The sequence below is a fragment of the Cavia porcellus genome, unplaced genomic scaffold (assembly GCF_034190915.1).
Source record: "Cavia porcellus strain 051 isolate PalLab524CR breed Dunkin Hartley unplaced genomic scaffold, mCavPor4.1 scaffold_9, whole genome shotgun sequence".
Classification (NCBI taxonomy): Eukaryota; Metazoa; Chordata; class Mammalia; order Rodentia; family Caviidae; genus Cavia; species Cavia porcellus.
The window spans coordinates 93,713,829-94,002,186 of NW_026947492.1; positions in this window are offsets into that span (position 1 = coordinate 93,713,829).

The window sequence follows — 288,358 nt, forward strand, 5'->3', positions numbered from 1 at the left end:
TGTACTTCCTGAGTTCTATTTCCTGAATCCTACTTCCAGTGTTCTCGTTCCTCAGTTCTATTTCCTGAATCCTATTTCCTGTGTTCTACTGCTGGAATTCTGTTTCCTGAATCCTACTTCCTTTGTTCTACTTGAGGAATTCTATATCCTGAATCCTAGCTCCTGGATTCTGCTTCATGAGGCCTATTTCCTGAATATTGCTTGCTGTGTTCTACTTCCGTAATTGTATTCCCTGAAAACTACTTCCTGTGTTCTCCTTCTTGAGGCCTATTTCCTGAATGCTTTTTCGTGTGGTCTACTTCCTGAGTTCTATTTCCTGAATCCTACTTCCAGTGTTCTCGTTCCTCAGTTCTATTTCCTGAATCCTATTTCCTGTGTTCTACTGCTGGAATTCTGTTTCCTGAATCCTACTTCCTTTGTTCTACTTGAGGAATTCTATATCCTGAATTCTAGCTCCTGGATTCTGCTTCATGAGGCCTATTTTCTGAATATTGCTTGCTGTGTTCTACTTCCGTAATTGTATTCCCTGAATCCTACTTCCTGTGTTCTCCTTCTTGAGGCCTATTTCCTGAATGCTTTTTCGTGTGGTCTACTTCCTGAGTTCGATTTCCTGAATCCAACTTCCTGTGCTCTCTTTCATAGGGCCTATTTCATGAATCTGACATCCTGTGTTCTACTTCCTGAGTTCTATTTCCTGAATCCTATTTCCTGTGTTCTATTTCCTGAATTCTATTCCTTGAATCCTACTTCCTGTGTTCTCCTTCATGAGACCGATTTCCTGAATACTACTTCATGTGTTCTACCTCCGGCATTCTATTTTCTGAATCTTGTTTCCTGTGTTCCACTTCTGGAATTCTATTTCCTGTATCCTACTCCCTGTGTTCTGCTTCCTGAGTTCTCTTTCTGAATCTGAATCCTGTGTTCTACTTCCTAAGTTCTACTTCCTGAATCCTACTTCCTGTGACCTACTCCCTGAGTTATCTTTCCTGAATTTTATTCTTGTGTTCTACTTCCTCAGATCTATTTCCTGAATCCTACTTCCTGTGTTGTACTTCCGGAATTCTATTTCCTAAATTCTACTTCCTGTGTTCTCCTTCCAGAATTCTATTTCCGGAATCCTACTTCCTGTGTTCTATTTCCTGAGTTGTGTTTCCTGCATCCAACTTCCTGTTCTCTCCTTCATGAGGACTATTTCGTGTATCCTACTTCCTGTGTTCTGCTTCCTGAGTTCTATTTCCTGAATCCTTCTTCCTGTGTTGTCCTTCAATAGAACTCAGGAAGGAGTTCTATTTAATGAAACTTACTTCTCAAGTTGTGCTTCTGTATTTCTCTTTCCCGAATCCAACTTCCTGTCTTTTCTATCATTAGTCCTATTTCCTGACTCCTACTTCCTGTGTTGTGCTTCCTAAATTCTATTTCCTGAATTGTAATTCCTGTGTTCTACTTCAGGAATTCTATTTCCTGAATTCTATTTCCTGTGTTCTACTCCATAAGATCTATTTCCTGAAACCTATTTCCTGTGTTCTACTTTCGGAATTCTATTCCCTGAACCCTATTTCCTGTGTTCTCCTTCATGAGACCTATTTCCTATACACTACTTCCTGTGTTCTACTTGCGGAATTCTATTTCCTGAATCTTGCTACCTGTGTTATACTTCCGGAATTCTATTTCCTGAATCCTTCTCCCTGTGTTCTCTTCCTGAGTTCTATTTCTTATTCTGAATTCCTGTATTCTACTTCCTAAGATCTATTTCCTGAATTCTAATTCCTGTGTTCTACTTCCAGAATCCTATTTCCTAAACCCTACTTCCTGTGTGCTAATTCCAGAATTCTATTTCTTGAATCCTACTTCCTTTGTTGTGCTTCCTGAGGTCTATTTCCTCAATCCAACTTCCTGTGCCCTCTTTGATGAGGCCTATTTCCAGTATCCTACATCCTGTGTTCTACTTGCTTAGATCTATTTACAGAATCCTACTTCCTGTGTTCTACTTCTGGAATTGTATTCCCTGAATCCTACTTCCTGTGTTCTACTTCCTGAGTTCTATTTCCTCAATCCTAATTCCTGTGTTGTCCTTCCTGAGTTTCGTTTCTTGAATCTTACTTGCTGTGTTCTCCTTTGGGAGTTCTATTTCCTAAATTTTATTTCCTGTGTTGTAGTCCAGGAATTCTTTTTCCTGAATCCTATTTCCTGTGTTCTACTTCCTGAGTTCTATTTCCTGAATTCTACTTCCTGTGTTCTTCTTCCGGAATTCTGTTTCCTGAATCCTACTTCCTGTGTTCTCCTTCCTGAGTTCTATTTCCTGAATGTTAATTCCTGTGTTCTCCTTCCTGAATTCTATTGTGTGAATCCGAATTCCAGTGTTGTACTTCCGCAATTCTCTTTTGTCAATCTTACTTCCTGAGATCTACTTCCGGGATTCTATTTCCTGAATTTTACTTCCTATGTTGTACTTCCGGAATTCTATTTCCTGAATCCTTGTTCCTGTGTTCTACTTCGGGATTTCTTGTCCCTGAATGCTACTTCCTATTTTACCCTTCATGAGGATTAATTCCTGAATACTACTTCCTGTGTTCTACTTCTGGAATTCTGTTTCCTGAATCCTACTTCCTGTGTTCTCCTTCCTGAGTTCTATTTCCTGAATGTTAATTCCTGTGTTCTCCTTCCTGAGTTCTATTTCGTGAATCCTAATTCCACGTTGTACTTCCGGAATTCTTTTTCCTGAATCCGAATTCGTGTGCTCTAATACCGGAATTCCATTTCCTGAATCATACTTCCTCTGTTCTCCTTCCTGAGTGCTATTTCCTGAATCTTACTTCCTGTGTCATACTTCCGGAATTCTATTTCCTGAATCCTACTTGTTGTGTTTACTTCTGGAATTCTATTCCATGAATCCTACTTCCTGTGTTGTCCTTCATGAATACTTTCTGAATACTACTTCCTGTTTCCTGCTTCCGGAATTCTATTTCCTGAATCCTACTTCTTATATTCTCCTTCATGAGGATTATTTCCTGAATACTACTTCCTGTGTTCTACTTCCGGAATTCTGTTCCCTGAATGCTACTTCCCTTGTTCTACCTCCAGAATTCTTTTCTGTGAATCCCACTTCCTGTGTTCTCCTTCATGAGGCCTATTTCCTAAATACTACTTCTTGGGTTCTACTTAGGCAATTCTATTTTCTCAATCCTAATTCCTGTCCGGAATTCTACTTGCTGAATCCTACTACGTGTGTTCTCCTTTCTGAGTTCTATTTCCTGAATTCAACTTCCTGTGCTCTCCTTCATGAGACCTATTTCCTGAATCTTACTTCCTGTGTTCTACTTCCTGAGTTCTATTTCCTGAATTCTACTTCCTGTGTTCTATTTTCTCAGTTCTCTTTCCTGAATCCAACTTCCTGTGTGCTCCTTAATGAGACCTATTTCCTGAATCCTACTTCCTGTTTTCTACATATGGAATTCTATTTCCTGAATCCTACTTCCTCTGTTCTACTTCCTAAGTTCTATTTTCTGAATGCTACTTCCTGTGTTCTACTTCCTGAGTTCTATTTCCTGTCTGCTACTTCCGGAATTCTATTCCTTGAATCCTACTTCCTGTGTTCTCTATATGAGGCCGATTTCCTGAGTAGTAATTTCTGTGTTGTACTTCTGGAATTCTATTTCCTGAATCCTGCTCCCTGTGTTCGACTTCTGGAATTCTATTGCCTGAATCCTACTCCCTGTGTTCTCCTTCCAGAGTTCTATTTGCTGAATCTTAGTCTTTTGTTCTACATCCTGAGTTCCATTTCCTGACTCCTAATTCCTGTGTTCCACTTCCGGAATTCTATTTCCTGCAAGCTACTCCCTGTGTACTGCTTCCTGAGTTCTATTTCTTAATCTGAATTCCTGTTTTCTGCTTCCTATGTTGTATTCCTGAATCCTACTTCCTGTGTTCTACTTCCTGAGTTCTATTTCCTGAATCCAACTTCCTGTGCTTTCTTTCATGAGGCCTATTTGCAGAATACTACATCCTGCGTTGTACTTCCTGAGTTCTATTTCCTGAATCCTACTTCCAGTGTTCTCGTTCCTCAGTTCTATTTCCTGAATCCTATTTCCTGTGTTCTACTGCTGGAATCCTGTTTCCTGAATCTTACTTCCTTTGTTCTACTTGAGGAATTCTATATCCTGAATCCTAGCTCCTGGATTCTGCTTCATGAGGCCTATTTCCTGAATATTGTTTGCTGTGTTCTACTTCCGTAATTGTATTCGCTGAATCCTACTTCCTGTGTTCTCCTTCTTGAGGCCTATTTCCTGAATGCTTTTTCGTGTGGTCTACTTCCTGAGTTCGATTTCCTGAATCCAACTTCCTGTGCTCTCTTTCCTAGGGCCTATTTCATGAATCTGACATCCTGTGTTCTACTTCCTGAGTTCTATTTCCTGAATCCTATTTCCTGTGTTCTATTTCCTGAATTTTATTCCTTGAATCCTACTTCCCATGTTCTACTTCATGAGACCGATTTCCTGAATACTACTTCTTGTGTTCTACCTCCGGCATTCTATTTTCTGAATCTTGTTTCCTGTGTTCCACTTCTGGAATTCTATTTCCTGTATCCTACTCCCTGTGTTCTGCTTCCTGAGTTCTCTTTCTGAATCTGAATCCTGTGTTCTACTTCCTAAGTTCTACTTCCTGAATCCTACTTCCTGTGACCTACTCCCTGAGTTATCTTTCCTGAATTTTATTCTTGTGTTCTACTTCCTCAGATCTATTTCCTGAATCCTACTTCCTGTGTTGTACTTCCGGAATTCTATTTCCTAAATTCTACTTCCTGTGTTCTCCTTCCAGAATTCTATTTCCGGAATCCTACTTCCTGTGTTCTATTTCCTGAGTTGTGTTTCCTGCATCCAACTTCCTGTTCTCTCCTTCATGAGGACTATTTCGTGAATCCTACTTCCTGTGTTCTGCTTCCTGAGTTCTATTTCCTGAATCCTTCTTCCTGTGTTGTCCTTCAATAGAACTCAGGAAGGAGTTCTATTTAATGAAACTTACTTCTCAAGTTGTACTTCTGTATTTCTCTTTCCCGAATCCAACTTCCTGTCTTTTCTATCATTAGTCCTATTTCCTGACTCCTACTTCCTGTGTTGTGCTTCCTAAATTCTATTTCCTGAATTGTAATTCCTGTGTTCTACTTCAGGAATTCTATTTCCTGAATTCTATTTCCTGTGTTCTACTCCATAAGATCTATTTCCTGAAACCTATTTCCTGTGTTCTACTTTCGGAATTCTATTCCCTGAACCCTATTTCCTGTGTTCTCCTTCATGAGACCTATTTCCTATACACTACTTCCTGTGTTCTACTTGCGGAATTCTATTTCCTGAATCTTGCTACCTGTGTTATACTTCCGGAATTCTATTTCCTGAATCCTTCTCCCTGTGTTCTCTTCCTGAATTCTATTTCTTATTCTGAATTCCTGTATTCTACTTCCTAAGATCTATTTCCTGAATTCTAATTCCTGTGTTCTACTTCCAGAATCCTATTTCCTAAACCCTACTTCCTGTGTGCTAATTCCAGAATTCTATTTCTTGAATCCTACTTCCTTTGTTGTGCTTCCTGAGGTCTATTTCCTCAATCCAACTTCCTGTGCCCTCTTTGATGAGGCCTATTTCCAGTATCCTACATCCTGTGTTCTACTTGCTTAGATCTATTTACAGAATCCTACTTCCTGTGTTCTACTTCTGGAATTGTATTCCCTGAATCCTACTTCCTGTGTTCTACTTCCTGAGTTCTATTTCCTCAATCCTAATTCCTGTGTTGTCCTTCCTGAGTTTCGTTTCTTGAATCTTACTTGCTGTGTTCTCCTTTGGGAGTTCTATTTCCTAAATTTTATTTCCTGTGTTGTAGTCCAGGAATTCTTTTTCCTGAATCCTATTTCCTGTGTTCTACTTCCTGAGTTCTATTTCCTGAATTCTACTTCCTGTGTTCTTCTTCCGGAATTCTGTTTCCTGAATCCTACTTCCTGTGTTCTCCTTCCTGAGTTCTATTTCCTGAATGTTAATTCCTGTGTTCTCCTTCCTGAATTCTATTGTGTGAATCCGAATTCCAGTGTTGTACTTCCGCAATTCTCTTTTGTCAATCCTACTTGCTGAGATCTACTTCCGGGATTCTATTTCCTGAATTTTATTTCCTATGTTGTACTTCCGGAATTCTATTTCCTGAATCCTTGTTCCTGTGTTCTACTTCGGGATTTCTTGTCCCTGAATGCTACTTCCTATTTTACCCTTCATGAGGATTAATTCCTGAATAATACTTCCTGTGTTCTACTTCTGGAATTCTGTTTCCTGAATCCTACTTCCTGTGTTCTCCTTCCTGAGTTCTATTTCGTGAATCCTAATTCCACGTTGTACTTCCGGAATTCTTTTTCCTGAATCCGAATTCGTGTGCTCTAATACCGGAATTCCATTTCCTGAATCATACTTCCTCTGTTCTCCTTCCTGAGTGATATTTCCTGAATCTTACTTCCTGTGTCATACTTCCGGAATTCTATTTCCTGAATCCTACTTCTTGTGTTTACTTCTGGAATTCTATTCCATGAACCCTACTTCCTGTGTTGTCCTTCATGAATATTTTCTGAATACTACTTCCTGTTTCCTGCTTCCGGAATTCTATTTCCTGAATCCTACTTCTTATATTCTCCTTCAGGAGGATTATTTCCTGAATACTACTTCCTGTGTTCTACTTCCGGAATTCTGTTCCCTGAATGCTACTTCCCTTGTTCTACCTCCAGAATTCTTTTCTGTGAATCCCACTTCCTGTGTTCTCCTTCATGAGGCCTATTTCCTAAATACTACTTCTTGGGTTCTACTTAGGCAATTCTATTTTCTGAATCCTAATTCCTGTCCGGAATTCTACTTGCTGAATCCTACTACGTGTGTTCTCCTTTCTGAGTTCTATTTCCTGAATTCAACTTCCTGTGCTCTCCTTCATGAGACCTATTTCCTGAATCTTACTTCCTGTGTTCTACTTCCTGAATTCTATTTCCTGAATTCTACTTCCTGTGTTCTATTTTCTCAGTTCTCTTTCCTGAATCCAACTTCCTGTGTGCTCCTTAATGAGACCTATTTCCTGAATCCTACTTCCTGTTTTCTACATATGGAATTCTATTTCCTGAATCCTACTTCCTCTGTTCTACTTCCTAAGTTCTATTTTCTGAATGCTACTTCCTGTGTTCTACTTCCTGAGTTCTATTTCCTGTCTGCTACTTCTGGAATACTATTCCTTGAATCCTACTTCCTGTGTTCTGTATATGAGGCCGATTTCCTGAGTAGTAATTCCTGTGTTCTACTTCTGGAATTCTATTTCTTGAATCCTGCTTCCTGTGTTCGACTTCTGGAATTCTATTGCCTGAATCCTACTCCCTGTGTTCTCCTTCCTGAGTTCTATTTGCTGAATCTTAGTCTTTTGTTCTACATCCTGAGTTCCATTTCCTGACTCCTAATTCCTGTGTTCCACTTCCGGAATTCTATTTCCTGAAAGCTACTCCCTGTGTACTGCTTCCTGATTTCTACTTCTGAATCTGAATTCCTGTTTTCTGCTTCCTATGTCGTATTCCTGAATCCTACTTCCTGTGTTCTACTTCCTGAGTTCTATTTCCTGAATCCAACTTCCTGTGCTTTCTTTCATGAGGCCTATTTGCAGAATACTACATCCTGCGTTGTACTTCCTGAGTTCTATTTCCTGAATCCTACTTCCAGTGTTCTCGTTCCTCAGTTCTATTTCCTGAATCCTATTTCCTGTGTTCTACTGCTGGAATTCTGTTTCCTGAATCCTACTTCCTTTGTTCTACTTGAGGAATTCTATATCCTGAATCCTAGCTCCTGGATTCTGCTTCATGAGGCCTATTTCCTGAATATTGCTTGCTGTGTTCTACTTCCGTAATTGTATTCCCTGAATCCTACTTCCTGTGTTCTCCTTCTTGAGGCCTATTTCCTGAATGCTTTTTCGTGTGGTCTACTTCCTGAGTTCGATTTCCTGAAGCCTACTTCCAGTGTTCTCGTTCATCAGTTCTATTTCCTGAATCCTATTTCCTGTGTTCTACTGCTGGAATTCTGTTTCCTGAATCCTACTTCCTTTGTTCTACTTGAGGAATTCTATATCCTGAATCCTAGCTCCTGGATTCTGCTTCATGAGGCCTATTTCCTGAATATTGCTTGCTGTGTTCTACTTCCGTAATTGTATTCGCTGAATCCTACTTCCTGTGTTCTCCTTCTTGAGGCCTATTTCCTGAATGCTTTTTCGTGTGGTCTACTTCCTGAGTTCGATTTCCTGAATCCAACTTCCTGTGCTCTCTTTCATAGGGCCTATTTCATGAATCTGACATCCTGTGTTCTACTTCCTGAGTTCTATTTCCTGAATCCTATTTCCTGTGTTCTATTTCCTGAATTCTATTCCTTGAATCCTACTTCCTGTGTTCTCCTTCATGAGACCGATTTCCTGAATACTACTTCATGTGTTCTACCTCCGGCATTCTATTTTCTGAATCTTGTTTCCTGTGTTCCACTTCTGGAATTCTATTTCCTGAATCCTACTCCCTGTGTTCTGCTTCCTGAGTTCTCTTTCTGAATCTGAATCCTGTGTTCTACTTCCTAAGTTCTACTTCCTGAATCCTACTTCCTGTGACCTACTCCCTGAGTTATCTTTCCTGAATTTTATTCTTGTGTTCTACTTCCTCAGATCTATTTCCTGAATCCTACTTCCTGTGTTGTACTTCCGGAATTCTATTTCCTAAATTCTACTTCCTGTGTTCTCCTTCCAGAATTCTATTTCCGGAATCCTACTTCCTGTGTTCTATTTCCTGAGTTGTGTTTCCTGCATCCAACTTCCTGTTCTCTCCTTCATGAGGACTATTTCGTGAATCCTACTTCCTGTGTTCTGCTTCCTGAGTTCTATTTCCTGAATCCTTCTTCCTGTGTTGTCCTTCAATAGAACTCAGGAAGGAGTTCTATTTAATGAAACTTACTTCTCAAGTTGTACTTCTGTATTTCTCTTTCCTGAATCCAACTTCCTGTCTTTTCTATCATTAGTCCTATTTCCTGAATCCTACTTCCTGTGTTCTGCTTCCGGAGTTTTATTTCCTGACTCCTACTTCCTGTGTTGTGCTTCCTAAATTCTATTTCCTGAATCGTAATTCCTGTGTTCTACTTCAGGAATTCTATTTCCTTAATTCTATTTCCTGAGTTCTACTCCACTAGATGTATTTCCTGAACCCTATTTCCTGTGTTCTACTTTCGGAATTCTATTCCCTGAACTCTATTTCCTGTGTTCTCCTTCATGAGACCTATTTCCTATACACTACTTCCTGTGTTCTACTTGCGGAATTCTATTTCCTGAATCTTGCTACCTGTGTTATACTTCCGGAATTCTATTTCCTGAATCCTTCTCCCTGTGTTCTCTTCCTGAGTTCTATTTCTTATTCTGAATTCCTGTATTCTACTTCCTAAGATCTATTTCCTGAATTCTAATTCCTGTGTTCTACTTCCAGAATCCTATTTCCTAAACCCTACTTCCTGTGTGCTAATTCCAGAATTCTATTTCTTGAATCCTACTTCCTTTGTTGTGCTTCCTGAGGTCTATTTCCTCAATCCAACTTCCTGTGCCCTATTTGATGAGGCCTATTTCCAGTATCCTACATCCTGTGTTCTACTTGCTTAGATCTATTTACAGAATCCTACTTCCTGTGTTCTACTTCTGGAATTGTATTCCCTGAATCCTACTTCCTGTGTTCTACTTCCTGAGTTCTATTTCCTCAATCCTAATTCCTGTGTTCTCCTTCCTGAGTTGCGTTTCTTGAATGTTACTTCCTGTGTTCTCCTTTGGGAGTTCTATTTCCTAAATTTTATTTCCTGTGTTGTAATCCAGGAATTCTTTTCCTGAATCCTATTTCCTGTGTTCTACTTCCTGAGTTCTATTTCCTGAATTCTACTTCCTGTGTTCTTCTTCCGGAATTCTGTTTCCTGAATCCTACTTCCTGTGTTCTCCTTCCTGAGTTCTATTTCCTGAATGTTAATTCCTGTGTTCTCCTTCCTGAGTTCTATTTTGTGAATCCGAATTCCAGTGTTGTACTTCCGCAATTCTCTTTTGTCAATCCTACTTGCTGAGATCTACTTCCGGGATTCTATTTCCTGAATTTTACTTCCTATGTTGTACTTCCGGAATTCTATTTCCTGAATCCTTGTTCCTGTGTTCTACTTCGGGATTTCTTGTCCCTGAATGCTACTTCCTATTTTACCCTTCATGAGGATTAATTCCTGAATACTACTTCCTGTGTTCTACTTCTGGAATTCTGTTTCCTGAATCCTACTTCCTGTGTTCTCCTTCCTGAGTTCTATTTCGTGAATCCTAATTCCACGTTGTACTTCCGGAATTCTTTTTCCTGAATCCGAATTCGTGTGCTCTAATACCGGAATTCCATTTCCTGAATCATACTTCCTCTGTTCTCCTTCCTGAGTGCTATTTCCTGAATCTTACTTCCTGTGTCATACTTCCGGAATTCTATTTCCTGAATCCTACTTCTTGTGTTTACTTCTGGAATTCTATTCCATGAGTCCTACTTCCTGTGTTGTCCTTCATGAATACTTTCTGAATACTACTTCCTGTTTCCTACTTCCGGAATTCTATTTCCTGAATCCTACTTCTTATATTCTCCTTCATGAGGATTATTTCCTGAATACTACTTCCTGTGTTCTACTTCCGGAATTCTGTTCCCTGAATGCTACTTCCCTTGTTCTACCTCCAGAATTCTTTTCTGTGAATCCCACTTCCTGTGTTCTCCTTCATGAGGCCTATTTCCTAAATACTACTTCTTGGGTTCTACTTAGGCAATTCTATTTTCTGAATCCTAATTCCTGTCCGGAATTCTACTTGCTGAATCCTACTACGTGTGTTCTCCTTTCTGAGTTCTATTTCCTGAATTCAACTTCCTGTGCTCTCCTTCATGAGACCTATTTCCTGAATCTTACTTCCTGTGTTCTACTTCCTGAATTCTATTTCCTGAATTCTACTTCCTGTGTTCTATTTTCTCAGTTCTCTTTCCTGAATCCAACTTCCTGTGTGCTCCTTAATGAGACCTATTTCCTGAATCCTACTTCCTGTTTTCTACATATGGAATCCTATTTCCTGAATCCTACTTCCTCTGTTCTACTTCCTAAGTTCTATTTTCTGAATGCTACTTCCTGTGTTCTACTTCCTGAGTTCTATTTCCTGTCTGCTACTTCCGGAATACTATTCCTTGAATCCTACTTCCTGTGTTCTCTATATGAGGCCGATTTCCTGAGTAGTAATTCCTGTGTTCTACTTCTGGAATTCTATTTCCTGAATCCTGCTTCCTGTGTTCGACTTCTGGAATTCTATTGCCTGAATCCTACTCCCTGTGTTCTCCTTCCTGAGTTCTATTTGCTGAATCTTAGTCTTTTGTTCTACATCCTGAGTTCCATTTCCTGACTCCTAATTCCTGTGTTCCACTTCCGGAATTCTATTTCCTGAAAGCTACTCCCTGTGTACTGCTTCCTGAGTTCTACTTCTGAATCTGAATTCCTGTTTTCTGCTTCCTATGTCGTATTCCTGAATCCTACTTCCTGTGTTCTACTTCCTGAGTTCTATTTCCTGAATCCAACTTCCTGTGCTTTCTTTCATGAGGCCTATTTGCAGAATACTACATCCTGCGTTGTACTTCCTGAGTTCTATTTCCTGAATCCTACTTCCAGTGTTCTCGTTCCTCAGTTCTATTTCCTGAATCCTATTTCCTGTGTTCTACTGCTGGAATTCTGTTTCCTGAATCCTACTTCCTTTGTTCTACTTGAGGAATTCTATATCCTGAATCCTAGCTCCTGGATTCTGCTTCATGAGGCCTATTTCCTGAATATTGCTTGCTGTGTTCTACTTCCGTAATTGTATTCCCTGAAAACTACTTCCTGTGTTCTCCTTCTTGAGGCCTATTTCCTGAATGCTTTTTCGTGTGGTCTACTTCCTGAGTTCTATTTCCTGAATCCTACTTCCAGTGTTCTCGTTCCTCAGTTCTATTTCCTGAATCCTATTTCCTGTGTTCTACTGCTGGAATTCTGTTTCCTGAATCCTACTTCCTTTGTTCTACTTGAGGAATTCTATATCCTGAATTCTAGCTCCTGGATTCTGCTTCATGAGGCCTATTTTCTGAATATTGCTTGCTGTGTTCTACTTCCGTAATTGTATTCCCTGAATCCTACTTCCTGTGTTCTCCTTCTTGAGGCCTATTTCCTGAATGCTTTTTCGTGTGGTCTACTTCCTGAGTTCGATTTCCTGAATCCAACTTCCTGTGCTCTCTTTCATAGGGCCTATTTCATGAATCTGACATCCTGTGTTCTACTTCCTGAGTTCTATTTCCTGAATCCTATTTCCTGTGTTCTATTTCCTGAATTCTATTCCTTGAATCCTACTTCCTGTGTTCTCCTTCATGAGACCGATTTCCTGAATACTACTTCATGTGTTCTACCTCCGGCATTCTATTTTCTGAATCTTGTTTCCTGTGTTCCACTTCTGGAATTCTATTTCCTGTATCCTACTCCCTGTGTTCTGCTTCCTGAGTTCTCTTTCTGAATCTGAATCCTGTGTTCTACTTCCTAAGTTCTACTTCCTGAATCCTACTTCCTGTGACCTACTCCCTGAGTTATCTTTCCTGAATTTTATTCTTGTGTTCTACTTCCTCAGATCTATTTCCTGAATCCTACTTCCTGTGTTTTACTTCCGGAATTCTATTTCCTAAATTCTACTTCCTGTGTTCTCCTTCCAGAATTCTATTTCCGGAATCCTACTTCCTGTGTTCTATTTCCTGAGTTGTGTTTCCTGCATCCAACTTCCTGTTCTCTCCTTCATGAGGACTATTTCGTGAATCCTACTTCCTGTGTTCTGCTTCCTGAGTTCTATTTCCTGAATCCTTCTTCCTGTGTTGTCCTTCAATAGAACTCAGGAAGGAGTTCTATTTAATGAAACTTACTTCTCAAGTTGTACTTCTGTATTTCTCTTTCCCGAATCCAACTTCCTGTCTTTTCTATCATTAGTCCTATTTCCTGACTCCTACTTCCTGTGTTGTGCTTCCTAAATTCTATTTCCTGAATTGTAATTCCTGTGTTCTACTTCAGGAATTCTATTTCCTGAATTCTATTTCCTGTGTTCTACTCCATAAGATCTATTTCCTGAAACCTATTTCCTGTGTTCTACTTTCGGAATTCTATTCCCTGAACCCTATTTCCTGTGTTCTCCTTCATGAGACCTATTTCCTATACACTACTTCCTGTGTTCTACTTGCGGAATTCTATTTCCTGAATCTTGCTACCTGTGTTATACTTCCGGAATTCTATTTCCTGAATCCTTCTCCCTGTGTTCTCTTCCTGAGTTCTATTTCTTATTCTGAATTCCTGTATTCTACTTCCTAAGATCTATTTCCTGAATTCTAATTCCTGTGTTCTACTTCCAGAATCCTATTTCCTAAACCCTACTTCCTGTGTGCTAATTCCAGAATTCTATTTCTTGAATCCTACTTCCTTTGTTGTGCTTCCTGAGGTCTATTTCCTCAATCCAACTTCCTGTGCCCTCTTTGATGAGGCCTATTTCCAGTATCCTACATCCTGTGTTCTACTTGCTTAGATCTATTTACAGAATCCTACTTCCTGTGTTCTACTTCTGGAATTGTATTCCCTGAATCCTACTTCCTGTGTTCTACTTCCTGAGTTCTATTTCCTCAATCCTAATTCCTGTGTTGTCCTTCCTGAGTTTCGTTTCTTGAATCTTACTTGCTGTGTTCTCCTTTGGGAGTTCTATTTCCTAAATTTTATTTCCTGTGTTGTAGTCCAGGAATTCTTTTTCCTGAATCCTATTTCCTGTGTTCTACTTCCTGAGTTCTATTTCCTGAATTCTACTTCCTGTGTTCTTCTTCCGGAATTCTGTTTCCTGAATCCTACTTCCTGTGTTCTCCTTCCTGAGTTCTATTTCCTGAATGTTAATTCCTGTGTTCTCCTTCCTGAATTCTATTGTGTGAATCCGAATTCCAGTGTTGTACTTCCGCAATTCTCTTTTGTCAATCCTACTTCCTGAGATCTACTTCCGGGATTCTATTTCCTGAATTTTACTTCCTATGTTGTACTTCCGGAATTCTATTTCCTGAATCCTTGTTCCTGTGTTCTACTTCGGGATTTCTTGTCCCTGAATGCTACTTCCTATTTTACCCTTCATGAGGATTAATTCCTGAATACTACTTCCTGTGTTCTACTTCTGGAATTCTGTTTCCTGAATCCTACTTCCTGTGTTCTCCTTCCTGAGTTCTATTTCCTGAATGTTAATTCCTGTGTTCTCCTTCCTGAGTTCTATTTCGTGAATCCTAATTCCACGTTGTACTTCCGGAATTCTTTTTCCTGAATCCGAATTCGTGTGCTCTAATACCGGAATTCCATTTCCTGAATCATACTTCCTCTGTTCTCCTTCCTGAGTGCTATTTCCTGAATCTTACTTCCTGTGTCATACTTCCGGAATTCTATTTCCTGAATCCTACTTGTTGTGTTTACTTCTGGAATTCTATTCCATGAATCCTACTTCCTGTGTTGTCCTTCATGAATACTTTCTGAATACTACTTCCTGTTTCCTGCTTCCGGAATTCTATTTCCTGAATCCTACTTCTTATATTCTCCTTCATGAGGATTATTTCCTGAATACTACTTCCTGTGTTCTACTTCCGGAATTCTGTTCCCTGAATGCTACTTCCCTTGTTCTACCTCCAGAATTCTTTTCTGTGAATCCCACTTCCTGTGTTCTCCTTCATGAGGCCTATTTCCTAAATACTACTTCTTGGGTTCTACTTAGGCAATTCTATTTTCTCAATCCTAATTCCTGTCCGGAATTCTACTTGCTGAATCCTACTACGTGTGTTCTCCTTTCTGAGTTCTATTTCCTGAATTCAACTTCCTGTGCTCTCCTTCATGAGACCTATTTCCTGAATCTTACTTCCTGTGTTCTACTTCCTGAGTTCTATTTCCTGAATTCTACTTCCTGTGTTCTATTTTCTCAGTTCTCTTTCCTGAATCCAACTTCCTGTGTGCTCCTTAATGAGACCTATTTCCTGAATCCTACTTCCTGTTTTCTACATATGGAATTCTATTTCCTGAATCCTACTTCCTCTGTTCTACTTCCTAAGTTCTATTTTCTGAATGCTACTTCCTGTGTTCTACTTCCTGAGTTCTATTTCCTGTCTGCTACTTCCGGAATTCTATTCCTTGAATTCTACTTCCTGTGTTCTCTATATGAGGCCGATTTCCTGAGTAGTAATTTCTGTGTTGTACTTCTGGAATTCTATTTCCTGAATCCTGCTCCCTGTGTTCGACTTCTGGAATTCTATTGCCTGAATCCTACTCCCTGTGTTCTCCTTCCAGAGTTCTATTTGCTGAATCTTAGTCTTTTGTTCTACATCCTGAGTTCCATTTCCTGACTCCTAATTCCTGTGTTCCACTTCCGGAATTCTATTTCCTGCAAGCTACTCCCTGTGTACTGCTTCCTGAGTTCTATTTCTTAATCTGAATTCCTGTTTTCTGCTTCCTATGTTGTATTCCTGAATCCTACTTCCTGTGTTCTACTTCCTGAGTTCTATTTCCTGAATCCAACTTCCTGTGCTTTCTTTCATGAGGCCTATTTGCAGAATACTACATCCTGCGTTGTACTTCCTGAGTTCTATTTCCTGAATCCTACTTCCAGTGTTCTCGTTCCTCAGTTCTATTTCCTGAATCCTATTTCCTGTGTTCTACTGCTGGAATCCTGTTTCCTGAATCCTACTTCCTTTGTTCTACTTGAGGAATTCTATATCCTGAATCCTAGCTCCTGGATTCTGCTTCATGAGGCCTATTTCCTGAATATTGTTTGCTGTGTTCTACTTCCGTAATTGTATTCGCTGAATCCTACTTCCTGTGTTCTCCTTCTTGAGGCCTATTTCCTGAATGCTTTTTCGTGTGGTCTACTTCCTGAGTTCGATTTCCTGAATCCAACTTCCTGTGCTCTCTTTCCTAGGGCCTATTTCATGAATCTGACATCCTGTGTTCTACTTCCTGAGTTCTATTTCCTGAATCCTATTTCCTGTGTTCTATTTCCTGAATTTTATTCCTTGAATCCTACTTCCCATGTTCTCCTTCATGAGACCGATTTCCTGAATACTACTTCTTGTGTTCTACCTCCGGCATTCTATTTTCTGAATCTTGTTTCCTGTGTTCCACTTCTGGAATTCTATTTCCTGTATCCTACTCCCTGTGTTCTGCTTCCTGAGTTCTCTTTCTGAATCTGAATCCTGTGTTCTACTTCCTAAGTTCTACTTCCTGAATCCTACTTCCTGTGACCTACTCCCTGAGTTATCTTTCCTGAATTTTATTCTTGTGTTCTACTTCCTCAGATCTATTTCCTGAATCCTACTTCCTGTGTTGTACTTCCGGAATTCTATTTCCTAAATTCTACTTCCTGTGTTCTCCTTCCAGAATTCTATTTCCGGAATCCTACTTCCTGTGTTCTATTTCCTGAGTTGTGTTTCCTGCATCCAACTTCCTGTTCTCTCCTTCATGAGGACTATTTCGTGAATCCTACTTCCTGTGTTCTGCTTCCTGAGTTCTATTTCCTGAATCCTTCTTCCTGTGTTGTCCTTCAATAGAACTCAGGAAGGAGTTCTATTTAATGAAACTTACTTCTCAAGTTGTACTTCTGTATTTCTCTTTCCCGAATCCAACTTCCTGTCTTTTCTATCATTAGTCCTATTTCCTGAATCCTACTTCCTGTGTTCTGCTTCCGGAGTTTTATTTCCTGACTCCTACTTCCTGTGTTGTGCTTCCTAAATTCTATTTCCTGAATCGTAATTCCTGTGTTCTACTTCAGGAATTCTATTTCCTGAATTCTATTTCCTGAGTTCTACTCCATAAGATCTATTTCCTGAAACCTATTTCCTGTGTTCTACTTCCGGAATTCTATTCCCTGAACCCTATTTCCTGTGTTCTCCTTCATGAGACCTATTTCCTATACACTACTTCCTGTGTTCTACTTGCGGAATTCTATTTCCTGAATCTTGCTACCTGTGTTATACTTCCGGAATTCTATTTCCTGAATCCTTCTCCCTGTGTTCTCTTCCTGAGTTCTATTTCTTATTCTGAATTCCTGTATTCTACTTCCTAAGATCTATTTCCTGAATTCTAATTCCTGTGTTCTACTTCCAGAATCCTATTTCCTAAACCCTACTTCCTGTGTGCTAATTCCAGAATTCTATTTCTTGAATCCTACTTCCTTTGTTGTGCTTCCTGAGGTCTATTTCCTCAATCCAACTTCCTGTGCCCTCTTTGATGAGGCCTATTTCCAGTATCCTACATCCTGTGTTCTACTTGCTTAGATCTATTTACAGAATCCTACTTCCTATGTTCTACTTCTGGAATTGTATTCCCTGAATCCTACTTCCTGTGTTCTACTTCCTGAGTTCTATTTCCTCAATCCTAATTCCTGTGTTCTCCTTCCTGAGTTTCGTTTCTTGAATGTTACTTCCTGTGTTCTCCTTTGGGAGTTCTATTTCCTAAATTTTATTTCCTGTGTTGTAATCCAGGAATTCTTTTCCTGAATCCTATTTCCTGTGTTCTACTTCCAGAGTTCTATTTCCTGAATTCTACTTCCTGTGTTCTTCTTCCGGAATTCTGTTTCCTGAATCCTACTTCCTGTGTTCTCCTTCCTGAGTTCTATTTCCTGAATGTTAATTCCTGTGTTCTCCTTCCTGAGTTCTATTTTGTGAATCCGAATTCCAGTGTTGTACTTCCGCAATTCTCTTTTGTTAATCCTACTTGCTGAGATCTACTTCCGGGATTCTATTTCCTGAATTTTATTTCCTATGTTGTACTTCCGGAATTCTATTTCCTGAATCCTTGTTCCTGTGTTCTACTTCGGGATTTCTTGTCCCTGAATGCTACTTCCTATTTTACCCTTCATGAGGATTAATTCCTGAATAATACTTCCTGTGTTCTACTTCTGGAATTCTGTTTCCTGAATCCTACTTCCTGTGTTCTCCTTCCTGAGTTCTATTTCGTGAATCCTAATTCCACGTTGTACTTCCGGAATTCTTTTTCCTGAATCCGAATTCGTGTGCTCTAATACCGGAATTCCATTTCCTGAATCATACTTCCTCTGTTCTCCTTCCTGAGTGATATTTCCTGAATCTTACTTCCTGTGTCATACTTCCGGAATTCTATTTCCTGAATCCTACTTCTTGTGTTTACTTCTGGAATTCTATTCCATGAACCCTACTTCCTGTGTTGTCCTTCATGAATATTTTCTGAATACTACTTCCTGTTTCCTGCTTCCGGAATTCTATTTCCTGAATCCTACTTCTTATATTCTCCTTTAGGAGGATTATTTCCTGAATACTACTTCCTGTGTTCTACTTCCGGAATTCTGTTCCCTGAATGCTACTTCCCTTGTTCTACCTCCAGAATTCTTTTCTGTGAATCCCACTTCCTGTGTTCTCCTTCATGAGGCCTATTTCCTAAATACTACTTCTTGGGTTCTACTTAGGCAATTCTATTTTCTGAATCCTAATTCCTGTCCAGAATTCTACTTCCTGAATCCTACTACGTGTGTTCTCCTTTCTGAGTTCTATTTCCTGAATTCAACTTCCTGTGCTCTCCTTCATGAGACCTATTTCCTGAATCTTACTTCCTGTGTTCTACTTCCTGAATTCTATTTCCTGAATTCTACCTCCTGTGTTCTATTTTCTCAGTTCTCTTTCCTGAATCCAACTTCCTGTGTGCTCCTTAATGAGACCTATTTCCTGAATCCTACTTCCTGTTTTCTACATATGGAATTCTATTTCCTGAATCCTACTTCCTCTGTTCTACTTCCTAAGTTCTATTTTCTGAATGCTACTTCCTGTGTTCTACTTCCTGAGTTCTATTTCCTGTCTGCTACTTCCGGAATTCTATTCCTTGAATCCTACTTCCTGTGTTCTCTATATGAGGCCGATTTCCTGAGTAGTAATTCCTGTGTTCTACTTCTGGAATTCTATTTCCTGAATCCTGCTTCCTGTGTTCGACTTCTGGAATTCTATTGCCTGAATCCTACTCCCTGTGTTCTGCTTCCTGAGTTCTATTTGCTGAATCTTAGTCTTTTGTTCTACATCCTGAGTTCCATTTCCTGACTCCTAATTCCTGTGTTCCACTTCCGGAATTCTATTTCCTGAAAGCTACTCCCTGTGTACTGCTTCCTGAGTTCTATTTCTGAATCTGAATTCCTGTTTTCTGCTTCCTATGTTGTATTCCTGAATCCTACTTCCTGTGTTCTACTTCCTGAGTTCTATTTCCTGAATCCAACTTCCTGTGCTTTCTTTCATGAGGCCTATTTGCAGAATACTACATCCTGCGTTGTACTTCCTGAGTTCTATTTCCTGAATCCTACTTCCAGTGTTCTCGTTCCTCAGTTCTATTTCCTGAATCCTATTTCCTGTGTTCTACTGCTGGAATTCTGTTTCCTGAATCCTACTTCCTTTGTTCTACTTGAGGAATTCTATATCCTGAATCCTAGCTCCTGGATTCTGCTTCATGAGGCCTATTTCCTGAATATTGCTTGCTGTGTTCTACTTCCGTAATTGTATTCCCTGAATCCTACTTCCTGTGTTCTCCTTCTTGAGGCCTATTTCCTGAATGCTTTTTCGTGTGGTCTACTTCCTGAGTTCGATTTCCTGAAGCCTACTTCCAGTGTTCTCGTTCATCAGTTCTATTTCCTGAATCCTATTTCCTGTGTTCTACTGCTGGAATTCTGTTTCCTGAATCCTACTTCCTTTGTTCTACTTGAGGAATTCTATATCCTGAATCCTAGCTCCTGGATTCTGCTTCATGAGGCCTGTTTCCTGAATATTGCTTGCTGTGTTCTACTTCCGTAATTGTATTCGCTGAATCCTACTTCCTGTGTTCTCCTTCTTGAGGCCTATTTCCTGAATGCTTTTTCGTGTGGTCTACTTCCTGAGTTCGATTTCCTGAATCCAACTTCCTGTGCTCTCTTTCATAGGGCCTATTTCATGAATCTGACATCCTGTGTTCTACTTCCTGAGTTCTATTTCCTGAATCCTATTTCCTGTGTTCTATTTCCTGAATTCTATTCCTTGAATCCTACTTCCTGTGTTCTCCTTCATGAGACCGATTTCCTGAATACTACTTCATGTGTTCTACCTCCGGCATTCTATTTTCTGAATCTTGTTTCCTGTGTTCCACTTCTGGAATTCTATTTCCTGTATCCTACTCCCTGTGTTCTGCTTCCTGAGTTCTCTTTCTGAATCTGAATCCTGTGTTCTACTTCCTAAGTTCTACTTCCTGAATCCTACTTCCTGTGACCTACTCCCTGAGTTATCTTTCCTGAATTTTATTCTTGTGTTCTACTTCCTCAGATCTATTTCCTGAATCCTACTTCCTGTGTTGTACTTCCGGAATTCTATTTCCTAAATTCTACTTCCTGTGTTCTCCTTCCAGAATTCTATTTCCGGAATCCTACTTCCTGTGTTCTATTTCCTGAGTTGTGTTTCCTGCATCCAACTTCCTGTTCTCTCCTTCATGAGGACTATTTCGTGAATCCTACTTCCTGTGTTCTGCTTCCTGAGTTCTATTTCCTGAATCCTTCTTCCTGTGTTGTCCTTCAATAGAACTCAGGAAGGAGTTCTATTTAATGAAACTTACTTCTCAAGTTGTACTTCTGTATTTCTCTTTCCCGAATCCAACTTCCTGTCTTTTCTATCATTAGTCCTATTTCCTGAATCCTACTTCCTGTGTTCTGCTTCCGGAGTTTTATTTCCTGACTCCTACTTCCTGTGTTGTGCTTCCTAAATTCTATTTCCTGAATCGTAATTCCTGTGTTCTACTTCAGGAATTCTATTTCCTTAATTCTATTTCCTGAGTTCTACTCCACTAGATGTATTTCCTGAACCCTATTTCCTGTGTTCTACTTTCGGAATTCTATTCCCTGAACTCTATTTCCTGTGTTCTCCTTCATGAGACCTATTTCCTATACACTACTTCCTGTGTTCTACTTGCGGAATTCTATTTCCTGAATCTTGCTACCTGTGTTATACTTCCGGAATTCTATTTCCTGAATCCTTCTCCCTGTGTTCTCTTCCTGAGTTCTATTTCTTATTCTGAATTCCTGTATTCTACTTCCTAAGATCTATTTCCTGAATTCTAATTCCTGTGTTCTACTTCCAGAATCCTATTTCCTAAACCCTACTTCCTGTGTGCTAATTCCAGAATTCTATTTCTTGAATCCTACTTCCTTTGTTGTGCTTCCTGAGGTCTATTTCCTCAATCCAACTTCCTGTGCCCTCTTTGATGAGGCCTATTTCCAGTATCCTACATCCTGTGTTCTACTTGCTTAGATCTATTTACAGAATCCTACTTCCTATGTTCTACTTCTGGAATTGTATTCCCTGAATCCTACTTCCTGTGTTCTACTTCCTGAGTTCTATTTCCTCAATCCTAATTCCTGTGTTCTCCTTCCTGAGTTTCGTTTCTTGAATGTTACTTCCTGTGTTCTCCTTTGGGAGTTCTATTTCCTAAATTTTATTTCCTGTGTTGTAATCCAGGAATTCTTTTCCTGAATCCTATTTCCTGTGTTCTACTTCCAGAGTTCTATTTCCTGAATTCTACTTCCTGTGTTCTTCTTCCGGAATTCTGTTTCCTGAATCCTACTTCCTGTGTTCTCCTTCCTGAGTTCTATTTCCTGAATGTTAATTCCTGTGTTCTCCTTCCTGAGTTCTATTTTGTGAATCCGAATTCCAGTGTTGTACTTCCGCAATTCTCTTTTGTTAATCCTACTTGCTGAGATCTACTTCCGGGATTCTATTTCCTGAATTTTATTTCCTATGTTGTACTTCCGGAATTCTATTTCCTGAATCCTTGTTCCTGTGTTCTACTTCGGGATTTCTTGTCCCTGAATGCTACTTCCTATTTTACCCTTCATGAGGATTAATTCCTGAATAATACTTCCTGTGTTCTACTTCTGGAATTCTGTTTCCTGAATCCTACTTCCTGTGTTCTCCTTCCTGAGTTCTATTTCGTGAATCCTAATTCCACGTTGTACTTCCGGAATTCTTTTTCCTGAATCCGAATTCGTGTGCTCTAATACCGGAATTCCATTTCCTGAATCATACTTCCTCTGTTCTCCTTCCTGAGTGATATTTCCTGAATCTTACTTCCTGTGTCATACTTCCGGAATTCTATTTCCTGAATCCTACTTCTTGTGTTTACTTCTGGAATTCTATTCCATGAACCCTACTTCCTGTGTTGTCCTTCATGAATATTTTCTGAATACTACTTCCTGTTTCCTGCTTCCGGAATTCTATTTCCTGAATCCTACTTCTTATATTCTCCTTTAGGAGGATTATTTCCTGAATACTACTTCCTGTGTTCTACTTCCGGAATTCTGTTCCCTGAATGCTACTTCCCTTGTTCTACCTCCAGAATTCTTTTCTGTGAATCCCACTTCCTGTGTTCTCCTTCATGAGGCCTATTTCCTAAATACTACTTCTTGGGTTCTACTTAGGCAATTCTATTTTCTGAATCCTAATTCCTGTCCAGAATTCTACTTCCTGAATCCTACTACGTGTGTTCTCCTTTCTGAGTTCTATTTCCTGAATTCAACTTCCTGTGCTCTCCTTCATGAGACCTATTTCCTGAATCTTACTTCCTGTGTTCTACTTCCTGAATTCTATTTCCTGAATTCTACCTCCTGTGTTCTATTTTCTCAGTTCTCTTTCCTGAATCCAACTTCCTGTGTGCTCCTTAATGAGACCTATTTCCTGAATCCTACTTCCTGTTTTCTACATATGGAATTCTATTTCCTGAATCCTACTTCCTCTGTTCTACTTCCTAAGTTCTATTTTCTGAATGCTACTTCCTGTGTTCTACTTCCTGAGTTCTATTTCCTGTCTGCTACTTCCGGAATTCTATTCCTTGAATCCTACTTCCTGTGTTCTCTATATGAGGCCGATTTCCTGAGTAGTAATTCCTGTGTTCTACTTCTGGAATTCTATTTCCTGAATCCTGCTTCCTGTGTTCGACTTCTGGAATTCTATTGCCTGAATCCTACTCCCTGTGTTCTGCTTCCTGAGTTCTATTTGCTGAATCTTAGTCTTTTGTTCTACATCCTGAGTTCCATTTCCTGACTCCTAATTCCTGTGTTCCACTTCCGGAATTCTATTTCCTGAAAGCTACTCCCTGTGTACTGCTTCCTGAGTTCTATTTCTGAATCTGAATTCCTGTTTTCTGCTTCCTATGTTGTATTCCTGAATCCTACTTCCTGTGTTCTACTTCCTGAGTTCTATTTCCTGAATCCAACTTCCTGTGCTTTCTTTCATGAGGCCTATTTGCAGAATACTACATCCTGCGTTGTACTTCCTGAGTTCTATTTCCTGAATCCTACTTCCAGTGTTCTCGTTCCTCAGTTCTATTTCCTGAATCCTATTTCCTGTGTTCTACTGCTGGAATTCTGTTTCCTGAATCCTACTTCCTTTGTTCTACTTGAGGAATTCTATATCCTGAATCCTAGCTCCTGGATTCTGCTTCATGAGGCCTATTTCCTGAATATTGCTTGCTGTGTTCTACTTCCGTAATTGTATTCCCTGAATCCTACTTCCTGTGTTCTCCTTCTTGAGGCCTATTTCCTGAATGCTTTTTCGTGTGGTCTACTTCCTGAGTTCGATTTCCTGAAGCCTACTTCCAGTGTTCTCGTTCATCAGTTCTATTTCCTGAATCCTATTTCCTGTGTTCTACTGCTGGAATTCTGTTTCCTGAATCCTACTTCCTTTGTTCTACTTGAGGAATTCTATATCCTGAATCCTAGCTCCTGGATTCTGCTTCATGAGGCCTGTTTCCTGAATATTGCTTGCTGTGTTCTACTTCCGTAATTGTATTCGCTGAATCCTACTTCCTGTGTTCTCCTTCTTGAGGCCTATTTCCTGAATGCTTTTTCGTGTGGTCTACTTCCTGAGTTCGATTTCCTGAATCCAACTTCCTGTGCTCTCTTTCATAGGGCCTATTTCATGAATCTGACATCCTGTGTTCTACTTCCTGAGTTCTATTTCCTGAATCCTATTTCCTGTGTTCTATTTCCTGAATTCTATTCCTTGAATCCTACTTCCTGTGTTCTCCTTCATGAGACCGATTTCCTGAATACTACTTCATGTGTTCTACCTCCGGCATTCTATTTTCTGAATCTTGTTTCCTGTGTTCCACTTCTGGAATTCTATTTCCTGTATCCTACTCCCTGTGTTCTGCTTCCTGAGTTCTCTTTCTGAATCTGAATCCTGTGTTCTACTTCCTAAGTTCTACTTCCTGAATCCTACTTCCTGTGACCTACTCCCTGAGTTATCTTTCCTGAATTTTATTCTTGTGTTCTACTTCCTCAGATCTATTTCCTGAATCCTACTTCCTGTGTTGTACTTCCGGAATTCTATTTCCTAAATTCTACTTCCTGTGTTCTCCTTCCAGAATTCTATTTCCGGAATCCTACTTCCTGTGTTCTATTTCCTGAGTTGTGTTTCCTGCATCCAACTTCCTGTTCTCTCCTTCATGAGGACTATTTCGTGAATCCTACTTCCTGTGTTCTGCTTCCTGAGTTCTATTTCCTGAATCCTTCTTCCTGTGTTGTCCTTCAATAGAACTCAGGAAGGAGTTCTATTTAATGAAACTTACTTCTCAAGTTGTACTTCTGTATTTCTCTTTCCCGAATCCAACTTCCTGTCTTTTCTATCATTAGTCCTATTTCCTGAATCCTACTTCCTGTGTTCTGCTTCCGGAGTTTTATTTCCTGACTCCTACTTCCTGTGTTGTGCTTCCTAAATTCTATTTCCTGAATCGTAATTCCTGTGTTCTACTTCAGGAATTCTATTTCCTTAATTCTATTTCCTGAGTTCTACTCCACTAGATGTATTTCCTGAACCCTATTTCCTGTGTTCTACTTTCGGAATTCTATTCCCTGAACTCTATTTCCTGTGTTCTCCTTCATGAGACCTATTTCCTATACACTACTTCCTGTGTTCTACTTGCGGAATTCTATTTCCTGAATCTTGCTACCTGTGTTATACTTCCGGAATTCTATTTCCTGAATCCTTCTCCCTGTGTTCTCTTCCTGAGTTCTATTTCTTATTCTGAATTCCTGTATTCTACTTCCTAAGATCTATTTCCTGAATTCTAATTCCTGTGTTCTACTTCCAGAATCCTATTTCCTAAACCCTACTTCCTGTGTGCTAATTCCAGAATTCTATTTCTTGAATCCTACTTCCTTTGTTGTGCTTCCTGAGGTCTATTTCCTCAATCCAACTTCCTGTGCCCTATTTGATGAGGCCTATTTCCAGTATCCTACATCCTGTGTTCTACTTGCTTAGATCTATTTACAGAATCCTACTTCCTGTGTTCTACTTCTGGAATTGTATTCCCTGAATCCTACTTCCTGTGTTCTACTTCCTGAGTTCTATTTCCTCAATCCTAATTCCTGTGTTCTCCTTCCTGAGTTGCGTTTCTTGAATGTTACTTCCTGTGTTCTCCTTTGGGAGTTCTATTTCCTAAATTTTATTTCCTGTGTTGTAATCCAGGAATTCTTTTCCTGAATCCTATTTCCTGTGTTCTACTTCCTGAGTTCTATTTCCTGAATTCTACTTCCTGTGTTCTTCTTCCGGAATTCTGTTTCCTGAATCCTACTTCCTGTGTTCTCCTTCCTGAGTTCTATTTCCTGAATGTTAATTCCTGTGTTCTCCTTCCTGAGTTCTATTTTGTGAATCCGAATTCCAGTGTTGTACTTCCGCAATTCTCTTTTGTCAATCCTACTTGCTGAGATCTACTTCCGGGATTCTATTTCCTGAATTTTACTTCCTATGTTGTACTTCCGGAATTCTATTTCCTGAATCCTTGTTCCTGTGTTCTACTTCGGGATTTCTTGTCCCTGAATGCTACTTCCTATTTTACCCTTCATGAGGATTAATTCCTGAATACTACTTCCTGTGTTCTACTTCTGGAATTCTGTTTCCTGAATCCTACTTCCTGTGTTCTCCTTCCTGAGTTCTATTTCGTGAATCCTAATTCCACGTTGTACTTCCGGAATTCTTTTTCCTGAATCCGAATTCGTGTGCTCTAATACCGGAATTCCATTTCCTGAATCATACTTCCTCTGTTCTCCTTCCTGAGTGCTATTTCCTGAATCTTACTTCCTGTGTCATACTTCCGGAATTCTATTTCCTGAATCCTACTTCTTGTGTTTACTTCTGGAATTCTATTCCATGAGTCCTACTTCCTGTGTTGTCCTTCATGAATACTTTCTGAATACTACTTCCTGTTTCCTACTTCCGGAATTCTATTTCCTGAATCCTACTTCTTATATTCTCCTTCATGAGGATTATTTCCTGAATACTACTTCCTGTGTTCTACTTCCGGAATTCTGTTCCCTGAATGCTACTTCCCTTGTTCTACCTCCAGAATTCTTTTCTGTGAATCCCACTTCCTGTGTTCTCCTTCATGAGGCCTATTTCCTAAATACTACTTCTTGGGTTCTACTTAGGCAATTCTATTTTCTGAATCCTAATTCCTGTCCGGAATTCTACTTGCTGAATCCTACTACGTGTGTTCTCCTTTCTGAGTTCTATTTCCTGAATTCAACTTCCTGTGCTCTCCTTCATGAGACCTATTTCCTGAATCTTACTTCCTGTGTTCTACTTCCTGAATTCTATTTCCTGAATTCTACTTCCTGTGTTCTATTTTCTCAGTTCTCTTTCCTGAATCCAACTTCCTGTGTGCTCCTTAATGAGACCTATTTCCTGAATCCTACTTCCTGTTTTCTACATATGGAATTCTATTTCCTGAATCCTACTTCCTCTGTTCTACTTCCTAAGTTCTATTTTCTGAATGCTACTTCCTGTGTTCTACTTCCTGAGTTCTATTTCCTGTCTGCTACTTCCGGAATACTATTCCTTGAATCCTACTTCCTGTGTTCTCTATATGAGGCCGATTTCCTGAGTAGTAATTCCTGTGTTCTACTTCTGGAATTCTATTTCCTGAATCCTGCTTCCTGTGTTCGACTTCTGGAATTCTATTGCCTGAATCCTACTCCCTGTGTTCTCCTTCCTGAGTTCTATTTGCTGAATCTTAGTCTTTTGTTCTACATCCTGAGTTCCATTTCCTGACTCCTAATTCCTGTGTTCCACTTCCGGAATTCTATTTCCTGAAAGCTACTCCCTGTGTACTGCTTCCTGAGTTCTACTTCTGAATCTGAATTCCTGTTTTCTGCTTCCTATGTCGTATTCCTGAATCCTACTTCCTGTGTTCTACTTCCTGAGTTCTATTTCCTGAATCCAACTTCCTGTGCTTTCTTTCATGAGGCCTATTTGCAGAATACTACATCCTGCGTTGTACTTCCTGAGTTCTATTTCCTGAATCCTACTTCCAGTGTTCTCGTTCCTCAGTTCTATTTCCTGAATCCTATTTCCTGTGTTCTACTGCTGGAATTCTGTTTCCTGAATCCTACTTCCTTTGTTCTACTTGAGGAATTCTATATCCTGAATCCTAGCTCCTGGATTCTGCTTCATGAGGCCTATTTCCTGAATATTGCTTGCTGTGTTCTACTTCCGTAATTGTATTCCCTGAAAACTACTTCCTGTGTTCTCCTTCTTGAGGCCTATTTCCTGAATGCTTTTTCGTGTGGTCTACTTCCTGAGTTCTATTTCCTGAATCCTACTTCCAGTGTTCTCGTTCCTCAGTTCTATTTCCTGAATCCTATTTCCTGTGTTCTACTGCTGGAATTCTGTTTCCTGAATCCTACTTCCTTTGTTCTACTTGAGGAATTCTATATCCTGAATTCTAGCTCCTGGATTCTGCTTCATGAGGCCTATTTTCTGAATATTGCTTGCTGTGTTCTACTTCCGTAATTGTATTCCCTGAATCCTACTTCCTGTGTTCTCCTTCTTGAGGCCTATTTCCTGAATGCTTTTTCGTGTGGTCTACTTCCTGAGTTCGATTTCCTGAATCCAACTTCCTGTGCTCTCTTTCATAGGGCCTATTTCATGAATCTGACATCCTGTGTTCTACTTCCTGAGTTCTATTTCCTGAATCCTATTTCCTGTGTTCTATTTCCTGAATTCTATTCCTTGAATCCTACTTCCTGTGTTCTCCTTCATGAGACCGATTTCCTGAATACTACTTCATGTGTTCTACCTCCGGCATTCTATTTTCTGAATCTTGTTTCCTGTGTTCCACTTCTGGAATTCTATTTCCTGTATCCTACTCCCTGTGTTCTGCTTCCTGAGTTCTCTTTCTGAATCTGAATCCTGTGTTCTACTTCCTAAGTTCTACTTCCTGAATCCTACTTCCTGTGACCTACTCCCTGAGTTATCTTTCCTGAATTTTATTCTTGTGTTCTACTTCCTCAGATCTATTTCCTGAATCCTACTTCCTGTGTTTTACTTCCGGAATTCTATTTCCTAAATTCTACTTCCTGTGTTCTCCTTCCAGAATTCTATTTCCGGAATCCTACTTCCTGTGTTCTATTTCCTGAGTTGTGTTTCCTGCATCCAACTTCCTGTTCTCTCCTTCATGAGGACTATTTCGTGAATCCTACTTCCTGTGTTCTGCTTCCTGAGTTCTATTTCCTGAATCCTTCTTCCTGTGTTGTCCTTCAATAGAACTCAGGAAGGAGTTCTATTTAATGAAACTTACTTCTCAAGTTGTACTTCTGTATTTCTCTTTCCCGAATCCAACTTCCTGTCTTTTCTATCATTAGTCCTATTTCCTGACTCCTACTTCCTGTGTTGTGCTTCCTAAATTCTATTTCCTGAATTGTAATTCCTGTGTTCTACTTCAGGAATTCTATTTCCTGAATTCTATTTCCTGTGTTCTACTCCATAAGATCTATTTCCTGAAACCTATTTCCTGTGTTCTACTTTCGGAATTCTATTCCCTGAACCCTATTTCCTGTGTTCTCCTTCATGAGACCTATTTCCTATACACTACTTCCTGTGTTCTACTTGCGGAATTCTATTTCCTGAATCTTGCTACCTGTGTTATACTTCCGGAATTCTATTTCCTGAATCCTTCTCCCTGTGTTCTCTTCCTGAGTTCTATTTCTTATTCTGAATTCCTGTATTCTACTTCCTAAGATCTATTTCCTGAATTCTAATTCCTGTGTTCTACTTCCAGAATCCTATTTCCTAAACCCTACTTCCTGTGTGCTAATTCCAGAATTCTATTTCTTGAATCCTACTTCCTTTGTTGTGCTTCCTGAGGTCTATTTCCTCAATCCAACTTCCTGTGCCCTCTTTGATGAGGCCTATTTCCAGTATCCTACATCCTGTGTTCTACTTGCTTAGATCTATTTACAGAATCCTACTTCCTGTGTTCTACTTCTGGAATTGTATTCCCTGAATCCTACTTCCTGTGTTCTACTTCCTGAGTTCTATTTCCTCAATCCTAATTCCTGTGTTGTCCTTCCTGAGTTTCGTTTCTTGAATCTTACTTGCTGTGTTCTCCTTTGGGAGTTCTATTTCCTAAATTTTATTTCCTGTGTTGTAGTCCAGGAATTCTTTTTCCTGAATCCTATTTCCTGTGTTCTACTTCCTGAGTTCTATTTCCTGAATTCTACTTCCTGTGTTCTTCTTCCGGAATTCTGTTTCCTGAATCCTACTTCCTGTGTTCTCCTTCCTGAGTTCTATTTCCTGAATGTTAATTCCTGTGTTCTCCTTCCTGAATTCTATTGTGTGAATCCGAATTCCAGTGTTGTACTTCCGCAATTCTCTTTTGTCAATCCTACTTCCTGAGATCTACTTCCGGGATTCTATTTCCTGAATTTTACTTCCTATGTTGTACTTCCGGAATTCTATTTCCTGAATCCTTGTTCCTGTGTTCTACTTCGGGATTTCTTGTCCCTGAATGCTACTTCCTATTTTACCCTTCATGAGGATTAATTCCTGAATACTACTTCCTGTGTTCTACTTCTGGAATTCTGTTTCCTGAATCCTACTTCCTGTGTTCTCCTTCCTGAGTTCTATTTCCTGAATGTTAATTCCTGTGTTCTCCTTCCTGAGTTCTATTTCGTGAATCCTAATTCCACGTTGTACTTCCGGAATTCTTTTTCCTGAATCCGAATTCGTGTGCTCTAATACCGGAATTCCATTTCCTGAATCATACTTCCTCTGTTCTCCTTCCTGAGTGCTATTTCCTGAATCTTACTTCCTGTGTCATACTTCCGGAATTCTATTTCCTGAATCCTACTTGTTGTGTTTACTTCTGGAATTCTATTCCATGAATCCTACTTCCTGTGTTGTCCTTCATGAATACTTTCTGAATACTACTTCCTGTTTCCTGCTTCCGGAATTCTATTTCCTGAATCCTACTTCTTATATTCTCCTTCATGAGGATTATTTCCTGAATACTACTTCCTGTGTTCTACTTCCGGAATTCTGTTCCCTGAATGCTACTTCCCTTGTTCTACCTCCAGAATTCTTTTCTGTGAATCCCACTTCCTGTGTTCTCCTTCATGAGGCCTATTTCCTAAATACTACTTCTTGGGTTCTACTTAGGCAATTCTATTTTCTCAATCCTAATTCCTGTCCGGAATTCTACTTGCTGAATCCTACTACGTGTGTTCTCCTTTCTGAGTTCTATTTCCTGAATTCAACTTCCTGTGCTCTCCTTCATGAGACCTATTTCCTGAATCTTACTTCCTGTGTTCTACTTCCTGAGTTCTATTTCCTGAATTCTACTTCCTGTGTTCTATTTTCTCAGTTCTCTTTCCTGAATCCAACTTCCTGTGTGCTCCTTAATGAGACCTATTTCCTGAATCCTACTTCCTGTTTTCTACATATGGAATTCTATTTCCTGAATCCTACTTCCTCTGTTCTACTTCCTAAGTTCTATTTTCTGAATGCTACTTCCTGTGTTCTACTTCCTGAGTTCTATTTCCTGTCTGCTACTTCCGGAATTCTATTCCTTGAATCCTACTTCCTGTGTTCTCTATATGAGGCCGATTTCCTGAGTAGTAATTTCTGTGTTGTACTTCTGGAATTCTATTTCCTGAATCCTGCTCCCTGTGTTCGACTTCTGGAATTCTATTGCCTGAATCCTACTCCCTGTGTTCTCCTTCCAGAGTTCTATTTGCTGAATCTTAGTCTTTTGTTCTACATCCTGAGTTCCATTTCCTGACTCCTAATTCCTATGTTCCACTTCCGGAATTCTATTTCCTGCAAGCTACTCCCTGTGTACTGCTTCCTGAGTTCTACTTCTGAATCTGAATTCCTGTTTTATGCTTCCTATGTTGTATTCCTGAATCCTACTTCCTGTGTTCTACTTCCTGAGTTCTATTTCCTGAATCCAACTTCCTGTGCTTTCTTTCATGAGGCCTATTTGCAGAATACTACATCCTGCGTTGTACTTCCTGAGTTCTATTTCCTGAATCCTACTTCCAGTGTTCTCGTTCCTCAGTTCTATTTCCTGAATCCTATTTCCTGTGTTCTACTGCTGGAATTCTGTTTCCTGAATCCTACTTCCTTTGTTCTACTTGAGGAAATCTATATACTGAATCCTATCTCCTGGATTCTGCTTCATGAAGCCTATTTCCTGAATATTGCTTGCTGTGTTCTACTTCCGTAATTGTATTCCCTGAATCCTACTTCCTGTGTTCTCCTTCTTGAGGCCTATTTCCTGAATGCTTTTTCGTGTGGTCTACTACCTGAGTTCGATTTCCTGAATCCAACATCCTGTGCTCTCTTTCATAGGGCCTATTTCATGAATCTGACATCCTGTGTTCTACTTCCTGAGTTCTATTTCCTGAATCCTATTTCCTGAGTTCTATTTCCTGAATTCTACTTCCTGTGTTCTTCTTCCGGAATTCTGTTTCCTGAATCCTACTTCCTGTGTTCTCCTTCCTGAGTTCTATTTCCTGAATGTTAATTCCTGTGTTCTCCTTCCTGAGTTCTATTTCATGAATCCGAATTCCAGTTTTGTACTTCCGCAATTCTCTTTTGTCAATCCTACTTGCTGAGATCTACTTCCGGGATTCTATTTCCTGAATTTTACTTCCTATGTTGAACTTCCGGAATTCTATTTCCTGAATCCTTGTTCCTGTGTTCTACTTCGGGATTTCTTGTCCCTGAATGCTACTTCCTATTTTACCCTTCATGAGGATTAATTCCTGAATACTACTTCCTGTGTTCTACTTCTGGAATTCTGTTTCCTGAATCCTACTTCCTGTGTTCTCCTTCCTGAGTTCTATTTCGTGAATCCTAATTCCACATTGTACTTCCGGAATTCTTTTTCCTGAATCCGAATTCGTGTGCTCTAATACCGGAATTCCATTTCCTGAATCATACTCTGTTCTCCTTCCTGAGTGCTATTTCCTGAATCTTACTTCCTGGGTCATACTTCCGGAATTCTATTTCCTGAATCCTACTTCTTGTGTTTACTTCTGGAATTCTATTCCATGAGTCCTACTTCCTGTGTTGTCCTTCATGAATACTTTCTGAATATTACTTCCTGTTTCCTGCTTCCGGAATTCTATTTCCTGAATCCTACTTCTTATATTCTCCTTCATGAGGATTATTTCCTGAATACTACTTCCTGTGTTCTACTTCCGGAATTCTGTTCCCTGAATGCTACTTCCCTTGTTCTACCTCCAGAATTCTTTTCTGTGAATCCCACTTCCTGTGTTCTCCTTCATGAGGCCTATTTCCTAAATACTACTTCTTGGGTTCTACTTAGGCAATTCTATTTTCTGAATCCTAATTCCTGTCCGGAATTCTACTTGCTGAATCCTACTACGTGTGTTCTCCTTTCTGAGTTCTATTTCCTGAATTCAACTTCCTGTGCTCTCCTTCATGAGACCTATTTCCTGAATCTTACTTCCTGTGTTCTACTTCCTGAATTCTATTTCCTGAATTCTACTTCCTGTGTTCTATTTTCTCAGTTCTCTTTCCTGAATCCAACTTCCTGTGTGCTCCTTAATGAGACCTATTTCCTGAATCCTACTTCCTGTTTTCTACATATGGAATTCTATTTCCTGAATCCTACTTCCTCTGTTCTACTTCCTAAGTTCTATTTTCTGAATGCTACTTCCTGTGTTCTACTTCCTGAGTTCTATTTCCTGTCTGCTACTTCCGGAATTCTATTCCTTGAATCCTACTTCCTGTGTTCTCTATATGAGGCCGATTTCCTGAGTAGTAATTTCTGTGTTGTACTTCTGGAATTCTATTTCCTGAATCCTGCTCCCTGTGTTCGACTTCTGGAATTCTATTGCCTGAATCCTACTCCCTGTGTTCTCCTTCCTGAGTTCTATTTGCTGAATCTTAGTCTTTTGTTCTACATCCTGAGTTCCATTTCCTGACTCCTAATTCCTGTGTTCCACTTCCGGAATTCTATTTCCTGCAAGCTACTCCCTGTGTACTGCTTCCTGAGTTCTATTTCTTAATCTGAATTCCTGTTTTCTGCTTCCTATGTTGTATTCCTGAATCCTACTTCCTGTGTTCTACTTCCTGAGTTCTATTTCCTGAATCCAACTTCCTGTGCTTTCTTTCATGAGGCCTATTTGCAGAATACTACATCCTGCGTTGTACTTCCTGAGTTCTATTTCCTGAATCCTACTTCCAGTGTTCTCGTTCCTCAGTTCTATTTCCTGAATCCTATTTCCTGTGTTCTACTGCTGGAATCCTGTTTCCTGAATCCTACTTCCTTTGTTCTACTTGAGGAATTCTATATCCTGAATCCTAGCTCCTGGATTCTGCTTCATGAGGCCTATTTCCTGAATATTGTTTGCTGTGTTCTACTTCCGTAATTGTATTCGCTGAATCCTACTTCCTGTGTTCTCCTTCTTGAGGCCTATTTCCTGAATGCTTTTTCGTGTGGTCTACTTCCTGAGTTCGATTTCCTGAATCCAACTTCCTGTGCTCTCTTTCCTAGGGCCTATTTCATGAATCTGACATCCTGTGTTCTACTTCCTGAGTTCTATTTCCTGAATCCTATTTCCTGTGTTCTATTTCCTGAATTTTATTCCTTGAATCCTACTTCCCATGTTCTCCTTCATGAGACCGATTTCCTGAATACTACTTCTTGTGTTCTACCTCCGGCATTCTATTTTCTGAATCTTGTTTCCTGTGTTCCACTTCTGGAATTCTATTTCCTGTATCCTACTCCCTGTGTTCTGCTTCCTGAGTTCTCTTTCTGAATCTGAATCCTGTGTTCTACTTCCTAAGTTCTACTTCCTGAATCCTACTTCCTGTGACCTACTCCCTGAGTTATCTTTCCTGAATTTTATTCTTGTGTTCTACTTCCTCAGATCTATTTCCTGAATCCTACTTCCTGTGTTGTACTTCCGGAATTCTATTTCCTAAATTCTACTTCCTGTGTTCTCCTTCCAGAATTCTATTTCCGGAATCCTACTTCCTGTGTTCTATTTCCTGAGTTGTGTTTCCTGCATCCAACTTCCTGTTCTCTCCTTCATGAGGACTATTTCGTGAATCCTACTTCCTGTGTTCTGCTTCCTGAGTTCTATTTCCTGAATCCTTCTTCCTGTGTTGTCCTTCAATAGAACTCAGGAAGGAGTTCTATTTAATGAAACTTACTTCTCAAGTTGTACTTCTGTATTTCTCTTTCCCGAATCCAACTTCCTGTCTTTTCTATCATTAGTCCTATTTCCTGAATCCTACTTCCTGTGTTCTGCTTCCGGAGTTTTATTTCCTGACTCCTACTTCCTGTGTTGTGCTTCCTAAATTCTATTTCCTGAATCGTAATTCCTGTGTTCTACTTCAGGAATTCTATTTCCTGAATTCTATTTCCTGAGTTCTACTCCATAAGATCTATTTCCTGAAACCTATTTCCTGTGTTCTACTTCCGGAATTCTATTCCCTGAACCCTATTTCCTGTGTTCTCCTTCATGAGACCTATTTCCTATACACTACTTCCTGTGTTCTACTTGCGGAATTCTATTTCCTGAATCTTGCTACCTGTGTTATACTTCCGGAATTCTATTTCCTGAATCCTTCTCCCTGTGTTCTCTTCCTGAGTTCTATTTCTTATTCTGAATTCCTGTATTCTACTTCCTAAGATCTATTTCCTGAATTCTAATTCCTGTGTTCTACTTCCAGAATCCTATTTCCTAAACCCTACTTCCTGTGTGCTAATTCCAGAATTCTATTTCTTGAATCCTACTTCCTTTGTTGTGCTTCCTGAGGTCTATTTCCTCAATCCAACTTCCTGTGCCCTCTTTGATGAGGCCTATTTCCAGTATCCTACATCCTGTGTTCTACTTGCTTAGATCTATTTACAGAATCCTACTTCCTATGTTCTACTTCTGGAATTGTATTCCCTGAATCCTACTTCCTGTGTTCTACTTCCTGAGTTCTATTTCCTCAATCCTAATTCCTGTGTTCTCCTTCCTGAGTTTCGTTTCTTGAATGTTACTTCCTGTGTTCTCCTTTGGGAGTTCTATTTCCTAAATTTTATTTCCTGTGTTGTAATCCAGGAATTCTTTTCCTGAATCCTATTTCCTGTGTTCTACTTCCAGAGTTCTATTTCCTGAATTCTACTTCCTGTGTTCTTCTTCCGGAATTCTGTTTCCTGAATCCTACTTCCTGTGTTCTCCTTCCTGAGTTCTATTTCCTGAATGTTAATTCCTGTGTTCTCCTTCCTGAGTTCTATTTTGTGAATCCGAATTCCAGTGTTGTACTTCCGCAATTCTCTTTTGTTAATACTACTTGCTGAGATCTACTTCCGGGATTCTATTTCCTGAATTTTATTTCCTATGTTGTACTTCCGGAATTCTATTTCCTGAATCCTTGTTCCTGTGTTCTACTTCGGGATTTCTTGTCCCTGAATGCTACTTCCTATTTTACCCTTCATGAGGATTAATTCCTGAATAATACTTCCTGTGTTCTACTTCTGGAATTCTGTTTCCTGAATCCTACTTCCTGTGTTCTCCTTCCTGAGTTCTATTTCGTGAATCCTAATTCCACGTTGTACTTCCGGAATTCTTTTTCCTGAATCTGAATTCGTGTGCTCTAATACCGGAATTCCATTTCCTGAATCATACTTCCTCTGTTCTCCTTCCTGAGTGATATTTCCTGAATCTTACTTCCTGTGTCATACTTCCGGAATTCTATTTCCTGAATCCTACTTCTTGTGTTTACTTCTGGAATTCTATTCCATGAACCCTACTTCCTGTGTTGTCCTTCATGAATATTTTCTGAATACTACTTCCTGTTTCCTGCTTCCGGAATTCTATTTCCTGAATCCTACTTCTTATATTCTCCTTTAGGAGGATTATTTCCTGAATACTACTTCCTGTGTTCTACTTCCGGAATTCTGTTCCCTGAATGCTACTTCCCTTGTTCTACCTCCAGAATTCTTTTCTGTGAATCCCACTTCCTGTGTTCTCCTTCATGAGGCCTATTTCCTAAATACTACTTCTTGGGTTCTACTTAGGCAATTCTATTTTCTGAATCCTAATTCCTGTCCAGAATTCTACTTCCTGAATCCTACTACGTGTGTTCTCCTTTCTGAGTTCTATTTCCTGAATTCAACTTCCTGTGCTCTCCTTCATGAGACCTATTTCCTGAATCTTACTTCCTGTGTTCTACTTCCTGAATTCTATTTCCTGAATTCTACCTCCTGTGTTCTATTTTCTCAGTTCTCTTTCCTGAATCCAACTTCCTGTGTGCTCCTTAATGAGACCTATTTCCTGAATCCTACTTCCTGTTTTCTACATATGGAATTCTATTTCCTGAATCCTACTTCCTCTGTTCTACTTCCTAAGTTCTATTTTCTGAATGCTACTTCCTGTGTTCTACTTCCTGAGTTCTATTTCCTGTCTGCTACTTCCGGAATTCTATTCCTTGAATCCTACTTCCTGTGTTCTCTATATGAGGCCGATTTCCTGAGTAGTAATTCCTGTGTTCTACTTCTGGAATTCTATTTCCTGAATCCTGCTTCCTGTGTTCGACTTCTGGAATTCTATTGCCTGAATCCTACTCCCTGTGTTCTGCTTCCTGAGTTCTATTTGCTGAATCTTAGTCTTTTGTTCTACATCCTGAGTTCCATTTCCTGACTCCTAATTCCTGTGTTCCACTTCCGGAATTCTATTTCCTGAAAGCTACTCCCTGTGTACTGCTTCCTGAGTTCTATTTCTGAATCTGAATTCCTGTTTTCTGCTTCCTATGTTGTATTCCTGAATCCTACTTCCTGTGTTCTACTTCCTGAGTTCTATTTCCTGAATCCAACTTCCTGTGCTTTCTTTCATGAGGCCTATTTGCAGAATACTACATCCTGCGTTGTACTTCCTGAGTTCTATTTCCTGAATCCTACTTCCAGTGTTCTCGTTCCTCAGTTCTATTTCCTGAATCCTATTTCCTGTGTTCTACTGCTGGAATTCTGTTTCCTGAATCCTACTTCCTTTGTTCTACTTGAGGAATTCTATATCCTGAATCCTAGCTCCTGGATTCTGCTTCATGAGGCCTATTTCCTGAATATTGCTTGCTGTGTTCTACTTCCGTAATTGTATTCCCTGAATCCTACTTCCTGTGTTCTCCTTCTTGAGGCCTATTTCCTGAATGCTTTTTCGTGTGGTCTACTTCCTGAGTTCGATTTCCTGAAGCCTACTTCCAGTGTTCTCGTTCATCAGTTCTATTTCCTGAATCCTATTTCCTGTGTTCTACTGCTGGAATTCTGTTTCCTGAATCCTACTTCCTTTGTTCTACTTGAGGAATTCTATATCCTGAATCCTAGCTCCTGGATTCTGCTTCATGAGGCCTATTTCCTGAATATTGCTTGCTGTGTTCTACTTCCGTAATTGTATTCGCTGAATCCTACTTCCTGTGTTCTCCTTCTTGAGGCCTATTTCCTGAATGCTTTTTCGTGTGGTCTACTTCCTGAGTTCGATTTCCTGAATCCAACTTCCTGTGCTCTCTTTCATAGGGCCTATTTCATGAATCTGACATCCTGTGTTCTACTTCCTGAGTTCTATTTCCTGAATCCTATTTCCTGTGTTCTATTTCCTGAATTCTATTCCTTGAATCCTACTTCCTGTGTTCTCCTTCATGAGACCGATTTCCTGAATACTACTTCATGTGTTCTACCTCCGGCATTCTATTTTCTGAATCTTGTTTCCTGTGTTCCACTTCTGGAATTCTATTTCCTGTATCCTACTCCCTGTGTTCTGCTTCCTGAGTTCTCTTTCTGAATCTGAATCCTGTGTTCTACTTCCTAAGTTCTACTTCCTGAATCCTACTTCCTGTGACCTACTCCCTGAGTTATCTTTCCTGAATTTTATTCTTGTGTTCTACTTCCTCAGATCTATTTCCTGAATCCTACTTCCTGTGTTGTACTTCCGGAATTCTATTTCCTAAATTCTACTTCCTGTGTTCTCCTTCCAGAATTCTATTTCCGGAATCCTACTTCCTGTGTTCTATTTCCTGAGTTGTGTTTCCTGCATCCAACTTCCTGTTCTCTCCTTCATGAGGACTATTTCGTGAATCCTACTTCCTGTGTTCTGCTTCCTGAGTTCTATTTCCTGAATCCTTCTTCCTGTGTTGTCCTTCAATAGAACTCAGGAAGGAGTTCTATTTAATGAAACTTACTTCTCAAGTTGTACTTCTGTATTTCTCTTTCCCGAATCCAACTTCCTGTCTTTTCTATCATTAGTCCTATTTCCTGAATCCTACTTCCTGTGTTCTGCTTCCGGAGTTTTATTTCCTGACTCCTACTTCCTGTGTTGTGCTTCCTAAATTCTATTTCCTGAATCGTAATTCCTGTGTTCTACTTCAGGAATTCTATTTCCTTAATTCTATTTCCTGAGTTCTACTCCACTAGATGTATTTCCTGAACCCTATTTCCTGTGTTCTACTTTCGGAATTCTATTCCCTGAACTCTATTTCCTGTGTTCTCCTTCATGAGACCTATTTCCTATACACTACTTCCTGTGTTCTACTTGCGGAATTCTATTTCCTGAATCTTGCTACCTGTGTTATACTTCCGGAATTCTATTTCCTGAATCCTTCTCCCTGTGTTCTCTTCCTGAGTTCTATTTCTTATTCTGAATTCCTGTATTCTACTTCCTAAGATCTATTTCCTGAATTCTAATTCCTGTGTTCTACTTCCAGAATCCTATTTCCTAAACCCTACTTCCTGTGTGCTAATTCCAGAATTCTATTTCTTGAATCCTACTTCCTTTGTTGTGCTTCCTGAGGTCTATTTCCTCAATCCAACTTCCTGTGCCCTATTTGATGAGGCCTATTTCCAGTATCCTACATCCTGTGTTCTACTTGCTTAGATCTATTTACAGAATCCTACTTCCTGTGTTCTACTTCTGGAATTGTATTCCCTGAATCCTACTTCCTGTGTTCTACTTCCTGAGTTCTATTTCCTCAATCCTAATTCCTGTGTTCTCCTTCCTGAGTTGCGTTTCTTGAATGTTACTTCCTGTGTTCTCCTTTGGGAGTTCTATTTCCTAAATTTTATTTCCTGTGTTGTAATCCAGGAATTCTTTTCCTGAATCCTATTTCCTGTGTTCTACTTCCTGAGTTCTATTTCCTGAATTCTACTTCCTGTGTTCTTCTTCCGGAATTCTGTTTCCTGAATCCTACTTCCTGTGTTCTCCTTCCTGAGTTCTATTTCCTGAATGTTAATTCCTGTGTTCTCCTTCCTGAGTTCTATTTTGTGAATCCGAATTCCAGTGTTGTACTTCCGCAATTCTCTTTTGTCAATCCTACTTGCTGAGATCTACTTCCGGGATTCTATTTCCTGAATTTTACTTCCTATGTTGTACTTCCGGAATTCTATTTCCTGAATCCTTGTTCCTGTGTTCTACTTCGGGATTTCTTGTCCCTGAATGCTACTTCCTATTTTACCCTTCATGAGGATTAATTCCTGAATACTACTTCCTGTGTTCTACTTCTGGAATTCTGTTTCCTGAATCCTACTTCCTGTGTTCTCCTTCCTGAGTTCTATTTCGTGAATCCTAATTCCACGTTGTACTTCCGGAATTCTTTTTCCTGAATCCGAATTCGTGTGCTCTAATACCGGAATTCCATTTCCTGAATCATACTTCCTCTGTTCTCCTTCCTGAGTGCTATTTCCTGAATCTTACTTCCTGTGTCATACTTCCGGAATTCTATTTCCTGAATCCTACTTCTTGTGTTTACTTCTGGAATTCTATTCCATGAGTCCTACTTCCTGTGTTGTCCTTCATGAATACTTTCTGAATACTACTTCCTGTTTCCTACTTCCGGAATTCTATTTCCTGAATCCTACTTCTTATATTCTCCTTCATGAGGATTATTTCCTGAATACTACTTCCTGTGTTCTACTTCCGGAATTCTGTTCCCTGAATGCTACTTCCCTTGTTCTACCTCCAGAATTCTTTTCTGTGAATCCCACTTCCTGTGTTCTCCTTCATGAGGCCTATTTCCTAAATACTACTTCTTGGGTTCTACTTAGGCAATTCTATTTTCTGAATCCTAATTCCTGTCCGGAATTCTACTTGCTGAATCCTACTACGTGTGTTCTCCTTTCTGAGTTCTATTTCCTGAATTCAACTTCCTGTGCTCTCCTTCATGAGACCTATTTCCTGAATCTTACTTCCTGTGTTCTACTTCCTGAATTCTATTTCCTGAATTCTACTTCCTGTGTTCTATTTTCTCAGTTCTCTTTCCTGAATCCAACTTCCTGTGTGCTCCTTAATGAGACCTATTTCCTGAATCCTACTTCCTGTTTTCTACATATGGAATTCTATTTCCTGAATCCTACTTCCTCTGTTCTACTTCCTAAGTTCTATTTTCTGAATGCTACTTCCTGTGTTCTACTTCCTGAGTTCTATTTCCTGTCTGCTACTTCCGGAATACTATTCCTTGAATCCTACTTCCTGTGTTCTCTATATGAGGCCGATTTCCTGAGTAGTAATTCCTGTGTTCTACTTCTGGAATTCTATTTCCTGAATCCTGCTTCCTGTGTTCGACTTCTGGAATTCTATTGCCTGAATCCTACTCCCTGTGTTCTCCTTCCTGAGTTCTATTTGCTGAATCTTAGTCTTTTGTTCTACATCCTGAGTTCCATTTCCTGACTCCTAATTCCTGTGTTCCACTTCCGGAATTCTATTTCCTGAAAGCTACTCCCTGTGTACTGCTTCCTGAGTTCTACTTCTGAATCTGAATTCCTGTTTTCTGCTTCCTATGTCGTATTCCTGAATCCTACTTCCTGTGTTCTACTTCCTGAGTTCTATTTCCTGAATCCAACTTCCTGTGCTTTCTTTCATGAGGCCTATTTGCAGAATACTACATCCTGCGTTGTACTTCCTGAGTTCTATTTCCTGAATCCTACTTCCAGTGTTCTCGTTCCTCAGTTCTATTTCCTGAATCCTATTTCCTGTGTTCTACTGCTGGAATTCTGTTTCCTGAATCCTACTTCCTTTGTTCTACTTGAGGAATTCTATATCCTGAATCCTAGCTCCTGGATTCTGCTTCATGAGGCCTATTTCCTGAATATTGCTTGCTGTGTTCTACTTCCGTAATTGTATTCCCTGAAAACTACTTCCTGTGTTCTCCTTCTTGAGGCCTATTTCCTGAATGCTTTTTCGTGTGGTCTACTTCCTGAGTTCTATTTCCTGAATCCTACTTCCAGTGTTCTCGTTCCTCAGTTCTATTTCCTGAATCCTATTTCCTGTGTTCTACTGCTGGAATTCTGTTTCCTGAATCCTACTTCCTTTGTTCTACTTGAGGAATTCTATATCCTGAATTCTAGCTCCTGGATTCTGCTTCATGAGGCCTATTTTCTGAATATTGCTTGCTGTGTTCTACTTCCGTAATTGTATTCCCTGAATCCTACTTCCTGTGTTCTCCTTCTTGAGGCCTATTTCCTGAATGCTTTTTCGTGTGGTCTACTTCCTGAGTTCGATTTCCTGAATCCAACTTCCTGTGCTCTCTTTCATAGGGCCTATTTCATGAATCTGACATCCTGTGTTCTACTTCCTGAGTTCTATTTCCTGAATCCTATTTCCTGTGTTCTATTTCCTGAATTCTATTCCTTGAATCCTACTTCCTGTGTTCTCCTTCATGAGACCGATTTCCTGAATACTACTTCATGTGTTCTACCTCCGGCATTCTATTTTCTGAATCTTGTTTCCTGTGTTCCACTTCTGGAATTCTATTTCCTGTATCCTACTCCCTGTGTTCTGCTTCCTGAGTTCTCTTTCTGAATCTGAATCCTGTGTTCTACTTCCTAAGTTCTACTTCCTGAATCCTACTTCCTGTGACCTACTCCCTGAGTTATCTTTCCTGAATTTTATTCTTGTGTTCTACTTCCTCAGATCTATTTCCTGAATCCTACTTCCTGTGTTGTACTTCCGGAATTCTATTTCCTAAATTCTACTTCCTGTGTTCTCCTTCCAGAATTCTATTTCCGGAATCCTACTTCCTGTGTTCTATTTCCTGAGTTGTGTTTCCTGCATCCAACTTCCTGTTCTCTCCTTCATGAGGACTATTTCGTGAATCCTACTTCCTGTGTTCTGCTTCCTGAGTTCTATTTCCTGAATCCTTCTTCCTGTGTTGTCCTTCAATAGAACTCAGGAAGGAGTTCTATTTAATGAAACTTACTTCTCAAGTTGTACTTCTGTATTTCTCTTTCCCGAATCCAACTTCCTGTCTTTTCTATCATTAGTCCTATTTCCTGACTCCTACTTCCTGTGTTGTGCTTCCTAAATTCTATTTCCTGAATTGTAATTCCTGTGTTCTACTTCAGGAATTCTATTTCCTGAATTCTATTTCCTGTGTTCTACTCCATAAGATCTATTTCCTGAAACCTATTTCCTGTGTTCTACTTTCGGAATTCTATTCCCTGAACCCTATTTCCTGTGTTCTCCTTCATGAGACCTATTTCCTATACACTACTTCCTGTGTTCTACTTGCGGAATTCTATTTCCTGAATCTTGCTACCTGTGTTATACTTCCGGAATTCTATTTCCTGAATCCTTCTCCCTGTGTTCTCTTCCTGAGTTCTATTTCTTATTCTGAATTCCTGTATTCTACTTCCTAAGATCTATTTCCTGAATTCTAATTCCTGTGTTCTACTTCCAGAATCCTATTTCCTAAACCCTACTTCCTGTGTGCTAATTCCAGAATTCTATTTCTTGAATCCTACTTCCTTTGTTGTGCTTCCTGAGGTCTATTTCCTCAATCCAACTTCCTGTGCCCTCTTTGATGAGGCCTATTTCCAGTATCCTACATCCTGTGTTCTACTTGCTTAGATCTATTTACAGAATCCTACTTCCTGTGTTCTACTTCTGGAATTGTATTCCCTGAATCCTACTTCCTGTGTTCTACTTCCTGAGTTCTATTTCCTCAATCCTAATTCCTGTGTTGTCCTTCCTGAGTTTCGTTTCTTGAATCTTACTTGCTGTGTTCTCCTTTGGGAGTTCTATTTCCTAAATTTTATTTCCTGTGTTGTAGTCCAGGAATTCTTTTTCCTGAATCCTATTTCCTGTGTTCTACTTCCTGAGTTCTATTTCCTGAATTCTACTTCCTGTGTTCTTCTTCCGGAATTCTGTTTCCTGAATCCTACTTCCTGTGTTCTCCTTCCTGAGTTCTATTTCCTGAATGTTAATTCCTGTGTTCTCCTTCCTGAATTCTATTGTGTGAATCCGAATTCCAGTGTTGTACTTCCGCAATTCTCTTTTGTCAATCCTACTTCCTGAGATCTACTTCCGGGATTCTATTTCCTGAATTTTACTTCCTATGTTGTACTTCCGGAATTCTATTTCCTGAATCCTTGTTCCTGTGTTCTACTTCGGGATTTCTTGTCCCTGAATGCTACTTCCTATTTTACCCTTCATGAGGATTAATTCCTGAATACTACTTCCTGTGTTCTACTTCTGGAATTCTGTTTCCTGAATCCTACTTCCTGTGTTCTCCTTCCTGAGTTCTATTTCCTGAATGTTAATTCCTGTGTTCTCCTTCCTGAGTTCTATTTCGTGAATCCTAATTCCACGTTGTACTTCCGGAATTCTTTTTCCTGAATCCGAATTCGTGTGCTCTAATACCGGAATTCCATTTCCTGAATCATACTTCCTCTGTTCTCCTTCCTGAGTGCTATTTCCTGAATCTTACTTCCTGTGTCATACTTCCGGAATTCTATTTCCTGAATCCTACTTGTTGTGTTTACTTCTGGAATTCTATTCCATGAATCCTACTTCCTGTGTTGTCCTTCATGAATACTTTCTGAATACTACTTCCTGTTTCCTGCTTCCGGAATTCTATTTCCTGAATCCTACTTCTTATATTCTCCTTCATGAGGATTATTTCCTGAATACTACTTCCTGTGTTCTACTTCCGGAATTCTGTTCCCTGAATGCTACTTCCCTTGTTCTACCTCCAGAATTCTTTTCTGTGAATCCCACTTCCTGTGTTCTCCTTCATGAGGCCTATTTCCTAAATACTACTTCTTGGGTTCTACTTAGGCAATTCTATTTTCTCAATCCTAATTCCTGTCCGGAATTCTACTTGCTGAATCCTACTACGTGTGTTCTCCTTTCTGAGTTCTATTTCCTGAATTCAACTTCCTGTGCTCTCCTTCATGAGACCTATTTCCTGAATCTTACTTCCTGTGTTCTACTTCCTGAGTTCTATTTCCTGAATTCTACTTCCTGTGTTCTATTTTCTCAGTTCTCTTTCCTGAATCCAACTTCCTGTGTGCTCCTTAATGAGACCTATTTCCTGAATCCTACTTCCTGTTTTCTACATATGGAATTCTATTTCCTGAATCCTACTTCCTCTGTTCTACTTCCTAAGTTCTATTTTCTGAATGCTACTTCCTGTGTTCTACTTCCTGAGTTCTATTTCCTGTCTGCTACTTCCGGAATTCTATTCCTTGAATCCTACTTCCTGTGTTCTCTATATGAGGCCGATTTCCTGAGTAGTAATTTCTGTGTTGTACTTCTGGAATTCTATTTCCTGAATCCTGCTCCCTGTGTTCGACTTCTGGAATTCTATTGCCTGAATCCTACTCCCTGTGTTCTCCTTCCAGAGTTCTATTTGCTGAATCTTAGTCTTTTGTTCTACATCCTGAGTTCCATTTCCTGACTCCTAATTCCTATGTTCCACTTCCGGAATTCTATTTCCTGCAAGCTACTCCCTGTGTACTGCTTCCTGAGTTCTACTTCTGAATCTGAATTCCTGTTTTGTGCTTCCTATGTTGTATTCCTGAATCCTACTTCCTGTGTTCTACTTCCTGAGTTCTATTTCCTGAATCCAACTTCCTGTGCTTTCTTTCATGAGGCCTATTTGCAGAATACTACATCCTGCGTTGTACTTCCTGAGTTCTATTTCCTGAATCCTACTTCCAGTGTTCTCGTTCCTCAGTTCTATTTCCTGAATCCTATTTCCTGTGTTCTACTGCTGGAATTCTGTTTCCTGAATCCTACTTCCTTTGTTCTACTTGAGGAAATCTATATACTGAATCCTATCTCCTGGATTCTGCTTCATGAAGCCTATTTCCTGAATATTGCTTGCTGTGTTCTACTTCCGTAATTGTATTCCCTGAATCCTACTTCCTGTGTTCTCCTTCTTGAGGCCTATTTCCTGAATGCTTTTTCGTGTGGTCTACTACCTGAGTTCGATTTCCTGAATCCAACATCCTGTGCTCTCTTTCATAGGGCCTATTTCATGAATCTGACATCCTGTGTTCTACTTCCTGAGTTCTATTTCCTGAATCCTATTTCCTGAGTTCTATTTCCTGAATTCTACTTCCTGTGTTCTTCTTCCGGAATTCTGTTTCCTGAATCCTACTTCCTGTGTTCTCCTTCCTGAGTTCTATTTCCTGAATGTTAATTCCTGTGTTCTCCTTCCTGAGTTCTATTTCATGAATCCGAATTCCAGTTTTGTACTTCCGCAATTCTCTTTTGTCAATCCTACTTGCTGAGATCTACTTCCGGGATTCTATTTCCTGAATTTTACTTCCTATGTTGAACTTCCGGAATTCTATTTCCTGAATCCTTGTTCCTGTGTTCTACTTCGGGATTTCTTGTCCCTGAATGCTACTTCCTATTTTACCCTTCATGAGGATTAATTCCTGAATACTACTTCCTGTGTTCTACTTCTGGAATTCTGTTTCCTGAATCCTACTTCCTGTGTTCTCCTTCCTGAGTTCTATTTCGTGAATCCTAATTCCACATTGTACTTCCGGAATTCTTTTTCCTGAATCCGAATTCGTGTGCTCTAATACCGGAATTCCATTTCCTGAATCATACTCTGTTCTCCTTCCTGAGTGCTATTTCCTGAATCTTACTTCCTGTGTCATACTTCCGGAATTCTATTTCCTGAATCCTACTTCTTGTGTTTACTTCTGGAATTCTATTCCATGAGTCCTACTTCCTGTGTTGTCCTTCATGAATACTTTCTGAATATTACTTCCTGTTTCCTGCTTCCGGAATTCTATTTCCTGAATCCTACTTCTTATATTCTCCTTCATGAGGATTATTTCCTGAATACTACTTCCTGTGTTCTACTTCCGGAATTCTGTTCCCTGAATGCTACTTCCCTTGTTCTACCTCCAGAATTCTTTTCTGTGAATCCCACTTCCTGTGTTCTCCTTCATGAGGCCTATTTCCTAAATACTACTTCTTGGGTTCTACTTAGGCAATTCTATTTTCTGAATCCTAATTCCTGTCCGGAATTCTACTTGCTGAATCCTACTACGTGTGTTCTCCTTTCTGAGTTCTATTTCCTGAATTCAACTTCCTGTGCTCTCCTTCATGAGACCTATTTCCTGAATCTTACTTCCTGTGTTCTACTTCCTGAATTCTATTTCCTGAATTCTACTTCCTGTGTTCTATTTTCTCAGTTCTCTTTCCTGAATCCAACTTCCTGTGTGCTCTTAATGAGACCTATTTCCTGAATCCTACTTCCTGTTTTCTACATATGGAATTCTATTTCCTGAATCCTACTTCCTCTGTTCTACTTCCTAAGTTCTATTTTCTGAATGCTACTTCCTGTGTTCTACTTCCTGAGTTCTATTTCCTGTCTGCTACTTCCGGAATACTATTCCTTGAATCCTACTTCCTGTGTTCTCTATATGAGGCCGATTTCCTGAGTAGTAATTCCTGTGTTCTACTTCTGGAATTCTATTTCCTGAATCCTGCTTCCTGTGTTCGACTTCTGGAATTCTATTGCCTGAATCCTACTCCCTGTGTTCTCCTTCCTGAGTTCTATTTGCTGAATCTTAGTCTTTTGTTCTACATCCTGAGTTCCATTTCCTGACTCCTAATTCCTGTGTTCCACTTCCGGAATTCTATTTCCTGAAAGCTACTCCCTGTGTACTGCTTCCTGAGTTCTACTTCTGAATCTGAATTCCTGTTTTCTGCTTCCTATGTCGTATTCCTGAATCCTACTTCCTGTGTTCTACTTCCTGAGTTCTATTTCCTGAATCCAACTTCCTGTGCTTTCTTTCATGAGGCCTATTTGCAGAATACTACATCCTGCGTTGTACTTCCTGAGTTCTATTTCCTGAATCCTACTTCCAGTGTTCTCGTTCCTCAGTTCTATTTGCTGAATCCTATTTCCTGTGTTCTACTGCTGGAATTCTGTTTCCTGAATCCTACTTCCTTTGTTCTACTTGAGGAATTCTATATCCTGAATCCTAGCTCCTGGATTCTGCTTCATGAGGCCTATTTCCTGAATATTGCTTGCTGTGTTCTACTTCCGTAATTGTATTCCCTGAATCCTACTTCCTGTGTTCTCCTTCTTGAGGCCTATTTCCTGAATGCTTTTTCGTGTGGTCTACTTCCTGAGTTCTATTTCCTGAATCCTACTTCCAGTGTTCTCGTTCCTCAGTTCTATTTCCTGAATCCTATTTCCTGTGTTCTACTGCTGGAATTCTGTTTCCTGAATCCTACTTCCTTTGTTCTACTTGAGGAATTCTATATCCTGAATCCTAGCTCCTGGATTCTGCTTCATGAGGCCTATTTCCTGAATATTGCTTGCTGTGTTCTACTTCCGTAATTGTATTCCCTGAATCCTACTTCCTGTGTTCTCCTTCTTGAGGCCTATTTCCTGAATGCTTTTTCGTGTGGTCTACTTCCTGAGTTCGATTTCCTGAATCCAACTTCCTGTGCTCTCTTTCATAGGGCCTATTTCATGAATCTGACATCCTGTGTTCTACTTCCTGAGTTCTATTTCCTGAATCCTATTTCCTGTGTTCTATTTCCTGAATTCTATTCCTTGAATCCTACTTCCTGTGTTCTCCTTCATGAGACCGATTTCCTGAATACTACTTCATGTGTTCTACCTCCGGCATTCTATTTTCTGAATCTTGTTTCCTGTGTTCCACTTCTGGAATTCTATTTCCTGTATCTTACTCCCTGTGTTCTGCTTCCTGTGTTCTCTTTCTGAATCTGAATCCTGTGTTCTACTTCCTAAGTTCTACTTCCTGAATCCTACTTCCTGTGACCTACTCCCTGAGTTATCTTTCCTGAATTTTATTCTTGTGTTCTACTTCCTCAGATCTATTTCCTGAATCCTACTTCCTGTGTTGTACTTCCGGAATTCTATTTCCTAAATTCTACTTCCTGTGTTCTCCTTCCAGAATTCTATTTCCGGAATCCTACTTCCTGTGTTGTATTTCCTGAGTTGTGTTTCCTGCATCCAACTTCCTGTTCTCTCCTTCATGAGGACTATTTCGTGAATCCTACTTCCTGTGTTCTGCTTCCTGAGTTCTATTTCCTGAATCCTTCTTCCTGTGTTGTCCTTCAATAGAACTCAGGAAGGAGTTCTATTTAATGAAACTTACTTCTCAAGTTGTACTTCTGTATTTCTCTTTCCCGAATCCAACTTCCTGTCTTTTCTATCATTAGTCCTATTTCCTGAATCCTACTTCCTGTGTTCTGCTTCCGGAGTTTTATTTCCTGACTCCTACTTCCTGTGTTGTGCTTCCTAAATTCTATTTCCTGAATCGTAATTCCTGTGTTCTACTTCAGGAATTCTATTTCCTTAATTCTATTTCCTGAGTTCTACTCCACAAGATCTATTTCCTGAAACCTATTTCCTGTGTTCTACTTTCGGAATTCTATTCCCTGAACTCTATTTCCTGTGTTCTCCTTCATGAGACCTATTTCCTATACACTACTTCCTGTGTTCTACTTGCGGAATTCTATTTCCTGAATCTTGCTACCTGTGTTATACTTCCGGAATTCTATTTCCTGAATCCTTCTCCCTGTGTTCTCTTCCTGAGTTCTATTTCTTATTCTGAATTCCTGTATTCTACTTCCTAAGATCTATTTCCTGAATTCTAATTCCTGTGTTCTACTTCCAGAATCCTATTTCCTAAACCCTACTTCCTGTGTGCTAATTCCAGAATTCTATTTCTTGAATCCTACTTCCTTTGTTGTGCTTCCTGAGGTCTATTTCCTCAATCCAACTTCCTGTGCCCTCTTTGATGAGGCCTATTTCCAGTATCCTACATCCTGTGTTCTACTTGCTTAGATCTATTTACAGAACCCTACTTCCTGTGTTCTACTTCTGGAATTGTATTCCCTGAATCCTACTTCCTGTGTTCTACTTGCTGAGTTCTATTTCCTCAATCCTAATTCCTGTGTTCTCCTTCCTGAGTTTCGTTTCTTGAATCTTACTTCCTGTGTTCTCCTTTGGGAGTTCTATTTCCTAAATTTTATTTCCTGTGTTGTAATCCAGGAATTCTTTTTCCTGAATCCTATTTCCTGTGTTCTACTTCCTGAGTTCTATTTCCTGAATTCTACTTCCTGTGTTCTTCTTCCGGAATTCTGTTTCCTGAATCCTACTTCCTGTGTTCTCCTTCCTGAGTTCTATTTCCTGAATGTTAATTCCTGTGTTCTCCTTCCTGAGTTCTATTTTGTGAATCCGAATTCCAGTGTTGTCCTTCCGCAATTCTCTTTTGTCAATCCTACTTGCTGAGATCTACTTCCGGGATTCTATTTCCTGAATTTTACTTCCTATGTTGTATTTCCGGAATTCTATTTCCTGAATCCTTGTTCCTGTGTTCTACTTCGGGATTTCTTGTCCCTGAATGCTATTTCCTATTTTACCCTTCATGAGGATTAATTCCTGAATCCTACTTCCTGTGTTCTCCTTCCTGAGTTCTATTTCCTGAATGTTAATTCCTGTGTTCTCCTTCCTGAGTTCTATTTCGTGAATCCTAATTCCACGTTGTACTTCCGGAATTCTTTTTCCTGAATCCGAATTCGTGTGCTCTAATACCGGAATTCCATTTCCTGAATCATACTTCCTCTGTTCTCCTTCCTGAGTGCTATTTCCTGAATCTTACTTCCTGTGTCATACTTCCGGAATTCTATTTCTGAATCCTACTTCTTGTGTTTACTTCTGGAATTCTATTCCATGAGTCCTACTTCCTGTGTTTTCCTTCATGAATACTTTCTGAATACTACTTCTTGTTTCCTGCTTCCGGAATTCTATTTCCTGAATCCTACTTCTTATATTCTCCTTCATGAGGATTATTTCCTGAATACTACTTCCTGTGTTCTACTTCCGGAATTCTGTTCCCTGAATGCTACTTCCCTTGTTCTACCTCCAGAATTCTTTTCTGTGAATCCCACTTCCTGTGTTCTCCTTCATGAGGCCTATTTCCTAAATACTACTTCTTGGGTTCTACTTAGGCAATTCTATTTTCTGAATCCTAATTCCTGTCCGGAATTCTACTTCCTGAATCCTACTACGTGTGTTCTCCTTTCTGAGTTCTATTTCCTGAATTCAACTTCCTGTGCTCTCCTTCATGAGACCTATTTCCTGAATCTTACTTCCTGTGTTCTACTTCCTGAGTTCTATTTCCTGAATTCTACTTCCTGTGTTCTATTTTCTCAGTTCTCTTTCCTGAATCCAACTTCCTGTGTGCTCCTTAATGAGACCTATTTCCTGAATCCTACTTCCTGTTTTCTACATATGGAATTCTATTTCCTGAATCCTACTTCCTCTGTTCTACTTCCTAAGTTCTATTTTCTGAATGCTACTTCCTGTGTTCTACTTCCTGAGTTCTATTTCCTGTCTGCTACTTCCGGAATACTATTCCTTGAATCCTACTTCCTGTGTTCTCTATATGAGGCCGATTTCCTGAGTAGTAATTCCTGTGTTCTACTTCTGGAATTCTATTTCCTGAATCATGCTCCCTGTGTTCGACTTCTGGAATTCTATTGCCTGAATCCTACTCCCTGTGTTCTCCTTCTTGAGTTCTATTTGCAGAATCTTAGTCTTTTGTTCTACATCCTGAGTTCCATTTCCTGACTCCTAATTCCTGTGTTCTACTTCCGGAATTCTATTTCCTGAAAGCTACTCCCTGTGTACTGCTTCCTGAGTTCTATTTCTGAATCTGAATTCCTGTTTTCTGCTTCCTGTGTTGTATTCTTGAATCCTACTTCCTGTGTTCTACTTCCTGAGTTCTATTTCCTGAATCCAACTTCCTGTGCTTTCTTTCATGAGGCCTATTTGCAGAATACTACATCCTGCGTTGTACTTCCTGAGTTCTATTTCCTGAATCCTATTTCCTGTGTTCTATTTCCTGAATTCTATTCCTTGAATCCTACTTCCTGTGTTCTCCTTCATGAGACCGATTTCCTGAATACTACTTCATGTGTTCTACCTCCGGCATTCTATTTTCTGAATCTTGTTTCCTGTGTTCCACTTCTGGAATTCTATTTCCTGTATCCTACTCCCTGTGTTCTGCTTCCTGAGTTCTCTTTCTGAATCTGAATCCTGTGTTCTACTTCCTAAGTTCTACTTCCTGAATCCTACTTCCTGTGACCTATTCCCTGAGTTATCTTTCCTGAATTTTATTCTTGTGTTCTACTTCCTCAGATCTATTTCCTGAATCCTACTTCCTGTGTTGTACTTCCGGAATTCTATTTCCTAAATTCTACTTCCTGTGTTCTCCTTCCAGAATTCTATTTCCGGAATCCTACTTCCTGTGTTCTATTTCCTGAGTTGTGTTTCCTGCATCCAACTTCCTGTTCTCTCCTTCATGAGGACTATTTCGTGAATCCTACTTCCTGTGTTCTGCTTCCTGAGTTCTATTTCCTGAATCCTTCTTCCTGTGTTGTCCTTCAATAGAACTCAGGAAGGAGTTCTATTTAATGAAACTTACTTCTCAAGTTGTACTTCTGTATTTCTCTTTCCTGAATCCAACTTCCTGTCTTTTCTATCATTAGTCCTATTTCCTGAATCCTACTTCCTGTGTTCTGCTTCCGGAGTTTTATTTCCTGACTCCTACTTCCTGTGTTGTGCTTCCTAAATTCTATTTCCTGAATCGTAATTCCTGTGTTCTACTTCAGGAATTCTATTTCCTGAATTCTATTTCCTGAGTTCTACTCCATAAGATCTATTTCCTGAAACCTATTTCCTGTGTTCTACTTTCGGGATTCTATTCCCTGAACTCTATTTCCTGTGTTCTCCTTCATGAGACCTATTTCCTATACACTACTTCCTGTGTTCTACTTGCGGAATTCTATTTCCTGAATCTTGCTACCTGTGCTATACTTCCGGAATTCTATTTCCTGAATCCTTCTCCCTGTGTTCTCTTCCTGAGTTCTATTTCTTATTCTGAATTCCTGTATTCTACTTCCTAAGATCTATTTCCTGAATTCTAATTCCTGTGTTCTACTTCCAGAATCCTATTTCCTAAACCCTACTTCCTGTGTGCTAATTCCAGAATTCTATTTCTTGAATCCTACTTCCTTTGTTGTGCTTCCTGAGGTCTATTTCCTCAATCCAACTTCCTGTGCCCTCTTTGATGAGGCCTATTTCCAGTATCCTACATCCTGTGTTCTACTTGCTTAGATCTATTTACAGAACCCTACTTCCTGTGTTCTACTTCTGGAATTGTATTCCCTGAATCCTACTTCCTGTGTTCTACTTCCTGAGTTCTATTTCCTCAATCCTAATTCCTGTGTTCTCCTTCCTGAGTTTCGTTTCTTGAATCTTACTTCCTGTGTTCTCCTTTGGGAGTTCTATTTCCTAAATTTTATTTCCTGTGTTGTAATCCAGGAATTCTTTTTCCTGAATCCTATTTCCTGTGTTCTACTTCCTGAGTTCTATTTCTGAATTCTACTTCCTGTGTTCTTCTTCCGGAATTCTGTTTCCTGAATCCTACTTCCTGTGTTATCCTTCCTGAGTTCTATTTCCTGAATGTTAATTCCTGTGTTCTCCTTCCTGAGTTCTATTTTGTGAAACCGAATTCCAGTGTTGTACTTCCGCAATTCTCTTTTGTCAATCCTACTTGCTGAGATCTACTTCCGGATTCTATTTCCTGAATTTTACATCCTATTTTTTACTTCCGGAATTCTATTTCCTGAATCCTTGTTCCTGTGTTCTACTTCGGGATTTCTTGTCCCTGAATGCTACTTCCTATTTTACCCTTCATGAGGATTAATTCCTGAATACTACTTCCTGTGTTCTACTTCTGGAATTCTGTTTCCTGAATCCTACTTCCTGTGTTCTCCTTCCTGAGTTCTATTTCGTGAATCCTAATTCCACATTGTACTTCCGGAATTCTTTTTCCTGAATCCGAATTCGTGTGCTCTAATACCGGAATTCCATTTCCTGAATCATACTTCCTCTGTTCTCCTTCCTGAGTGCTATTTCCTGAATCTTACTTCCTGTGTCATACTTCCGGAATTCTATTTCCTGAATCCTACTTCTTGTGTTTACTTCTGGAATTCTATTCCATGAGTCCTACTTCCTGTGTTGTCCTTCATGAATACTTTCTGAATACTACTTCCTGTTTCCTGCTTCCGGAATTCTATTTCCTGAATCCTACTTCTTATATTCTCCTTCATGAGGATTATTTCCTGAATACTACTTCCTGTGTTCTACTTCCGGAATTCTGTTCCCTGAATGCTACTTCCCTTGTTCTACCTCCAGAATTCTTTTCTGTGAATCCCACTTCCTGTGTTCTCCTTCATGAGGCCTATTTCCTAAATACTACTTCTTGGGTTCTACTTAGGCAATTCTATTTTCTGAATCCTAATTCCTGTCCGGAATTCTACTTGCTGAATCCTACTACGTGTGTTCTCCTTTCTGAGTTCTATTTCCTGAATTCAACTTCCTGTGCTCTCCTTCATGAGACCTATTTCCTGAATCTTACTTCCTGTGTTCTACTTCCTGAATTCTATTTCCTGAATTCTACTTCCTGTGTTCTATTTTCTCAGTTCTCTTTCCTGAATCCAACTTCCTGTGTGCTCCTTAATGAGACCTATTTCCTCAATCCTACTTCCTGTTTTCTACATATGGAATTCTATTTCCTGAATCCTACTTCCTCTGTTCTACTTCCTAAGTTCTATTTTCTGAATGCTACTTCCTGAGTTCTATTTCCTGTCTGCTAGTTCCGGAATACTATTCCTTGAATCCTACTTCCTGTGTTCTCTATATGAGGCCGATTTCCTGAGTAGTAATTCCTGTGTTCTACTTCTGGAATTCTATTTCCTGAATCCTGCTTCCTGTGTTCGACTTCTGGAATTCTATTGCCTGAATCCTACTCCCTGTGTTCTCCTTCCTGAGTTCTATTTGCTGAATCTTAGTCTTTTGTTCTACATCCTGAGTTCCATTTCCTGACTCCTAATTCCTGTGTTCCACTTCCGGAATTCTATTTCCTGAAAGCTACTCCCTGTGTACTGCTTCCTGAGTTCTACTTCTGAATCTGAATTCCTGTTTTCTGCTTCCTATGTCGTATTCCTGAATCCTACTTCCTGTGTTCTACTTCCTGAGTTCTATTTCCTGAATCCAACTTCCTGTGCTTTCTTTCATGAGGCCTATTTGCAGAATACTACATCCTGCGTTGTACTTCCTGAGTTCTATTTCCTGAATCCTACTTCCAGTGTTCTCGTTCCTCAGTTCTATTTCCTGAATCCTATTTCCTGTGTTCTACTGCTGGAATTCTGTTTCCTGAATCCTACTTCCTTTGTTCTACTTGAGGAATTCTATATCCTGAATCCTAGCTCCTGGATTCTGCTTCATGAGGCCTATTTCCTGAATATTGCTTGCTGTGTTCTACTTCCGTAATTGTATTCCCTGAAAACTACTTCCTGTGTTCTCCTTCTTGAGGCCTATTTCCTGAATGCTTTTTCGTGTGGTCTACTTCCTGAGTTCTATTTCCTGAATCCTACTTCCAGTGTTCTCGTTCCTCAGTTCTATTTCCTGAATACTATTTCCTGTGTTCTACTGCTGGAATTCTGTTTCCTGAATCCTACTTCCTTTGTTCTACTTGAGGAATTCTATATCCTGAATTCTAGCTCCTGGATTCTGCTTCATGAGGCCTATTTCCTGAATATTGCTTGCTGTGTTCTACTTCCGTAATTGTATTCCCTGAATCCTACTTCCTGTGTTCTCCTTCTTGAGGCCTATTTCCTGAATGCTTTTTCGTGTGGTCTACTTCCTGAGTTCGATTTCCTGAATCCAACTTCCTGTGCTCTCTTTCATAGGGCCTATTTCATGAATCTGACATCCTGTGTTCTACTTCCTGAGTTCTATTTCCTGAATCCTATTTCCTGTGTTCTATTTCCTGAATTCTATTCCTTGAATCCTACTTCCTGTGTTCTCCTTCATGAGACCGATTTCCTGAATACTACTTCATGTGTTCTACCTCCGGCATTCTATTTTCTGAATCTTGTTTCCTGTGTTCCACTTCTGGAATTCTATTTCCTGTATCCTACTCCCTGTGTTCTGCTTCCTGAGTTCTCTTTCTGAATCTGAATCCTGTGTTCTACTTCCTAAGTTCTACTTCCTGAATCCTACTTCCTGTGACCTACTCCCTGAGTTATCTTTCCTGAATTTTATTCTTGTGTTCTACTTCCTCAGATCTATTTCCTGAATCCTACTTCCTGTGTTGTACTTCCGGAATTCTATTTCCTAAATTCTACTTCCTGTGTTCTCCTTCCAGAATTCTATTTCCGGAATCCTACTTCCTGTGTTCTATTTCCTGAGTTGTGTTTCCTGCATCCAACTTCCTGTTCTCTCCTTCATGAGGACTATTTCGTGAATCCTACTTCCTGTGTTCTGCTTCCTGAGTTCTATTTCCTGAATCCTTCTTCCTGTGTTGTCCTTCAATAGAACTCAGGAAGGAGTTCTATTTAATGAAACTTACTTCTCAAGTTGTACTTCTGTATTTCTCTTTCCCGAATCCAGCTTCCTGTCTTTTCTATCATTCGTCCTATTTCCTGAATCCTACTTCCTGTGTTCTGCTTCCGGAGTTTTATTTCCTGACTCCTACTTCCTGTGTTGTGCTTCCTAAATTCTATTTCCTGAATCGTAATTCCTGTGTTCTACTTCAGGAATTCTATTTCCTGAATTCTATTTCCTGAGTTCTACTCCATAAGATCTATTTCCTGAAACCTATTTCCTGTGTTCTACTTTCGGAATTCTATTCCCTGAACTCTATTTCCTGTGTTCTCCTTCATGAGACCTATTTCCTATACACTACTTCCTGTGTTCTACTTGCGGAATTCTATTTCCTGAATCTTGCTACCTGTGTTATACTTCCGGAATTCTATTTCCTGAATCCTTCTCCCTGTGTTCTCTTCCTGAGTTCTATTTCTTATTCTGAATTCCTGTATTCTACTTCCTAAGATCTATTTCCTGAATTCTAATTCCTGTGTTCTACTTCCAGAATCCTATTTCCTAAACCCTACTTCCTGTGTGCTAATTCCAGAATTCTATTTCTTGAATCCTACTTCCTTTGTTGTGCTTCCTGAGGTCTATTTCCTCAATCCAACTTCCTGTGCCCTCTTTGATGAGGCCTATTTCCAGTATCCTACATCCTGTGTTCTACTTGCTTAGATCTATTTACAGAATCCTAATTCCTGTGTTCTACTTCTGGAATTGTATTCCCTGAATCCTACTTCCTGTGTTCTACTTCCTGAGTTCTATTTCCTCAATCCTAATTCCTGTGTTCTCCTTCCTGAGTTTCGTTTCTTGAATCTTACTTCCTGTGTTCTCCTTTGGGAGTTCTATTTCCTAAATTTTATTTCCTGTGTTGTAATCCAGGAATTCTTTTCCTGAATCCTATTTCCTGTGTTCTACTTCCTGAGTTCTATTTCCTGAATTCTACTTCCTGTGTTCTATTTTCTCAGTTCTCTTTCCTGAATCCAACTTCCTGTGTGCTCCTTAATGAGACCTATTTCCTCAATCCTACTTCCTGTTTTCTACATATGGAATTCTATTTCCTGAATCCTACTTCCTCTGTTCTACTTCCTAAGTTCTATTTTCTGAATGCTACTTCCTGTGTTCTACTTCCTGAGTTCTATTTCCTGTCTGCTACTTCCGGAATACTATTCCTTGAATCCTACTTCCTGTGTTCTCTATATGAGGCCGATTTCCTGAGTAGTAATTCCTGTGTTCTACTTCTGGAATTCTATTTCCTGAATCCTGCTTCCTGTGTTCGACTTCTGGAATTCTATTGCCTGAATCCTACTCCCTGTGTTCTCCTTCCTGAGTTCTATTTGCTGAATCTTAGTCTTTTGTTCTACATCCTGAGTTCCATTTCCTGACTCCTAATTCCTGTGTTCCACTTCCGGAATTCTATTTCCTGAAAGCTACTCCCTGTGTACTGCTTCCTGAGTTCTACTTCTGAATCTGAATTCCTGTTTTCTGCTTCCTATGTCGTATTCCTGAATCCTACTTCCTGTGTTCTACTTCCTGAGTTCTATTTCCTGAATCCAACTTCCTGTGCTTTCTTTCATGAGGCCTATTTGCAGAATACTACATCCTGCGTTGTACTTCCTGAGTTCTATTTCCTGAATCCTACTTCCAGTGTTCTTGTTCCTCAGTTCTATTTCCTGAATACTATTTCCTGTGTTCTACTGCTGGAATTCTGTTTCCTGAATCCTACTTCCTTTGTTCTACTTGAGGAATTCTATATCCTGAATCCTAGCTCCTGGATTCTGCTTCATGAGGCCTATTTCCTGAATATTGCTTGCTGTGTTCTACTTCCGTAATTGTATTCCCTGAATCCTACTTCCTGTGTTCTCCTTCTTGAGGCCTATTTCCTGAATGCTTTTTCGTGTGGTCTACTTCCTGAGTTCTATTTCCTGAATCCTACTTCCAGTGTTCTCGTTCCTCAGTTCTATTTCCTGAATCCTATTTCCTGTGTTCTACTGCTGGAATTCTGTTTCCTGAATCCTACTTCCCTTGTTCTACTTGAGGAATTCTATATCCTGAATCCTAGCTCCTGGATTCTGCTTCATGAGGCCTATTTCCTGAATATTGCTTGCTGTGTTCTACTTCCGTAATTGTATTCCCTGAATCCTACTTCCTGTGTTCTCCTTCTTGAGGCCTATTTCCTGAATGCTTTTTCGTGTGGTCTACTTCCTGAGTTCTATTTCCTGAATCCTACTTCCAGTGTTCTCGTTCCTCAGTTCTATTTCCTGAATCCTATTTCCTGTGTTCTACTGCTGGAATTCTGTTTCCTGAATCCTACTTCCTTTGTTCTACTTGAGGAATTCTATATCCTGAATCCTAGCTCCTGGATTCTGCTTCATGAGGCCTATTTCCTGAATATTGCTTGCTGTGTTCTACTTCCGTAATTGTATTCCCTGAAAACTACTTCCTGTGTTCTCCTTCTTGAGGCCTATTTCCTGAATGCTTTTTCGTGTGGTCTACTTCCTGAGTTCTATTTCCTGAATCCTACTTCCAGTGTTCTCGTTCCTCAGTTCTATTTCCTGAATCCTATTTCCTGTGTTCTACTGCTGGAATTCTGTTTCCTGAATCCTACTTCCTTTGTTCTACTTGAGGAATTCTATATCCTGAATTCTAGCTCCTGGTTTCTGCTTCATGAGGCCTATTTCCTGAATATTGCTTGCTGTGTTCTACTTCCGTAATTGTATTCCCTGAATCCTACTTCCTGTGTTCTCCTTCTTTAGGCCTATTTCCTGAATGCTTTTTCGTGTGGTCTACTTCCTGAGTTCGATTTCCTGAATCCAACTTCCTGTGCTCTCTTTCATAGGGCCTATTTCATGAATCTGACATCCTGTGTTCTACTTCCTGAGTTCTATTTCCTGAATCCTATTTCCTGTGTTCTATTTCCTGAATTCTATTCCTTGAATCCTACTTCCTGTGTTCTCCTTCATGAGACTGATTTCCTGAATACTACTTCATGTGTTCTACCTCCGGCATTCTATTTTCTGAATCTTGTTTCCTGTGTTCCACTTCTGGAATTCTATTTCCTGTATCCTACTCCCTGTGTTCTGCTTCCTGAGTTCTCTTTCTGAATCTGAATCCTGTGTTCTACTTCCTAAGTTCTACTTCCTGAATCCTACTTCCTGTGACCTACTCCCTGAGTTATCTTTCCTGAATTTTATTCTTGTGTTCTACTTCCTCAGATCTATTTCCTGAATCCTACTTCCTGTGTTGTACTTCCAGAATTCTATTTCCTAAATTCTACTTCCTGTGTTCTCCTTCCAGAATTCTATTTCCGGAATCCTACTTCCTGTGTTCTATTTCCTGAGTTGTGTTTCCTGCATCCAACTTCCTGTTCTCTCCTTCATGAGGACTATTTCGTGAATCCTACTTCCTGTGTTCTGCTTCCTGAGTTCTATTTCCTGAATCCTTCTTCCTGTGTTGTCCTTCAATAGAACTCAGGAAGGAGTTCTATTTAATGAAACTTACTTCTCAAGTTGTACTTCTGTATTTCTCTTTCCCGAATCCAACTTCCTGTCTTTTCTATTATTAGTCCTATTTCCTGAATCCTACTTCCTGTGTTCTACTTCCTGAGTTCTATTTCCTCAATCCTAATTCCTGTGTTCTCCTTCCTGAGTTTCGTTTCTTGAATCTTACTTCCTGTGTTCTCCTTTGGGAGTTCTATTTCCTAAATTTTATTTCCTGTGTTGTAATCCAGGAATTCTTTTTCCTGAATCCTATTTCCTGTGTTCTACTTCCTGAGTTCTATTTCCTGAATTCTACTTCCTGTGTTCTTCTTCCGGAATTCTGTTTCCTGAATCCTACTTCCTGTGTTCTCCTTCCTGAGTTCTATTTCCTGAATGTTAATTCCTGTGTTTTCCTTCCTGAGTTCTATTTTGTGAATCCGAATTCCAGTGTTGTACTTCCGCAATTCTCTTTTGTCAATCCTACTTGCTGAGATCTACTTCCGGGATTCTATTTCCTGAATTTTACTTCCTATGTTGTACTTCCGGAATTCTATTTCCTGAATCCTTTTTCCTGTGTTCTACTTCGGGATTTCTTGTCCCTGAATGCTACTTCCTATTTTACCCTTCATGAGGATTAATTCCTGAATCCTACTTCCTGTGTTCTCCTTCCTGAGTTCTATTTCCTGAATGTTAATTCCTGTGTTCTCCTTCCTGAGTTCTATTTCGTGAATCCTAATTCCACGTTGTACTTCCGGAATTCTTTTTCCTGAATCCGAATTCGTGTGCTCTAATACCGGAATTCCATTTCCTGAATCATACTTCCTCTGTTCTCCTTCCTGAGTGATATTTCCTGAATCTTACTTCCTGTGTCATACTTCCGGAATTCTATTTCCTGAATCCTACTTCTTGTGTTTACTTCTGGAATTCTATTCCATGAATCCTACTTCCTATGTTGTCCTTCATGAATATTTTCTGAATACTACTTCCTGTTTCCTGCTTCCGGAATTCTATTTCCTGAATCCTACTTCTTATATTCTCCTTCATGAGGATTATTTCCTGAATACTACTTCCTGTGTTCTACTTCCGGAATTCTGTTCCCTGAATGCTACTTCCCTTGTTCTACCTCCAGAATTCTTTTCTGTGAATCCCACTTCCTGTGTTCTCGTTCATGAGGCCTATTTCCTAAATACTACTTCTTGGGTTCTACTTAGGCAATTCTATTTTCTGAATCCTAATTCCTGTCCGGAATTCTACTTCCTGAATCCTACTACGTGTGTTCTACTTTCTGAGTTCTATTTCCTGAATTCAACTTCCTGTGCTCTCCTTCATGAGACCTATTTCCTGAATCTTACTTCCTGTGTTCTACTTCCTGAATTCTATTTCCTGAATTCTACTTCCTGTGTTCTATTTTCTCAGTTCTCTTTCCTGAATCCAACTTCCTGTGTGCTCCTTAATGAGACCTATTTCCTGAATCCTACTTCCTGTTTTCTACATATGGAATTCTATTTCCTGTATCCTACTTCCTCTGTTCTACTTCCTAAGTTCTATTTTCTGAATGCTACTTCCTGTGTTCTACTTCCTGAGTTCTATTTCCTGTCTCCTACTTCCGGAATTCTATTCCTTGAATCCTACTTCATGTGTTCTCTATATGAGGCCGATTTCCTGAGTAGTAATTCCTGTGTTCTACTTCTGGAATTCTATTTCCTGAATCCTGCTCCCTGTGTTCGACTTCTGGAATTCTATTGCCTGAATCCTACTCCCTGTGTTCTCCGTCCTGAGTTCTATTTGCTGAATCTTAGTCTTTTGTTCTACATCCTGAGTTCCATTTCCTGACTCCTAATTCATATGTTCCACTTCCGGAATTCTATTTCCTGCAAGCTACTCCCTGTGTACTGCTACCTGAGTTCTACTTCTGAATCTGAATTCCTGTTTTCTGCTTCCTATGTTGTATTCCTGAATCCTACTTCCTGTGTTCTACTTCCTGAGTTCTATTTCCTGAATCCAACTTCCTGTGCTTTCTTTCATGAGGCCTATTTGCAGAATACTACATCCTGCGTTGTACTTCCTGAGTTCTATTTCCTGAATCCTACTTCCAGTGTTCTCGTTCCTCAGTTCTATTTCCTGAATCCTATTTCCTGTGTTCTACTGCTGGAATTCTGTTTCCTGAATCCTACTTCCTTTGTTCTACTTGAGGAAATCTATATACTGAATCCTATCTCCTGGATTCTGCTTCATGAGGCCTATTTCCTGAATATTGCTTGCTGTGTTCTACTTCCGTAATTGTATTCCCTGAATCCTACTTCCTGTGTTCTCCTTCTTGAGGCCTATTTCCTGAATGCTTTTTCGTGTGGTCTACTTCCTGAGTTCGATTTCCTGAATCCAACATCCTGTGCTCTCTTTCATAGGGCCTATTTCATGAATCTGACATCCTGTGTTCTACTTCCTGAGTTCTATTTCCTGAATCCTATTTCCTGTGTTCTATTTCCTGAATTCTATTCCTTGAATCCTACTTCCTGTGTTCTCCTTCATGAGACCGATTTCCTGAATACTACTTCATGTGTTCTACCTCCGGCATTCTATTTTCTGAATCTTGTTTCCTGTGTTCCACTTCTGGAATTCTATTTCCTGTATCCTACTCCCTGTGTTTTACTTCCTGAGTTCTCTTTCTGAATCTGAATCCTGTGTTCTACTTCCTAAGTTCTACTTCCTGAATCCTACTTCCTGTGACCTACTCCCTGAGTTATCTTTCCTGAATTTTATTCTTGTGTTCTACTTCCTCAGATCTATTTCCTGAATCCTACTTCCTGTGTTGTACTTCCGGTATTCTATTTCCTAAATTCTACTTCCTGTGTTCTCCTTCCAGAATTCTATTTCCGGAATCCTACTTCCTGTGTTCTATTTCCTGAGTTGTGTTTCCTGCATCCAACTTCCTGTTCTCTCCTTCATGAGGACTATTTCGTGAATCCTACTTCCTGTGTTCTGCTTCCTGAGTTCTATTTCCTGAATCCTTCTTCCTGTGTTGTCCTTCAATAGAACTCAGGAAGGAGTTCTATTTAATGAAACTTACTTCTCAAGTTGTACTTCTGTATTTCTCTTTCCCGAATCCAACTTCCTGTCTTTTCTATCATTAGTCCTATTTCCTGAATCCTACTTCCTGTGTTCTGCTTCCGGAGTTTTATTTCCTGACTCCTACTTCCTGTGTTGTGCTTCCTAAATTCTATTTCCTGAATCGTAATTCCTGTGTTCTACTTCAGGAATTCTATTTCCTGAATTCTATTTCCTGAGTTCTACTCCATAAGATCTATTTCCTGAAACCTATTTCCTGTGTTCTACTTTCGGAATTCTATTCCCTGAACCCTATTTCCTGTGTTCTCCTTCATGAGACCTATTTCCTATACACTACTTCCTGTGTTCTACTTGCGGAATTCTATTTCCTGAATCTTGCTACCTGTGTTATACTTCCGGAATTCTATTTCCTGAATCCTTCTCCCTGTGTTCTCTTCCTGAGTTCTATTTCTTATTCTGAATTCCTGTATTCTACTTCCTAAGATCTATTTCCTGAATTCTAATTCCTGTGTTCTACTTCCAGAATCCTATTTCCTAAACCCTACTTCCTGTGTGCTAATTCCAGAATTCTATTTCTTGAATCCTACATCCTTTGTTGTGCTTCCTGAGGTCTATTTCCTCAATCCAACTTCCTGTGCCCTCTTTGATGAGGCCTATTTCCAGTATCCTACATCCTGTGTTCTACTTGCTTAGATCTATTTACAGAATCCTACTTCCTGTGTTCTACTTCTGGAATTGTATTCCCTGAATCCTACTTCCTGTGTTCCACTTCCTGAGATCTATTTCCTCAATCCTAATTCCTGTGTTCTCCTTCCTGAGTTTCGTTTCTTGAATCTTACTTCCTGTGTTCTCCTTTGGGAGTTCTATTTCCTAAATTTTATTTCCTGTGTTGTAATCCAGGAATTCTTTTTCCTGAATCCTATTTCCTGTGTTCTACTTCCTGAGTTCTATTTCCTGAATTCTACTTCCTGTGTTCTTCTTCCGGAATTCTGTTTCCTGAATCCTACTTCCTGTGTTCTCCTTCCTGAGTTCTATTTCCTGAATGTTAATTCCTGTGTTCTCCTTCCTGAGTTCTATTCTGTGAATCCGAATTCCAGTGTTGTACTTCCGCAATTCTCTTTTGTCAATCCTACTTGCTGAGATCTACTTCCGGGATTCTATTTCCTGAATTTTACTTCCTATGTTGTATTTCCGGAATTCTATTTCCTGAATCCTTGTTCCTGTGTTCTACTTCGGGATTTCTTGTCCCTGAATGCTACTTCCTATTTTACCCTTTATGAGGATTAATTCCTGAATACTACTTCCTGTGTTCTACTTCTGGAATTCTGTTTCCTGAATCCTACTTCCTGTGTTCTCCTTCCTGAGTTCTATTTCGTGAATCCTAATTCCACGTTGTACTTCCGGAATTCTTTTTCCTGAATCCGAATTCGTGTGCTCTAATACCGGAATTCCATTTCCTGAATCATACTTCCTCTGTTCTCCTTCCTGAGTGCTATTTCCTGAATCTTACTTCCTGTGTCATACTTCCGGAATTCTATTTCTGAATCCTACTTCTTGTGTTTACTTCTGGAATTCTATTCCATGAGTCCTACTTCCTGTGTTGTCCTTCATGAATACTTTCTGAATACTACTTCCTGTTTCCTGCTTCCGGAATTCTATTTCCTGAATCCTACTTCTTATATTCTCCTTCATGAGGATTATTTCCTGAATACTACTTCCTGTGTTCTACTTCCGGAATTCTGTTCCCTGAATGCTACTTCCCTTGTTCTACCTCCAGAATTCTTTTCTGTGAATCCCACTTCCTGTGTTCTCCTTCATGAGGCCTATTTCCTAAATACTACTTCTTGGGTTCTACTTAGGCAATTCTATTTTCTGAATCCTAATTCCTGTCCGGAATTCTACTTGCTGAATCCTACTACGTGTGTTCTCCTTTCTGAGTTCTATTTCCTGAATTCAACTTCCTGTGCTCTCCTTCATGAGACCTATTTCCTGAATCTTACTTCCTGTGTTCTACTTCCTGAATTCTATTTCCTGAATTCTACTTCCTGTGTTCTATTTTCTCAGTTCTCTTTCCTGAATCCAACTTCCTGTGTGCTCCTTAATGAGACCTATTTCCTGAATCCTACTTCCTGTTTTCTACATATGGAATTCTATTTCCTGAATCCTACTTCCTCTGTTCTGCTTCCTAAGTTCTATTTTCTGAATGCTACTTCCTGTGTTCTACTTCCTGAGTTGTATTTCCTGTCTGCTACTTCCGGAATACTATTCCTTGAATCCTACTTCCTGTGTTCTCTATATGAGGCCGATTTCCTGAGTAGTAATTCCTGTGTTCTACTTCTGGAATTCTATTTCCTGAATCCTGCTTCCTGTGTTCGACTTCTGGAATTCTATTGCCTGAATCCTACTCCCTGTGTTCTCCTTCCTGAGTTCTATTTGCTGAATCTTAGTCTTTTGTTCTACATCCTGAGTTCCATTTCCTGACTCCTAATTCCTGTGTTCCACTTCCGGAATTCTATTTTCTGAAAGCTACTCCCTGTGTACTGCTTCCTGAGTTCTACTTCTGAATCTGAATTCCTGTTTTCTGCTTCCTATGTCGTATTCCTGAATCCTACTTCCTGTGTTCTACATCCTGAGTTCTATTTCCTGAATCCAACTTCCTGTGCTTTCTTTCATGAGGCCTATTTGCAGAATACTACATCCTGCGTTGTACTTCCTGAGTTCTATTTCCTGAATCCTACTTCCAGTGTTCTCGTTCCTCAGTTCTATTTCCTGAATCCTATTTCCTGTGTTCTACTGCTGGAATACTGTTTCCTGAATCCTACTTCCTTTGTTCTACTTGAGGAATTCTATATCCTGAATCCTAGCTCCTGGATTCTGCTTCATGAGGCCTATTTCCTGAATATTGCTTGCTGTGTTCTACTTCCGTAATTGTATTCCCTGAATCCTACTTCCTGTGTTCTCCTTCTTGAGGCCTATTTCCTGAATGCTTTTTCGTGTGGTCTACTTCCTGAGTTCTATTTCCTGAATCCTACTTCCAGTGTTCTCGTTCCTCAGTTCTATTTCCTGAATCCTATTTCCTGTGTTCTACTGCTGGAATTCTGTTTCCTGAATCCTACTTCCTTTGTTCTACTTGAGGAATTCTATATCCTGAATCCTAGCTCCTGGATTCTGCTTCATGAGGCCTATTTCCTGAATATTGCTTGCTGTGTTCTACTTCCGTAATTGTATTCGCTGAATCCTACTTCCTGTGTTCTCCTTCTTGAGGCCTATTTCCTGAATGCTTTTTCGTGTGGTCTACTTCCTGAGTTCGATTTCCTGAATCCAACTTCCTGTGCTCTCTTTCATAGGGCCTATTTCATGAATCTGACATCCTGTGTTCTACTTCCTGAGTTCTATTTCCTGAATCCTATTTCCTGTGTTCTATTTCCTGAATTCTATTCCTTGAATCCTACTTCCTGTGTTCTCCTTCATGAGACCGATTTCCTGAATACTACTTCATGTGTTCTACCTCCGGCATTCTATTTTCTGAATCTTGTTTCCTGTGTTCCACTTCTGGAATTCTATTTCCTGTATCCTACTCCCTGTGTTCTGCTTCCTGAGTTCTCTTTCTGAATCTGAATCCTGTGTTCTACTTCCTAAGTTCTACTTCCTGAATCCTACTTCCTGTGACCTACTCCCTGAGTTATCTTTCCTGAATTTTATTCTTGTGTTCTACTTCCTCAGATCTATTTCCTGAATCCTACTTCCTGTGTTGTACTTCCGGAATTCTATTTCCTAAATTCTACTTCCTGTGTTCTCCTTCCAGAATTCTATTTCCGGAATCCTACTTCCTGTGTTCTATTTCCTGAGTTGTGTTTCCTGCATCCAACTTCCTGTTCTCTCCTTCATGAGGACTATTTCGTGAATCCTACTTCCTGTGTTCTGCTTCCTGAGTTCTATTTCCTGAATCCTTCTTCCTGTGTTGTCCTTCAATAGAACTCAGGAAGGAGTTCTATTTAATGAAACTTACTTCTCAAGTTGTACTTCTGTATTTCTCTTTCCCGAATCCAACTTCCTGTCTTTTCTATCATTAGTCCTATTTCCTGAATCCTACTTCCTGTGTTCTGCTTCCGGAGTTTTATTTCCTGACTCCTACTTCCTGTGTTGTGCTTCCTAAATTCTATTTCCTGAATCGTAATTCCTGTGTTCTACTTCAGGAATTCTATTTCCTTAATTCTATTTCCTGAGTTCTACTCCACAAGATCTATTTCCTGAAACCTATTTCCTGTGTTCTACTTTCGGAATTCTATTCCCTGAACTCTATTTCCTGTGTTCTCCTTCATGAGACCTATTTCCTATACACTACTTCCTGTGTTCTACTTGCGGAATTCTATTTCCTGAATCTTGCTACCTGTGTTATACTTCCGGAATTCTATTTCCTGAATCCTTCTCCCTGTGTTCTCTTCCTGAGTTCTATTTCTTATTCTGAATTCCTGTATTCTACTTCCTAAGATCTATTTCCTGAATTCTAATTCCTGTGTTCTACTTCCAGAATCCTATTTCCTAAACCCTACTTCCTGTGTGCTAATTCCAGAATTCTATTTCTTGAATCCTACTTCCTTTGTTGTGCTTCCTGAGGTCTATTTCCTCAATCCAACTTCCTGTGCCCTCTTTGATGAGGCCTATTTCCAGTATCCTACATCCTGTGTTCTACTTGCTTAGATCTATTTACAGAATCCTACTTCCTGTGTTCTACTTCTGGAATTGTATTCCCTGAATCCTACTTCCTGTGTTCTACTTCCTGAGTTCTATTTCCTCAATCCTAATTCCTGTGTTCTCCTTCCTGAGTTTCGTTTCTTGAATCTTACTTCCTGTGTTCTCCTTTGGGAGTTCTATTTCCTAAATTTTATTTCCTGTGTTGTAATCCAGGAATTCTTTTCCTGAATCCTATTTCCTGTGTTCTACTTCCTGAGTTCTATTTCCTGAATTCTACTTCCTGTGTTCTTCTTCCGGAATTCTGTTTCCTGAATCCTACTTCCTGTGTTCTCCTTCCTGAGTTCTATTTCCTGAATGTTAATTCCTGTGTTCTCCTTCCTGAGTTCTATTTTGTGAATCCGAATTCCAGTGTTGTACTTCCGCAATTCTCTTTTGTCAATCCTACTTGCTGAGATCTACTTCCGGGATTCTATTTCCTGAATTTTACTTCCTATGTTGTACTTCCGGAATTCTATTTCCTGAATCGTTGTTCCTGTGTTCTACTTCGGGATTTCTTGTCCCTGAATGCTACTTCCTATTTTACCCTTCATGAGGATTAATTCCTGAATACTACTTCCTGTGTTCTACTTCTGGAATTCTGTTTCCTGAATCCTACTTCCTGTGTTCTCCTTCCTGAGTTGTATTTCGTGAATCCTAATTCCACATTGTACTTCCGGAATTCTTTTTCCTGAATCCGAATTCGTGTGCTCTAATACCGGAATTCCATTTCCTGAATCATACTCTGTTCTCCTTCCTGAGTGCTATTTCCTGAATCTTACTTCCTGTGTCATACTTCCGGAATTCTATTTCCTGAATCCTACTTCTTGTGTTTACTTCTGGAATTCTATTCCATGAGTCCTACTTCCTGTGTTGTCCTTCATGAATACTTTCTGAATACTACTTCCTGTTTCCTGCTTCCGGAATTCTATTTCCTGAATCCTACTTCTTATATTCTCCTTCATGAGGATTATTTCCTGAATACTACTTCCTGTGTTCTACTTCCGGAATTCTGTTCCCTGAATGCTACTTCCCTTGTTCTACCTCCAGAATTCTTTTCTGTGAATCCCACTTCCTGTGTTCTCCTTCATGAGGCCTATTTCCTAAATACTACTTCTTGGGTTCTACTTAGGCAATTCTATTTTCTGAATCCTAATTCCTGTCCGGAATTCTACTTGCTGAATCCTACTACGTGTGTTCTCCTTTCTGAGTTCTATTTCCTGAATTCAACTTCCTGTGCTCTCCTTCATGAGACCTATTTCCTGAATCTTACTTCCTGTGTTCTACTTCCTGAATTCTATTTCCTGAATTCTACTTCCTGTGTTCTATTTTCTCAGTTCTCTTTCCTGAATCCAACTTCCTGTGTGCTCCTTAATGAGACCTATTTCCTGAATCCTACTTCCTGTTTTCTACATATGGAATTCTATTTCCTGAATCCTACTTCCTCTGTTCTGCTTCCTAAGTTCTATTTTCTGAATGCTACTTCCTGTGTTCTACTTCCTGAGTTGTATTTCCTGTCTGCTACTTCCGGAATACTATTCCTTGAATCCTACTTCCTGTGTTCTCTATATGAGGCCGATTTCCTGAGTAGTAATTCCTGTGTTCTACTTCTGGAATTCTATTTCCTGAATCCTGCTTCCTGTGTTCGACTTCTGGAATTCTATTGCCTGAATCCTACTCCCTGTGTTCTCCTTCCTGAGTTCTATTTGCTGAATCTTAGTCTTTTGTTCTACATCCTGAGTTCCATTTCCTGACTCCTAATTCCTGTGTTCCACTTCCGGAATTCTATTTTCTGAAAGCTACTCCCTGTGTACTGCTTCCTGAGTTCTACTTCTGAATCTGAATTCCTGTTTTCTGCTTCCTATGTCGTATTCCTGAATCCTACTTCCTGTGTTCTACATCCTGAGTTCTATTTCCTGAATCCAACTTCCTGTGCTTTCTTTCATGAGGCCTATTTGCAGAATACTACATCCTGCGTTGTACTTCCTGAGTTCTATTTCCTGAATCCTACTTCCAGTGTTCTCGTTCCTCAGTTCTATTTCCTGAATCCTATTTCCTGTGTTCTACTGCTGGAATTCTGTTTCCTGAATCCTACTTCCTTTGTTCTACTTGAGGAATTCTATATCCTGAATCCTAGCTCCTGGATTCTGCTTCATGAGGCCTATTTCCTGAATATTGCTTGCTGTGTTCTACTTCCGTAATTGTATTCCCTGAATCCTACTTCCTGTGTTCTCCTTCTTGAGGCCTATTTCCTGAATGCTTTTTCGTGTGGTCTACTTCCTGAGTTCTATTTCCTGAATCCTACTTCCAGTGTTCTCGTTCCTCAGTTCTATTTCCTGAATCCTATTTCCTGTGTTCTACTGCTGGAATTCTGTTTCCTGAATCCTACTTCCTTTGTTCTACTTGAGGAATTCTATATCCTGAATCCTAGCTCCTGGATTCTGCTTCATGAGGCCTATTTCCTGAATATTGCTTGCTGTGTTCTACTTCCGTAATTGTATTCCCTGAATCCTACTTCCTGTGTTCTCCTTCTTGAGGCCTATTTCCTGAATGCTTTTTCGTGTGGTCTACTTCCTGAGTTCGATTTCCTGAATCCAACTTCCTGTGCTCTCTTTCATAGGGCCTATTTCATGAATCTGACATCCTGTGTTCTACTTCCTGAGTTCTATTTCCTGAATCCTATTTCCTGTGTTCTATTTCCTGAATTCTATTCCTTGAATCCTACTTCCTGTGTTCTCCTTCATGAGACCGATTTCCTGAATACTACTTCATGTGTTCTACCTCCGGCATTCTATTTTCTGAATCTTGTTTCCTGTGTTCCACTTCTGGAATTCTATTTCCTGTATCCTACTCCCTGTGTTCTGCTTCCTGAGTTCTCTTTCTGAATCTGAATCCTGTGTTCTACTTCCTAAGTTCTACTTCCTGAATCCTACTTCCTGTGACCTACTCCCTGAGTTATCTTTCCTGAATTTTATTCTTGTGTTCTACTTCCTCAGATCTATTTCCTGAATCCTACTTCCTGTGTTGTACTTCCGGAATTCTATTTCCTAAATTCTACTTCCTGTGTTCTCCTTCCAGAATTCTATTTCCGGAATCCTACTTCCTGTGTTCTATTTCCTGAGTTGTGTTTCCTGCATCCAACTTCCTGTTCTCTCCTTCATGAGGACTATTTCGTGAATCCTACTTCCTGTGTTCTGCTTCCTGAGTTCTATTTCCTGAATCCTTCTTCCTGTGTTGTCCTTCAATAGAACTCAGGAAGGAGTTCTATTTAATGAAACTTACTTCTCAAGTTGTACTTCTGTATTTCTCTTTCCCGAATCCAACTTCCTGTCTTTTCTATCATTAGTCCTATTTCCTGAATCCTACTTCCTGTGTTCTGCTTCCGGAGTTTTATTTCCTGACTCCTACTTCCTGTGTTGTGCTTCCTAAATTCTATTTCCTGAATCGTAATTCCTGTGTTCTACTTCAGGAATTCTATTTCCTGAATTCTATTTCCTGAGTTCTACTCCACAAGATCTATTTCCTGAAACCTATTTCCTGTGTTCTACTTTCGGAATTCTATTCCCTGAACTCTATTTCCTGTGTTCTCCTTCATGAGACCTATTTCCTATACACTACTTCCTGTGTTCTACTTGCGGAATTCTATTTCCTGAATCTTGCTACCTGTGTTATACTTCCGGAATTCTATTTCCTGAATCCTTCTCCCTGTGTTCTCTTCCTGAGTTCTATTTCTTATTCTGAATTCCTGTATTCTACTTCCTAAGATCTATTTCCTGAATTCTAATTCCTGTGTTCTACTTCCAGAATCCTATTTCCTAAACCCTACTTCCTGTGTGCTAATTCCAGAATTCTATTTCTTGAATCCTACTTCCTTTGTTGTGCTTCCTGAGGTCTATTTCCTCAATCCAACTTCCTGTGCCCTCTTTGATGAGGCCTATTTCCAGTATCCTACATCCTGTGTTCTACTTGCTTAGATCTATTTACAGAATCCTACTTCCTGTGTTCTACTTCTGGAATTGTATTCCCTGAATCCTACTTCCTGTGTTCTACTTCCTGAGTTCTATTTCCTCAATCCTAATTCCTGTGTTCTCCTTCCTGAGTTTCGTTTCTTGAATCTTACTTCCTGTGTTCTCCTTTGGGAGTTCTATTTCCTAAATTTTATTTCCTGTGTTGTAATCCAGGAATTCTTTTCCTGAATCCTATTTCCTGTGTTCTACTTCCTGAGTTCTATTTCCTGAATTCTACTTCCTGTGTTCTTCTTCCGGAATTCTGTTTCCTGAATCCTACTTCCTGTGTTCTCCTTCCTGAGTTCTATTTCCTGAATGTTAATTCCTGTGTTCTCCTTCCTGAGTTCTATTTTGTGAATCCGAATTCCAGTGTTGTACTTCCGCAATTCTCTTTTGTCAATCCTACATGCTGAGATCTACTTCCGGGATTCTATTTCCTGAATTTTACTTCCTATGTTGTACTTCCGGAATTCTATTTCCTGAATCGTTGTTCCTGTGTTCTACTTCGGGATTTCTTGTCCCTGAATGCTACTTCCTATTTTACCCTTCATGAGGATTAATTCCTGAATACTACTTCCTGTGTTCTACTTCTGGAATTCTGTTTCCTGAATCCTACTTCCTGTGTTCTCCTTCCTGAGTTCTATTTCGTGAATCCTAATTCCACATTGTACTTCCGGAATTCTTTTTCCTGAATCCGAATTCGTGTGCTCTAATACCGGAATTCCATTTCCTGAATCATACTCTGTTCTCCTTCCTGAGTGCTATTTCCTGAATCTTACTTCCTGTGTCATACTTCCGGAATTCTATTTCCTGAATCCTACTTCTTGTGTTTACTTCTGGAATTCTATTCCATGAGTCCTACTTCCTGTGTTGTCCTTCATGAATACTTTCTGAATACTACTTCCTGTTTCCTGCTTCCGGAATTCTATTTCCTGAATCCTACTTCTTATATTCTCCTTCATGAGGATTATTTCCTGAATACTACTTCCTGTGTTCTACTTCCGGAATTCTGTTCCCTGAATGCTACTTCCCTTGTTCTACCTCCAGAATTCTTTTCTGTGAATCCCACTTCCTGTGTTCTCCTTCATGAGGCCTATTTCCTAAATACTACTTCTTGGGTTCTACTTAGGCAATTCTATTTTCTGAATCCTAATTCCTGTCCGGAATTCTACTTGCTGAATCCTACTACGTGTGTTCTCCTTTCTGAGTTCTATTTCCTGAATTCAACTTCCTGTGCTCTCCTTCATGAGACCTATTTCCTGAATCTTACTTCCTGTGTTCTACTTCCTGAATTCTATTTCCTGAATTCTACTTCCTGTGTTCTATTTTCTCAGTTCTCTTTCCTGAATCCAACTTCCTGTGTGCTCCTTAATGAGACCTATTTCCTGAATCCTACTTCCTGTTTTCTACATATGGAATTCTATTTCCTGAATCCTACTTCCTCTGTTCTGCTTCCTAAGTTCTATTTTCTGAATGCTACTTCCTGTGTTCTACTTCCTGAGTTGTATTTCCTGTCTGCTACTTCCGGAATACTATTCCTTGAATCCTACTTCCTGTGTTCTCTATATGAGGCCGATTTCCTGAGTAGTAATTCCTGTGTTCTACTTCTGGAATTCTATTTCCTGAATCCTGCTTCCTGTGTTCGACTTCTGGAATTCTATTGCCTGAATCCTACTCCCTGTGTTCTCCTTCCTGAGTTCTATTTGCTGAATCTTAGTCTTTTGTTCTACATCCTGAGTTCCATTTCCTGACTCCTAATTCCTGTGTTCCACTTCCGGAATTCTATTTCCTGAAAGCTACTCCCTGTGTACTGCTTCCTGAGTTCTACTTCTGAATCTGAATTCCTGTTTTCTGCTTCCTATGTCGTATTCCTGAATCCTACTTCCTGTGTTCTACATCCTGAGTTCTATTTCCTGAATCCAACTTCCTGTGCTTTCTTTCATGAGGCCTATTTGCAGAATACTACATCCTGCGTTGTACTTCCTGAGTTCTATTTCCTGAATCCTACTTCCAGTGTTCTCGTTCCTCAGTTCTATTTCCTGAATCCTATTTCCTGTGTTCTACTGCTGGAATTCTGTTTCCTGAATCCTACTTCCTTTGTTCTACTTGAGGAATTCTATATCCTGAATCCTAGCTCCTGGATTCTGCTTCATGAGGCCTATTTCCTGAATATTGCTTGCTGTGTTCTACTTCCGTAATTGTATTCCCTGAATCCTACTTCCTGTGTTCTCCTTCTTGAGGCCTATTTCCTGAATGCTTTTTCGTGTGGTCTACTTCCTGAGTTCTATTTCCTGAATCCTACTTCCAGTGTTCTCGTTCCTCAGTTCTATTTCCTGAATCCTATTTCCTGTGTTCTACTGCTGGAATTCTGTTTCCTGAATCCTACTTCCTTTGTTCTACTTGAGGAATTCTATATCCTGAATCCTAGCTCCTGGATTCTGCTTCATGAGGCCTATTTCCTGAATATTGTTTGCTGTGTTCTACTTCCGTAATTGTATTCGCTGAATCCTACTTCCTGTGTTCTCCTTCTTGAGGCCTATTTCCTGAATGCTTTTTCGTGTGGTCTACTTCCTGAGTTCGATTTCCTGAATCCAACTTCCTGTGCTCTCTTTCATAGGGCCTATTTCATGAATCTGACATCCTGTGTTCTACTTCCTGAGTTCTATTTCCTGAATCCTATTTCCTGTGTTCTATTTCCTGAATTCTATTCCTTGAATCCTACTTCCTGTGTTCTCCTTCATGAGACCGATTTCCTGAATACTACTTCATGTGTTCTACCTCCGGCATTCTATTTTCTGAATCTTGTTTCCTGTGTTCCACTTCTGGAATTCTATTTCCTGTATCCTACTCCCTGTGTTCTGCTTCCTGAGTTCTCTTTCTGAATCTGAATCCTGTGTTCTACTTCCTAAGTTCTACTTCCTGAATCCTACTTCCTGTGACCTACTCCCTGAGTTATCTTTCCTGAATTTTATTCTTGTGTTCTACTTCCTCAGATCTATTTCCTGAATCCTACTTCCTGTGTTGTACTTCCGGAATTCTATTTCCTAAATTCTACTTCCTGTGTTCTCCTTCCAGAATTCTATTTCCGGAATCCTACTTCCTGTGTTCTATTTCCTGAGTTGTGTTTCCTGCATCCAACTTCCTGTTCTCTCCTTCATGAGGACTATTTCGTGAATCCTACTTCCTGTGTTCTGCTTCCTGAGTTCTATTTCCTGAATCCTTCTTCCTGTGTTGTCCTTCAATAGAACTCAGGAAGGAGTTCTATTTAATGAAACTTACTTCTCAAGTTGTACTTCTGTATTTCTCTTTCCCGAATCCAACTTCCTGTCTTTTCTATCATTAGTCCTATTTCCTGAATCCTACTTCCTGTGTTCTGCTTCCGGAGTTTTATTTCCTGACTCCTACTTCCTGTGTTGTGCTTCCTAAATTCTATTTCCTGAATCGTAATTCCTGTGTTCTACTTCAGGAATTCTATTTCCTGAATTCTATTTCCTGAGTTCTACTCCACAAGATCTATTTCCTGAAACCTATTTCCTGTGTTCTACTTTCGGAATTCTATTCCCTGAACTCTATTTCCTGTGTTCTCCTTCATGAGACCTATTTCCTATACACTACTTCCTGTGTTCTACTTGCGGAATTCTATTTCCTGAATCTTGCTACCTGTGTTATACTTCCGGAATTCTATTTCCTGAATCCTTCTCCCTGTGTTCTCTTCCTGAGTTCTATTTCTTATTCTGAATTCCTGTATTCTACTTCCTAAGATCTATTTCCTGAATTCTAATTCCTGTGTTCTACTTCCAGAATCCTATTTCCTAAACCCTACTTCCTGTGTGCTAATTCCAGAATTCTATTTCTTGAATCCTACTTCCTTTGTTGTGCTTCCTGAGGTCTATTTCCTCAATCCAACTTCCTGTGCCCTCTTTGATGAGGCCTATTTCCAGTATCCTACATCCTGTGTTCTACTTGCTTAGATCTATTTACAGAATCCTACTTCCTGTGTTCTACTTCTGGAATTGTATTTCCTGAATCCTACTTCGTGTGTTCTACTTCCTGAGTTCTATTTCCTCAATCCTAATTCCTGTGTTCTCCTTCCTGAGTTTCGTTTCTTGAATCTTACTTCCTGTGTTGTCCTCTGGGAGTTCTATTTCCTAAATGTTATTTCCTGTGTTGTAATCCAGGAATTCTTTTTCCTGAATCCTATTTCCTGTGTTCTACTTCTTGAGTTCTATTTCCTGAATTCTACTTCCTGTGTTCTTCTTCCGGAATTCTGTTTCCTGAATCCTACTTCCTGTGTTCTCCTTTCTGAGTTCTATTTCCTGAATGTTAATTCCTGTGTTCTCCTTCCTGAGTTCTATTTTGTGAATCCGAATTCCAGTGTTGTACTTCCGCAATTCTCTTTTGTCAATCCTACTTGCTGAGATCTACTTCCGGGATTCTATTTCCTGAATTTTACTTCCTATGTTGTACTTCCGGAATTCTATTTCCTGAATCCTTGTTCCTGTGTTCTACTTCGGGATTTCTTGTCCCTGAATGCTATTTCCTATTTTACCCTTCATGAGGATTAATTCCTGAATACTACTTCCTGTGTTCTACTTCTGGAATTCTGTTTCCTGAATCCTACTTCCTTTGTTCTCCTTCCTGAGTTCTATTTCGTGAATCCTAATTCCACGTTGTACGTCCAGAATTCTTTTTCCTGAATCTGAATTCATGTGCTCTAATACCAGAATTCCATTTCCTGAATCATACTTCTTCTGTTCTCCATCCTGAGTGCTATTTGCTGAATCTTACTTCCTGTTTCATATTTCCGGAATTCTATTTCCTGAATCCTTGTTCCTGTGTTCTACTTCGGGATTTCTTGTCCCTGAATGCTACTTCCTATTTTACCCTTCATGAGGATTAATTCCTGAATTCTACTTCCTGTGTTCTACTTCTGGAATTCTGTTTCCTGAATCCTACTTCCTGTGTTCTCCTTCCTGAGTTCTATTTCCTGAATGTTAATTCCTGTGTTCTCCTTCCTGAGTTCTATTTCGTGAATCCTAATTCCACGTTGTACTTCCGGAATTCTTTTTCCTGAATCCGAATTCGTGTGCTCTAATACCGGAATTCCATTTCCTGAATCATACTTCCTCTGTTCTACTTCCTGTGTGCTATTTCCTGAATCTTACTTCCTGTGTCATACTTCCGGAATTCTATTTCCTGAATCCTACTTCTTGTGTTTACTTCTGGAATTCTATTCCATGAGTCCTACTTCCTGTGTTGTCTTTCATGAATACTTTCTGAATACTACTTCCTGTTTCCTGCTTCCAGAATTGTATTTCCTGAATCCTACTTCTTATATTCTCCTTCAAGAGGATTATTTCCTGAATACTACTTCCTGTGTTCTACTTCCGGAATTCTGTTCCCTGAATGGTACTTCCCTTGTTCTACCTCCAGAATTCTTTTCTGTGAATCCCACTTCCTGTGTTCTCCTTCATGAGGCCTATTTCCTAAATACTACTTCTTGGGTTCTACTTAGGCAATTTTATTTTCTGAATCCTAATTCCTGTCCGGAATTCTACTTCCTGAATCCTACTACGTGTGTTCACCTTTCTGAGTTCTATTTCCTGAATTCAACTTCCTATGCTCTCCTTCATGAGACCTATTTCCTGAATCTTACTTCCTGTGTTCTACTTCCTGAGTTCTATTTTCTGAATGCTACTTCCTGTGTTCTACTTCCTGAGTTCTATTTCCTGTCTGCTACTTCCGGAATACTATTCCTTGAATCCTACTTCCTGTGTTCTCTATATGAGGCCGATTTCCTGAGTAGTAATTCCTGTGTTCTACTTCTGGAATTCTATTTCCTGAATCCTGCTTCCTGTGTTCGACTTCTGGAATTCTATTGCCTGAATCCTACTCCCTGTGTTCTCCTTCCTGAGTTCTATTTGCTGAATCTTAGTCTTTTGTTCTACATCCTGAGTTCCATTTCCTGACTCCTAATTCCTGTGTTCCACTTCCGGAATTCTATTTCCTGAAAGCTACTCCCTGTGTACTGCTTCCTGAGTTCTACTTCTGAATCTGAATTCCTGTTTTCTGCTTCCTATGTTGTATTCCTGAATCCTACTTCCTGTGTTCTACTTCCTGAGTTCTATTTCCTGAATCCAACTTCCTGTGCTTTCTTTCATGAGGCCTATTTGGAGAATACTACATCCTGCGTTGTACTTCCTGAGTTCTATTTCCTGAATCCTACTTCCAGTGTTCTCGTTCCTCAGTTCTATTTGCTGAATCCTATTTCCTGTGTTCTACTGCTGGAATTCTGTTTCCTGAATCCTACTTCCTTTGTTCTACTTGAGGAATTCTATATCCTGAATCCTAGCTCCTGGATTCTGCTTCATGAGGCCTATTTCCTGAATATTGCTTGCTGTGTTCTACTTCCGTAATTGTATTCCCTGAATCCTACTTCCTGTGTTCTCCTTCTTGAGGCCTATTTCCTGAATGCTTTTTCGTGTGGTCTACTTCCTGAGTTCGATTTCCTGAATCCAACTTCCTGTGCTCTCTTTCATAGGGCCTATTTCATGAATCTGACATCCTGTGTTCTACTTCCTGAGTTCTATTTCCTGAATCCTATTTCCTGTGTTCTATTTCCTGAATTCTATTCCTTGAATCCTACTTCCTGTGTTCTCCTTCATGAGACCGATTTCCTGAATACTACTTCATGTGTTCTACCTCCGGCATTCTATTTTCTGAATCTTGTTTCCTGTGTTCCACTTCTGGAATTCTATTTCCTGTATCCTACTCCCTGTGTTCTGCTTCCTGAGTTCTCTTTCTGAATCTGAATCCTGTGTTCTACTTCCTAAGTTCTACTTCCTGAATCCTACTTCCTGTGACCTACTCCCTGAGTTATCTTTCCTGAATTTTATTCTTGTGTTCTACTTCCTCAGATCTATTTCCTGAATCCTACTTCCTGTGTTGTACTTCCGGAATTCTATTTCCTAAATTCTACTTCCTGTGTTCTCCTTCCAGAATTCTATTTCCGGAATCCTACTTCCTGTGTTCTATTTCCTGAGTTGTGTTTCCTGCATCCAACTTCCTGTTCTCTCCTTCATGAGGACTATTTCGTGAATCCTACTTCCTGTGTTCTGCTTCCTGAGTTCTATTTCCTGAATCCTTCTTCCTGTGTTGTCCTTCAATAGAACTCAGGAAGGAGTTCTATTTAATGAAACTTACTTCTCAAGTTGTACTTCTGTATTTCTCTTTCCCGAATCCAACTTCCTGTCTTTTCTATCATTAGTCCTATTTCCTGAATCCTACTTCCTGTGTTCTGCTTCTGGAGTTTTATTTCCTGACTCCTACTTCCTGTGTTGTGCTTCCTAAATTCTATTTCCTGAATCGTAATTCCTGTGTTCTACTTCAGGAATTCTATTTCCTGAATTCTATTTCCTGAGTTCTACTCCACAAGATCTATTTCCTGAAACCTATTTCCTGTGTTCTACTTTCGGAATTCTATTCCCTGAACTCGATTTCCTGTGTTCTCCTTCATGAGACCTATTTCCTATGCACTACTTCCTGTGTTCTACTTGCGGAATTCTATTTCCTGAATCTTGCTACCTGTGTTATACTTCCGGAATTCTATTTCCTGAATCCTTCTCCCTGTGTTCTCTTCCTGAGTTCTATTTCTTATTCTGAATTCCTGTATTCTACTTCCTAAGATCTATTTCCTGAATTCTAATTCCTGTGTTCTACTTCCAGAATCCTATTTCCTAAACCCTACTTCCTGTGTGCTAATTCCAGAATTCTATTTCTTGAATCCTACTTCCTTTGTTGTGCTTCCTGAGGTCTATTTCCTCAATCCAACTTCCGGTGCCCTCTTTGATGAGGCCTATTTCTAGTATCCTACATCCTGTGTTCTACTTGCTTAGATCTATTTACAGAATCCTACTTCCTGTGTTCTACTTCTGGAATTGTATTCCCTGAATCCTACTTCCTGTGTTCTACTTCCTGAGTTCTATTTCCTCAATCCTAATTCCTGTGTTCTCCTTCCTGAGTTTCGTTTCTTGAATCTTACTTCCTGTGTTCTCCTTTGGAAGTTCTATTTCCTAAATTTTATTTCCTGTGTTGTAATCCAGGAATTCTTTTCCTGAATCCTATTTCCTGTGTTCTACTTCCTGAGTTCTATTTCCTGAATTCTACTTCCTGTGTTCTTCTTCCGGAATTCTGTTTCCTGAATCCTACTTCCTGTGTTCTCCTTCCTGAGTTCTATTTCCTGAATGTTAATTCCTGTGTTCTCCTTCCTGAGTTCTATTTTGTGAATCCGAATTCCAGTGTTGTACTTCCGCAATTCTCTTTTGTCAATCCTACTTGCTGAGATCTACTTCCGGGATTCTATTTCCTGAATTTTACTTCCTATGTTGTACTTCCGGAATTCTATTTCCTGAATCCTTGTTCCTGTGTTCTACTTCGGGATTTCTTGTCCCTGAATGCTACTTCCTATTTTACCCTTCATGAGGATTAATTCCTGAATACTACTTCCTGTGTTCTACTTCTGGAATTCTGTTTCCTGAATCCTACTTCCTGTGTTCTCCTTCCTGAGTTCTATTTCGTGAATCCTAATTCCACGTTGTACTTCCGGAATTCTTTTTCCTGAATCCGAATTCGTGTGCTCTAATACCGGAATTCCATTTCCTGAATCATACTTCCTCTGTTCTCCTTCCTGAGTGCTATTTCCTGAATCTTACTTCCTGTGTCATACTTCCGGAATTCTATTTCCTGAATCCTACTTCTTGTGTTTACTTCTGGAATTCTATTCCATGAGTCCTACTTCCTGTGTTGTCCTTCATGAATACTTTCTGAATACTACTTCCTGTTTCCTGCTTCCGGAATTCTATTTCCTGAATCCTACTTCTTATATTCTCCTTCATGAGGATTATTTCCTGAATACTACTTCCTGTGTTCTACTTCCGGAATTCTGTTCCCTGAATTCTACTTCCCTTGTTCTACCTCCAGAATTCTTTTCTGTGAATCCCACTTCCTGTGTTCTCCTTCATGAGGCCTATTTCCTAAATACTACTTCTTGGGTTCTACTTAGGCAATTCTATTTTCTGAATCCTAATTCCTGTCCGGAATTCTACTTGCTGAATCCTACTACGTGTGTTCTCCTTTCTGAGTTCTATTTCCTGAATTCAACTTCCTGTGCTCTCCTTCATGAGACCTATTTCCTGAATCTTACTTCCTGTGTTCTACTTCCTGAATTCTATTTCCTGAATTCTACTTCCTGTGTTCTATTTTCTCAGTTCTCTTTCCTGAATCCAACTTCCTGTGTGCTCCTTAATGAGACCTATTTCCTGAATCCTACTTCCTGTTTTCTACATATGGAATTCTATTTCCTGAATCCTACTTCCTCTGTTCTGCTTCCTAAGTTCTATTTTCTGAATGCTACTTCCTGTGTTCTACTTCCTGAGTTGTATTTCCTGTCTGCTACTTCCGGAATACTATTCCTTGAATCCTACTTCCTGTGTTCTCTATATGAGGCCGATTTCCTGAGTAGTAATTCCTGTGTTCTACTTCTGGAATTCTATTTCCTGAATCCTGCTTCCTGTGTTCGACTTCTGGAATTCTATTGCCTGAATCCTACTCCCTGTGTTCTCCTTCCTGAGTTCTATTTGCTGAATCTTAGTCTTTTGTTCTACATCCTGAGTTCCATTTCCTGACTCCTAATTCCTGTGTTCCACTTCCGGAATTCTATTTCCTGAAAGCTACTCCCTGTGTACTGCTTCCTGAGTTCTACTTCTGAATCTGAATTCCTGTTTTCTGCTTCCTATGTCGTATTCCTGAATCCTATTTCCTGTGTTCTACTTCCTGAGTTCTATTTCCTGAATCCAACTTCCTGTGCTTTCTTTCATGAGGCCTATTTGCAGAATACTACATCCTGCGTTGTACTTCCTGAGTTCTATTTCCTGAATCCTACTTCCAGTGTTCTCGTTCCTCAGTTCTATTTGCTGAATCCTATTTCCTGTGTTCTACTGCTGGAATTCTGTTTCCTAAATCCTACTTCCTTTGTTCTACTTGAGGAATTCTATATCCTGAATCCTAGCTCCTGGATTCTGCTTCATGAGGCCTATTTCCTGAATATTGCTTGCTGTGTTCTACTTCCGTAATTGTATTCGCTGAATCCTACTTCCTGTGTTCTCCTTCTTGAGGCCTATTTCCTGAATGCTTTTTCGTGTGGTCTACTTCCTGAGTCCGATTTCCTGAATCCAACTTCCTGTGCTCTCTTTCATAGGGCCTATTTCATGAATCTGACATCCTGTGTTCTACTTCCTGAGTTCTATTTCCTGAATCCTCTTTCCTGTGTTCTATTTCCTGAATTCTATTCCTTGAATCCTACTTCCTGTGTTCTCCTTCATGAGACCGATTTCCTGAATACTACTTCATGTGTTCTACCTCCGGCATTCTATTTTCTGAATCTTGTTTCCTGTGTTCCACTTCTGGAATTCTATTTCCTGTATCCTACTCCCTGTGTTCTGCTTCCTGAGTTCTCTTTCTGAATCTGAATCCTGTGTTCTACTTCCTAAGTTCTACTTCCTGAATCCTACTTCCTGTGACCTACTCCCTGAGTTATCTTTCCTGAATTTTATTCTTGTGTTCTACTTCCTCAGATCTATTTCCTGAATCCTACTTCCTGTGTTGTACTTCCGGAATTCTATTTCCTAAATTCTTCTTCCTGTGTTCTCCTTCCAGAATTCTATTTCCGGAATCCTACTTCCTGTGTTCTATTTCCTGAGTTGTGTTTCCTGCATCCAACTTCCTGTTCTCTCCTTCATGAGGACTATTTCGTGAATCCTACTTCCTGTGTTCTGCTTCCTGAGTTCTATTTCCTGAATCCTTCTTCCTGTGTTGTCCTTCAATAGAACTCAGGAAGGAGTTCTATTTAATGAAACTTACTTCTCAAGTTGTACTTCTGTATTTCTCTTTCCCGAATCCAACTTCCTGTCTTTTCTATCATTAGTCCTATTTCCTGAATCCTACTTCCTGTGTTCTGCTTCCGGAGTTTTATTTCCTGACTCCTACTTCCTGTGTTGTGCTTCCTAAATTCTATTTCCTGAATCGTAATTCCTGTGTTCTACTTCAGGAATTCTATTTCCTGAATTCTATTTCCTGAGTTCTACTCCACAAGATCTATTTCCTGAAACCTATTTCCTGTGTTCTACTTTCGGAATTCTATTCCCTGAACTCGATTTCCTGTGTTCTCCTTCATGAGACCTATTTCCTATGCACTACTTCCTGTGTTCTACTTGCGGAATTCTATTTCCTGAATCTTGCTACCTGTGTTATACTTCCGGAATTCTATTTCCTGAATCCTTCTCCCTGTGTTCTCTTCCTGAGTTCTATTTCTTATTCTGAATTCCTGTATTCTACTTCCTAAGATCTATTTCCTGAATTCTAATTCCTGTGTTCTACTTCCAGAATCCTATTTCCTAAACCCTACTTCCTGTGTGCTAATTCCAGAATTCTATTTCTTGAATCCTACTTCCTTTGTTGTGCTTCCTGAGGTCTATTTCCTCAATCCAACTTCCGGTGCCCTCTTTGATGAGGCCTATTTCCAGTATCCTACATCCTGTGTTCTACTTGCTTAGATCTATTTACAGAATCCTACTTCCTGTGTTCTACTTCTGGAATTGTATTCCCTGAATCCTACTTCCTGTGTTCTACTTCCTGAGTTCTATTTCCTCAATCCTAATTCCTGTGTTCTCCTTCCTGAGTTTCGTTTCTTGAATGTTACTTCCTGTGTTCTCCTTTGGGAGTTCTATTTCCTAAATTTTATTTCCTGTGTTGTAATCCAGGAATTCTTTTCCTGAATCCTATTTCCTGTGTTCTACTTCCTGAGTTCTATTTCCTGAATTCTACTTCCTGTGTTCTTCTTCCGGAATTCTGTTTCCTGAATCCTACTTCCTGTGTTCTCCTTCCTGAGTTCTATTTCCTGAATGTTAATTCCTGTGTTCTCCTTCCTGAGTTCTATTTTGTGAATCCGAATTCCAGTGTTGTACTTCCGCAATTCTCTTTTGTCAATCCTACTTGCTGAGATCTACTTCCGGGATTCTATTTCCTGAATTTTACTTCCTATGTTGTACTTCCGGAATTCTATTTCCTGAATCCTTGTTCCTGTGTTCTACTTCGGGATTTCTTGTCCCTGAATGCTACTTCCTATTTTACCCTTCATGAGGATTAATTACTGAATACTACTTCCTGTGTTCTACTTCTGGAATTCTGTTTCCTGAATCCTACTTCCTGTGTTCTCCTTCCTGAGTTCTATTTCGTGAATCCTAATTCCACGTTGTACGTCCAGAATTCTTTTTCCTGAATCCGAATTAATGTGCTCTAATACCACAATTCCATTTCCTGAATCATACTTCTTCTGTTCTCCTTCCTGAGTGCTATTTCCTGAATCTTACTTCCTGTGTCATACTTCCGGAATTCTATTTCCTGAATCCTTGTTCCTGTGTTCTACTTCGGGATTTCTTGTCCCTGAATGCTACTTCCTATTTTACCCTTCATGAGGATTAATTCCTGAATTCTACTTCCTGTGTTCTACTTCTGGAATTCTGTTTCCTGAATCCTACTTCCTGTGTTCTCCTTCCTGAGTTCTATTTCCTGAATGTTAATTCCTGTGTTCTCCTTCCTGAGTTCTATTTCGTGAATCCTAATTCCACGTTGTACTTCCGAAATTCTTTTTCCTGAATCCGAATTCGTGTGCTCTAATACCGGAATTCCATTTCCTGAATCATACTTCCTCTGTTCTCCTTCCTGAGTGCTATTTCCTGAATCTTACTTCCTGTGTCATACTTCCGGAATTCTATTTCCTGAATCCTACTTCTTGTGTTTACTTCTGGAATTCTATTCCATGAGTCCTACTTCCTGTGTTGTCCTTCATGAATACTTTCTGAATACTACTTCCTGTTTCCTGCTTCCGGAATTCTTTTTCCTGAATCCTACTTCTTATATTCTCCTTCATGAGGATTATTTCCTGAATACTACTTCCTGTGTTCTACTTCCGGAATTCTGTTCCCTGAATGCTACTTCCCTTGTTCTACCTCCAGAATTCTTTTCTGTGAATCCCACTTCCTGTGTTCTCCTTCATGAGGCCTATTTCCTAAATACTACTTCTTGGGTTCTACTTAGGCAATTCTATTTTCTGAATCCTAATTCCTGTCCGGAATTCTACTTCCTGAATCGTACTACGTGTGTTCTCCTTTATGAGTTCTATTTCCTGAATTCAACTTCCTGTGCTCTCCTTCATGAGACCTATTTCCTGAATCTTACTTCCTGTGTTCTACTTCCTGAGTTCTATTTCCTGAATTCTACTTCCTGTGTTCTATTTTCTCAGTTCTCTTTCCTGAATCCAAATTCCTGTGTGCTCCTTAATGAGACCTATTTCCTGAATCCTACTTCCTGTTTTCTACATATGGAATTCTATTTCCTGAATCCTACTTCCTCTGTTCTACTTCCTAAGTTCTATTTTCTGAATGCTACTTCCTGTGTTCTACTTCCTGAGTTCTATTTCCTGTCTGCTACTTCCGGAATTCTATTCCTTGAATCCTACTTCCTGTGTTCTCTATATGAGGCCGATTTCCTGAGTAGTAATTCCTGTGTTCTACTTCTGAAATTCTATTTCCTGAATCCTGCTTCCTGTGTTCGACTTCTGGAATTCTATTGCCTGAATCCTACTCCCTGTGTTCTCCTTCCTGAGTTCTATTTGCTGAATCTTAGTCTTTTGTTCTACATCCTGAGTTCCATTTCCTGACTCCTAATTCCTGTGTTCCACTTCCGGAATTCTATTTCCTGAAAGCTACTCCCTGTGTACTGCTTCCTGAGTTCTATTTCTGAATCTGAATTCCTGTTTTCTGCTTCCTATGTTGTATTCCTGAATCCTACTTCCTGTGTTCTACTTCCTGAGTTCTATTTCCTGAATCCAACTTCCTGTGCTTTCTTTCATGAGGCCTATTTGCAGAATACTACATCCTGTGTTGTACTTCCTGAGTTCTATTTCCTGAATCCTACTTCCAGTGTTCTCGTTCCTCAGTTCTATTTCCTGAATCCTATTTCCTGTGTTCTACTGCTGGAATTCTGTTTCCTGAATCCTACTTCCTTTGTTCTACTTGAGGAATTCTATATCCTGAATCCTAGCTCCTGGATTCTGCTTCATGAGGCCTATTTCCTGAATATTGCTTGCTGTGTTCTACTTCCGTAATTGTATTCGCTGAATCCTACTTCCTGTGTTCTCCTTCTTGAGGCCTATTTCCTGAATGCTTTTTCGTGTGGTCTACTTCCTGAGTTCGATTTCCTGAATCCAACTTCCTGTGCTCTCTTTCATAGGGCCTATTTCATGAATCTGACATCCTGTGTTCTACTTCCTGAGTTCTATTTCCTGAATCCTATTTCCTGTGTTCTATTTCCTGAATTCTATTCCTTGAATCCTACTTCCTGTGTTCTCCTTCATGAGACCGATTTCCTGAATACTACTTCATGTGTTCTACCTCCGGCATTCTATTTTCTGAATCTTGTTTCCTGTGTTCCACTTCTGGAATTCTATTTCCTGTATCCTACTCCCTGTGTTCTGCTTCCTGAGTTCTCTTTCTGAATCTGAATCCTGTGTTCTACTTCCTAAGTTCTACTTCCTGAATCCTACTTCCTGTGACCTACTCCCTGAGTTATCTTTCCTGAATTTTATTCTTGTGTTCTACTTCCTCAGATCTATTTCCTGAATCCTACTTCCTGTGTTGTACTTCCGGAATTCTATTTCCTAAATTCTACTTCCTGTGTTCTCCTTCCAGAATTCTATTTCCGGAATCCTACTTCCTGTGTTCTATTTCCTGAGTTGTGTTTCCTGCATCCAACTTCCTGTTCTCTCCTTCATGAGGACTATTTCGTGAATCCTACTTCCTGTGTTCTGCTTCCTGAGTTCTATTTCCTGAATCCTTCTTCCTGTGTTGTCCTTCAATAGAACTCAGGAAGGAGTTCTATTTAATGAAACTTACTTCTCAAGTTGTACTTCTGTATTTCTCTTTCCCGAATCCAACTTCCTGTCTTTTCTATCATTAGTCCTATTTCCTGAATCCTACTTCCTGTGTTCTGCTTCCGGAGTTTTATTTCCTGACTCCTACTTCCTGTGTTGTGCTTCCTAAATTCTATTTCCTGAATCGTAATTCCTGTGTTCTACTTCAGGAATTCTATTTCGTTAATTCTATTTCCTGAGTTCTACTCCATAAGATCTATTTCCTGAAACCTATTTCCTGTGTTCTACTTTCGGAATTCTATTCCCTGAACTCTATTTCCTGTGTTCTCCTTCATGAGACCTATTTCCTATACACTACTTCCTGTGTTCTACTTGCGGAATTCTATTTCCTGAATCTTGCTACCTGTGTTATACTTCCGGAATTCTATTTCCTGAATCCTTCTCCCTGTGTTCTCTTCCTGAGTTCTATTTCTTATTCTGAATTCCTGTATTCTACTTCCTAAGATCTATTTCCTGAATTCTAATTCCTGTGTTCTACTTCCAGAATCCTATTTCCTAAACCCTACTTCCTGTGTGCTAATTCCAGAATTCTATTTCTTGAATCCTACTTCCTTTGTTGTGCTTCCTGAGGTCTATTTCCTCAATCCAACTTCCTGTGCCCTCTTTGATGAGGCCTATTTCCAGTATCCTACATCCTGTGTTCTACTTGCTTAGATCTATTTACAGAATCCTACTTCCTGTGTTCTACTTCTGGAATTGTATTCCCTGAATCCTACTTCCTGTGTTCTACTTCCTGAGTTCTATTTCCTCAATCCTAATTCCTGTGTTCTCCTTCCTGAGTTTCGTTTCTTGAATCTTACTTCCTGTGTTCTCCTTTGGGAGTTCTATTTCCTAAATTTTATTTCCTGTGTTGTAATCCAGGAATTCTTTTCCTGAATCCTATTTCCTGTGTTCTACTTCCTGAGTTCTATTTCCTGAATTCTACTTCCTGTGTTCTTCTTCCGGAATTCTGTTTCCTGAATCCTACTTCCTGTGTTCTCCTTCCTGAGTTCTATTTCCTGAATGTTAATTCCTGTGTTCTCCTTCCTGAGTTCTATTTTGTGAATCCGAATTCCAGTGTTGTACTTCCGCAATTCTCTTTTGTCAATCCTACTTGCTGAGATCTACTTCCGGGATTCTATTTCCTGAATTTTACTTCCTATGTTGTACTTCCGGAATTCTATTTCCTGAATCCTTGTTCCTGTGTTCTACTTCGGGATTTCTTGTCCCTGAATGCTACTTCCTATTTTACCCTTCATGAGGATTAATTACTGAATACTACTTCCTGTGTTCTACTTCTGGAATTCTGTTTCCTGAATCCTACTTCCTGTGTTCTCCTTCCTGAGTTCTATTTCGTGAATCCTAATTCCACGTTGTACGTCCAGAATTCTTTTTCCTGAATCCGAATTAATGTGCTCTAATACCACAATTCCATTTCCTGAATCATACTTCTTCTGTTCTCCTTCCTGAGTGCTATTTCCTGAATCTTACTTCCTGTGTCATACTTCCGGAATTCTATTTCCTGAATCCTTGTTCCTGTGTTCTACTTCGGGATTTCTTGTCCCTGAATGCTACTTCCTATTTTACCCTTCATGAGGATTAATTCCTGAATTCTACTTCCTGTGTTCTACTTCTGGAATTCTGTTTCCTGAATCCTACTTCCTGTGTTCTCCTTCCTGAGTTCTATTTCGTGAATCCTAATTCCACGTTGTACTTCCGGAATTCTTTTTCCTGAATCCGAATACGTGTGCTCTAATACCGGAATTCCATTTCCTGAATCATACTTCCTCTGTTCTCCTTCCTGAGTGCTATTTCCTGAATCTTACTTCCTGTGTCATACTTCCGGAATTCTATTTCCTGAATCCTACTTCTTGTGTTTACTTCTGGAATTCTATTCCATGAGTCCTACTTCCTGTGTTGTCCTTCATGAATACTTTCTGAATACTACTTCCTGTTTCCTGCTTCCGGAATTCTATTTCCTGAATCCTACTTCTTATATTCTCCTTCATGAGGATTATTTCCTGAATACTACTTCCTGTGTTCTACTTCCGGAATTCTGTTCCCTGAATGCTACTTCCCTTGTTCTACCTCCAGAATTCTTTTCTGTGAATCCCACTTCCTGTGTTCTCCTTCATCAGGCCTATTTCCTAAATACTACTTCTTGGGTTCTACTTAGGCAATTCTATTTTCTGAATCCTAATTCCTGTCCGGAATTCTACTTGCTGAATCCTACTACGTGTGTTCTCCTTTCTGAGTTCTATTTCCTGAATTCAACTTCCTGTGCTCTCCTTCATGAGACCTATTTCCTGAATCTTACTTCCTGTGTTCTACTTCCTGAATTCTATTTCCTGAATTCTACTTCCTGTGTTCTATTTTCTCAGTTCTCTTTCCTGAATCCAACTTCCTGTGTGCTCCTTAATGAGACCTATTTCCTGAATCCTACTTCCTGTTTTCTACATATGGAATTCTATTTCCTGAATCCTACTTCCTCTGTTCTACTTCCTAAGTTCTATTTTCTGAATGCTACTTCCTGTGTTCTACTTCCTGAGTTCTATTTCCTGTCTGCTACTTCCGGAATACTATTCCTTGAATCCTACTTCCTGTGTTCTCTATATGAGGCCGATTTCCTGAGTAGTAATTCCTGTGTTCTACTTCTGGAATTCTATTTCCTGAATCCTGCTTCCTGTGTTCGACTTCTGGAATTCTATTGCCTGAATCCTACTCCCTGTGTTCTCCTTCCAGAGTTCTATTTGCTGAATCTTAGTCTTTTGTTCTACATCCTGAGTTCCATTTCCTGACTCCTAATTCCTGTGTTCCACTTCCGGAATTCTATTTCCTGAAAGCTACTCCCTGTGTACTACTTCCTGAGTTCTACTTCTGAATCTGAATTCCTGTTTTCTGCTTCCTATGTTGTATTCCTGAATCCTACTTCCTGTGTTCTACTTCCTGAGTTCTATTTCCTGAATCCAACTTCCTGTGCTTTCTTTCATGAGGCCTATTTGCAGAATACTACATCCTGCGTTGTACTTCCTGAGTTCTATTTCCTGAATCCTACTTCCAGTGTTCTCGTTCCTCAGTTCTATTTCCTGAATCCTATTTCCTGTGTTCTACTGCTGGAATTCTGTTTCCTGAATCCTACTTCCTTTGTTCTACTTGAGGAATTCTATATCCTGAATCCTAGCTCCTGGATTCTGCTTCATGAGGCCTATTTCCTGAACATTGCTTGCTGTGTTCTACTTCCGTAATTGTATTCCCTGAATCCTACTTCCTGTGTTCTCCTTCTTGAGGCCTATTTCCTGAATGCTTTTTCGTGTGGTCTACTTCCTGAGTTCTATTTCCTGAATCCTACTTCCAGTGTTCTCGTTCCTCAGTTCTATTTCCTGAATCCTATTTCCTGTGTTCTACTGCTGAAATTCTGTTTCCTGAATCCTACTTCCTTTGTTCTACTTGAGGAATTCTATATCCTGAATTCTAGCTCCTGGATTCTGCTTCATGAGGCCTATTTCCTGAATATTGCTTGCTGTGTTCTACTTCCGTAATTGTATTCCCTGAATCCTACTTCCTGTGTTCTCCTTCTTGAGGCCTATTTCCTGAATGCTTTTTCGTGTGGTCTACTTCCTGAGTTCGATTTCCTGAATCCAACTTCCTGTGCTCTCTTTCATAGGGCCTATTTCATGAATCTGACATCCTGTGTTCTACTTCCTGAGTTCTATTTCCTGAATCCTATTTCCTGTGTTCTATTTCCTGAATTCTATTCCTTGAATCCTACTTCCTGTGTTCTCCTTCATGAGACCGATTTCCTGAATACTACTTCATGTGTTCTACCTCCGGCATTCTATTTTCTGAATCTTGTTTCCTGTGTTCCACTTCTGGAATTCTATCTCCTGTATCCTACTCCCTGTGTTCTGCTTCCTGAGTTCTCTTTCTGAATCTGAATCCTGTGTTCTACTTCCTAAGTTCTACTTCCTGAATCCTACTTCCTGTGACCTACTCCCTGAGTTATCTTTCCTGAATTTTATTCTTGTGTTCTACTTCCTCAGATCTATTTCCTGAATCCTACTTCCTGTGTTGTACTTCCGGAATTCTATTTCCTAAATTCTACTTCCTGTGTTCTCCTTCCAGAATTCTATTTCCGGAATCCTACTTCCTGTGTTGTATTTCCTGAGTTGTGTTTCCTGCATCCAACTTCCTGTTCTCTCCTTCATGAGGACTATTTCGTGAATCCTACTTCCTGTGTTCTGCTTCCTGAGTTCTATTTCCTGAATCCTTCTTCCTGTGTTGTCCTTCAATAGAACTCAGGAAGGAGTTCTATTTAATGAAACTTACTTCTCAAGTTGTACTTCTGTATTTCTCTTTCCCGAATCCAACTTCCTGTCTTTTCTATCATTAGTCCTATTTCCTGAATCCTACTTCCTGTGTTCTGCTTCCGGAGTTTTATTTCCTGACTCCTACTTCCTGTGTTGTGCTTCCTAAATTCTATTTCCTGAATCGTAATTCCTGTGTTCTACTTCAGGAATTCTATTTCCTGAATTCTATTTCCTGAGTTCTACTCCATAAGATCTATTTCCTGAAACCTATTTCCTGTGTTCTACTTTCGGAATTCTATTCCCTGAACTCTATTTCCTGTGTTCTCCTTCATGAGACCTATTTCCTATACACTACTTCCTGTGTTCTACTTGCGGAATTCTATTTCCTGAATCTTGCTACCTGTGTTATACTTCCGGAATTCTATTTCCTGAATCCTTCTCCCTGTGTTCTCTTCCTGAGTTCTATTTCTTATTCTGAATTCCTGTATTCTACTTCCTAAGATCTATTTCCTGAATTCTAATTCCTGTGTTCTACTTCCAGAATCCTATTTCCTAAACCCTACTTCCTGTGTGCTAATTCCAGAATTCTATTTCTTGAATCCTACTTCCTTTGTTGTGCTTCCTGAGGTCTATTTCCTCAATCCAACTTCCTGTGCCCTCTTTGATGAGGCCTATTTCCAGTATCCTACATCCTGTGTTCTACTTGCTTAGATCTATTTACAGAATCCTACTTCCTGTGTTCTACTTCTGGAATTGTATTCCCTGAATCCTACTTCCTGTGTTCTACTTCCTGAGTTCTATTTCCTCAATCCTAATTCCTGTGTTCTCCTTCCTGAGTTTCGTTTCTTGAATCTTACTTCCTGTGTTCTCCTTTGGGAGTTCTATTTCCTAAATTTTATTTCCTGTGTTGTAATCCAGGAATTCTTTTTCCTGAATCCTATTTCCTGTTTTCTACTTCCTGAGTTCTATTTCCTGAATTCTACTTCCTGTGTTCTTCTTCCGGAATTCTGTTTCCTGAATCCTACTTCCTGTGTTCTCCTTCCTGAGTTCTATTTCCTGAATGTTAATTCCTGTGTTCTCCTTCCTGAGTTCTATTTTGTGAATCCGAATTCCAGTGTTGTACTTCCGCAATTCTCTTTTGTCAATCCTACTTGCTGAGATCTACTTCCGGGATTCTATTTCCTGAATTTTACTTCCTATGTTGTACTTCCGGAATTCTATTTCCTGAATCCTTGTTCCTGTGTTCTACTTCGGGATTTCTTGTCCCTGAATGCTACTTCCTATTTTACCCTTCATGAGGATTAATTCCTGAATACTACTTCCTGTGTTCTACTTCTGGAATTCTGTTTCCTGAATCCTACTTCCTGTGTTCTCCTTCCTGAGTTCTATTTCCTGAATGTTAATTCCTGTGTTCTCCTTCCGGAGTTCTATTTCGTGAATCCTAATTCCACGTTGTACTTCCGGAATTCTTTTTCCTGAATCGGAATTCGTGTGCTCTAATACCGGAATCCCATTTCCTGAATCATACTTCCTATGTTCTCCTTCCTGAGTGCTATTTCCTGAATCTTACTTCCTGTGTCATACTTCCGGAATTCTATTTCCTGAATCCTACTTCTTATATTCTCCTTCATGAGGATTATTTCCTGAATACTACTTCCTGGGTTCACTTCCGGAATTCTGTTCCCTGAATGCTACTTCCCTTGTTCTACCTCCAGAATTCTTTTCTGTGAATCCCACTTCCTGTGTTCTCCTTCATGAGGCCTATTTCCTAAATACTACTTCTTGGGTTCTACTTAGGCAATTCTATTTTCTGAATCCTAATTCCTGTCCGGAGTTCTACTTGCTGAATCCTACTACGTGTGTTCTCCTTTCTGAGTTCTATTTCCTGAATTCAACTTCCTGTGCTCTCCTTCATGAGACCTATTTCCTGAATCTTACTTCCTGTGTTCTACTTCCTGAGTTCTATTTCCTGAATTCCACTTCCTGTGTTCTATTTTCTCATTTCTCTTTCCTGAATCCAACTTCCTGTGTGCTCCTTAATGAGACCTATTTCCTGAATACTACTTCCTGTTTTCTACATATGGAATTCTATTTCCTGAATCCTACTTCCTCTGTTCTACTTCCTAAGTTCTATTTTCTGAATGCTACTTCCTGTGTTCTACTTCCTGAGTTCTATTTCCTGTCTGCTACTTCCGGAATACTATTCCTTGAATCCTACTTCCTGTGTTCTCTATATGAGGCCGATTTCCTGAGTAGTAATTCCTGTGTTCTACTTCTGGAATTCTATTTCCTGAATCCTGCTTCCTGTGTTCGACTTCTGGAATTCCATTGCCTGAATCCTACTCCCTGTGTTCTCCTTCCTGAGTTCTATTTGCTGAATCTTAGTCTTTTGTTCTACATCCTGAGTTCCATTTCCTGACTCCTAATTCCTGTGTTCCACTTCCGGAATTCTATTTCCTGAAAGCTACTCCCTGTGTACTGCTTCCTGAGTTCTACTTCTGAATCTGAATTCCTGTTTTCTGCTTCCTATGTTGTATTCCTGAATCCTACTTCCTGTGTTCTACTTCCTGAGTTCTATTTCCTGAATCCAACTTCCTGTGCTTTCTTTCATGAGGCCTATTTGCAGAATACTACATCCTGCGTTGTACTTCCTGAGTTCTATTTCCTGAATCCTACTTCCAGTGTTCTCGTTCCTCAGTTCTATTTCCTGAATCCTATTTCCTGTGTTCTACTGCTGGAATTCTGTTTCCTGAATCCTACTTCCTTTGTTCTACTTGAGGAATTCTATATCCTGAATCCTAGCTCCTGGATTCTGCTTCATGAGGCCTATTTCCTGAATATTGCTTGCTGTGTTCTACTTCCGTAATTGTATTCGCTGAATCCTACTTCCTGTGTTCTCCTTCTTGAGGCCTATTTCCTGAATGCTTTTTCGTGTGGTCTACTTCCTGAGTTCGATTTCCTGAATCCAACTTCCTGTGCTCTCTTTCATAGGGCCTATTTCATGAATCTGACATCCTGTGTTCTACTTCCTGAGTTCTATTTCCTGAATCCTATTTCCTGTGTTCTATTTCCTGAATTCTATTCCTTGAATCCTACTTCCTGTGTTCTCCTTCATGAGACCGATTTCCTGAATACTACTTCATGTGTTCTACCTCCGGCATTCTATTTTCTGAATCTTGTTTCCTGTGTTCCACTTCTGGAATTCTATTTCCTGTATCCTACTCCCTGTGTTCTGCTTCCTGAGTTCTCTTTCTGAATCTGAATCCTGTGTTCTACTTCCTAAGTTCTACTTCCTGAATCCTACTTCCTGTGACCTACTCCCTGAGTTATCTTTCCTGAATTTTATTCTTGTGTTCTACTTCCTCAGATCTATTTCCTGAATCCTACTTCCTGTGTTGTACTTCCGGAATTCTATTTCCTAAATTCTACTTCCTGTGTTCTCCTTCCAGAATTCTATTTCCGGAATCCTACTTCCTGTGTTCTATTTCCTGAGTTGTGTTTCCTGCATCCAACTTCCTGTTCTCTCCTTCATGAGGACTATTTCGTGAATCCTACTTCCTGTGTTCTGCTTCCTGAGTTCTATTTCCTGAATCCTTCTTCCTGTGTTGTCCTTCAATAGAACTCAGGAAGGAGTTCTATTTAATGAAACTTACTTCTCAAGTTGTACTTCTGTATCTCTCTTTCCCGAATCCAACTTCCTGTCTTTTCTATCATTCGTCCTATTTCCTGAATCCTACTTCCTGTGTTCTGCTTCCGGAGTTTTATTTCCTGACTCCTACTTCCTGTGTTGTGCTTCCTAAATTCTATTTCCTGAATCGTAATTCCTGTGTTCTACTTCAGGAATTCTATTTCCTGAATTCTATTTCCTGAGTTCTACTCCATAAGATCTATTTCCTGAAACCTATTTCCTGTGTTCTACTTTCGGAATTCTATTCCCTGAACTCTATTTCCTGTGTTCTCCTTCATGAGACCTATTTCCTATACACTACTTCCTGTGTTCTACTTGCGGAATTCTATTTCCTGAATCTTGCTACCTGTGTTATACTTCCGGAATTCTATTTCCTGAATCCTTCTCCCTGTGTTCTCTTCCTGAGTTCTATTTCTTATTCTGAATTCCTGTATTCTACTTCCTAAGATCTATTTCCTGAATTCTAATTCCTGTGTTCTACTTCCAGAATCCTATTTCCTAAACCCTACTTCCTGTGTGCTAATTCCAGAATTCTATTTCTTGAATCCTACTTCCTTTGTTGTGCTTCCTGAGGTCTATTTCCTCAATCCAACTTCCTGTGCCCTCTTTGATGAGGCCTATTTCCAGTATCCTACATCCTGTGTTCTACTTGCTTAGATCTATTTACAGAATCCTACTTCCTGTGTTCTACTTCTGGAATTGTATTCCCTGAATCCTACTTCCTGTGTTCTACTTCCTGAGTTCTATTTCCTCAATCCTAATTCCTGTGTTCTCCTTCCTGAGTTTCGTTTCTTGAATCTTACTTCCTGTGTTCTCCTTTGGGAGTTCTATTTCCTAAATTTTATTTCCTGTGTTGTAATCCAGGAATACTTTTTCCTGAATCCTATTTCCTGTGTTCTACTTCCTGAGTTCTATTTCCTGAATTCTACTTCCTGTGTTCTTCTTCCGGAATTCTGTTTCCTGAATCCTACTTCTGTGTTCTCCTTCCTGAGTTCTATTTCCTGAATGTTAATTCCTGTGTTCTCCTTCCTGAGTTCTATTTTGTGAATCCGAATTCCAGTGTTGTACTTCCGCAATTCTCTTTTGTCAATCCTACTTGCTGAGATCTACTTCCGGGATTCTATTTCCTGAATTTTACTTCCTATGTTGTACTTCCGGAATTCTATTTCCTGAATCCTTGTTCCTGTGTTCTACTTCGGGATTTCTTGTCCCTGAATGCTACTTCCTATTTTACCCTTCATGAGGATTAATTCCTGAATACTACTTCCTGTGTTCTACTTCTGGAATTCTGTTTCCTGAATCCTACTTCCTGTGTTCTCCTTCCTGAGTTCTAGTTCCTGAATGTTAATTCCTGTGTTCTCCTTCCGGAGTTCTATTTCGTGAATCCTAATTCCACGTTGTACTTCCGGAATTCTTTTTCCTGAATCGGAATTCGTGTGCTCTAATACCGGAATCCCATTTCCTGAATCATACTTCCTCTGTTCTCCTTCCTGAGTGCTATTTCCTGAATCTTACTTCCTGTGTCATACTTCCGGAATTCTATTTCCTGAATCCTACTTCTTATATTCTCCTTCATGAGGATTATTTCCTGAATCCTACTTCCTGGGTTCACTTCTGGAATTCTGTTCCCTGAATGCTACTTCCCTTGTTCTACCTCCAGAATTCTTTTCTGTGAATCCCACTTCCTGTGTTCTCCTTCATCAGGCCTATTTCCTAAATACTACTTCTTGGGTTCTACTTAGGCAATTCTATTTTCTGAATCCTAATTCCTGTCCGGAGTTCTACTTGCTGAATCCTACTACGTGTGTTCTCCTTTCTGAGTTCTATTTCCTGAATTCAACTTCCTGTGCTCTCCTTCATGAGACCTATTTCCTGAATCTTACTTCCTGTGTTCTACTTCCTGAGTTCTATTTCCTGAATTCCACTTCCTGTGTTCTATTTTCTCATTTCTCTTTCCTGAATCCAACTTCCTGTGTGCTCCTTAATGAGACCTATTTCCTGAATACTACTTCCTGTTTTCTACATATGGAATTCTATTTCCTGAATCCTACTTCCTCTGTTCTACTTCCTAAGTTCTATTTTCTGAATGCTACTTCCTGTGTTCTACTTCCTGAGTTCTATTTCCTGTCTGCTACTTCCGGAATACTATTCCTTGAATCCTACTTCCTGTGTTCTCTATATGAGGCCGATTTCCTGAGTAGTAATTCCTGTGTTCTACTTCTGGAATTCTATTTCCTGAATCCTGCTTCCTGTGTTCGACTTCTGGAATTCCATTGCCTGAATCCTACTCCCTGTGTTCTCCTTCCTGAGTTCTATTTGCTGAATCTTAGTCTTTTGTTCTACATCCTGAGTTCCATTTCCTGACTCCTAATTCCTGTGTTCCACTTCCGGAATTCTATTTCCTGAAAGCTACTCCCTGTGTACTGCTTCCTGAGTTCTACTTCTGAATCTGAATTCCTGTTTTCTGCTTCCTATGTTGTATTCCTGAATCCTACTTCCTGTGTTCTACTTCCTGAGTTCTATTTCCTGAATCCAACTTCCTGTGCTTTCTTTCATGAGGCCTATTTGCAGAATACTACATCCTGCGTTGTACTTCCTGAGTTCTATTTCCTGAATCCTACTTCCAGTGTTCTCGTTCCTCAGTTCTATTTCCTGAATCCTATTTCCTGTGTTCTACTGCTGGAATTCTGTTTCCTGAATCCTACTTCCTTTGTTCTACTTGAGGAATTCTATATCCTGAATCCTAGCTCCTGGATTCTGCTTCATGAGGCCTATTTCCTGAATATTGCTTGCTGTGTTCTACTTCCGTAATTGTATTCGCTGAATCCTACTTCCTGTGTTCTCCTTCTTGAGGCCTATTTCCTGAATGCTTTTTCGTGTGGTCTACTTCCTGAGTTCGATTTCCTGAATCCAACTTCCTGTGCTCTCTTTCATAGGGCCTATTTCATGAATCTGACATCCTGTGTTCTACTTCCTGAGTTCTATTTCCTGAATCCTATTTCCTGTGTTCTATTTCCTGAATTCTATTCCTTGAATCCTACTTCCTGTGTTCTCCTTCATGAGACCGATTTCCTGAATACTACTTCATGTGTTCTACCTCCGGCATTCTATTTTCTGAATCTTGTTTCCTGTGTTCCACTTCTGGAATTCTATTTCCTGTATCCTACTCCCTGTGTTCTGCTTCCTGAGTTCTCTTTCTGAATCTGAATCCTGTGTTCTACTTCCTAAGTTCTACTTCCTGAATCCTACTTCCTGTGACCTACTCCCTGAGTTATCTTTCCTGAATTTTATTCTTGTGTTCTACTTCCTCAGATCTATTTCCTGAATCCTACTTCCTGTGTTGTACTTCCGGAATTCTATTTCCTAAATTCTACTTCCTGTGTTCTCCTTCCAGAATTCTATTTCCGGAATCCTACTTCCTGTGTTCTATTTCCTGAGTTGTGTTTCCTGCATCCAACTTCCTGTTCTCTCCTTCATGAGGACTATTTCGTGAATCCTACTTCCTGTGTTCTGCTTCCTGAGTTCTATTTCCTGAATCCTTCTTCCTGTGTTGTCCTTCAATAGAACTCAGGAAGGAGTTCTATTTAATGAAACTTACTTCTCAAGTTGTACTTCTGTATTTCTCTTTCCCGAATCCAACTTCCTGTCTTTTCTATCATTAGTCCTATTTCCTGAATCCTACTTCCTGTGTTCTGCTTCCGGAGTTTTATTTCCTGACTCCTACTTCCTGTGTTGTGCTTCCTAAATTCTATTTCCTGAATCGTAATTCCTGTGTTCTACTTCAGGAATTCTATTTCCTGAATTCTATTTCCTGAGTTCTACTCCATAAGATCTATTTCCTGAAACCTATTTCCTGTGTTCTACTTTCGGAATTCTATTCCCTGAACTCTATTTCCTGTGTTCTCCTTCATGAGACCTATTTCCTATACACTACTTCCTGTGTTCTACTTGCGGAATTCTATTTCCTGAATCTTGCTACCTGTGTTATACTTCCGGAATTCTATTTCCTGAATCCTTCTCCCTGTGTTCTCTTCCTGAGTTCTATTTCTTATTCTGAATTCCTGTATTCTACTTCCTAAGATCTATTTCCTGAATTCTAATTCCTGTGTTCTACTTCCAGAATCCTATTTCCTAAACCCTACTTCCTGTGTGCTAATTCCAGAATTCTATTTCTTGAATCCTACTTCCTTTGTTGTGCTTCCTGAGGTCTATTTCCTCAATCCAACTTCCTGTGCCCTCTTTGATGAGGCCTATTTCCAGTATCCTACATCCTGTGTTCTACTTGCTTAGATCTATTTACAGAATCCTACTTCCTGTGTTCTACTTCTGGAATTGTATTCCCTGAATCCTACTTCCTGTGTTCTACTTCCTGAGTTCTATTTCCTCAATCCTAATTCCTGTGTTCTCCTTCCTGAGTTTCGTTTCTTGAATCTTACTTCCTGTGTTCTCCTTTGGGAGTTCTATTTCCTAAATTTTATTTCCTGTGTTGTAATCCAGGAATTCTTTTTCCTGAATCCTATTTCCTGTGTTCTACTTCCTGAGTTCTATTTCCTGAATTCTACTTCCTGTGTTCTTCTTCCGGAATTCTGTTTCCTGAATCCTACTTCTGTGTTCTCCTTCCTGAGTTCTATTTCCTGAATGTTAATTCCTGTGTTCTCCTTCCTGAGTTCTATTTTGTGAATCCGAATTCCAGTGTTGTACTTCCGCAATTCTCTTTTGTCAATCCTACTTGCTGAGATCTACTTCCGGGATTCTATTTCCTGAATTTTACTTCCTATGTTGTACTTCCGGAATTCTATTTCCTGAATCCTTGTTCCTGTGTTCTACTTCGGGATTTCTTGTCCCTGAATGCTACTTCCTATTTTACCCTTCATGAGGATTAATTCCTGAATACTACTTCCTGTGTTCTACTTCTGGAATTCTATTTCCTGAATCCTGCTTCCTGTGTTCGACTTCTGGAATTCCATTGCCTGAATCCTACTCCCTGTGTTCTCCTTCCTGAGTTCTATTTGCTGAATCTTAGTCTTTTGTTCTACATCCTGAGTTCCATTTACTGACTCCTAATTCCTGTGTTCCACTTCCGGAATTCTATTTCCTGAAAGCTACTCCCTGTGTACTGCTTCCTGAGTTCTACTTCTGAATCTGAATTCCTGTTTTCTGCTTCCTATGTTGTATTCCTGAATCCTACTTCCTGTGTTCTACTTCCTGAGTTCTATTTCCTGAATCCAACTTCCTGTGCTTTCTTTCATGAGGCCTATTTGCAGAATACTACATCCTGCGTTGTACTTCCTGAGTTCTATTTCCTGAATCCTACTTCCAGTGTTCTCGTTCCTCAGTTCTATTTCCTGAATCCTATTTCCTGTGTTCTACTGCTGGAATTCTGTTTCCTGAATCCTACTTCCTTTGTTCTACTTGAGGAATTCTATATCCTGAATCCTAGCTCCTGGATTCTGCTTCATGAGGCCTATTTCCTGAATATTGCTTGCTGTGTTCTACTTCCGTAATTGTATTCGCTGAATCCTACTTCCTGTGTTCTCCTTCTTGAGGCCTATTTCCTGAATGCTTTTTCGTGTGGTCTACTTCCTGAGTTCGATTTCCTGAATCCAACTTCCTGTGCTCTCTTTCATAGGGCCTATTTCATGAATCTGACATCCTGTGTTCTACTTCCTGAGTTCTATTTCCTGAATCCTATTTCCTGTGTTCTATTTCCTGAATTCTATTCCTTGAATCCTACTTCCTGTGTTCTCCTTCATGAGACCGATTTCCTGAATACTACTTCATGTGTTCTACCTCCGGCATTCTATTTTCTGAATCTTGTTTCCTGTGTTCCACTTCTGGAATTCTATTTCCTGTATCCTACTCCCTGTGTTCTGCTTCCTGAGTTCTCTTTCTGAATCTGAATCCTGTGTTCTACTTCCTAAGTTCTACTTCCTGAATCCTACTTCCTGTGACCTACTCCCTGAGTTATCTTTCCTGAATTTTATTCTTGTGTTCTACTTCCTCAGATCTATTTCCTGAATCCTACTTCCTGTGTTGTACTTCCGGAATTCTATTTCCTAAATTCTACTTCCTGTGTTCTCCTTCCAGAATTCTATTTCCGGAATCCTACTTCCTGTGTTCTATTTCCTGAGTTGTGTTTCCTGCATCCAACTTCCTGTTCTCTCCTTCATGAGGACTATTTCGTGAATCCTACTTCCTGTGTTCTGCTTCCTGAGTTCTATTTCCCGAATCCTTCTTCCTGTGTTGTCCTTCAATAGAACTCAGGAAGGAGTTCTATTTAATGAAACTTACTTCTCAAGTTGTACTTCTGTATTTCTCTTTCCCGAATCCAACTTCCTGTCTTTTCTATCATTCGTCCTATTTCCTGAATCCTACTTCCTGTGTTCTGCTTCCGGAGTTTTATTTCCTGACTCCTACTTCCTGTGTTGTGCTTCCTAAATTCTATTTCCTGAATCGTAATTCCTGTGTTCTACTTCAGGAATTCTATTTCCTGAATTCTATTTCCTGAGTTCTACTCCATAAGATCTATTTCCTGAAACCTATTTCCTGTGTTCTACTTTCGGAATTCTATTCCCTGAACTCTATTTCCTGTGTTCTCCTTCATGAGACCTATTTCCTATACACTACTTCCTGTGTTCTACTTGCGGAATTCTATTTCCTGAATCTTGCTACCTGTGTTATACTTCCGGAATTCTATTTCCTGAATCCTTCTCCCTGTGTTCTCTTCCTGAGTTCTATTTCTTATTCTGAATTCCTGTATTCTACTTCCTAAGATCTATTTCCTGAATTCTAATTCCTGTGTTCTACTTCCAGAATCCTATTTCCTAAACCCTACTTCCTGTGTGCTAATTCCAGAATTCTATTTCTTGAATCCTACTTCCTTTGTTGTGCTTCCTGAGGTCTATTTCCTCAATCCAACTTCCTGTGCCCTCTTTGATGAGGCCTATTTCCAGTATCCTACATCCTGTGTTCTACTTGCTTAGATCTATTTACAGAATCCTACTTCCTGTGTTCTACTTCTGGAATTGTATTCCCTGAATCCTACTTCCTGTGTTCTACTTCCTGAGTTCTATTTCCTCAATCCTAATTCCTGTGTTCTCCTTCCTGAGTTTCGTTTCTTGAATCTTACTTCCTGTGTTCTCCTTTGGGAGTTCTATTTCCTAAATTTTATTTCCTGTGTTGTAATCCAGGAATTCTTTTTCCTGAATCCTATTTCCTGTGTTCTACTTCCTGAGTTCTATTTCCTGAATTCTACTTCCTGTGTTCTTCTTCCGGAATTCTGTTTCCTGAATCCTACTTCTGTGTTCTCCTTCCTGAGTTCTATTTCCTGAATGTTAATTCCTGTGTTCTCCTTCCTGAGTTCTATTTTGTGAATCCGAATTCCAGTGTTGTACTTCCGCAATTCTCTTTTGTCAATCCTACTTGCTGAGATCTACTTCCGGGATTCTATTTCCTGAATTTTACTTCCTATGTTGTACTTCCGGAATTCTATTTCCTGAATCCTTGTTCCTGTGTTCTACTTCGGGATTTCTTGTCCCTGAATGCTACTTCATATTTTACCCTTCATGAGGATTAATTCCTGAATACTACTTCCTGTGTTCTACTTCTGGAATTCTATTTCCTGAATCCTGCTTCCTGTGTTCGACTTCTGGAATTCCATTGCCTGAATCCTACTCCCTGTGTTCTCCTTCCTGAGTTCTATTTGCTGAATCTTAGTCTTTTGTTCTACATCCTGAGTTCCATTTCCTGACTCCTAATTCCTGTGTTCCACTTCTGGAATTCTATTTCCTGAAAGCTACTCCCTGTGTACTGCTTCCTGAGTTCTACTTCTGAATCTGAATTCCTGTTTTCTGCTTCCTATGTTGTATTCCTGAATCCTACTTCCTGTGTTCTACTTCCTGAGTTCTATTTCCTGAATCCAACTTCCTGTGCTTTCTTTCATGAGGCCTATTTGCAGAATACTACATCCTGCGTTGTACTTCCTGAGTTCTATTTCCTGAATCCTACTTCCAGTGTTCTCGTTCCTCAGTTCTATTTCCTGAATCCTATTTCCTGTGTTCTACTGCTGGAATTCTGTTTCCTGAATCCTACTTCCTTTGTTCTACTTGAGGAATTCTATATCCTGAATCCTAGCTCCTGGATTCTGCTTCATGAGGCCTATTTCCTGAACATTGCTTGCTGTGTTCTACTTCCGTAATTGTATTCGCTGAATCCTACTTCCTGTGTTCTCCTTCTTGAGGCCTATTTCCTGAATGCTTTTTCGTGTGGTCTACTTCCTGAGTTCGATTTCCTGAATCCAACTTCCTGTGCTCTCTTTCATAGGGCCTATTTCATGAATCTGACATCCTGTGTTCTACTTCCTGAGTTCTATTTCCTGAATCCTATTTCCTGTGTTCTATTTCCTGAATTCTATTCCTTGAATCCTACTTCCTGTGTTCTCCTTCATGAGACCGATTTCCTGAATACTACTTCATGTGTTCTACCTCCGGCATTCTATTTTCTGAATCTTGTTTCCTGTGTTCCACTTCTGGAATTCTATCTCCTGTATCCTACTCCCTGTGTTCTGCTTCCTGAGTTCTCTTTCTGAATCTGAATCCTGTGTTCTACTTCCTAAGTTCTACTTCCTGAATCCTACTTCCTGTGACCTACTCCCTGAGTTATCTTTCCTGAATTTTATTCTTGTGTTCTACTTCCTCAGATCTATTTCCTGAATCCTACTTCCTGTGTTGTACTTCCGGAATTCTATTTCCTAAATTCTACTTCCTGTGTTCTCCTTCCAGAATTCTATTTCCGGAATCCTACTTCCTGTGTTCTATTTCCTGAGTTGTGTTTCCTGCATCCAACTTCCTGTTCTCTCCTTCATGAGGACTATTTCGTGAATCCTACTTCCTGTGTTCTGCTTCCTGAGTTCTATTTCCTGAATCCTTCTTCCTGTGTTGTCCTTCAATAGAACTCAGGAAGGAGTTCTATTTAATGAAACTTACTTCTCAAGTTGTACTTCTGTATTTCTCTTTCCCGAATCCAACTTCCTGTCTTTTCTATCATTCGTCCTATTTCCTGAATCCTACTTCCTGTGTTCTGCTTCCGGAGTTTTATTTCCTGACTCCTACTTCCTGTGTTGTGCTTCCTAAATTCTATTTCCTGAATCGTAATTCCTGTGTTCTACTTCAGGAATTCTATTTCCTGAATTCTATTTCCTGAGTTCTACTCCATAAGATCTATTTCCTGAAACCTATTTCCTGTGTTCTACTTTCGGAATTCTATTCCCTGAACTCTATTTCCTGTGTTCTCCTTCATGAGACCTATTTCCTATACACTACTTCCTGTGTTCTACTTGCGGAATTCTATTTCCTGAATCTTGCTACCTGTGTTATACTTCCGGAATTCTATTTCCTGAATCCTTCTCCCTGTGTTCTCTTCCTGAGTTCTATTTCTTATTCTGAATTCCTGTATTCTACTTCCTAAGATCTATTTCCTGAATTCTAATTCCTGTGTTCTACTTCCAGAATCCTATTTCCTAAACCCTACTTCCTGTGTGCTAATTCCAGAATTCTATTTCTTGAATCCTACTTCCTTTGTTGTGCTTCCTGAGGTCTATTTCCTCAATCCAACTTCCTGTGCCCTCTTTGATGAGGCCTATTTCCAGTATCCTACATCCTGTGTTCTACTTGCTTAGATCTATTTACAGAATCCTACTTCCTGTGTTCTACTTCTGGAATTGTATTCCCTGAATCCTACTTCCTGTGTTCTACTTCCTGAGTTCTATTTCCTCAATCCTAATTCCTGTGTTCTCCTTCCTGAGTTTCGTTTCTTGAATCTTACTTCCTGTGTTCTCCTTTGGGAGTTCTATTTCCTAAATTTTATTTCCTGTGTTGTAATCCAGGAATTCTTTTTCCTGAATCCTATTTCCTGTGTTCTACTTCCTGAGTTCTATTTCCTGAATTCTACTTCCTGTGTTCTTCTTCCGGAATTCTGTTTCCTGAATCCTACTTCTGTGTTCTCCTTCCTGAGTTCTATTTCCTGAATGTTAATTCCTGTGTTCTCCTTCCTGAGTTCTATTTTGTGAATCCGAATTCCAGTGTTGTACTTCCGCAATTCTCTTTTGTCAATCCTACTTGCTGAGATCTACTTCCGGGATTCTATTTCCTGAATTTTACTTCCTATGTTGTACTTCCGGAATTCTATTTCCTGAATCCTTGTTCCTGTGTTCTACTTCGGGATTTCTTGTCCCTGAATGCTACTTCATATTTTACCCTTCATGAGGATTAATTCCTGAATACTACTTCCTGTGTTCTACTTCTGGAATTCTATTTCCTGAATCCTGCTTCCTGTGTTCGACTTCTGGAATTCCATTGCCTGAATCCTACTCCCTGTGTTCTCCTTCCTGAGTTCTATTTGCTGAATCTTAGTCTTTTGTTCTACATCCTGAGTTCCATTTCCTGACTCCTAATTCCTGTGTTCCACTTCTGGAATTCTATTTCCTGAAAGCTACTCCCTGTGTACTGCTTCCTGAGTTCTACTTCTGAATCTGAATTCCTGTTTTCTGCTTCCTATGTTGTATTCCTGAATCCTACTTCCTGTGTTCTACTTCCTGAGTTCTATTTCCTGAATCCAACTTCCTGTGCTTTCTTTCATGAGGCCTATTTGCAGAATACTACATCCTGCGTTGTACTTCCTGAGTTCTATTTCCTGAATCCTACTTCCAGTGTTCTCGTTCCTCAGTTCTATTTCCTGAATCCTATTTCCTGTGTTCTACTGCTGGAATTCTGTTTCCTGAATCCTACTTCCTTTGTTCTACTTGAGGAATTCTATATCCTGAATCCTAGCTCCTGGATTCTGCTTCATGAGGCCTATTTCCTGAACATTGCTTGCTGTGTTCTACTTCCGTAATTGTATTCGCTGAATCCTACTTCCTGTGTTCTCCTTCTTGAGGCCTATTTCCTGAATGCTTTTTCGTGTGGTCTACTTCCTGAGTTCGATTTCCTGAATCCAACTTCCTGTGCTCTCTTTCATAGGGCCTATTTCATGAATCTGACATCCTGTGTTCTACTTCCTGAGTTCTATTTCCTGAATCCTATTTCCTGTGTTCTATTTCCTGAATTCTATTCCTTGAATCCTACTTCCTGTGTTCTCCTTCATGAGACCGATTTCCTGAATACTACTTCATGTGTTCTACCTCCGGCATTCTATTTTCTGAATCTTGTTTCCTGTGTTCCACTTCTGGAATTCTATCTCCTGTATCCTACTCCCTGTGTTCTGCTTCCTGAGTTCTCTTTCTGAATCTGAATCCTGTGTTCTACTTCCTAAGTTCTACTTCCTGAATCCTACTTCCTGTGACCTACTCCCTGAGTTATCTTTCCTGAATTTTATTCTTGTGTTCTACTTCCTCAGATCTATTTCCTGAATCCTACTTCCTGTGTTGTACTTCCGGAATTCTATTTCCTAAATTCTACTTCCTGTGTTCTCCTTCCAGAATTCTATTTCCGGAATCCTACTTCCTGTGTTCTATTTCCTGAGTTGTGTTTCCTGCATCCAACTTCCTGTTCTCTCCTTCATGAGGACTATTTCGTGAATCCTACTTCCTGTGTTCTGCTTCCTGAGTTCTATTTCCTGAATCCTTCTTCCTGTGTTGTCCTTCAATAGAACTCAGGAAGGAGTTCTATTTAATGAAACTTACTTCTCAAGTTGTACTTCTGTATTTCTCTTTCCCGAATCCAACTTCCTGTCTTTTCTATCATTCGTCCTATTTCCTGAATCCTACTTCCTGTGTTCTGCTTCCGGAGTTTTATTTCCTGACTCCTACTTCCTGTGTTGTGCTTCCTAAATTCTATTTCCTGAATCGTAATTCCTGTGTTCTACTTCAGGAATTCTATTTCCTGAATTCTATTTCCTGAGTTCTACTCCATAAGATCTATTTCCTGAAACCTATTTCCTGTGTTCTACTTTCGGAATTCTATTCCCTGAACTCTATTTCCTGTGTTCTCCTTCATGAGACCTATTTCCTATACACTACTTCCTGTGTTCTACTTGCGGAATTCTATTTCCTGAATCTTGCTACCTGTGTTATACTTCCGGAATTCTATTTCCTGAATCCTTCTCCCTGTGTTCTCTTCCTGAGTTCTATTTCTTATTCTGAATTCCTGTATTCTACTTCCTAAGATCTATTTCCTGAATTCTAATTCCTGTGTTCTACTTCCAGAATCCTATTTCCTAAACCCTACTTCCTGTGTGCTAATTCCAGAATTCTATTTCTTGAATCCTACTTCCTTTGTTGTGCTTCCTGAGGTCTATTTCCTCAATCCAACTTCCTGTGCCCTCTTTGATGAGGCCTATTTCCAGTATCCTACATCCTGTGTTCTACTTGCTTAGATCTATTTACAGAATCCTACTTCCTGTGTTCTACTTCTGGAATTGTATTCCCTGAATCCTACTTCCTGTGTTCTACTTCCTGAGTTCTATTTCCTCAATCCTAATTCCTGTGTTCTCCTTCCTGAGTTTCGTTTCTTGAATCTTACTTCCTGTGTTCTCCTTTGGGAGTTCTATTTCCTAAATTTTATTTCCTGTGTTGTAATCCAGGAATTCTTTTTCCTGAATCCTATTTCCTGTGTTCTACTTCCTGAGTTCTATTTCCTGAATTCTACTTCCTGTGTTCTTCTTCCGGAATTCTGTTTCCTGAATCCTACTTCCTGTGTTCTCCTTCCTGAGTTCTATTTCCTGAATGTTAATTCCTGTGTTCTCCTTCCTGAGTTCTATTTTGTGAATCCGAATTCCAGTGTTGTACTTCCGCAATTCTCTTTTGTCAATCCTACTTGCTGAGATCTACTTCCGGGATTCTATTTCCTGAATTTTACTTCCTATGTTGTACTTCCGGAATTCTATTTCCTGAATCCTTGTTCCTGTGTTCTACTTCGGGATTTCTTGTCCCTGAATGCTACTTCCTATTTTACCCTTCATGAGGATTAATTCCTGAATACTACTTCCTGTGTTCTACTTCTGGAATTCTGTTTCCTGAATCCTACTTCCTGTGTTCTCCTTCCTGAGTTCTATTTCGTGAATCCTAATTCCACATTGTACTTCCGGAATTCTTTTTCCTGAATACGAATTCGTGTGCTCTAATACCGGAATTCCATTTCCTGAATCATACTTCCTCTGTTCTCCTTCCTGAGTGCTATTTCCTGAATCTTACTTCCTGTGTCATACTTCCGGAATTCTATTTCCTGAATCCTACTTCTTGTGTTTACTTCTGGAATTCTATTCCATGAGTCCTACTTCCTGTGTTGTCCTTCATGAATACTTTCTGAATACTACTTCCTGTTTCCTGCTTCCGGAATTCTATTTCCTGAATCCTACTTCTTATATTCTCCTTCATGAGGATTATTTCCTGAATACTACTTCCTGTGTTCTACTTCCGGAATTCTGTTCCCTGAATGCTACTTCCCTTGTTCTACCTCCAGAATTCTTTTCTGTGAATCCCACTTCCTGTGTTCTCCTTCATGAGGCCTATTTCCTAAATACTACTTCTTGGGTTCTACTTAGGCAATTCTATTTTCTGAATCCTAATTCCTGTCCGGAATTCTACTTGCTGAATCCTACTACGTGTGTTCTCCTTTCTGAGTTCTATTTCCTGAATTCAACTTCCTGTGCTCTCCTTCATGAGACCTATTTCCTGAATCTTACTTCCTGTGTTCTACTTCCTGAATTCTATTTCCTGAATTCTACTTCCTGTGTTCTATTTTCTCAGTTCTCTTTCCTGAATCCAACTTCCTGTGTGCTCCTTAATGAGACCTATTTCCTGAATCCTACTTCCTGTTTTCTACATATGGAATTCTATTTCCTGAATCCTACTTCCTCTGTTCTACTTCCTAAGTTCTATTTTCTGAATGCTACTTCCTGTGTTCTACTTCCTGAGTTCTATTTCCTGTCTGCTACTTCCGGAATTCTATTCCTTGAATCCTACTTCCTGTGTTCTCTATATGAGGCCGATTTCCTGAGTAGTAATTCCTGTGTTGTACTTCTGGAATTCTATTTCCTGAATCCTGCTTCCTGTGTTCGACTTCTGGAATTCTATTGCCTGAATCCTACTCCCTGTGTTCTCCTTCCTGAGTTCTATTTGCTGAATCTTAGTCTTTTGTTCTACATCCTGAGTTCCATTTCCTGACTCCTAATTCCTGTGTTCCACTTCCGGAATTCTATTTCCTGAAAGCTACTCCCTGTGTACTGCTTCCTGAGTTCTACTTCTGAATCTGAATTCCTGTTTTCTGCTTCCTATGTTGTATTCCTGAATCCTACTTCCTGTGTTCTACTTCCTGAGTTCTATTTCCTGAATCCAACTTCCTGTGCTTTCTTTCATGAGGCCTATTTGCAGAATACTACATCCTGCGTTGTACTTCCTGAGTTCTATTTCCTGAATCCTACTTCCAGTGTTCTCGTTCCTCAGTTCTATTTCCTGAATCCTATTTCCTGTGTTCTACTGCTGGAATTCTGTTTCCTGAATCCTACTTCCTTTGTTCTACTTGAGGAATTCTATATCCTGAATCCTAGCTCCTGGATTCTGCTTCATGAGGCCTATTTCCTGAACATTGCTTGCTGTGTTCTACTCCCGTAATTGTATTCCCTGAATCCTACTTCCTGTGTTCTCCTTCTTGAGGCCTATTTCCTGAATGCTTTTTCGTGTGGTCTACTTCCTGAGTTCGATTTCCTGCATCCACCTTCCTGTGCTCTCTTTCATAGGGCCTATTTCATGAATCTGACATCCTGTGTTCTACTTCCTGAGTTCTATTTCCTGAATCCTATTTCCTGTGTTCTATTTCCTGAATTCTATTCCTTGAATCCTACTTCCTGTGTTCTCCTTCATGAGACCGATTTCCTGAATACTACTTCATGTGTTCTACCTCCGGCATTCTATTTTCTGAATCTTGTTTCCTGAGTTCCACTTCTGGAATTCTATCTCCTGTATCCTACTCCCTGTGTTCTGCTTCCTGAGTTCTCTTTCTGAATCTGAATCCTGTGTTCTACTTCCTAAGTTCTACTTCCTGAATCCTACTTCCTGTGACCTACTCCCTGAGTTATCTTTCCTGAATTTTATTCTTGTGTTCTACTTCCTCAGATCTATTTCCTGAATCCTACTTCCTGTGTTGTACTTCCGGAATTCTATTTCCTAAATTCTACTTCCTGTGTTCTCCTTCCAGAATTCTATTTCCGGAATCCTACTTCCTGTGTTCTATTTCCTGAGTTGTGTTTCCTGCATCCAACTTCCTGTTCTCTCCTTCATGAGGACTATTTCGTGAATCCTACTTCCTGTGTTCTGCTTCCTGAGTTCTATTTCCTGAATCCTTCTTCCTGTGTTGTCCTTCAATAGAACTCAGGAAGGAGTTCTATTTAATGAAACTTACTTCTCAAGTTGTACTTCTGTATTTCTCTTTCCCGAATCCAACTTCCTGTCTTTTCTATCATTAGTCCTATTTCCTGAATCCTACTTCCTGTGTTCTGCTTCCGGAGTTTTATTTCCTGACTCCTACTTCCTGTGTTGTGCTTCCTAAATTCTATTTCCTGAATCGTAATTCCTGTGTTCTACTTCAGGAATTCTATTTCCTGAATTCTATTTCCTGAGTTCTACTCCATAAGTTCTATTTCCTGAAACCTATTTCCTGTGTTCTACTTTCGGAATTCTATTCCCTGAACCCTATTTCCTGTGTTCTCCTTCATGAGACCTATTTCCTATACACTACTTCCTGTGTTCTACTTGCGGAATTCTATTTCCTGAATCTTGCTACCTGTGTTATACTTCCGGAATTCTATTTCCTGAATCCTTCTCCCTGTGTTCTCTTCCTGAGTTCTATTTCTTATTCTGAATTCCTGTATTCTACTTCCTAAGATCTATTTCCTGAATTCTAATTCCTGTGTTCTACTTCCAGAATCCTATTTCCTAAACCCTACTTCCTGTGTGCTAATTCCAGAATTCTATTTCTTGAATCCTACTTCCTTTGTTGTGCTTCCTGAGGTCTATTTCCTCAATCCAACTTCCTGTGCCCTCTTTGATGAGGCCTATTTCCAGTATCCTACATCCTGTGTTCTACTTGCTTAGATCTATTTACAGAATCCTACTTCCTGTGTTCTACTTCTGGAATTGTATTCCCTGAATCCTACTTCCTGTGTTCTACTTCCTGAGTTCTATTTCCTCAATCCTAATTCCTGTGTTCTCCTTCCTGAGTTTCGTTTCTTGAATCTTACTTCCTGTGTTCTCCTTTGGGAGTTCTATTTCCTAAATTTTATTTCCTGTGTTGTAATCCAGGAATTCTTTTTCCTGAATCCTATTTCCTGTGTTCTACTTCCTGAGTTCTATTTCCTGAATTCTACTTCCTGTGTTCTTCTTCCGGAATTCTGTTTCCTGAATCCTACTTCCTGTGTTCTCCTTCCTGAGTTCTATTTCCTGAATGTTAATTCCTGTGTTCTCCTTCCTGAGTTCTATTTTGTGAATCCGAATTCCAGTGTTGTACTTCCGCAATTCTCTTTTGTCAATCCTACTTGCTGAGATCTACTTCCGGGATTCTATTTCCTGAATTTTACTTCCTATGTTGTACTTCCGGAATTCTATTTCCTAAATCCTTGTTCCTGTGTTCTACTTCGGGATTTCTTGTCCCTGAATGCTACTTCCTATTTTACCCTTCATGAGGATTAATTCCTGAATACCACTTCCTGTGTTCTACTTCTGGAATTCTGTTTCCTGAATCCTACTTCCTGTGTTCTCCTTCCTGAGTTCTATTTCGTGAATCCTAATTCCACATTGTACTTCCGGAATTCTTTTTCCTGAATCCGAATTCGTGTGCTCTAATACCGGAATTCCATTTCCTGAATCATACTTCCTCTGTTCTCCTTCCTGAGTGCTATTTCCTGAATCTTACTTCCTGTGTCATACTTCCGGAATTCTATTTCCTGAATCCTACTTCTTGTGTTTACTTCTGCAATTCTATTCCATGAGTCCTACTTCCTGTGTTGTCCTTCATGAATACTTTCTGAATACTACTTCCTGTTTCCAGCTTCCGGAATTCTATTTCCTGAATCCTACTTCTTATATTCTCCTTCATGAGGATTATTTCCTGAATACTACTTCCTGTGTTCTACTTCCGGAATTCTGTTCCCTGAATGCTACTTCCCTTGTTCTACCTCCAGAATTCTTTTCTGTGAATCCCACTTCCTGTGTTCTCCTTCATGAGGCCTATTTCCTAAATACTACTTCTTGGGTTCTACTTAGGCAATTCTATTTTCTGAATCCTAATTCCTGTCCGGAATTCTACTTGCTGAATCCTACTACATGTGTTCTCCTTTCTGAGTTCTATTTCCTGAATTCAACTCCCTGTGCTCTCCTTCATGAGACCTATTTCCTGAATCTTACTTCCTGTGTTCTACTTCCTGAATTCTATTTCCTGAATTCTACTTCCTGTGTTCTATTTTCTCAGTTCTCTTTCCTGAATCCAACTTCCTGTGTGCTCCTTAATGAGACCTATTTCCTGAATCCTACTTCCTGTTTTCTACATATGGAATTCTATTTCCTGAATCCTACTTCCTCTGTTCTACTTCCTAAGTTCTATTTTCTGAATGCTACTTCCTGTGTTCTACTTCCTGAGTTCTATTTCCTGTCTGCTACTTCCGGAATACTATTCCTTGAATCCTACTTCCTGTGTTCTCTATATGAGGCCGATTTCCTGAGTAGTAATTCCTGTGTTCTACTTCTGGAATTCTATTTCCTGAATCCTGCTTCCTGTGTTCGACTTCTGGAATTCTATTGCCTGAATCCTACTCCCTGTGTTCTCCTTCCTGAGTTCTATTTGCTGAATCTTAGTCTTTTGTTCTACATCCTGAGTTCCATTTCCTGACTCCTAATTCCTGTGTTCCACTTCCGGAATTCTATTTCCTGAAAGCTACTCCCTGTGTACTGCTTCCTGAGTTCTACTTCTGAATCTGAATTCCTGTTTTCTGCTTCCTATGTTGTATTCCTGAATCCTACTTCCTGTGTTCTACTTCCTGAGTTCTATTTCCTGAATCCAACTTCCTGTGCTTTCTTTCATGAGGCCTATTTGCAAAATACTACATCCTGCGTTGTACTTCCTGAGTTCTATTTCCTGAATCCTACTTCCAGTGTTCTCGTTTCTCAGTTCTATTTCCTGAATCCTATTTCCTGTGTTCTACTGCTGGAATTCTGTTTCCTGAATCCTACTTCCTTTGTTCTACTTGAGGAATTCTATATCCTGAATCCTAGCTCCTGGATTCTGCTTCATGAGGCCTATTTCCTGAACATTGCTTGCTGTGTTCTACTTCCGTAATTGTATTCCCTGAATCCTACTTCCTGTGTTCTCCTTCTTGAGGCCTATTTCCTGAATGCTTTTTCGTGTGGTCTACTTCCTGAGTTCTATTTCCTGAATCCTACTTCCAGTGTTCTCGTTCCTCAGTTCTATTTCCTGAATTCTATTTCCTGTGTTCTACTGCTGAAATTCTGTTTCCTGAATCCTACTTCCTTTGTTCTACTTGAGGAATTCTATATCCTGAATTCTAGCTCCTGGATTCTGCTTCATGAGGCCTATTTCCTGAATATTGCTTGCTGTGTTCTACTTCCGTAATTGTATTCCCTGAATCCTACTTCCTGTGTTCTCCTTCTTGAGGCCTATTTCCTGAAGGCTTTTTCGTGTGGTCTACTTCCTGAGTTCGATTTCCTGAATCCAACTTCCTGTGCTCTCTTTCATAGGGCCTATTTCATGAATCTGACATCCTGTGTTCTACTTCCTGAGTTCTATTTCCTGAATCCTATTTCCTGTGTTCTATTTCCTGAATTCTATTCCTTGAATCCTACTTCCTGTGTTCTCCTTCATGAGACCGATTTCCTGAATACTACTTCATGTGTTCTACCTCCGGCATTCTATTTTCTGAATCTTGTTTCCTGTGTTCCACTTCTGGAATTCTATTTCCTGTATCCTACTCCCTGTGTTCTGCTTCCTGAGTTCTCTTTCTGAATCTGAATCCTGTGTTCTACTTCCTAAGTTCTACTTCCTGAATCCTACTTCCTGTGACCTACTCCCTGAGTTATCTTTCCTGAATTTTATTCTTGTGTTCTACTTCCTCAGATCTATTTCCTGAATCCTACTTCCTGTGTTGTACTTCCGGAATTCTATTTCCTAAATTCTACTTCCTGTGTTCTCCTTCCAGAATTCTATTTCCGGAATCCTACTTCCTGTGTTCTATTTCCTGAGTTGTGTTTCCTGCATCCAACTTCCTGTTCTCTCCTTCATGAGGACTATTTCGTGAATCCTACTTCCTGTGTTCTGCTTCCTGAGTTCTATTTCCTGAATCCTTCTTCCTGTGTTGTCCTTCAATAGAACTCAGGAAGGAGTTCTATTTAATGAAACTTACTTCTCAAGTTGTACTTCTGTATTTCTCTTTCCCGAATCCAACTTCCTGTCTTTTCTATCATTAGTCCTATTTCCTGAATCCTACTTCCTGTGTTCTGCTTCCGGAGTTTTATTTCCTGACTCCTACTTCCTGTGTTGTGCTTCCTAAATTCTATTTCCTGAATCGTAATTCCTGTGTTCTACTTCAGGAATTCTATTTCCTGAATTCTATTTCCTGAGTTCTACTCCATAAGATCTATTTCCTGAAACCTATTTCCTGTGTTCTACTTTCGGAATTCTATTCCCTGAACTCTATTTCCTGTGTTCTCCTTCATGAGACCTATTTCCTATACACTACTTCCTGTGTTCTACTTGCGGAATTCTATTTCCTGAATCTTGCTACCTGTGTTATACTTCCAGAATTCTATTTCCTGAATCCTTCTCCCTGTGTTCTCTTCCTGAGTTCTATTTCTTATTCTGAATTCCTGTATTCTACTTCCTAAGATCTATTTCCTGAATTCTAATTCCTGTGTTCTACTTCCAGAATCCTATTTCCTAAACCCTACTTCCTGTGTGCTAATTCCAGAATTCTATTTATTGAATCCTACTTCCTTTGTTGTGCTTCCTGAGGTCTATTTCCTCAATCCAACTTCCTGTGCCCTCTTTGATGAGGCCTATTTCCAGTATCCTACATCCTGTGTTCTACTTGCTTAGATCTATTTACAGAATCCTACTTCCTGTGTTCTACTTCTGGAATTGTATTCCCTGAATCCTACTTCCTGTGTTCTACTTCCTGAGTTCTATTTCCTCAATCCTAATTCCTGTGTTCTCCTTCCTGAGTTTCGTTTCTTGAATCTTACTTCCTGTGTTCTCCTTTGGGAGTTCTATTTCCTAAATTTTATTTCCTGTGTTGTAATCCAGGAATTCTTTTTCCTGAATCCTATTTCCTGTGTTCTACATCCTGAGTTCTATTTCCTGAATTCTACTTCCTGTGTTCTTCTTCCGGAATTCTGTTTCCTGAATCCTACTTCCTGTGTTCTCCTTCCTGAGTTCTATTTCCTGAATGTTAATTCCTGTGTTCTCCTTCCTGAGTTCTATTTTGTGAATCCGAATTCCAGTGTTGTACTTCCGCAAATCTCTTTTGTCAATCCTTCTTGCTGAGATCTACTTCCGGGAGTCTATTTCCTGAATTTTACTTCCTATGTTGTACTTCCGGAATTCTATTTCCTAAATCCTTGTTCCTGTGTTCTACTTCGGGATTTCTTGTCCCTGAATGCTACTTCCTATTTTACCCTTCATGAGGATTAATTCCTGAATACTACTTCCTGTGTTCTACTTCTGGAATTCTGTTTCCTGAATCCTACTTCCTGTGTTCTCCTTCCTGAGTTCTATTTCGTGAATCCTAATTCCACATTGTACTTCCGGAATTCTTTTTCCTGAATCCGAATTCGTGTGCTCTAATACCGGAATTCCATTTCCTGAATCATACTTCCTCTGTTCTCCTTCCTGAGTGCTATTTCCTGAATCTTACTTCCTGTGTCATACTTCTGGAATTCTATTTCCTGAATCCTACTTCTTGTGTTTACTTCTGGAATTCTATTCCATGAGTCCTACTTCCTGTGTTGTCCTTCATGAATACTTTCTGAATACTACTTCCTGTTTCCAGCTTCTGGAATTCTATTTCCTGAATCCTACTTCTTATATTCTCCTTCATGAGGATTATTTCCTGAATACTACTTCCTGTGTTCTACTTCCGGAATTCTGTTCCCTGAATGCTACTTCCCTTGTTCTACCTCCAGAATTCTTTTCTGTGAATCCCACTTCCTGTGTTCTCCTTCATGAGGCCTATTTCCTAAATACTACTTCTTGGGTTCTACTTAGGCATTTCTATTTTCTGAATCCTAATTCCTGTCCGGAATTCTACTTGCTGAATCCTACTACGTGTGTTCTCCTTTCTGAGTTCTATTTCCTGAATTCAACTTCCTGTGCTCTCCTTCATGAGACCTATTTCCTGAATCTTACTTCCTGTGTTCTACTTCCTGAATTCTATTTCCTGAATTCTACTTCCTGTGTTCTATTTTCTCAGTTCTCTTCCCTGAATCCAACTTCCTGTGTGCTCCTTAATGAGACCTATTTCCTGAATCCTACTTCCTGTTTTCTACATATGGAATTCTATTTCCTGAATCCTACTTCCTCTGTTCTACTTCCTAAGTTCTATTTTCTGAATGCTACTTCCTGTGTTCTACTTCCTGAGTTCTATTTCCTGTCTGCTACTTCCGGAATACTATTCCTTGAATCCTACTTCCTGTGTTCTCTATATGAGGCCGATTTCCTGAGTAGTAATTCCTGTGTTGTACTTCTGGAATTCTATTTCCTGAATCCTGCTTCCTGTGTTCGACTTCTGGAATTCTATTGCCTGAATCCTACTCCCTGTGTTCTCCTTCCTGAGTTCTATTTGCTGAATCTTAGTCTTTTGTTCTACATCCTGAGTTCCATTTCCTGACTCCTAATTCCTGTGTTCCACTTCCGGAATTCTATTTCCTGAAAGCTACTCCCTGTGTACTGCTTCCTGAGTTCTACTTCTGAATCTGAATTCCTGTTTTCTGCTTCCTATGTTGTATTCCTGAATCCTACTTCCTGTGTTCTACTTCCTGAGTTCTATTTCCTGAATCCAACTTCCTGTGCTTTCTTTCATGAGGCCTATTTGCAGAATACTACATCCTGCGTTGTACTTCCTGAGTTCTATTTCCTGAATCCTACTTCCAGTGTTCTCGTTCCTCAGTTCTATTTCCTGAATCCTATTTCCTGTGTTCTACTGCTGGAATTCTGTTTCCTGAATCCTACTTCCTTTGTTCTACTTGAGGAATTCTATATCCTGAATCCTAGCTCCTGGATTCTGCTTCATGAGGCCTATTTCCTGAACATTGCTTGCTGTGTTCTACTTCCGTAATTGTATTCCCTGAATCCTACTTCCTGTGTTCTCCTTCTTGAGGCCTATTTCCTTAATGCTTTTTCGTGTGGTCTACTTCCTGGGTTCTATTTCCTGAATCCTACTTCCAGTGTTCTCGTTCCTCAGTTCTATTTCCTGAATCCTATTTCCTGTGTTCTACCGCTGGAATTCTGTTTCCTGAATCCTACTTCCTTTGTTCTACTTGAGGAATTCTATATCCTGAATCCTAGCTCCTGGATTCTGCTTCATGAGGCCTATTTCCTGAATATTGCTTGCTGTGTTCTACTTCCGTAATTGTATTCCCTGAATCCTACTTCCTGTGTTCTCGTTCTTGAGGCCTATTTCCTGAATGCTTTTTCGTGTGGTCTACTTCCTGAGTTCGATTTCCTGCATCCACCTTCCTGTGCTCTCTTTCATAGGGCCTATTTCATGAATCTGACATCCTGTGTTCTACTTCCTGAGTTCTATTTCCTGAATCCTATTTCCTGTGTTCTATTTCCTGAATTCTATTCCTTGAATCCTACTTCCTGTGTTCTCCTTCATGAGACCGATTTCCTGAATACTACTTCATGTGTTCTACCTCCGGCATTCTATTTTCTGAATCTTGTTTCCTGTGTTCCACTTCTGGAATTCTATTTCCTGTATCCTACTCCCTGTGTTCTGCTTCCTGAGTTCTCTTTCTGAATCTGAATCCTGTGTTCTACTTCCTAAGTTCTACTTCCTGAATCCTACTTCCTGTGTGCTCCTTAATGAGACCTATTTCCTGAATCCTACTTCCTGTTTTCTACATATGGAATTCTATTTCCTGAATCCTACTTCCTCTGTTCTACTTCCTAAGTTCTATTTTCTGAATGCTACTTCCTGTGTTCTACTTCCTGAGTTCTATTTCCTGTCTGCTACTTCCGGAATTCTATTCCTTGAATCCTACTTCCTGTGTTCTCTATATGAGGCCGATTTCCTGAGTAGTAATTCCTGTGTTCTACTTCTGGAATTCTATTTCCTGAATCCTGCTTCCTGTGTTCGACTTCTGGAATTCTATTGCCTGAATCCTACTCCCTGTGTTCTCCTTCCTGAGTTCTATTTGCTGAATCTTAGTCTTTTGTTCTACATCCTGAGTTCCATTTCCTGACTCCTAATTCCTGTGTTCCACTTCCGGAATTCTATTTCCTGAAAGCTACTCCCTGTGTACTGCTTCCTGAGTTCTATTTCTGAATCTGAATTCCTGTTTTCTGCTTCCTATGTTGTATTCCTGAATCCTACTTCCTGTGTTCTACTTCCTGAGTTCTATTTCCTGAATCCAACTTCCTGTGCTTTCTTTCATGAGGCCTATTTGCAGAATACTACATCCTGCGTTGTACTTCCTGAGTTCTATTTCCTGAATCCTACTTCCAGTGTTCTCGTTCCTCAGTTCTATTTCCTGAGTCCTATTTCCTGTGTTCTACCGCTGGAATTCTGTTTCCTGAATCCTACTTCCTTTGTTCTACTTGAGAAATTCTATATCCTGAATCCTAGCTCCTGGATTCTGCTTCATGAGGCCTATTTCCTGAATATTGCTTGCTGTGTTCTACTTCCGTAATTGTATTCCCTGAATCCTACTTCCTGTGTTCTCCTTCTTCAGGCCTATTTCCTGAATGCTTTTTCGTGTGGTCTACTTCCTGAGTTCGATTTCCTGAATCCAACTTCCTGTGCTCTCTTTCATAGGGCCTATTTCATGAATCTGACATCCTGTGTTCTACTTCCTGAGTTCTATTTCCTGAATCCTATTTCCTGTGTTCTATTTCCTGAATTCTATTCCTTGAATCCTACTTCCTGTGTTCTCCTTCATGAGACCGATTTCCTGAATACTACTTCATGTGTTCTACCTCCGGCATTCTATTTTCTGAATCTTCTTTCCTGTGTTCCACTTCTGGAATTCTATTTCCTGTATCCTACTCCCTGTGTTCTGCTTCCTGAGTTCTCTTTCTGAATCTGAATCCTGTGTTCTACTTCCTAAGTTCTACTTCCTGAATCTTACTTCCTGTGACCTACTCCCTGAGTTACCTTTCCTGAATTTTATTCTTGTGTTCTACTTCCTCAGATCTATTTCCTGAATCCTACTTCCTGTGTTGTACTTCCGGAATTCTATTTCCTAAATTCTACTTCCTGTGTTCTCCTTCCAGAATTCTATTTCCGGAATCCTACTTCCTGTGTTCTATTTCCTGAGTTGTGTTTCCTGCATCCAACTTCCTGTTCTCTCCTTCATGAGGACTATTTCGTGAATCCTATTTCCTGTGTTCTGCTTCCTGAGTTCTATTTCCTGAATCCTTCTTCCTGTGTTGTCCTTCAATAGAACTCAGGAAGGAGTTCTATTTAATGAAACTTACTTCTCAAGTTGTACTTCTGTATTTCTCTTTCCCGAATCCAACTTCCTGTCTTTTCTATCATTAGTCCTATTTCCTGAATCCTACTTCCTGTGTTCTGCTTCCGGAGTTTTATTTCCTGACTCCTACTTCCTGTGTTGTGCTTCCTAAATTCTATTTCCTGAATCGTAATTCCTGTGTTCTACTTCAGGAATTCTATTTCCTGAATTCTATTTCCTGAGTTCTACTCCATAAGATCTATTTCCTGAAACCTATTTCCTGTGTTCTACTTTCGGAATTCTATTCCCTGAACCCTATTTCCTGTGTTCTCCTTCATGAGACCTATTTCCTATACACTACTTCCTGTGTTCTACTTGCGGAATTCTATTTCCTGAATCTTGCTACCTGTGTTATACTTCCGGAATTCTATTTCCTGAATCCTTCTCCCTGTGTTCTCTTCCTGAGTTCTATTTCTTATTCTGAATTCCTGTATTCTACTTCCTAAGATCTATTTCCTGAATTCTAATTCCTGTGTTCTACTTCCAGAATCCTATTTCCTAAACCCTACTTCCTGTGTGCTAAATCCAGAATTCTATTTCTTGAATCCTACTTCCTTTGTTGTGCTTCCTGAGGTCTATTTCCTCAATCCAACTTCCTGTGCCCTCTTTGATGAGGCCTATTTCCAGTATCCTACATCCTGTGTTCTACTTGCTTAGATCTATTTACAGAATCCTACTTCCTGTGTTCTACTTCTGGAATTGTATTCCCTGAATCCTACTTCCTGTGTTCTACTTCCTGAGTTCTATTTCCTCAATCCTAATTCCTGTGTTCTCCTTCCTGAGTTTCGTTTCTTGAATCTTACTTCCTGTGTTCTCCTTTGGGAGTTCTATTTCCTAAATTTTATTTCCTGTGTTGTAATCCAGGAATACTTTTTCCTGAATCCTATTTCCTGTCTTCTACTTCCTGAGTTCTATTTCCTGAATTCTACTTCCTGTGTTCTTCTTCCGGAATTCTGTTTCCTGAATCCTACTTCCTGTGTTCTCCTTCCTGAGTTCTATTTCCTGAATGTTAATTCCTGTGTTCTCCTTCCTGAGTTCTATTTTGTGAATCCGAATTCCAGTGTTGTACTTCCGCAATTCTCTTTTGTCAATCCTACTTGCTGAGATCTGCTTCTGGGATTCTATTTCCTGAATTTTACTTCCTATGTTGTACTTCCGGAATTCTATTTCCTGAATCCTTGTTCCTGTGTTCTACTTCGGGATTTCTTGTCCCTGAATGCTACTTCCTATTTTACCCTTCATGAGGATTAATTACTGAATACTACTTCCTGTGTTCTACTTCTGGAATTCTGTTTCCTGAATCCTACTTCCTGTGTTCTCCTTCCTGAGTTCTACTTCGTGAATCCTAATTCCACGTTGTACTTCCGGAATTCTTTTTCCTGAATCCGAATTCTTGTGCTCTAATACCGGAATTCCATTTCCTGAATCATACTTCCTCTGTTCTCCTTCCTGAGTGCTATTTCCTGAATCTTACTTCCTGTGTCATACTTCCGGAATTCTATTTCCTGAATCCTACTTCTTGTGTTTACTTCTGGAATTCTATTCCATGAGTCCTACTTCCTGTGTTGTCCTTCATGAATACTTTCTGAATACTACTTCCTGTTTCCTGCTTCCGGAATTCTATTTCCTGAATCCTACTTCTTATATTCTCCTTCATGAGGATTATTTCCTGAATACTACTTCCTGTGTTCTACTTCCGGAATTCTGTTCCCTGAATGCTACTTCCCTTGTTCTACCTCCAGAATTCTTTTCTGTGAATCCCACTTCCTGTGTTCTCCTTCATGAGGCCTATTTCCTAAATACTACTTCTTGGGTTCTACTTAGGCAATTCTATTTTCTGAATCCTAATTCCTGTCCGGAATTCTACTTGCTGAATCCTACTACGTGTGTTCTCCTTTCTGAGTTCTATTTCCTGAATTCAACTTCCTGTGCTCTCCTTCATGAGACCTATTTCCTGAATCTTACTTCCTGTGTTCTACTTCCTGAATTCTATTTCCTGAATTCTACCTCCTGTGTTCTATTTTCTCAGTTCTCTTTCCTGAATCCAACTTCCTGTGTGCTCCTTAATGAGACCTATTTCCTGAATCCTACTTCCTGTTTTCTACATATGGAATTCTATTTCCTGAATCCTACTTCCTCTGTTCTACTTCCTAAGTTCTATTTTCTGAATGCTACTTCCTGTGTTCTACTTCCTGAGTTCTATTTCCTGTCTGCTACTTCCGGAATTCTATTCCTTGAATCCTACTTCCTGTGTTCTCTATATGAGGCCGATTTCCTGAGTAGTAATTCCTGTGTTCTACTTCTGGAATTCTATTTCCTGAATCCTGCTTCCTGTGTTCGACTTCTGGAATTCTATTGCCTGAATCCTACTCCCTGTGTTCTCCTTCCTGAGTTCTATTTGCTGAATCTTAGTCTTTTGTTCTACATCCTGAGTTCCATTTCCTGACTCCTAATTCCTGTGTTCCACTTCCGGAATTCTATTTTCTGAAAGCTACTCCCTGTGTACTGCTTCCTGAGTTCTATTTCTGAATCTGAATTCCTGTTTTCTGCTTCCTATGTTGTATTCCTGAATCCTACTTCCTGTGTTCTACTTCCTGAGTTCTATTTCCTGAATCCAACTTCCTGTGCTTTCTTTCATGAGGCCTATTTGCAGAATACTACATCCTGCGTTGTACTTCCTGAGTTCTATTTCCTGAATCCTACTTCCAGTGTTCTCGTTCCTCAGTTCTATTTCCTGAGTCCTATTTCCTGTGTTCTACCGCTGGAATTCTGTTTCCTGAATCCTACTTCCTTTGTTCTACTTGAGAAATTCTATATCCTGAATCCTAGCTCCTGGATTCTGCTTCATGAGGCCTATTTCCTGAATATTGCTTGCTGTGTTCTACTTCCGTAATTGTATTCCCTGAATCCTACTTCCTGTGTTCTCCTTCTTCAGGCCTATTTCCTGAATGCTTTTTCATGTGGTCTACTTCCTGAGTTCGATTTCCTGAATCCAACTTCCTGTGCTCTCTTTCATAGGGCCTATTTCATGAATCTGACATCCTGTGTTCTACTTCCTGAGTTCTATTTCCTGAATCCTATTTCCTGTGTTCTATTTCCTGAATTCTATTCCTTGAATCCTACTTCCTGTGTTCTCCTTCATGAGACCGATTTCCTGAATACTACTTCATGTGTTCTACCTCCGGCATTCTATTTTCTGAATCTTCTTTCCTGTGTTCCACTTCTGGAATTCTATTTCCTGTATCCTACTCCCTGTGTTCTGCTTCCTGAGTTCTCTTTCTGAATCTGAATCCTGTGTTCTACTTCCTAAGTTCTACTTCCTGAATCTTACTTCCTGTGACCTACTCCCTGAGTTACCTTTCCTGAATTTTATTCTTGTGTTCTACTTCCTCAGATCTATTTCCTGAATCCTACTTCCTGTGTTGTACTTCCGGAATTCTATTTCCTAAATTCTACTTCCTGTGTTCTCCTTCCAGAATTCTATTTCCGGAATCCTACTTCCTGTGTTCTATTTCCTGAGTTGTGTTTCCTGCATCCAACTTCCTGTTCTCTCCTTCATGAGGACTATTTCGTGAATCCTATTTCCTGTGTTCTGCTTCCTGAGTTCTATTTCCTGAATCCTTCTTCCTGTGTTGTCCTTCAATAGAACTCAGGAAGGAGTTCTGTTTAATGAAACTTACTTCTCAAGTTGTACTTCTGTATTTCTCTTTCCCGAATCCAACTTCCTGTCTTTTCTATCATTAGTCCTATTTCCTGAATCCTACTTCCTGTGTTCTGCTTCCGGAGTTTTATTTCCTGACTCCTACTTCCTGTGTTGTGCTTCCTAAATTCTATTTCCTGAATCGTAATTCCTGTGTTCTACTTCAGGAATTCTATTTCCTGAATTCTATTTCCTGAGTTCTACTCCATAAGATCTATTTCCTGAAACCTATTTCCTGTGTTCTACTTTCGGAATTCTATTCCCTGAACCCTATTTCCTGTGTTCTCCTTCATGAGACCTATTTCCTATACACTACTTCCTGTGTTCTACTTGCGGAATTCTATTTCCTGAATCTTGCTACCTGTGTTATACTTCCGGAATTCTATTTCCTGAATCCTTCTCCCTGTGTTCTCTTCCTGAGTTCTATTTCTTATTCTGAATTCCTGTATTCTACTTCCTAAGATCTATTTCCTGAATTCTAATTCCTGTGTTCTACTTCCAGAATCCTATTTCCTAAACCCTACTTCCTGTGTGCTAATTCCAGAATTCTATTTCTTGAATCCTACTTCCTTTGTTGTGCTTCCTGAGGTCTATTTCCTCAATCCAACTTCCTGTGCCCTCTTTGATGAGGCCTATTTCCAGTATCCTACATCCTGTGTTCTACTTGCTTAGATCTATTTACAGAATCCTACTTCCTGTGTTCTACTTCTGGAATTGTATTCCCTGAATCCTACTTCCTGTGTTCTACTTCCTGAGTTCTATTTCCTCAATCCTAATTCCTGTGTTCTCCTTCCTGAGTTTCGTTTCTTGAATCTTACTTCCTGTGTTCTCCTTTGGGAGTTCTATTTCCTAAATTTTATTTCCTGTGTTGTAATCCAGGAATACTTTTTCCTGAATCCTATTTCCTGTCTTCTACTTCCTGAGTTCTATTTCCTGAATTCTACTTCCTGTGTTCTTCTTCCGGAATTCTGTTTCCTGAATCCTACTTCCTGTGTTCTCCTTCCTGAGTTCTATTTCCTGAATGTTAATTCCTGTGTTCTCCTTCCTGAGTTCTATTTTGTGAATCCGAATTCCAGTGTTGTACTTCCGCAATTCTCTTTTGTCAATCCTACTTGCTGAGATCTGCTTCCGGGATTCTATTTCCTGAATTTTACTTCCTATGTTGTACTTCCAGAATTCTATTTCCTGAATCCTTGTTCCTGTGTTCTACTTCGGGATTTCTTGTCCCTGAATGCTACTTCCTATTTTACCCTTCATGAGGATTAATTACTGAATACTACTTCCTGTGTTCTACTTCTGGAATTCTGTTTCCTGAATCCTACTTCCTGTGTTCTCCTTCCTGAGTTCTACTTCGTGAATCCTAATTCCACGTTGTACTTCCGGAATTCTTTTTCCTGAATCCGAATTCTTGTGCTCTAATACCGGAATTCCATTTCCTGAATCATACTTCCTCTGTTCTCCTTCCTGAGTGCTATTTCCTGAATCTTACTTCCTGTGTCATACTTCCGGAATTCTATTTCCTGAATCCTACTTCTTGTGTTTACTTCTGGAATTCTATTCCATGAGTCCTACTTCCTGTGTTGTCCTTCATGAATACTTTCTGAATACTACTTCCTGTTTCCTGCTTCCGGAATTCTATTTCCTGAATCCTACTTCTTATATTCTCCTTCATGAGGATTATTTCCTGAATACTACTTCCTGTGTTCTACTTCCGGAATTCTGTTCCCTGAATGCTACTTCCCTTGTTCTACCTCCAGAATTCTTTTCTGTGAATCCCACTTCCTGTGTTCTCCTTCATGAGGCCTATTTCCTAAATACTACTTCTTGGGTTCTACTTAGGCAATTCTATTTTCTGAATCCTAATTCCTGTCCGGAATTCTACTTGCTGAATCCTACTACGTGTGTTCTCCTTTCTGAGTTCTATTTCCTGAATTCAACTTCCTGTGCTCTCCTTCATGAGACCTATTTCCTGAATCTTACTTCCTGTGTTCTACTTCCTGAATTCTATTTCCTGAATTCTACCTCCTGTGTTCTATTTTCTCAGTTCTCTTTCCTGAATCCAACTTCCTGTGTGCTCCTTAATGAGACCTATTTCCTGAATCCTACTTCCTGTTTTCTACATATGGAATTCTATTTCCTGAATCCTACTTCCTCTGTTCTACTTCCTAAGTTCTATTTTCTGAATGCTACTTCCTGTGTTCTACTTCCTGAGTTCTATTTCCTGTCTGCTACTTCCGGAATTCTATTCCTTGAATCCTACTTCCTGTGTTCTCTATATGAGGCCGATTTCCTGAGTAGTAATTCCTGTGTTCTACTTCTGGAATTCTATTTCCTGAATCCTGCTTCCTGTGTTCGACTTCTGGAATTCCATTGCCTGAATCCTACTCCCTGTGTTCTCCTTCCTGAGTTCTATTTGCTGAATCTTAGTCTTTTGTTCTACATCCTGAGTTCCATTTCCTGACTCCTAATTCCTGTGTTCCACTTCCGGAATTCTATTTCCTGAAAGCTACTCCCTGTGTACTGCTTCCTGAGTTCTATTTCTGAATCTGAATTCCTGTTTTCTGCTTCCTATGTTGTATTCCTGAATCCTACTTCCTGTGTTCTACTTCCTGAGTTCTATTTCCTGAATCCAACTTCCTGTGCTTTCTTTCATGAGGCCTATTTGCAGAATACTACATCCTGCGTTGTACTTCCTGAGTTCTATTTCCTGAATCCTACTTCCAGTGTTCTCGTTCCTCAGTTCTATTTCCTGAGTCCTATTTCCTGTGTTCTACCGCTGGAATTCTGTTTCCTGAATCCTACTTCCTTTGTTCTACTTGAGAAATTCTATATCCTGAATCCTAGCTCCTGGATTCTGCTTCATGAGGCCTATTTCCTGAATATTGCTTGCTGTGTTCTACTTCCGTAATTGTATTCCCTGAATCCTACTTCCTGTGTTCTCCTTCTTCAGGCCTATTTCCTGAATGCTTTTTCGTGTGGTCTACTTCCTGAGTTCGATTTCCTGAATCCAACTTCCTGTGCTCTCTTTCATAGGGCCTATTTCATGAATCTGACATCCTGTGTTCTACTTCCTGAGTTCTATTTCCTGAATCCTATTTCCTGTGTTCTATTTCCTGAATTCTATTCCTTGAATCCTACTTCCTGTGTTCTCCTTCATGAGACCGATTTCCTGAATACTACTTCATGTGTTCTACCTCCGGCATTCTATTTTCTGAATCTTCTTTCCTGTGTTCCACTTCTGGAATTCTATTTCCTGTATCCTACTCCCTGTGTTCTGCTTCCTGAGTTCTCTTTCTGAATCTGAATCCTGTGTTCTACTTCCTAAGTTCTACTTCCTGAATCTTACTTCCTGTGACCTACTCCCTGAGTTACCTTTCCTGAATTTTATTCTTGTGTTCTACTTCCTCAGATCTATTTCCTGAATCCTACTTCCTGTGTTGTACTTCCGGAATTCTATTTCCTAAATTCTACTTCCTGTGTTCTCCTTCCAGAATTCTATTTCCGGAATCCTACTTCCTGTGTTCTATTTCCTGAGTTGTGTTTCCTGCATCCAACTTCCTGTTCTCTCCTTCATGAGGACTATTTCGTGAATCCTATTTCCTGTGTTCTGCTTCCTGAGTTCTATTTCCTGAATCCTTCTTCCTGTGTTGTCCTTCAATAGAACTCAGGAAGGAGTTCTATTTAATGAAACTTACTTCTCAAGTTGTACTTCTGTATTTCTCTTTCCCGAATCCAACTTCCTGTCTTTTCTATCATTAGTCCTATTTCCTGAATCCTACTTCCTGTGTTCTGCTTCCGGAGTTTTATTTCCTGACTCCTACTTCCTGTGTTGTGCTTCCTAAATTCTATTTCCTGAATCGTAATTCCTGTGTTCTACTTCAGGAATTCTATTTCCTGAATTCTATTTCCTGAGTTCTACTCCATAAGATCTATTTCCTGAAACCTATTTCCTGTGTTCTACTTTCGGAATTCTATTCCCTGAACCCTATTTCCTGTGTTCTCCTTCATGAGACCTATTTCCTATACACTACTTCCTGTGTTCTACTTGCGGAATTCTATTTCCTGAATCTTGCTACCTGTGTTATACTTCCGGAATTCTATTTCCTGAATCCTTCTCCCTGTGTTCTCTTCCTGAGTTCTATTTCTTATTCTGAATTCCTGTATTCTACTTCCTAAGATCTATTTCCTGAATTCTAATTCCTGTGTTCTACTTCCAGAATCCTATTTCCTAAACCCTACTTCCTGTGTGCTAAATCCAGAATTCTATTTCTTGAATCCTACTTCCTTTGTTGTGCTTCCTGAGGTCTATTTCCTCAATCCAACTTCCTGTGCCCTCTTTGATGAGGCCTATTTCCAGTATCCTACATCCTGTGTTCTACTTGCTTAGATCTATTTACAGAATCCTACTTCCTGTGTTCTACTTCTGGAATTGTATTCCCTGAATCCTACTTCCTGTGTTCTACTTCCTGAGTTCTATTTCCTCAATCCTAATTCCTGTGTTCTCCTTCCTGAGTTTCGTTTCTTGAATCTTACTTCCTGTGTTCTCCTTTGGGAGTTCTATTTCCTAAATTTTATTTCCTGTGTTGTAATCCAGGAATACTTTTTCCTGAATCCTATTTCCTGTCTTCTACTTCCTGAGTTCTATTTCCTGAATTCTACTTCCTGTGTTCTTCTTCCGGAATTCTGTTTCCTGAATCCTACTTCCTGTGTTCTCCTTCCTGAGTTCTATTTCCTGAATGTTAATTCCTGTGTTCTCCTTCCTGAGTTCTATTTTGTGAATCCGAATTCCAGTGTTGTACTTCCGCAATTCTCTTTTGTCAATCCTACTTGCTGAGATCTGCTTCCGGGATTCTATTTCCTGAATTTTACTTCCTATGTTGTACTTCCGGAATTCTATTTCCTGAATCCTTGTTCCTGTGTTCTACTTCGGGATTTCTTGTCCCTGAATGCTACTTCCTATTTTACCCTTCATGAGGATTAATTACTGAATACTACTTCCTGTGTTCTACTTCTGGAATTCTGTTTCCTGAATCCTACTTCCTGTGTTCTCCTTCCTGAGTTCTACTTCGTGAATCCTAATTCCACGTTGTACTTCCGGAATTCTTTTTCCTGAATCCGAATTCTTGTGCTCTAATACCGGAATTCCATTTCCTGAATCATACTTCCTCTGTTCTCCTTCCTGAGTGCTATTTCCTGAATCTTACTTCCTGTGTCATACTTCCGGAATTCTATTTCCTGAATCCTACTTCTTGTGTTTACTTCTGGAATTCTATTCCATGAGTCCTACTTCCTGTGTTGTCCTTCATGAATACTTTCTGAATACTACTTCCTGTTTCCTGCTTCCGGAATTCTATTTCCTGAATCCTACTTCTTATATTCTCCTTCATGAGGATTATTTCCTGAATACTACTTCCTGTGTTCTACTTCCGGAATTCTGTTCCCTGAATGCTACTTCCCTTGTTCTACCTCCAGAATTCTTTTCTGTGAATCCCACTTCCTGTGTTCTCCTTCATGAGGCCTATTTCCTAAATACTACTTCTTGGGTTCTACTTAGGCAATTCTATTTTCTGAATCCTAATTCCTGTCCGGAATTCTACTTGCTGAATCCTACTACGTGTGTTCTCCTTTCTGAGTTCTATTTCCTGAATTCAACTTCCTGTGCTCTCCTTCATGAGACCTATTTCCTGAATCTTACTTCCTGTGTTCTACTTCCTGAATTCTATTTCCTGAATTCTACCTCCTGTGTTCTATTTTCTCAGTTCTCTTTCCTGAATCCAACTTCCTGTGTGCTCCTTAATGAGACCTATTTCCTGAATCCTACTTCCTGTTTTCTACATATGGAATTCTATTTCCTGAATCCTACTTCCTCTGTTCTACTTCCTAAGTTCTATTTTCTGAATGCTACTTCCTGTGTTCTACTTCCTGAGTTCTATTTCCTGTCTGCTACTTCCGGAATTCTATTCCTTGAATCCTACTTCCTGTGTTCTCTATATGAGGCCGATTTCCTGAGTAGTAATTCCTGTGTTCTACTTCTGGAATTCTATTTCCTGAATCCTGCTTCCTGTGTTCGACTTCTGGAATTCTATTGCCTGAATCCTACTCCCTGTGTTCTCCTTCCTGAGTTCTATTTGCTGAATCTTAGTCTTTTGTTCTACATCCTGAGTTCCATTTCCTGACTCCTAATTCCTGTGTTCCACTTCCGGAATTCTATTTCCTGAAAGCTACTCCCTGTGTACTGCTTCCTGAGTTCTATTTCTGAATCTGAATTCCTGTTTTCTGCTTCCTATGTTGTATTCCTGAATCCTACTTCCTGTGTTCTACTTCCTGAGTTCTATTTCCTGAATCCAACTTCCTGTGCTTTCTTTCATGAGGCCTATTTGCAGAATACTACATCCTGCGTTGTACTTCCTGAGTTCTATTTCCTGAATCCTACTTCCAGTGTTCTCGTTCCTCAGTTCTATTTCCTGAGTCCTATTTCCTGTGTTCTACCGCTGGAATTCTGTTTCCTGAATCCTACTTCCTTTGTTCTACTTGAGAAATTCTATATCCTGAATCCTAGCTCCTGGATTCTGCTTCATGAGGCCTATTTCCTGAATATTGCTTGCTGTGTTCTACTTCCGTAATTGTATTCCCTGAATCCTACTTCCTGTGTTCTCCTTCTTCAGGCCTATTTCCTGAATGCTTTTTCGTGTGGTCTACTTCCTGAGTTCGATTTCCTGAATCCAACTTCCTGTGCTCTCTTTCATAGGGCCTATTTCATGAATCTGACATCCTGTGTTCTACTTCCTGAGTTCTATTTCCTGAATCCTATTTCCTGTGTTCTATTTCCTGAATTCTATTCCTTGAATCCTACTTCCTGTGTTCTCCTTCATGAGACCGATTTCCTGAATACTACTTCATGTGTTCTACCTCCGGCATTCTATTTTCTGAATCTTGTTTCCTGTGTTCCACTTCTGGAATTCTATTTCCTGTATCCTACTCCCTGTGTTCTGCTTCCTGAGTTCTCTTTCTGAATCTGAATCCTGTGTTCTACTTCCTAAGTTCTACTTCCTGAATCTTACTTCCTGTGACCTACTCCCTGAGTTACCTTTCCTGAATTTTATTCTTGTGTTCTACTTCCTCAGATCTATTTCCTGAATCCTACTTCCTGTGTTGTACTTCCGGAATTCTATTTCCTAAATTCTACTTCCTGTGTTCTCCTTCCAGAATTCTATTTCCGGAATCCTACTTCCTGTGTTCTATTTCCTGAGTTGTGTTTCCTGCATCCAACTTCCTGTTCTCTCCTTCATGAGGACTATTTCGTGAATCCTATTTCCTGTGTTCTGCTTCCTGAGTTCTATTTCCTGAATCCTTCTTCCTGTGTTGTCCTTCAATAGAACTCAGGAAGGAGTTCTATTTAATGAAACTTACTTCTCAAGTTGTACTTCTGTATTTCTCTTTCCCGAATCCAACTTCCTGTCTTTTCTATCATTAGTCCTATTTCCTGAATCCTACTTCCTGTGTTCTGCTTCCGGAGTTTTATTTCCTGACTCCTACTTCCTGTGTTGTGCTTCCTAAATTCTATTTCCTGAATCGTAATTCCTGTGTTCTACTTCAGGAATTCTATTTCCTGAATTCTATTTCCTGAGTTCTACTCCATAAGATCTATTTCCTGAAACCTATTTCCTGTGTTCTACTTTCGGAATTCTATTCCCTGAACCCTATTTCCTGTGTTCTCCTTCATGAGACCTATTTCCTATACACTACTTCCTGTGTTCTACTTGCGGAATTCTATTTCCTGAATCTTGCTACCTGTGTTATACTTCCGGAATTCTATTTCCTGAATCCTTCTCCCTGTGTTCTCTTCCTGAGTTCTATTTCTTATTCTGAATTCCTGTATTCTACTTCCTAAGATCTATTTCCTGAATTCTAATTCCTGTGTTCTACTTCCAGAATCCTATTTCCTAAACCCTACTTCCTGTGTGCTAATTCCAGAATTCTATTTCTTGAATCCTACTTCCTTTGTTGTGCTTCCTGAGGTCTATTTCCTCAATCCAACTTCCTGTGCCCTCTTTGATGAGGCCTATTTCCAGTATCCTACATCCTGTGTTCTACTTGCTTAGATCTATTTACAGAATCCTACTTCCTGTGTTCTACTTCTGGAATTGTATTCCCTGAATCCTACTTCCTGTGTTCTACTTCCTGAGTTCTATTTCCTCAATCCTAATTCCTGTGTTCTCCTTCCTGAGTTTCGTTTCTTGAATCTTACTTCCTGTGTTCTCCTTTGGGAGTTCTATTTCCTAAATTTTATTTCCTGTGTTGTAATCCAGGAATACTTTTTCCTGAATCCTATTTCCTGTGTTCTACTTCCTGAGTTCTATTTCCTGAATTCTACTTCCTGTGTTCTTCTTCCGGAATTCTGTTTCCTGAATCCTACTTCCTGTGTTCTCCTTCCTGAGTTCTATTTCCTGAATGTTAATTCCTGTGTTCTCCTTCCTGAGTTCTATTTTGTGAATCCGAATTCCAGTGTTGTACTTCCGCAATTCTCTTTTGTCAATCCTACTTGCTGAGATCTGCTTCCGGGATTCTATTTCCTGAATTTTACTTCCTATGTTGTACTTCCGGAATTCTATTTCCTGAATCCTTGTTCCTGTGTTCTACTTCGGGATTTCTTGTCCCTGAATGCTACTTCCTATTTTACCCTTCATGAGGATTAATTACTGAATACTACTTCCTGTGTTCTACTTCTGGAATTCTGTTTCCTGAATCCTACTTCCTGTGTTCTCCTTCCTGAGTTCTACTTCGTGAATCCTAATTCCACGTTGTACTTCCGGAATTCTTTTTCCTGAATCCGAATTCTTGTGCTCTAATACCGGAATTCCATTTCCTGAATCATACTTCCTCTGTTCTCCTTCCTGAATGCTATTTCCTGAATCTTACTTCCTGTGTCATACTTCCGGAATTCTATTTCCTGAATCCTACTTCTTGTGTTTACTTCTGGAATTCTATTCCATGAGTCCTACTTCCTGTGTTGTCCTTCATGAATACTTTCTGAATACTACTTCCTGTTTCCTGCTTCCGGAATTCTATTTCCTGAATCCTACTTCTTATATTCTCCTTCATTAGGATTATTTCCTGAATACTACTTCCTGTGTTCTACTTCCGGAATTCTGTTCCCTGAATGCTACTTCCCTTGTTCTACCTCCAGAATTCTTTTCTGTGAATCCCACTTCCTGTGTTCTCCTTCATGAGGCCTATTTCCTAAATACTACTTCTTGGGTTCTACTTAGGCAATTCTATTTTCTGAATCCTAATTCCTGTCCGGAATTCTACTTGCTGAATCCTACTACGTGTGTTCTCCTTTCTGAGTTCTATTTCCTGAATTCAACTTCCTGTGCTCTCCTTCATGAGACCTATTTCCTGAATCTTACTTCCTGTGTTCTACTTCCTGAATTCTATTTCCTGAATTCTACCTCCTGTGTTCTATTTTCTCAGTTCTCTTTCCTGAATCCAACTTCCTGTGTGCTCCTTAATGAGACCTATTTCCTGAATCCTACTTCCTGTTTTCTACATATGGAATTCTATTTCCTGAATCCTACTTCCTCTGTTCTACTTCCTAAGTTCTATTTTCTGAATGCTACTTCCTGTGTTCTACTTCCTGAGTTCTATTTCCTGTCTGCTACTTCCGGAATTCTATTCCTTGAATCCTACTTCCTGTGTTCTCTATATGAGGCCGATTTCCTGAGTAGTAATTCCTGTGTTCTACTTCTGGAATTCTATTTCCTGAATCCTGCTTCCTGTGTTCGACTTCTGGAATTCTATTGCCTGAATCCTACTCCCTGTGTTCTCCTTCCTGAGTTCTATTTGCTGAATCTTAGTCTTTTGTTCTACATCCTGAGTTCCATTTCCTGACTCCTAATTCCTGTGTTCCACTTCCGGAATTCTATTTCCTGAAAGCTACTCCCTGTGTACTGCTTCCTGAGTTCTATTTCTGAATCTGAATTCCTGTTTTCTGCTTCCTATGTTGTATTCCTGAATCCTACTTCCTGTGTTCTACTTCCTGAGTTCTATTTCCTGAATCCAACTTCCTGTGCTTTCTTTCATGAGGCCTATTTGCAGAATACTACATCCTGCGTTGTACTTCCTGAGTTCTATTTCCTGAATCCTACTTCCAGTGTTCTCGTTCCTCAGTTCTATTTCCTGAGTCCTATTTCCTGTGTTCTACCGCTGGAATTCTGTTTCCTGAATCCTACTTCCTTTGTTCTACTTGAGAAATTCTATATCCTGAATCCTAGCTCCTGGATTCTGCTTCATGAGGCCTATTTCCTGAATATTGCTTGCTGTGTTCTACTTCCGTAATTGTATTCCCTGAATCCTACTTCCTGTGTTCTCCTTCTTCAGGCCTATTTCCTGAATGCTTTTTCGTGTGGTCTACTTCCTGAGTTCGATTTCCTGAATCCAACTTCCTGTGCTCTCTTTCATAGGGCCTATTTCATGAATCTGACATCCTGTGTTCTACTTCCTGAGTTCTATTTCCTGAATCCTATTTCCTGTGTTCTATTTCCTGAATTCTATTCCTTGAATCCTACTTCCTGTGTTCTCCTTCATGAGACCGATTTCCTGAATACTACTTCATGTGTTCTACCTCCGGCATTCTATTTTCTGAATCTTGTTTCCTGTGTTCCACTTCTGGAATTCTATTTCCTGTATCCTACTCCCTGTGTTCTGCTTCCTGAGTTCTCTTTCTGAATCTGAATCCTGTGTTCTACTTCCTAAGTTCTACTTCCTGAATCTTACTTCCTGTGACCTACTCCCTGAGTTACCTTTCCTGAATTTTATTCTTGTGTTCTACTTCCTCAGATCTATTTCCTGAATCCTACTTCCTGTGTTGTACTTCCGGAATTCTATTTCCTAAATTCTACTTCCTGTGTTCTCCTTCCAGAATTCTATTTCCGGAATCCTACTTCCTGTGTTCTATTTCCTGAGTTGTGTTTCCTGCATCCAACTTCCTGTTCTCTCCTTCATGAGGACTATTTCGTGAATCCTATTTCCTGTGTTCTGCTTCCTGAGTTCTATTTCCTGAATCCTTCTTCCTGTGTTGTCCTTCAATAGAACTCAGGAAGGAGTTCTATTTAATGAAACTTACTTCTCAAGTTGTACTTCTGTATTTCTCTTTCCCGAATCCAACTTCCTGTCTTTTCTATCATTAGTCCTATTTCCTGAATCCTACTTCCTGTGTTCTGCTTCCGGAGTTTTATTTCCTGACTCCTACTTCCTGTGTTGTGCTTCCTAAATTCTATTTCCTGAATCGTAATTCCTGTGTTCTACTTCAGGAATTCTATTTCCTGAATTCTATTTCCTGAGTTCTACTCCATAAGATCTATTTCCTGAAACCTATTTCCTGTGTTCTACTTTCGGAATTCTATTCCCTGAACCCTATTTCCTGTGTTCTCCTTCATGAGACCTATTTCCTATACACTACTTCCTGTGTTCTACTTGCGGAATTCTATTTCCTGAATCTTGCTACCTGTGTTATACTTCCGGAATTCTATTTCCTGAATCCTTCTCCCTGTGTTCTCTTCCTGAGTTCTATTTCTTATTCTGAATTCCTGTATTCTACTTCCTAAGATCTATTTCCTGAATTCTAATTCCTGTGTTCTACTTCCAGAATCCTATTTCCTAAACCCTACTTCCTGTGTGCTAATTCCAGAATTCTATTTCTTGAATCCTACTTCCTTTGTTGTGCTTCCTGAGGTCTATTTCCTCAATCCAACTTCCTGTGCCCTCTTTGATGAGGCCTATTTCCAGTATCCTACATCCTGTGTTCTACTTGCTTAGATCTATTTACAGAATCCTACTTCCTGTGTTCTACTTCTGGAATTGTATTCCCTGAATCCTACTTCCTGTGTTCTACTTCCTGAGTTCTATTTCCTCAATCCTAATTCCTGTGTTCTCCTTCCTGAGTTTCGTTTCTTGAATCTTACTTCCTGTGTTCTCCTTTGGGAGTTCTATTTCCTAAATTTTATTTCCTGTGTTGTAATCCAGGAATACTTTTTCCTGAATCCTATTTCCTGTCTTCTACTTCCTGAGTTCTATTTCCTGAATTCTACTTCCTGTGTTCTTCTTCCGGAATTCTGTTTCCTGAATCCTACTTCCTGTGTTCTCCTTCCTGAGTTCTATTTCCTGAATGTTAATTCCTGTGTTCTCCTTCCTGAGTTCTATTTTGTGAATCCGAATTCCAGTGTTGTACTTCCGCAATTCTCTTTTGTCAATCCTACTTGCTGAGATCTGCTTCCGGGATTCTATTTCCTGAATTTTACTTCCTATGTTGTACTTCCGGAATTCTATTTCCTGAATCCTTGTTCCTGTGTTCTACTTCGGGATTTCTTGTCCCTGAATGCTACTTCCTATTTTACTCTTCATGAGGATTAATTACTGAATACTACTTCCTGTGTTCTACTTCTGGAATTCTGTTTCCTGAATCCTACTTCCTGTGTTCTCCTTCCTGAGTTCTACTTCGTGAATCCTAATTCCACGTTGTACTTCCGGAATTCTTTTTCCTGAATCCGAATTCTTGTGCTCTAATACCGGAATTCCATTTCCTGAATCATACTTCCTCTGTTCTCCTTCCTGAGTGCTATTTCCTGAATCTTACTTCCTGTGTCATACTTCCGGAATTCTATTTCCTGAATCCTACTTCTTGTGTTTACTTCTGGAATTCTATTCCATGAGTCCTACTTCCTGTGTTGTCCTTCATGAATACTTTCTGAATACTACTTCCTGTTTCCTGCTTCCGGAATTCTATTTCCTGAATCCTACTTCTTATATTCTCCTTCATGAGGATTATTTCCTGAATACTACTTCCTGTGTTCTACTTCCGGAATTCTGTTCCCTGAATGCTACTTCCCTTGTTCTACCTCCAGAATTCTTTTCTGTGAATCCCACTTCCTGTGTTCTCCTTCATGAGGCCTATTTCCTAAATACTACTTCTTGGGTTCTACTTAGGCAATTCTATTTTCTGAATCCTAATTCCTGTCCGGAATTCTACTTGCTGAATCCTACTACGTGTGTTCTCCTTTCTGAGTTCTATTTCCTGAATTCAACTTCCTGTGCTCTCCTTCATGAGACCTATTTCCTGAATCTTACTTCCTGTGTTCTACTTCCTGAATTCTATTTCCTGAATTCTACCTCCTGTGTTCTATTTTCTCAGTTCTCTTTCCTGAATCCAACTTCCTGTGTGCTCCTTAATGAGACCTATTTCCTGAATCCTACTTCCTGTTTTCTACATATGGAATTCTATTTCCTGAATCCTACTTCCTCTGTTCTACTTCCTAAGTTCTATTTTCTGAATGCTACTTCCTGTGTTCTACTTCCTGAGTTCTATTTCCTGTCTGCTACTTCCGGAATTCTATTCCTTGAATCCTACTTCCTGTGTTCTCTATATGAGGCCGATTTCCTGAGTAGTAATTCCTGTGTTCTACTTCTGGAATTCTATTTCCTGAATCCTGCTTCCTGTGTTCGACTTCTGGAATTCTATTGCCTGAATCCTACTCCCTGTGTTCTCCTTCCTGAGTTCTATTTGCTGAATATTAGTCTTTTGTTCTACATCCTGAGTTCCATTTCCTGACTCCTAATTCCTGTGTTCCACTTCCGGAATTCTATTTCCTGAAAGCTACTCCCTGTGTACTGCTTCCTGAGTTCTATTTCTGAATCTGAATTCCTGTTTTCTGCTTCCTATGTTGTATTCCTGAATCCTACTTCCTGTGTTCTACTTCCTGAGTTCTATTTCCTGAATCCAACTTCCTGTGCTTTCTTTCATGAGGCCTATTTGCAGAATACTACATCCTGCGTTGTACTTCCTGAGTTCTATTTCCTGAATCCTACTTCCAGTGTTCTCGTTCCTCAGTTCTATTTCCTGAGTCCTATTTCCTGTGTTCTACCGCTGGAATTCTGTTTCCTGAATCCTACTTCCTTTGTTCTACTTGAGAAATTCTATATCCTGAATCCTAGCTCCTGGATTCTGCTTCATGAGGCCTATTTCCTGAATATTGCTTGCTGTGTTCTACTTCCGTAATTGTATTCCCTGAATCCTACTTCCTGTGTTCTCCTTCTTCAGGCCTATTTCCTGAATGCTTTTTCGTGTGGTCTACTTCCTGAGTTCGATTTCCTGAATCCAACTTCCTGTGCTCTCTTTCATAGGGCCTATTTCATGAATCTGACATCCTGTGTTCTACTTCCTGAGTTCTATTTCCTGAATCCTATTTCCTGTGTTCTATTTCCTGAATTCTATTCCTTGAATCCTACTTCCTGTGTTCTCCTTCATGAGACCGATTTCCTGAATACTACTTCATGTGTTCTACCTCCGGCATTCTATTTTCTGAATCTTGTTTCCTGTGTTCCACTTCTGGAATTCTATTTCCTGTATCCTACTCCCTGTGTTCTGCTTCCTGAGTTCTCTTTCTGAATCTGAATCCTGTGTTCTACTTCCTAAGTTCTACTTCCTGAATCTTACTTCCTGTGACCTACTCCCTGAGTTACCTTTCCTGAATTTTATTCTTGTGTTCTACTTCCTCAGATCTATTTCCTGAATCCTACTTCCTGTGTTGTACTTCCGGAATTCTATTTCCTAAATTCTACTTCCTGTGTTCTCCTTCCAGAATTCTATTTCCGGAATCCTACTTCCTGTGTTCTATTTCCTGAGTTGTGTTTCCTGCATCCAACTTCCTGTTCTCTCCTTCATGAGGACTATTTCGTGAATCCTATTTCCTGTGTTCTGCTTCCTGAGTTCTATTTCCTGAATCCTTCTTCCTGTGTTGTCCTTCAATAGAACTCAGGAAGGAGTTCTATTTAATGAAACTTACTTCTCAAGTTGTACTTCTGTATTTCTCTTTCCCGAATCCAACTTCCTGTCTTTTCTATCATTAGTCCTATTTCCTGAATCCTACTTCCTGTGTTCTGCTTCCGGAGTTTTATTTCCTGACTCCTACTTCCTGTGTTGTGCTTCCTAAATTCTATTTCCTGAATCGTAATTCCTGTGTTCTACTTCAGGAATTCTATTTCCTGAATTCTATTTCCTGAGTTCTACTCCATAAGATCTATTTCCTGAAACCTATTTCCTGTGTTCTACTTTCGGAATTCTATTCCCTGAACCCTATTTCCTGTGTTCTCCTTCATGAGACCTATTTCCTATACACTACTTCCTGTGTTCTACTTGCGGAATTCTATTTCCTGAATCTTGCTACCTGTGTTATACTTCCGGAATTCTATTTCCTGAATCCTTCTCCCTGTGTTCTCTTCCTGAGTTCTATTTCTTATTCTGAATTCCTGTATTCTACTTCCTAAGATCTATTTCCTGAATTCTAATTCCTGTGTTCTACTTCCAGAATCCTATTTCCTAAACCCTACTTCCTGTGTGCTAATTCCAGAATTCTATTTCTTGAATCCTACTTCCTTTGTTGTGCTTCCTGAGGTCTATTTCCTCAATCCAACTTCCTGTGCCCTCTTTGATGAGGCCTATTTCCAGTATCCTACATCCTGTGTTCTACTTGCTTAGATCTATTTACAGAATCCTACTTCCTGTGTTCTACTTCTGGAATTGTATTCCCTGAATCCTACTTCCTGTGTTCTACTTCCTGAGTTCTATTTCCTCAATCCTAATTCCTGTGTTCTCCTTCCTGAGTTTCGTTTCTTGAATCTTACTTCCTGTGTTCTCCTTTGGGAGTTCTATTTCCTAAATTTTATTTCCTGTGTTGTAATCCAGGAATACTTTTTCCTGAATCCTATTTCCTGTCTTCTACTTCCTGAGTTCTATTTCCTGAATTCTACTTCCTGTGTTCTTCTTCCGGAATTCTGTTTCCTGAATCCTACTTCCTGTGTTCTCCTTCCTGAGTTCTATTTCCTGAATGTTAATTCCTGTGTTCTCCTTCCTGAGTTCTATTTTGTGAATCCGAATTCCAGTGTTGTACTTCCGCAATTCTCTTTTGTCAATCCTACTTGCTGAGATCTGCTTCCGGGATTCTATTTCCTGAATTTTACTTCCTATGTTGTACTTCCGGAATTCTATTTCCTGAATCCTTGTTCCTGTGTTCTACTTCGGGATTTCTTGTCCCTGAATGCTACTTCCTATTTTACCCTTCATGAGGATTAATTACTGAATACTACTTCCTGTGTTCTACTTCTGGAATTCTGTTTCCTGAATCCTACTTCCTGTGTTCTCCTTCCTGAGTTCTACTTCGTGAATCCTAATTCCACGTTGTACTTCCGGAATTCTTTTTCCTGAATCCGAATTCTTGTGCTCTAATACCGGAATTCCATTTCCTGAATCATACTTCCTCTGTTCTCCTTCCTGAATGCTATTTCCTGAATCTTACTTCCTGTGTCATACTTCCGGAATTCTATTTCCTGAATCCTACTTCTTGTGTTTACTTCTGGAATTCTATTCCATGAGTCCTACTTCCTGTGTTGTCCTTCATGAATACTTTCTGAATACTACTTCCTGTTTCCTGCTTCCGGAATTCTATTTCCTGAATCCTACTTCTTATATTCTCCTTCATGAGGATTATTTCCTGAATACTACTTCCTGTGTTCTACTTCCGGAATTCTGTTCCCTGAATGCTACTTCCCTTGTTCTACCTCCAGAATTCTTTTCTGTGAATCCCACTTCCTGTGTTCTCCTTCATGAGGCCTATTTCCTAAATACTACTTCTTGGGTTCTACTTAGGCAATTCTATTTTCTGAATCCTAATTCCTGTCCGGAATTCTACTTGCTGAATCCTACTACGCGTGTTCTCCTTTCTGAGTTCTATTTCCTGAATTCAACTTCCTGTGCTCTCCTTCATGAGACCTATTTCCTGAATCTTACTTCCTGTGTTCTACTTCCTGAATTCTATTTCCTGAATTCTACCTCCTGTGTTCTATTTTCTCAGTTCTCTTTCCTGAATCCAACTTCCTGTGTGCTCCTTAATGAGACCTATTTCCTGAATCCTACTTCCTGTTTTCTACATATGGAATTCTATTTCCTGAATCCTACTTCCTCTGTTCTACTTCCTAAGTTCTATTTTCTGAATGCTACTTCCTGTGTTCTACTTCCTGAGTTCTATTTCCTGTCTGCTACTTCCGGAATTCTATTCCTTGAATCCTACTTCCTGTGTTCTCTATATGAGGCCGATTTCCTGAGTAGTAATTCCTGTGTTCTACTTCTGGAATTCTATTTCCTGAATCCTGCTTCCTGTGTTCGACTTCTGGAATTCTATTGCCTGAATCCTACTCCCTGTGTTCTCCTTCCTGAGTTCTATTTGCTGAATCTTAGTCTTTTGTTCTACATCCTGAGTTCCATTTCCTGACTCCTAATTCCTGTGTTCCACTTCCGGAATTCTATTTCCTGAAAGCTACTCCCTGTGTACTGCTTCCTGAGTTCTATTTCTGAATCTGAATTCCTGTTTTCTGCTTCCTATGTTGTATTCCTGAATCCTACTTCCTGTGTTCTACTTCCTGAGTTCTATTTCCTGAATCCAACTTCCTGTGCTTTCTTTCATGAGGCCTATTTGCAGAATACTACATCCTGCGTTGTACTTCCTGAGTTCTATTTCCTGAATCCTACTTCCAGTGTTCTCGTTCCTCAGTTCTATTTCCTGAGTCCTATTTCCTGTGTTCTACCGCTGGAATTCTGTTTCCTGAATCCTACTTCCTTTGTTCTACTTGAGAAATTCTATATCCTGAATCCTAGCTCCTGGATTCTGCTTCATGAGGCCTATTTCCTGAATATTGCTTGCTGTGTTCTACTTCCGTAATTGTATTCCCTGAATCCTACTTCCTGTGTTCTCCTTCTTCAGGCCTATTTCCTGAATGCTTTTTCGTGTGGTCTACTTCCTGAGTTCGATTTCCTGAATCCAACTTCCTGTGCTCTCTTTCATAGGGCCTATTTCATGAATCTGACATCCTGTGTTCTACTTCCTGAGTTCTATTTCCTGAATCCTATTTCCTGTGTTCTATTTCCTGAATTCTATTCCTTGAATCCTACTTCCTGTGTTCTCCTTCATGAGACCGATTTCCTGAATACTACTTCATGTGTTCTACCTCCGGCATTCTATTTTCTGAATCTTGTTTCCTGTGTTCCACTTCTGGAATTCTATTTCCTGTATCCTACTCCCTGTGTTCTGCTTCCTGAGTTCTCTTTCTGAATCTGAATCCTGTGTTCTACTTCCTAAGTTCTACTTCCTGAATCTTACTTCCTGTGACCTACTCCCTGAGTTACCTTTCCTGAATTTTATTCTTGTGTTCTACTTCCTCAGATCTATTTCCTGAATCCTACTTCCTGTGTTGTACTTCCGGAATTCTATTTCCTAAATTCTACTTCCTGTGTTCTCCTTCCAGAATTCTATTTCCGGAATCCTACTTCCTGTGTTCTATTTCCTGAGTTGTGTTTCCTGCATCCAACTTCCTGTTCTCTCCTTCATGAGGACTATTTCGTGAATCCTATTTCCTGTGTTCTGCTTCCTGAGTTCTATTTCCTGAATCCTTCTTCCTGTGTTGTCCTTCAATAGAACTCAGGAAGGAGTTCTATTTAATGAAACTTACTTCTCAAGTTGTACTTCTGTATTTCTCTTTCCCGAATCCAACTTCCTGTCTTTTCTATCATTAGTCCTATTTCCTGAATCCTACTTCCTGTGTTCTGCTTCCGGAGTTTTATTTCCTGACTCCTACTTCCTGTGTTGTGCTTCCTAAATTCTATTTCCTGAATCGTAATTCCTGTGTTCTACTTCAGGAATTCTATTTCCTGAGTTCTACTCCATAAGATCTATTTCCTGAAACCTATTTCCTGTGTTCTACTTTCGGAATTCTATTCCCTGAACCCTATTTCCTGTGTTCTCCTTCATGAGACCTATTTCCTATACACTACTTCCTGTGTTCTACTTGCGGAATTCTATTTCCTGAATCTTGCTACCTGTGTTATACTTCCGGAATTCTATTTCCTGAATCCTTCTCCCTGTGTTCTCTTCCTGAGTTCTATTTCTTATTCTGAATTCCTGTATTCTACTTCCTAAGATCTATTTCCTGAATTCTAATTCCTGTGTTCTACTTCCAGAATCCTATTTCCTAAACCCTACTTCCTGTGTGCTAATTCCAGAATTCTATTTCTTGAATCCTACTTCCTTTGTTGTGCTTCCTGAGGTCTATTTCCTCAATCCAACTTCCTGTGCCCTCTTTGATGAGGCCTATTTCCAGTATCCTACATCCTGTGTTCTACTTGCTTAGATCTATTTACAGAATCCTACTTCCTGTGTTCTACTTCTGGAATTGTATTCCCTGAATCCTACTTCCTGTGTTCTACTTCCTGAGTTCTATTTCCTCAATCCTAATTCCTGTGTTCTCCTTCCTGAGTTTCGTTTCTTGAATCTTACTTCCTGTGTTCTCCTTTGGGAGTTCTATTTCCTAAATTTTATTTCCTGTGTTGTAATCCAGGAATACTTTTTCCTGAATCCTATTTCCTGTGTTCTACTTCCTGAGTTCTATTTCCTGAATTCTACTTCCTGTGTTCTTCTTCCGGAATTCTGTTTCCTGAATCCTACTTCCTGTGTTCTCCTTCCTGAGTTCTATTTCCTGAATGTTAATTCCTGTGTTCTCCTTCCTGAGTTCTATTTTGTGAATCCGAATTCCAGTGTTGTACTTCCGCAATTCTCTTTTGTCAATCCTACTTGCTGAGATCTGCTTCCGGGATTCTATTTCCTGAATTTTACTTCCTATGTTGTACTTCCGGAATTCTATTTCCTGAATCCTTGTTCCTGTGTTCTACTTCGGGATTTCTTGTCCCTGAATGCTACTTCCTATTTTACCCTTCATGAGGATTAATTACTGAATACTACTTCCTGTGTTCTACTTCTGGAATTCTGTTTCCTGAATCCTACTTCCTGTGTTCTCCTTCCTGAGTTCTACTTCGTGAATCCTAATTCCACGTTGTACTTCCGGAATTCTTTTTCCTGAATCCGAATTCGTGTGCTCTAATACCGGAATTCCATTTCCTGAATCATACTTCCTCTGTTCTCCTTCCTGAGTGCTATTTCCTGAATCTTACTTCCTGTGTCATACTTCCGGAATTCTATTTCCTGAATCCTACTTCTTGTGTTTACTTCTGGAATTCTATTCCATGAGTCCTACTTCCTGTGTTGTCCTTCATGAATACTTTCTGAATACTACTTCCTGTTTCCTGCTTCCGGAATTCTATTTCCTGAATCCTACTTCTTATATTCTCCTTCATGAGGATTATTTCCTGAATACTACTTCCTGTGTTCTACTTCCGGAATTCTGTTCCCTGAATGCTACTTCCCTTGTTCTACCTCCAGAATTCTTTTCTGTGAATCCCACTTCCTGTGTTCTCCTTCATGAGGCCTATTTCCTAAATACTACTTCTTGGGTTCTACTTAGGCAATTCTATTTTCTGAATCCTAATTCCTGTCCGGAATTCTACTTGCTGAATCCTACTACGCGTGTTCTCCTTTCTGAGTTCTATTTCCTGAATTCAACTTCCTGTGCTCTCCTTCATGAGACCTATTTCCTGAATCTTACTTCCTGTGTTCTACTTCCTGAATTCTATTTCCTGAATTCTACCTCCTGTGTTCTATTTTCTCAGTTCTCTTTCCTGAATCCAACTTCCTGTGTGCTCCTTAATGAGACCTATTTCCTGAATCCTACTTCCTGTTTTCTACATATGGAATTCTATTTCCTGAATCCTACTTCCTCTGTTCTACTTCCTAAGTTCTATTTTCTGAATGCTACTTCCTGTGTTCTACTTCCTGAGTTCTATTTCCTGTCTGCTACTTCCGGAATTCTATTCCTTGAATCCTACTTCCTGTGTTCTCTATATGAGGCCGATTTCCTGAGTAGTAATTCCTGTGTTCTACTTCTGGAATTCTATTTCCTGAATCCTGCTTCCTGTGTTCGACTTCTGGAATTCTATTGCCTGAATCCTACTCCCTGTGTTCTCCTTCCTGAGTTCTATTTGCTGAATATTAGTCTTTTGTTCTACATCCTGAGTTCCATTTCCTGACTCCTAATTCCTGTGTTCCACTTCCGGAATTCTATTTCCTGAAAGCTACTCCCTGTGTACTGCTTCCTGAGTTCTATTTCTGAATCTGAATTCCTGTTTTCTGCTTCCTATGTTGTATTCCTGAATCCTACTTCCTGTGTTCTACTTCCTGAGTTCTATTTCCTGAATCCAACTTCCTGTGCTTTCTTTCATGAGGCCTATTTGCAGAATACTACATCCTGCGTTGTACTTCCTGAGTTCTATTTCCTGAATCCTACTTCCAGTGTTCTCGTTCCTCAGTTCTATTTCCTGAGTCCTATTTCCTGTGTTCTACCGCTGGAATTCTGTTTCCTGAATCCTACTTCCTTTGTTCTACTTGAGGAATTCTATATCCTGAATCCTAGCTCCTGGATTCTGCTTCATGAGGCCTATTTCCTGAATATTGCTTGCTGTGTTCTACTTCCGTAATTGTATTCGCTGAATCCTACTTCCTGTGTTCTCCTTCTTGAGGCCTATTTCCTGAATGCTTTTTCGTGTGGTCTACTTCCTGAGTTCGATTTCCTGAATCCAACTTCCTGTGCTCTCTTTCATAGGGCCTATTTCATGAATCTGACATCCTGTGTTCTACTTCCTGAGTTCTATTTCCTGAATCCTATTTCCTGTGTTCTATTTCCTGAATTCTATTCCTTGAATCCTACTTCCTGTGTTCTCCTTCATGAGACCGATTTCCTGAATACTACTTCATGTGTTCTACCTCCGGCATTCTATTTTCTGAATCTTCTTTCCTGTGTTCCACTTCTGGAATTCTATTTCCTGTATCCTACTCCCTGTGTTCTGCTTCCTGAGTTCTCTTTCTGAATCTGAATCCTGTGTTCTACTTCCTAAGTTCTACTTCCTGAATCCTACTTCCTGTGACCTACTCCCTGAGTTATCTTTCCTGAATTTTATTCTTGTGTTCTACTTCCTCAGATCTATTTCCTGAATCCTACTTCCTGTGTTGTACTTCCGGAATTCTATTTCCTAAATTCTACTTCCTGTGTTCTCCTTCCAGAATTCTATTTCCGGAATCCTACTTCCTGTGTTCTATTTCCTGAGTTGTGTTTCCTGCATCCAACTTCCTGTTCTCTCCTTCATGAGGACTATTTCGTGAATCCTACTTCCTGTGTTCTGCTTCCTGAGTTCTATTTCCTGAATCCTTCTTCCTGTGTTGTCCTTCAATAGAACTCAGGAAGGAGTTCTATTTAATGAAACTTACTTCTCAAGTTGTACTTCTGTATTTCTCTTTCCCGAATCCAACTTCCTGTCTTTTCTATCATTAGTCCTATTTCCTGAATCCTACTTCCTGTGTTCTGCTTCCGGAGTTTTATTTCCTGACTCCTACTTCCTGTGTTGTGCTTCCTAAATTCTATTTCCTGAATCGTAATTCCTGTGTTCTACTTCAGGAATTCTATTTCCTGAGTTCTACTCCATAAGATCTATTTCCTGAAACCTATTTCCTGTGTTCTACTTTCGGAATTCTATTCCCTGAACTCTATTTCCTGTGTTCTCCTTCATGAGACCTATTTCCTATACACTACTTCCTGTGTTCTACTTGCGGAATTCTATTTCCTGAATCTTGCTACCTGTGTTATACTTCCGGAATTCTATTTCCTGAATCCTTCTCCCTGTGTTCTCTTCCTGAGTTCTATTTCTTATTCTGAATTCCTGTATTCTACTTCCTAAGATCTATTTCCTGAATTCTAATTCCTGTGTTCTACTTCCAGAATCCTATTTCCTAAACCCTACTTCCTGTGTGCTAATTCCAGAATTCTATTTCTTGAATCCTACTTCCTTTGTTGTGCTTCCTGAGGTCTATTTCCTCAATCCAACTTCCTGTGCCCTCTTTGATGAGGCCTATTTCCAGTATCCTACATCCTGTGTTCTACTTGCTTAGATCTATTTACAGAATCCTACTTCCTGTGTTCTACTTCTGGAATTGTATTCCCTGAATCCTACTTCCTGTGTTCTACTTCCTGAGTTCTATTTCCTCAATCCTAATTCCTGTGTTCTCCTTCCTGAGTTTCGTTTCTTGAATCTTACTTCCTGTGTTCTCCTTTGGGAGTTCTATTTCCTAAATTTTATTTCCTGTGTTGTAATCCAGGAATTCTTTTTCCTGAATCCTATTTCCTGTGTTCTACTTCCTGAGTTCTATTTCCTGAATTCTACTTCCTGTGTTCTTCTTCCGGAATTCTGTTTCCTGAATCCTACTTCCTGTGTTCTCCTAATTGAGTTCTATTTCCTGAGTGTTAATTCCTGTGTTCTCCTTCCTGAGTTCTATTTTGTGAATCCGAATTCCAGTGTTGTACTTCCGCAATTCTCTTTTGTCAATCCTACTTGCTGAGATCTACTTCCGGGATTCTATTTCCTGAATTTTACTTCCTATGAGGTACTTCCGGAATTCTATTTCCTGAATCCTTGTTCCTGTGTTCTACTTCGGGATTTCTTGTCCCTGAATGCTACTTCCTATTTTACCCTTCATGAGGATTAATTCCTGAATACTACTTCCTGTGTTCTACTTCTGGAATTCTGTTTCCTGGATCCTACTTCCTGTGTTCTCCTTGTTGAGTTCTATTTCCTGAATGTTAATTCCTGTGTTCTCCTTCCTGAGTTCTATTTCGTGAATCCTAATTCCACGTTGTACTTCCAGAATTCTTTTTCCTGAATCCGAATTCGTGTGCTCTAATACCGGAATCCCATTTCCTGAATCATACTTCCTCTGTTCTCCTTCCTGAGAGCTATTTCCTGAATCTTACTTCCTGTGTCATACTTCCGGAATTCTATTTCCTGAATCCTACTTCTTATATTCTCCTTCATGAGGATTATTTCCTGAATACTACTTCCTGTGTTCTACTTCCGGAATTCGGTTCCCTGAATGCTACTTCCCTTGTTCTACCTCCAGAATTCTTTTCTGTGAATCCCACTTCCTGTGTTCTCCTTCAAGAGGCCTATTTCCTAAATACTACTTCATGGGTTCTACTTAGGCAATTCTATTTTCTGAATCCTAATTCCTGTCCGGAATTCTACTTCCTGAATCCTACTACGTGTGTTCTCCTTTCTGAGTTCTATTTGCTGAATTCAACTTCCTGTGCTCTCCTTCATGAGACCTATTTCCTGAATCTTACTTACTGTGTTCTACTTCCTGAGTTCTATTTCCTGAATTCTACTTCCTGTGTTCTATTTTCTCAGTTCTCTTTCCTGAATCCAACTTCCTGTGTGCTCCTTAATGAGACCTATTTCCTGAATCCTACTTCCTGTTTTCTACATATGGAATTCTATTTCCTGAATCCTACTTCCTCTGTTCTACTTCCTAAGTTCTATTTTCTGAATGCTACTTCCTGTGTTCTACTTCCTGAGTTCTATTTCCTGAATCCTACTTCCAGTGTTCTCGTTCCTCAGTTCTATTTCCTGAATCCTATTTCCTGTGTTCTACTGCTGGAATTCTGTTTCCTGAATCCTACTTCCTTTGTTCTACTTGAGGAATTCTATATCCTGAATCCTAGCTCCTGGATTCTGCTTCATGAGGCCTATTTCCTGAATATTGCTTGCTGTGTTCTACTTCCGTAATTGTATTCCCTGAATCCTACTTCCTGTGTTCTCCTTCTTCAGGCCTATTTCCTGAATGCTTTTTCGTGTGGTCTACTTCCTGAGTTCGATTTCCTGAATCCAACTTCCTGTGCTCTCTTTCATAGGGCCTATTTCATGAATCTGACATCCTGTGTTCTACTTCCTGAGTTCTATTTCCTGAATCCTATTTCCTGTGTTCTATTTCCTGAATTCTATTCCTTGAATCCTACTTCCTGTGTTCTCCTTCATGAGACCGATTTCCTGAATACTACTTCATGTGTTCTACCTCCGGCATTCTATTTTCTGAATCTTGTTTCCTGTGTTCCACTTCTGGAATTCTATTTCCTGTATCCTACTCCCTGTGTTCTGCTTCCTGAGTTCTCTTTCTGAATCTGAATCCTGTGTTCTACTTCCTAAGTTCTACTTCCTGAATCCTACTTCCTGTGACCTACTCCCTGAGTTATCTTTCCTGAATTTTATTCTTGTGTTCTACTTCCTCAGATCTATTTCCTGAATCCTACTTCCTGTGTTGTACTTCCGGAATTCTATTTCCTAAATTCTACTTCCTGTGTTCTCCTTCCAGAATTCTATTTCCGGAATCCTACTTCCTGTGTTCTATTTCCTGAGTTGTGTTTCCTGCATCCAACTTCCTGTTCTCTCCTTCATGAGGACTATTTCGTGAATCCTACTTCCTGTGTTCTGCTTCCTGAGTTCTATTTCCTGAATCCTTCTTCCTGTGTTGTCCTTCAATAGAACTCAGGAAGGAGTTCTATTTAATGAAACTTACTTCTCAAGTTGTACTTCTGTATTTCTCTTTCCCGAATCCAACTTCCTGTCTTTTCTATCATTAGTCCTATTTCCTGAATCCTACTTCCTGTGTTCTGCTTCCGGAGTTTTATTTCCTGACTCCTACTTCCTGTGTTGTGCTTCCTAAATTCTATTTCCTGAATCGTAATTCCTGTGTTCTACTTCAGGAATTCTATTTCCTGAATTCTATTTCCTGAGTTCTACTCCACAAGATCTATTTCCTGAAACCTATTTCCTGTGTTCTACTTTCGGAATTCTATTCCCTGAACTCTATTTCCTGTGTTCTCCTTCATGAGACCTATTTCCTATACACTACTTCCTGTGTTCTACTTGCGGAATTCTATTTCCTGAATCTTGCTACCTGTGTTATACTTCCGGAATTCTATTTCCTGAATCCTTCTCCCTGTGTTCTCTTCCTGAGTTCTATTTCTTATTCTGAATTCCTGTATTCTACTTCCTAAGATCTATTTCCTGAATTCTAATTCCTGTGTTCTACTTCCAGAATCCTATTTCCTAAACCCTACTTCCTGTGTGCTAATTCCAGAATTCTATTTCTTGAATCCTACTTCCTTTGTTGTGCTTCCTGAGGTCTATTTCCTCAATCCAACTTCCTGTGCCCTCTTTGATGAGGCCTATTTCCAGTATCCTACATCCTGTGTTCTACTTGCTTAGATCTATTTACAGAATCCTACTTCCTGTGTTCTACTTCTGGAATTGTATTTCCTGAATCCTACTTCGTGTGTTCTACTTCCTGAGTTCTATTTCCTCAATCCTAATTCCTGTGTTCTCCTTCCTGAGTTTCGTTTCTTGAATCTTACTTCCTGTGTTCTCCTCTGGGAGTTCTATTTCCTAAATGTTATTTCCTGTGTTGTAATCCAGGAATTCTTTTTCCTGAATCCTATTTCCTGTGTTCTACTTCTTGAGTTCTATTTCCTGAATTCTACTTCCTGTGTTCTTCTTCCGGAATTCTGTTTCCTGAATCCTACTTCCTGTGTTCTCCTTTCTGAGTTCTATTTCCTGAATGTTAATTCCTGTGTTCTCCTTCCTGAGTTCTATTTTGTGAATCCGAATTCCAGTGTTGTACTTCCGCAATTCTCTTTTGTCAATCCTACTTGCTGAGATCTACTTCCGGGATTCTATTTCCTGAATTTTACTTCCTATGTTGTACTTCCGGAATTCTATTTCCTGAATCCTTGTTCCTGTGTTCTACTTCGGGATTTCTTGTCCCTGAATGCTATTTCCTATTTTACCCTTCATGAGGATTAATTCCTGAATACTACTTCCTGTGTTCTACTTCTGGAATTCTGTTTCCTGAATCCTACTTCCTTTGTTCTCCTTCCTGAGTTCTATTTCGTGAATCCTAATTCCACGTTGTACGTCCAGAATTCTTTTTCCGGAATCTGAATTCATGTGCTCTAATACCAGAATTCCATTTCCTGAATCATACTTCTTCTGTTCTCCATCCTGAGTGCTATTTGCTGAATCTTACTTCCTGTTTCATATTTCCGGAATTCTATTTCCTGAATCCTTGTTCCTGTGTTCTACTTCGGGATTTCTTGTCCCTGAATGCTACTTCCTATTTTACCCTTCATGAGGATTAATTCCTGAATTCTACTTCCTGTGTTCTACTTCTGGAATTCTGTTTCCTGAATCCTACTTCCTGTGTTCTCCTTCCTGAGTTCTATTTCCTGAATGTTAATTCCTGTGTTCTCCTTCCTGAGTTCTATTTCGTGAATCCTAATTCCACGTTGTACTTCCGGAATTCTTTTTCCTGAATCCGAATTCGTGTGCTCTAATACCGGAATTCCATTTCCTGAATCATACTTCCTCTGTTCTACTTCCTGTGTGCTATTTCCTGAATCTTACTTCCTGTGTCATACTTCCGGAATTCTATTTCCTGAATCCTACTTCTTGTGTTTACTTCTGGAATTCTATTCCATGAGTCCTACTTCCTGTGTTGTCTTTCATGAATACTTTCTGAATACTACTTCCTGTTTCCTGCTTCCAGAATTGTATTTCCTGAATCCTACTTCTTATATTCTCCTTCAAGAGGATTATTTCCTGAATACTACTTCCTGTGTTCTACTTCCGGAATTCTGTTCCCTGAATGGTACTTCCCTTGTTCTACCTCCAGAATTCTTTTCTGTGAATCCCACTTCCTGTGTTCTCCTTCATGAGGCCTATTTCCTAAATACTACTTCTTGGGTTCTACTTAGGCAATTTTATTTTCTGAATCCTAATTCCTGTCCGGAATTCTACTTCCTGAATCCTACTACGTGTGTTCACCTTTCTGAGTTCTATTTCCTGAATTCAACTTCCTATGCTCTCCTTCATGAGACCTATTTCCTGAATCTTACTTCCTGTGTTCTACTTCCTGAGTTCTATTTTCTGAATGCTACTTCCTGTGTTCTACTTCCTGAGTTCTATTTCCTGTCTGCTACTTCCGGAATACTATTCCTTGAATCCTACTTCCTGTGTTCTCTATATGAGGCCGATTTCCTGAGTAGTAATTCCTGTGTTCTACTTCTGGAATTCTATTTCCTGAATCCTGCTTCCTGTGTTCGACTTCTGGAATTCTATTGCCTGAATCCTACTCCCTGTGTTCTCCTTCCTGAGTTCTATTTGCTGAATCTTAGTCTTTTGTTCTACATCCTGAGTTCCATTTCCTGACTCCTAATTCCTGTGTTCCACTTCCGGAATTCTATTTCCTGAAAGCTACTCCCTGTGTACTGCTTCCTGAGTTCTACTTCTGAATCTGAATTCCTGTTTTCTGCTTCCTATGTTGTATTCCTGAATCCTACTTCCTGTGTTCTACTTCCTGAGTTCTATTTCCTGAATCCAACTTCCTGTGCTTTCTTTCATGAGGCCTATTTGCAGAATACTACATCCTGCGTTGTACTTCCTGAGTTCTATTTCCTGAATCCTACTTCCAGTGTTCTCGTTCCTCAGTTCTATTTCCTGAGTCCTATTTCCTGTGTTCTACTGCTGGAATTCTGTTTCCTGAATCTTACTTCCTTTGTTCTACTTGAGGAATTCTATATCCTGAATCCTAGCTCCTGGATTCTGCTTCATGAGGCCTATTTCCTGAATATTGCTTGCTGTGTTCTACTTCCGTAATTGTATTCCCTGAATCCTACTTCCTGTGTTCTCCTTCTTGAGGCCTATTTCCTGAATGCTTTTTCGTGTGGTCTACTTCCTGAGTTCGATTTCCTGAATCCAACTTCCTGTGCTCTCTTTCATAGGGCCTATTTCATGAATCTGACATCCTGTGTTCTACTTCCTGAGTTCTATTTCCTGAATCCTATTTCCTGTGTTCTATTTCCTGAATTCTATTCCTTGAATCCTACTTCCTGTGTTCTCCTTCATGAGACCGATTTCCTGAATACTACTTCATGTGTTCTACCTCCGGCATTCTATTTTCTGAATCTTGTTTCCTGTGTTCCACTTCTGGAATTCTATTTCCTGTATCCTACTCCCTGTGTTCTGCTTCCTGAGTTCTCTTTCTGAATCTGAATCCTGTGTTCTACTTCCTAAGTTCTACTTCCTGAATCCTACTTCCTGTGACCTACTCCCTGAGTTATCTTTCCTGAATTTTATTCTTGTGTTCTACTTCCTCAGATCTATTTCCTGAATCCTACTTCCTGTGTTGTACTTCCGGAATTCTATTTCCTAAATTCTACTTCCTGTGTTCTCCTTCCAGAATTCTATTTCCGGAATCCTACTTCCTATGTTCTATTTCCTGAGTTGTGTTTCCTGCATCCAACTTCCTGTTCTCTCCTTCATGAGGACTATTTCGTGAATCCTACTTCCTGTGTTCTGCTTCCTGAGTTCTCTTTCCTGAATCCTTCTTCCTGTGTTGTCCTTCAATAGAACTCAGGAAGGAGTTCTATTTAATGAAACTTACTTCTCAAGTTGTACTTCTGTATTTCTCTTTCCCGAATCCAACTTCCTGTCTTTTCTATCATTAGTCCTATTTCCTGAATCCTACTTCCTGTGTTCTGCTTCCGGAGTTTTATTTCCTGACTCCTACTTCCTGTGTTGTGCTTCCTAAATTCTATTTCCTGAATCGTAATTCCTGTGTTCTACTTCAGGAATTCTATTTCCTGAATTCTATTTCCTGAGTTCTACTCCATAAGATCTATTTCCTGAAACCTATTTCCTGTGTTCTACTTTCGGAATTCTATTCCCTGAACCCTATTTCCTGTGTTCTCCTTCATGAGACCTATTTCCTATACACTACTTCCTGTGTTCTACTTGCGGAATTCTATTTCCTGAATCTTGCTACCTGTGTTATACTTCCGGAATTCTATTTCCTGAATCCTTCTCCCTGTGTTCTCTTCCTGAGTTCTATTTCTTATTCTGAATTCCTGTATTCTACTTCCTAAGATCTATTTCCTGAATTCTAATTCCTGTGTTCTACTTCCAGAATCCTATTTCCTAAACCCTACTTCCTGTGTGCTAATTCCAGAATTCTATTTCTTGAATCCTACTTCCTTTGTTGTGCTTCCTGAGGTCTATTTCCTCAATCCAACTTCCTGTGCCCTCTTTGATGAGGCCTATTTCCAGTATCCTACATCCTGTGTTCTACTTGCTTAGATCTATTTACAGAATCCTACTTCCTGTGTTCTACTTCTGGAATTGTATTCCCTGAATCCTACTTCCTGTGTTCTACTTCCTGAGTTCTATTTCCTCAATCCTAATTCCTGTGTTCTCCTTCCTGAGTTTCGTTTCTTGAATCTTACTTGCTGTGTTCTCCTTTGGGAGTTCTATTTCCTAAATTTTATTTCCTGTGTTGTAGTCCAGGAATTCTTTTTCCTGAATCCTATTTCCTGTGTTCTACTTCCTGAGTTCTATTTCCTGAATTCTACTTCCTGTGTTCTTCTTCTGGAATTCTGTTTCCTGAATCCTACTTCCTGTGTTCTCCTTCCTGAGTTCTATTTCCTGAATGTTAATTCCTGTGTTCTCCTTCCTGAGTTCTATTTTGTGAATCCGAATTCCAGTGTTGTACTTCCGCAATTCTCTTTTGTCAATCCTACTTCCTGAGATCTACTTCCGGGATTCTATTTCCTGAATTTTACTTCCTATGTTGTACTTCCGGAATTCTATTTCCTGAATCCTTGTTCCTGTGTTCTACTTCGGGATTTCTTGTCCCTGAATGCTACTTCCTATTTTACCCTTCATGAGGATTAATTCCTGAATACTACTTCCTGTGTTCTACTTCTGGAATTCTGTTTCCTGAATCCTACTTCCTGTGTTCTCCTTCCTGAGTTCTATTTCGTGAAACCTAATTCCACGTTGTACTTCCGGAATTCTTTTTCCTGAATCCGAATTCGTGTGCTCTAATACCGGAATTCCATTTCCTGAATCATACTTCCTCTGTTCTCCTTCCTGAGTGCTATTTCCTGAATCTTACTTCCTGTGTCATACTTCCGGAATTCTACTTCCTGAATCCTACTTCTTGTGTTTACTTCTGGAATTCTATTCCATGAATCCTACTTCCTGTGTTGTCCTTCATGAATACTTTCTGAATACTACTTCCTGTTTCCTGCTTCCGGAATTCTATTTCCTGAATCCTACTTCTTATATTCTCCTTCATGAGGATTATTTCCTGAATACTACTTCCTGTGTTCTACTTCCGGAATTCTGTTCCCTGAATGCTACTTCCCTTGTTCTACCTCCAGAATTCTTTTCTGTGAATCCCACTTCCTGTGTTCTCCTTCATGAGGCCTATTTGCTAAATACTACTTCTTGGGTTCTACTTAGGCAATTCTATTTTCTGAATCCTAATTCCTGTCCGGAATTCTACTTGCTGAATCCTACTACGTGTGTTCTCCTTTCTGAGTTCTATTTCCTGAATTCAACTTCCTGTGCTCTCCTTCATGAGACATATTTCCTGAATCTTACTTCCTGTGTTCTACTTCCTGAGTTCTATTTCCTGAATTCTACTTCCTGTGTTCTATTTTCTCAGTTCTCTTTCCTGAATCCAACTTCCTGTGTGCTCCTTAATGAGACCTATTTCCTGAATCCTACTTCCTGTGTTCTACATATGGAATTCTATTTCCTGAATCCTACTTCCTCTGTTCTACTTCCTAAGTTCTATTTTCTGAATGCTACTTCCTGTGTTCTACTTCCTGAGTTCTATTTCCTGTCTGCTACTTCCGGAATTCTATTCCTTGAATCCTACTTCCTGTGTTCTCTATATGAGGCTGATTTCCTGAGTAGTAATTCCTGTGTTCTACTTCTGGAATTCTATTTCCTGAATCCTGCTTCCTGTGTTCGACCTCTGGAATTCTATTGCCTGAATCCTACTCCCTGTGTTCTCCTTCCTGAGTTCTATTTGCTGAATCTTAGTCTTTTGTTCTACATCCTGAGTTCCATTTCCTGACTCCTAATTCCTGTGTTCCACTTCCTGAATTCTATTTCCTGAAGGCTACTCCCTGTGTACTGCTTCCTGAGTTCTATTTCTGAATCTGAATTCCGGTTTTCTGCTTCCTATGTTGTATTCCTGAATCCTACTTCCTGTGTTCTACTTCCTGAGTTCTATTTCCTGAATCCAACTTCCTGTGCTTTCTTTCATGAGGCCTATTTGCAGAATACTACATCCTGCGTTGTACTTCCTGAGTTCTATTTCCTGAATCCTACTTCCAGTGTTCTCGTTCCTTAGTTCTATTTCCTGAGTCCTATTTCCTGTGTTCTACTGCTGGAATTCTGTTTCCTGAATCTTACTTCCTTTGTTCTACTTGAGGAATTCTATATCCTGAATCCTAGCTCCTGGATTCTGCTTCATGAGGCCTATTTCCTGAATATTGCTTGCTGTGTTCTACTTCCGTAATTGTATTCCCTGAATCCTACTTCCTGTGTTCTCCTTCTTGAGGCCTATTTCCTGAATGCTTTTTCGTGTGGTCTACTTCCTGAGTTCGATTTCCTGAATCCAACTTCCTGTGCTCTCTTTCATAGGGCCTATTTCATGAATCTGACATCCTGTGTTCTACTTCCTGAGTTCTATTTCCTGAATCCTATTTCCTGTGTTCTATTTCCTGAATTCTATTCCTTGAATCCTACTTCCTGTGTTCTCCTTCATGAGACCGATTTCCTGAATACTACTTCATGTGTTCTACCTCCGGCATTCTATTTTCTGAATCTTGTTTCCTGTGTTCCACTTCTGGAATTCTATTTCCTGTATCCTACTCCCTGTGTTCTGCTTCCTGAGTTCTCTTTCTGAATCTGAATCCTGTGTTCTACTTCCTAAGTTCTACTTCCTGAATCCTACTTCCTGTGACCTACTCCCTGAGTTATCTTTCCTGAATTTTATTCTTGTGTTCTACTTCCTCAGATCTATTTCCTGAATCCTACTTCCTGTGTTGTACTTCCGGAATTCTATTTCCTAAATTCTACTTCCTGTGTTCTCCTTCCAGAATTCTATTTCCGGAATCCTACTTCCTGTGTTCTATTTCCTGAGTTGTGTTTCCTGCATCCAACTTCCTGTTCTCTCCTTCATGAGGACTATTTCGTGAATCCTACTTCCTGTGTTCTGCTTCCTGAGTTCTCTTTCCTGAATCCTTCTTCCTGTGTTGTCCTTCAATAGAACTCAGGAAGGAGTTCTATTTAATGAAACTTACTTCTCAAGTTGTACTTCTGTATTTCTCTTTCCCGAATCCAACTTCCTGTCTTTTCTATCATTAGTCCTATTTCCTGAATCCTACTTCCTGTGTTCTGCTTCCGGAGTTTTATTTCCTGACTCCTACTTCCTGTGTTGTGCTTCCTAAATTCTATTTCCTGAATCGTAATTCCTGTGTTCTACTTCAGGAATTCTATTTCCTGAATTCTATTTCCTGAGTTCTACTCCATAAGATCTATTTCCTGAAACCTATTTCCTGTGTTCTACTTTCGGAATTCTATTCCCTGAACCCTATTTCCTGTGTTCTCCTTCATGAGACCTATTTCCTATACACTACTTCCTGTGTTCTACTTGCGGAATTCTATTTCCTGAATCTTGCTACCTGTGTTATACTTCCGGAATTCTATTTCCTGAATCCTTCTCCCTGTGTTCTCTTCCTGAGTTCTATTTCTTATTCTGAATTCCTGTATTCTACGTCCTAAGATCTATTTCCTGAATTCTAATTCCTGTGTTCTACTTCCAGAATCCTATTTCCTAAACCCTACTTCCTGTGTGCTAATTCCAGAATTCTATTTCTTGAATCCTACTTCCTTTGTTGTGCTTCCTGAGGTCTATTTCCTCAATCCAACTTCCTGTGCCCTCTTTGATGAGGCCTATTTCCAGTATCCTACATCCTGTGTTCTACTTGCTTAGATCTATTTACAGAATCCTACTTCCTGTGTTCTACTTCTGGAATTGTATTCCCTGAATCCTACTTCCTGTGTTCTACTTCCTGAGTTCTATTTCCTCAATCCTAATTCCTGTGTTCTCCTTCCTGAGTTTCGTTTCTTGAATCTTACTTGCTGTGTTCTCCTTTGGGAGTTCTATTTCCTAAATTTTATTTCCTGTGTTGTAGTCCAGGAATTCTTTTTCCTGAATCCTATTTCCTGTGTTCTACTTCCTGAGTTCTATTTCCTGAATTCTACTTCCTGTGTTCTTCTTCCGGAATTCTGTTTCCTGAATCCTACTTCCTGTGTTCTCCTTCCTGAGTTCTATTTCCTGAATGTTAATTCCTGTGTTCTCCTTCCTGAGTTCTATTTTGTGAATCCGAATTCCAGTGTTGTACTTCCGCAATTCTCTTTTGTCAATCCTACTTCCTGAGATCTACTTCCGGGATTCTATTTCCTGAATTTTACTTCCTATGTTGTACTTCCGGAATTCTATTTCCTGAATCCTTGTTCCTGTGTTCTACTTCGGGATTTCTTGTCCCTGAATGCTACTTCCTATTTTACCCTTCATGAGGATTAATTCCTGAATACTACTTCCTGTGTTCTACTTCTGGAATTCTGTTTCCTGAATCCTACTTCCTGTGTTCTCCTTCCTGAGTTCTATTTCGTGAATCCTAATTCCACGTTGTACTTCCGGAATTCTTTTTCCTGAATCCGAATTCGTGTGCTCTAATACCGGAATTCCATTTCCTGAATCATACTTCCTCTGTTCTCCTTCCTGAGTGCTATATCCTGAATCTTACTTCCTGTGTCATACTTCCGGAATTCTATTTCCTGAATCCTACTTCTTGTGTTTACTTCTGGAATTCTATTCCATGAATCCTACTTCCTGTGTTGTCCTTCATGAATATTTTCTGAATACTACTTTCTGTTTCCTGCTTCCGGAATTCTATTTCCTGAATCCTACTTCTTATATTCTCCTTCATGAGGATTATTTCCTGAATACTACTTCCTGTGTTCTACTTCCGGAATTCTGTTCCCTGAATGCTACTTCCCTTGTTCTACCTCCAGAATTCTTTTCTGTGAATCCCACTTCCTGTGTTCTCCTTCATGAGGCCTATTTCCTAAATACTACTTCTTGGGTTCTACTTAGGCAATTCTATTTTCTGAATCCTAATTCCTGTCCGGAATTCTACTTGCTGAATCCTACTACGTGTGTTCTCCTTTCTGAGTTCTATTTCCTGAATTCAACTTCCTGTGCTCTCCTTCATGAGACCTATTTCCTGAATCTTACTTCCTGTGTTCTACTTCCTGAGTTCTATTTCCTGAATTCTACTTCCTGTGTTCTATTTTCTCAGTTCCCCTTCCTGAATCCAACTTCCTGTGTGCTCCTTAATGAGACCTATTTCCTGAATCCTACTTCCTGTTTTCTACATATGGAATTCTATTTCCTGAATCCTACTTCCTCTGTTCTACTTCCTAAGTTCTATTTTCTGAATGCTACTTCCTGTGTTCTACTTCCTGAGTTCTATTTCCTGTCTGCTACTTCCGGAATTCTATTCCTTGAATCCTACTTCCTGTGTTCTCTATATGAGGCCGATTTCCTGAGTAGTAATTCCTGTGTTCTACTTCTGGAATTCTATTTCCTGAATCCTGCTTCCTGTGTTCGACTTCTGGAATTCTATTGCCTGAATCCTACTCCCTGTGTTCTCCTTCCTGAGTTCTATTTGCTGAATCTTAGTCTTTTGTTCTACATCCTGAGTTCCATTTCCTGACTCCTAATTCCTGTGTTCCACTTCCGGAATTCTATTTCCTGAAAGCTACTCCCTGTGTACTGCTTCCTGAGTTCTATTTCTGAATCTGAATTCCTGTTTTCTGCTTCCTATGTTGTATTCCTGAATCCTACTTCCTGTGTTCTACTTCCTGAGTTCTATTTCCTGAATCCAACTTCCTGTGCTTTCTTTCATGAGGCCTATTTGCAGAATACTACATCCTGCGTTGTACTTCCTGAGTTCTATTTCCTGAATCCTACTTCCAGTGTTCTCGTTCCTCAGTTCTATTTCCTGAATCCTATTTCCTGTGTTCTACTGCTGGAAGTCTGTTTCCTGAATCCTACTTCCTTTGTTCTACTTGAGGAATTCTATATCCTGAATGCTAGCTCCTGGATTCTGCTTCGTGAGGCCTATTTCCTGAATATTGCTTGCTGTGTTCTACTTCCGTAATTGTATTCCCTGAATCCTACTTCCTGTGTTCTCCTTCTTGAGGCCTATTTCCTGAATGCTTTTTCGTGTGGTCTACTTCCTGAGTTCGATTTCCTGCATCCAACTTCCTGTGCTCTCTTTCATAGGGCCTATTTCATGAATCTGACATCCTGTGTTCTACTTCCTGAGTTCTATTTCCTGAATCCTATTTCCTGTGTTCTATTTCCTGAATTCTATTCCTTGAATCCTACTTCCTGTGTTCTCCTTCATGAGACCGATTTCCTGAATACTACTTCATGTGTTCTACCTCCGGCATTCTATTTTCTGAATCTTGTTTCCTGTGTTCCACTTCTGGAATTCTATCTCCTGTATCCTACTCCCTGTGTTCTGCTTCCTGAGTTCTCTTTCTGAATCTGAATCCTGTGTTCTACTTCCTAAGTTCTACTTCCTGAATCCTACTTCCTGTGACCTACTCCCTGAGTTATCTTTCCTGAATTTTATTCTTGTGTTCTACTTCCTCAGATCTATTTCCTGAATCCTACTTCCTGTGTTGTACTTCCGGTATTCTATTTCCTAAATTCTACTTCCTGTGTTCTCCTTCCAGAATTCTATTTCCGGAATCCTACTTCCTGTGTTCTATTTCCTGAGCTGTGTTTCCTGCATCCAACTTCCTGTTCTCTCCTTCATGAGGACTATTTCGTGAATCCTACTTCCTGTGTTCTGCTTCCTGAGTTCTATTTCCTGAATCCTTCTTCCTGTGTTGTCCTTCAATAGAACTCAGGAAGGAGTTCTATTTAATGAAACTTACTTCTCAAGTTGTACTTCTGTATTTCTCTTTCCCGAATCCAACTTCCTGTCTTTTCTATCATTAGTCCTATTTCCTGAATCCTACTTCCTGTGTTCTGCTTCCGGAGTTTTATTTCCTGACTCCTACTTCCTGTGTTGTGCTTCCTAAATTCTATTTCCTGAATCGTAATTCCTGTGTTCTACTTCAGGAATTCTATTTCCTGAATTCTATTTCCTGAGTTCTACTCCATAAGATCTATTTCCTGAAACCTATTTCCTGTGTTCTACTTTCGGAATTCTATTCCCTGAACCCTATTTCCTGTGTTCTCCTTCATGAGACCTATTTCCTATACACTACTTCCTGTGTTCTACTTGCGGAATTCTATTTCCTGAATCTTGCTACCTGTGTTATACTTCCGGAATTCTATTTCCTGAATCCTTCTCCCTGTGTTCTCTTCCTGAGTTCTATTTCTTATTCTGAATTCCTGTATTCTACGTCCTAAGATCTATTTCCTGAATTCTAATTCCTGTGTTCTACTTCCAGAATCCTATTTCCTAAACCCTACTTCCTGTGTGCTAATTCCAGAATTCTATTTCTTGAATCCTACTTCCTTTGTTGTGCTTCCTGAGGTCTATTTCCTCAATCCAACTTCCTGTGCCCTCTTTGATGAGGCCTATTTCCAGTATCCTACATCCTGTGTTCTACTTGCTTAGATCTATTTACAGAATCCTACTTCCTGTGTTCTACTTCTGGAATTGTATTCCCTGAATCCTACTTCCTGTGTTCTACTTCCTGAGTTCTATTTCCTCAATCCTAATTCCTGTGTTCTCCTTCCTGAGTTTCGTTTCTTGAATCTTACTTCCTGTGTTCTCCTTTGGGAGTTCTATTTCCTAAATTTTATTTCCTGTGTTGTAGTCCAGGAATTCTTTTTCCTGAATCCTATTTCCTGTGTTCTACATCCTGAGTTCTATTTCCTGAATTCTACTTCCTGTGTTCTTCTTCCGGAATTCTGTTTCCTGAATCCTACTTCCTGTGTTCTCCTTCCTGAGTTCTATTTCCAGAATGTTAATTCCTGTGTTCTCCTTCCTGAGTTCTATTTTGTGAATCCGAATTCCAGTGTTGTACTTCCGCAATTCTCTTTTGTCAATCCTACTTCCTGAGATCTACTTCCGGGATTCTATTTCCTGAATTTTACTTCCTATGTTGTACTTCCGGAATTCTATTTCCTGAATCCTTGTTCCTGTGTTCTACTTCGGGATTTCCTGTCCCTGAATGCTACTTCCTATTTTACCCTTCATGAGGATTAATTCCTGAATACTACTTCCTGTGTTCTACTTCTGGAATTCTTTCCTGAATCCTACTTCCTGTGTTCTCCTTCCTGAGTTCTATTTCGTGAATCCTAATTCCACGTTGTACTTCCGGAATTCTTTTTCCTGAATCCGAATTCGTGTGCTCTAATACCGGAATTCCATTTCCTGAATCATACTTCCTCTGTTCTCCTTCCTGAGTGCTATATCCTGAATCTTACTTCCTGTGTCATACTTCCGGAATTCTATTTCCTGAATCCTACTTCTTGTGTTTACTTCTGGAATTCTATTCCATGAATCCTACTTCCTGTGTTGTCCTTCATGAATATTTTCTGAATACTACTTCCTGTTTCCTGCTTCCGGAATTCTATTTCCTGAATCCTACTTCTTATATTCTCCTTCATGAGGATTATTTCCTGAATACTACTTCCTGTGTTCTACTTCCGGAATTCTGTTCCCTGAATGCTACTTCCCTTGTTCTACCTCCAGAATTCTTTTCTGTGAATCCCACTTCCTGTGTTCTCCTTCATGAGGCCTATTTCCTAAATACTACTTCTTGGGTTCTACTTAGGCAATTCTATTTTCTGAATCCTAATTCCTGTCCGGAATTCTACTTGCTGAATCCTACTACGTGTGTTCTCCTTTCTGAGTTCTATTTCCTGAATTCAACTTCCTGTGCTCTCCTTCATGAGACCTATTTCCTGAATCTTACTTCCTGTGTTCTACTTCCTGAGTTCTATTTCCTGAATTCTACTTCCTGTGTTCTATTTTCTCAGTTCCCCTTCCTGAATCCAACTTCCTGTGTGCTCCTTAATGAGACCTATTTCCTGAATCCTACTTCCTGTTTTCTACATATGGAATTCTATTTCCTGAATCCTACTTCCTCTGTTCTACTTCCTAAGTTCTATTTTCTGAATGCTACTTCCTGTGTTCTACTTCCTGAGTTCTATTTCCTGTCTGCTACTTCCGGAATTCTATTCCTTGAATCCTACTTCCTGTGTTCTCTATATGAGGCCGATTTCCTGAGTAGTAATTCCTGTGTTCTACTTCTGGAATTCTATTTCCTGAATCCTGCTTCCTGTGTTCGACTTCTGGAATTCTATTGCCTGAATCCTACTCCCTGTGTTCTCCTTCCTGAGTTCTATTTGCTGAATCTTAGTCTTTTGTTCTACATCCTGAGTTCCATTTCCTGACTCCTAATTCCTGTGTTCCACTTCCGGAATTCTATTTCCTGAAAGCTACTCCCTGTGTACTGCTTCCTGAGTTCTATTTCTGAATCTGAATTCCTGTTTTCTGCTTCCTATGTTGTATTCCTGAATCCTACTTCCTGTGTTCTACTTCCTGAGTTCTATTTCCTGAATCCAACTTCCTGTGCTTTCTTTCATGAGGCCTATTTGCAGAATACTACATCCTGCGTTGTACTTCCTGAGTTCTATTTCCTGAATCCTACTTCCAGTGTTCTCGTTCCTCAGTTCTATTTCCTGAATCCTATTTCCTGTGTTCTACTGCTGGAATTCTGTTTCCTGAATCCTACTTCCTTTGTTCTACTTGAGGAATTCTATATCCTGAATGCTAGCTCCTGGATTCTGCTTCGTGAGGCCTATTTCCTGAATATTGCTTGCTGTGTTCTACTTCCGTAATTGTATTCCCTGAATCCTACTTCCTGTGTTCTCCTTCTTGAGGCCTATTTCCTGAATGCTTTTTCGTGTGGTCTACTTCCTGAGTTCGATTTCCTGCATCCAACTTCCTGTGCTCTCTTTCATAGGGCCTATTTCATGAATCTGACATCCTGTGTTCTACTTCCTGAGTTCTATTTCCTGAATCCTATTTCCTGTGTTCTATTTCCTGAATTCTATTCCTTGAATCCTACTTCCTGTGTTCTCCTTCATGAGACCGATTTCCTGAATACTACTTCATGTGTTCTACCTCCGGCATTCTATTTTCTGAATCTTGTTTCCTGTGTTCCACTTCTGGAATTCTATCTCCTGTATCCTACTCCCTGTGTTCTGCTTCCTGAGTTCTCTTTCTGAATCTGAATCCTGTGTTCTACTTCCTAAGTTCTACTTCCTGAATCCTACTTCCTGTGACCTACTCCCTGAGTTATCTTTCCTGAATTTTATTCTTGTGTTCTACTTCCTCAGATCTATTTCCTGAATCCTACTTCCTGTGTTGTACTTCCGGTATTCTATTTCCTAAATTCTACTTCCTGTGTTCTCCTTCCAGAATTCTATTTCCGGAATCCTACTTCCTGTGTTCTATTTCCTGAGCTGTGTTTCCTGCATCCAACTTCCTGTTCTCTCCTTCATGAGGACTATTTCGTGAATCCTACTTCCTGTGTTCTGCTTCCTGAGTTCTATTTCCTGAATCCTTCTTCCTGTGTTGTCCTTCAATAGAACTCAGGAAGGAGTTCTATTTAATGAAACTTACTTCTCAAGTTGTACTTCTGTATTTCTCTTTCCCGAATCCAACTTCCTGTCTTTTCTATCATTAGTCCTATTTCCTGAATCCTACTTCCTGTGTTCTGCTTCCGGAGTTTTATTTCCTGACTCCTACTTCCTGTGTTGTGCTTCCTAAATTCTATTTCCTGAATCGTAATTCCTGTGTTCTACTTCAGGAATTCTATTTCCTGAATTCTATTTCCTGAGTTCTACTCCATAAGATCTATTTCCTGAAACCTATTTCCTGTGTTCTACTTTCGGAATTCTATTCCCTGAACCCTATTTCCTGTGTTCTCCTTCATGAGACCTATTTCCTATACACTACTTCCTGTGTTCTACTTGCGGAATTCTATTTCCTGAATCTTGCTACCTGTGTTATACTTCCGGAATTCTATTTCCTGAATCCTTCTCCCTGTGTTCTCTTCCTGAGTTCTATTTCTTATTCTGAATTCCTGTATTCTACGTCCTAAGATCTATTTCCTGAATTCTAATTCCTGTGTTCTACTTCCAGAATCCTATTTCCTAAACCCTACTTCCTGTGTGCTAATTCCAGAATTCTATTTCTTGAATCCTACTTCCTTTGTTGTGCTTCCTGAGGTCTATTTCCTCAATCCAACTTCCTGTGCCCTCTTTGATGAGGCCTATTTCCAGTATCCTACATCCTGTGTTCTACTTGCTTAGATCTATTTACAGAATCCTACTTCCTGTGTTCTACTTCTGGAATTGTATTCCCTGAATCCTACTTCCTGTGTTCTACTTCCTGAGTTCTATTTCCTCAATCCTAATTCCTGTGTTCTCCTTCCTGAGTTTCGTTTCTTGAATCTTACTTCCTGTGTTCTCCTTTGGGAGTTCTATTTCCTAAATTTTATTTCCTGTGTTGTAGTCCAGGAATTCTTTTTCCTGAATCCTATTTCCTGTGTTCTACATCCTGAGTTCTATTTCCTGAATTCTACTTCCTGTGTTCTTCTTCCGGAATTCTGTTTCCTGAATCCTACTTCCTGTGTTCTCCTTCCTGAGTTCTATTTCCGGAATGTTATTTCCTGTGTTCTCCTTCCTGAGTTCTATTTTGTGAATCCGAATTCCAGTGTTGTACTTCCGCAATTCTCTTTTGTCAATCCTACTTCCTGAGATCTACTTCCGGGATTCTATTTCCTGAATTTTACTTCCTATGTTGTACTTCCGGAATTCTATTTCCTGAATCCTTGTTCCTGTGTTCTACTTCGGGATTTCCTGTCCCTGAATGCTACTTCCTATTTTACCCTTCATGAGGATTAATTCCTGAATACTACTTCCTGTGTTCTACTTCTGGAATTCTGTTTCCTGAATCCTACTTCCTGTGTTCTCCTTCCTGAGTTCTATTTCGTGAATCCTAATTCCACGTTGTACTTCCGGAATTCTTTTTCCTGAATCCGAATTCGTGTGCTCTAATACCGGAATTCCATTTCCTGAATCATACTTCCTCTGTTCTCCTTCCTGAGTGCTATATCCTGAATCTTACTTCCTGTGTCATACTTCCGGAATTCTATTTCCTGAATCCTACTTCTTGTGTTTACTTCTGGAATTCTATTCCATGAATCCTACTTCCTGTGTTGTCCTTCATGAATACTTTCTGAATACTACTTCCTGTTTCCTGCTTCCGGAATTCTATTTCCTGAATCCTACTTCTTATATTCTCCTTCATGAGGATTATTTCCTGAATACTACTTCCTGTGTTCTACTTCCGGAATTCTGTTCCCTGAATGCTACTTCCCTTGTTCTACCTCCAGAATTCTTTTCTGTGAATCCCACTTCCTGTGTTCTCCTTCATGAGGCCTATTTCCTAAATACTACTTCTTGGGTTCTACTTAGGCAATTCTATTTTCTGAATCCTACTTCCTGTGTTCTGCTTCCGGAGTTTTATTTCCTGACTCCTACTTCCTGTGTTGTGCTTCCTAAATTCTATTTCCTGAATCGTAATTCCTGTGTTCTACTTCAGGAATTCTATTTCCTGAATTCTATTTCCTGAGTTCTACTCCATAAGATCTATTTCCTGAAACCTATTTCCTGTGTTCTACTTTCGGAATTCTATTCCCTGAACCCTATTTCCTGTGTTCTCCTTCATGAGACCTATTTCCTATACACTACTTCCTGTGTTCTACTTGCGGAATTCTATTTCCTGAATCTTGCTACCTGTGTTATACTTCCGGAATTCTATTTCCTGAATCCTTCTCCCTGTGTTCTCTTCCTGAGTTCTATTTCTTATTCTGAATTCCTGTATTCTACGTCCTAAGATCTATTTCCTGAATTCTAATTCCTGTGTTCTACTTCCAGAATCCTATTTCCTAAACCCTACTTCCTGTGTGCTAATTCCAGAATTCTATTTCTTGAATCCTACTTCCTTTGTTGTGCTTCCTGAGGTCTATTTCCTCAATCCAACTTCCTGTGCCCTCTTTGATGAGGCCTATTTCCAGTATCCTACATCCTGTGTTCTACTTGCTTAGATCTATTTACAGAATCCTACTTCCTGTGTTCTACTTCTGGAATTGTATTCCCTGAATCCTACTTCCTGTGTTCTACTTCCTGAGTTCTATTTCCTCAATCCTAATTCCTGTGTTCTCCTTCCTGAGTTTCGTTTCTTGAATCTTACTTCCTGTGTTCTCCTTTGGGAGTTCTATTTCCTAAATTTTATTTCCTGTGTTGTAGTCCAGGAATTCTTTTTCCTGAATCCTATTTCCTGTGTTCTACATCCTGAGTTCTATTTCCTGAATTCTACTTCCTGTGTTCTTCTTCCGGAATTCTGTTTCCTGAATCCTACTTCCTGTGTTCTCCTTCCTGAGTTCTATTTCCGGAATGTTATTTCCTGTGTTCTCCTTCCTGAGTTCTATTTTGTGAATCCGAATTCCAGTGTTGTACTTCCGCAATTCTCTTTTGTCAATCCTACTTCCTGAGATCTACTTCCGGGATTCTATTTCCTGAATTTTACTTCCTATGTTGTACTTCCGGAATTCTATTTCCTGAATCCTTGTTCCTGTGTTCTACTTCGGGATTTCCTGTCCCTGAATGCTACTTCCTATTTTACCCTTCATGAGGATTAATTCCTGAATACTACTTCCTGTGTTCTACTTCTGGAATTCTGTTTCCTGAATCCTACTTCCTGTGTTCTCCTTCCTGAGTTCTATTTCGTGAATCCTAATTCCACGTTGTACTTCCGGAATTCTTTTTCCTGAATCCGAATTCGTGTGCTCTAATACCGGAATTCCATTTCCTGAATCATACTTCCTCTGTTCTCCTTCCTGAGTGCTATATCCTGAATCTTACTTCCTGTGTCATACTTCCGGAATTCTATTTCCTGAATCCTACTTCTTGTGTTTACTTCTGGAATTCTATTCCATGAATCCTACTTCCTGTGTTGTCCTTCATGAATACTTTCTGAATACTACTTCCTGTTTCCTGCTTCCGGAATTCTATTTCCTGAATCCTACTTCTTATATTCTCCTTCATGAGGATTATTTCCTGAATACTACTTCCTGTGTTCTACTTCCGGAATTCTGTTCCCTGAATGCTACTTCCCTTGTTCTACCTCCAGAATTCTTTTCTGTGAATCCCACTTCCTGTGTTCTCCTTCATGAGGCCTATTTCCTAAATACTACTTCTTGGGTTCTACTTAGGCAATTCTATTTTCTGAATCCTACTTCCTGTGTTCTGCTTCCGGAGTTTTATTTCCTGACTCCTACTTCCTGTGTTGTGCTTCCTAAATTCTATTTCCTGAATCGTAATTCCTGTGTTCTACTTCAGGAATTCTATTTCCTGAATTCTATTTCCTGAGTTCTACTCCATAAGATCTATTTCCTGAAACCTATTTCCTGTGTTCTACTTTCGGAATTCTATTCCCTGAACCCTATTTCCTGTGTTCTCCTTCATGAGACCTATTTCCTATACACTACTTCCTGTGTTCTACTTGCGGAATTCTATTTCCTGAATCTTGCTACCTGTGTTATACTTCCGGAATTCTATTTCCTGAATCCTTCTCCCTGTGTTCTCTTCCTGAGTTCTATTTCTTATTCTGAATTCCTGTATTCTACGTCCTAAGATCTATTTCCTGAATTCTAATTCCTGTGTTCTACTTCCAGAATCCTATTTCCTAAACCCTACTTCCTGTGTGCTAATTCCAGAATTCTATTTCTTGAATCCTACTTCCTTTGTTGTGCTTCCTGAGGTCTATTTCCTCAATCCAACTTCCTGTGCCCTCTTTGATGAGGCCTATTTCCAGTATCCTACATCCTGTGTTCTACTTGCTTAGATCTATTTACAGAATCCTACTTCCTGTGTTCTACTTCTGGAATTGTATTCCCTGAATCCTACTTCCTGTGTTCTACTTCCTGAGTTCTATTTCCTCAATCCTAATTCCTGTGTTCTCCTTCCTGAGTTTCGTTTCTTGAATCTTACTTCCTGTGTTCTCCTTTGGGAGTTCTATTTCCTAAATTTTATTTCCTGTGTTGTAGTCCAGGAATTCTTTTTCCTGAATCCTATTTCCTGTGTTCTACATCCTGAGTTCTATTTCCTGAATTCTACTTCCTGTGTTCTTCTTCCGGAATTCTGTTTCCTGAATCCTACTTCCTGTGTTCTCCTTCCTGAGTTCTATTTCCGGAATGTTAATTCCTGTGTTCTCCTTCCTGAGTTCTATTTTGTGAATCCGAATTCCAGTGTTGTACTTCCGCAATTCTCTTTTGTCAATCCTACTTCCTGAGATCTACTTCCGGGATTCTATTTCCTGAATTTTACTTCCTATGTTGTACTTCCGGAATTCTATTTCCTGAATCCTTGTTCCTGTGTTCTACTTCGGGATTTCTTGTCCCTGAATGCTACTTCCTATTTTACCCTTCATGAGGATTAATTCCTGAATACTACTTCCTGTGTTCTACTTCTGGAATTCTGTTTCCTGAATCCTACTTCCTGTGTTCTCCTTCCTGAGTTCTATTTCGTGAATCCTAATTCCACGTTGTACTTCCGGAATTCTTTTTCCTGAATCCGAATTCGTGTGCTCTAATACCGGAATTCCATTTCCTGAATCATACTTCCTCTGTTCTCCTTCCTGAGTGCTATATCCTGAATCTTACTTCCTGTGTCATACTTCCGGAATTCTATTTCCTGAATCCTACTTCTTGTGTTTACTTCTGGAATTCTATTCCATGAATCCTACTTCCTGTGTTGTCCTTCATGAATACTTTCTGAATACTACTTCCTGTTTCCTGCTTCCGGAATTCTATTTCCTGAATCCTACTTCTTATATTCTCCTTCATGAGGATTATTTCCTGAATACTACTTCCTGTGTTCTACTTCCGGAATTCTGTTCCCTGAATGCTACTTCCCTTGTTCTACCTCCAGAATTCTTTTCTGTGAATCCCACTTCCTGTGTTCTCCTTCATGAGGCCTATTTCCTAAATACTACTTCTTGGGTTCTACTTAGGCAATTCTATTTTCTGAATCCTAATTCCTGTCCGGAATTCTACTTCCTGAATCCTACTACGTGTGTTCTCCGTTCTGAGTTCTATTTCCTGAATTCAACTTCCTGTGCTCTCCTTCATGAGACCTATTTCCTGAATCTTACTTCCTGTGTTCTACTTCCTGAGTTCTATTTCCTGAATTCTACTTCCTGTGTTCTATTTTCTCAGTTCTCTTTCCTGAATCCAACTTCCTGTGTGCTCCTTAATGAGACCTATTTCCTGAATCCTACTTCCTGTTTTCTACATAGGGAATTCTATTTCCTGAATCCTACTTCCTCTGTTCTACTTCCTAAGTTCTATTTTCTGAATGCTACTTCCTGTGTTCTACTTCCTGAGTTCTATTTCCTGTCTGCTACTTCCGGAATTCTATTCCTTGAATCCTACTTCCTGTGTTCTCTATATGAGGCCGATTTCCTGAGTAGTAATTCCTGTGTTCTACTTCTGGAATTCTATTTCCTGAATCCTGCTTCCTGTGTTCGACTTCTGGAATTCTATTGCCTGAATCCTACTCCCTGTATTCTCCTTCCTGAGTTCTATTTGCTGAATCTTAGTCTTTTGTTCTACATCTTGAGTTCCACTTCCTGACTCCTAATTCCTGTGTTCCACTTCCGGAATTCTATTTCCTGAAAGCTACTCCCTGTGTACTGCTTCCTGAGTTCTATTTCTGAATCTGAATTCCTGTTTTCTGCTTCCTATGTTGTATTCCTGAATCCTACTTCCTGTGTTCTACTTCCTGAGTTCTATTTCCTGAATCCAACTTCCTGTGCTTTCTTTCATGAGGCCTATTTGCAGAATACTACATCCTGCGTTGTACTTCCTGAGTTCTATTTCCTGAATCCTACTTCCAGTGTTCTCGTTCCTCAGTTCTATTTCCTGAATCCTATTTCCTGTGTTCTACTGCTGGAATTCTGTTTCCTGAATCCTACTTCCTTTGTTCTACTTGAGGAATTCTATATCCTGAATCCTAGCTCCTGGATTCTGCTTCATGAGGCCTATTTCCTGAATATTGCTTGCTGTGTTCTACTTCCGTAATTGTATTCCCTGAATCCTACTTCCTGTGTTCTCCTTCTTGAGGCCTATTTCCTGAATGCTTTTTCGTGTGGTCTACTTCCTGAGTTCGATTTCCTGAATCCAACTTCCTGTGCTCTCTTTCATAGGGCCTATTTCATGAATCTGACATCCTGTGTTCTACTTCCTGAGTTCTATTTCCTGAATCCTATTTCCTGTGTTCTATTTCCTGAATTCTATTCCTTGAATCCTACTTCCTGTGTTCTCCTTCATGAGACCGATTTCCTGAATACTACTTCATGTGTTCTACCTCCGGCATTCTATTTTCTGAATCTTGTTTCCTGTGTTCCACTTCTGGAATTCTATTTCCTGTATCCTACTCCCTGTGTTCTGCTTCCTGAGTTCTCTTTCTGAATCTGAATCCTGTGTTCTACTTCCTAAGTTCTACTTCCTGAATCCTACTTCCTGTGACCTACTCCCTGAGTTATCTTTCCTGAATTTTATTCTTGTGTTCTACTTCCTCAGATCTATTTCCTGAATCCTACTTCCTGTGTTGTACTTCCGGAATTCTATTTCCTAAATTCTACTTCCTGTGTTCTCCTTCCAGAATTCTATTTCCGGAATCCTACTTCCTGTGTTCTATTTCCTGAGTTGTGTTTCCTGCATCCAACTTCCTGTTCTCTCCTTCATGAGGACTATTTCGTGAATCCTACTTCCTGTGTTCTGCTTCCTGAGTTCTATTTCCTGAATCCTTCTTCCTGTGTTGTCCTTCAATAGAACTCAGGAAGGAGTTCTATTTAATGAAACTTACTTCTCAAGTTGTACTTCTGTATTTCTCTTTCCCGAATCCAACTTCCTGTCTTTTCTATCATTAGTCCTATTTCCTTAATCCTACTTCCTGTGTTCTGCTTCCGGAGATTTATTTCCTGACTCCTACTTCCTGTGTTGTGCTTCCTAAATTCTATTTCCTGAATCGTAATTCCTGTGTTCTACTTCAGGAATTCTATTTCCTGAATTCTATTTCCTGAGTTCTACTCCATAAGATCTATTTCCTGAAACCTATTTCCTGTGTTCTACTTTCGGAATTCTATTCCCTGAACCCTATTTCCTGTGTTCTCCTTCATGAGACCTATTTCCTATACACTACTTCCTGTGTTCTACTTGCGGAATTCTATTTCCTGAATCTTGCTACCTGTGTTATACTTCCGGAATTCTATTTCCTGAATCCTTCTCCCTGTGTTCTCTTCCTGAGTTCTATTTCTTATTCTGAATTCCTGTATTCTACGTCCTAAGATCTATTTCCTGAATTCTAATTCCTGTGTTCTACTTCCAGAATCCTATTTCCTAAACCCTACTTCCTGTGTGCTAATTCCAGAATTCTATTTCTTGAATCCTACTTCCTTTGTTGTGCTTCCTGAGGTCTATTTCCTCAATCCAACTTCCTGTGCCCTCTTTGATGAGGCCTATTTCCAGTATCCTACATCCTGTGTTCTACTTGCTTAGATCTATTTACAGAATCCTACTTCCTGTGTTCTACTTCTGGAATTGTATTCCCTGAATCCTACTTCCTGTGTTCTACTTCCTGAGTTCTATTTCCTCAATCCTAATTCCTGTGTTCTCCTTCCTGAGTTTCGTTTCTTGAATCTTACTTCCTGTGTTCTCCTTTGGGAGTTCTATTTCCTAAATTTTATTTCCTGTGTTGTAGTCCTGGAATTCTTTTTCCTGAATCCTATTTCCTGTGTTCTACATCCTGAGTTCTATTTCCTGAATTCTACTTCCTGTGTTCTTCTTCCGGAATTCTGTTTCCTGAATCCTACTTCCTGTGTTCTCCTTCCTGAGTTCTATTTCCGGAATGTTAATTCCTGTGTTCTCCTTCCTGAGTTCTATTTTGTGAATCCGAATTCCAGTGTTGTACTTCCGCAATTCTCTTTTGTCAATCCTACTTCCTGAGATCTACTTCCGGGATTCTATTTCCTGAATTTTACTTCCTATGTTGTACTTCCGGAATTCTATTTCCTGAATCCTTGTTCCTGTGTTCTACTTCGGGATTTCTTGTCCCTGAATGCTACTTCCTATTTTACCCTTCATGAGGATTAATTCCTGAATACTACTTCCTGTGTTCTACTTCTGGAATTCTGTTTCCTGAATCCTACTTCCTGTGTTCTCCTTCCTGAGTTCTATTTCGTGAATCCTAATTCCACGTTGTACTTCCGGAATTCTTTTTCCTGAATCCGAATTCGTGTGCTCTAATACCGGAATTCCATTTCCTGAATCATACTTCCTCTGTTCTCCTTCCTGAGTGCTATATCCTGAATCTTACTTCCTGTGTCATACTTCCGGAATTCTATTTCCTGAATCCTACTTCTTGTGTTTACTTCTGGAATTCTATTCCATGAATCCTACTTCCTGTGTTGTCCTTCATGAATACTTTCTGAATACTACTTCCTGTTTCCTGCTTCCGGAATTCTATTTCCTGAATCCTACTTCTTATATTCTCCTTCATGAGGATTATTTCCTGAATCCTACTTCCTGTGTTCTACTTCCTGAGTTCTATTTCCTGAATCCAACTTCCTGTGCTTTCTTTCATGAGGCCTATTTGCAGAATACTACATCCTGCGTTGTACTTCCTGAGTTCTATTTCCTGAATCCTACTTCCAGTGTTCTCGTTCCTCAGTTCTATTTCCTGAATCCTATTTCCTGTGTTCTACTGCTGGAATTCTGTTTCCTGAATCCTACTTCCTTTGTTCTACTTGAGGAATTCTATATCCTGAATCCTAGCTCCTGGATTCTGCTTCATGAGGCCTATTTCCTGAATATTGCTTGCTGTGTTCTACTTCCGTAATTGTATTCCCTGAATCCTACTTCCTGTGTTCTCCTTCTTGAGGCCTATTTCCTGAATGCTTTTTCGTGCGGTCTACTTCCTGAGTTCGATTTCCTGAATCCAACTTCCTGTGCTCTCTTTCATAGGGCCTATTTCATGAATCTGACATCCTGTGTTCTACTTCCTGAGTTCTATTTCCTGAATCCTATTTCCTGTGTTCTATTTCCTGAATTCTATTCCTTGAATCCTACTTCCTGTGTTCTCCTTCATGAGACCGATTTCTTGAATACTACTTCATGTGTTCTACCTCCGGCATTCTATTTTCTGAATCTTGTTTCCTGTGTTCCACTTCTGGAATTCTATTTCCTGTATCCTACTCCCTGTGTTCTGCTTCCTGAGTTCTCTTTCTGAATCTGAATCCTGTGTTCTACTTCCTAAGTTCTACTTCCTGAATCCTACTTCCTGTGACCTACTCCCTGAGTTACCTTTCCTGAATTTTATTCTTGTGTTCTACTTCCTCAGATCTATTTCCTGAATCGTACTTCCTGTGTTGTACTTCCGGAATTCTATTTCCTAAATTCTACTTCCTGTGTTCTCCTTCCAGAATTCTATTTCCGGAATCCTACTTCCTTTGTTCTATTTCCTGAGTTGTGTTTCCTGCATCCAACTTCCTGTTCTCTCCTTCATGAGGACTATTTCGTGAATCCTATTTCCTGTGTTCTGCTTCCTGAGTTCTAGTTCCTGAATCCTTCTTCCTGGGTTGTCCTTCAATAGAACTCAGGAAGGAGTTCTATTTAATGAAACTTACTTCTCAAGTTGTACTTCTGTATTTCTCTTTCCCGAATCCAACTTCCTGTCTTTTCTATCATTAGTCCTATTTCCTGAATCCTACTTCCTGTGTTCTGCTTCCGGAGTTTTATTTCCTGACTCCTACTTCCTGTGTTGTGCTTCCTAAATTCTATTTCCTGAATCGTAATTCCTGTGTTCTACTTCAGGAATTCTATTTCCTGAATTCTATTTCCTGAGTTCTACTCCATAAGATCTATTTCCTGAAACCTATTTCCTGTGTTCTACTTTTGGAATTCTATTCCCTGAACCCTATTTCCTGTGTTCTCCTTCATGAGACCTATTTCGTATACACTACTTCCAGTTTTCTACCTGCGGAATTCTATTTCCTGAATCTTGCTACCTGTGTTATACTTCCGGAATTCTATTTCCTGAATCCTTCTCCCTGTGTTCTCTTCCTGAGTTCTATTTCTTATTCTGAATTCCTGTATTCTACTGCCTAAGATCTATTTCCTGAATTCTAATTCCTGTGTTCTACTTCCAGAATCCTATTTCCTAAACACTACTTCCTGTGTGCTAATTCCAGAATTCTATTTCTTGAATCCTACTTCCTTTGTTGTGCTTCCTGAGGTCTATTTCCTCAATCCAACTTCCTGTGCCCTCTTTGATGAGGCCTATTTCCAGTATCCTACATCCTGTGTTCTACTTGCTTAGATCTATTTACAGAATCCTACTTCCTGTGTTCTACTTCTGGAATTGTATTCCCTGAATCCTACTTCCTGTGTTCTACTTCCTGAGTTCTATTTCCTCAATCCTAATTCCTGTGTTCTCCTTCCTGAGTTTCGTTTCTTGAATCCTACTTCCTGTGTTCTCCTTTGGGAGTTCTATTTCCTAAATTTTATTTCCTGTGTTGTAATCCAGGAATTCTTTTTCCTGAATCCTATTTCCTGTGTTATACTTCCTGAGTTCTATTTCCTGAATTCTACTTCCAGTGTTCTTCTTCCGGAATTCTGTTTCCTTAATCCTACTTCCTGTGTTCTGCTTCCTGAGTTCTATTTCCTGAATCCTTCTTCCTGTGTTGTCCTTCAATAGAACTCAGGAAGGAGTTCTATTTAATGAAACTTACTTCTCAAGTTGTACTTCTGTATTTCTCTTTCCCGAATCCAACTTCCTGTCTTTTCTATCATTAGTCCTATTTCCTGAATCCTACTTCTTGTGTTCTGCTTCCGGAGTTTTATTTCCTGACTCCTACTTCCTGTGTTGTGCTTCCTAAATTCTATTTCCTGAATCGTAATTCCTGTGTTCTACTTCAGGAATTCTATTTCCTGAATTCTATTTCCTGAGTTCTACTCCATAAGATCTATTTCCTGAAACCTATTTCCTGTGTTCTACTTTCGGAATTCTATTCCCTGAACCCTATTTCCTGTGTTCTCCTTCATGAGACCTATTTCCTATACACTACTTCCTGTGTTCTACTTGCGGAATTCTATTTCCTGAATCCTTGTTCCTGTGTTCTACTTCGGGATTTCCTGTCCCTGAATGCTACTTCCTATTTTACCCTTCATGAGGATTAATTCCTGAATACTACTTCCTGTGTTCTACTTCTGGAATTCTGTTTCCTGAATCCTACTTCCTGTGTTCTCCTTCCTGAGTTCTATTTCGTGAATCCTAATTCCACGTTGTACTTCCGGAATTCTTTTTCCTGAATCCGAATTCGTGTGCTCTAATACCGGAATTCCATTTCCTGAATCATACTTCCTCTGTTCTCCTTCCTGAGTGCTATATCCTGAATCTTACTTCCTGTGTCATACTTCCGGAATTCTATTTCCTGAATCCTACTTCTTGTGTTTACTTCTGGAATTCTATTCCATGAATCCTACTTCCTGTGTTGTCCTTCATGAATATTTTCTGAATACTACTTCCTGTTTCCTGCTTCCGGAATTCTATTTCCTGAATCCTACTTCTTATATTCTCCTTCATGAGGATTATTTCCTGAATACTACTTCCTGTGTTCTACTTCCGGAATTCTGTTCCCTGAATGCTACTTCCCTTGTTCTACCTCCAGAATTCTTTTCTGTGAATCCCACTTCCTGTGTTCTCCTTCATGAGGCCTATTTCCTAAATACTACTTCTTGGGTTCTACTTAGGCAATTCTATTTTCTGAATCCTAATTCCTGTCCGGAATTCTACTTGCTGAATCCTACTACGTGTGTTCTCCTTTCTGAGTTCTATTTCCTGAATTCAACTTCCTGTGCTCTCCTTCATGAGACCTATTTCCTGAATCTTACTTCCTGTGTTCTACTTCCTGAGTTCTATTTCCTGAATTCTACTTCCTGTGTTCTATTTTCTCAGTTCCCCTTCCTGAATCCAACTTCCTGTGTGCTCCTTAATGAGACCTATTTCCTGAATCCTACTTCCTGTTTTCTACATATGGAATTCTATTTCCTGAATCCTACTTCCTCTGTTCTACTTCCTAAGTTCTATTTTCTGAATGCTACTTCCTGTGTTCTACTTCCTGAGTTCTATTTACTGTCTGCTACTTCCGGAATTCTATTCCTTGAATCCTACTTCCTGTGTTCTCTATATGAGGCCGATTTCCTGAGTAGTAATTCCTGTGTTCTACTTCTGGAATTCTATTTCCTGAATCCTGCTTCCTGTGTTCGACTTCTGGAATTCTATTGCCTGAATCCTACTCCCTGTGTTCTCCTTCCTGAGTTCTATTTGCTGAATCTTAGTCTTTTGTTCTACATCCTGAGTTCCATTTCCTGACTCCTAATTCCTGTGTTCCACTTCCGGAATTCTATTTCCTGAAAGCTACTCCCTGTGTACTGCTTCCTGAGTTCTATTTCTGAATCTGAATTCCTGTTTTCTGCTTCCTATGTTGTATTCCTGAATCCTACTTCCTGTGTTCTACTTCCTGAGTTCTATTTCCTGAATCCAACTTCCTGTGCTTTCTTTCATGAGGCCTATTTGCAGAATACTACATCCTGCGTTGTACTTCCTGAGTTCTATTTCCTGAATCCTACTTCCAGTGTTCTCGTTCCTCAGTTCTATTTCCTGAATCCTATTTCCTGTGTTCTACTGCTGGAAGTCTGTTTCCTGAATCCTACTTCCTTTGTTCTACTTGAGGAATTCTATATCCTGAATGCTAGCTCCTGGATTCTGCTTCGTGAGGCCTATTTCCTGAATATTGCTTGCTGTGTTCTACTTCCGTAATTGTATTCCCTGAATCCTACTTCCTGTGTTCTCCTTCTTGAGGCCTATTTCCTGAATGCTTTTTCGTGTGGTCTACTTCCTGAGTTCGATTTCCTGCATCCAACTTCCTGTGCTCTCTTTCATAGGGCCTATTTCATGAATCTGACATCCTGTGTTCTACTTCCTGAGTTCTATTTCCTGAATCCTATTTCCTGTGTTCTATTTCCTGAATTCTATTCCTTGAATCCTACTTCCTGTGTTCTCCTTCATGAGACCGATTTCCTGAATACTACTTCATGTGTTCTACCTCCGGCATTCTATTTTCTGAATCTTGTTTCCTGTGTTCCACTTCTGGAATTCTATCTCCTGTATCCTACTCCCTGTGTTCTGCTTCCTGAGTTCTCTTTCTGAATCTGAATCCTGTGTTCTACTTCCTAAGTTCTACTTCCTGAATCCTACTTCCTGTGACCTACTCCCTGAGTTATCTTTCCTGAATTTTATTCTTGTGTTCTACTTCCTCAGATCTATTTCCTGAATCCTACTTCCTGTGTTGTACTTCCGGTATTCTATTTCCTAAATTCTACTTCCTGTGTTCTCCTTCCAGAATTCTATTTCCGGAATCCTACTTCCTGTGTTCTATTTCCTGAGCTGTGTTTCCTGCATCCAACTTCCTGTTCTCTCCTTCATGAGGACTATTTCGTGAATCCTACTTCCTGTGTTCTGCTTCCTGAGTTCTATTTCCTGAATCCTTCTTCCTGTGTTGTCCTTCAATAGAACTCAGGAAGGAGTTCTATTTAATGAAACTTACTTCTCAAGTTGTACTTCTGTATTTCTCTTTCCCGAATCCAACTTCCTGTCTTTTCTATCATTAGTCCTATTTCCTGAATCCTACTTCCTGTGTTCTGCTTCCGGAGTTTTATTTCCTGACTCCTACTTCCTGTGTTGTGCTTCCTAAATTCTATTTCCTGAATCGTAATTCCTGTGTTCTACTTCAGGAATTCTATTTCCTGAATTCTATTTCCTGAGTTCTACTCCATAAGATCTATTTCCTGAAACCTATTTCCTGTGTTCTACTTTCGGAATTCTATTCCCTGAACCCTATTTCCTGTGTTCTCCTTCATGAGACCTATTTCCTATACACTACTTCCTGTGTTCTACTTGCGGAATTCTATTTCCTGAATCTTGCTACCTGTGTTATACTTCCGGAATTCTATTTCCTGAATCCTTCTCCCTGTGTTCTCTTCCTGAGTTCTATTTCTTATTCTGAATTCCTGTATTCTACGTCCTAAGATCTATTTCCTGAATTCTAATTCCTGTGTTCTACTTCCAGAATCCTATTTCCTAAACCCTACTTCCTGTGTGCTAATTCCAGAATTCTATTTCTTGAATCCTACTTCCTTTGTTGTGCTTCCTGAGGTCTATTTCCTCAATCCAACTTCCTGTGCCCTCTTTGATGAGGCCTATTTCCAGTATCCTACATCCTGTGTTCTACTTGCTTAGATCTATTTACAGAATCCTACTTCCTGTGTTCTACTTCTGGAATTGTATTCCCTGAATCCTACTTCCTGTGTTCTACTTCCTGAGTTCTATTTCCTCAATCCTAATTCCTGTGTTCTCCTTCCTGAGTTTCGTTTCTTGAATCTTACTTCCTGTGTTCTCCTTTGGGAGTTCTATTTCCTAAATTTTATTTCCTGTGTTGTAGTCCAGGAATTCTTTTTCCTGAATCCTATTTCCTGTGTTCTACATCCTGAGTTCTATTTCCTGAATTCTACTTCCTGTGTTCTTCTTCCGGAATTCTGTTTCCTGAATCCTACTTCCTGTGTTCTCCTTCCTGAGTTCTATTTCCAGAATGTTAATTCCTGTGTTCTCCTTCCTGAGTTCTATTTTGTGAATCCGAATTCCAGTGTTGTACTTCCGCAATTCTCTTTTGTCAATCCTACTTCCTGAGATCTACTTCCGGGATTCTATTTCCTGAATTTTACTTCCTATGTTGTACTTCCGGAATTCTATTTCCTGAATCCTTGTTCCTGTGTTCTACTTCGGGATTTCCTTTCCCTGAATGCTACTTCCTATTTTACCCTTCATGAGGATTAATTTCTGAATACTACTTCCTGTGTTCTACTTCTGGAATTCTGTTTCCTGAATCCTACTTCCTGTGTTCTCCTTCCTGAGTTCTATTTCGTGAATCCTAATTCCACGTTGTACTTCCGGAATTCTTTTTCCTGAATCCGAATTCGTGTGCTCTAATACCGGAATTCCATTTCCTGAATCATACTTCCTCTGTTCTCCTTCCTGAGTGCTATATCCTGAATCTTACTTCCTGTGTCATACTTCCGGAATTCTATTTCCTGAATCCTACTTCTTGTGTTTACTTCTGGAATTCTATTCCATGAATCCTACTTCCTGTGTTGTCCTTCATGAATATTTTCTGAATACTACTTCCTGTTTCCTGCTTCCGGAATTCTATTTCCTGAATCCTACTTCTTATATTCTCCTTCATGAGGATTATTTCCTGAATACTACTTCCTGTGTTCTACTTCCGGAATTCTGTTCCCTGAATGCTACTTCCCTTGTTCTACCTCCAGAATTCTTTTCTGTGAATCCCACTTCCTGTGTTCTCCTTCATGAGGCCTATTTCCTAAATACTACTTCTTGGGTTCTACTTAGGCAATTCTATTTTCTGAATCCTAATTCCTGTCCGGAATTCTACTTGCTGAATCCTACTACGTGTGTTCTCCTTTCTGAGTTCTATTTCCTGAATTCAACTTCCTGTGCTCTCCTTCATGAGACCTATTTCCTGAATCTTACTTCCTGTGTTCTACTTCCTGAGTTCTATTTCCTGAATTCTACTTCCTGTGTTCTATTTTCTCAGTTCCCCTTCCTGAATCCAACTTCCTGTGTGCTCCTTAATGAGACCTATTTCCTGAATCCTACTTCCTGTTTTCTACATATGGAATTCTATTTCCTGAATCCTACTTCCTCTGTTCTACTTCCTAAGTTCTATTTTCTGAATGCTACTTCCTGTGTTCTACTTCCTGAGTTCTATTTACTGTCTGCTACTTCCGGAATTCTATTCCTTGAATCCTACTTCCTGTGTTCTCTATATGAGGCCGATTTCCTGAGTAGTAATTCCTGTGTTCTACTTCTGGAATTCTATTTCCTGAATCCTGCTTCCTGTGTTCGACTTCTGGAATTCTATTGCCTGAATCCTACTCCCTGTGTTCTCCTTCCTGAGTTCTATTTGCTGAATCTTAGTCTTTTGTTCTACATCCTGAGTTCCATTTCCTGACTCCTAATTCCTGTGTTCCACTTCCGGAATTCTATTTCCTGAAAGCTACTCCCTGTGTACTGCTTCCTGAGTTCTATTTCTGAATCTGAATTCCTGTTTTCTGCTTCCTATGTTGTATTCCTGAATCCTACTTCCTGTGTTCTACTTCCTGAGTTCTATTTCCTGAATCCAACTTCCTGTGCTTTCTTTCATGAGGCCTATTTGCAGAATACTACATCCTGCGTTGTACTTCCTGAGTTCTATTTCCTGAATCCTACTTCCAGTGTTCTCGTTCCTCAGTTCTATTTCCTGAATCCTATTTCCTGTGTTCTACTGCTGGAAGTCTGTTTCCTGAATCCTACTTCCTTTGTTCTACTTGAGGAATTCTATATCCTGAATGCTAGCTCCTGGATTCTGCTTCGTGAGGCCTATTTCCTGAATATTGCTTGCTGTGTTCTACTTCCGTAATTGTATTCCCTGAATCCTACTTCCTGTGTTCTCCTTCTTGAGGCCTATTTCCTGAATGCTTTTTCGTGTGGTCTACTTCCTGAGTTCGATTTCCTGCATCCAACTTCCTGTGCTCTCTTTCATAGGGCCTATTTCATGAATCTGACATCCTGTGTTCTACTTCCTGAGTTCTATTTCCTGAATCCTATTTCCTGTGTTCTATTTCCTGAATTCTATTCCTTGAATCCTACTTCCTGTGTTCTCCTTCATGAGACCGATTTCCTGAATACTACTTCATGTGTTCTACCTCCGGCATTCTATTTTCTGAATCTTGTTTCCTGTGTTCCACTTCTGGAATTCTATCTCCTGTATCCTACTCCCTGTGTTCTGCTTCCTGAGTTCTCTTTCTGAATCTGAATCCTGTGTTCTACTTCCTAAGTTCTACTTCCTGAATCCTACTTCCTGTGACCTACTCCCTGAGTTATCTTTCCTGAATTTTATTCTTGTGTTCTACTTCCTCAGATCTATTTCCTGAATCCTACTTCCTGTGTTGTACTTCCGGTATTCTATTTCCTAAATTCTACTTCCTGTGTTCTCCTTCCAGAATTCTATTTCCGGAATCCTACTTCCTGTGTTCTATTTCCTGAGCTGTGTTTCCTGCATCCAACTTCCTGTTCTCTCCTTCATGAGGACTATTTCGTGAATCCTACTTCCTGTGTTCTGCTTCCTGAGTTCTATTTCCTGAATCCTTCTTCCTGTGTTGTCCTTCAATAGAACTCAGGAAGGAGTTCTATTTAATGAAACTTACTTCTCAAGTTGTACTTCTGTATTTCTCTTTCCCGAATCCAACTTCCTGTCTTTTCTATCATTAGTCCTATTTCCTGAATCCTACTTCCTGTGTTCTGCTTCCGGAGTTTTATTTCCTGACTCCTACTTCCTGTGTTGTGCTTCCTAAATTCTATTTCCTGAATCGTAATTCCTGTGTTCTACTTCAGGAATTCTATTTCCTGAATTCTATTTCCTGAGTTCTACTCCATAAGATCTATTTCCTGAAACCTATTTCCTGTGTTCTACTTTCGGAATTCTATTCCCTGAACCCTATTTCCTGTGTTCTCCTTCATGAGACCTATTTCCTATACACTACTTCCTGTGTTCTACTTGCGGAATTCTATTTCCTGAATCTTGCTACCTGTGTTATACTTCCGGAATTCTATTTCCTGAATCCTTCTCCCTGTGTTCTCTTCCTGAGTTCTATTTCTTATTCTGAATTCCTGTATTCTACGTCCTAAGATCTATTTCCTGAATTCTAATTCCTGTGTTCTACTTCCAGAATCCTATTTCCTAAACCCTACTTCCTGTGTGCTAATTCCAGAATTCTATTTCTTGAATCCTACTTCCTTTGTTGTGCTTCCTGAGGTCTATTTCCTCAATCCAACTTCCTGTGCCCTCTTTGATGAGGCCTATTTCCAGTATCCTACATCCTGTGTTCTACTTGCTTAGATCTATTTACAGAATCCTACTTCCTGTGTTCTACTTCTGGAATTGTATTCCCTGAATCCTACTTCCTGTGTTCTACTTCCTGAGTTCTATTTCCTCAATCCTAATTCCTGTGTTCTCCTTCCTGAGTTTCGTTTCTTGAATCTTACTTCCTGTGTTCTCCTTTGGGAGTTCTATTTCCTAAATTTTATTTCCTGTGTTGTAGTCCAGGAATTCTTTTTCCTGAATCCTATTTCCTGTGTTCTACATCCTGAGTTCTATTTCCTGAATTCTACTTCCTGTGTTCTTCTTCCGGAATTCTGTTTCCTGAATCCTACTTCCTGTGTTCTCCTTCCTGAGTTCTATTTCCAGAATGTTAATTCCTGTGTTCTCCTTCCTGAGTTCTATTTTGTGAATCCGAATTCCAGTGTTGTACTTCCGCAATTCTCTTTTGTCAATCCTACTTCCTGAGATCTACTTCCGGGATTCTATTTCCTGAATTTTACTTCCTATGTTGTACTTCCGGAATTCTATTTCCTGAATCCTTGTTCCTGTGTTCTACTTCGGGATTTCCTTTCCCTGAATGCTACTTCCTATTTTACCCTTCATGAGGATTAATTTCTGAATACTACTTCCTGTGTTCTACTTCTGGAATTCTGTTTCCTGAATCCTACTTCCTGTGTTCTCCTTCCTGAGTTCTATTTCGTGAATCCTAATTCCACGTTGTACTTCCGGAATTCTTTTTCCTGAATCCGAATTCGTGTGCTCTAATACCGGAATTCCATTTCCTGAATCATACTTCCTCTGTTCTCCTTCCTGAGTGCTATATCCTGAATCTTACTTCCTGTGTCATACTTCCGGAATTCTATTTCCTGAATCCTACTTCTTGTGTTTACTTCTGGAATTCTATTCCATGAATCCTACTTCCTGTGTTGTCCTTCATGAATATTTTCTGAATACTACTTCCTGTTTCCTGCTTCCGGAATTCTATTTCCTGAATCCTACTTCTTATATTCTCCTTCATGAGGATTATTTCCTGAATACTACTTCCTGTGTTCTACTTCCGGAATTCTGTTCCCTGAATGCTACTTCCCTTGTTCTACCTCCAGAATTCTTTTCTGTGAATCCCACTTCCTGTGTTCTCCTTCATGAGGCCTATTTCCTAAATACTACTTCTTGGGTTCTACTTAGGCAATTCTATTTTCTGAATCCTAATTCCTGTCCGGAATTCTACTTGCTGAATCCTACTACGTGTGTTCTCCTTTCTGAGTTCTATTTCCTGAATTCAACTTCCTGTGCTCTCCTTCATGAGACCTATTTCCTGAATCTTACTTCCTGTGTTCTACTTCCTGAGTTCTATTTCCTGAATTCTACTTCCTGTGTTCTATTTTCTCAGTTCCCCTTCCTGAATCCAACTTCCTGTGTGCTCCTTAATGAGACCTATTTCCTGAATCCTACTTCCTGTTTTCTACATATGGAATTCTATTTCCTGAATCCTACTTCCTCTGTTCTACTTCCTAAGTTCTATTTTCTGAATGCTACTTCCTGTGTTCTACTTCCTGAGTTCTATTTCCTGTCTGCTACTTCCGGAATTCTATTCCTTGAATCCTACTTCCTGTGTTCTCTATATGAGGCCGATTTCCTGAGTAGTAATTCCTGTGTTCTACTTCTGGAATTCTATTTCCTGAATCCTGCTTCCTGTGTTCGACTTCTGGAATTCTATTGCCTGAATCCTACTCCCTGTGTTCTCCTTCCTGAGTTCTATTTGCTGAATCTTAGTCTTTTGTTCTACATCCTGAGTTCCATTTCCTGACTCCTAATTCCTGTGTTCCACTTCCGGAATTCTATTTCCTGAAAGCTACTCCCTGTGTACTGCTTCCTGAGTTCTATTTCTGAATCTGAATTCCTGTTTTCTGCTTCCTATGTTGTATTCCTGAATCCTACTTCCTGTGTTCTACTTCCTGAGTTCTATTTCCTGAATCCAACTTCCTGTGCTTTCTTTCATGAGGCCTATTTGCAGAATACTACATCCTGCGTTGTACTTCCTGAGTTCTATTTCCTGAATCCTACTTCCAGTGTTCTCGTTCCTCAGTTCTATTTCCTGAATCCTATTTCCTGTGTTCTACTGCTGGAATTCTGTTTCCTGAATCCTACTTCCTTTGTTCTACTTGAGGAATTCTATATCCTGAATGCTAGCTCCTGGATTCTGCTTCGTGAGGCCTATTTCCTGAATATTGCTTGCTGTGTTCTACTTCCGTAATTGTATTCCCTGAATCCTACTTCCTGTGTTCTCCTTCTTGAGGCCTATTTCCTGAATGCTTTTTCGTGTGGTCTACTTCCTGAGTTCGATTTCCTGCATCCAACTTCCTGTGCTCTCTTTCATAGGGCCTATTTCATGAATCTGACATCCTGTGTTCTACTTCCTGAGTTCTATTTCCTGAATCCTATTTCCTGTGTTCTATTTCCTGAATTCTATTCCTTGAATCCTACTTCCTGTGTTCTCCTTCATGAGACCGATTTCCTGAATACTACTTCATGTGTTCTACCTCCGGCATTCTATTTTCTGAATCTTGTTTCCTGTGTTCCACTTCTGGAATTCTATCTCCTGTATCCTACTCCCTGTGTTCTGCTTCCTGAGTTCTCTTTCTGAATCTGAATCCTGTGTTCTACTTCCTAAGTTCTACTTCCTGAATCCTACTTCCTGTGACCTACTCCCTGAGTTATCTTTCCTGAATTTTATTCTTGTGTTCTACTTCCTCAGATCTATTTCCTGAATCCTACTTCCTGTGTTGTACTTCCGGTATTCTATTTCCTAAATTCTACTTCCTGTGTTCTCCTTCCAGAATTCTATTTCCGGAATCCTACTTCCTGTGTTCTATTTCCTGAGCTGTGTTTCCTGCATCCAACTTCCTGTTCTCTCCTTCATGAGGACTATTTCGTGAATCCTACTTCCTGTGTTCTGCTTCCTGAGTTCTATTTCCTGAATCCTTCTTCCTGTGTTGTCCTTCAATAGAACTCAGGAAGGAGTTCTATTTAATGAAACTTACTTCTCAAGTTGTACTTCTGTATTTCTCTTTCCCGAATCCAACTTCCTGTCTTTTCTATCATTAGTCCTATTTCCTGAATCCTACTTCCTGTGTTCTGCTTCCGGAGTTTTATTTCCTGACTCCTACTTCCTGTGTTGTGCTTCCTAAATTCTATTTCCTGAATCGTAATTCCTGTGTTCTACTTCAGGAATTCTATTTCCTGAATTCTATTTCCTGAGTTCTACTCCATAAGATCTATTTCCTGAAACCTATTTCCTGTGTTCTACTTTCGGAATTCTATTCCCTGAACCCTATTTCCTGTGTTCTCCTTCATGAGACCTATTTCCTATACACTACTTCCTGTGTTCTACTTGCGGAATTCTATTTCCTGAATCTTGCTACCTGTGTTATACTTCCGGAATTCTATTTCCTGAATCCTTCTCCCTGTGTTCTCTTCCTGAGTTCTATTTCTTATTCTGAATTCCTGTATTCTACGTCCTAAGATCTATTTCCTGAATTCTAATTCCTGTGTTCTACTTCCAGAATCCTATTTCCTAAACCCTACTTCCTGTGTGCTAATTCCAGAATTCTATTTCTTGAATCCTACTTCCTTTGTTGTGCTTCCTGAGGTCTATTTCCTCAATCCAACTTCCTGTGCCCTCTTTGATGAGGCCTATTTCCAGTATCCTACATCCTGTGTTCTACTTGCTTAGATCTATTTACAGAATCCTACTTCCTGTGTTCTACTTCTGGAATTGTATTCCCTGAATCCTACTTCCTGTGTTCTACTTCCTGAGTTCTATTTCCTCAATCCTAATTCCTGTGTTCTCCTTCCTGAGTTTCGTTTCTTGAATCTTACTTCCTGTGTTCTCCTTTGGGAGTTCTATTTCCTAAATTTTATTTCCTGTGTTGTAGTCCAGGAATTCTTTTTCCTGAATCCTATTTCCTGTGTTCTACATCCTGAGTTCTATTTCCTGAATTCTACTTCCTGTGTTCTTCTTCCGGAATTCTGTTTCCTGAATCCTACTTCCTGTGTTCTCCTTCCTGAGTTCTATTTCCGGAATGTTATTTCCTGTGTTCTCCTTCCTGAGTTCTATTTTGTGAATCCGAATTCCAGTGTTGTACTTCCGCAATTCTCTTTTGTCAATCCTACTTCCTGAGATCTACTTCCGGGATTCTATTTCCTGAATTTTACTTCCTATGTTGTACTTCCGGAATTCTATTTCCTGAATCCTTGTTCCTGTGTTCTACTTCGGGATTTCCTGTCCCTGAATGCTACTTCCAATTTTACCCTTCATGAGGATTAATTCCTGAATACTACTTCCTGTGTTCTACTTCTGGAATTCTGTTTCCTGAATCCTACTTCCTGTGTTCTCCTTCCTGAGTTCTATTTCGTGAATCCTAATTCCACGTTGTACTTCCGGAATTCTTTTTCCTGAATCCGAATTCGTGTGCTCTAATACCGGAATTCCATTTCCTGAATCATACTTCCTCTGTTCTCCTTCCTGAGTGCTATATCCTGAATCTTACTTCCTGTGTCATACTTCCGGAATTCTATTTCCTGAATCCTACTTCTTGTGTTTACTTCTGGAATTCTATTCCATGAATCCTACTTCCTGTGTTGTCCTTCATGAATACTTTCTGAATACTACTTCCTGTTTCCTGCTTCCGGAATTCTATTTCCTGAATCCTACTTCTTATATTCTCCTTCATGAGGATTATTTCCTGAATACTACTTCCTGTGTTCTACTTCCGGAATTCTGTTCCCTGAATGCTACTTCCCTTGTTCTACCTCCAGAATTCTTTTCTGTGAATCCCACTTCCTGTGTTCTCCTTCATGAGGCCTATTTCCTAAATACTACTTCTGGGGTTCTACTTAGGCAATTCTATTTTCTGAATCCTACTTCCTGTGTTCTGCTTCCGGAGTTTTATTTCCTGACTCCTACTTCCTGTGTTGTGCTTCCTAAATTCTATTTCCTGAATCGTAATTCCTGTGTTCTACTTCAGGAATTCTATTTCCTGAATTCTATTTCCTGAGTTCTACTCCATAAGATCTATTTCCTGAAACCTATTTCCTGTGTTCTACTTTCGGAATTCTATTCCCTGAACCCTATTTCCTGTGTTCTCCTTCATGAGACCTATTTCCTATACACTACTTCCTGTGTTCTACTTGCGGAATTCTATTTCCTGAATCTTGCTACCTGTGTTATACTTCCGGAATTCTATTTCCTGAATCCTTCTCCCTGTGTTCTCTTCCTGAGTTCTATTTCTTATTCTGAATTCCTGTATTCTACGTCCTAAGATCTATTTCCTGAATTCTAATTCCTGTGTTCTACTTCCAGAATCCTATTTCCTAAACCCTACTTCCTGTGTGCTAATTCCAGAATTCTATTTCTTGAATCCTACTTCCTTTGTTGTGCTTCCTGAGGTCTATTTCCTCAATCCAACTTCCTGTGCCCTCTTTGATGAGGCCTATTTCCAGTATCCTACATCCTGTGTTCTACTTGCTTAGATCTATTTACAGAATCCTACTTCCTGTGTTCTACTTCTGGAATTGTATTCCCTGAATCCTACTTCCTGTGTTCTACTTCCTGAGTTCTATTTCCTCAATCCTAATTCCTGTGTTCTCCTTCCTGAGTTTCGTTTCTTGAATCTTACTTCCTGTGTTCTCCTTTGGGAGTTCTATTTCCTAAATTTTATTTCCTGTGTTGTAGTCCAGGAATTCTTTTTCCTGAATCCTATTTCCTGTGTTCTACATCCTGAGTTCTATTTCCTGAATTCTACTTCCTGTGTTCTTCTTCCGGAATTCTGTTTCCTGAATCCTACTTCCTGTGTTCTCCTTCCTGAGTTCTATTTCCGGAATGTTATTTCCTGTGTTCTCCTTCCTGAGTTCTATTTTGTGAATCCGAATTCCAGTGTTGTACTTCCGCAATTCTCTTTTGTCAATCCTACTTCCTGAGATCTACTTCCGGGATTCTATTTCCTGAATTTTACTTCCTATGTTGTACTTCCGGAATTCTATTTCCTGAATCCTTGTTCCTGTGTTCTACTTCGGGATTTCCTGTCCCTGAATGCTACTTCCAATTTTACCCTTCATGAGGATTAATTCCTGAATACTACTTCCTGTGTTCTACTTCTGGAATTCTGTTTCCTGAATCCTACTTCCTGTGTTCTCCTTCCTGAGTTCTATTTCGTGAATCCTAATTCCACGTTGTACTTCCGGAATTCTTTTTCCTGAATCCGAATTCGTGTGCTCTAATACCGGAATTCCATTTCCTGAATCATACTTCCTCTGTTCTCCTTCCTGAGTGCTATATCCTGAATCTTACTTCCTGTGTCATACTTCCGGAATTCTATTTCCTGAATCCTACTTCTTGTGTTTACTTCTGGAATTCTATTCCATGAATCCTACTTCCTGTGTTGTCCTTCATGAATACTTTCTGAATACTACTTCCTGTTTCCTGCTTCCGGAATTCTATTTCCTGAATCCTACTTCTTATATTCTCCTTCATGAGGATTATTTCCTGAATACTACTTCCTGTGTTCTACTTCCGGAATTCTGTTCCCTGAATGCTACTTCCCTTGTTCTACCTCCAGAATTCTTTTCTGTGAATCCCACTTCCTGTGTTCTCCTTCATGAGGCCTATTTCCTAAATACTACTTCTGGGGTTCTACTTAGGCAATTCTATTTTCTGAATCCTACTTCCTGTGTTCTGCTTCCGGAGTTTTATTTCCTGACTCCTACTTCCTGTGTTGTGCTTCCTAAATTCTATTTCCTGAATCGTAATTCCTGTGTTCTACTTCAGGAATTCTATTTCCTGAATTCTATTTCCTGAGTTCTACTCCATAAGATCTATTTCCTGAAACCTATTTCCTGTGTTCTACTTTCGGAATTCTATTCCCTGAACCCTATTTCCTGTGTTCTCCTTCATGAGACCTATTTCCTATACACTACTTCCTGTGTTCTACTTGCGGAATTCTATTTCCTGAATCTTGCTACCTGTGTTATACTTCCGGAATTCTATTTCCTGAATCCTTCTCCCTGTGTTCTCTTCCTGAGTTCTATTTCTTATTCTGAATTCCTGTATTCTACGTCCTAAGATCTATTTCCTGAATTCTAATTCCTGTGTTCTACTTCCAGAATCCTATTTCCTAAACCCTACTTCCTGTGTGCTAATTCCAGAATTCTATTTCTTGAATCCTACTTCCTTTGTTGTGCTTCCTGAGGTCTATTTCCTCAATCCAACTTCCTGTGCCCTCTTTGATGAGGCCTATTTCCAGTATCCTACATCCTGTGTTCTACTTGCTTAGATCTATTTACAGAATCCTACTTCCTGTGTTCTACTTCTGGAATTGTATTCCCTGAATCCTACTTCCTGTGTTCTACTTCCTGAGTTCTATTTCCTCAATCCTAATTCCTGTGTTCTCCTTCCTGAGTTTCGTTTCTTGAATCTTACTTCCTGTGTTCTCCTTTGGGAGTTCTATTTCCTAAATTTTATTTCCTGTGTTGTAGTCCAGGAATTCTTTTTCCTGAATCCTATTTCCTGTGTTCTACATCCTGAGTTCTATTTCCTGAATTCTACTTCCTGTGTTCTTCTTCCGGAATTCTGTTTCCTGAATCCTACTTCCTGTGTTCTCCTTCCTGAGTTCTATTTCCGGAATGTTAATTCCTGTGTTCTCCTTCCTGAGTTCTATTTTGTGAATCCGAATTCCAGTGTTGTACTTCCGCAATTCTCTTTTGTCAATCCTACTTCCTGAGATCTACTTCCGGGATTCTATTTCCTGAATTTTACTTCCTATGTTGTACTTCCGGAATTCTATTTCCTGAATCCTTGTTCCTGTGTTCTACTTCGGGATTTCTTGTCCCTGAATGCTACTTCCTATTTTACCCTTCATGAGGATTAATTCCTGAATACTACTTCCTGTGTTCTACTTCTGGAATTCTGTTTCCTGAATCCTACTTCCTGTGTTCTCCTTCCTGAGTTCTATTTCGTGAATCCTAATTCCACGTTGTACTTCCGGAATTCTTTTTCCTGAATCCGAATTCGTGTGCTCTAATACCGGAATTCCATTTCCTGAATCATACTTCCTCTGTTCTCCTTCCTGAGTGCTATATCCTGAATCTTACTTCCTGTGTCATACTTCCGGAATTCTATTTCCTGAATCCTACTTCTTGTGTTTACTTCTGGAATTCTATTCCATGAATCCTACTTCCTGTGTTGTCCTTCATGAATACTTTCTGAATACTACTTCCTGTTTCCTGCTTCCGGAATTCTATTTCCTGAATCCTACTTCTTATATTCTCCTTCATGAGGATTATTTCCTGAATACTACTTCCTGTGTTCTACTTCCGGAATTCTGTTCCCTGAATGCTACTTCCCTTGTTCTACCTCCAGAATTCTTTTCTGTGAATCCCACTTCCTGTGTTCTCCTTCATGAGGCCTATTTCCTAAATACTACTTCTTGGGTTCTACTTAGGCAATTCTATTTTCTGAATCCTAATTCCTGTCCGGAATTCTACTTCCTGAATCCTACTACGTGTGTTCTCCGTTCTGAGTTCTATTTCCTGAATTCAACTTCCTGTGCTCTCCTTCATGAGACCTATTTCCTGAATCTTACTTCCTGTGTTCTACTTCCTGAGTTCTATTTCCTGAATTCTACTTCCTGTGTTCTATTTTCTCAGTTCTCTTTCCTGAATCCAACTTCCTGTGTGCTCCTTAATGAGACCTATTTCCTGAATCCTACTTCCTGTTTTCTACATAGGGAATTCTATTTCCTGAATCCTACTTCCTCTGTTCTACTTCCTAAGTTCTATTTTCTGAATGCTACTTCCTGTGTTCTACTTCCTGAGTTCTATTTCCTGTCTGCTACTTCCGGAATTCTATTCCTTGAATCCTACTTCCTGTGTTCTCTATATGAGGCCGATTTCCTGAGTAGTAATTCCTGTGTTCTACTTCTGGAATTCTATTTCCTGAATCCTGCTTCCTGTGTTCGACTTCTGGAATTCTATTGCCTGAGTCCTACTCCCTGTGTTCTCCTTCCTGAGTTCTATTTGCTGAATTTTAGTCTTTTGTTCTACATCCTGAGTTCCATTTCCTGACTCCTAATTCCTGTGTTCCACTTCCGGAATTCTATTTCCTGAAAGCTACTCCCTGTGTACTGCTTCCTGAGTTCTATTTCTGAATCTGAATTCCTGTTTTCTGCTTCCTATGTTGTATTCCTGAATCCTACTTCCTGTGTTCTACTTCCTGAGTTCTATTTCCTGAATCCAACTTCCTGTGCTTTCTTTCATGAGGCCTATTTGCAGAATACTACATCCTGCGTTGTACTTCCTGAGTTCTATTTCCTGAATCCTACTTCCAGTGTTCTCGTTCCTCAGTTCTATTTCCTGAATCCTATTTCCTGTGTTCTACTGCTGGAATTCTGTTTCCTGAATCCTACTTCCTTTGTTCTACTTGAGGAATTCTATATCCTGAATCCTAGCTCCTGGATTCTGCTTCATGAGGCCTATTTCCTGAATATTGCTTGCTGTGTTCTACTTCCGTAATTGTATTCCCTGAATCCTACTTCCTGTGTTCTCCTTCTTCAGGCCTATTTCCTGAATGCTTTTTCGTGTGGTCTACTTCCTGAGTTCGATTTCCTGCATCCAACTTCCTGTGCTCTCTTTCATAGGGCCTATTTCATGAATCTGACATCCTGTGTTCTACTTCCTGAGTTCTATTTCCTGAATCCTATTTCCTGTGTTCTATTTCCTGAATTCTATTCCTTGAATCCTACTTCCTGTGTTCTCCTTCATGAGACCGATTTCCTGAATACTACTTCATGTGTTCTACCTCCGGCATTCTATTTTCTGAATCTTGTTTCCTGTGTTCCACTTCTGGAATTCTATCTCCTGTATCCTACTCACTGTGTTCTGCTTCCTGAGTTCTCTTTCTGAATCTGAATCCTGTGTTCTACTTCCTAAGTTCTACTTCCTGAATCCTACTTCCTGTGACCTACTCCCTGAGTTATCTTTCCTGAATTTTATTCTTGTGTTCTACTTCCTCAGATCTATTTCCTGAATCCTACTTCCTGTGTTGTACTTCCGGAATTCTATTTCCTAAATTCTACTTCCTGTGTTCTCCTTCCAGAATTCTATTTCCGGAATCCTACTTCCTGTGTTCTATTTCCTGAGTTGTGTTTCCTGCATCCAACTTCCTGTTCTCTCCTTCATGAGGACTATTTCGTGAATCCTACTTCCTGTGTTCTGCTTCCTGAGTTCTATTTCCTGAATCCTTCTTCCTGTGTTGTCCTTCAATAGAACTCAGGAAGGAGTTCTATTTAATGAAACTTACTTCTCAAGTTGTACTTCTGTATTTCTCTTTCCCGAATCCAACTTCCTGTCTTTTCTATCATTAGTCCTATTTCCTGAATCCTACTTCCTGTGTTCTGCTTCCGGAGATTTATTTCCTGACTCCTACTTCCTGTGTTGTGCTTCCTAAATTCTATTTCCTGAATCGTAATTCCTGTGTTCTACTTCAGGAATTCTATTTCCTGAATTCTATTTCCTGAGTTCTACTCCATAAGATCTATTTCCTGAAACCTATTTCCTGTGTTCTACTTTCGGAATTCTATTCCCTGAACCCTATTTCCTGTGTTCTCCTTCATGAGACCTATTTCCTATACACTACTTCCTGTGTTCTACTTGCGGAATTCTATTTCCTGAATCTTGCTACCTGTGTTATACTTCCGGAATTCTATTTCCTGAATCCTTCTCCCTGTGTTCTCTTCCTGAGTTCTATTTCTTATTCTGAATTCCTGTATTCTACTTCCTAAGATCTATTTCCTGAATTCTAATTCCTGTGTTCTACTTCCAGAATCCTATTTCCTAAACCCTACTTCCTGTGTGCTAATTCCAGAATTCTATTTCTTGAATCCTACTTCCTTTGTTGTGCTTCCTGAGGTCTATTTCCTCAATCCAACTTCCTGTGCCCTCTTTGATGAGGCCTATTTCCAGTATCCTACATCCTGTGTTCTACTTGCTTAGATCTATTTACAGAATCCTACTTCCTGTGTTCTACTTCTGGAATTGTATTCCCTGAATCCTACTTCCTGTGTTCTACTTCCTGAGTTCTATTTCCTCAATCCTAATTCCTGTGTTCTCCTTCCTGAGTTTCGTTTCTTGAATCTTACTTGCTGTGTTCTCCTTTGGGAGTTCTATTTCCTAAATTTTATTTCCTGTGTTGTAATCCAGGAATTCTTTTTCCTGAATCCTATTTCCTGTGTTCTACTTCCTGAGTTCTATTTCCTGAATTCTACTTCCTGTGTTCTTCTTCCGGAATTCTGTTTCCTGAATCCTACTTCCTGTGTTCTCCTTCCTGAGTTCTATTTCCTGAATGTTAATTCCTGTGTTCTCCTTCCTGAGTTCTATTTTGTGAATCCGAATTCCAGTGTTGTACTTCCGCAATTCTCTTTTGTCAATCCTACTTCCTGAGATCTACTTCCGGGATTCTATTTCCTGAATTTTACTTCCTATGTTGTACTTCCGGAATTCTATTTCCTGAATCCTTGTTCCTGTGTTCTACTTCGGGATTTCTTGTCCCTGAATGCTACTTCCTATTTTACCCTTCATGAGGATTAATTCCTGAATACTACTTCCTGTGTTCTACTTCTGGAATTCTGTTTCCTGAATCCTACTTCCTGTGTTCTCCTTCCTGAGTTCTATTTCGTGAATCCTAATTCCACGTTGTACTTCCGGAATTCTTTTTCCTGAATCCGAATTCGTGTGCTCTAATACCGGAATTCCATTTCCTGAATCATACTTCCTCTGTTCTCCTTCCTGAGTGCTATATCCTGAATCTTACTTCCTGTGTCATACTTCCGGAATTCTATTTCCTGAATCCTACTTCTTGTGTTTACTTCTGGAATTCTATTCCATGAATCCTACTTCCTGTGTTGTCCTTCATGAATACTTTCTGAATACTACTTCCTGTTTCCTGCTTCCGGAATTCTATTTCCTGAATCCTACTTCTTATATTCTCCTTCATGAGGATTATTTCCTGAATACTACTTCCTGTGTTCTACTTCCGGAATTCTGTTCCCTGAATGCTACTTCCCTTGTTCTACCTCCAGAATTCTTTTCTGTGAATCCCACTTCCTGTGTTCTCGTTCATGAGGCCTATTTCCTAAATACTACTTCTTGGGTTCTACTTAGGCAATTCTATTTTCTGAATCCTAATTCCTGTCCGGAATTCTACTTCCTGAATCCTACTACGTGTGTTCTCCTTTCTGAGTTCTATTTCCTGAATTCAACTTCCTGTGCTCTCCTTCATGAGACCTATTTCCTGAATCTTACTTCCTGTGTTCTACTTCCTGAGTTCTATTTCCTGAATTCTACTTCCTGTGTTCTATTTTCTCAGTTCCCCTTCCTGAATCCAACTTCCTGTGTGCTCCTTAATGAGACCTATTTCCTGAATCCTACTTCCTGTTTTCTACATATGGAATTCTATTTCCTGAATCCTACTTCCTCTGTTCTACTTCCTAAGTTCTATTTTCTGAATGCTACTTCCTGTGTTCTACTTCCTGAGTTCTATTTCCTGAATCCAACTTCCTGTGCTTTCTTTCATGAGGCCTATTTGCAGAATACTACATCCTGCGTTGTACTTCCTGAGTTCTATTTCCTGAATCCTACTTCCAGTGTTCTCGTTCCTCAGTTCTATTTCCTGAATCCTATTTCCTGTGTTCTACTGCTGGAATTCTGTTTCCTGAATCCTACTTCCTTTGTTCTACTTGAGGAATTCTATATCCTGAATCCTAGCTCCTGGATTCTGCTTCATGAGGCCTATTTCCTGAATATTGCTTGCTGTGTTCTACTTCCGTAATTGTATTCCCTGAATCCTACTTCCTGTGTTCTCCTTCTTGAGGCCTATTTCCTGAATGCTTTTTCGTGTGGTCTACTTCCTGAGTTCGATTTCCTGAATCCAACTTCCTGTGCTCTCTTTCATAGGGCCTATTTCATGAATCTGACATCCTGTGTTCTACTTCCTGAGTTCTATTTCCTGAATCCTATTGCCTGTGTTCTATTTCCTGAATTCTATTCCTTGAATCCTACTTCCTGTGTTCTCCTTCATGAGACCGATTTCCTGAATACTACTTCATGTGTTCTACCTCCGGCATTCTATTTTCTGAATCTTGTTTCCTGTGTTCCACTTCTGGAATTCTATTTCCTGTATCCTACTCCCTGTGTTCTGCTTCCTGAGTTCTCTTTCTGAATCTGAATCCTGTGTTCTACTTCCTAAGTTCTACTTCCTGAATCCTACTTCCTGTGACCTACTCCCTGAGTTATCTTTCCTGAATTTTATTCTTGTGTTCTACTTCCTCAGATCTATTTCCTGAATCCTACTTCCTGTGTTGTACTTCCGGAATTCTATTTCCTAAATTCTACTTCCTGTGTTCTCCTTCCAGAATTCTATTTCCGGAATCCTACTTCCTGTGTTCTATTTCCTGAGTTGTGTTTCCTGCATCCAACTTCCTGTTCTCTCCTTCATGAGGACTATTTCGTGAATCCTACTTCCTGTGTTCTGCTTCCTGAGTTCTATTTCCTGAATCCTTCTTCCTGTGTTGTCCTTCAATAGAACTCAGGAAGGAGTTCTATTTAATGAAACTTACTTCTCAAGTTGTACTTCTGTATTTCTCTTTCCCGAATCCAACTTCCTGTCTTTTCTATCATTAGTCCTATTTCCTTAATCCTACTTCCTGTGTTCTGCTTCCGGAGATTTATTTCCTGACTCCTACTTCCTGTGTTGTGCTTCCTAAATTCTATTTCCTGAATCGTAATTCCTGTGTTCTACTTCAGGAATTCTATTTCCTGAATTCTATTTCCTGAGTTCTACTCCATAAGATCTATTTCCTGAAACCTATTTCCTGTGTTCTACTTTCGGAATTCTATTCCCTGAACCCTATTTCCTGTGTTCTCCTTCATGAGACCTATTTCCTATACACTACTTCCTGTGTTCTACTTGCGGAATTCTATTTCCTGAATCTTGCTACCTGTGTTATACTTCCGGAATTCTATTTCCTGAATCCTTCTCCCTGTGTTCTCTTCCTGAGTTCTATTTCTTATTCTGAATTCCTGTATTCTACTGCCTAAGATCTATTTCCTGAATTCTAATTCCTGTGTTCTACTTCCAGAATCCTATTTCCTAAACCCTACTTCCTGTGTGCTAATTCCAGAATTCTATTTCTTGAATCCTACTTCCTTTGTTGTGCTTCCTGAGGTCTATTTCCTCAATCCAACTTCCTGTGCCCTCTTTGATGAGGCCTATTTCCAGTATCCTACATCCTGTGTTCTACTTGCTTAGATCTATTTACAGAATCCTACTTCCTGTGTTCTACTTCTGGAATTGTATTCCCTGAATCCTACTTCCTGTGTTCTACTTCCTGAGTTCTATTTCCTCAATCCTAATTCCTGTGTTCTCCTTCCTGAGTTTCGTTTCTTGAATCTTACTTCCTGTGTTCTCCTTTGGGAGTTCTATTTCCTAAATTTTATTTCCTGTGTTGTAGTCCAGGAATTCTTTTTCCTGAATCCTATTTCCTGTGTTCTACATCCTGAGTTCTATTTCCTGAATTCTACTTCCTGTGTTCTTCTTCCGGAATTCTGTTTCCTGAATCCTACTTCCTGTGTTCTCCTTCCTGAGTTCTATTTCCGGAATGTTAATTCCTGTGTTCTCCTTCCTGAGTTCTATTTTGTGAATCCGAATTCCAGTGTTGTACTTCCGCAATTCTCTTTTGTCAATCCTACTTCCTGAGATCTACTTCCGGGATTCTATTTCCTGAATTTTACTTCCTATGTTGTACTTCCGGAATTCTATTTCCTGAATCCTTGTTCCTGTGTTCTACTTCGGGATTTCTTGTCCCTGAATGCTACTTCCTATTTTACCCTTCATGAGGATTAATTCCTGAATACTACTTCCTGTGTTCTACTTCTGGAATTCTGTTTCCTGAATCCTACTTCCTGTGTTCTCCTTCCTGAGTTCTATTTCGTGAATCCTAATTCCACGTTGTACTTCCGGAATTCTTTTTCCTGAATCCGAATTCGTGTGCTCTAATACCGGAATTCCATTTCCTGAATCATACTTCCTCTGTTCTCCTTCCTGAGTGCTATATCCTGAATCTTACTTCCTGTGTCATACTTCCGGAATTCTATTTCCTGAATCCTACTTCTTGTGTTTACTTCTGGAATTCTATTCCATGAATCCTACTTCCTGTGTTGTCCTTCATGAATACTTTCTGAATACTACTTCCTGTTTCCTGCTTCCGGAATTCTATTTCCTGAATCCTACTTCTTATATTCTCCTTCATGAGGATTATTTCCTGAATACTACTTCCTGTGTTCTACTTCCGGAATTCTGTTCCCTGAATGCTACTTCCCTTGTTCTACCTCCAGAATTCTTTTCTGTGAATCCCACTTCCTGTGTTCTCCTTCATGAGGCCTATTTCCTAAATACTACTTCTTGGGTTCTACTTAGGCAATTCTATTTTCTGAATCCTAATTCCTGTCCGGAATTCTACTTCCTGAATCCTACTACGTGTGTTCTCCGTTCTGAGTTCTATTTCCTGAATTCAACTTCCTGTGCTCTCCTTCATGAGACCTATTTCCTGAATCTTACTTCCTGTGTTCTACTTCCTGAGTTCTATTTCCTGAATTCTACTTCCTGTGTTCTATTTTCTCAGTTCTCTTTCCTGAATCCAACTTCCTGTGTGCTCCTTAATGAGACCTATTTCCTGAATCCTACTTCCTGTTTTCTACATAGGGAATTCTATTTCCTGAATCCTACTTCCTCTGTTCTACTTCCTAAGTTCTATTTTCTGAATGCTACTTCCTGTGTTCTACTTCCTGAGTTCTATTTCCTGTCTGCTACTTCCGGAATTCTATTCCTTGAATCCTACTTCCTGTGTTCTCTATATGAGGCCGATTTCCTGAGTAGTAATTCCTGTGTTCTACTTCTGGAATTCTATTTCCTGAATCCTGCTTCCTGTGTTCGACTTCTGGAATTCTATTGCCTGAGTCCTACTCCCTGTGTTCTCCTTCCTGAGTTCTATTTGCTGAATTTTAGTCTTTTGTTCTACATCCTGAGTTCCATTTCCTGACTCCTAATTCCTGTGCTCCACTTCCGGAATTCTATTTCCTGAAAGCTACTCCCTGTGTACTGCTTCCTGAGTTCTATTTCTGAATCTGAATTCCTGTTTTCTGCTTCCTATGTTGTATTCCTGAATCCTACTTCCTGTGTTCTACTTCCTGAGTTCTATTTCCTGAATCCAACTTCCTGTGCTTTCTTTCATGAGGCCTATTTGCAGAATACTACATCCTGCGTTGTACTTCCTGAGTTCTATTTCCTGAATCCTACTTCCAGTGTTCTCGTTCCTCAGTTCTATTTCCTGAATCCTATTTCCTGTGTTCTACTGCTGGAATTCTGTTTCCTGAATCCTACTTCCTTTGTTCTACTTGAGGAATTCTATATCCTGAATCCTAGCTCCTGGATTCTGCTTCATGAGGCCTATTTCCTGAATATTGCTTGCTGTGTTCTACTTCCGTAATTGTATTCCCTGAATCCTACTTCCTGTGTTCTCCTTCTTCAGGCCTATTTCCTGAATGCTTTTTCGTGTGGTCTACTTCCTGAGTTCGATTTCCTGCATCCAACTTCCTGTGCTCTCTTTCATAGGGCCTATTTCATGAATCTGACATCCTGTGTTCTACTTCCTGAGTTCTATTTCCTGAATCCTATTGCCTGTGTTCTATTTCCTGAATTCTATTCCTTGAATCCTACTTCCTGTGTTCTCCTTCATGAGACCGATTTCCTGAATACTACTTCATGTGTTCTACCTCCGGCATTCTATTTTCTGAATCTTGTTTCCTGTGTTCCACTTCTGGAATTCTATCTCCTGTATCCTACTCACTGTGTTCTGCTTCCTGAGTTCTCTTTCTGAATCTGAATCCTGTGTTCTACTTCCTAAGTTCTACTTCCTGAATCCTACTTCCTGTGACCTACTCCCTGAGTTATCTTTCCTGAATTTTATTCTTGTGTTCTACTTCCTCAGATCTATTTCCTGAATCCTACTTCCTGTGTTGTACTTCCGGAATTCTATTTCCTAAATTCTACTTCCTGTGTTCTCCTTCCAGAATTCTATTTCCGGAATCCTACTTCCTGTGTTCTATTTCCTGAGTTGTGTTTCCTGCATCCAACTTCCTGTTCTCTCCTTCATGAGGACTATTTCGTGAATCCTACTTCCTGTGTTCTGCTTCCTGAGTTCTATTTCCTGAATCCTTCTTCCTGTGTTGTCCTTCAATAGAACTCAGGAAGGAGTTCTATTTAATGAAACTTACTTCTCAAGTTGTACTTCTGTATTTCTCTTTCCCGAATCCAACTTCCTGTCTTTTCTATCATTAGTCCTATTTCCTGAATCCTACTTCCTGTGTTCTGCTTCCGGAGATTTATTTCCTGACTCCTACTTCCTGTGTTGTGCTTCCTAAATTCTATTTCCTGAATCGTAATTCCTGTGTTCTACTTCAGGAATTCTATTTCCTGAATTCTATTTCCTGAGTTCTACTCCATAAGATCTATTTCCTGAAACCTATTTCCTGTGTTCTACTTTCGGAATTCTATTCCCTGAACCCTATTTCCTGTGTTCTCCTTCATGAGACCTATTTCCTATACACTACTTCCTGTGTTCTACTTGCGGAATTCTATTTCCTGAATCTTGCTACCTGTGTTATACTTCCGGAATTCTATTTCCTGAATCCTTCTCCCTGTGTTCTCTTCCTGAGTTCTATTTCTTATTCTGAATTCCTGTATTCTACTTCCTAAGATCTATTTCCTGAATTCTAATTCCTGTGTTCTACTTCCAGAATCCTATTTCCTAAACCCTACTTCCTGTGTGCTAATTCCAGAATTCTATTTCTTGAATCCTACTTCCTTTGTTGTGCTTCCTGAGGTCTATTTCCTCAATCCAACTTCCTGTGCCCTCTTTGATGAGGCCTATTTCCAGTATCCTACATCCTGTGTTCTACTTGCTTAGATCTATTTACAGAATCCTACTTCCTGTGTTCTACTTCTGGAATTGTATTCCCTGAATCCTACTTCCTGTGTTCTACTTCCTGAGTTCTATTTCCTCAATCCTAATTCCTGTGTTCTCCTTCCTGAGTTTCGTTTCTTGAATCTTACTTGCTGTGTTCTCCTTTGGGAGTTCTATTTCCTAAATTTTATTTCCTGTGTTGTAATCCAGGAATTCTTTTTCCTGAATCCTATTTCCTGTGTTCTACTTCCTGAGTTCTATTTCCTGAATTCTACTTCCTGTGTTCTTCTTCCGGAATTCTGTTTCCTGAATCCTACTTCCTGTGTTCTCCTTCCTGAGTTCTATTTCCTGAATGTTAATTCCTGTGTTCTCCTTCCTGAGTTCTATTTTGTGAATCCGAATTCCAGTGTTGTACTTCCGCAATTCTCTTTTGTCAATCCTACTTCCTGAGATCTACTTCCGGGATTCTATTTCCTGAATTTTACTTCCTATGTTGTACTTCCGGAATTCTATTTCCTGAATCCTTGTTCCTGTGTTCTACTTCGGGATTTCTTGTCCCTGAATGCTACTTCCTATTTTACCCTTCATGAGGATTAATTCCTGAATACTACTTCCTGTGTTCTACTTCTGGAATTCTGTTTCCTGAATCCTACTTCCTGTGTTCTCCTTCCTGAGTTCTATTTCGTGAATCCTAATTCCACGTTGTACTTCCGGAATTCTTTTTCCTGAATCCGAATTCGTGTGCTCTAATACCGGAATTCCATTTCCTGAATCATACTTCCTCTGTTCTCCTTCCTGAGTGCTATATCCTGAATCTTACTTCCTGTGTCATACTTCCGGAATTCTATTTCCTGAATCCTACTTCTTGTGTTTACTTCTGGAATTCTATTCCATGAATCCTACTTCCTGTGTTGTCCTTCATGAATACTTTCTGAATACTACTTCCTGTTTCCTGCTTCCGGAATTCTATTTCCTGAATCCTACTTCTTATATTCTCCTTCATGAGGATTATTTCCTGAATACTACTTCCTGTGTTCTACTTCCGGAATTCTGTTCCCTGAATGCTACTTCCCTTGTTCTACCTCCAGAATTCTTTTCTGTGAATCCCACTTCCTGTGTTCTCGTTCATGAGGCCTATTTCCTAAATACTACTTCTTGGGTTCTACTTAGGCAATTCTATTTTCTGAATCCTAATTCCTGTCCGGAATTCTACTTCCTGAATCCTACTACGTGTGTTCTCCTTTCTGAGTTCTATTTCCTGAATTCAACTTCCTGTGCTCTCCTTCATGAGACCTATTTCCTGAATCTTACTTCCTGTGTTCTATTTCCTGAGTTCTATTTCCTGAATTCTACTTCCTGTGTTCTATTTTCTCAGTTCCCCTTCCTGAATCCAACTTCCTGTGTGCTCCTTAATGAGACCTATTTCCTGAATCCTACTTCCTGTTTTCTACATATGGAATTCTATTTCCTGAATCCTACTTCCTCTGTTCTACTTCCTAAGTTCTATTTTCTGAATGCTACTTCCTGTGTTCTACTTCCTGAGTTCTATTTCCTGTCTGCTACTTCCGGAATTCTATTCCTTGAATCCTACTTCCTGTGTTCTCTATATGAGGCCGATTTCCTGAGTAGTAATTCCTGTGTTCTACTTCTGGAATTCTATTTCCTGAATCCTGCTTCCTGTGTTCGACTTCTGGAATTCTATTGCCTGAATCCTACTCCCTGTGTTCTCCTTCCTGAGTTCTATTTGCTGAATCTTAGTCTTTTGTTCTACATCCTGAGTTCCATTTCCTGACTCCTAATTCCTGTGTTCCACTTCCGGAATTCTATTTCCTGAAAGCTACTCCCTGTGTACTGCTTCCTGAGTTCTATTTCTGAATCTGAATTCCTGTTTTCTGCTTCCTATGTTGTATTCCTGAATCCTACTTCCTGTGTTCTACTTCCTGAGTTCTATTTCCTGAATCCAACTTCCTGTGCTTTCTTTCATGAGGCCTATTTGCAGAATACTACATCCTGCATTGTACTTCCTGAGTTCTATTTCCTGAATCCTACTTCCAGTGTTCTCGTTCCTCAGTTCTATTTCCTGAATCCTATTTCCTGTGTTCTACTGCTGGAATTCTGTTTCCTGAATCCTACTTCCTTTGTTCTACTTGAGGAATTCTATATCCTGAATGCTAGCTCCTGGATTCTGCTTGGTGAGGCCTATTTCCTGAATATTGCTTGCTGTGTTCTACTTCCGTAATTGTATTCCCTGAATCCTACTTCCTGTGTTCTCCTTCTTGAGGCCTATTTCCTGAATGCTTTTTCGTGTGGTCTACTTCCTGAGTTCGATTTCCTGCATCCAACTTCCTGTGCTCTCTTTCATAGGGCCTATTTCATGAATCTGACATCCTGTGTTCTACTTCCTGAGTTCTATTTCCTGAATCCTATTTCCTGTGTTCTATTTCCTGAATTCTATTCCTTGAATCCTACTTCCTGTGTTCTCCTTCATGAGACCGATTTCCTGAATACTACTTCATGTGTTCTACCTCCGGCATTCTATTTTCTGAATCTTGTTTCCTGTGTTCCACTTCTGGAATTCTATCTCCTGTATCCTACTCCCTGTGTTCTGCTTCCTGAGTTCTCTTTCTGAATCTGAATCCTGTGTTCTACTTCCTAAGTTCTACTTCCTGAATCCTACTTCCTGTGACCTACTCCCTGAGTTATCTTTCCTGAATTTTATTCTTGTGTTCTACTTCCTCAGATCTATTTCCTGAATCCTACTTCCTGTGTTGTACTTCCGGAATTCTATTTCCTAAATTCTACTTCCTGTGTTCTCCTTCCAGAATTCTATTTCCGGAATCCTACTTCCTGTGTTCTATTTCCTGAGCTGTGTTTCCTGCATCCAACTTCCTGTTCTCTCCTTCATGAGGACTATTTCGTGAATCCTACTTCCTGTGTTCTGCTTCCTGAGTTCTATTTCCTGAATCCTTCTTCCTGTGTTGTCCTTCAATAGAACTCAGGAAGGAGTTCTATTTAATGAAACTTACTTCTCAAGTTGTACTTCTGTATTTCTCTTTCCCGAATCCAACTTCCTGTCTTTTCTATCATTAGTCCTATTTCCTGAATCCTACTTCCTGTGTTCTGCTTCCGGAGTTTTATTTCCTGACTCCTACTTCCTGTGTTGTGCTTCCTAAATTCTATTTCCTGAATCGTAATTCCTGTGTTCTACTTCAGGAATTCTATTTCCTGAATTCTATTTCCTGAGTTCTACTCCACAAGATCTATTTCCTGAAACCTATTTCCTGTGTTCTACTTTCGGAATTCTATTCCCTGAACCCTATTTCCTGTGTTCTCCTTCATGAGACCTATTTCCTATACACTACTTCCTGTGTTCTACTTGCGGAATTCTATTTCCTGAATCTTGCTACCTGTGTTATACTTCCGGAATTCTATTTCCTGAATCCTTCTCCCTGTGTTCTCTTCCTGAGTTCTATTTCTTATTCTGAATTCCTGTATTCTACGTCCTAAGATCTATTTCCTGAATTCTAATTCCTGTGTTCTACTTCCAGAATCCTATTTCCTAAACCCTACTTCCTGTGTGCTAATTCCAGAATTCTATTTCTTGAATCCTACTTCCTTTGTTGTGCTTCCTGAGGTCTATTTCCTCAATCCAACTTCCTGTGCCCTCTTTGATGAGGCCTATTTCCAGTATCCTACATCCTGTGTTCTACTTGCTTAGATCTATTTACAGAATCCTACTTCCTGTGTTCTACTTCTGGAATTGTATTCCCTGAATCCTACTTCCTGTGTTCTACTTCCTGAGTTCTATTTCCTCAATCCTAATTCCTGTGTTCTCCTTCCTGAGTTTCGTTTCTTGAATCTTACTTCCTGTGTTCTCCTTTGGGAGTTCTATTTCCTAAATTTTATTTCCTGTGTTGTAGTCCAGGAATTCTTTTTCCTGAATCCTATTTCCTGTGTTCTACATCCTGAGTTCTATTTCCTGAATTCTACTTCCTGTGTTCTTCTTCCGGAATTCTGTTTCCTGAATCCTACTTCCTGTGTTCTCCTTCCTGAGTTCTATTTCCGGAATGTTAATTCCTGTGTTCTCCTTCCTGAGTTCTATTTTGTGAATCCGAATTCCAGTGTTGTACTTCCGCAATTCTCTTTTGTCAATCCTACTTCCTGAGATCTACTTCCGGGATTCTATTTCCTGAATTTTACTTCCTATGTTGTACTTCCGGAATTCTATTTCCTGAATCCTTGTTCCTGTGTTCTACTTCGGGATTTCTTGTCCCTGAATGCTACTTCCTATTTTACCCTTCATGAGGATTAATTCCTGAATACTACTTCCTGTGTTCTACTTCTGGAATTCTGTTTCCTGAATCCTACTTCCTGTGTTCTCCTTCCTGAGTTCTATTTCGTGAATCCTAATTCCACGTTGTACTTCCGGAATTCTTTTTCCTGAATCCGAATTCGTGTGCTCTAATACCGGAATTCCATTTCCTGAATCATACTTCCTCTGTTCTCCTTCCTGAGTGCTATATCCTGAATCTTACTTCCTGTGTCATACTTCCGGAATTCTATTTCCTGAATCCTACTTCTTGTGTTTACTTCTGGAATTCTATTCCATGAATCCTACTTCCTGTGTTGTCCTTCATGAATACTTTCTGAATACTACTTCCTGTTTCCTGCTTCCGGAATTCTATTTCCTGAATCCTACTTCTTATATTCTCCTTCATGAGGATTATTTCCTGAATACTACTTCCTGTGTTCTACTTCCGGAATTCTGTTCCCTGAATGCTACTTCCCTTGTTCTACCTCCAGAATTCTTTTCTGTGAATCCCACTTCCTGTGTTCTCCTTCATGAGGCCTATTTCCTAAATACTACTTCTGGGGTTCTACTTAGGCAATTCTATTTTCTGAATCCTACTTCCTGTGTTCTGCTTCCGGAGTTTTATTTCCTGACTCCTACTTCCTGTGTTGTGCTTCCTAAATTCTATTTCCTGAATCGTAATTCCTGTGTTCTACTTCAGGAATTCTATTTCCTGAATTCTATTTCCTGAGTTCTACTCCATAAGATCTATTTCCTGAAACCTATTTCCTGTGTTCTACTTTCGGAATTCTATTCCCTGAACCCTATTTCCTGTGTTCTCCTTCATGAGACCTATTTCCTATACACTACTTCCTGTGTTCTACTTGCGGAATTCTATTTCCTGAATCTTGCTACCTGTGTTATACTTCCGGAATTCTATTTCCTGAATCCTTCTCCCTGTGTTCTCTTCCTGAGTTCTATTTCTTATTCTGAATTCCTGTATTCTACGTCCTAAGATCTATTTCCTGAATTCTAATTCCTGTGTTCTACTTCCAGAATCCTATTTCCTAAACCCTACTTCCTGTGTGCTAATTCCAGAATTCTATTTCTTGAATCCTACTTCCTTTGTTGTGCTTCCTGAGGTCTATTTCCTCAATCCAACTTCCTGTGCCCTCTTTGATGAGGCCTATTTCCAGTATCCTACATCCTGTGTTCTACTTGCTTAGATCTATTTACAGAATCCTACTTCCTGTGTTCTACTTCTGGAATTGTATTCCCTGAATCCTACTTCCTGTGTTCTACTTCCTGAGTTCTATTTCCTCAATCCTAATTCCTGTGTTCTCCTTCCTGAGTTTCGTTTCTTGAATCTTACTTGCTGTGTTCTCCTTTGGGAGTTCTATTTCCTAAATTTTATTTCCTGTGTTGTAGTCCAGGAATTCTTTTTCCTGAATCCTATTTCCTGTGTTCTACATCCTGAGTTCTATTTCCTGAATTCTACTTCCTGTGTTCTTCTTCCGGAATTCTGTTTCCTGAATCCTACTTCCTGTGTTCTCCTTCCTGAGTTCTATTTCCGGAATGTTAATTCCTGTGTTCTCCTTCCTGAGTTCTATTTTGTGAATCCGAATTCCAGTGTTGTACTTCCGCAATTCTCTTTTGTCAATCCTACTTCCTGAGATCTACTTCCGGGATTCTATTTCCTGAATTTTACTTCCTATGTTGTACTTCCGGAATTCTATTTCCTGAATCCTTGTTCCTGTGTTCTACTTCGGGATTTCTTGTCCCTGAATGCTACTTCCTATTTTACCCTTCATGAGGATTAATTCCTGAATACTACTTCCTGTGTTCTACTTCTGGAATTCTGTTTCCTGAATCCTACTTCCTGTGTTCTCCTTCCTGAGTTCTATTTCGTGAATCCTAATTCCACGTTGTACTTCCGGAATTCTTTTTCCTGAATCCGAATTCGTGTGCTCTAATACCGGAATTCCATTTCCTGAATCATACTTCCTCTGTTCTCCTTCCTGAGTGCTATATCCTGAATCTTACTTCCTGTGTCATACTTCCGGAATTCTATTTCCTGAATCCTACTTCTTGTGTTTACTTCTGGAATTCTATTCCATGAATCCTACTTCCTGTGTTGTCCTTCATGAATACTTTCTGAATACTACTTCCTGTTTCCTGCTTCCGGAATTCTATTTCCTGAATCCTACTTCTTATATTCTCCTTCATGAGGATTATTTCCTGAATACTACTTCCTGTGTTCTACTTCCGGAATTCTGTTCCCTGAATGCTACTTCCCTTGTTCTACCTCCAGAATTCTTTTCTGTGAATCCCACTTCCTGTGTTCTCCTTCATGAGGCCTATTTCCTAAATACTACTTCTTGGGTTCTACTTAGGCAATTCTATTTTCTGAATCCTAATTCCTGTCCGGAATTCTACTTCCTGAATCCTACTACGTGTATTCTCCTTTCTGAGTTCTATTTCCTGAATTCAACTTCCTGTGCTCTCCTTCATGAGACCTATTTCCTGAATCTTACTTCCTGTGTTCTACTTCCGGAGTTCTATTTCCTGAATTCTACTTCCTGTGTTCTATTTTCTCAGTTCTCTTTCCTGAATCCAACTTCCTGTGTGCTCCTTAATGAGACCTATTTCCTGAATCCTACTTCCTGTTTTCTACATATGGAATTCTATTTCTTGAATCCTACTTCCTCTGTTCTACTTCCTAAGTTCTATTTTCTGAATGCTACTTCCTGTGTTCTACTTCCTGAGTTCTATTTCCTGTCTGCTACTTCCGGAATTCTATTCCTTGAATCCTACTTCCTGTGTTCTCTATATGAGGCCGATTTCCTGAGTAGTAATTCCTGTGTTCTACTTCTGGAATTCTATTTCCTGAATCCTGCTTCCTGTGTTCGACTTCTGGAATTCTATTGCCTAAATCCTACTCCCTGTATTCTCCTTCCTGAGTTCTATTTGCTGAATCTTAGTCTTTTGTTCTACATCTTGAGTTCCATTTCCTGACTCCTAATTCCTGTGTTCCACTTCCGGAATTCTATTTCCTGAAAGCTACTCCCTGTGTACTGCTTCCTGAGTTCTATTTCTGAATCTGAATTCCTGTTTTCTGCTTCCTATGTTGTATTCCTGAATCCTACTTCCTGTGTTCTACTTCCTGAGTTCTATTTCCTGAATCCAACTTCCTGTGCTTTCTTTCATGAGGCCTATTTGCAGAATACTACATCCTGCGTTGTACTTCCTGAGTTCTATTTCCTGAATCCTACTTCCAGTGTTCTCGTTCCTCAGTTCTATTTCCTGAATCCTATTTCCTGTGTTCTACTGCTGGAATTCTGTTTCCTGAATCCTACTTCCTTTGTTCTACTTGAGGAATTCTATATCCTGAATCCTAGCTCCTGGATTCTGCTTCATGAGGCCTATTTCCTGAATATTGCTTGCTGTGTTCTACTTCCGTAATTGTATTCCCTGAATCCTACTTCCTGTGTTCTCCTTCTTGAGGCCTATTTCCTGAATGCTTTTTCGTGTGGTCTACTTCCTGAGTTCGATTTCCTGAATCCAACTTCCTGTGCTCTCTTTCATAGGGCCTATTTCATGAATCTGACATCCTGTGTTCTACTTCCTGAGTTCTATTTCCTGAATCCTATTTCCTGTGTTCTATTTCCTGAATTCTATTCCTTGAATCCTACTTCCTGTGTTCTCCTTCATGAGACCGATTTCCTGAATACTACTTCATGTGTTCTACCTCCGGCATTCTATTTTCTGAATCTTGTTTCCTGTGTTCCACTTCTGGAATTCTATTTCCTGTATCCTACTCCCTGTGTTCTGCTTCCTGAGTTCTCTTTCTGAATCTGAATCCTGTGTTCTACTTCCTAAGTTCTACTTCCTGAATCCTACTTCCTGTGACCTACTCCCTGAGTTATCTTTCCTGAATTTTATTCTTGTGTTCTACTTCCTCAGATCTATTTCCTGAATCCTACTTCCTGTGTTGTACTTCCGGAATTCTATTTCCTAAATTCTACTTCCTGTGTTCTCCTTCCAGAATTCTATTTCCGGAATCCTACTTCCTGTGTTCTATTTCCTGAGTTGTGTTTCCTGCATCCAACTTCCTGTTCTCTCCTTCATGAGTACTATTTCGTGAATCCTACTTCCTGTGTTCTGCTTCCTGAGTTCTATTTCCTGAATCCTTCTTCCTGTGTTGTCCTTCAATAGAACTCAGGAAGGAGTTCTATTTAATGAAACTTACTTCTCAAGTTGTACTTCTGTATTTCTCTTTCCCGAATCCAACTTCCTGTCTTTTCTATCATTAGTCCTATTTCCTTAATCCTACTTCCTGTGTTCTGCTTCCGGAGATTTATTTCCTGACTCCTACTTCCTGTGTTGTGCTTCCTAAATTCTATTTCCTGAATCGTAATTCCTGTGTTCTACTTCAGGAATTCTATTTCCTGAATTCTATTTCCTGAGTTCTACTCCATAAGATCTATTTCCTGAAACCTATTTCCTGTGTTCTACTTTCGGAATTCTATTCCCTGAACCCTATTTCCTGTGTTCTCCTTCATGAGACCTATTTCCTATACACTACTTCCTGTGTTCTACTTGCGGAATTCTATTTCCTGAATCTTGCTACCTGTGTTATACTTCCGGAATTCTATTTCCTGAATCCTTCTCCCTGTGTTCTCTTCCTGAGTTCTATTTCTTATTCTGAATTCCTGTATTCTACTTCCTAAGATCTATTTCCTGAATTCTATTTCCTGTGTTCTACTTCCAGAATCCTATTTCCTAAACCCTACTTCCTGTGTGCTAATTCCAGAATTCTATTTCTTGAATCCTACTTCCTTTGTTGTGCTTCCTGAGGTCTATTTCCTCAATCCAACTTCCTGTGCCCTCTTTGATGAGGCCTATTTCCAGTATCCTACATCCTGTGTTCTACTTGCTTAGATCTATTTACAGAATCCTACTTCCTGTGTTCTACTTCTGGAATTGTATTCCCTGAATCCTACTTCCTGTGTTCTACTTCCTGAGTTCTATTTCCTCAATCCTAATTCCTGTGTTCTCCTTCCTGAGTTTCGTTTCTTGAATCTTACTTCCTGTGTTCTCCTTTGGGAGTTCTATTTCCTAAATTTTATTTCCTGTATTGTAGTCCAGGAATTCTTTTTCCTGAATCCTATTTCCTGTGTTCTACTTCCTGAGTTCTATTTCCTGAATTCTACTTCCTGTGTTCTTCTTCCGGAATTCTGTTTCCTGAATCCTACTTCCTGTGTTCTCCTTCCTGAGTTCTATTTCCGGAATGTTAATTCCTGTGTTCTCCTTCCTGAGTTCTATTTTGTGAATCCGAATTCCAGTGTTGTACTTCCGCAATTCTCTTTTGTCAATCCTACTTCCTGAGATCTACTTCCGGGATTCTATTTCCTGAATTTTACTTCCTATGTTGTACTTCCGGAATTCTATTTCCTGAATCCTTGTTCCTGTGTTCTACTTCGGGATTTCTTGTCCCTGAATGCTACTTCCTATTTTACCCTTCATGAGGATTAATTCCTGAATACTACTTCCTGTGTTCTACTTCTGGAATTCTGTTTCCTGAATCCTACTTCCTGTGTTCTCCTTCCTGAGTTCTATTTCGTGAATCCTAATTCCACGTTGTACTTCCGGAATTCTTTTTCCTGAATCCGAATTCGTGTGCTCTAATACCGGAATTCCATTTCCTGAATCATACTTCCTCTGTTCTCCTTCCTGAGTGCTATTTCCTGAATCTTACTTCCTGTGTCATACTTCCGGAATTCTATTTCCTGAATCCTACTTCTTGTGTTTACTTCTGGAATTCTATTCCATGAATCCTACTTCCGGTGTTGTCCTTCATGAATACTTTCTGAATACTACTTCCTGTTTCCTGCTTCCGGAATTCTATTTCCTGAATCCTACTTCTTATATTCTCCTTCATGAGGATTATTTCCTGAATACTACTTCCTATGTTCTACTTCCGGAATTCTGTTCCCTGAATGCTACTTCCCTTGTTCTACCTCCAGAATTCTTTTCTGTGAATCCCACTTCCTGTGTTCTCCTTCATGAGGCCTATTTCCTAAATACTACTTCTTGGGTTCTACTTAGGCAATTCTATTTTCTGAATCCTAATTCCTGTCCGGAATTCTACTTCCTGAATCCTACTACGTGTATTCTCCTTTCTGAGTTCTATTTCCTGAATTCAACTTCCTGTGCTCTCCTTCATGAGACCTATTTCCTGAATCTTACTTCCTGTGTTCTACTTCCTGAGTTCTATTTCCTGAATTCTACTTCCTGTGTTCTATTTACTCAGTTCTCTTTCCTGAATCCAACTTCCTGTGTGCTCCTTAATGAGACCTATTTCCTGAATCCTACTTCCTGTTTTCTACATATGGAATTCTATTTCCTGAATCCTACTTCCTCTGTTCTACTTCCTAAGTTCTATTTTCTGAATGCTACTTCCTGTGTTCTACTTCCTGAGTTCTATTTCCTGTCTGCTACTTCCGGAATTCTATTCCTTGAATCCTACTTCCTGTGTTCTCTATATGAGGCCGATTTCCTGAGTAGTAATTCCTGTGTTCTACTTCTGGAATTCTATTTCCTGAATCCTGCTTCCTGTGTTCGACTTCTGGAATTCTATTGCCTGAATCCTACTCCCTGTGTTCTCCTTCCTGAGTTCTATTTGCTGAATCTTAGTCTTTTGTTCTACATCTTGAGTTCCATTTCCTGACTCCGAAGTCCTGTGTTCCACTTCCGGAATTCTATTTCCTGAAAGCTACTCCCTGTGTACTGCTTCCTGAGTTCTATTTCTGAATCTGAATTCCTGTTTTCTGCTTCCTATGTTGTATTCCTGAATCCTACTTCCTGTGTTCTACTTCCTGAGTTCTATTTCCTGAATCCAACTTCCTGTGCTTTCTTTCATGAGGCCTATTTGCAGAATACTACATCCTGCGTTGTACTTCCTGAGTTCTATTTCCTGAATCCTACTTCCAGTGTTCTCGTTCCTCAGTTCTATTTCCTGAATCCTATTTCCTGTGTTCTACTGCTGGAATTCTGTTTCCTGAATCCTACTTCCTTTGTTCTACTTGAGGAATTCTATATCCTGAATCCTAGCTCCTGGATTCTGCTTCATGAGGCCTATTTCCTGAATATTGCTTGCTGTGTTCTACTTCCGTAATTGTATTCCCTGAATCCTACTTCCTGTGTTCTCCTTCTTGAGGCCTATTTCCTGAATGCTTTTTCGTGTGTTCTACTTCCTGAGTTCTATTTCCTGAATCCTATTTCCTGTGTTCTATTTCCTGAATTCTATTCCTTGAATCCTACTTCCTGTGTTCTCCTTCATGAGACCGATTTCCTGAATACTACTTCATGTGTTCTACCTCCGGCATTCTATTTTCTGAATATTGTTTCCTGTGTTCCACTTCTGGAATTCTATTTCCTGTATCCTACTCCCTGTGTTCTGCTTCCTGAGTTCTCTTTCTGAATCTGAATCCTGTGTTCTACTTCCTAAGTTCTACTTCCTGAATCCTACTTCCTGTGACCTACTCCCTGAGTTATCTTTCCTGAATTTTATTCTTGTGTTCTACTTCCTCAGATCTATTTCCTGAATCCTACTTCCTGTGTTGTACTTCCGGAATTCTATTTCCTAAATTCTACTTCCTGTGTTCTCCTTCCAGAATTCTATTTCCGGAATCCTACTTCCTGTGTTCTATTTCCTGAGTTGTGTTTCCTGCATCCAACTTCCTGTTCTCTCCTTCATGAGGACTATTTCATGAATCCTACTTCCTGTGTTCTGCTTCCTGAGTTCTATTTCCTGAATCCTTCTTCCTGTGTTGTCCTTCAATAGAACTCAGGAAGGAGTTCTATTTAATGAAACTTACTTCTCAAGTTGTACTTCTGTATTTCTCTTTCCCGAATCCAACTTCCTGTCTTTTCTATCATTAGTCCTATTTCCTTAATCCTACTTCTTGTGTTCTGCTTCCGGAGTTTTATTTCCTGACTCCTACTTCCTGTGTTGTGCTTCCTAAATTCTATTTCCTGAATCGTAATTCCTGTGTTCTACTTCAGGAATTCTATTTCCTGAATTCTATTTCCTGAGTTCTACTCCATAAGATCTATTTCCTGAAACCTATTTCCTGTGTTCTACTTTCGGAATTCTATTCCCTGAACCCTATTTCCTGTGTTCTCCTTCATGAGACCTATTTCCTATACACTACATCCTGTGTTCTACTTGCGGAATTCTATTTCCTGAATCTTGCTACCTGTGTTATACTTCCGGAATTCTATTTCCTGAATCCTTCTCCCTGTGTTCTCTTCCTGAGTTCTATTTCTTATTCTGAATTCCTGTATTCTACTTCCTAAGATCTATTTCCTGAATTCTAATTCCTGTGTTCTACTTCCAGAATCCTATTTCCTAAACCCTACTTCCTGTGTGCTAATTCCAGAATACTATTTCTTGAATCCTACTTCCTTTGTTGTGCTTCCTGAGGTCTATTTCCTCAATCCAACTTCCTGTGCCCTCTTTATGAGCCCTATTTCCAGTATCCTACATCCTGTGTTCTACTTGCTTAGATCTATTTACAGAATACTACTTCCTGTGTTCTACTTCTGGAATTGTATTCCCTGAATCCTACTTCCTGTGTTCTACTTCCTGAGTTCTATTTCCTCAATCCTAATTCCTGTGTTCTCCTTCCTGAGTTTCGTTTCTTGAATCTTACTTCGTGTGTTCTCCTTTGGGAATTCTATTTCCTAAATTTTATTTCCTGTGTTGTAGTCCAGGAATTCTTTTTCCTGAATCCTATTTCCTGTGTTCTACTTCCTGAGTTCTATTTCCTGAATTCTACTTCCTGTGTTCTTCTTCCGGAATTCTGTTTCCTGAATCCTACTTCCTGTGTTCTCCTTCCTGAGTTCTATTTCCTGAATGTTAATTCCTGTGTTCTCCTTCCTGAGTTGAATTTTGTGAATCCAAATTCCAGTGTTGTACTTCCGCAATTCTCTTTTGTTAATCCTACTTGCTGAGATCTACTTCCGGGATTCTATTTCCTGAATTTTACTTCCTATGTTGTACTTCCGGAATTCTATTTCCTGAATCCTTGTTCCTGTGTTCTACTTCGGGATTTCTTGTCCTTGAATGCTACTTCCTATTTTACCCTTCATGAGGATTAATTCCTGAATACTACTTCCTGTGTTCTACTTCTGGAATTCTGTTTCCTGAATCCTACTTCCTGTGTTCTCCTTCCTGAGTTCTATTTCCTGAATGTTAATTCCTGTGTTCTCCTTCCTGAGTTCTATTTCGTGAATCCTAATTCCACGTTGTACTTCCGGAATTCTTTTTCCTGAATCCAAATTCGTGTGCTCTAATACCGGAATTCCATTTCCTGAATCATACTTCCTCTGTTCTCCTTCCTGAGTGCTATTTCCTGAATCTTACTTCCTGTGTCCTACTTCCGGAATTCTATTTCCTGAATCCTACTTCTTGTGTTTACTTCTGGAATTCTATTCCATGAATCCTACTTCCTGTGTTGTCCTTCATGAATGCTTTCTGAATACTACTTCCTGTTTCCTGCTTCCGGAATTCTATTTCCTGAATCCTACTTCTTATATTCTCCTTCATGAGGATTATTTCCTGAATACTACTTCCTGTGTTCTACTTCCGGAATTCTGTTCCCTGAATGCTACTTCCCTTGTTCTACCTCCAGAATTCTTTTCTGTGAATCCCACTTCCTGTGTTCTCCTTCATGAGGCCTATTTCCTAAATACTACTTCTTGGGTTCTACTTAGGCAATTCTATTTTCTGAATCCTAATTCCTGTCCGGAATTCTACTTCCTGAATCCTACTACGTGTGTTCTCCTTTCTGAGTTCTATTTCCTGAATTCAACTTCCTGTGCTCTCCTTCATGAGACCTATTTCCTGAATCTTACTTCCTGTGTTCTACTTCCTGAGTTCTATTTCCTGAATTCTACTTCCTGTGTTCTATTTTCTCAGTTCTCTTTCCTGAATCCAACTTCCTGTGTGCTCCTTAATGAGACCTATTTCCTGAATCCTACTTCCTGTTTTCTACATATGGAATTCTATTTCCTGAATCCTACTTCCTCTGTTCTACTTCCTAAGTTCTATTTTCTGAATGCTACTTCCTGTGTTCTACTTCCTGAGTTCTATTTCCTGTCTGCTACTTCCGGAATTCTATTCCTTGAATCCTACTTCCTGTGTTCTCTATATGAGGCCGATTTCCTGAGTAGTAATTCCTGTGTTCTACTTCTGGAATTCTATTTCCTGAATCCTGCTTCCTGTGTTCGACTTCTGGAATTCTATTGCCTGAATCCTACTCCCTGTGTTCTCCTTCCTGAGTTCTATTTGCTGAATCTTAGTCTTTTGTTCTACATCCTGAGTTCCATTTCCTGACTCCTAATTCCTGTGTTCCACTTCCGGAATTCTATTTCCTGAAAGCTACTCCCTGTGTACTGCTTCCTGAGTTCTATTTCTGAATCTGAATTCCTGTTTTCTGCTTCCTATGTTGTATTCCTGAATCCTACTTCCTGTGTTCTACTTCCTGAGTTCTATTTCCTGAATCCAACTTCCTGTGCTTTCTTTCATGAGGCCTATTTGCAGAATACTACATCCTGCATTGTACTTCCTGAGTTCTATTTCCTGAATCCTACTTCCAGTGTTCTCGTTCCTCAGTTCTATTTCCTGAATCCTATTTCCTGTGTTCTACTGCTGGAATTCTGTTTCCTGAATCTTACTTCCTTTGTTCTACTGGAGGAATTCTATATCCTGAATCCTAGCTCCTGGATTCTGCTTCATGAGGCCTATTTCCTGAATATTGCTTGCTGTGTTCTACTTCCGTAATTGTATTCCCTGAATCCTACTTCCTGTGTTCTCCTTCTTGAGGCCTATTTCCTGAATGCTTTTTCGTGTGGTCTACTTCCTGAGTTCGATTTCCTGAATCCAACTTCCTGTGCTCTCTTTCATAGGGCCTATTTCATGAATCTGACATCCTGTGTTCTACTTCCTGAGTTCTATTTCCTGAATCCTATTGCCTGTGTTCTATTTCCTGAATTCTATTCCTTGAATCCTACTTCCTGTGTTCTCCTTCATGAGACCGATTTCCTGAATACTACTTCATGTGTTCTACCTCCGGCATTCTATTTTCTGAATCTTGTTTCCTGTGTTCCACTTCTGGAATTCTATTTCCTGTATCCTACTCCCTGTGTTCTGCTTCCTGAGTTCTCTTTCTGAATCTGAATCCTGTGTTCTACTTCCTAAGTTCTACTTCCTGAATCCTACTTCCTGTGACCTACTCCCTGAGTTATCTTTCCTGAATTTTATTCTTGTGTTCTACTTCCTCAGATCTATTTCCTGAATCCTACTTCCTGTGTTGTACTTCCGGAATTCTATTTCCTAAATTCTACTTCCTGTGTTCTCCTTCCAGAATTCTATTTCCGGAATCCTACTTCCTGTGTTCTATTTCCTGAGTTGTGTTTCCTGCATCCAACTTCCTGTTCTCTCCTTCATGAGGACTATTTCGTGAATCCTACTTCCTGTGTTCTGCTTCCTGAGTTCTATTTCCTGAATCCTTCTTCCTGTGTTGTCCTTCAATAGAACTCAGGAAGGAGTTCTATTTAATGAAACTTACTTCTCAAGTTGTACTTCTTTTTTTTTTCTTTTTTTTTTTATTTAAGAGGAAAAAGAGAAAAACACAAAACAAAACAAAGCAGTGTAAGGTTACATATAATACAGAACTACAAAAAAAAGCATAACAGTAAGAAATCACCTGTTAATAGATTACATATTATCATCTTGGAAATAGTTGCTCAAATCACAGTATCAAAGAATACAAAGTAGACATTCAAACAGAGAGACTACAAACAGCTGTGTTCAATGATCCAAAAAAATTAATATAGTCAGCTATTCAACATCCCTATACACACTTGCTGTTATATCCGTTAGAGCTCTTTTTTCCCCTTCCTCTCTTTTTACAACAAAATTTACACATTTTAGATTTTATTACTCGTTAGTTCTTATTACTTTTTTTGGGGGGGGAGAATAAAGTCAAATATGGCAGAACAAAGCTGTCAGTGAAAACCAAGGATAGACTTAGCACATGATGTAGAACAGAGTATACGGTTATTAACAATAGTTATCAACGTTGTCTCTTGTTTCCTTAAAAAGATTTGTCTATCTCATTAGATATTATAAAGTTGGACAAAACAGTAGAGAACAAGACCAATAAAACTTAGACATTGTAAACATTACAGGACTTCCAAAGGAGACAATAGTCAAACCAGAATGGGCATCTTAGTGAATCTTACTGCCTTCAAAGTAGTTGCCTATACCCTCGGACCTGATACTATCCCACAGAATGGAACAGAGTCTAATCAGTCAAAACAAGATCGTGGGAGCATTACAGGACTTCAAAACAAGTTAATAGGAAATCGAAAAGAGTTACTATTATATATCCTAATTTTTTAAATTTTTCCCTTAATTAAAATAAACATAAGAAATAACTAAATAATTTTTTAAAGAATAATAGTTACCATAGTGTCTGTCTTTTTCCTTGAGATATTTGGATAAAACTTCATATACTATAGCTTCAAATATTTCCATATCAAGAAGCCCGGAATAAAGCCTTTCTAATTAATAAGTGAAAATTTTATAAGGCTTCAAGGCCACATAATGGGGAATCATGATTGCCACATATTTTCATATATTTGAATCATTACTTACATTAGGGAAACTATTCGGTATTCATACATGCGAGATTGATTTATTTCACTTATGAGTATGGTCTCAAGCTGCGCCCATTTATTGATAAATATCTCAATGTGATCCTTCTTTATAGCTGAATAATATTCCATTGTATAGAAATACCACAACTTTTTTATCCATTCCTCAGTTGATGGACACTTGGGTTGTTTCCAAGATCTGGCGATTACAAATTGTGCTGCTATAAACATAGGTGCACATAAATCACTGTGGTATGATGCTTTCAGTTCTTCTGGGAATATGCCTAGAAGTGGAATAGCTGGAATAAATACCATCAACATACCTTATAGATCTAGAGAAATCACTCCTAAATTTCATCTGGAACCAGAAGAGACCTAGAATCGCAAAGGCAATTCTAAGCAGCAAAGGCAAAGCAGGAGGCATCACAATCCCTGACTTGAAATTATACTACAAAGCAACAGTAGTAAAATCAACATGGTATTGGAATCAAAACAGAGGCGAAGATCAATGGAATAGATTAGAAGATACAACCACAACTACAAACACACTCAACCACCTTATCTTTGATAAAGGAGCCAAGCAGGTTCACTGGAAGAACGACAGTCTCTTTAATAAATGGTGCTGGAAAAACTGGCTCTCCATTTGCCGAAAACTAAAGCTAGACCCATGTCTATCACCATGTACTAAATTAAAATCTAAATGGGTCAAAGATCTGAATATTAAAACAGAAACACTAAATCTATTGGAAGACAAAGTGGGTAGAAACCTTGGAGACATAGGAGTAGGTAGAGAATTCATGAACAGGACTCAAACCGCATGGGAAACACTTCCCAGAATCAATAACTGGGACCACATCTTATTAAAAAGTTTCTGCATGTCAAAAGAAATCTCCAGCATAGTGAAAAGAAAACCCACAAACTGGGAAAAGATTTTAGTGAACTCTCTCTCAGACAAGGGACTCTTGTCTAAAACATATAAAGAATTAAAAAAACTCAGACCTCCAAAATTCAAAGATCCAATCCAAAAATGGGCATCTGAGATGAATACGCAATTCTCAGATGAAGAAATGCAAATGGCAAATAAATATATGAAAACATGCTCATCATCCTTGGTCATCAGAGAAATGCAAATTAAAACCACACTGAGATTCCATCTCACTCCTGAAAGAATGGCCAGGATCAAGAAAACCAACAACAACAAATGCTGGAGAGGATGTGGGGAAAAAGGAACTCTCCTGCACTGTTGGTGGGAGTGTAAACTGGTACAGCCTTTGTGGAGGTCTGTCTGGAGGTTTCTCAAAAAGGTGGGATTGGAAATCCCATTTATTCCAGCTATTCCACTTCAAGTTGTACTTCTGTATTTCTCTTTCCCGAATCCAACTTCCTGTCTTTTCTATCATTAGTCCTATTTCCTGAATCCTACTTCCTGTGTTCTGCTTCCGGAGTTTTATTTCCTGACTCCTACTTCCTGTGTTGTGCTTCCTAAATTCTATTTCCTGAATCGTAATTCCTGTGTTCTACTTCAGGAATTCTATTTCCTGAATTCTATTTCCTGAGTTCTACTCCATAAGATCTATTTCCTGAAACCTATTTCCTGTGTTCTACTTTCGGAATTCTATTCCCTGAACCCTATTTCCTGTGTTCTCCTTCATGAGACCTATTTCCTATACACTACTTCCTGTGTTCTACTTGCGGAATTCTATTTCCTGAATCTTGCTACCTGTGTTATACTTCCGGAATTCTATTTCCTGAATCCTTCTCCCTGTGTTCTCTTCCTGAGTTCTATTTCTTATTCTGAATTCCTGTATTCTACTGCCTAAGATCTATTTCCTGAATTCTAATTCCTGTGTTCTACTTCCAGAATCCTATTTCCTAAACCCTACTTCCTGTGTGCTAATTCCAGAATTCTATTTCTTGAATCCTACTTCCTTTGTTGTGCTTCCTGAGGTCTATTTCCTCAATCCAACTTCCTGTGCCCTCTTTGATGAGGCCTATTTCCAGTATCCTACATCCTGTGTTCTACTTGCTTAGATCTATTTACAGAATCCTACTTCCTGTGTTCTACTTCTGGAATTGTATTCCCTGAATCCTACTTCCTGTGTTCTACTTCCTGAGTTCTATTTCCTCAATCCTAATTCCTGTGTTCTCCTTCCTGAGTTTCGTTTCTTGAATCTTACTTGCTGTGTTCTCCTTTGGGAGTTCTATTTCCTAAATTTTATTTCCTGTGTTGTAGTCCAGGAATTCTTTTTCCTGAATCCTATTTCCTGTGTTCTACTTCCTGAGTTCTATTTCCTGAATTCTACTTCCTGTGTTCTTCTTCCAGAATTCTGTTTCCTGAATCCTACTTCCTGTGTTCTCCTTCCTGAGTTCTATTTCCTGAATGTTAATTCCTGTGTTCTCCTTCCTGAGTTCTATTTTGTGAATTCGAATTCCAGTGTTGTACTTCCGCAATTCTCTTTTGTCAATCCTACTTGCTGAGATCTACTTCCGGGATTCTATTTCCTGAATTTTACTTCCTATGTTGTACTTCCGGAATTCTATTTCCTGAATCCTTGTTCCTGTGTTCTACTTCGGGATTTCTTGTCCCTGAATGCTACTTCCTATTTTACCCTTCATGAGGATTAATTCCTGAATACTACTTCCTGTGTTCTACTTCTGGAATTCTGTTTCCTGAATCCTACTTCCTGTGTTCTCCTTCCTGAGTTCTATTTCGTGAATCCTAATTCCACGTTGTACTTCCGGAATTCTTTTTCCTGAATCCGAATTCGTGTGCTCTAATCCCGGAATTCCATTTCCTGAATCATACTTCCTCTGTTCTCCTTCCTGAGTGCTATTTCCTGAATATTACTTCCTGTGTCCTCCTTCCGGAATTCTACTTCCTGAATTCTACTTCTTGTGTTTACTTCTGGAATTCTATTCCATGAATCCTACTTCCTGTGTTGTCCTTCATGAATGCTTTCTGAATACTACTTCCTGTTTCCTGCTTCCGGAATTCTATTTCCTGAATCCTACTTCTTATATTCTCCTTCATGAGGATTATTTCCTGAATACTACTTCCTGTGTTCTACTTCCGGAATTCTGTTCCCTGAATGCTACTTCCCTTGTTCTACCTCCAGAATTCTTTTCTGTGAATCCCACTTCCTGTGTTCTCCTTCATGAGGCCTATTTCCTAAATACTACTTCTTGGGTTCTACTTAGGCAATTCTATTTTCTGAATCCTAATTCCTCTCCGGAATTCTACTTCCTGAATCCTACTACGTGTGTTCTCCTTTCTGAGTTCTATTTCCTGAATTCAACTTCCTGTGCTCTCCTTCATGAGACCTATTTCCTGAATCTTACTTCCTGTGTTCTACTTCCTGAGTTCTATTTCCTGAATTCTACTTCCTGTGTTCTATTTTCTCAGTTCTCTTTCCTGAATCCAACTTCCTGTGTGCTCCTTAATGAGACCTATTTCCTGAAACCTACTTCCTGTTTTCTACATATGGAATTCTATTTCCTGAATCCTACTTCCTCTGTTCTACTTCCTAAGTTCTATTTTCTGAATGCTACTTCCTGTGTTCTACTTCCTGAGTTCTATTTCCTGTCTGCTACTTCCGGAATTCTATTCCTTGAATCCTACTTCCTGTGTTCTCTATATGAGGCCGATTTCCTGAGTAGTAATTCCTGTGTTCTACTTCTGGAATTCTATTTCCTGAATCCTGCTTCCTGTGTTCGACTTCTGGAATTCTATTGCCTGAATCCTACTCCCTGTGTTCTCCTTCCTGAGTTCTATTTGCTGAATCTTAGTCTTTTGTTCTACATCCTGAGTTCCATTTCCTGACTCCTAATTCCTGTGTTCCACTTCCGGAATTCTATTTCCTGAAAGCTACTCCCTGTGTACTGCTTCCTGAGTTCTATTTCTGAATCTGAATTCCTGTTTTCTGCTTCCTATGTTGTATTCCTGAATCCTACTTCCTGTGTTCTACTTCCTGAGTTCTATTTCCTGAATCCAACTTCCTGTGCTTTCTTTCATGAGGCCTATTTGCAGAATACTACATCCTGCATTGTACTTCCTGAGTTCTATTTCCTGAATCCTACTTCCAGTGTTCTCGTTCCTCAGTTCTATTTCCTGAATCCTATTTCCTGTGTTCTACTGCTGGAATTCTGTTTCCTGAATCCTACTTCCTTTGTTCTACTTGAGGAATTCTATATCCTGAATCCTAGCTCCTGGATTCTGCTTCATGAGGCCTATTTCCTGAATATTGCTTGCTGTGTTCTACTTCCGTAATTGTATTCCCTGAATCCTACTTCCTGTGTTCTCCTTCTTGAGGCCTATTTCCTGAATGCTTTTTCGTGTGGTCTACTTCCTGAGTTCGATTTCCTGAATCCAACTTCCTGTGCTCTCTTTCATAGGGCCTATTTCATGAATCTGACATCCTGTGTTCTACTTCCTGAGTTCTATTTCCTGAATCCTATTTCCTGTGTTCTATTTCCTGAATTCTATTCCTTGAATCCTACTTCCTGTGTTCTCCTTCATGAGACCGATTTCCTGAATACTACTTCATGTGTTCTACCTCCGGCATTCTATTTTCTGAATCTTGTTTCCTGTGTTCCACTTCTGGAATTCTATTTCCTGTATCCTACTCCCTGTGTTCTGCTTCCTGAGTTCTCTTTCTGAATCTGAATCCTGTGTTCTACTTCCTAAGTTCTACTTCCTGAATCCTACTTCCTGTGACCTACTCCCTGAGTTATCTTTCCTGAATTTTATTCTTGTGTTCTACTTCCTCAGATCTATTTCCTGAATCCTACTTCCTGTGTTGTACTTCCGGAATTCTATTTCCTAAATTCTACTTCCTGTGTTCTCCTTCCAGAATTCTATTTCCGGAATCCTACTTCCTGTGTTCTATTTCCTGAGTTGTGTTTCCTGCATCCAACTTCCTGTTCTCTCCTTCATGAGGACTATTTCGTGAATCCTACTTCCTGTGTTCTGCTTCCTGAGTTCTATTTCCTGAATCCTTCTTCCTGTGTTGTCCTTCAATAGAACTCAGGAAGGAGTTCTATTTAATGAAACTTACTTCTCAAGTTGTACTTCTGTATTTCTCTTTCCCGAATCCAACTTCCTGTCTTTTCTATCATTAGTCCTATTTCCTTAATCCTACTTCTTGTGTTCTGCTTCCGGAGTTTTATTTCCTGACTCCTACTTCCTGTGTTGTGCTTCCTAAATTCTATTTCCTGAATCGTAATTCCTGTGTTCTACTTCAGGAATTCTATTTCCTGAATTCTATTTCCTGAGTTCTACTCCATAAGATCTATTTCCTGAAACCTATTTCCTGTGTTCTACTTTCGGAATTCTATTCCCTGAACCCTATTTGCTGTGTTCTCCTTCATGAGACCTATTTCCTATACACTACATCCTGTGTTCTACTTGCGGAATTCTATTTCCTGAATCTTGCTACCTGTGTTATACTTCCGGAATTCTATTTCCTGAATCCTTCTCCCTGTGTTCTCTTCCTGAGTTCTATTTCTTATTCTGAATTCCTGTATTCTACTTCCTAAGATCTATTTCCTGAATTCTAATTCCTGTGTTCTACTTCCAGAATCCTATTTCCTAAACCCTACTTCCTGTGTGCTAATTCCAGAATACTATTTCTTGAATCCTACTTCCTTTGTTGTGCTTCCTGAGGTCTATTTCCTCAATCCAACTTCCTGTGCCCTCTTTGATGAGGCCTATTTCCAGTATCCTACATCCTGTGTTCTACTTGCTTAGATCTATTTACAGAATCCTACTTCCTGTGTTCTACTTCTGGAATTGTATTCCCTGAATCCTACTTCCTGTGTTCTACTTCCTGAGTTCTATTTCCTCAATCCTAATTCCTGTGTTCTCCTTCCTGAGTTTCGTTTCTTGAATCTTACTTCCTGTGTTCTCCTTTGGGAATTCTATTTCCTAAATTTTATTTCCTGTGTTGTAGTCCAGGAATTCTTTTTCCTGAATCCTATTTCCTGTGTTCTACTTCCTGAGTTCTATTTCCTGAATTCTACTTCCTGTGTTCTTCTTCCGGAATTCTGTTTCCTGAATCCTACTTCCTGTGTTCTCCTTCCTGAGTTCTATTTCCTGAATGTTAATTCCTGTGTTCTCCTTCCTGAGTTGAATTTTGTGAATCCAAATTCCAGTGTTGTACTTCCGCAATTCTCTTTTGTTAATCCTACTTGCTGAGATCTACTTCCGGGATTCTATTTCCTGAATTTTACTTCCTATGTTGTACTTCCGGAATTCTATTTCCTGAATCCTTGTTCCTGTGTTCTACTTCGGGATTTCTTGTCCTTGAATGCTACTTCCAATTTTACCCTTCATGAGGATTAATTCCTGAATACTACTTCCTGTGTTCTACTTCTGGGATTCTGTTTCCTGAATCCTACTTCCTGTGTTCTCCTTCCTGAGTTCTATTTCGTGAATCCTAATTCCACGTTGTACTTCCGGAATTCTTTTTCCTGAATCCGAATTCGTGTGCTCTAATCCCGGAATTCCATTTCCTGAATCATACTTCCTCTGTTCTCCTTCCTGAGTGCTATTTCCTGAATATTACTTCCTGTGTCCTCCTTCCGGAATTCTACTTCCTGAATTCTACTTCTTGTGTTTACTTCTGGAATTCTATTCCATGAATCCTACTTCCTGTGTTGTCCTTCATGAATGCTTTCTGAATACTACTTCCTGTTTCCTGCTTCCGGAATTCTATTTCCTGAATCCTACTTCTTATATTCTCCTTCATGAGGATTATTTCCTGAATACTACTTCCTGTGTTCTACTTCCGGAATTCTGTTCCCTGAATGCTACTTCCCTTGTTCTACCTCCAGAATTCTTTTCTGTGAATCCCACTTCCTGTGTTCTCCTTCATGAGGCCTATTTCCTAAATACTACTTCTTGGGTTCTACTTAGGCAATTCTATTTTCTGAATCCTAATTCCTCTCCGGAATTCTACTTCCTGAATCCTACTACGTGTGTTCTCCTTTCTGAGTTCTATTTCCTGAATTCAACTTCCTGTGCTCTCCTTCATGAGACCTATTTCCTGAATCTTACTTCCTGTGTTCTACTTCCTGAGTTCTATTTCCTGAATTCTACTTCCTGTGTTCTATTTTCTCAGTTCTCTTTCCTGAATCCAACTTCCTGTGTGCTCCTTAATGAGACCTATTTCCTGAAACCTACTTCCTGTTTTCTACATATGGAATTCTATTTCCTGAATCCTACTTCCTCTGTTCTACTTCCTAAGTTCTATTTTCTGAATGCTACTTCCTGTGTTCTACTTCCTGAGTTCTATTTCCTGTCTGCTACTTCCGGAATTCTATTCCTTGAATCCTACTTCCTGTGTTCTCTATATGAGGCCGATTTCCTGAGTAGTAATTCCTGTGTTCTACTTCTGGAATTCTATTTCCTGAATCCTGCTTCCTGTGTTCGACTTCTGGAATTCTATTGCCTGAATCCTACTCCCTGTGTTCTCCTTCCTGAGTTCTATTTGCTGAATCTTAGTCTTTTGTTCTACATCCTGAGTTCCATTTCCTGACTCCTAATTCCTGTGTTCCACTTCCGGAATTCTATTTCCTGAAAGCTACTCCCTGTGTACTGCTTCCTGAGTTCTATTTCTGAATCTGAATTCCTGTTTTCTGCTTCCTATGTTGTATTCCTGAATCCTACTTCCTGTGTTCTACTTCCTGAGTTCTATTTCCTGAATCCAACTTCCTGTGCTTTCTTTCATGAGGCCTATTTGCAGAATACTACATCCTGCATTGTACTTCCTGAGTTCTATTTCCTGAATCCTACTTCCAGTGTTCTCGTTCCTCAGTTCTATTTCCTGAATCCTATTTCCTGTGTTCTACTGCTGGAATTCTGTTTCCTGAATCCTACTTCCTTTGTTCTACTTGAGGAATTCTATATCCTGAATCCTAGCTCCTGGATTCTGCTTCATGAGGCCTATTTCCTGAATATTGCTTGCTGTGTTCTACTTCCGTAATTGTATTCGCTGAATCCTACTTCCTGTGTTCTCCTTCTTGAGGCCTATTTCCTGAATGCTTTTTCGTGTGGTCTACTTCCTGAGTTCGATTTCCTGAATCCAACTTCCTGTGCTCTCTTTCATAGGGCCTATTTCATGAATCTGACATCCTGTGTTCTACTTCCTGAGTTCTATTTCCTGAATCCTATTTCCTGTGTTCTATTTCCTGAATTCTATTCCTTGAATCCTACTTCCTGTGTTCTCCTTCATGAGACCGATTTCCTGAATACTACTTCATGTGTTCTACCTCCGGCATTCTATTTTCTGAATCTTGTTTCCTGTGTTCCACTTCTGGAATTCTATTTCCTGTATCCTACTCCCTGTGTTCTGCTTCCTGAGTTCTCTTTCTGAATCTGAATCCTGTGTTCTACTTCCTAAGTTCTACTTCCTGAATCCTACTTCCTGTGACCTACTCCCTGAGTTATCTTTCCTGAATTTTATTCTTGTGTTCTACTTCCTCAGATCTATTTCCTGAATCCTACTTCCTGTGTTGTACTTCCGGAATTCTATTTCCTAAATTCTACTTCCTGTGTTCTCCTTCCAGAATTCTATTTCCGGAATCCTACTTCCTGTGTTCTATTTCCTGAGTTGTGTTTCCTGCATCCAACTTCCTGTTCTCTCCTTCATGAGGACTATTTCGTGAATCCTACTTCCTGTGTTCTGCTTCCTGAGTTCTATTTCCTGAATCCTTCTTCCTGTGTTGTCCTTCAATAGAACTCAGGAAGGAGTTCTATTTAATGAAACTTACTTCTCAAGTTGTACTTCTGTATTTCTCTTTCCCGAATCCAACTTCCTGTCTTTTCTATCATTAGTCCTATTTCCTTAATCCTACTTCTTGTGTTCTGCTTCCGGAGTTTTATTTCCTGACTCCTACTTCCTGTGTTGTGCTTCCTAAATTCTATTTCCTGAATCGTAATTCCTGTGTTCTACTTCAGGAATTCTATTTCCTGAATTCTATTTCCTGAGTTCTACTCCATAAGATCTATTTCCTGAAACCTATTTCCTGTGTTCTACTTTCGGAATTCTATTCCCTGAACCCTATTTGCTGTGTTCTCCTTCATGAGACCTATTTCCTATACACTACATCCTGTGTTCTACTTGCGGAATTCTATTTCCTGAATCTTGCTACCTGTGTTATACTTCCGGAATTCTATTTCCTGAATCCTTCTCCCTGTGTTCTCTTCCTGAGTTCTATTTCTTATTCTGAATTCCTGTATTCTACTTCCTAAGATCTATTTCCTGAATTCTAATTCCTGTGTTCTACTTCCAGAATCCTATTTCCTAAACCCTACTTCCTGTGTGCTAATTCCAGAATACTATTTCTTGAATCCTACTTCCTTTGTTGTGCTTCCTGAGGTCTATTTCCTCAATCCAACTTCCTGTGCCCTCTTTGATGAGGCCTATTTCCAGTATCCTACATCCTGTGTTCTACTTGCTTAGATCTATTTACAGAATCCTACTTCCTGTGTTCTACTTCTGGAATTGTATTCCCTGAATCCTACTTCCTGTGTTCTACTTCCTGAGTTCTATTTCCTCAATCCTAATTCCTGTGTTCTCCTTCCTGAGTTTCGTTTCTTGAATCTTACTTCCTGTGTTCTCCTTTGGGAATTCTATTTCCTAAATTTTATTTCCTGTGTTGTAGTCCAGGAATTCTTTTTCCTGAATCCTATTTCCTGTGTTCTACTTCCTGAGTTCTATTTCCTGAATTCTACTTCCTGTGTTCTTCTTCCGGAATTCTGTTTCCTGAATCCTACTTCCTGTGTTCTCCTTCCTGAGTTCTATTTCCTGAATGTTAATTCCTGTGTTCTCCTTCCTGAGTTGAATTTTGTGAATCCAAATTCCAGTGCTGTACTTCCGCAATTCTCTTTTGTTAATCCTACTTGCTGAGATCTACTTCCGGGATTCTATTTCCTGAATTTTACTTCCTATGTTGTACTTCCGGAATTCTATTTCCTGAATCCTTGTTCCTGTGTTCTACTTCGGGATTTCTTGTCCTTGAATGCTACTTCCAATTTTACCCTTCATGAGGATTAATTCCTGAATACTACTTCCTGTGTTCTACTTCTGGGATTCTGTTTCCTGAATCCTACTTCCTGTGTTCTCCTTCCTGAGTTCTATTTCCTGAATGTTAATTCCTGTGTTCTCCTTCCTGAGTTCTATTTCGTGAATCCTAATTCCACGTTGTACTTCCGGAATTCTTTTTCCTGAATCCAAATTCGTGTGCTCTAATACCGGAATTCCATTTCCTGAATCATACTTCCTCTGTTCTCCTTCCTGAGTGCTATTTCCTGAATCTTACTTCCTGTGTCCTACTTCCGGAATTCTATTTCCTGAATCCTACTTCTTGTGTTTACTTCTGGAATTCTATTCCATGAATCCTACTTCCTGTGTTGTCCTTCATGAATGCTTTCTGAATACTACTTCCTGTTTCCTGCTTCCGGAATTCTATTTCCTGAATCCTACTTCTTATATTCTCCTTCATGAGGATTATTTCCTGAATACTACTTCCTGTGTTCTACTTCCGGAATTCTGTTCCCTGAATGCTACTTCCCTTGTTCTACCTCCAGAATTCTTTTCTGTGAATCCCACTTCCTGTGTTCTCCTTCATGAGGCCTATTTCCTAAATACTACTTCTTGGGTTCTACTTAGGCAATTCTATTTTCTGAATCCTAATTCCTGTCCGGAATTCTACTTCCTGAATCCTACTACGTGTGTTCTCCTTTCTGAGTTCTATTTCCTGAATTCAACTTCCTGTGCTCTCCTTCATGAGACCTATTTCCTGAATCTTACTTCCTGTGTTCTACTTCCTGAGTTCTATTTCCTGAATTCTACTTCCTGTGTTCTATTTTCTCAGTTCTCTTTCCTGAATCCAACTTCCTGTGTGCTCCTTAATGAGACCTATTTCCTGAATCCTACTTCCTGTTTTCTACATATGGAATTCTATTTCCTGAATCCTACTTCCTCTGTTCTACTTCCTAAGTTCTATTTTCTGAATGCTACTTCCTGTGTTCTACTTCCTGAGTTCTATTTCCTGTCTGCTACTTCCGGAATTCTATTCCTTGAATCCTACTTCCTGTGTTCTCTATATGAGGCCGATTTCCTGAGTCGTAATTCCTGTGTTCTACTTCTGGAATTCTATTTCCTGAATCCTGCTTCCTGTGTTCGACTTCTGGAATTCTATTGCCTGAATCCTACTCCCTGTGTTCTCCTTCCTGAGTTCTATTTGCTGAATCTTAGTCTTTTGTTCTACATCCTGAGTTCCATTTCCTGACTCCTAATTCCTGTGTTCCACTTCCGGAATTCTATTTCCTGAAAGCTACTCCCTGTGTACTGCTTCCTGAGTTCTATTTCTGAATCTGAATTCCTGTTTTCTGCTTCCTATGTTGTATTCCTGAATCCTACTTCCTGTGTTCTACTTCCTGAGTTCTATTTCCTGAATCCAACTTCCTGTGCTTTCTTTCATGAGGCCTATTTGCAGAATACTACATCCTGCATTGTACTTCCTGAGTTCTATTTCCTGAATCCTACTTCCAGTGTTCTCGTTCCTCAGTTCTATTTCCTGAATCCTATTTCCTGTGTTCTACTGCTGGAATTCTGTTTCCTGAATCTTACTTCCTTTGTTCTACTGGAGGAATTCTATATCCTGAATCCTAGCTCCTGGATTCTGCTTCATGAGGCCTATTTCCTGAATATTGCTTGCTGTGTTCTACTTCCGTAATTGTATTCCCTGAATCCTACTTCCTGTGTTCTCCTTCTTGAGGCCTATTTCCTGAATGCTTTTTCGTGTGGTCTACTTCCTGAGTTCGATTTCCTGAATCCAACTTCCTGTGCTCTCTTTCATAGGGCCTATTTCATGAATCTGACATCCTGTGTTCTACTTCCTGAGTTCTATTTCCTGAATCCTATTTCCTGTGTTCTATTTCCTGAATTCTATTCCTTGAATCCTACTTCCTGTGTTCTCCTTCATGAGACCGATTTCCTGAATACTACTTCATGTGTTCTACCTCCGGCATTCTATTTTCTGAATCTTGTTTCCTGTGTTCCACTTCTGGAATTCTATTTCCTGTATCCTACTCCCTGTGTTCTGCTTCCTGAGTTCTCTTTCTGAATCTGAATCCTGTGTTCTACTTCCTAAGTTCTACTTCCTGAATCCTACTTCCTGTGACCTACTCCCTGAGTTATCTTTCCTGAATTTTATTCTTGTGTTCTACTTCCTCAGATCTATTTCCTGAATCCTACTTCCTGTGTTGTACTTCCAGAATTCTATTTCCTAAATTCTACTTCCTGTGTTCTCCTTCCAGAATTCTATTTCTGGAATCCTACTTCCTGTGTTCTATTTCCTGAGTTGTGTTTCCTGCATCCAACTTCCTGTTCTCTCCTTCATGAGGACTATTTCGTGAATCCTACTTCCTGTGTTCTGCTTCCTGAGTTCTATTTCCTGAATCCTTCTTCCTGTGTTGTCCTTCAATAGAACTCAGGAAGGAGTTCTATTTAATGAAACTTACTTCTCAAGTTGTACTTCTTTTTTTTTTCTTTTTCTTTTTTTTATTTAAGAGGAAAAAGAGAAAAACACAAAACAAAACAAAGCAGTGTAAGGTTACATATAATACAGAACTACAAAAAAAAGCATAACAGTAAGAAATCACCTGTTAATAGATTACATATTATCATCTTGGAAATAGTTGCTCAAATCACAGTATCAAAGAATACAAAGTAGACATTCAAACAGAGAGACTACAAACAGCTGTGTTCAATGATCCAAAAAAATTAATATAGTCAGCTATTCAACATCCCTATACACACTTGCTGTTATATCCGTTAGAGCTCTTTTTTCCCCTTCCTCTCTTTTTACAACAAAATTTACACATTTTAGATTTTATTACTCGTTAGTTCTTATTACTTTTTTTGGGGGGGGAGAATAAAGTCAAATATGGCAGAACAAAGCTGTCAGTGAAAACCAAGGATAGACTTAGCACATGATGTAGAACAGAGTATACGGTTATTAACAATAGTTATCAACGTTGTCTCTTGTTTCCTTAAAAAGATTTGTCTATCTCATTAGATATTATAAAGTTGGACAAAACAGTAGAGAACAAGACCAATAAAACTTAGACATTGTAAACATTACAGGACTTCCAAAGGAGACAATAGTCAAACCAGAATGGGCATCTTAGTGAATCTTACTGCCTTCAAAGTAGTTGCCTATACCCTCGGACCTGATACTATCCCACAGAATGGAACAGAGTCTAATCAGTCAAAACAAGATCGTGGGAGCATTACAGGACTTCAAAACAAGTTAATAGGAAATCGAAAAGAGTTACTATTATATATCCTAATTTTTTAAATTTTTCCCTTAATTAAAATAAACATAAGAAATAACTAAATAATTTTTTAAAGAATAATAGTTACCATAGTGTCTGTCTTTTTCCTTGAGATATTTGGATAAAACTTCATATACTATAGCTTCAAATATTTCCATATCAAGAAGCCCGGAATAAAGCCTTTCTAATTAATAAGTGAAAATTTTATAAGGCTTCAAGGCCACATAATGGGGAATCATGATTGCCACATATTTTCATATATTTGAATCATTACTTACATTAGGGAAACTATTCGGTATTCATACATGCGAGATTGATTTATTTCACTTATGAGTATGGTCTCAAGCTGCGCCCATTTATTGATAAATATCTCAATGTGATCCTTCTTTATAGCTGAATAATATTCCATTGTATAGAAATACCACAACTTTTTTATCCATTCCTCAGTTGATGGACACTTGGGTTGTTTCCAAGATCTGGCGATTACAAATTGTGCTGCTATAAACATAGGTGCACATAAATCACTGTGGTATGATGCTTTCAGTTCTTCTGGGAATATGCCTAGAAGTGGAATAGCTGGAATAAATACCATCAACATACCTTATAGATCTAGAGAAATCACTCCTAAATTTCATCTGGAACCAGAAGAGACCTAGAATCGCAAAGGCAATTCTAAGCAGCAAAGGCAAAGCAGGAGGCATCACAATCCCTGACTTGAAATTATACTACAAAGCAACAGTAGTAAAATCAACATGGTATTGGAATCAAAACAGAGGCGAAGATCAATGGAATAGATTAGAAGATACAACCACAACTACAAACACACTCAACCACCTTATCTTTGATAAAGGAGCCAAGCAGGTTCACTGGAAGAACGACAGTCTCTTTAATAAATGGTGCTGGAAAAACTGGCTCTCCATTTGCCGAAAACTAAAGCTAGACCCATGTCTATCACCATGTACTAAATTAAAATCTAAATGGGTCAAAGATCTGAATATTAAAACAGAAACACTAAATCTATTGGAAGACAAAGTGGGTAGAAACCTTGGAGACATAGGAGTAGGTAGAGAATTCATGAACAGGACTCAAACCGCATGGGAAACACTTCCCAGAATCAATAACTGGGACCACATCTTATTAAAAAGTTTCTGCATGTCAAAAGAAATCTCCAGCATAGTGAAAAGAAAACCCACAAACTGGGAAAAGATTTTAGTGAACTCTCTCTCAGACAAGGGACTCTTGTCTAAAACATATAAAGAATTAAAAAAACTCAGACCTCCAAAATTCAAAGATCCAATCCAAAAATGGGCATCTGAGATGAATACGCAATTCTCAGATGAAGAAATGCAAATGGCAAATAAATATATGAAAACATGCTCATCATCCTTGGTCATCAGAGAAATGCAAATTAAAACCACACTGAGATTCCATCTCACTCCTGAAAGAATGGCCAGGATCAAGAAAACCAACAACAACAAATGCTGGAGAGGATGTGGGGAAAAAGGAACTCTCCTGCACTGTTGGTGGGAGTGTAAACTGGTACAGCCTTTGTGGAGGTCTGTCTGGAGGTTTCTCAAAAAGGTGGGATTGGAAATCCCATTTATTCCAGCTATTCCACTTCAAGTTGTACTTCTGTATTTCTCTTTCCCGAATCCAACTTCCTGTCTTTTCTATCATTAGTCCTATTTCCTGAATCCTACTTCCTGTGTTCTGCTTCCGGAGTTTCGTTTCTTGAATCTTACTTCCTGTGTTCTCCTTTGGGAGTTCTATTTCCTAAATTTTATTTCCTGTGTTGTAATCCAGGAATTCTTTTTCCTGAATCCTATTTCCTGTGTTCTACTTCCTGAGTTCTATTTCCTGAATTCTACTTCCTGTGTTCTTCTTCCGGAATTCTGTTTCCTGAATCGTAATTCCTGTGTTCTACTTCAGGAATTCTATTTCCTGAATGTTAATTCCTGTGTTCTCCTTCCTGAGTTGTATTTTGTGAATCCGAATTCCAGTGTTGTACTTCCGCAATTCTCTTTTGTCAATCCTACTTGCTGAGATCTACTTCCGGGATTCTATTTCCTGAATTTTACTTCCTATGTTGTACTTCCGGAATTCTATTTCCTGAACCCTATTTCCTGTGTTCTCCTTCATGAGACCTATTTCCTATACACTACTTCCTGTGTTCTACTTGCGGAATTCTATTTCCTGAATCTTGCTACCTGTGTTATACTTCCGGAATTCGATTTCCTGAATCCTTCTCCCTGTGTTCTCTTCCTGAGTTCTATTTCTTATTCTGAATTCCTGTATTCTACTTTCTAAGATCTATTTCCTGAATCCAAATTCGTGTGCTCTAATACCGGAATTCCATTTCCTGAATCATACTTCCTCTGTTCTACTTCCTGAGTGCTATTTCCTGAATATTACTTCCTGTGTCCTCCTTATGGAATTCTATTTCCTGAATTCTACTTCTTGTGTTTACTTCTGGAATTCTATTCCATGAATCCTACTTCCTGTGTTGTCCTTCATGAATGCTTTCTGAATACTACTTCCTGTTTCCTGCTTCCGGAATTCTATTTCCTGAATCCTACTTCTTATATTCTCCTTCATGAGGATTATTTCCTGAATACTACTTCCTGTGTTCTACTTCCGGAATTCTGTTCCCTGAATGCTACTTCCCTTGTTCTACCTCCAGAATTCTTTTCTGTGAATCCCACTTCCTGTGTTCTCCTTCATGAGGCCTATTTCCTAAATACTACTTCTTGGGTTCTACTTAGGCAATTCTATTTTCTGAATCCTAATTCCTGTCCGGAATTCTACTTCCTGAATCCTACTACGTGTGTTCTCCTTTCTGAGTTCTATTTCCTGAATTCAACTTCCTGTGCTCTCCTTCATGAGACCTATTTCCTGAATCTTACTTCCTGTGTTCTACTTCCTGAGTTCTATTTCCTGAATTCTACTTCCTGTGTTCTATTTTCTCAGTTCTCTTTCCTGAATCCAACTTCCTGTGTGCTCCTTAATGAGACCTATTTCCTGAATCCTACTTCCTGTTTTCTACATATGGAATTCTATTTCCTGAATCCTACTTCCTCTGTTCTACTTCCTAAGTTCTATTTTCTGAATGCTACTTCCTGTGTTCTACTTCCTGAGTTCTATTTCCTGTCTGCTACTTCCGGAATTCTATTCCTTGAATCCTACTTCCTGTGTTCTCTATATGAGGCCGATTTCCTGAGTAGTAATTCCTGTGTTCTACTTCTGGAATTCTATTTCCTGAATCCTGCTTCCTGTGTTCGACTTCTGGAATTCTATTGCCTGAATCCTACTCCCTGTGTTCTCCTTCCTGAGTTCTATTTGCTGAATCTTAGTCTTTGGTTCTACATCCTGAGTTCCATTTCCTGACTCCTAATTCCTGTGTTCCACTTCCGGAATTCTATTTCCTGAAAGCTACTCCCTGTGTACTGCTTCCTGAGTTCTATTTCTGAATCTGAATTCCTGTTTTCTGCTTCCTATGTTGTATTCCTGAATCCTACTTCCTGTGTTCTACTTCCTGAGTTCTATTTCCTGAATCCAACTTCCTGTGCTTTCTTTCATGAGGCCTATTTGCAGAATACTACATCCTGCGTTGTACTTCCTGAGTTCTATTTCCTGAATCCTACTTCCAGTGTTCTCGTTCCTCAGTTCTATTTCCTGAATCCTATTTCCTGTGTTCTACTGCTGGAATTCTGTTTCCTGAATCCTACTTCCTTTGTTCTACTTGAGGAATTCTATATCCTGAATCCTAGCTCCTGGATTCTGCTTCGTGAGGCCTATTTCCTGAATATTGCTTGCTGTGTTCTACTTCCGTAATTGTATTCCCTGAATCCTACTTCCTGTGTTCTCCTTCTTGAGGCCTATTTCCTGAATGCTTTTTCGTGTGGTCTACTTCCTGAGTTCGATTTCCTGCATCCAACTTCCTGTGCTCTCTTTCATAGGGCCTATTTTATGAATCTGACATCCTGTGTTCTACTTCCTGAGTTCTATTTCCTGAATCCTATTTCCTGTGTTCTATTTCCTGAATTCTATTCCTTGAATCCTACTTCCTGTGTTCTCCTTCATGAGACCGATTTCCTGAATACTACTTCATGTGTTCTACCTCCGGCATTCTATTTTCTGAATCTTGTTTCCTGTGTTCCACTTCTGGAATTCTATCTCCTGTATCCTACTCCCTGTGTTCTGCTTCCTGAGTTCTCTTTCTGAATCTGAATCCTGTGTTCTACTTCCTAAGTTCTACTTCCTGAATCCTACTTCCTGTGACCTACTCCCTGAGTTATCTTTCCTGAATTTTATTCTTGTGTTCTACTTCCTCAGATCTATTTCCTGAATCCTACTTCCTGTGTTGTACTTCCGGAATTCTATTTCCTAAATTCTACTTCCTGTGTTCTCCTTCCAGAATTCTATTTCCGGAATCCTACTTCCTGTGTTCTATTTCCTGAGTTGTGTTTCCTGCATCCAACTTCCTGTTCTCTCCTTCATGAGGACTATTTCGTGAATCCTACTTCCTGTGTTCTGCTTCCTGAGTTCTATTTCCTGAATCCTTCTTCCTGTGTTGTCCTTCAATAGAACTCAGGAAGGAGTTCTATTTAATGAAACTTACTTCTCAAGTTGTACTTCTGTATTTCTCTTTCCCGAATCCAACTTCCTGTCTTTTCTACCATTAGTCCTATTTCCTGAATCCTACTTCCTGTGTTCTGCTTCCGGAGTTTTATTTCCTGACTCCTACTTCCTGTGTTGTGCTTCCTAAATTCTATTTCCTGAATCGTAATTCCTGTGTTCTACTTCAGGAATTCTATTTCCTGAATTCTATTTCCTGAGTTCTACTCCATAAGATCTATTTCCTGAAACCTATTTCCTGTGTTCTACTTTCGGAATTCTATTCCCTGAACCCTATTTCCTGTGTTCTCCTTCATGAGACCTATTTCCTATACACTACTTCCTGTGTTCTACTTGCGGAATTCTATTTCCTGAATCTTGCTACCTGTGTTATACTTCCGGAATTCTATTTCCTGAATCCTTCTCCCTGTGTTCTCTTCCTGAGTTCTATTTCTTATTCTGAATTCCTGTATTCTACTTCCTAAGATCTATTTCCTAAATTCTAATTCCTGTGTTCTACTTCCAGAATCCTATTTCCTAAACCCTACTTCCTGTGTGCTAATTCCAGAATTCTATTTCTTGAATCCTACTTCCTTTGTTGTGCTTCCTGAGGTCTATTTCCTCAATCCAACTGCCTGTGCCCTCTTTGATGAGGCCTATTTCCAGTATCCTACATCCTGTGTTCTACTTGCTTAGATCTATTTACAGAATCCTACTTCCTGTGTTCTACTTCTGGAATTGTATTCCCTGAATCCTACTTCCTGTGTTCTACTTCCTGAGTTCTATTTCCTCAATCCTAATTCCTGTGTTCTCCTTCCTGAGTTTCGTTTCTTGAATCTTACTTCCTGTGTTCTCCTTTGGGAGTTCTATTTCCTAAATTTTATTTCCTGTGTTGTAATCCAGGAATTCTTTTTCCTGAATCCTATTTCCTGTGTTCTACTTCCTGAGTTCTATTTCCTGAATTCTACTTCCTGTGTTCTTCTTCCGGAATTCTGTTTCCTGAATCCTACTTCCTGTGTTCTCCTTCCTGAGTTCTATTTCCTGAATGTTAATTCCTGTGTTCTCCTTCCTGAGTTGTATTTTGTGAATCCGAATTCCAGTGTTGTACTTCCGCAATTCTCTTTTGTCAATCCTACTTGCTGAGATCTACTTCCGGGATTCTATTTCCTGAATTTTACTTCCTATGTTGTACTTCCGGAATTCTATTTCCTGAATCCTTGTTCCTGTGTTCTACTTCGGGATTTCTTGTCCCTGAATTCTACTTCCTATTTTACCCTTCATGAGGATTAATTCCTGAATACTACTTCCTGTGTTCTACTTCTGGAATCCTGTTTCCTGAATCCTACTTCCTGTGTTCTCCTTCCTGAGCTCTATTTCCTGAATGTTAATTCCTGTGTTCTCCTTCCTGAGTTCTATTTTGTGAATCCTAATTCCACGTTGTACTTCCGGAATTCTTTTTCCTGAATCCAAATTCGTGTGCTCTAATACCGGAATTCCATTTCCTGAATCATACTTCCTCTGTTCTCCTTCCTGAGTGCTATTTCCTGAATATTACTTCCTGTGTCCTCCTTCCGGAATTCTATTTCCTGAATTCTACTTCTTGTGTTTACTTCTGCAATTCTATTCCATGAATCCTACTTCCTGTGTTGTCCTTCATGAATGCTTTCTGAATACTACTTCCTGTTTCCTGCTTCCGGAATTCTATTTCCTGAATCCTACTTCTTATATTCTCCTTCATGAGGATTATTTCCTGAATACTACTTCCTGTGTTCTACTTCCGGAATTCTGTTCCCTGAATGCTACTTCCCTTGTTCTACCTCCAGAATTCTTTTCTGTGAATCCCACTTCCTGTGTTCTCCTTCATGAGGCCTATTTCCTAAATACTACTTCTTGGGTTCTACTTAGGCAATTCTATTTTCTGAATCCTAATTCCTGTCCGGAATTCTACTTCCTGAATCCTACTACGTGTGTTCTCCTTTCTGAGTTCTATTTCCTGAATTCAACTTCCTGTACTCTCCTTCATGAGACCTATTTCCTGAATCTTACTTCCTGTGTTCTACTTCCTGAGTTCTATTTCCTGAATTCTACTTCCTGTGTTCTATTTTCTCAGTTCTCTTTCCTGAATCCAACTTCCTGTGTGCTCCTTAATGAGACCTATTTCCTGAAACCTACTTCCTGTTTTCTACATATGGAATTCTATTTCCTGAATCCTACTTCCTCTGTTCTACTTCCTAAGTTCTATTTTCTGAATGCTACTTCCTGTGTTCTACTTCCTGAGTTCTATTTCCTGTCTGCTACTTCCGGAATTCTATTCCTTGAATCCTACTTCCTGTGTTCTCTATATGAGGCCGATTTCCTGAGTAGTAATTCCTGTGTTCTACTTCTGGAATTCTATTTCCTGAATCCTGCTTCCTGTGTTCGACTTCTGGAATTCTATTGCCTGAATCCTACTCCCTGTGTTCTCCTTCCTAAGTTCTATTTGCTGAATCTTAGTCTTTTGTTCTACATCCTGAGTTCCATTTCCTGACTCCTAATTCCTGTGTTCCACTTCCGGAATTCTATTTCCTGAAAGCTACTCCCTGTGTACTGCTTCCTGAGTTCTATTTCTGAATCTGAATTCCTGTTTTCTGCTTCCTATGTTGTATTCCTGAATCCTACTTCCTGTGTTCTACTTCCTGAGTTCTATTTCCTGAATCCAACTTCCTGTGCTTTCTTTCATGAGGCCTATTTGCAGAATACTACATCCTGCGTTGTACTTCCTGAGTTCTATTTCCTGAATCCTACTTCCAGTGTTCTCGTTCCTCAGTTCTATTTCCTGAATCCTATTTCCTGTGTTCTACTGCTGGAATTCTGTTTCCTGAATCCTACTTCCTTTGTTCTACTTGAGGAATTCTATATCCTGAATCCTAGCTCCTGGATTCTGCTTCATGAGGCCTATTTCCTGAATATTGCTTGCTGTGTTCTACTTCCGTAATTGTATTCCCTGAATCCTACTTCCTGTGTTCTCCTTCTTGAGGCCTATTTCCTGAATGCTTTTTCGTGTGGTCTACTTCCTGAGTTCGATTTCCTGAATCCAACTTCCTGTGCTCTCTTTCATAGGGCCTATTTCATGAATCTGACATCCTATGTTCTACTTCCTGAGTTCTATTTCCTGAATCCTATTTCCTGTGTTCTATTTCCTGAATTCTATTCCTTGAATCCTACTTCCTGTGTTCTCCTTCATGAGACCGATTTCCTGAATACTACTTCATGTGTTCTACCTCCGGCATTCTATTTTCTGAATCTTGTTTCCTGTGTTCCACTTCTGGAATTCTATCTCCTGTATCCTACTCCCTGTGTTCTGCTTCCTGAGTTCTCTTTCTGAATCTGAATCCTGTGTTCTACTTCCTACGTTCTACTTCCTGAATCCTACTTCCTGTGACCTACTCCCTGAGTTATCTTTCCTGAATTTTATTCTTGTGTTCTACTTCCTCAGATCTATTTCCTGAATCCTACTTCCTGTGTTGTACTTCCGGAATTCTATTTCCTAAATTCTACTTCCTGTGTTCTCCTTCCAGAATTCTATTTCCGGAATCCTACTTCCTGTGTTCTATTTCCTGAGTTGTGTTTCCTGCATCCAACTTCCTGTTCTCTCCTTCATGAGGACTATTTCGTGAATCCTACTTCCTGTGTTCTGCTTCCTGAGTTCTATTTCCTGAATCCTTCTTCCTGTGTTGTCCTTCAAAAGAACTCAGGAAGGAGTTCTATTTAATGAAACTTACTTCTCAAGTTGTACTTCTGTATTTCTCTTTCCCGAATCCAACTTCCTGTCTTTTCTATCATTAGTCCTATTTCCTGAATCCTACTTCCTGTGTTCTGCTTCCGGAGTTTTATTTCCTGACTCCTACTTCCTGTGTTGTGCTTCCTAAATTCTATTTCCTGAATCGTAATTCCTGTGTTCTACTTCAGGAATTCTATTTCCTGAATTCTATTTCCTGAGTTCTACTCCATAAGATCTATTTCCTGAAACCTATTTCCTGTGTTCTACTTTCGGAATTCTATTCCCTGAACCCTATTTCCTGTGTTCTCCTTCATGAGACCTATTTCCTATACACTACTTCCTGTGTTCTACTTGCGGAATTCTATTTCCTGAATCTTGCTACCTGTGTTATACTTCCGGAATTCTATTTCCTGAATCCTTCTCCCTGTGTTCTCTTCCTGAGTTCTATTTCTTATTCTGAATTCCTGTATTCTACTTCCTAAGATCTATTTCCTGAATTCTAATTCCTGTGTTCTACTTCCAGAATCCTATTTCCTAAACCCTACTTCCTGTGTGCTAATTCCAGAATTCTATTTCTTGAATCCTACTTCCTTTGTTGTGCTTCCTGAGGTCTATTTCCTCAATCCAACTTCCTGTGCCCTCTTTGATGAGGCCTATTTCCAGTATCCTACATCCTGTGTTCTACTTGCTTAGATCTATTTACAGAATCCTACTTCCTGTGTTCTACTTCTGGAATTGTATTCCCTGAAACCTACTTCCTGTGTTCTACTTCCTGAGTTGTATTTCCTCAATCCTAATTCCTGTGTTCTCCTTCCTGAGTTTCGTTTCTTGAATCTTACTTCCTGTGTTCTCCTTTGGGAGTTCTATTTCCTAAATTTTATTTCCTGTGTTGTAATCCAGGAATTCTTTTTCCTGAATCCTATTTCCTGTGTTCTACTTCCTGAGTTCTATTTCCTGAATTCTACTTCCTGTGTTCTTCTTCCGGAATTCTGTTTCCTGAATCCTACTTCCTGTGTTCTCCTTCCTGAGTTCTATTTCCTGAATGTTAATTCCTGTGTTCTCCTTCCTGAGTTGTATTTTGTGAATCCGAATTCCAGTGTTGTACTTCCGCAATTCTCTTTTGTCAATCCTACTTCCTGAGATCTACTTCCGGTATTCTATTTCCTGAATTTTACTTCCTATGTTGTACTTCCGGAATTCTATTTCCTGAATCCTTGTTCCTGTGTTCTACTTCGGGATTTCTTGTCCTTGAATGCTACTTCCAATTTTACCCTTCATGAGTATTAATTCCTGAATACTACTTCCTGTGTTCTACTTCTGGAATCCTGTTTCCTGAATCCTACTTCCTGTGTTCTCCTTCCTGAGTTCTATTTCCTGAATGTTAATTCCTGTGTTCTCCTTCCTGAGTTCTATTTTGTGAATCCTAATTCCACGTTGTACTTCCGGAATTCTTTTTCCTGAATCCAAATTCGTGTGCTCTAATACCGGAATTCCATTTCCTGAATCATACTTCCTCTGTTCTCCTTCCTGAGTGCTATTTCCTGAATATTACTTCCTGTGTCCTCCTTCCGGAATTCTATTTCCTGAATTCTACTTCTTGTGTTTACTTCTGGAATTCTATTCCATGAATCCTACTTCCTGTGTTGTCCTTCATGAATGCTTTCTGAATACTACTTCCTGTTTCCTGCTTCCGGATTTCTATTTCCTGAATCCTACTTCTTATATTCTCCTTCATGAGGATTATTTCCTGAATACTACTTCCTGTGTTCTACTTCCGGAATTCTGTTCCCTGAATGCTACTTCCCTTGTTCTACCTCCAGAATTCTTTTCTGTGAATCCCACTTCCTGTGTTCTCCTTCATGAGGCCTATTTCCTAAATACTACTTCTTGGGTTCTACTTAGGCAATTCTGTTTTCTGAATCCTAATTCCTGTCCGGAATTCTACTTCCTGAATCCTACTACGTGTGTTCTCCTTTCTGAGTTCTATTTCCTGAATTCAACTTCCTGTGCTCTCCTTCATGAGACCTATTTCCTGAATCTTACTTCCTGTGTTCTACTTCCTGAGTTCTATTTCCTGAATTCTACTTCCTGTGTTCTATTTTCTCAGTTCTCTTTCCTGAATCCAACTTCCTGTGTGCTCCTTAATGAGACCTATTTCCTGAATCCTACTTCCTGTTTTCTACATATGGAATTCTATTTCCTGAATCCTACTTCCTCTGTTCTACTTCCTAAGTTCTATTTTCTGAATGCTACTTCCTGTGTTCTACTTCCTGAGTTCTATTTCCTGTCTGCTACTTCCGGAATTCTATTCCTTGAATCCTACTTCCTGTGTTCTCTATATGAGGCCGATTTCCTGAGTAGTAATTCCTGTGTTCTACTTCTGGAATTCTATTTCCTGAATCCTGCTTCCTGTGTTCGACTTCTGGAATTCTATTGCCTGAATCCTACTCCCTGTGTTCTCCTTCCTGAGTTCTATTTGCTGAATCTTAGTCTTTTGTTCTACATCCTGAGTTCCATTTCCTGACTCCTAATTCCTGTGTTCCACTTCCGGAATTCTATTTCCTGAAAGCTACTCCCTGTGTACTGCTTCCTGAGTTCTATTTCTGAATCTGAATTCCTGTTTTCTGCTTCCTATGTTGTATTCCTGAATCCTACTTCCTGTGTTCTACTTCCTGAGTTCTATTTCCTGAATCCAACTTCCTGTGCTTTCTTTCATGAGGCCTATTTGCAGAATACTACATCCTGCGTTGTACTTCCTGAGTTCTATTTCCTGAATCCTACTTCCAGTGTTCTCGTTCCTCAGTTCTATTTCCTGAATCCTATTTCCTGTGTTCTACTGCTGGAATTCTGTTTCCTGAATCCTACTTCCTTTGTTCTACTTGAGGAATTCTATATCCTGAATCCTAGCTCCTGGATTCTGCTTCATGAGGCCTATTTCCTGAATATTGCTTGCTGTGTTCTACTTCCGTAATTGTATTCGCTGAATCCTACTTCCTGTGTTCTCCTTCTTGAGGCCTATTTCCTGAATGCTTTTTCGTGTGGTCTACTTCCTGAGTTCGATTTCCTGCATCCAACTTCCTGTGCTCTCTTTCATAGGGCCTATTTCATGAATCTGACATCCTGTGTTCTACTTCCTGAGTTCTATTTCCTGAATCCTATTTCCTGTGTTCTATTTCCTCAATTCTATTCCTTGAATCCTACTTCCTGTGTTCTCCTTCATGAGACCGATTTCCTGAATACTACTTCATGTGTTCTACCTCCGGCATTCTATTTTCTGAATCTTGTTTCCTGTGTTCCACTTCTGGAATTCTATCTCCTGTATCCTACTCCCTGTGTTCTGCTTCCTGAGTTCTCTTTCTGAATCTGAATCCTGTGTTCTACTTCCTAAGCTCTACTTCCTGAATCCTACTTCCTGTGACCTACTCCCTGAGTTATCTTTCCTGAATTTTATTCTTGTGTTCTACTTCCTCAGATCTATTTCCTGAATCCTACTTCCTGTGTTGTACTTCCGGAATTCTATTTCCTAAATTCTACTTCCTGTGTTCTCCTTCCAGAATTCTATTTCCGGAATCCTACTTCCTGTGTTCTATTTCCTGAGTTGTGTTTCCTGCATCCAACTTCCTGTTCTCTCCTTCATGAGGACTATTTCGTGAATCCTACTTCCTGTGTTCTGCTTCCTAAGTTCTATTTCCTGAATCCTTCTTCCTGTGTTGTCCTTCAATAGAACTCAGGAAGGAGTTCTATTTAATGAAACTTACTTCTCAAGTTGTACTTCTGTATTTCTCTTTCCCGAATCCAACTTCCTGTCTTTTCTATCATTAGTCCTATTTCCTGAATCCTACTTCCTGTGTTCTGCTTCCGGAGTTTTATTTCCTGACTCCTACTTCCTGTGTTGTGCTTCCTAAATTCTATTTCCTGAATCGTAATTCCTGTGTTCTACTTCAGGAATTCTATTTCCTGAATTCTATTTCCTGAGTTCTACTCCATAAGATCTATTTCCTGAAACCTATTTCCTGTGTTCTACTTTCGGAATTCTATTCCCTGAACCCTATTTCCTGTGTTCTCCTTCATGAGACCTATTTCCTATACACTACTTCCTGTGTTCTACTTGCGGAATTCTATTTCCTGAATCTTGCTACCTGTGTTATACTTCCGGAATTCTATTTCCTGAATCCTTCTCCCTGTGTTCTCTTCCTGAGTTCTATTTCTTATTCTGAATTCCTGTATTCTACTTCCTAAGATCTATTTCCTGAATTCTAATTCCTGTGTTCTACTTCCAGAATCCTATTTCCTAAACCCTACTTCCTGTGTGCTAATTCCAGAATTCTATTTCTTGAATCCTACTTCCTTTGTTGTGCTTCCTGAGGTCTATTTCCTCAATCCAACTTCCTGTGCCCTCTTTGATGAGGCCTATTTCCAGTATCCTACATCCTGTGTTCTACTTGCTTAGATCTATTTACAGAATCCTACTTCCTGTGTTCTACTTCTGGAATTGTGTTCCCTGAATCCTACTTCCTGTGTTCTACTTCCTGAGTTCTATTTCCTCAATCCTAATTCCTGTGTTCTCCTTCCTGAGTTTCGTTTCTTGAATCTTATTTGCTGTGTTCTCCTTTGGGAGTTCTATTTCCTAAATTTTATTTCCTGTGTTGTAGTCCAGGAATACTTTTTCCTGAATCCTATTTCCTGTGTTCTACTTCCTGAGTTCTATTTCCTGAATTCTACTTCCTGTGTTCTTCTTCCGGAATTCTGTTTCCTGAATCCTACTTCCTGTGTTCTCCTTCCTGAGTTCTATTTCCTGAATGTTAATTCCTGTGTTCTCCTTCCTGAGTTCTATTTCGTGAATCCGAATTCCAGTGTTGTACTTCCGCAATTCTCTTTTGTCAATCCTACTTCCTGAGATCTACTTCCGGGATTCTATTTCCTGAATTTTACTTCCTATGTTGTACTTCCGGAATTCTATTTCCTGAATCCTTGTTCCTGTGTTCTACTTCGGGATTTCTTGTCCCTGAATGCTACTTCCTATTTTACCCTTCATGAGGATTAATTCCTGAATACTACTTCCTGTGTTCTACTTCTGGAATTCTGTTTCCTGAATCCTACTTCCTGTGTTCTCCTTCCTGAGTTCTATTTCGTGAATCCTAATTCCACGTTGTACTTCCGGAATTCTTTTTCCTGAATCCGAATTCGTGTGCTCTAATACCGGAATTCCATTTCCTGAATCATACTTCCTCTGTTCTCCTTCCTGAGTGCTATTTGCTGAATCTTACTTCCTGTGTCCTACTTCTGGAATTCTATTTCCTGAATCCTACTTCTTGTGTTTACTTCTGGAATTCTATTCCATGAATCCTACTTCCTGTGTTGTCCTTCATGAATACTTTCTGAATACTACTTCCTGTTTCCTGCTTCCGGAATTCTATTTCCTGAATCCTACTTCTTATATTCTCCTTCATGAGGATTATTTCCTGAATACTACTTCCTGTGTTCTACTTCCGGAATTCTGTTCCCTGAATGCTACTTCCCTTGTTCTACCTCCAGAATTCTTTTCTATGAATCCCACTTCCTGTGTTCTCCTTCATGAGGCCTATTTCCTAAATACTACTTCTTGGGTTCTACTTAGGCAATTCTATTTTCTGAATCCTAATTCCTGTCCGGAATTCTACTTCCTGAATCCTCCTACGTGTGTTCTCCTTTCTGAGTTCTATTTCCTGAATTCAACTTCCTGTGCTCTCCTTCATGAGACCTATTTCCTGAATCTTACTTCCTGTGTTCTACTTCCTGAGTTCTATTTCCTGAATTCTACTTCCTGTGTTCTATTTTCTCAGTTCTCTTTCCTGAATCCAACTTCCTGTGTGCTCCTTAATGAGACCTATTTCCTGAATCCTACTTCCTGTTTTCTACATATGGAATTCTATTTCCTGAATCCTACTTCCTCTGTTCTACTTCCTAAGTTCTATTTTCTGAATGCTACTTCCTGTGTTCTACTTCCTGAGTTCTATTTCCTGTCTGCTACTTCCGGAATTCTATTCCTTGAATCCTACTTCCTGTGTTCTCTATATGAGGCCGATTTCCTGAGTAGTAATTCCTGTGTTCTACTTCTGGAATTCTATTTCCTGAATCCTGCTTCCTGTGTTCGACTTCTGGAATTCTATTGCCTGAATCCTACTCCCTGTGTTCTCCTTCCTGAGTTCTATTTGCTGAATCTTAGTCTTTTGTTCTACATCCTGAGTTCCATTTCCTGACTGCTAATTCCTGTGTTCCACTTCCGGAATTCTATTTCCTGAAAGCTACTCCCTGTGTACTGCTTCCTGAGTTCTATTTCTGAATCTGAATTCCTGTTTTCTGCTTCCTATGTTGTATTCCTGAATCCTACTTCCTGTGTTCTACTTCCTGAGTTCTATTTCCTGAATCCAACTTCCTGTGCTTTCTTTCATGAGGCCTATTTGCAGAATACTACATCCTGCGTTGTACTTCCTGAGTTCTATTTCCTGAATCCTCCTTCCAGTGTTCTCGTTCCTCAGTTCTATTTCCTGAATCCTATTTCCTGTGTTCTACTGCTGGAATTCTGTTTCCTGAATCCTACTTCCTTTGTTCTACTTGAGGAATTCTATATCCTGAATCCTAGCTCCTGGATTCTGCTTCATGAGGCCTATTTCCTGAATATTGCTTGCTGTATTCTACTTCCGTAATTGTATTCCCTGAATCCTACTTCCTGTGTTCTCCTTCTTGAGGCCTATTTCCTGAATGCTTTTTCGTGTGGCCTACTTCCTGAGTTCGATTTCCTGAATCCAACTTCCTGTGCTCTCTTTCATAGGGCCTATTTCATGAATCTGACATCCTGTGTTCTACTTCCTGAGTTCTATTTCCTGAATCCTATTTCCTGTGTTCTATTTCCTGAATTCTATTCCTTGAATCCTACTTCCTGTGTTCTCCTTCATGAGACCGATTTCCTGAATACTACTTCATGTGTTCTACCTCCGGCATTCTATTTTCTGAATCTTGTTTCCTGTGTTCCACTTCTTGAATTCTATCTCCTGTATCCTACTCCCTGTGTTCTGCTTCCTGAGTTCTCTTTCTGAATCTGAATCCTGTGTTCTACTTCCTAAGTTCTACTTCCTGAATCCTACTTCCTGTGACCTACTCCCTGAGTTATCTTTCCTGAATTTTATTCTTGTGTTCTACTTCCTCAGATCTATTTCCTGAATCCTACTTCCTGTGTTGTACTTCCGGAATTCTATTTCCTAAATTCTACTTCCTGTGTTCTCCTTCCAGAATTCTATTTCCGGAATCCTACTTCCTGTGTTCTATTTCCTGAGTTGTGTTTCCTGCATCCAACTTCCTGTTCTCTCCTTCATGAGGACTATTTCGTGAATCCTACTTGCTGTGTTCTGCTTCCTGAGTTCTATTTCCTGAATCCTTCTTCCTGTGTTGTCCTTCAATAGAACTCAGGAAGGAGTTCTATTTAATGAAACTTACTTCTCAAGTTGTACTTCTGTATTTCTCTTTCCCGAATCCAACTTCCTGTCTTTTCTATCATTAGTCCTATTTCCTGAATCCTACTTCCTGTGTTCTGCTTCCGGAGTTTTATTTCCTGACTCCTACTTCCTGTGTTGTGCTTCCTAAATTCTATTTCCTGAATCGTAATTCCTGTGTTCTACTTCAGGAATTCTATTTCCTGAATTCTATTTCCTGAGTTCTACTCCATAAGATCTATTTCCTGAAACCTATTTCCTGTGTTCTACTTTCGGAATTCTATTCCCTGAACCCTATTTCCTGTGTTCTCCTTCATGAGACCTATTTCCTATACACTACTTCCTGTGTTCTACTTGCGGAATTCTATTTCCTGAATCTTGCTACCTGTGTTATACTTCCGGAATTCTATTTCCTGAATCCTTCTCCCTGTGTTCTCTTCCTGAGTTCTATTTCTTATTCTGAATTCCTGTATTCTACTTCCTAAGATCTATTTCCTGAATTCTAATTCCTGTGTTCTACTTCCAGAATCCTATTTCCTAAACCCTACTTCCTGTGTGCTAATTCCAGAATTCTATTTCTTGAATCCTACTTCCTTTGTTGTGCTTCCTGAGGTCTATTTCCTCAATCCAACTTCCTGTGCCCTCTTTGATGAGGCCTATTTCCAGTATCCTACATCCTGTGTTCTACTTGCTTAGATCTATTTACAGAATCCTACTTCCTGTGTTCTACTTCTGGAATTGTATTCCCTGAATCCTACTTCCTGTGTTCTACTTCCTGAGTTCTATTTCCTCAATCCTAATTCCTGTGTTCTCCTTCCTGAGTTTCGTTTCTTGAATCTTACTTGCTGTGTTCTCCTTTGGGAGTTCTATTTCCTAAATTTTATTTCCTGTGTTGTAGTCCAGGAATTCTTTTTCCTGAATCCTATTTCCTGTGTTCTACATCCTGAGTTCTATTTCCTGAATTCTACTTCCTGTGTTCTTCTTCCGGAATTCTGTTTCCTGAATCCTACTTCCTGTGTTCTCCTTCCTGAGTTCTATTTCCTGAATGTTAATTCCTGTGTTCTCCTTCCTGAGTTCTATTTCGTGAATCCGAATTCCAGTGTTGTACTTCCGCAATTCTCTTTTGTCAATCCTACTTCCTGAGATCTACTTCCGGGATTCTATTTCCTGAATTTTACTTCCTATGTTGTACTTCCGGAATTCTATTTCCTGAATCCTTGTTCCTGTGTTCTACTTCGGGATTTCTTGTCCTTGAATGCTACTTCCTATTTTACCCTTCATGAGGATTAATTCCTGAATACTACTTCCTGTGTTCTACTTCTGGAATTCTGTTTCCTGAATCCTACTTCCTGTGTTCTCCTTCCTGAGTTCTATTTCGTGAATCCTAATTCCACGTTGTACTTCCGGAATTCTTTTTCCTGAATCCGAATTCGTGTGCTCTAATACCGGAATTCCATTTCCTGAATCATACTTCCTCTGTTCTCCTTCCTGAGTGCTATATCCTGAATCTTACTTCCTGTGTCATACTTCCGGAATTCTATTTCCTGAATCCTACTTCTTGTGTTTACTTCTGGAATTCTATTCCATGAATCCTACTTCCTGTGTTGTCCTTCATGAATACTTTCTGAATACTACTTCCTGTTTCCTGCATCCAGAATTCTATTTCCTGAATCCTACTTCTTATATTCTCCTTCATGAGGATTATTTCCTGAATACTACTTCCTGTGTTCTACTTCCGGAATTCTGTTCCCTGAATGCTACTTCCCTTGTTCTACCTCCAGAATTCTTTTCTGTGAATCCCACTTCCTGTGTTCTCCTTCATGAGGCCTATTTCCTAAATACTACTTCTTGGGTTCTACTTAGGCAATTCTATTTTCTGAATCCTAATTCCTGTCCGGAATTCTACTTCCTGAATCCTACTACGTGTGTTCTCCTTTCTGAGTTCTATTTCCTGAATTCAACTTCCTGTGCTCTCCTTCATGAGACCTATTTCCTGAATCTTACTTCCTGTGTTCTACTTCCTGAGTTCTATTTCCTGAATTCTACTTCCTGTGTTCTATTTTCTCAGTTCTCTTTCCTGAATCCAACTTCCTGTGTGCTCCTTAATGAGACCTATTTCCTGAATCCTACTTCCTGTTTTCTACATATGGAATTCTATTTCCTGAATCCTACTTCCTCTGTTCTACTTCCTAAGTTCTATTTTCTGAATGCTACTTCCTGTGTTCTACTTCCTGAGTTCTATTTCCTGTCTGCTACTTCCGGAATTCTATTCCTTGAATCCTACTTCCTGTGTTCTCTATATGAGGCCGATTTCCTGAGTAGTAATTCCTGTGTTCTACTTCTGGAATTCTATTTCCTGAATCCTGCTTCCTGTGTTCGACTTCTGGAATTCTATTGCCTGAATCCTACTCCCTGTGTTCTCCTTCCTGAGTTCTATTTGCTGAATCTTAGTCTTTTGTTCTACATCCTGAGTTCCATTTCCTGACTCCTAATTCCTGTGTTCCACTTCCGGAATTCTATTTCCTGAAAGCTACTCCCTGTGTACTGCTTCCTGAGTTCTATTTCTGAATCTGAATTCCTGTTTTCTGCTTCCTATGTTGTATTCCTGAATCCTACTTCCTGTGTTCTACTTCCTGAGTTCTATTTGCTGAATCCAACTTCCTGTGCTTTCTTTCATGAGGCCTATTTGCAGAATACTACATCCTGCGTTGTACTTCCTGAGTTCTATTTCCTGAATCCTACTTCCAGTGTTCTCGTTCCTCAGTTCTATTTCCTGAATCCTATTTCCTGTGTTCTACTGCTGGAATTCTGTTTCCTGAATCCTACTTCCTTTGTTCTACTTGAGGAATTCTATATCCTGAATCCTAGCTCCTGGATTCTGCTTCATGAGGCCTATTTCCTGAATATTGCTTGCTGTGTTCTACTTCCGTAATTGTATTCGCTGAATCCTACTTCCTGTGTTCTCCTTCTTGAGGCCTATTTCCTGAATGCTTTTTCGTGTGGTCTACTTCCTGAGTTCGATTTCCTGAATCCAACTTCCTGTGCTCTCTTTCATAGGGCCTATTTCATGAATCTGACATCCTGTGTTCTACTTCCTGAGTTCTATTTCCTGAATCCTATTTCCTGTGTTCTATTTCCTGAATTCTATTCCTTGAATCCTACTTCCTGTGTTCTCCTTCATGAGACCGATTTCCTGAATACTACTTCATGTGTTCTACCTCCGGCATTCTATTTTCTGAATCTTGTTTCCTGTGTTCCACTTCTGGAATTCTATTTCCTGTATCCTACTCCCTGTGTTCTGCTTCCTGAGTTCTCTTTCTGAATCTGAATCCTGTGTTCTACTTCCTAAGTTCTACTTCCTGAATCCTACTTCCTGTGACCTACTCCCTGAGTTATCTTTCCTGAATTTTATTCTTGTGTTCTACTTCCTCAGATCTATTTCCTGAATCCTACTTCCTGTGTTGTACTTCCGGAATTCTATTTCCTAAATTCTACTTCCTGTGTTCTCCTTCCAGAATTCTATTTCCGGAATCCTACTTCCTGTGTTCTATTTCCTGAGTTGTGTTTCCTGCATCCAACTTCCTGTTCTCTCCTTCATGAGGACTATTTCGTGAATCCTACTTCCTGTGTTCTGCTTCCTGAGTTCTATTTCCTGAATCCTTCTTCCTGTGTTGTCCTTCAATAGAACTCAGGAAGGAGTTCTATTTAATGAAACTTACTTCTCAAGTTGTACTTCTGTATTTCTCTTTCCCGAATCCAACTTCCTGTCTTTTCTATCATTAGTCCTATTTCCTTAATCCTACTTCTTGTGTTCTGCTTCCGGAGTTTTATTTCCTGACTCCTACTTCCTGTGTTGTGCTTCCTAAATTCTATTTCCTGAATCGTAATTCCTGTGTTCTACTTCAGGAATTCTATTTCCTGAGTTCTACTCCATAAGATCTATTTCCTGAAACCTATTTCCTGTGTTCTGCTTTCGGAATTCTATTCCCTGAACCCTATTTCCTGTGTTCTCCTTCATGAGACCTATTTCCTATACACTACTTCCTGTGTTCTACTTGCGGAATTCTATTTCCTGAATCTTGCTACCTGTGTTATACTTCCGGAATTCTATTTCCTGAATCCTTCTCCCTGTGTTCTCTTCCTGAGTTCTATTTCTTATTCTGAATTCCTGTATTCTACTTCCTAAGATCTATTTCCTGAATTCTAATTCCTGTGTTCTACTTCCAGAATCCTATTTCCTAAACCCTACTTCCTGTGTGCTAATTCCAGAATTCTATTTCTTGAATCCTACTTCCTTTGTTGTGCTTCCTGAGGTCTATTTCCTCAATCCAACTTCCTGTGCCCTCTTTGATGAGGCCTATTTCCAGTATCCTACATCCTGTGTTCTACTTGCTTAGATCTATTTACAGAATCCTACTTCCTGTGTTCTACTTCTGGAATTGTATTCCCTGAATCCTACTTCCTGTGTTCTACTTCCTGAGTTCTATTTCCTCAATCCTAATTCCTGTGTTCTCCTTCCTGAGTTTCGTTTCTTGAATCTTACTTGCTGTGTTCTCCTTTGGGAGTTCTATTTCCTAAATTTTATTTCCTGTGTTGTAGTCCAGGAATTCTTTTTCCTGAATCCTATTTCCTGTGTTCTACTTCCTGAGTTCTATTTCCTGAATTCTACTTCCTGTGTTCTTCTTCCGGAATTCTGTTTCCTGAATCCTACTTCCTGTGTTCTCCTTCCTGAGTTCTATTTCCTGAATGTTAATTCCTGTGTTCTCCTTCCTGAGTTCTATTTTGTGAATCCGAATTCCAGTGTTGTACTTCCGCAATTCTCTTTTGTCAATCCTACTTCCTGAGATCTACTTCCGGGATTCTATTTCCTGAATTTTACTTCCTATGTTGTACTTCCGGAATTCTATTTCCTGAATCCTTGTTCATGTGTTCTACTTCGGGATTTCTTGTCCCTGAATGCTACTTCCTATTTTACCCTTCATGAGGATTAATTCCTGAATACTACTTCCTGTGTTCTACTTCTGGAATTCTGTTTCCTGAATCCTACTTCCTGTGTTCTATTTCGTGAATCCTAATTCCACGTTGTACTTCCGGAATTCTTTTTCCTGAATCCGAATTCGTGTGCTCTAATACCGGAATTCCATTTCCTGAATCATACTTCCTCTGTTCTCCTTCCTGAGTGCTATTTGCTGAATCTTACTTCCTGTGTCCTACTTCCGGAATTCTATTTCCTGAATCCTACTTGTTGTGTTTACTTCTGGAATTCTATTCCATGAATCCTACTTCCTGTGTTGTCCTTCATGAATACTTTCTGAATACTACTTCCTGTTTCCTGCTTCCGGATTTCTATTTCCTGAATCCTACTTCTTATATTCTCCTTCATGAGGATTATTTCCTGAATACTACTTCCTGTGTTCTACTTCCGGAATTCTGTTCCCTGAATGCTACTTCCCTTGTACTACCTCCAGAATTCTTTTCTGTGAATCCCACTTCCTGTGTTCTCCTTCATGAGGCCTATTTCCTAAATACTACTTCTTGGGTTCTACTTAGGCAATTCTATTTTCTGAATCCTAATTCCTGTCCGGAATTCTACTTCCTGAATCCTACTACGTGTGTTCTCCTTTCTGAGTTCTATTTCCTGAATTCAACTTCCTGTGCTCTCCTTCATGAGACCTATTTCCTGAATCTTACTTCCTGTGTTCTACTTCCTGAGTTCTATTTCCTGAATTCTACTTCCTGTGTTCTATTTTCTCAGTTCTCTTTCCTGAATCCAACTTCCTGTGTGCTCCTTAATGAGACCTATTTCCTGAATCCTACTTCCTGTTTTCTACATATGGAATTCTATTTCCTGAATCCTACTTCCTCTGTTCTACTTCCTAAGTTCTATTTTCTGAATGCTACTTCCTGTGTTCTACTTCCTGAGTTCTATTTCCTGTCTGCTACTTCCGGAATTCTATTCCTTGAATCCTACTTCCTGTGTTCTCTATATGAGGCCGATTTCCTGAGTAGTAATTCCTGTGTTCTACTTCTGGAATTCTATTTCCTGAATCCTGCTTCCTGTGTTCGACTTCTGGAATTCTATTGCCTGAATCCTACTCCCTGTGTTCTCCTTCCTGAGTTCTATTTGCTGAATCTTAGTCTTTTGTTCTACATCCTGAGTTCCATTTCCTGACTCCTAATTCCTGTGTTCCACTTCCGGAATTCTATTTCCTGAAAGCTACTCCCTGTGTACTGCTTCCTGAGTTCTATTTCTAAATCTGAATTCCTGTTTTCTGCTTCCTATGTTGTATTATTGAATCCTACTTCCTGTGTTCTACTTCCTGAGTTCTATTTCCTGAATCCAACTTCCTGTGCTTTCTTTCATGAGGCCTATTTGCAGAATACTACATCCTGCGTTGTACTTCCTGAGTTCTATTTCCTGAATCCTACTTCCAGTGTTCTCGTTCCTCAGTTCTATTTCCTGAATCCTATTTCCTGTGTTCTACTGCTGGAATTCTGTTTCCTGAATCTTACTTCCTTTGTTCTACTTGAGGAATTCTATATCCTGAATCCTAGCTCCTGGATTCTGCTTCATGAGGCCTATTTCCTGAATATTGCTTGCTGTGTTCTACTTCCGTAATTGTATTCCCTGAATCCTACTTCCTGTGTTCTCCTTCTTGAGGCCTATTTCCTGAATGCTTTTTCGTGTGGTCTACTTCCTGAGTTCGATTTCCTGAATCCAACTTCCTGTGCTCTCTTTCATAGGGCCTATTTCATGAATCTGACATCCTGTGTTCTACTTCCTGAGTTCTATTTCCTGAATCCTATTTCCTGTGTTCTATTTCCTGAATTCTATTCCTTGAATCCTACTTCCTGTGTTCTCCTTCATGACACCAATTTCCTGAATACTACTTCATGTGTTCTACCTCCGGCATTCTATTTTCTGAATCTTGTTTCCTGTGTTCCACTTCTGGAATTCTATCTCCTGTATCCTACTCCCTGTGTTCTGCTTCCTGAGTTCTCTTTCTGAATCTGAATCCTGTGTTCTACTTCCTAAGTTCTACTTCCTGAATCCTACTTCCTGTGACCTACTCCCTGAGTTATCTTTCCTGAATTTTATTCTTGTGTTCTACTTCCTCAGATCTATTTCCTGAATCCTACTTCCTGTGTTGTACTTCCAGAATTCTATTTCCTAAATTCTACTTCCTGTGTTCTCCTTCCAGAATTCTATTTCCGGAATCCTACTTCCTGTGTTCTATTTCCTGAGTTGTGTTTCCTGCATCCAACTTCCTGTTCTCTCCTTCATGAGGACTATTTCATGAATCCTACTTCCTGTGTTCTGCTTCCTGAGTTCTATTTGCTGAATCCTTCTTCCTGTGTTGTCCTTCAATAGAACTCAGGAAGGAGTTCTATTTAATGAAACTTACTTCTCAAGTTGTACTTCTGTATTTCTCTTTCCCGAATCCAACTTCCTGTCTTTTCTATCATTAGTCCTATTTCCTTAATCCTACTTCTTGTGTTCTGCTTCCGGAGTTTTATTTCCTGACTCCTACTTCCTGTGTTCTGCTTCCGGAGTTTTATTTCCTGACTCCTACTTCCTGTGTTGTGCTTCCTAAATTCTATTTCCTGAATCGTAATTCCTGTGTTCTACTTCAGGAATTCTATTTCCTGAATTCTATTTCCTGAGTTCTACTCCATAAGATCTATTTTCTGAAACCTATTTCCTGTGTTCTACTTTCGGAATTCTATTCCCTGAACCCTATTTCCTGTGTTCTCCTTCATGAGACCTATTTCCTATACACTACTTCCTGTGTTCTACTTGCGGAATTCTATTTCCTGAATCTTGCTACCTGTGTTATACTTCCGGAATTCTATTTCCTGAATCCTTCTCCCTGTGTTCTCTTCCTGAGTTCTATTTCTTATTCTGAATTCCTGTATTCTACTTCCTAAGATCTATTTCCTGAATTCTAATTCCTGTGTTCTACTTCCAGAATCCTATTTCCTAAACCCTACTTCCTGTGTGCTAATTCCAGAATTCTATTTCTTGAATCCTACTTCCTTTGTTGTGCTTCCTGAGGTCTATTTCCTCAATCCAACTTCCTGTGCCCTCTTTGATGAGGCCTATTTCCAGTATCCTACATCCTGTGTTCTACTTGCTTAGATCTATTTACAGAATCCTACTTCCTGTGTTCTACTTCTGGAATTGTGTTCCCTGAATCCTACTTCCTGTGTTCTACTTCCTGAGTTCTATTTCCTCAATCCTAATTCCTGTGTTCTCCTTCCTGAGTTTCGTTTCTTGAATCTTATTTGCTGTGTTCTCCTTTGGGAGTTCTATTTCCTAAATTTTATTTCCTGTGTTGTAGTCCAGGAATACTTTTTCCTGAATCCTATTTCCTGTGTTCTACTTCCTGAGTTCTATTTCCTGAATTCTACTTCCTGTGTTCTTCTTCCGGAATTCTGTTTCCTGAATCCTACTTCCTGTGTTCTCCTTCCTGAGTTCTATTTCCTGAATGTTAATTCCTGTGTTCTCCTTCCTGAGTTCTATTTCGTGAATCCGAATTCCAGTGTTGTACTTCCGCAATTCTCTTTTGTCAATCCTACTTCCTGAGATCTACTTCCGGGATTCTATTTCCTGAATTTTACTTCCTATGTTGTACTTCCGGAATTCTATTTCCTGAATCCTTGTTCCTGTGTTCTACTTCGGGATTTCTTGTCCCTGAATGCTACTTCCTATTTTACCCTTCATGAGGATTAATTCCTGAATACTACTTCCTGTGTTCTACTTCTGGAATTCTGTTTCCTGAATCCTACTTCCTGTGTTCTCCTTCCTGAGTTCTATTTCGTGAATCCTAATTCCACGTTGTACTTCCGGAATTCTTTTTCCTGAATCCGAATTCGTGTGCTCTAATACCGGAATTCCATTTCCTGAATCATACTTCCTCTGTTCTCCTTCCTGAGTGCTATTTGCTGAATCTTACTTCCTGTGTCCTACTTCTGGAATTCTATTTCCTGAATCCTACTTCTTGTGTTTACTTCTGGAATTCTATTCCATGAATCCTACTTCCTGTGTTGTCCTTCATGAATACTTTCTGAATACTACTTCCTGTTTCCTGCTTCCGGAATTCTATTTCCTGAATCCTACTTCTTATATTCTCCTTCATGAGGATTATTTCCTGAATACTACTTCCTGTGTTCTACTTCCGGAATTCTGTTCCCTGAATGCTACTTCCCTTGTTCTACCTCCAGAATTCTTTTCTATGAATCCCACTTCCTGTGTTCTCCTTCATGAGGCCTATTTCCTAAATACTACTTCTTGGGTTCTACTTAGGCAATTCTATTTTCTGAATCCTAATTCCTGTCCGGAATTCTACTTCCTGAATCCTCCTACGTGTGTTCTCCTTTCTGAGTTCTATTTCCTGAATTCAACTTCCTGTGCTCTCCTTCATGAGACCTATTTCCTGAATCTTACTTCCTGTGTTCTACTTCCTGAGTTCTATTTCCTGAATTCTACTTCCTGTGTTCTATTTTCTCAGTTCTCTTTCCTGAATCCAACTTCCTGTGTGCTCCTTAATGAGACCTATTTCCTGAATCCTACTTCCTGTTTTCTACATATGGAATTCTATTTCCTGAATCCTACTTCCTCTGTTCTACTTCCTAAGTTCTATTTTCTGAATGCTACTTCCTGTGTTCTACTTCCTGAGTTCTATTTCCTGTCTGCTACTTCCGGAATTCTATTCCTTGAATCCTACTTCCTGTGTTCTCTATATGAGGCCGATTTCCTGAGTAGTAATTCCTGTGTTCTACTTCTGGAATTCTATTTCCTGAATCCTGCTTCCTGTGTTCGACTTCTGGAATTCTATTGCCTGAATCCTACTCCCTGTGTTCTCCTTCCTGAGTTCTATTTGCTGAATCTTAGTCTTTTGTTCTACATCCTGAGTTCCATTTCCTGACTGCTAATTCCTGTGTTCCACTTCCGGAATTCTATTTCCTGAAAGCTACTCCCTGTGTACTGCTTCCTGAGTTCTATTTCTGAATCTGAATTCCTGTTTTCTGCTTCCTATGTTGTATTCCTGAATCCTACTTCCTGTGTTCTACTTCCTGAGTTCTATTTCCTGAATCCAACTTCCTGTGCTTTCTTTCATGAGGCCTATTTGCAGAATACTACATCCTGCGTTGTACTTCCTGAGTTCTATTTCCTGAATCCTCCTTCCAGTGTTCTCGTTCCTCAGTTCTATTTCCTGAATCCTATTTCCTGTGTTCTACTGCTGGAATTCTGTTTCCTGAATCCTACTTCCTTTGTTCTACTTGAGGAATTCTATATCCTGAATCCTAGCTCCTGGATTCTGCTTCATGAGGCCTATTTCCTGAATATTGCTTGCTGTATTCTACTTCCGTAATTGTATTCCCTGAATCCTACTTCCTGTGTTCTCCTTCTTGAGGCCTATTTCCTGAATGCTTTTTCGTGTGGTCTACTTCCTGAGTTCGATTTCCTGAATCCAACTTCCTGTGCTCTCTTTCATAGGGCCTATTTCATGAATCTGACATCCTGTGTTCTACTTCCTGAGTTCTATTTCCTGAATCCTATTTCCTGTGTTCTATTTCCTGAATTCTATTCCTTGAATCCTACTTCCTGTGTTCTCCTTCATGAGACCGATTTCCTGAATACTACTTCATGTGTTCTACCTCCGGCATTCTATTTTCTGAATCTTGTTTCCTGTGTTCCACTTCTGGAATTCTATCTCCTGTATCCTACTCCCTGTGTTCTGCTTCCTGAGTTCTCTTTCTGAATCTGAATCCTGTGTTCTACTTCCTAAGTTCTACTTCCTGAATCCTACTTCCTGTGACCTACTCCCTGAGTTATCTTTCCTGAATTTTATTCTTGTGTTCTACTTCCTCAGATCTATTTCCTGAATCCTACTTCCTGTGTTGTACTTCCGGAATTCTATTTCCTAAATTCTACTTCCTGTGTTCTCCTTCCAGAATTCTATTTCCGGAATCCTACTTCCTGTGTTCTATTTCCTGAGTTGTGTTTCCTGCATCCAACTTCCTGTTCTCTCCTTCATGAGGACTATTTCGTGAATCCTACTTGCTGTGTTCTGCTTCCTGAGTTCTATTTCCTGAATCCTTCTTCCTGTGTTGTCCTTCAATAGAACTCAGGAAGGAGTTCTATTTAATGAAACTTACTTCTCAAGTTGTACTTCTGTATTTCTCTTTCCCGAATCCAACTTCCTGTCTTTTCTATCATTAGTCCTATTTCCTGAATCCTACTTCCTGTGTTCTGCTTCCGGAGTTTTATTTCCTGACTCCTACTTCCTGTGTTGTGCTTCCTAAATTCTATTTCCTGAATCGTAATTCCTGTGTTCTACTTCAGGAATTCTATTTCCTGAATTCTATTTCCTGAGTTCTACTCCATAAGATCTATTTCCTGAAACCTATTTCCTGTGTTCTACTTTCGGAATTCTATTCCCTGAACCCTATTTCCTGTGTTCTCCTTCATGAGACCTATTTCCTATACACTACTTCCTGTGTTCTACTTGCGGAATTCTATTTCCTGAATCTTGCTACCTGTGTTATACTTCCGGAATTCTATTTCCTGAATCCTTCTCCCTGTGTTCTCTTCCTGAGTTCTATTTCTTATTCTGAATTCCTGTATTCTACTTCCTAAGATCTATTTCCTGAATTCTAATTCCTGTGTTCTACTTCCAGAATCCTATTTCCTAAACCCTACTTCCTGTGTGCTAATTCCAGAATTCTATTTCTTGAATCCTACTTCCTTTGTTGTGCTTCCTGAGGTCTATTTCCTCAATCCAACTTCCTGTGCCCTCTTTGATGAGGCCTATTTCCAGTATCCTACATCCTGTGTTCTACTTGCTTAGATCTATTTACAGAATCCTACTTCCTGTGTTCTACTTCTGGAATTGTATTCCCTGAATCCTACTTCCTGTGTTCTACTTCCTGAGTTCTATTTCCTCAATCCTAATTCCTGTGTTCTCCTTCCTGAGTTTCGTTTCTTGAATCTTACTTGCTGTGTTCTCCTTTGGGAGTTCTATTTCCTAAATTTTATTTCCTGTGTTGTAGTCCAGGAATTCTTTTTCCTGAATCCTATTTCCTGTGTTCTACATCCTGAGTTCTATTTCCTGAATTCTACTTCCTGTGTTCTTCTTCCGGAATTCTGTTTCCTGAATCCTACTTCCTGTGTTCTCCTTCCTGAGTTCTATTTCCTGAATGTTAATTCCTGTGTTCTCCTTCCTGAGTTCTATTTCGTGAATCCGAATTCCAGTGTTGTACTTCCGCAATTCTCTTTTGTCAATCCTACTTCCTGAGATCTACTTCCGGGATTCTATTTCCTGAATTTTACTTCCTATGTTGTACTTCCGGAATTCTATTTCCTGAATCCTTGTTCCTGTGTTCTACTTCGGGATTTCTTGTCCTTGAATGCTACTTCCTATTTTACCCTTCATGAGGATTAATTCCTGAATACTACTTCCTGTGTTCTACTTCTGGAATTCTGTTTCCTGAATCCTACTTCCTGTGTTCTCCTTCCTGAGTTCTATTTCGTGAATCCTAATTCCACGTTGTACTTCCGGAATTCTTTTTCCTGAATCCGAATTCGTGTGCTCTAATACCGGAATTCCATTTCCTGAATCATACTTCCTCTGTTCTCCTTCCTGAGTGCTATATCCTGAATCTTACTTCCTGTGTCATACTTCCGGAATTCTATTTCCTGAATCCTACTTCTTGTGTTTACTTCTGGAATTCTATTCCATGAATCCTACTTCCTGTGTTGTCCTTCATGAATACTTTCTGAATACTACTTCCTGTTTCCTGCATCCAGAATTCTATTTCCTGAATCCTACTTCTTATATTCTCCTTCATGAGGATTATTTCCTGAATACTACTTCCTGTGTTCTACTTCCGGAATTCTGTTCCCTGAATGCTACTTCCCTTGTTCTACCTCCAGAATTCTTTTCTGTGAATCCCACTTCCTGTGTTCTCCTTCATGAGGCCTATTTCCTAAATACTACTTCTTGGGTTCTACTTAGGCAATTCTATTTTCTGAATCCTAATTCCTGTCCGGAATTCTACTTCCTGAATCCTACTACGTGTGTTCTCCTTTCTGAGTTCTATTTCCTGAATTCAACTTCCTGTGCTCTCCTTCATGAGACCTATTTCCTGAATCTTACTTCCTGTGTTCTACTTCCTGAGTTCTATTTCCTGAATTCTACTTCCTGTGTTCTATTTTCTCAGTTCTCTTTCCTGAATCCAACTTCCTGTGTGCTCCTTAATGAGACCTATTTCCTGAATCCTACTTCCTGTTTTCTACATATGGAATTCTATTTCCTGAATCCTACTTCCTCTGTTCTACTTCCTAAGTTCTATTTTCTGAATGCTACTTCCTGTGTTCTACTTCCTGAGTTCTATTTCCTGTCTGCTACTTCCGGAATTCTATTCCTTGAATCCTACTTCCTGTGTTCTCTATATGAGGCCGATTTCCTGAGTAGTAATTCCTGTGTTCTACTTCTGGAATTCTATTTCCTGAATCCTGCTTCCTGTGTTCGACTTCTGGAATTCTATTGCCTGAATCCTACTCCCTGTGTTCTCCTTCCTGAGTTCTATTTGCTGAATCTTAGTCTTTTGTTCTACATCCTGAGTTCCATTTCCTGACTCCTAATTCCTGTGTTCCACTTCCGGAATTCTATTTCCTGAAAGCTACTCCCTGTGTACTGCTTCCTGAGTTCTATTTCTGAATCTGAATTCCTGTTTTCTGCTTCCTATGTTGTATTCCTGAATCCTACTTCCTGTGTTCTACTTCCTGAGTTCTATTTGCTGAATCCAACTTCCTGTGCTTTCTTTCATGAGGCCTATTTGCAGAATACTACATCCTGCGTTGTACTTCCTGAGTTCTATTTCCTGAATCCTACTTCCAGTGTTCTCGTTCCTCAGTTCTATTTCCTGAATCCTATTTCCTGTGTTCTACTGCTGGAATTCTGTTTCCTGAATCCTACTTCCTTTGTTCTACTTGAGGAATTCTATATCCTGAATCCTAGCTCCTGGATTCTGCTTCATGAGGCCTATTTCCTGAATATTGCTTGCTGTGTTCTACTTCCGTAATTGTATTCGCTGAATCCTACTTCCTGTGTTCTCCTTCTTGAGGCCTATTTCCTGAATGCTTTTTCGTGTGGTCTACTTCCTGAGTTCGATTTCCTGAATCCAACTTCCTGTGCTCTCTTTCATAGGGCCTATTTCATGAATCTGACATCCTGTGTTCTACTTCCTGAGTTCTATTTCCTGAATCCTATTTCCTGTGTTCTATTTCCTGAATTCTATTCCTTGAATCCTACTTCCTGTGTTCTCCTTCATGAGACCGATTTCCTGAATACTACTTCATGTGTTCTACCTCCGGCATTCTATTTTCTGAATCTTGTTTCCTGTGTTCCACTTCTGGAATTCTATTTCCTGTATCCTACTCCCTGTGTTCTGCTTCCTGAGTTCTCTTTCTGAATCTGAATCCTGTGTTCTACTTCCTAAGTTCTACTTCCTGAATCCTACTTCCTGTGACCTACTCCCTGAGTTATCTTTCCTGAATTTTATTCTTGTGTTCTACTTCCTCAGATCTATTTCCTGAATCCTACTTCCTGTGTTGTACTTCCGGAATTCTATTTCCTAAATTCTACTTCCTGTGTTCTCCTTCCAGAATTCTATTTCCGGAATCCTACTTCCTGTGTTCTATTTCCTGAGTTGTGTTTCCTGCATCCAACTTCCTGTTCTCTCCTTCATGAGGACTATTTCGTGAATCCTACTTCCTGTGTTCTGCTTCCTGAGTTCTATTTCCTGAATCCTTCTTCCTGTGTTGTCCTTCAATAGAACTCAGGAAGGAGTTCTATTTAATGAAACTTACTTCTCAAGTTGTACTTCTGTATTTCTCTTTCCCGAATCCAACTTCCTGTCTTTTCTATCATTAGTCCTATTTCCTTAATCCTACTTCTTGTGTTCTGCTTCCGGAGTTTTATTTCCTGACTCCTACTTCCTGTGTTGTGCTTCCTAAATTCTATTTCCTGAATCGTAATTCCTGTGTTCTACTTCAGGAATTCTATTTCCTGAGTTCTACTCCATAAGATCTATTTCCTGAAACCTATTTCCTGTGTTCTGCTTTCGGAATTCTATTCCCTGAACCCTATTTCCTGTGTTCTCCTTCATGAGACCTATTTCCTATACACTACTTCCTGTGTTCTACTTGCGGAATTCTATTTCCTGAATCTTGCTACCTGTGTTATACTTCCGGAATTCTATTTCCTGAATCCTTCTCCCTGTGTTCTCTTCCTGAGTTCTATTTCTTATTCTGAATTCCTGTATTCTACTTCCTAAGATCTATTTCCTGAATTCTAATTCCTGTGTTCTACTTCCAGAATCCTATTTCCTAAACCCTACTTCCTGTGTGCTAATTCCAGAATTCTATTTCTTGAATCCTACTTCCTTTGTTGTGCTTCCTGAGGTCTATTTCCTCAATCCAACTTCCTGTGCCCTCTTTGATGAGGCCTATTTCCAGTATCCTACATCCTGTGTTCTACTTGCTTAGATCTATTTACAGAATCCTACTTCCTGTGTTCTACTTCTGGAATTGTATTCCCTGAATCCTACTTCCTGTGTTCTACTTCCTGAGTTCTATTTCCTCAATCCTAATTCCTGTGTTCTCCTTCCTGAGTTTCGTTTCTTGAATCTTACTTGCTGTGTTCTCCTTTGGGAGTTCTATTTCCTAAATTTTATTTCCTGTGTTGTAGTCCAGGAATTCTTTTTCCTGAATCCTATTTCCTGTGTTCTACTTCCTGAGTTCTATTTCCTGAATTCTACTTCCTGTGTTCTTCTTCCGGAATTCTGTTTCCTGAATCCTACTTCCTGTGTTCTCCTTCCTGAGTTCTATTTCCTGAATGTTAATTCCTGTGTTCTCCTTCCTGAGTTCTATTTTGTGAATCCGAATTCCAGTGTTGTACTTCCGCAATTCTCTTTTGTCAATCCTACTTCCTGAGATCTACTTCCGGGATTCTATTTCCTGAATTTTACTTCCTATGTTGTACTTCCGGAATTCTATTTCCTGAATCCTTGTTCATGTGTTCTACTTCGGGATTTCTTGTCCCTGAATGCTACTTCCTATTTTACCCTTCATGAGGATTAATTCCTGAATACTACTTCCTGTGTTCTACTTCTGGAATTCTGTTTCCTGAATCCTACTTCCTGTGTTCTATTTCGTGAATCCTAATTCCACGTTGTACTTCCGGAATTCTTTTTCCTGAATCCGAATTCGTGTGCTCTAATACCGGAATTCCATTTCCTGAATCATACTTCCTCTGTTCTCCTTCCTGAGTGCTATTTGCTGAATCTTACTTCCTGTGTCCTACTTCCGGAATTCTATTTCCTGAATCCTACTTGTTGTGTTTACTTCTGGAATTCTATTCCATGAATCCTACTTCCTGTGTTGTCCTTCATGAATACTTTCTGAATACTACTTCCTGTTTCCTGCTTCCGGATTTCTATTTCCTGAATCCTACTTCTTATATTCTCCTTCATGAGGATTATTTCCTGAATACTACTTCCTGTGTTCTACTTCCGGAATTCTGTTCCCTGAATGCTACTTCCCTTGTACTACCTCCAGAATTCTTTTCTGTGAATCCCACTTCCTGTGTTCTCCTTCATGAGGCCTATTTCCTAAATACTACTTCTTGGGTTCTACTTAGGCAATTCTATTTTCTGAATCCTAATTCCTGTCCGGAATTCTACTTCCTGAATCCTACTACGTGTGTTCTCCTTTCTGAGTTCTATTTCCTGAATTCAACTTCCTGTGCTCTCCTTCATGAGACCTATTTCCTGAATCTTACTTCCTGTGTTCTACTTCCTGAGTTCTATTTCCTGAATTCTACTTCCTGTGTTCTATTTTCTCAGTTCTCTTTCCTGAATCCAACTTCCTGTGTGCTCCTTAATGAGACCTATTTCCTGAATCCTACTTCCTGTTTTCTACATATGGAATTCTATTTCCTGAATCCTACTTCCTCTGTTCTACTTCCTAAGTTCTATTTTCTGAATGCTACTTCCTGTGTTCTACTTCCTGAGTTCTATTTCCTGTCTGCTACTTCCGGAATTCTATTCCTTGAATCCTACTTCCTGTGTTCTCTATATGAGGCCGATTTCCTGAGTAGTAATTCCTGTGTTCTACTTCTGGAATTCTATTTCCTGAATCCTGCTTCCTGTGTTCGACTTCTGGAATTCTATTGCCTGAATCCTACTCCCTGTGTTCTCCTTCCTGAGTTCTATTTGCTGAATCTTAGTCTTTTGTTCTACATCCTGAGTTCCATTTCCTGACTCCTAATTCCTGTGTTCCACTTCCGGAATTCTATTTCCTGAAAGCTACTCCCTGTGTACTGCTTCCTGAGTTCTATTTCTAAATCTGAATTCCTGTTTTCTGCTTCCTATGTTGTATTATTGAATCCTACTTCCTGTGTTCTACTTCCTGAGTTCTATTTCCTGAATCCAACTTCCTGTGCTTTCTTTCATGAGGCCTATTTGCAGAATACTACATCCTGCGTTGTACTTCCTGAGTTCTATTTCCTGAATCCTACTTCCAGTGTTCTCGTTCCTCAGTTCTATTTCCTGAATCCTATTTCCTGTGTTCTACTGCTGGAATTCTGTTTCCTGAATCTTACTTCCTTTGTTCTACTTGAGGAATTCTATATCCTGAATCCTAGCTCCTGGATTCTGCTTCATGAGGCCTATTTCCTGAATATTGCTTGCTGTGTTCTACTTCCGTAATTGTATTCCCTGAATCCTACTTCCTGTGTTCTCCTTCTTGAGGCCTATTTCCTGAATGCTTTTTCGTGTGGTCTACTTCCTGAGTTCGATTTCCTGAATCCAACTTCCTGTGCTCTCTTTCATAGGGCCTATTTCATGAATCTGACATCCTGTGTTCTACTTCCTGAGTTCTATTTCCTGAATCCTATTTCCTGTGTTCTATTTCCTGAATTCTATTCCTTGAATCCTACTTCCTGTGTTCTCCTTCATGACACCAATTTCCTGAATACTACTTCATGTGTTCTACCTCCGGCATTCTATTTTCTGAATCTTGTTTCCTGTGTTCCACTTCTGGAATTCTATCTCCTGTATCCTACTCCCTGTGTTCTGCTTCCTGAGTTCTCTTTCTGAATCTGAATCCTGTGTTCTACTTCCTAAGTTCTACTTCCTGAATCCTACTTCCTGTGACCTACTCCCTGAGTTATCTTTCCTGAATTTTATTCTTGTGTTCTACTTCCTCAGATCTATTTCCTGAATCCTACTTCCTGTGTTGTACTTCCAGAATTCTATTTCCTAAATTCTACTTCCTGTGTTCTCCTTCCAGAATTCTATTTCCGGAATCCTACTTCCTGTGTTCTATTTCCTGAGTTGTGTTTCCTGCATCCAACTTCCTGTTCTCTCCTTCATGAGGACTATTTCATGAATCCTACTTCCTGTGTTCTGCTTCCTGAGTTCTATTTGCTGAATCCTTCTTCCTGTGTTGTCCTTCAATAGAACTCAGGAAGGAGTTCTATTTAATGAAACTTACTTCTCAAGTTGTACTTCTGTATTTCTCTTTCCCGAATCCAACTTCCTGTCTTTTCTATCATTAGTCCTATTTCCTTAATCCTACTTCTTGTGTTCTGCTTCCGGAGTTTTATTTCCTGACTCCTACTTCCTGTGTTCTGCTTCCGGAGTTTTATTTCCTGACTCCTACTTCCTGTGTTGTGCTTCCTAAATTCTATTTCCTGAATCGTAATTCCTGTGTTCTACTTCAGGAATTCTATTTCCTGAATTCTATTTCCTGAGTTCTACTCCATAAGATCTATTTTCTGAAACCTATTTCCTGTGTTCTACTTTCGGAATTCTATTCCCTGAACCCTATTTCCTGTGTTCTCCTTCATGAGACCTATTTCCTATACACTACTTCCTGTGTTCTACTTGCGGAATTCTATTTCCTGAATCTTGCTACCTGTGTTATACTTCCGGAATTCTATTTCCTGAATCCTTCTCCCTGTGTTCTCTTCCTGAGTTCTATTTCTTATTCTGAATTCCTGTATTCTACTTCCTAAGATCTATTTCCTGAATTCTAATTCCTGTGTTCTACTTCCAGAATCCTATTTCCTAAACCCTACTTCCTGTGTGCTAATTCCAGAATTCTATTTCTTGAATCCTACTTCCTTTGTTGTGCTTCCTGAGGTCTATTTCCTCAATCCAACTTCCTGTGCCCTCTTTGATGAGGCCTATTTCCAGTATCCTACATCCTGTGTTCTACTTGCTTAGATCTATTTACAGAATCCTACTTCCTGTGTTCTACTTCTGGAATTGTATTCCCTGAATCCTACTTCCTGTGTTCTACTTCCTGAGTTCTATTTCCTCAATCCTAATTCCTGTGTTCTCCTTCCTGAGTTTCGTTTCTTGAATCTTACTTGCTGTGTTCTCCTTTGGGAGTTCTATTTCCTAAATTTTATTTCCTGTGTTGTAGTCCAGGAATTCTTTTTCCTGAATCCTATTTCCTGTGTTCTACTTCCTGAGTTCTATTTCCTGAATTCTACTTCCTGTGTTCTTCTTCCGGAATTCTGTTTCCTGAATCCTACTTCCTGTGTTCTCCTTCCTGAGTTCTATTTCCTGAATGTTAATTCCTGTGTTCTCCTTCCTGAGTTCTATTTCGTGAATCCGAATTCCAGTGTTGTACTTCCGCAATTCTCTTTTGTCAATCCTACTTCCTGAGATCTACTTCCGGGATTCTATTTCCTGAATTTTACTTCCTATGTTGTACTTCCGGAATTCTATTTCCTGAATCCTTGTTCCTGTGTTCTACTTCGGGATTTCTTGTCCCTGAATGCTACTTCCTATTTTACCCTTCATGAGGATTAATTCCTGAATACTACTTCCTGTGTTCTACTTCTGGAATTCTGTTTCCTGAATCCTACTTCCTGTGTTCTCCTTCCTGAGTTCTATTTCCTGAATGTTAATTCCTGTGTTCTCCTTCCTGAGTTCTATTTCGTGAATCCTAATTCCACGTTGTACTTCCGGAATTCTTTTTCCTGAATCCAAATTCGTGTGCTCTAATACCGGAATTCCATTTCCTGAATCATACTTCCTCTGTTCTCCTTCCTGAGTGCTATTTCCTGAATCTTACTTCCTGTGTCCTACTTCCGGAATTCTATTTCCTGAATCCTACTTGTTGTGTTTACTTCTGGAATTCTATTCCATGAATCCTACTTCCTGTGTTGTCCTTCATGAATGCTTTCTGAATACTACTTCCTGTTTCCTGCTTCCGGAATTCTATTTCCTGAATCCTACTTCTTATATTCTCCTTCATGAGGATTATTTCCTGAATACTACTTCCTGTGTTCTACTTCCGGAATTCTGTTCCCTGAATTCTACTTCCCTTGTTCTACCTCCAGAATTCATTTCTGTGAATCCCACTTCCTGTGTTCTCCTTCATGAGGCCTATTTCCTAAATTCTACTTCTTGGGTTCTACTTAGGCAATTCTATTTTCTGAATCCTAATTCCTGTCCGGAATTCTACTTCCTGAATCCTACTACGTGTGTTCTCCTTTCTGAGTTCTATTTCCTGAATTCAACTTCCTGTGCTCTCCTTCATGAGACCTATTTCCTGAATCTTACTTCCTGTGTTCTACTTCCTGAGTTCTATTTCCTGAATTCTACTTCCTGTGTTCTATTTTCTCAGTTCCCCTTCCTGAATCCAACTTCCTGTGTGCTCCTTAATGAGACCTATTTCCTGAATCCTACTTCCTGTTTTCTACATATGGAATTCTATTTCCTGAATCCTACTTCCTCTGTTCTACTTCCTAAGTTCTATTTTCTGAATGCTACTTCCTGTGTTCTACTTCCTGAGTTCTATTTCCTGTCTGCTACTTCCGGAATTCTATTCCTTGAATCCTACTTCCTGTGTTCTCTATATGAGGCCGATTTCCTGAGTAGTAATTCCTGTGTTCTACTTCTGGAATTCTATTTCCTGAATCCTGCTTCCTGTGTTCGACTTCTGGAATTCTATTGCCTGAATCCTACTCCCTGTGTTCTCCTTCCTGAGTTCTATTTGCTGAATCTTAGTCTTTTGTTCTACATCCTGAGTTCCATTTCCTGACTCCTAATTCCTGTGTTCCACTTCCGGAATTCTATTTCCTGAAAGCTACTCCCTGTGTACTGCTTCCTGAGTTCTATTTCTGAATCTGAATTCCTGTTTTCTGCTTCCTATGTTGTATTCCTGAATCCTACTTCCTGTGTTCTACTTCCTGAGTTCTATTTCCTGAATCCAAATTCCTGTGCTTTCTTTCATGAGGCCTTTTTGCAGAATACTACATCCTGCGTTGTACTTCCTGAGTTCTATTTCCTGAATCCTACTTCCAGTGTTCTCGTTCCTCAGTTCTATTTCCTGAATCCTATTTCCTGTGTTCTACTGCTGGAATTCTGTTTCCTGAATCCTACTTCCTTTGTTCTACTTGAGGAATTCTATATCCTGAATCCTAGCTCCTGGATTCTGCTTCATGAGGCCTATTTCCTGAATATTGCTTGCTGTGTTCTACTTCCGTAATTGTATTCCCTGAATCCTACTTCCTGTGTTCTCCTTCTTGAGGCCTATTTCCTGAATGCTTTTTCGTGTGGTCTAATTCCTGAGTTCGATTTCCTGAATCCAACTTCCTGTGCTCTCTTTCATAGGGCCTATTTCATGAATCTGACATCCTGTGTTCTACTTCCTGAGTTCTATTTCCTGAATTCTATTTCCTGTGTTCTATTTCCTGAATTCTATTCCTTGAATCCTACTTCCTGTGTTCTCCTTCATGAGACCGATTTCCTGAATACTACTTCATGTGTTCTACCTCCGGCATTCTATTTTCTGAATCTTGTTTCCTGTGTTCCACTTCTGGAATTCTATTTCCTGTATCCTACTCCCTGTGTTCTGCTTCCTGAGTTCTCTTTCTGAATCTGAATCCTGTGTTCTACTTCCTAAGTTCTACTTCCTGAATCCTACTTCCTGTGACCTACTCCCTGAGTTATCTTTCCTGAATTTTATTCTTGTGTTCTACTTCCTCAGATCTATTTCCTGAATCCTACTTCCTGTGTTGTACTTCCAGAATTCTATTTCCTAAATTCTACTTCCTGTGTTCTCCTTCCAGAATTCTATTTCTGGAATCCTACTTCCTGTGTTCTATTTCCTGAATTGTGTTTCCTGCATCCAACTTCCTGTTCTCTCCTTCATGAGGACTATTTCGTGAATCCTACTTCCTGTGTTCTGCTTCCTGAGTTCTATTTCCTGAATCCTTCTTCCTGTGTTGTCCTTCAATAGAACTCAGGAAGGAGTTCTATTTAATGAAACTTACTTCTCAAGTTGTACTTCTTTTTTTTTTTCTTTTTTTTTATTTAAGAGGAAAAAGAGAAAAACACAAAACAAAACAAAGCAGTGTAAGGTTACATATAATACAGAACTACAAAAAAAAGCATAACAGTAAGAAATCACCTGTTAATAGATTACATATTATCATCTTGGAAATAGTTGCTCAAATCACAGTATCAAAGAATACAAAGTAGACATTCAAACAGAGAGACTACAAACAGCTGTGTTCAATGATCCAAAAAAATTAATATAGTCAGCTATTCAACATCCCTATACACACTTGCTGTTATATCCGTTAGAGCTCTTTTTTCCCCTTCCTCTCTTTTTACAACAAAATTTACACAGTTTAGATTTTATTACTCGTTAGTTCTTATTACTTTTTTTTGGGGGGGGAGAATAAAGTCAAATATGGCAGAACAAAGCTGTCAGTGAAAACCAAGGATAGACTTAGCACATGATGTAGAACAGAGTATACGGTTATTAACAATAGTTATCAACGTTGTCTCTTGTTTCCTTAAAAGATTTGTCTATCTCATTAGATATTATAAAGTTGGACAAAACAGTAGAGAACAAGACCAATAAAACTTAGACATTGTAAACATTACAGGACTTCCAAAGGAGACAATAGTCAAACCAGAATGGGCATCTTAGTGAATCTTACTGCCTTCAAAGTAGTTGCCTATACCCTCGGACCTGATACTATCCCACAGAATGGAACAGAGTCTAATCAGTCAAAACAAGATCGTGGGAGCATTACAGGACTTCAAAACAAGTTAATAGGAAATCGAAAAGAGTTACTATTATATATCCTAATTTTTTAAATTTTTCCCTTAATTAAAATAAACATAAGAAATAACTAAATAATTTTTTTAAAGAATAATAGTTACCATAGTGTCTGTCTTTTTCCTTGAGATATTTGGATAAAACTTCATATACTATAGCTTCAAATATTTCCATATCAAGAAGCCCGGAATAAAGCCTTTCTAATTAATAAGTGAAAATTTTATAAGGCTTCAAGGCCACATAATGGGGAATCATGATTGCTACATATTTTCATATATTTGAATCATTACTTACATTAGGGAAACTATTCGGTATTCATACATGCGAGATTGATTTATTTCACTTATGAGTATGGTCTCAAGCTGCGCCCATTTATTGATAAATATCTCAATGTGATCCTTCTTTATAGCTGAATAATATTCCATTGTATAGAAATACCACAACTTTTTTATCCATTCCTCAGTTGATGGACACTTGGGTTGTTTCCAAGATCTGGCGATTACAAATTGTGCTGCTATAAACATAGGTGCACATAAATCACTGTCGTATGATGCTTTCAGTTCTTCTGGGAATATGCCTAGAAGTGGAATAGCTGGAATAAATACCATCAACATACCTTATAGATCTAGAGAAATCACTCCTAAATTTCATCTGGAACCAGAAGAGACCTAGAATCGCAAAGGCAATTCTAAGCAGCAAAGGCAAAGCAGGAGGCATCACAATCCCTGACTTGAAATTATACTACAAAGCAACAGTAGTAAAATCAACATGGTATTGGAATCAAAACAGAGGCGAAGATCAATGGAATAGATTAGAAGATACAACCACAACTACAAACACACTCAACCACCTTATCTTTGATAAAGGAGCCAAGCAGGTTCACTGGAAGAACGACAGTCTCTTCAATAAATGGTGCTGGAAAAACTGGCTCTCCATTTGCCGAAAACTAAAGCTAGACCCATGTCTATCACCATGTACTAAATTAAAATCTAAATGGGTCAAAGATCTGAATATTAAAACAGAAACACTAAATCTATTGGAAGACAAAGTGGGTAGAAACCTTGGAGACATAGGAGTAGGTAGAGAATTCATGAACAGGTCTCAAACCGCACGGGAAACACTTCCCAGAATCAATAACTGGGACCACATCTTATTAAAAAGTTTCTGCATGTCAAAAGAAATCTCCAGCATAGTGAAAAGAAAACCCACAAACTGGGAAAAGATTTTAGTGAACTCTCTCTCAGACAAGGGACTCTTGTCTAAAACATATAAAGAATTAAAAAAACTCAGACCTCCAAAATTCAAAGATCCAATCCAAAAATGGGCATCTGAGATGAATACGCAATTCTCAGATGAAGAAATGCAAATGGCAAATAAATATATGAAAACATGCTCATCATCCTTGGTCATCAGAGAAATGCAAATTAAAACCACACTGAGATTCCATCTCACTCCTGAAAGAATGGCCAGGATCAAGAAAACCAACAACAACAAATGCTGGAGAGGATGTGGGGAAAAAGGAACTCTCCTGCACTGTTGGTGGGAGTGTAAACTGGTACAGCCTTTGTGGAGGTCTGTCTGGAGGTTTCTCAAAAAGTTGGGATTGGAAATCCCATTTATTCCAGCTATTCCACTTCAAGTTGTACTTCTGTATTTCTCTTTCCCGAATCCAACTTCCTGTCTTTTCTATCATTAGTCCTATTTCCTGAATCCTACTTCCTGTGTTCTGCTTCCGGAGTTTTATTTCCTGACTCCTACTTCCTGTGTTGTGCTTCCTAAATTCTATTTCCTGAATCGTAATTCCTGTGTTCTACTTCAGGAATTCTATTTCCTGAATTCTATTTCCTGAGTTCTACTCCATAAGATCTATTTCCTGAAACCTATTTCCTGTGTTCTACTTTCGGAATTCTATTCCCTGAACCCTATTTCCTGTGTTCTCCTTCATGAGACCTATTTCCTATACACTACTTCCTGTGTTCTACTTGCGGAATTCTATTTCCTGAATCTTGCTACCTGTGTTATACTTCCGGAATTCTATTTCCTGAATCCTTCTCCCTGTGTTCTCTTCCTGAGTTCTATTTCTTATTCTGAATTCCTGTATTCTACTTCCTAAGATCTATTTCCTGAATTCTAATTCCTGTGTTCTACTTCCAGAATCCTATTTCCTAAACCATACTTCCTGTGTGCTAATTCCAGAATTCTATTTCTTGAATCCTACTTCCTTTGTTGTGCTTCCTGAGGTCTATTTCCTCAATCCAACTTCCTGTGCCCTCTTTGATGAGGCCTATTTCCAGTATCCTACATCCTGTGTTCTACTTGCTTAGATCTATTTACAGAATCCTACTTCCTGTGTTCTACTACTGGAATTGTATTCCCTGAATGCTACTTCCTGTGTTCTACTTCCTGAGTTCTATTTCCTCAATCCTAATTCCTGTGTTCTCCTTCCTGAGTTTCGTTTCTTGAATGTTACTTCCTGTGTTCTCCTTTGGGAGTTCTATTTCCTAAATTTTATTTCCTGTGTTGTAATCCAGGAATTCTTTTTCCTGAATCCTATTTCCTGTGTTCTACTTCCTGAGTACTATTTCCTGAATTCTACTTCCTGTGTTCTTCTTCCGGAATTCTGTTTCCTGAATCCTACTTCCTGTGTTCTCCTTCCTGAGTTCTATTTCCGGAATGTTAATTCCTGTGTTCTCCTTCCTGAGTTCTATTTCCGGAATGTTAATTCCTGTGTTCTCCTTCCTGAGTTCTATTTTGTGAATCCGAATTCCAGTGTTGTACTTCCGCAATTCTCTTTTGTCAATCCTACTTCCTGAGATCTACTTCCGGGATTCTATTTCCTGAATTTTACTTCCTATGTTGTACTTCCGGAATTCTATTTCCTGAATCCTTGTTCCTGTGTTCTACTTCGGGATTTCTTGTCCCTGAATGCTACTTCCTATTTTACCCTTCATGAGGATTAATTCCTGAGTACTACTTCCTGTGTTCTACTTCTGGAATTCTGTTTCCTGAATCCTAATTCCTGTGTTCTCCTTCCTGAGTTCTATTTCGTGAATCCTAATTCCACGTTGTACTTCCGGAATTCTTTTTCCTGAATCCGAATTCGTGTGCTCTAATACCGGAATTCCATTTCCTGAATCATACTTCCTCTGTTCTCCTTCCTGAGTGCTATTTCCTGAATCTTACTTCCTGTGTCATACTTCCGGAATTCTATTTCCTGAATCCTACTTGTTGTGTTTACTTCTGGAATTCTATTCCATGAATCCTACTTCCTGTGTTGTCCTTAATGAATACTTTCTGAATACTACTTCCTGTTTCCTGCTTCCGGAATTCTATTTCCTGAATCCTACTTCTTATATTCTCCTTCATGAGGATTATTTCCTGAATACTACTTCCTGTGTTCTACTTCCGGAATTCTGTTCCCTGAATGCTACTTCCCTTGTTCTACCTCCAGAATTCTTTTCTGTGAATCCCACTTCCTGTGTTCTCCTTCATGAGGCCTATTTGCTAAATACTACTTCTTGGGTTCTACTTAGGCAATTCTATTTTCTGAATCCTAATTCCTCTCTGGAATTCTACTTCCTGAATCCTACTACGTGTATTCTCCTTTCTGAGTTCTATTTCCTGAATTCAACTTCCTGTGCTCTCCATCATGAGACCTATTTCCTGAATCTTACTTCCTGTGTTCTACTTCCTGAGTTCTATTTCCTGAATTCTACTTCCTGTGTTCTATTTTCTCAGTTCTCTTTCCTGAATCCAACTTCCTGTGTGCTCCTTAATGAGACCTATTTCCTGAATCCTACTTCCTGTTTTCTACATATGGAATTCTATTTCCTGAATCCTACTTCCTCTGTTCTACTTCCTAAGTTCTATTTTCTGAATGCTACTTCCTGTGTTCTACTTCCTGAGTTCTATTTCCTGTCTGCTACTTCCGGAATTCTATTCCTTGAATCCTACTTCCTGTGTTCTCTATATGAAGCCGATTTCCTGAGTAGTAATTCCTGTGTTCTACTTCTGGAATTCTATTTCCTGAATCCTGCTTCCTGTGTTCGACTTCTGGAATTCTATTGCCTGAATCCTACTCCCTGTGTTCTCCTTCCTGAGTTCTATTTGCTGAATCTTAGTCTTTTGTTCTACATCCTGAGTTCCATTTCCTGACTGCTAATTCCTGTGTTCCACTTCCGGAATTCTATTTCCTGAAAGCTACTCCCTGTGTACTGCTTCCTGAGTTCTATTTCTGAATCTGAATTCCTGTTTTCTGCTTCCTATGTTGTATTCCTGAATCCTACTTCCTGTGTTCTACTTCCTGAGTTCTATTTCCTGAATCCAACTTCCTGTGCTTTCTTTCATGAGGCCTATTTGCAGAATACTACGTCCTGCGTTGTACTTCCTGAGTTCTATTTCCTGAATCCTACTTCCAGTGTTCTCGTTCCTCAGTTCTATTTCCTGAATCCTATTTCCTGTGTTCTACTGCTGGAATTCTGTTTCCTGAATCCTACTTCCTTTTTCTACTTGAGGAATTCTATATCCTGAATCCTAGCTCCTGGATTCTGCTTCATGAGGCCTATTTCCTGAATATTGCTTGCTGTGTTCTACTTCCGTAATTGTATTCCCTGAATCCTACTTCCTGTGTTCTCCTTCTTGAGGCCTATTTCCTGAATGCTTTTTCGTGTGGTCTACTTCCTGAGTTCTATTTCCTGAATCCAACTTCCTGTGCTCTCTTTCATAGGGCCTATTTCATGAATCTGACATCCTGTGTTCTACTTCCTGAGTTCTATTTCCTGAATCCTATTTACTGTGTTCTTTTTCCTGAATTCTATTCCTTGAATCCTACTTCCTGTGTTCTCCTTCATGAGACCGATTTCCTGAATACTACTTCATGTGTTCTACCTCCGGCATTCTATTTTCTGAATCTTGTTTCCTGTGTTCCACTTCTGGAATTCTATTTCCTGTATCCTACTCCCTGTGTTCTGCTTCCTGAGTTCTCTTTCTGAATCTGAATCCTGTGTTCTACTTCCTAAGTTTTACTTCCAGAATCCTACTTCCTGTGACCTACTCCCTGAGTTATCTTTCCTGAATTTTATTCTTGTGTTCTACTTCCTCAGATCTATTTCCTGAATCCTACTTCCTGTGTTGTACTTCCGGAATTCTATTTCCTAAATTCTACTTCCTGTGTTCTCCTTCCAGAATTCTATTTCCGGAATCCTACTTCCTGTGTTCTATTTCCTGAGTTGTGTTTCCTGCATCCAACTTCCTGTTCTCTCCTTCATGAGGACTATTTCGTGAATCCTACTTCCTGTGTTCTGCTTCCTGAGTTCTATTTCCTGAATCCTTCTTCCTGTGTTGTCCTTCAATAGAACTCAGGAAGGAGTTCTATTTAATGAAACTTACTTCTCAAGTTGTACTTCTGTATTTCTCTTTCCCGAATCCAACTTCCTGTCTTTTCTATCATTAGTCCTATTTCCTGAATCCTACTTCCTGTGTTCTGCTTCCAGAGTTTTATTTCCTGACTCCTACTTCCTGTGTTGTGCTTCCTAAATTCTATTTCCTGAATCGTAATTCCTGTGTTCTACTTCAGGAATTCTATTTCCTGAATTCTATTTCCTGAGTTCTACTCCATAAGATCTATTTCCTGAAACCTATTTCCTGTGTTCTACTTTCGGAATTCTATTCCCTGAACCCTATTTCCTGTGTTCTCCTTCATGAGACCTATTTCCTATACACTACTTCCTGTGTTCTACTTGCGGAATTCTATTTCCTGAATCTTGCTACCTGTGTTATACTTCCGGAATTCTATTTCCTGAATCCTTCTCCCTGTGTTCTCTTCCTGAGTTCTATTTCTTATTCTGAATTCCTGTATTCTACTTCCTAAGATCTATTTCCTGAATTCTAATTCCTGTGTTCTACTTCCAGAATCCTATTTCCTAAACCCTACTTCCTGTGTGCTAAATCCAGAATTCTATTTCTTGAATCCTACTTCCTTTGTTGTGCTTCCTGAGGTCTATTTCCTCAATCCAACTTCCTGTGCCCTCTTTGATGAGGCCTATTTCCAGTATCCTACATCCTGTGTTCTACTTGCTTAGATCTATTTACAGAATCCTACTTCCTGTGTTCTACTTCTGGAATTGTATTCCCTGAATCCTACTTCCTGTGTTCTACTTCCTGAGTTCTATTTCCTCAATCCTAATTCCTGTGTTCTCCTTCCTGAGTTTCGTTTCTTGAATCTTACTTGCTGTGTTCTCCTTTGGGAGTTCTATTTCCTAAATTTTATTTCCTGTGTTGTAGTCCAGGAATTCTTTTTCCTGAATCCTATTTCCTGTGTTCTACTTCCTGAGTTCTATTTCCTGAATTCTACTTCCTGTGTTCTTCTTCCGGAATTCTGTTTCCTGAATCCTACTTCCTGTGTTCTCCTTCCTGAGTTCTATTTCCTGAATGTTAATTCCTGTGTTCTCCTTCCTGAGTTCTATTTTGTGAATCCGAATTCCAGTGTTGTACTTCCGCAATTCTCTTTTGTCAATCCTACTTCCTGAGATCTACTTCCGGGATTCTATTTCCTGAATTTTACTTCCTATGTTGTACTTCCGGAATTCTATTTCCTGAATCCTTGTTCATGTGTTCTACTTCGGGATTTCTTGTCCCTGAATGCTACTTCCTATTTTACCCTTCATGAGGATTAATTCCTGAATACTACTTCCTGTGTTCTACTTCTGGAATTCTGTTTCCTGAATCCTACTTCCTGTGTTCTATTTCGTGAATCCTAATTCCACGTTGTACTTCCGGAATTCTTTTTCCTGAATCCGAATTCGTGTGCTCTAATACCGGAATTCCATTTCCTGAATCATACTTCCTCTGTTCTCCTTCCTGAGTGCTATTTCCTGAATCTTACTTCCTGTGTCATACTTCCGGAATTCTATTTCCTGAATCCTACTTGTTGTGTTTACTTCTGGAATTCTATTCCATGAATCCTACTTCCTGTGTTGTCCTTAATGAATACTTTCTGAATACTACTTCCTGTTTCCTGCTTCCGGAATTCTATTTCCTGAATCCTACTTCTTATATTCTCCTTCATGAGGATTATTTCCTGAATACTACTTCCTGTGTTCTACTTCCGGAATTCTGTTCCCTGAATGCTACTTCCCTTGTTCTACCTCCAGAATTCTTTTCTGTGAATCCCACTTCCTGTGTTCTCCTTCATGAGGCCTATTTGCTAAATACTACTTCTTGGGTTCTACTTAGGCAATTCTATTTTCTGAATCCTAATTCCTGTCCGGAATTCTACTTCCTGAATCCTACTACGTGTGTTCTCCTTTCTGAGTTCTATTTCCTGAATTCAACTTCCTGTGCTCTCCTTCATGAGACCTATTTCCTGAATCTTACTTCCTGTGTTCTACTTCCTGAGTTCTATTTCCTGAATTCTACTTCCTGTGTTCTATTTTCTCAGTTCTCTTTCCTGAATCCAACTTCCTGTGTGCTCCTTAATGAGACCTATTTCCTGAATCCTACTTCCTGTTTTCTACATATGGAATTCTATTTCCTGAATCCTACTTCCTCTGTTCTACTTCCTAAGTTCTATTTTCTGAATGCTACTTCCTGTGTTCTACTTCCTGAGTTCTATTTCCTGTCTGCTACTTCCGGAATTCTATTCCTTGAATCCTACTTCCTGTGTTCTCTATATGAGGCCGATTTCCTGAGTAGTAATTCCTGTGTTCTACTTCTGGAATTCTATTTCCTGAATCCTGCTTCCTGTGTTCGACTTCTGGAATTCTATTGCCTGAATCCTACTCCCTGTGTTCTCCTTCCTGAGTTCTATTTGCTGAATCTTAGTCTTTTGTTCTACATCCTGAGTTCCATTTCCTGACTCCTAATTCCTGTGTTCCACTTCCGGAATTCTATTTCCTGAAAGCTACTCCCTGTGTACTGCTTCCTGAGTTCTATTTCTGAATCTGAATTCCTGTTTTCTGCTTCCTATGTTGTATTATTGAATCCTACTTCCTGTGTTCTACTTCCTGAGTTCTATTTCCTGAATCCAACTTCCTGTGCTTTCTTTCATGAGGCCTATTTGCAGAATACTACATCCTGCGTTGTACTTCCTGAGTTCTATTTCCTGAATCCTACTTCCAGTGTTCTCGTTCCTCAGTTCTATTTCCTGAATCCTATTTCCTGTGTTCTACTGCTGGAATTCTGTTTCCTGAATCTTACTTCCTTTGTTCTACTTGAGGAATTCTATATCCTGAATCCTAGCTCCTGGATTCTGCTTCATGAGGCCTATTTCCTGAATATTGCTTGCTGTGTTCTACTTCCGTAATTGTATTCCCTGAATCCTACTTCCTGTGTTCTCCTTCTTGAGGCCTATTTCCTGAATGCTTTTTCGTGTGGTCTACTTCCTGAGTTCTATTTCCTGAATCCAACTTCCTGTGCTCTCTTTCATAGGGCCTATTTCATGAATCTGACATCCTGTGTTCTACTTCCTGAGTTCTATTTCCTGAATCCTATTTCCTGTGTTCTATTTCCTGAATTCTATTCCTTGAATCCTACTTCCTGTGTTCTCCTTCATGACACCAATTTCCTGAATACTACTTCATGTGTTCTACCTCCGGCATTCTATTTTCTGAATCTTGTTTCCTGTGTTCCACTTCTGGAATTCTATCTCCTGTATCCTACTCCCTGTGTTCTGCTTCCTGAGTTCTCTTTCTGAATCTGAATCCTGTGTTCTACTTCCTAAGTTCTACTTCCTGAATCCTACTTCCTGTGACCTACTCCCTGAGTTATCTTTCCTGAATTTTATTCTTGTGTTCTACTTCCTCAGATCTATTTCCTGAATCCTACTTCCTGTGTTGTACTTCCGGAATTCTATTTCCTAAATTCTACTTCCTGTGTTCTCCTTCCAGAATTCTATTTCCGGAATCCTACTTCCTGTGTTCTATTTCCTGAGTTGTGTTTCCTGCATCCAACTTCCTGTTCTCTCCTTCATGAGGACTATTTCATGAATCCTACTTCCTGTGTTCTGCTTCCTGAGTTCTATTTGCTGAATCCTTCTTCCTGTGTTGTCCTTCAATAGAACTCAGGAAGGAGTTCTATTTAATGAAACTTACTTCTCAAGTTGTACTTCTGTATTTCTCTTTCCCGAATCCAACTTCCTGTCTTTTCTATCATTAGTCCTATTTCCTTAATCCTACTTCTTGTGTTCTGCTTCCGGAGTTTTATTTCCTGACTCCTACTTCCTGTGTTCTGCTTCCGGAGTTTTATTTCCTGACTCCTACTTCCTGTGTTGTGCTTCCTAAATTCTATTTCCTGAATCGTAATTCCTGTGTTCTACTTCAGGAATTCTATTTCCTGAATTCTATTTCCTGAGTTCTACTCCATAAGATCTATTTTCTGAAACCTATTTCCTGTGTTCTACTTTCGGAATTCTATTCCCTGAACCCTATTTCCTGTGTTCTCCTTCATGAGACCTATTTCCTATACACTACTTCCTGTGTTCTACTTGCGGAATTCTATTTCCTGAATCTTGCTACCTGTGTTATACTTCCGGAATTCTATTTCCTGAATCCTTCTCCCTGTGTTCTCTTCCTGAGTTCTATTTCTTATTCTGAATTCCTGTATTCTACTTCCTAAGATCTATTTCCTGAATTCTAATTCCTGTGTTCTACTTCCAGAATCCTATTTCCTAAACCCTACTTCCTGTGTGCTAATTCCAGAATTCTATTTCTTGAATCCTACTTCCTTTGTTGTGCTTCCTGAGGTCTATTTCCTCAATCCAACTTCCTGTGCCCTCTTTGATGAGGCCTATTTCCAGTATCCTACATCCTGTGTTCTACTTGCTTAGATCTATTTACAGAATCCTACTTCCTGTGTTCTACTTCTGGAATTGTATTCCCTGAATCCTACTTCCTGTGTTCTACTTCCTGAGTTCTATTTCCTCAATCCTAATTCCTGTGTTCTCCTTCCTGAGTTTCGTTTCTTGAATCTTACTTGCTGTGTTCTCCTTTGGGAGTTCTATTTCCTAAATTTTATTTCCTGTGTTGTAGTCCAGGAATTCTTTTTCCTGAATCCTATTTCCTGTGTTCTACTTCCTGAGATCTATTTCCTGAATTCTACTTCCTGTGTTCTTCTTCCGGAATTCTGTTTCCTGAATCCTACTTCCTGTGTTCTCCTTCCTGAGTTCTATTTCCTGAATGTTAATTCCTGTGTTCTCCTTCCTGAGTTCTATTTCGTGAATCCGAATTCCAGTGTTGTACTTCCGCAATTCTCTTTTGTCAATCCTACTTCCTGAGATCTACTTCCGGGATTCTATTTCCTGAATTTTACTTCCTATGTTGTACTTCCGGAATTCTATTTCCTGAATCCTTGTTCCTGTGTTCTACTTCGGGATTTCTTGTCCCTGAATGCTACTTCCTATTTTACCCTTCATGAGGATTAATTCCTGAATACTACTTCCTGTGTTCTACTTCTGGAATTCTGTTTCCTGAATCCTACTTCCTGTGTTCTCCTTCCTGAGTTCTATTTCCTGAATGTTAATTCCTGTGTTCTCCTTCCTGAGTTCTATTTCGTGAATCCTAATTCCACGTTGTACTTCCGGAATTCTTTTTCCTGAATCCAAATTCGTGTGCTCTAATACCGGAATTCCATTTCCTGAATCATACTTCCTCTGTTCTCCTTCCTGAGTGCTATTTCCTGAATCTTACTTCCTGTGTCCTACTTCCGGAATTCTATTTCCTGAATCCTACTTGTTGTGTTTACTTCTGGAATTCTATTCCATGAATCCTACTTCCTGTGTTGTCCTTCATGAATGCTTTCTGAATACTACTTCCTGTTTTCTGCTTCCGGAATTCTATTTCCTGAATCCTACTTCTTATATTCTCCTTCATGAGGATTATTTCCTGAATACTACTTCCTGTGTTCTACTTCCGGAATTCTGTTCCCTGAATTCTACTTCCCTTGTTCTACCTCCAGAATTCATTTCTGTGAATCCCACTTCCTGTGTTCTCCTTCATGAGGCCTATTTCCTAAATTCTACTTCTTGGGTTCTACTTAGGCAATTCTATTTTCTGAATCCTAATTCCTGTCCGGAATTCTACTTCCTGAATCCTACTACGTGTGTTCTCCTTTCTGAGTTCTATTTCCTGAATTCAACTTCCTGTGCTCTCCTTCATGAGACCTATTTCCTGAATCTTACTTCCTGTGTTCTACTTCCTGAGTTCTATTTCCTGAATTCTACTTCCTGTGTTCTATTTTCTCAGTTCCCCTTCCTGAATCCAACTTCCTGTGTGCTCCTTAATGAGACCTATTTCCTGAATCCTACTTCCTGTTTTCTACATATGGAATTCTATTTCCTGAATCCTACTTCCTCTGTTCTACTTCCTAAGTTCTATTTTCTGAATGCTACTTCCTGTGTTCTACTTCCTGAGTTCTATTTCCTGTCTGCTACTTCCGGAATTCTATTCCTTGAATCCTACTTCCTGTGTTCTCTATATGAGGCCGATTTCCTGAGTAGTAATTCCTGTGTTCTACTTCTGGAATTCTATTTCCTGAATCCTGCTTCCTGTGTTCGACTTCTGGAATTCTATTGCCTGAATCCTACTCCCTGTGTTCTCCTTCCTGAGTTCTATTTGCTGAATCTTAGTCTTTTGTTCTACATCCTGAGTTCCATTTCCTGACTCCTAATTCCTGTGTTCCACTTCCGGAATTCTATTTCCTGAAAGCTACTCCCTGTGTACTGCTTCCTGAGTTCTATTTCTGAATCTGAATTCCTGTTTTCTGCTTCCTATGTTGTATTATTGAATCCTACTTCCTGTGTTCTACTTCCTGAGTTCTATTTCCTGAATCCAACTTCCTGTGCTTTCTTTCATGAGGCCTATTTGCAGAATACTACATCCTGCGTTGTACTTCCTGAGTTCTATTTCCTGAATCCTACTTCCAGTGTTCTCGTTCCTCAGTTCTATTTCCTGAATCCTATTTCCTGTGTTCTACTGCTGGAATTCTGTTTCCTGAATCTTACTTCCTTTGTTCTACTTGAGGAATTCTATATCCTGAATCCTAGCTCCTGGATTCTGCTTCATGAGGCCTATTTCCTGAATATTGCTTGCTGTGTTCTACTTCCGTAATTGTATTCCCTGAATCCTACTTCCTGTGTTCTCCTTCTTGAGGCCTATTTCCTGAATGCTTTTTCGTGTGGTCTACTTCCTGAGTTCGATTTCCTGAATCCAACTTCCTGTGCTCTCTTTCATAGGGCCTATTTCATGAATCTGACATCCTGTGTTCTACTTCCTGAGTTCTATTTCCTGAATCCTATTTCCTGTGTTCTATTTCCTGAATTCTATTCCTTGAATCCTACTTCCTGTGTTCTCCTTCATGACACCAATTTCCTGAATACTACTTCATGTGTTCTACCTCCGGCATTCTATTTTCTGAATCTTGTTTCCTGTGTTCCACTTCTGGAATTCTATCTCCTGTATCCTACTCCCTGTGTTCTGCTTCCTGAGTTCTCTTTCTGAATCTGAATCCTGTGTTCTACTTCCTAAGTTCTACTTCCTGAATCCTACTTCCTGTGACCTACTCCCTGAGTTATCTTTCCTGAATTTTATTCTTGTGTTCTACTTCCTCAGATCTATTTCCTGAATCCTACTTCCTGTGTTGTACTTCCGGAATTCTATTTCCTAAATTCTACTTCCTGTGTTCTCCTTCCAGAATTCTATTTCCGGAATCCTACTTCCTGTGTTCTATTTCCTGAGTTGTGTTTCCTGCATCCAACTTCCTGTTCTCTCCTTCATGAGGACTATTTCATGAATCCTACTTCCTGTGTTCTGCTTCCTGAGTTCTATTTGCTGAATCCTTCTTCCTGTGTTGTCCTTCAATAGAACTCAGGAAGGAGTTCTATTTAATGAAACTTACTTCTCAAGTTGTACTTCTGTATTTCTCTTTCCCGAATCCAACTTCCTGTCTTTTCTATCATTAGTCCTATTTCCTTAATCCTACTTCTTGTGTTCTGCTTCCGGAGTTTTATTTCCTGACTCCTACTTCCTGTGTTCTGCTTCCGGAGTTTTATTTCCTGACTCCTACTTCCTGTGTTGTGCTTCCTAAATTCTATTTCCTGAATCGTAATTCCTGTGTTCTACTTCAGGAATTCTATTTCCTGAATTCTATTTCCTGAGTTCTACTCCATAAGATCTATTTTCTGAAACCTATTTCCTGTGTTCTACTTTCGGAATTCTATTCCCTGAACCCTATTTCCTGTGTTCTCCTTCATGAGACCTATTTCCTATACACTACTTCCTGTGTTCTACTTGCGGAATTCTATTTCCTGAATCTTGCTACCTGTGTTATACTTCCGGAATTCTATTTCCTGAATCCTTCTCCCTGTGTTCTCTTCCTGAGTTCTATTTCTTATTCTGAATTCCTGTATTCTACTTCCTAAGATCTATTTCCTGAATTCTAATTCCTGTGTTCTACTTCCAGAATCCTATTTCCTAAACCCTACTTCCTGTGTGCTAATTCCAGAATTCTATTTCTTGAATCCTACTTCCTTTGTTGTGCTTCCTGAGGTCTATTTCCTCAATCCAACTTCCTGTGCCCTCTTTGATGAGGCCTATTTCCAGTATCCTACATCCTGTGTTCTACTTGCTTAGATCTATTTACAGAATCCTACTTCCTGTGTTCTACTTCTGGAATTGTATTCCCTGAATCCTACTTCCTGTGTTCTACTTCCTGAGTTCTATTTCCTCAATCCTAATTCCTGTGTTCTCCTTCCTGAGTTTCGTTTCTTGAATCTTACTTGCTGTGTTCTCCTTTGGGAGTTCTATTTCCTAAATTTTATTTCCTGTGTTGTAGTCCAGGAATTCTTTTTCCTGAATCCTATTTCCTGTGTTCTACTTCCTGAGTTCTATTTCCTGAATTCTACTTCCTGTGTTCTTCTTCCGGAATTCTGTTTCCTGAATCCTACTTCCTGTGTTCTCCTTCCTGAGTTCTATTTCCTGAATGTTAATTCCTGTGTTCTCCTTCCTGAGTTCTATTTCGTGAATCCGAATTCCAGTGTTGTACTTCCGCAATTCTCTTTTGTCAATCCTACTTCCTGAGATCTACTTCCGGGATTCTATTTCCTGAATTTTACTTCCTATGTTGTACTTCCGGAATTCTATTTCCTGAATCCTTGTTCCTGTGTTCTACTTCGGGATTTCTTGTCCCTGAATGCTACTTCCTATTTTACCCTTCATGAGGATTAATTCCTGAATACTACTTCCTGTGTTCTACTTCTGGAATTCTGTTTCCTGAATCCTACTTCCTGTGTTCTCCTTCCTGAGTTCTATTTCCTGAATGTTAATTCCTGTGTTCTCCTTCCTGAGTTCTATTTCGTGAATCCTAATTCCACGTTGTACTTCCGGAATTCTTTTTCCTGAATCCAAATTCGTGTGCTCTAATACCGGAATTCCATTTCCTGAATCATACTTCCTCTGTTCTCCTTCCTGAGTGCTATTTCCTGAATCTTACTTCCTGTGTCCTACTTCCGGAATTCTATTTCCTGAATCCTACTTGTTGTGTTTACTTCTGGAATTCTATTCCATGAATCCTACTTCCTGTGTTGTCCTTCATGAATGCTTTCTGAATACTACTTCCTGTTTTCTGCTTCCGGAATTCTATTTCCTGAATCCTACTTCTTATATTCTCCTTCATGAGGATTATTTCCTGAATACTACTTCCTGTGTTCTACTTCCGGAATTCTGTTCCCTGAATTCTACTTCCCTTGTTCTACCTCCAGAATTCATTTCTGTGAATCCCACTTCCTGTGTTCTCCTTCATGAGGCCTATTTCCTAAATTCTACTTCTTGGGTTCTACTTAGGCAATTCTATTTTCTGAATCCTAATTCCTGTCCGGAATTCTACTTCCTGAATCCTACTACGTGTGTTCTCCTTTCTGAGTTCTATTTCCTGAATTCAACTTCCTGTGCTCTCCTTCATGAGACCTATTTCCTGAATCTTACTTCCTGTGTTCTACTTCCTGAGTTCTATTTCCTGAATTCTACTTCCTGTGTTCTATTTTCTCAGTTCCCCTTCCTGAATCCAACTTCCTGTGTGCTCCTTAATGAGACCTATTTCCTGAATCCTACTTCCTGTTTTCTACATATGGAATTCTATTTCCTGAATCCTACTTCCTCTGTTCTACTTCCTAAGTTCTATTTTCTGAATGCTACTTCCTGTGTTCTACTTCCTGAGTTCTATTTCCTGTCTGCTACTTCCGGAATTCTATTCCTTGAATCCTACTTCCTGTGTTCTCTATATGAGGCCGATTTCCTGAGTAGTAATTCCTGTGTTCTACTTCTGGAATTCTATTTCCTGAATCCTGCTTCCTGTGTTCGACTTCTGGAATTCTATTGCCTGAATCCTACTCCCTGTGTTCTCCTTCCTGAGTTCTATTTGCTGAATCTTAGTCTTTTGTTCTACATCCTGAGTTCCATTTCCTGACTGCTAATTCCTGTGTTCCACTTCCGGAATTCTATTTCCTGAAAGCTACTCCCTGTGTACTGCTTCCTGAGTTCTATTTCTGAATCTGAATTCCTGTTTTCTGCTTCCTATGTTGTATTCCTGAATCCTACTTCCTGTGTTCTACTTCCTGAGTTCTATTTCCTGAATCCAACTTCCTGTGCTTTCTTTCATGAGGCCTTTTTGCAGAATACTACATCCTGCGTTGTACTTCCTGAGTTCTATTTCCTGAATCCTACTTCCAGTGTTCTCGTTCCTCAGTTCTATTTCCTGAATCCTATTTCCTGTGTTCTACTGCTGGAATTCTGTTTCCTGAATCCTACTTCCTTTGTTCTACTTGAGGAATTCTATATCCTGAATCCTAGCTCCTGGATTCTGCTTCATGAGGCCTATTTCCTGAATATTGCTTGCTGTGTTCTACTTCCGTAATTGTATTCCCTGAATCCTACTTCCTGTGTTCTCCTTCTTGAGGCGTATTTCCTGAATGCTTTTTCGTGTGGTCTAATTCCTGAGTTCGATTTCCTGAATCCAACTTCCTGTGCTCTCTTTCATAGGGCCTATTTCATGAATCTGACATCCTGTGTTCTACTTCCTGAGTTCTATTTCCTGAATTCTATTTCCTGTGTTCTATTTCCTGAATTCTATTCCTTGAATCCTACTTCCTGTGTTCTCCTTCATGAGACCGATTTCCTGAATACTACTTCATGTGTTCTACCTCCGGCATTCTATTTTCTGAATCTTGTTTCCTGTGTTCCACTTCTGGAATTCTATTTCCTGTATCCTACTCCCTGTGTTCTGCTTCCTGAGTTCTCTTTCTGAATCTGAATCCTGTGTTCTACTTCCTAAGTTCTACTTCCTGAATCCTACTTCCTGTGACCTACTCCCTGAGTTATCTTTCCTGAATTTTATTCTTGTGTTCTACTTCCTCAGATCTATTTCCTGAATCCTACTTCCTGTGTTGTACTTCCAGAATTCTATTTCCTAAATTCTACTTCCTGTGTTCTCCTTCCAGAATTCTATTTCTGGAATCCTACTTCCTGTGTTCTATTTCCTGAGTTGTGTTTCCTGCATCCAACTTCCTGTTCTCTCCTTCATGAGGACTATTTCGTGAATCCTACTTCCTGTGTTCTGCTTCCTGAGTTCTATTTCCTGAATCCTTCTTCCTGTGTTGTCCTTCAATAGAACTCAGGAAGGAGTTCTATTTAATGAAACTTACTTCTCAAGTTGTACTTCTTTTTTTTTTCTTTTTTTTTTATTTAAGAGGAAAAAGAGAAAAACACAAAACAAAACAAAGCAGTGTAAGGTTACATATAATACAGAACTACAAAAAAAAGCATAACAGTAAGAAATCACCTGTTAATAGATTACATATTATCATCTTGGAAATAGTTGCTCAAATCACAGTATCAAAGAATACAAAGTAGACATTCAAACAGAGAGACTACAAACAGCTGTGTTCAATGATCCAAAAAAATTAATATAGTCAGCTATTCAACATCCCTATACACACTTGCTGTTATATCCGTTAGAGCTCTTTTTTCCCCTTCCTCTCTTTTTACAACAAAATTTACACATTTTAGATTTTATTACTCGTTAGTTCTTATTACTTTTTTTGGGGGGGGGAGAATAAAGTCAAATATGGCAGAACAAAGCTGTCAGTGAAAACCAAGGATAGACTTAGCACATGATGTAGAACAGAGTATACGGTTATTAACAATAGTTATCAACGTTGTCTCTTGTTTCCTTAAAAAGATTTGTCTATCTCATTAGATATTATAAAGTTGGACAAAACAGTAGAGAACAAGACCAATAAAACTTAGACATTGTAAACATTACAGGACTTCCAAAGGAGACAATAGTCAAACCAGAATGGGCATCTTAGTGAATCTTACTGCCTTCAAAGTAGTTGCCTATACCCTCGGACCTGATACTATCCCACAGAATGGAACAGAGTCTAATCAGTCAAAACAAGATCGTGGGAGCATTACAGGACTTCAAAACAAGTTAATAGGAAATCGAAAAGAGTTACTATTATATATCCTAATTTTTTAAATTTTTCCCTTAATTAAAATAAACATAAGAAATAACTAAATAATTTTTTTAAAGAATAATAGTTACCATAGTGTCTGTCTTTTTCCTTGAGATATTTGGATAAAACTTCATATACTATAGCTTCAAATATTTCCATATCAAGAAGCCCGGAATAAAGCCTTTCTAATTAATAAGTGAAAATTTTATAAGGCTTCAAGGCCACATAATGGGGAATCATGATTGCTACATATTTTCATATATTTGAATCATTACTTACATTAGGGAAACTATTCGGTATTCATACATGCGAGATTGATTTATTTCACTTATGAGTATGGTCTCAAGCTGCGCCCATTTATTGATAAATATCTCAATGTGATCCTTCTTTATAGCTGAATAATATTCCATTGTATAGAAATACCACAACTTTTTTATCCATTCCTCAGTTGATGGACACTTGGGTTGTTTCCAAGATCTGGCGATTACAAATTGTGCTGCTATAAACATAGGTGCACATAAATCACTGTGGTATGATGCTTTCAGTTCTTCTGGGAATATGCCTAGAAGTGGAATAGCTGGAATAAATACCATCAACATACCTTATAGATCTAGAGAAATCACTCCTAAATTTCATCTGGAACCAGAAGAGACCTAGAATCGCAAAGGCAATTCTAAGCAGCAAAGGCAAAGCAGGAGGCATCACAATCCCTGACTTGAAATTATACTACAAAGCAACAGTAGTAAAATCAACATGGTATTGGAATCAAAACAGAGGCGAAGATCAATGGAATAGATTAGAAGATACAACCACAACTACAAACACACTCAACCACCTTATCTTTGATAAAGGAGCCAAGCAGGTTCACTGGAAGAACGACAGTCTCTTCAATAAATGGTGCTGGAAAAACTGGCTCTCCATTTGCCGAAAACTAAAGCTAGACCCATGTCTATCACCATGTACTAAATTAAAATCTAAATGGGTCAAAGATCTGAATATTAAAACAGAAACACTAAATCTATTGGAAGACAAAGTGGGTAGAAACCTTGGAGACATAGGAGTAGGTAGAGAATTCATGAACAGGTCTCAAACCGCACGGGAAACACTTCCCAGAATCAATAACTGGGACCACATCTTATTAAAAAGTTTCTGCATGTCAAAAGAAATCTCCAGCATAGTGAAAAGAAAACCCACAAACTGGGAAAAGATTTTAGTGAACTCTCTCTCAGACAAGGGACTCTTGTCTAAAACATATAAAGAATTAAAAAAACTCAGACCTCCAAAATTCAAAGATCCAATCCAAAAATGGGCATCTGAGATGAATACGCAATTCTCAGATGAAGAAATGCAAATGGCAAATAAATATATGAAAACATGCTCATCATCCTTGGTCATCAGAGAAATGCAAATTAAAACCACACTGAGATTCCATCTCACTCCTGAAAGAATGGCCAGGATCAAGAAAACCAACAACAACAAATGCTGGAGAGGATGTGGGGAAAAAGGAACTCTCCTGCACTGTTGGTGGGAGTGTAAACTGGTACAGCCTTTGTGGAGGTCTGTCT